We start from the raw sequence: 219,069 nt of genomic DNA on the forward strand, positions 1-219,069 counted from the left end.
GGATTTGAAATCAACAATGTTAATGAAATATGGAAGTTGTAAAAGAAAACCAGCCTTTTTAGAGCTCTCAGAAGTTAGAAAAACAAAGTTAAGACATGGTTTGGCAGATTAATAGCCTGCTATTTTACCTGTTAATTACTTTATGACTAACTACTTTCTTCATTATGTACCTGGCTCAGGAAATGTACGGCAAGGTTTACCAAACTCTTTCTTCCTCCTTATTCTCTAGGCTAAAGCAACTGTAATCACAAGCATTTTCCAGTCATTCCCTGCCCAGGGTTTCAGTCTCAGTCTGAAGAGCAATCAGTCTCTCAGGGCTTTGCACCTCAGAAAAGCTTACAAAGGATGTGTTATCTGTGCTTTTAAAGACTGGGAAACTTTGGTGTCTGTAGAGAGCAGCCAGGAACAGCAGACAATGAGACCATCTGAGCAGCAATTCTGCAACTCCTGCTTGAAGTTCCCCATCCATTACTACAATAAGTTAAGCTTTGCACATTCGTGGTATCTGTTCTTTCTTGAGGATGGTCCCTTCCCAGCCCTCCTACCCTCACACATCGAAGGGCTCAGGGGCCCAAAACCATCTCAGCTTTGCCAGGATGACAAAGTTCAACTGTGAAGCAGTTGGGAGTAGAGGAATAAGCTGCACCAAGTAGAGGGAACATTCACCTTAGACCTGATAGTCCTAGAGACAAAGATGACTTTGAAAAAATTAACATGCCAGCTCTACTAACTGCAATCACAGATTCCCCAAAGCCTTTCAGGAGCAGCTAACAGACTGCTACACTAAGGGTTAACAGACTACACTAAACACTGCCTTAATGCAAAAACATCACACTGAACTCATTACTCTGTCAAGCAGGACTGGAAATTTGATATTAATCAGCTCCCAGGATGGAAGAGCACAGTGTTTTTACAGCACTACTGAAGAGGAAGTTTATAGCAGCTAACCTGACCTCCACCTTCCAAGGTTTTTAACTCATTTCCCTTCACCCCAAGCTCCTCTACCCATTTTATAGGAAAATATCACCAGCATCTTTGTTCAAACCTGCATTTTAACTTTTCCAGCACTGAAAAAAATGCTGCCTAGAAGTGGCAGAGGTGAACTCCCCTTTTTCTGAGTGGTAATGTATTTCACCTTTGGACTGCAGAAGATTGAAGCTCACCAGGAGTAGCTGTGACATGTAGGATTCACCCTCAGTTTGCTCAGAGCTCAGCTTGGGCAGGTAGTCCTGGCTCCGGCAGACTAAATAATCCTGTTCACCTTTGCCAAGCCACCCTTTTCACTGTCCACTTTTGGGAAAAAAAAAAATACCCAGTTACTCACTGTTCATGCTCTAAAGCAATAATCTTATTTTACAAGTTATTTCAGGACTAACAGAAGGGACTGACAGTTGTTTACACAGAAACTGCTAAGGCAAACCTGAAAGCTTATGTCACTGCATTTTTTTTCTAGCCCAAACCTAATTCCAAACCTGCTTGCTGCCCAGAGCAGACACTGCTGCTGTGTGTAAATCCTGTGGGAGCTCAGTTTCAATGCCAACCCTGAAATATTTGAATTCTTAACACAAATATTAAATAGAAGCAACTGGAAAATTAATTCTCATATTGCAATTTTATTTTGATATTAAAACAGCAGATGTTACTCTGAAATACAATCCCACACTGCTCCAGAGCCCAATGATGACATCTTGCACCCCAGTAGTCAAAAAAACACAGTGTGTGTGTGTGTGTGTGTGAATTAAGTCTACCTCAGGCCCTGGCTCTGGAGTTTGTCAGGCAACTACAGGACTATTCTTGCAGGACAAACTATATTCAAGACAGATGCAAGACAAACCAATGCAAATGTCACTGTAATTGTTTACAGCCCAGTAACTATTCTGTTGTTACTTGTGCTCCTTACCTCCATGAGATGCAAGGAACTGAAGGCAGGTGTGCTTGGGTTAGCCAGGAGAGGTCTCCTGCTCAGCACTGGAATCTTTATTTACGTGATCCCCATACTTACTTATTTTTTGGTTGTTGCTTTTGAATGTATCTTTTTTTTTTTTCCTTCCACACCTTCAGGGTTCACTTTCTCTTCAACAAGACATGAAGAAAATGAGGCCATGTTATTTTCTCCATACACGTATTGCAGGAGACCTAGCCCTCAGGATGCAGCAGGAGCATCCCTTTCCCAGCTTACATGGGTGGTAGGCAGCTAATACATCCCATAAAACACCTACAGATTTATTCTTGATGAGTGCAGTGTTTAACTCAAAAAGAAAAAGAGAGGCTAGCAGATTGGCTCAATATCTGGCAGCATATTATGAGCTCTCAGCCTGGAGTTTGGACTGGTTTAGGACTGACCATACACAACACATTCAGGTATTTTCAGCTGGAAGCATTTTCTCTTCATCTTGTTTTCTTACCTGACCAAGAGGCTCAACACTCCACTTTATGGACACATGCTACAGGCACCTACTTTCAACCAGGGCTGAGTCTGCAGGAATTTCTCCCCTGAGACCAGCAGCCTGAGTGTGCCCTGCAGAGATGCCAAAGATTGACCTCACCCACCCAAATCCCTCAGTTGCCACAGAAGCAGTACAACAAAGAACCATCTGTGACAAGCCGAAGGGATTTACTGCTTATCTTTTGGAAAGAGTTTTGCACTCAGGAGAGTCCTGCAAGGGGCATGAAGAGAGGCCCATGTCCATATAAACTGCACCACAGGGAACAGGAGGAAAAGCCCCAAAGATACACTGAGATGTCCTCATAGGGCAGTTTTCAGCAATAACGTAGGCATAGCAAAACAGAGTTCTCTTCAGATACCAAACCTGTGGATAATTCATCCACAGCAGAATGATTTCAGAAAAGGTCATCAGAAAAAGGAACTAAAACAAACAAGCAAAGTCCAAACAAACAAAACCTAACCAACACAAACAACAAAAAACAACCAACACCCCGCCTACACACAACAGAAAGGTCTCACAAAACATCTCCCTCCTTTCTTCTTAAATCTCAATTACACAGGTTTCTGGACCCCAATATCCATCAGCACATCCAGGATCCACAACTCTGACTGTTCATAATGCAGTTTTATTTTTTCCTTTGTACAAAAACAAATATAAAATTTAAATCCAATAGAAAGTGTATACTAGCAATGACAAGTTTACATTACAATGAGACAGGACAATGCGATGTGTATTGAACACCACATTAGTTTTAAAACTCTCAGTGATACATGCACTATATAAAAACTGCTAGAACTTTTATTCTATTTCTACCAAGAATATCCAGGTACCAAGATACTCAAGAACCAAAAGTAATCTTGATAGGTGGTATCTACAAAATTAGACCTTTTCCACACACAAGAAGAAACCAACATTAATAGAAACACTTATCATTCTTTGTTAAAATCCTCTCACAAAATGCCATACATAAAATTCTTAGTAGATACAGAAAAAGCTCAGAAGCTGCTAGCATAGGTAACCATTCAGTAGTTTAGAGAATCTTTTAGACATTTTGAAGAGATACTGTAGTTTTCAATCTGTATTTTCCCCACAAAGCCAGAACTATGTTGACTCCTGTTTCAAAACCTAGTCAGTGGTTAAAACTAGTTCTTGAGTGAAGTCAAAGAGTAGTGTACAAAATATTTAACAGAACAGGGGTGTGCCTGTTTACTTCTTGAAGAAAGTCTTTTCCACATTCAAGGTTTGTTTATTTGTCCCATAAACAAGATTGTACCTGAGGGATGAAACAAAAACAAGGATTACCATCATCTGTAAATAGAGTTCAACTTTTCCATGAAAGCATTAAGTCCACAGAGCACAGCCAAGCCACCTTGTCAGTCTTGTCCAGCCTCCCACAGGTCTGTGAGCCCAGGGAAGTACATGTTTGGATAGGGGGCCAGCTCCTATTTCTGGAGACACACAGCCCTGTTGATGCTCTGTGAGACTGGGGATGGGGCCTGCTGCCAGCCTGCTCTTCTCCCAGTGCTGGCAGCAGCACCTCGCTCCCCACTAACTGACATTGATCACGCAGGTCACTGCAAGAAGGGCAATTCTGCTCTAGGAGAGTCAGCCCACACTGCAAAGAAGCCATGAGCATTATATTGGAACACTCACTTTTGTTCAGGGCAGGCTGAAGCAGCATCTAGATCCCAACCCCCTATTCTGCCCTGGCCCTCACTATCCGACTGTCCAGAAAGCTGAGTCCTGTTCACCAATTCACTACCAGTACAGAGCTGTTTTCTCTGTACTCGGGGAACTACTACTGTTAAAGACTCTTCTTTTATACTCACAAACCTGCCACACTTGTTTCTGTTCCCTTGACAGTCAAAATGTATTTTTTCCTTGTTCCAAGTTGCATTCCCAATAAAATAATATAAAATTAAAGGCAAAGAAAAAATTCCTACAAGTGCATTTTATAATAGTTATTCAGTAGCTCCAGACTTCTTTTGTCACTATTACATAGCTGATACTCAACTTCTAAGCCAAGAAGGACTTACAGATGCTGCTTACCTGTAGGATTGTGCCGGATGAAAAATACAAATGGTCTGTCTACTATGAACCAAGGAGGGGATGACCTGGCTATTAAAATTGCAGCTTGCAAAAAAAAAAAAAAAAAAAAAAAAAGAGTGAGACAAATCCAGCACCATAATACCATAATGCATTATATACACTAACAAAGTAAAGCTTCCTTGTAGATATATATATGTGTGTGTGTATATATATATAGGCTTGAATAGATGCAGACAAATGCCTAAAACCTACTAACAAGGACATTTAAAGCCACACAGGTCACATGATATTCTTACAGGAAGCATTTAAAAAGACAAGACCCACACAGAACTGAAAGTCTTGGGTTGTCACCCAAAGGCTGTAGTAGCTTACTCCTCTTTGTAACCTGGATAGCCAGAATGTGCTATTAGAGGCCTAATATAAAGTCTAAGTTATGAGAAGACACTTCTCTAGAAGTCAGCCTATTAATATTTTTTACAGTGATCAACACTGGTAAGTTGAGATTTGACTGAGAAATTACAAAAACCCACTGAGAAATTACATAAAGCCCATCAACTGATCTGAGGTCCGAGCACACTGCTGCAGTGATCTCCAAGTGGGCTATCTCTGCCTAGTGCCACAGCCTTCCAATTGAGTTTTCCCAAGTCTGACAGTTATCAGTATAATTGCTTACTTGTTGCTGCAGAAGCTTTGGTTCCATCTTCACTAACTTCAATTTTTGTCTTTTGCAGAACATTAGATACGTGAAGACCTTCTGTTCCTGAAAGACCCAAGGAGAATAGCACCTTCAGTAAAACTCACTAAGAAGAGTCCTGAAGTACTGTGTAGCTAAGCAGCTCTGTCAGCATGGGCTCAGAATACTAAAAGCTGCTACAATCCTGCTGGAATCCCAAAGCTGCAGTACAGAACAATACCTCTGAATACAGTCACTAAGTGAGTAATTACAAAAATAGGGAATAACCTATCTTACTCCTCCTTCCTCCCCATTTTTAAAGTTTTCTTATTGATGGTTTAAGTTACAAGTGCTCACATGCATTTTTAGTTTTAACTAAAAAAACCTGAAAAAATTTGCTATCTGAATTTAAGTTATTCTCCCATGTGTCTCAATGTCAGGGGAAAAAAAAGTGCTTAGCAACATACCTTGCTTTCAGAGAAACACAGGCGTTTGTTTTCAAATTAAGCCAGCACAAGGTAAGTTTTTTTGTTCGACATTTCTATAGAAGCTAATCAGGATTTTAATGAAAGCAGTGAAGAGAATAAGATGATATTTTAGAGCCATGAGTTCAAAAGTGTTTACACTCCATTTTAAGATACTAATATTTACAGCTCTGAGTTCAGTCTCTTAGAGTGTGAATGTTTTTCATACATTATTTCTTACAGCTCAAGGAAAAGTCACTAAACACATACTTCAGGGAAGGTTACACACTGTAGTTTTTTTAAATACATAGCAGTATTTGCTACAGACTAAGGTATGGCATTAAGTTCTGCCAAAGATTTCAGACAATGCTTAAGACCCTCAGGTTGCAATATCAAATCTTAAGCTGACCGGCATGATTTACTGCTGTAATGTAAGATGAGGGAGGAAAAAAGCCACTGCAATGTTGAACAGAAGCAAGCAGTCATGCCTGGCTGGCTACAACATAAAACCAGCTCCAATGTCATGGCAACACTTAGCCAAGAGAAAGCAGACAACTGTATTGGTAAAACAAGCACTTCATTCAGAGCTAGAAACTATGAAGGGCCACCATGAATTAAAACAAAAAAACCCTTACTTGTTATTTTTGCAAAGTTTGCCTTTGACTGGTCAAACATATCTGTAATACCAAGTGCTTGCAGAGGTTCCTTTAAGTCTGTTTCTGCTTCTGCTGTAAATCTGGTTGGAACAAAAAGAGAATGCATCAGTATCATGCAGGAAAGTCATCCAAGGTATTCCTTCTCCCGTATCAGATGAGATACATATAAATAACCCCCCAAACACTCCCTGGAGAAGGAATGGATTGTATAAGTACTTACTTAGGTAAAATAACCTGCACTCTTTTTGCTACCATGGTTGTCATCCAGCTTCCTATTGTTTTCGTGCTGATGTGAGGGATGATAGCAGAGAGCGGTGTTGTGTTTTCGGTGGGCAGTGCAATCAACATGCTGATCATTTCCCCGTGGTATGGCAGCTCAATGATGTTGTACCACAGCTCATTTGGGGTACTTGTAGTGCCTAAAATTATAGAAACAAACAAACCCAAACAAACTAGTGAGCCATAGCCATTATAGTCTTAAATCTCTACCTTAACACAACCACTGCTAGAATAGTCCATCAGGAAAGCTTTGCCCACATCTCAAAACCAACTGTTAAGTCCCAGACTTCCTGCTGGGCAACCCTTCAAAAGGCATGTGCTCTGTATGGATGCTAGTATGACATAAAACACAGACAGGGTGACACCATGGAGCATATATTCATTTAACATACATGCTGCTTCCCAGACAAATCTCACCAGCCCAGAGCAGCAAGCCAGCTATACTAGAAGTGACCAGGTCTGTGAATTAACTGGATTTCTGCTCCAGACCTCAGCTGTACCAGAACCAGCTGTGAACTGAGAATAAAAATAAAGCAAGGAATAGCAGCAGACTATCGTTCCAAACTGAAGAGATTTTGCAGACAAGCTTGTTCCTCCAAGAGTTATTATAAGACCTCCTGGTTCCTGTCTGAAGTAGTCTGTTGCCTTTGCTTAATTCTCTTGCTTAATAAGGATCTGATTAGGAAGCAATCTGAAGTCTTTCAAGATAGTGGAAAGTAGCCACTTTGAGGCAGTGCAAGAGGCCAATTAGATGAGATGGGAGATAGCAACACATCCAAGTTACAGCAAGACTGTCTTTGAGCAAACCTCTCCTCCTCCCAGCTCCCATTGCTTACTGTGGGATTTCTGGCATGTGGCTGGGAAGCAAATGCTATTTATAGTAGTTTCAAGTTAAAATTTGTCAGTTTGACTACAGACAGTATTTCAGGCAAGGTTCTAGGATAGCAACAATCTCTTATTGTCATTCCCCTTTCTTCATCTAAATCTGTACTTGACAGTCCAAGCTGAAAATCAACAGCTTCATTACAAATTTAATCTTGTTGCCAGCACCGTGAAAGCTGCTCTAAACTCATATTGCTACAAAACTGGCAGTTTTGCACCTCTGTTTTGCAAGAATCGTGTTCCAAGTTGGCAGTTTCACTATTCCTTTTATTATGGCAGTGGTTCTCAGGCTGGATCCTACAGAACTAACACTGCTTGCAGAATTCAGCTCCAGGACAGTCACACAAGGCAAACTGTCCAACAGGTAAGTGCTGCTTTCCTCACTTGCTACATGCTGCTATCATTACTGAGGCAAACTGAACAGGAGGGGAGATCAGCTTCAGTCAGCTGATGGGACTGAAGATACTTAAAGGTATTTAAACTTGTAAAGATCCCATTGCAAGCATGGTTAAAATAGAAGCCCTGTGTCAGGAAATCCAGAGATAAAAAAAACCTCATTTGAGTCCTCAGGAAATTAGTAACTCAGCAGTATTTCTTTTGCTCCTTTTTAACCTTAAGCATAGGCCAACATAAGGGATATTATAACCAGCACCAGAAGTCAAAAGCCTTCAAGATAATAGTCTTGCTAGACCTCACCTTAAGTTATGAACTCATTTGGAACTCCAAAATTAGTATATACTGCGGTATATACTCCCACTTTCAGCAGTTAAAGTATTACATTACATCTGCTCTAATATACGGGTTTGGGACAGAGTCACAGCTGGTTACTTTAACATAAAATCTACTAATATTAGTTGAGCATTACTGACAGTACAAGCAGGCATTTAAAAGCACAGCGTGTCTTACTTTTAGATTATAGCAAGCTGTATTGTCAGGCCTATTTCTCAGAGTGTATTTAGCACACATAGAAGTAAGTTCCAGGCAGCACTTCTTAGAAGGATGCAACACAAGTTTTTAATCAGAGCATCCATCTTACTTTGACCACTAAAATCCCCAAAAGGCTGCAAACTGGAGCTCTGAAGTACACTGTCAGTCACATCAAGCTGCTGGTGTCAGCTCTGAGAGTCTCTGATGGAAGTCTGGCAGAACCTGCTGAACTTCTTTGCACTTGTGACTCAATCTGAAGAGCAGTTTCACACCTCAGGAGATGCAGCCAACATTCTAACCCAGCTCCTGCGGTTCCCATAGGACTGGAGACTGTGCAAGTACCATCTCCCTATCTGCAGTAAAACAAACTGAAACTCCAATCCTTCTCTCATATACAGCTCACCACCAGGTAACCCTCTACCATTCTGCCTATTGGCAGCTTTCCTTTAGTCTCAGCCCTTATGAACATGTACGTTTCTTTCTTACAGCAAAGCTTAACTAACATGCAAATTTCTCAATTTGGGTATTCCAGACTCTCCCTTTTGAAGGCAAATGATAAGGCAATACTCAACAGAGTATCCAGCCTTAAGGCAACTCTTAAGCACCGTTAAGTACCGTGTCCATGCCTCAGCAGCAGCAGACACTTCTGTAACACAACCCATCTCTATCAGCACAAGAAGCAACACCATTAAACACCACATGCACAGCAAGCTCCTGGAAAGAGGAAATTCTACACCTTTGTTGGTGGTAGTGGAGTCACTGAGCTTACCACAGCGGAAGATGGACAACTGGGACAGCATAGGAACTTGGTAGGTCTTCCCATCAGCTCCATAAAATGGGCGCTTCTTGGTATTTTCAGGTCGAAATCGTGATTTCCATAAGCCCTTGAAATACACAGCATTCACTAAAACCAGCCTGGTCAAACTGCCTTCAATATCATCTGGAGCTACAACCTGATCAATCATACCTAGAAGAAATAAAGGAATTCTTGAGTATTTGCTGTCATAACACTGGCCAACTATTTTTAAAGAACCTGACACACATATTACTTTAGACCCCTTGACCTGTGAGTGTGCCAGCTCCTCATGGGACAATATATTTAAAATTCATAAAGTCAATGGTATTCTTTGTTAAAAAGTAAACTTTTTGGATTACTAGAAATAAACCTATCTTGCTGATAGCCTGATGTTTTAACAACTAACAAGGCTCTACCCTTTGCAGCATGTAAGGAAATTAAGACTACATGGAATACTTTCAGCTGAAACACCTCCCCATTCACACACTGCTTGCAACATTGCTATGCAAAACTGGTGATGTGGTCGAGAAAGAATTTGACAGCCTCATTTCACAAATACCACATCTAACATCATTAACATACTCCTCACATCCAGGAGGGACTTGTTTTAGCTCCAAAACCTACCAAACACATAGTTCCCCTAGACTGGGAACGTGCTGCAAAATGTGACCTCTGGCTTTACCATATGTAAGCTTTACAGTTGGTTCAAGAGGCTTCAAGAGCAACCTATCAAGGCAGGGTTGGTAAAGAATCCTCCACTAAATGCAAGTCCTAAGAACAGGGTCATATCTTAGGACAGTTTAGGGCAGTCAGAGTGAAAGCTGAACTGCCCTACAGCATCCCATAAGTCTGATTTACTGACTAAAACATCTGAGTTGCCTGATAGCATCTATGTTTGAGAAAGTATGGACCCAAGACAACTGTTTGGATTTCTCCCCAGTTACATGAATGCAAAGAAGAATAAAAGCTGCTCTGATTGCATGGGCAGATGGACACACACCCCTAACACATCCCTCTATGCCACCACACAGGCACATCTGCTGGGGCAACCAGACTGCTTCCTAAGTCACCAGCTTTAAAGCATCACACTAATGCCAGCTAAAAGACAGTTTTGAGCTGTAGAACAGAGCCTTCTCTACCTTCCTCCCTGTATCTTTCTCCAATATTTCCATCTAAATTGGATGTCTCAGACAACGCCCTGCCATGCACAAAGGCACTAACCAATACTCACCTCTTGTTTCATTTTTCACCCATTGGTTGATGGAATCACATGCTGCATTTGGGTCCTCAAAGTCCAAACTCTTGACACTGCACTGAAACACCTCTTTGTTCCTTGTAACAAAAGGCACTTCCATTTTAAAGCCACTCTTTGCGAACACTGCATTAGCAATTGTTACAATGTCTTTATTCTTTTTTGAGACTATCAGCCTGTTTATCTTCTTTAAGGCTTTACCAACTCCTAGTTGGAAAAAACAGCAAGTTTAATTTAGAATAACATAATAAACCAGCAGTTAATTTATATGCAACTATTAATGACATGAAAAGTCAGACATTAAGTGCTGGACTAGAAAAGGAAGACCAAAGCAAGCATTTTGAAAGGACTTCCTAAACACCCATTTCTGATGTCTCATCTGCATAACACTACTGATTCCCAGCAAAAATATGAACCTCCACTATGATGCCTGCTACACTTCAAGCTGTCTGCTCAGAATGTTACAGACAGTGCTTGGGATTACACTGAGGTTCAAATATTAGTGTAGAGCTATAGATCATGCTCTTCCCAAAGAAACTGGTCAAAAAAATATTTCATATCTCATAAGCCAGGTCAATTTTAAGTTCTGTGACAATGATAAGGAAAGTCAAAGGGTCAGCCTACTCACTCAAGAGTTCTGCAGGATTTGATTTGCATAACAAATGGTCTTGAGCCTCAGAATGTAAAGCAAAAATTGTTTTCTTTACTTCCTTTTCATTTACTGGAGAATAAAGGATGTTGTCAAGAGTTTTATAATAAACTTCCAAGTTGAGTTTTAGTTTCCTTAAAAACTAAGTCCTGGCCTAAATCAGCTACAAGCAGGAGTTAATTTTTTAACACATGAGCTTGCCCCTAAAAAAAGGAAAAGTAGTAGTGCTTAGTCAAGATCCTTAGGCCCTGAAAGCAGATTGTACAAAGTGCTTGCTAGCTCCTTCACTGTGTGTGAGGGAAAGCATATGGCAGCACAGAAGAACTGCTATGTTCACCACACCCAGTTCTGCTGTGTTCTGTGTATCAATGAGTGCCTGTCTGCACAGGGAAGCTACTGCCAGGCAGGCACCTTCACTGTAGCAAACAGCATCCTAGGGTGGCTGGTTTTAATGGGTTCCCTCTGTTTCCCAGTACAATTTAGGCAGAAACATTTCCTGACTACTTTCCTATGCAGACAAAGAAGAGATATGAAAGGAATCAATTAGTTCAGAGTTATACTCTTAGCTGCATGTAAGAAAAAGCCTCAGATGGCTTTGCTGTTTCATGTATCATAAATGCTTTAACAGCACCACTGATATGAACTTCTACATGTTCACTCTCCAATATTATGGGCAAATTCTTTTGGAGAACATACCATAACAGAGGTTCTCAAACTGTATTCTGTGGACCACTGGTGGTCCACGGAGCACTTGCTGGTGATCCGGGGAGAGCTGGCTGGTCTCATGATGCTGGCTCTCCTCTTTGCTTCCAGCTGCTAAATTGCATTAAAAGACAGCTAAAGACAAATTAAATACTTTTCAACTAATACTTTTCCAAAGAAGCAGTTGCTAAAGGACTTTAAGGTAGTCACAAAGAAGAGCAAGGGAAACCTGTGCAAGGACAGAGGTAGCATCCCATAACAAGCCTCTAACCAGGCAGTGGCTACCTTCTGAGGTGTTTGAGAACCTCTGTGTCTCACAGTTAAGATTAGGAAGTCTGAAGGCCAGATAAAACCAGTTGAAATATTTTTGCAAGTACTTAGATTTTAAGCATTCAAATGTTCCTAAAGCTGATTATTCCATGAAGTGATTTCAATCTGTATCATTTAGATGTCAAATAATTTTGTTGTACTTCAAATCCAGGACCAAAACAGCAAAGCAAATGAAGACAGGACAACATGTTATATGACAACATGTTATGTGACAATACTGCTCAATATTTAAATGTGCACTTACCTCCTGGAGGGTTTTCTATTCTTGGAAGTAAGGCAGAATGCTGGCACTAAGATGTTAAGTCTTGCTGGCAAACACTCACAAAAATAGCATGCAAATTAAAAGCAGTAAGAATCTTCAGCCTACTCCCTCTGGAGGGGCAGACATTGGCAGAGGAATATGAACACAGATGCATGCAATGTCAGGCACAGGCAAGCAGAAATGGCTGTTTCAAGAAGAGGGCACTACAAGAACTACACATACAGGGATTCTGACAGCAGTAACACATGAACAAAACTGCAGAGCAAAGTGAAGGTATCAATTGTATGGTTAGTTTGCACTGCTTTCAGTGAGGTGCCAAGAAATATCCTCTTGCCCTGTTATCTAAGGAATGGCACATTAAAGGTTGTTCAGTACAGCCTGAAATGGAGTACTGCCACCTTCCTGCACTGGACCACCATCCACCCTGTTCTGGAATTCCAATTTGGCAAGGACAAAGGCAGTTCTAGCCAGGGCTCCGAAGTCATTAACCAAGCTGCTTATAAGCCAGTTTGGGTATATGTACATACCCATGATCAAATTGCCAATTAACTTCAAGCATGTCCATTTTGTGCTTTTGTAAACAGTGTTAATTGGTGCATGATGCAATCTACCACATTTTGATAGCCATCTCATACATCATGAAGAGTCTGACAAAACACACCCAAAACCACCTTAGGATCACTGACCATTCACACTGTATCTCATCATAGTTGTCAGCTGCTTCTTTGTCTTGCCATCAGCTCCCAGCTGCAACACTCCCAGGACTGATGCAATCCCATGAGGAGAAACAACAACATTGTCCTGAGGCTTAGCTTTCACTATTTGATTGAAGACCTGGATTCCAACATCAGAGCTAAGCTCCTCCAGAGGATAAAAACTGAACTGGGAACACACAGACATTAAAGTCCCAAGAGCAAAGAGGAGTGAAAAGTGCCAGTTCATGATTCCTGGTTGGAGATATCTGTAAGAAAACAAGAGAGGAAAGTTAAGTCAACTTTCACAAGTCCAGCATTTTTAACGTAAATTCTTATTTACCTAAAGAGCAGGCAAGTCTTGCACACATGCCAGACACCATTCACTGAGCTCTGGCAATGGGACTCACACCTGTGTTTTACTTACCACTACCAGGATTTTAGGTCTAGGGGTTTCCAGATGCACTGATAATCATGACATAGCTAGATACCAGTGCCTACATAAAGGACAAAAGCCACCAAGTTAGGAGACTACCTCTCACAACACTAGTTCAGTTTTGTGTCCCAGTTAAATGAGCCTTGCCATTCTGTTTAGACTGCCCTTTATGGTGAAAGAGTGCTGAGAAGTGTGGTATGGTCCTCACCCACTGGGATGTGATGCACAGTACACCTCGTAGATCATTTTCTGCAGTGAACAGAAGCATATCTACATATGCAAACAGACCTTCTGTTGGGGGAATTTACACCTGCCTAGAACAATAAGAGTTAGCTGCATAATTGGCATTCTCAATAACAGAACATAGAGGAAAATTCTAGATTTTAAAATGCAAATGTTGAACTTGGATTTCAACCTGTACTTTCCCATTTAAGAAAATAGAGCACCTAATGAATACAGAATGAAATTAATATTCAAAATGGGTATATCTTCATCTACAGGTCTAACACCTGACAGAACTCAGTATTATTGCCTATGAGCTCCAAAGAACTGAAGCACAAGCAGCATCAACATTTTGTTCAGCACCTATCATCAATTCATTATAGACATCCAAGCCCAAATGTCAAACACTGAGCACTGCAACTACTGTGCTCTATTTCCTCCTCATGAAACTGCATTCAACCTTTTTTGTCAGGGCAAAGAAATACTTTGAGAAATATGCAATAATCTCCAATTTCCTTAAATTATGTTCCCTGTTTACAACATTTTAAAGACATTTCATTTACACAGTTCACATCCCTGACTTCCCTTTCCAGGCCAGCCAAGAGCCTGTTCCCTCACTGACTTCAGAAGAAAGGCTGCAGAAGGTGCACAACTGAATAAAGTATTATTTGCATACCAAATGCAGAACCAGGTCTCTGCTGCCCTGGAGCCCCCTGTGCAGCAAGCTGGCACACTTGCTCTTCTAGGTGCAGCACCCCAGGGTGCTGGGGCCCAGCAAGGCACAGCCTTGTCATTCCCAGCCTCCTCCCACACTCCCCAAGGAGCTGTGCCATTGCCAGCCTACCTACGCTGCGAGTTCAAACCATGCTGGAGCACTCGACTACCAGAAAACCAGCTGGTGTTTGTACAATTTGTTTAATCATCTTTTAATAGCATGTACTTTAACTGTGCTAAAACACTTGAAAGCGACAAATACTGCATTTCCACTTTCTTCTACACCATTTGAGGGGACAAAGTTGGCTTTGTCGCAGTTTGTCGTTGCAGAATAAACCAAATGCTGAAAATACAATAATGCAAGAGTTTAGACATCTTTCTCTCCTAAACCCAACTTCAGCATGTTCCAGAGGAACTTGCTAGACTGATTTAAGTTATCTAAGAAAAAGTGAAAAGTCTGTCCCCTATAAAGTAGGGTAACAACTCACCCAATAATTAAGTTTTCTCCATAAACCTACTAATCCCCCAAGCAGTTCTGAGGTCACTTAAGCACAATTCCTTACAAAGGAGCTTCATATCAGCCATCTACTGCAACTACTCAAGCCTAGTCCAAAACTTTAGATTGGACTGTGCTTTCTGCAGCTGAGACCAGCAGAACAAAGCCCAAGCACGTTGCACTGGGTTTGCAACCCCCTGAGGCAAGTTGCATGAGTCACTCCTAGGTTTGTCTTGCACCCCTCATCACCAGCTACAGCAAGAAAATGTCATGGGGGAGAGCCAACAGCTTGACAGGGAAAGTAAACTTGCACTTTTAAAAAAAAATTAAAATTGTTAAGGAACATTCTTCAGTGTTCTTTGATACTAACACAAACCACCTGAAACCACTAATTTTGTTCTTAAGGGCATGAATTCCTTCTCTCACAGGCAGCAGCTCCACACTGATGGCACTGCTGCCTTGCAGGAGGCAGTCCAGGAAAAGCAACTTTTAGGGCTAGCTTTTAGGGTTTCTTTGGTGGTTTGGTGGCCATCTCTTCTCCCAAATCTCGAAACCCAAGGGGTAGTTTAAACAAGTTCTTAATCCTGATATTAAGCAGACTTATAACTCCACCTAGTATCTTGGCAAAGAGAAACTTCAAGGCCCTAAAACTATTACAAAGTCTTACCAGATGCACTTTGAAGCAGTGCATGTTGGTGCAGTACAGCCTGTCCCATGTAGTGATGGACAGGGACACTACCAGGTAACAACCACAGAGCACAGTTTGAGCTGCAATTTGAAAACCAGGCTTTTGACCAAGTCAACTCCACCTAATCCTGAGAGCAAACCACAAGAAATTAGGCTATTTTGAGGGCAATCTACCCTTGACACCTAATATGGCAAGAAGAATACTACGAGGGCAGAGACAAGAGCAACACTTTGAAATCAAATAAAACAATGTTTCATTGTCATTCAGGTACTTCATCTGCAGAAGCCTAATTGAAGTCCGACATTTCTCTTCTTGACTTTCCCAGAATATACTGCAAGTCTCCAAGTTTTCTACTTCACTGATGACAGCCCCTGACAGACTCAAGGCGACAGCCTTGTATTTTCCCCATAACATGTGAAGTCTTGTTGAAACAACCCAACTCTGCTCCCAAGGCCACTGTTGCAGAATTTTGGTTTTTTTTCTGTTTCAACAGATTACGTCCTGCATCTAGTTTCCCCAGAATTCTCCATATTTGCCTAACCTCTCCCTTCTGACACACAATTAAGATGGGTTGGTCTCTGTTTTGGAGCAGTCTCTAGCAGATATCTATTCAATAAGTGAAATAAAGTAGTGCAGTGCTCTGAGCATGCAGTTGTGCAGTGCTTATGAGCACTTTTCATCACAAGTATGGAGCAGCTGCTTCTTGGCCTGGCCCTGCTATGGCCACTGTGTAATTTAACCAGGTAACTGGGGAGATAATTGGATATTTGAGAAGTGGCATCCCTGCTATTGAAGTTTCCATCGTGGATTTCAGTAAATTCAACTTCTATGCAGTCCAGTATCAAGAAGTATATTTGCATATTCTGAAAGAAACAGCTTAAGCACAGTGGTGGGAGAAGAAATCCAAAAGGATGTATGATGTGTAGGATGGAAAACAGCTGACCTGCTATACAGAACATCAACAAGCTTTCAACAAGCTTTCATAACACTGAAGCTAAAAACTTAGTGTTAGTTAAATCTGAATCTAATGCTTCAGAAAACCAAACAAAAATACAGGCTAGGCATTTCTTTGCCTATGACCTTTATTTTTTACAAAGTTAAACTGAGAAGGAAGAAAGTGTATAGGCAAATTCATTTACATAAACTGGGCTTTTGAAAGATGCTGGATCAAAAAAAAGTCCCTCTGTAGGGTAGGCTGCCCACTTAGACTGAGCATTACAGGAAGGACAACATCCACAATTTAGTCTTCCCAACACACAAAGGAAATACTGTCATTAACTCGAAGAAACATAGCCAGTGTTATCATACATTGCAATTTGCTATGCAAATCCAGTTCTTAACCCTAATGCTAGCCTAATTTCTGAGCAGAACAGATGAGTGTCACACATTACATGAGAGATGCCATCTGCACAGCAAGCACACCTCAACTGCCCCTGCCTCACAGAGCAGCACCACCCCAAGTCCTGCACACCTCACTGAGGTACCAGTTATAACTAACTGCAGAGCCTAGCCTAAACCACTACAGAATTTTTAGACAACTATTCCAGTCAGGCACAGAGCTCTGGGGAAGGCAGAGGAGGAGAACAGCAGCATGGCCTATGTATGAGGGTTCTGTGTTGTTTCATGACGGAAAGTCTTCAGGCCACCAATATTGGGATGAGCTCAGCTTCATGCTACTGTTGCAAACACCAACTCTCAGATGTACTGAGCAGGACACTCTACTCTCGCTAGGCTCAACTATTCAGATCACCACCACAATACCTAGTTTAAATTTTTTGGATTAAATTATTATGGAAGTAGTTATATCAACAAAGAGGACATAATGCTTTCAGCCTGCATTTACAGAATGCTTGTTCCAAAAGCAAAGTTATATTAATATAGACTGTTTAATCCAGGTTTAAAAAAGCATTTGGTGGAGCAGGGAAAAGTTACATCTTCAGCCCCAGGCACAAAATACTGCTAACAATGAAGATCCTCCTACAGCAAAAAACTAGCTTAGGAAAGACTTCATTTTCAGAGAGCCAAACCAAGCTGCTGCAGTCTTTCCAAGAGGAAGAAGAAAAATTAGTTTGGTTCAAGATCAGAGGTAAAAATATGATCTGAAAAAATACCCATATTTAATAAAAATCTAAGTTGGAGAAAAGGTCTTCCCCAGTGAGGCTGAAGAACACTTTGCAGTGGATTGAGGATGAAATAATCAACTGTACACAGATTTTTAGATATCTATAATGAGTGCCCTGTCAGACACCTCCAGATGTTTATTTTGAAGCCTGACTTCAACAGCCATAAGGTATAATCCAAAAGGCTCCTTTTTGCACTTGCAAGGTTGATTCTGTAGTTTCTTTAAAGATATATCGAGCACAAGGACGTTTGGACACCAGACTGCACTTCTGTGAACAGCTGTAACCAAACAGCAGCAAGCACAGCTCAAGGGACTAAAACTGCAGAGCAATCTCACAGCATTGCTGGCCTCACTGTTATTAAGCCCAAAAACCTCAGATCCCCTGAGCCCACATGGCAGGCACTGGGCAGCCTCTGTGCCCAGAGAAAGCCAGTCTGGAACACACGTTCAGGGACCTCTCTGAGGCTGAGATGTTGATGTTCCCATGCCACTGTCATCTGGGCTAATTTAAAGTCTTATTTCAACTGACATATGAGCTGAAAGAAAGCAGCTTCACTTCAGGCATTTAACCAGCTCTCTTCAGAAGGACTGAATAAATACTCAAGCAAACTTGTTAACAGTCATTAACGGAGCTGGCTGAACACACAGCAATTGTTTCTTCCAAGCAAGAAGACCACTCTGGTTACAGTGGGAAGGTCATGTGCTGGGTCTTGTTTTTCAGCTGATGCCAGCTCAGCAGCATGGTAAAACACTCCAGACTCTTGGTAGGTTTCCCCCACTTCACAGGTGTTCCTGACTCCCCTTCTGCCTAAGCCTCTTACACACCAAAGCTTCAGTATCCTCCACTCATCCTGAACCTCAGTTTAGACTGCTGAAGTTCTGGCTTCTTCCATGTAACAGATCAGAGAAATATTTCATCTTCCACATTTCCTGCTATGTCCTGAATGTTGGCTCTCCTGTTTCATCTAACAACTCCTTCTATTATTACTCAATATCTGGGAAGTTTAGTATATGCAGAGCATTTCCAAGAATGGATGATTGTTAAGTTTTAAACAGCTCAGTACTTAACATTGTTCTGAAGAGGAGTAAGTTACTGTCAACAAGATATAAACATAACTTGTACACAGAGATAAGCTGGAAGTGAATTTTTTTTTTTAATAATTTTCTATCTTAAGACATTGGGCTGACTTCAGGCACAACAGCCAGCATTGCATATGAATGCAAAAAGCATGGTATTGGCTCTGAAGACTTCCCCTCCCAACCTTAATCCTTTCTCTGCTATTCCCATCTCTCTCAGGTTTTTCTTGCATTCTGAAAAGCCTGTTCAGCTACGTCCAACCAGCCTCCCCTGCCAAGTGGGAATTTATTTCCCTGCAGAGCACTAACTTGTAGAACCAGCTGGTCCCACACAGGAACCATCTCATTGTCCAAGCACAGCTCCCACATGAGCAGGAAGTCAGAGTTTAGAGCTCCCTTATGAAGAGTCCTGACCAGCACTGCTTTCTGGTAGTTTCTGTCAAGCATGAAGTGCAGGGACACAAGCTGCATCTCAAACTGACTACAGCCTCATGACCAGGGTCTCCAGTTCACAAGCCAGACTAATTTTTCTCACCAGTGTTTATCTACCTTCTACAGAATTTGGTGGTGGTTCACAGCAGTTAAAGATCAATTTCACATCATGCAAAACTGAGCAGTTTTTTACTTCACCACTGAGTTGTGACTGTACAACAAATACAGAGGCACTATTCAGAGTTTGAAGAACATAGATAGGCATTTATGTATCATTTGCTTTTACTTACATCCCTCATTTACACACGATTTTAAAAGCCAAATTTAGCTGTGCTTCACAAAACAAATACAGTTGATAGGGCTTTTAGACTATTATGCACAATTCTATTCTATAGTGCATATTTCTATCACCATTCTCAAATTTTATATGTTCTCTTGTTACTGTAGGCTCAACTACAACTGCTAAAATTTCCAGGTGTTATTTATTCCTGTATATAAAGCAGTTCCCACAGAATTCTCCAAGATCTAGTACCAAGTTTTATGGTATCAGAACGATTAAAGAGAATTGTGTTTTTAATTTACTGGTGTCCCTTTATTAAAGAAGTGGTTTGGTTGATCTGAAGTTCTTTATGCACTGTGGTATTTTAACATAATGAAGAAGCAAGCATGGGGCAGTCAGCTCACCAAGCCTAACGCTGCAGAACCAGTTTCCCCAAAAGAGGGAGCACAGCAGTTCTCCACAGCAGGTGGGGAGGCTGGACCTGCCCCAGTAGAGGAAACAAGAGTTTGACAATCATAGCATTTGCCTGAACTCAAGCTCCCACTTTTAGATGTTAGTGCAAGAAAGGCCTCATGGAACCACAGTTCCCACATTTATTGTGCATTAACAATGCTCAGTATGCAACCACAGGCTCATTCAGAGCCAAAGGCAAGCCTATAGCATTGCAAGCTCCCATTAATAAGGTGCAGGGTATTAATTATTTGGCAATAGGCTGTGTAAGTACAGATGTATGAAGTAAATAGTCCACAAAGTGTTGGACTAACAATGGCTGGTGTCTTATCAGGTACCTCACCACCACCTTCAGCCTAAGTCTCACCTCTGCTTTAGGATTTTACCATCTTTTCTTCCTTAAAAAAATATTAAAGGGAAACCCAGTACCCTTATTCATTATCACTTGGTGCAGATATCTTTGTGTCATCTAGCAAGACTCAGACCACTACATTCCTGCAGCAGAAACAAATCTGGTTCTCCTTGTCTCAAGTAAATTTTAATCTGCTGGCCAGTGACACACACCCTGCCTCTTGCACCTACCAGGCTGGGAGAGTAGAAAATGCCTGGTGGAGATGGCTCTATGGCCATTGGGAATTGTGCTTGGAGAAGACTGAGTGCCAAGACCTTTCAAGATACATCCTTCTTCAGAAGGGTTAAGACACCAATATCGCTAACACTTGGACTTAAAGAACTGTAAACAAAAAAAAATAAAAAATTGTGTAAGAAATAAGGAAAACTAAAGGTACAGAATTAAGTCCTCAAGCCAATAGTTAATATTTCAGAGCTCTGAAAAGGCAGGTGAACTGCTGCAGAGTAGAAGAGAGATGACTGTTTGCCTTCAGATTCTACAATTTTTAGGTTTATGTTATTCTGCAAAAGAGGTACTTGTATTTCCTAACAGACAATGCCACAAAGCCCAATTCCCATCACGTCACACTCTATGGGTCAGTCAGGGTTTACAGCATTAACTGAAAATTAGGCTATGGAGCCATACTATTTTTCATTATTTTCATTGTTATTACTCCTAGGAAGCTAAGGGAGGTGGCAGGATCTATCAGCCACACAACATCTAACTAAAACCAACTGGGTTTAGAGATGCCCCACTGGCAACAGAAGATGGGGAGACAGTCTCCCAAGAGGACCTCACTTAAAATAATGCAAGTAATATTGAATTATTTGCATTATTTTAAGTTTTTACTTATCCCTCATCCTTCAAGAGGAAAGACTACAGCACTAACAGTGTTGGCAGTTACTCTAAGAAGTTCATACAGTCATTTCACTATAAAAATTAATTGAAACTCCAGTAGTATCTGTTCATAACAATGACATTTATAAAAGTTTGCACTTACACAAGCTCATTGATAGCCAAACCTGATACCTTAAGCATTTGTACATAGGGAATGTTACCAAGTGACAAGTTACTTGGAGAGATGAGGAATGCTGTTCTAACCATTTACTGCATTTGTGGTTGGAAATCTGCAGAGTAATGTGTGACTATCCTTTAATTTATTTATTAATCACACTGTACAACATTAGCAATCAACCACATCCTATTTGCAAGCTAATTTAGAAACCTTATCTGGAAAACTAGATAACAAATAGAATCCTTAAAGTGTAATGTAGCCACGCTATTAAAATTTAAGATGAAAAATGTATATTGATTTTTTGTATCCAGGACAGCATCACTGAAAGAGACCTAAGCTCACAGGAACATGAGATACTAGTTTTCAGGCCTCTTCTCAGCTATTCCAGCCCTAGCTTGAAGGTTACCCAAAAAGGATAAGGACACTCACATTTCTATTTACAGCACAGACATTTACTTATATTAATCTTTTCCCCCCAGAAAGCTCCAGAAGCAGAACTAGCCAACCACAAGGGCATCAGAAGTCCCAGGTGCTGTAAGGATGCAGGAATGAAGCCTTGTGCTGGGAACCTCATCCATATGCTCAGGTAGACACCTCCTCAGTCATCTGCAAGAAGACTTACATTAACCAGTTAATAAGAGAATTACCAGCTACTGAAAGACCTGTATTTAAGAAAACACTTTTTGTTAAACTGACCTCACTTCTGACTGATCCCACTGGCTTTACTACATGCTTCTGGGAAGGCAAGACTTAAATTTCCATAGTAAAAAAAGAGACAACTGAGTATGAACTATGCACAAGAATTCTCCAAGAGCAGGTCATGACCTGGTATATTAAACTGTCTGATTCAATTCAGCTTGAGAGTTTGTAGGCTGAGTTGTGAGCTGTGCTGGCTGAGCCTCCACGGAGTCCATCACTATTTCTGTAATGCAGATGACGAACCTCTGCAGAGGAAGTAGGCAATTAGCTGGGAAAGCAACCTCTTCAAGAGAGCTGCCAGAGCAGCTGGAGGCCTCAGCTTGTTGAACTGCTGAGAAAGCCACATGAACACTCTTTCTGGAAGAGGAGGGTGTATAGCAAGATGGAGACACATGGATAACAGATAACGCACCAACTTCTACATGGCATTTCTTAGATTGCTTAGGGATGTTAAGTTACAGGATAACAGAATGGAAGAGGAAAAATTAGTCATATTCAGTTCTCCTCGTGGTTTTGTACTTGTAACCTGTCAGAGCCAATGAGAAACTGTCCCTCTCCTAGTCAAACAAAAAATTTCAAACCTTGTTCAGCTTTAGGCAAGCAGAAGCTTACAGTTCACAGCAGATGACAGAACTATCTCAGAAGGAGAGATAAACACTAAATACCTCAACATGCCCTTCTGTGAGAACAGAAGCTTAAAGAGCAAGCTGTTAAATAACACAAAGCATTTAAGCAAAACCACAGGCTTGGTCAAAGCTACATAGCTGATGAACATAAATTCATATCTCCTGTACATCAGCCAAATTGAGGGAGCCAGAATGTACCAGCATTTCTCATTAGTGCTTCTGGAGACTCCAGGGGGATTTACTACTGCAGCTTACAGTCTCCTGGTAACTCATCTCTCTCACAAACCAACCTACCTGCATGCCAAGGCCACTACATATACACAGCCTTGAACAGGCTTCTCCAGCTCAGCACTCACAGGCCATCAGTCTTGATCCCTTCCACAGCTGCTTTCATGGTGCCACAATACTGAAGAGAGTTCAGGCTGCTGTTTCCAAAGCCCAGGATGACAACAGTAGACTGCCTGAAGTCCACACTTTGCACCACATGGCTGAGCATGGTCAGCAAAACTGACATTTTCTCCACAGGGAGATAATTCTGTAAGATGAATATGCTTTCATACTTAAACTGCTTTGTGGCATAATTATTGGACCTCAGCATAAGGCATCTTCTGATCTCAGCATGAAAATAAGGGAAAAAACATCTTTCTGGCCATTACAGGTGAACACCAGACCACAGAAAAGACAGCAGCTGCCAAAACACGTTTTTCCACACACACTGCTCACAGAGAGGTGCTAATGAATTTAGAAAGCACTGCAGTTAGCATTTAAGTGTATTTCAAGGCCATGATGAACAGCTCAAGAACGTACAGCTTATACTAGCATTGCCACTAAAATTGCCCCATACTGTTCCAGTCCATCATTACTAGCTCTCACTTCAGCAGAGACCTCAGCTCTGCTTACAGAAGTCAAGTATGAATTACAGTCTATCCCTAAAGAGACAGGAACAAGCAGAACACAGGAGAGCTTTTTTTCCCCATAGCATGCCAGCCTAAACGTTTGTGTAGCTCCAGCTGTAGAATGCAACCACCTCTTTTTGCTCTCCTCCCACCACTTTAACCATCACAGGGGAGACACCTGAACTATGTATGCAACCATACATGGTTGCACATATTCAGCTTTCTAGTTTTTACACAAAGATTATCTACCTTAATAATAATAATAACCTTATATTTTCATAGTTCCCTAACTTACGCTGAATCTTTACATTTACACTAAATCTTTAAATTCATACATAGGTGATTGACGACTCCATGCTATCACTACCTGATCTTCAAAACCAAAAAAGAGGCAGTCCCTTATATCACTACATTTATTCAGAAGTTGTTTATGGCTAGTAGAGGTGCACTGAATTACATGGCTCTTACAGGCCAGCACTTTGCTGTAAAACAAGATTAGTTAGCTATGTCCCAGGTGACTGGGAAGATGCCCAGAGGCACATAAAGGTGACTGTATCTAGCAACACTTTACAGATTAATGATGATTATCCATCTCTTCCCTGCCTTCTCATGTATAAAAACTTGGACCCTAGAGAATCACAGAATTCAGTTAAACCAAGTTGACTGGAAATGTTTTGATGATTAGAATTAATTTCCCCATAATTAGTATTACAAAAGCATGCTCTTTCATGCATGCTTGTGATTAAGCAATTCAAGCAGCCCAGACAACCCTAACCCCAGCTTCCAAGAAAACCTTCCATCAAGCCTCAGCTTTTTCAAGAATGAGCACAGTAGTTCCTGTCAAGAATCAAAAGCCACAACCAGCCAAATGAGCCAGGTAGATGCTGCACCCACCACCATAAATCTCTACCCAGAGCTCCCTCTGAACTGATCCCTTGCTGTGGATACATGCAATTTATATGCACCTCCATTGCAATTCCTAGCAGTAAGGTGGTAACTTTTCAGTATTTATACAGACACATTCACTTCAATTTACTCTAAAAATACTCGGTGCAACTTACTGGGCTCCCCGCTTGACATTTTTCTGCTTAACAGATGCTGGTAAGAAACTCGAGGTTGGGAACACTGCCTGTATTATTTTGACACCAGGCTAAAAGTCTCCACATGCCACTAAGACATGCTATTCTCCTGGTTGTCAATGACAACACCAAACAGAAGCTCCAACACTTCTGTATACACCTTGAGACAAAATCCACTGCGGGTTTCTGTTTTCTTTTTTGTTCTGACATGAGTTTCTATTGCCTCCCACATGAGATACAAAGAGCTATATATAGATATATATGTATGTGTGACTATAGTGATGGCCATATCACCAATCAAAGCAGAGTTCTTCCACCATCCTCATACCTGGGAAGCACATAAAGCAGCAATGCCCAGAGAATCTGCCTTCCAGCATCTCAAGAGCTTGACACAATCAGCTTATAGGTTGCCTGACATACAACTTGTCTGTAATTGTAAAAAGCTATCATTCATCACTCAAAGTTTGCTCCTGTGCCAAACAGCTGCTATTCTCGTGAGTTTAATCACACCCCACAAAATGCTAAATCTCTAACTTAGTACATCTTATGCGCAGTTGAATTAATCTACTTAATAATTCTGCCTTTTTATTTGCATTGGTCTTCCCCTCACACTCCAAAGACCCATCTGAGCACTCCGCAGGCATGCAGCTGCTTTTCACTTTCCTCAAGGATGTCTGCAGTTTCTCTGAAGCAACACAGCAGTACAGCTGCTTACACCTACATACATTTTGTGAATAGTCCCTACGAAATCAGGTTTCTAATGAATTTCTGTGGCAAGCTGGGGAAAAGGCATTACTAAATGCTCACATCAGAGAAAGTGAAGGAAAAAGAGGTCATTTTTCAGTGCAGTGAAAAAAAAAGTCATTCTACCCGGCTTCTCTTTCAGGAAGTTGCCCAAGAATGTGATCACAACCACAAAAGCCAAACCACGTTCAGAATCATATGCAGGCATGAGAAAGGGGGAGAGAAATAAATCAAAGGCCTCTAATCCATAAACAGGTATTTGCTAGTTTCATGGGAAATTTGACATTTTAACACCTATTTGTTACTACAATGGCTTCTCCAAAGGTATTTTTCTGTTAAGATCCTCCAACATTGCGCAGTACTGAGTCAAAATATCAAGCAGCATTTTCACCAAGAGACAAAGGACCCTGCATTTCCAAATCTTCCCAGAACGCGATAGGCGATGTAGCTCCCATAGCACTCCAAAGTGAGCCGAGGTCAGAGTTTTGGTTAACCAGCTCTCCGCTTCAGCACACAGCGCGATGCCACCAGCCCTATCTAAATCCAGTTACAGTATCAGAATATCAGCCCTTCCTCCCCAGAGGGCAACGGCCGTAAATGTTTCTCCCCCGTTACTCTGTCATTCGAAACGCCAAGAACATTTCAGTTACTAAGTGAATTATGATTTATTAGTTTTATTTAGCACAACAGCAGCAAGCTCTCTCTCGCAGCAGGCAAGAGACACGAATGCGAGCGAGCAACTTGCAGTTCCCAAGCGCTCGCAGCGCAGCCGGCGCTCGGGAAGTGCCGCCTCTCCCGCGCCCGGGAGCGAAGCGTCTCCGCACCGCGCTGCCGATGCTGCTACCCGCGGGCTGCCAGCCTCAAAACCCGCTTCTTTTGGGGAAAAACCCCTCCCTGCTTGCGAAAAGCCGACACGCAGAAGAAACTCGGCGCGCCAGAAGCCCCGCTCCCGGCACAGCGCCCACGCACCCGGGGCTGGGAAACTTGTGCGAGCAGGTAAGAGGGAGCGCGACCGAGGAGCCGCCGCAGCGACCCCGCGGCCTCCGGGCTGCCAGCAGCCCAACTTCGGGTCCCCCGCTCCTCTGCCCGCCCCACCCGCACGGCGCCCGTGGAGCCCGCACGGCGCCCGGGGAGCCCGAACGGCGCCCGGGGAGCCCGCACGGCGCCCGGGCAGCCCGCACGGCGCCCGGGCAGCCCGCACGGCGCCCGGGCAGCCCGCACGGCGCCCGGGCAGCCCGCACGGCGCCCGGGCAGCCCGCACGGCGCCCCGCTCACCTCCGCCGCGCTCCGCCGCTGCCCCGCGCCGCTCGGCCGGAGCGCGGCGGCGCCGCCCGGCATTTATAGAGCCCGCGGCCGCCCCGCCCGCCGCCCGCCCCTCGCCCCGCGCCGCGGGCCCGCCCCGGGCAGCGCTGCCGCGGCCGGCCGCGGGCGGGGGGCGAGCCCGGGCCGGCTCTGCCGGGGCTCGGTGTGCCCGCGGGCCGAGCCCCGACCCGCATCCCCGCGGCGCTGCCCCGGCAGCTCCCCGGCCCCGCTGGTCAGCGGGAGGCGCAGCCGCCGCGTCGGGGAGAAGGGGAAGCCGTGGTGGAGGTGCCCACGGGGCGAGGCTCGGGCCGCAGGACACCCCGGAGGTGGTGAGGGGACAGACCTGCGAGGCCAACTCCATGCGGCCCCTCCCGGCAGCGGCATGGTGAGAGGTTGGAGGATTTCGGCCAAGGGACACGTCCCCGTGTGCTCCCCGCTGCACCCACGTCCTCACTAAGGGATGAGGAAATGGCTCAACCTAAGACCTCCATCCCCTCTATGGCCCTGGGGTTTTAATCTAACCAAACAGCGCGAGGATCCGAGGGAGGGAAGTTGCTGCTGCTTCAGTGTAACAGCACAGGCACAGAGCAGCGTGGCAGGACAGAAGTGCAAACCTGGGAAAACTCACATTAACCGTAACACTGACTGACAGCCGTGGGCTTCTTGACTGACAAAGTACAAGAAGGAATTTCCACTCTGTACAAAAACAGTAGTGCTGACAACTTCAGAAAAGCCAGCAGAGTGTTGGTGCAGCAGTGGACAGCACTGCCTTGTTAAGTCATCGTTTCTGCTCCCTGTTTCCAAAAAAATTTTCATGCATGGCACAGTTCAACTTTGAAGAAACAGGATGAGTATGCAGTAAACCACATTTCTTCCCTCAGGAGTTTGGACTTCCCTGGATAAAAAATCAAAACAACCCAACTCCTGACATGAGCCAAGCAGCAGTGCTGGAAGCTCCTGCCAGTCTTTATGGTGGAGAGCCTTGTGTCCATCAGGGTGGCTCTCTCAGTGCAGGGGCCCCGTGCCTGGGCAAAACCACCGTGATGGAAACGTGGATGAGAGAGGTGGCACAGCAAGCCAGGGAGCTCAGCCTCAGCCAGGGCACAGGGAATTAGGCCAAGTTAAGGTGCTGGTGCTGGAAGGCTGAGCTGTCCAGGAATGGTTTCTTCATCGGCAGTGCCAGCTGAGGTGGACATTTGTTAGGCTATTTACTGACCAGCCTGATTTTAAAAGTTTAATTAAAATTTAGCTTATTTTCCCAAAATGTTTCATAACATCATTTCCTACAGGGATACACTTTTGAATTGAGAATAGAGATTATTTAAGAAACCAAAAAAACCACAAAAACACTCAACAGCCACCTTTTGTATGACTTTTCATATTAGCAGAGACAACCCTTGGGTATCCATCTTCTCTCAGGCACAAAGGCAGAAATCTGTGTAGACCATGTCAGATCTCCTGCCCAACTACTTGGCATCATGTAAACCACATGGGAAAATACCACTGAATGATTTTAGGAGCATTTTGGTACAATCTGGCATATGGAAAGGCAGCTGAAGAGCTAGACCCCGACTAGCTAGCTGAACTCAGAACTTGGAGCAGGAATCCTGGTTCTAGTCTGACAGCCTGAAGACCTAAGCCAACAGCCAAGCCCCCAAATGCCTCAGCTTGGATCTGAACCCAGCCTCTGCACGTGCAGACTTTGTAGTCTGTCTTCAGTAGAAATGGGACAGGGAAAAGGAAGTCGTTTTCCAAGCAAATAAAAATGAAACTGTCCAAGTTTTGATTCCACCCAGTTTGGACAGCACAGTTCCAGTTCAGTGAAGCTGGAGCTAAAGAGTAAAAGCCAGAAGTGCAGTTCCTCCCCATGGCTTTTGCCACATTGTCCACAGCTCATTCAGTTCCTGGCTGTGGGCAACCACCTCCCACCCAGGCAAGAAGACACTGTTCCTTCTCCTTAGCAAGTGGCTTAAGTGATCAAATTTGTGCCCACTAAGCAGTTAACAAATCAGGCTTTTTGGAAAGAGTGAGGCACCACACCTACTAAGTACTTTGCATCAACAAAGAAATAACTTGTGCAAATCAGGCAAAAATAGCTGAAGTCAAGAGGAGTTTGAGGAGAAGCTGCCTGAGATTTGCCCACCCAACGAAACAGCTGCCAAAAGGAGAGCACTACCATCCCCTCCTTTTCCCCCTACCCTGCCCAGGGTCTCAGAACCTCACCAGCTCTGCTGCCTGCCAGTCCTTCTGTGAGGCACCTCACCCTGGTAGGGGAAAAAAACAACAATAAGCCTTTTTTTCCTGAATTTATTCTCTGATTCCTTTAGGTGAGACACACTTGGTTGCTACTAGAATTAATTTCATAGATAAGTACCTATGCACAGAGATGAAAGATGTGTACATGAAAGCAAAATTCACTGACAAGTTGCATGTGCTGTGAGGCTATACTTAAAAGCAGAGAGGTTCTTCAGATGGTATCTCACCTTAGAAGGGCAGATTTCAAACCATACACCACATTGCTAATGAGGATACAGGAAATCTCATCCATTTTTTCCACTTGATGCAAAACATCTCTTCCCACAAAGGGAAATGTTGATGTTTCCCTGTATGATTTAGGCTGAAAGAGGAAACTGACAGGCAGAAAGTCACAGTGAAATAGAAAAACTGGCTCCAACACAAACAAGCCTAAGCTTGACAAAATAGGCTGTAGTTTTAACAAGCAGGTTAGGAGAAGACCAAGGCGGAGGCCCTTAAAGAAATTTACTGCTTTTTGAGGCCAAAAATTTGAAAGCAACATTTGTCAAGCAGCTCAGATAGGAAGTCCTATATAAAAGGGGGAAAAAAGAGGACCTTCCCAGTTCTCATCCATGTTTTATAAAGCTAAAGGAAAAAAATATGGTAAAAGTGATAAGCTTGAAGAGTTTATTGTTTCATGTGTGGTTTTGACAGGTTGCCAAGAGAATGGTGCTGCTCTATGGAGAGTAGAAGAAATGACATTTTCTTTACTTTAGATTGTTATAAAATTTTCAGTTCTTTACAAGCCCCCAGATGGTTTTTATAACCCCTTCAGGGGTTGCAACATATTGACTGAGAAATACCAATTTATATAGCAAACTCCACTCTCTTCTTGCTGGCAAAAAATACTGCTTTGTATCTGTGTATACACACAGTGGCTGAATATAAATAAAACCCCAAAAATAATGAGATCTGAGGCAAAATCTACCACCTGGCAGTACATTAAGTTGGATGAAATTTCCCTAAATTTACACTGGTGTAAATAAAAGGAATATTTGGCCCTAAATCTTTTAGGTGAATTTGGGATTGAGGATTAAAAAGTTTGTACTTTGTTTCACCCTGCAAACAAGCAGGCTGCCTTCACTGGTGTCAGAAATAAGGAAACATTTCCAGTCAACAATTCATTGGAATTGGAGGATTTTTTATTGGCTTTCATTGTGTTCATCTGCAGTGTTTTAACTGGGAGGTATTGGTGCCTTGGGACGCAGCAGGCTTACAACACAATCACCAAAGCAGGTGACCTGAGCACATCAGCAGGAGCAACTCTGAAATGCTGTGCCTGTAATGAGCAATGAAGTGAACTGTGTATTCAGTTCTTGGGTTTTATAGACCACTATAATCATCTGTATGTGGTACATTCACAAGGGTATAAGAGAATTCTTACTGAATGGTGACTTCACAAAGAATGTCTAAATCCAGAGTGGACCATGAAGAGCTCATATTCCCTGGGGTCTAAGACTGAGCTTTTGCTCTTGCCTACACTCTTGTACAATCAGGCTGGTGGTTTCACTCACTGGGTGACTCTGGTCACTGCTGAGACTGCCTAGGTAAAAAATACCACAGTACCTGGTGCTGTGCTCCAACTCACAGCTAGGGAGGAGGTAGCACCCTGCTCTTCCTGTACCTCAGGGTTAGGTGGTCACTTAGAACACAGGGAGTGTAATTTTAATTCCAATGAAGGTAGGAAAAGAGTTGCTGGTGTTCCCAGGAGAAGTCTCTGTCTATTCTATCTGAGGCTTTTCTGGAGAAAGAGAGATTTTGGTGCCTTCCTACTTTGCATTAAAGAATTAAAAATGCGTTTGAGCAGGCAGAAGGAAAGAAGAACATGGCATCGTAGCTTCATATTTAAATAATCCTTTGGGAGGGTGGAGACTGCAGTTCTGCTCCTGGCTTGCCAGGCAGAATACTTTTGTATTTTATGTTAGTCAGCCAGTGGATAAAATACATGAAGAACCCTTAGGCTGGTCAGAAAGTTTAACTGATATCCTCGTACTCAGCATCTCCTCTGCTCCTTTGCATTGCAATACCTCACTCTTCTTGGAGCTGAGCCTTAACCTGTGCCCTGTAGCTCTGCACGGGGAGAAGCAGAACTGCTGCACTAAACTTTCTGGCAGTTTTCATTATGCAGATTTTGAAACCTTTAGATCACAAACTTTCTCTGTCAAGGCACGCACACAGCTCCCAGCTCCTTCAGCCCCCGTCTCACGCTGATATTAAAGCAGCAGCGAGCTGCTTCCAGATTACCTTGGATTTGTGTGGATTTAGGGCTAAGTCCCAGCAACGAAGCTGCTGCTTAAACTTTTGCGCACTGCATTTAAGTTGTAGGACCCAAGTGAGCAGAGCTGGCCAGGTTTTAGTGTTGGTTCAAGTCTTCCTGCGCACTTGGACAGCTGTTAAAAGAGCAGGCAGCAGAACAGCTCCAGACCTGAAAGAAGGCAGCAAAGCAGACTTGGCAGAGGGAAAAAAGCACAGGCAAGTCAGCTGGCTCAGGGGAAGCAAGTGAGAGGAACGAGCCCAGCACACAAACAAAGCCAATGGCAGCCTCCAGCCTGGCCCGGGCCTGGTGGGGCAGAGCCCAGCCTTGGCCAAGGCATGGCTGCTTCCTAAGGCCCAGACAGATGGACGGCGATGGGGATGATGTGAATGAATGGCACCGGGTTTTGGCTGAAATTTGCCTGCTCCTTCAGGCTAGACATTGTGCCATTTGCCATTGTAAATACCCTATTCAAAACCACTGTCTCTATGGCATTCAGCTGAAGGACTAAAGATCTCATCTGCAACTCCTCAGTGCTAGGAAAAGCCAGCACTGCTTCGTCAAGCCTAAATTAACTTCCCCGTGTGGGCAGGATGTAGCGCTTAAACTCCTTTGACATGTATTTCCTAGAGACAAATGGCAATTCCCTCTGTGGCCCATCATTTACTATCTACATAAAACCAGAAGGAGATGATTAGAGTGGGGAACTGCCCTGCTTTTACTATATTTAGTGCCCTGTCAGCTCAGCCTATAACATTCTGCTCTTCAGTTGTAAATAATACTCTAAGGAAGGGAATAAAATTAATATCAAACATGGAGAAGCTGGTATAGAAAAGCAGACAAAAGACTGTAGGTCCAGAACACACGGGAATAAACCTTCTACTTGGGTTTAAAAGCTGAAGGAGGCATTAATGGAGCTCATCCCACCTCCTGCCCCACGGCTGAGAGTGACAGAGGATTGCAGTCTTTGGGGTCTTCCAGCAGAACGCTGCATAAATCAATGAGTCTGCCTGGCTCCTTCTGCCTGGCACCTGACAGTATGGTCTGACATGAAGGCTTCCAGCACTATACCTAAAGGAATTCTCACATTTATATTTCAAAGAGTTCTGGGAGGCTGCACATATTTCTTTTATGTGTATGTATTTAAATCTATTCAAATTTGTTCCTCTTAAGAGTGAATTCCTCGTCATAAATCATCATTGGGACTTATTAGCTTAAACTCTACACAGAACACACTTATAAAGAAAAATACAAACTATATATATGCCTTAAATAATCCTGTGGTAGCTGGACATCTTATAGCAATAAATAGATTTTCTAGCAACAGCCTCCCGAGATAAAGTGGAATATTCCCATTTTACAGAAACAGTAATGGAGGTGATCAGTCCATGGCTGTTGTGGACACCTGTAGAAATTATCCCAGATCTCTAGCACTTCAAAATCTTTGCTAACCCACAGGACCAGCTTCCTCTAAAACCAGATGGAAAGGTAATGCTAAAGGAAAAGAACGAAGAAAATGGTTTGGTTTGGTTTTTTGCCAATGAAGAGTAAAGGAAGAAAGCCATTAACAAAGCATCTTCCCATGTGATTCAAATTAGGGCAGCCCATAATGGCTGAAAACAATTGTGCTTTTATTCTTTTTCAGTGATATTTTCAGATTTGTGAAAGATTTTGTTGTTCTTTTGCCATTCAACATAAGTAAGTTGAGTTTGGTTCCACCACCAGAATGATTCACTGCACTGAAGAAATTCAGAACATCCCCAGTAGAGGAAGTACATTACTGAATTTTAAATCTTGACCACATCAATACAGGTTTTTCTGTGCTGGGAAATAATTTGTCTACGGTCTAGAGGAAATGCTTTCTAACAAATGAAAAATGAATCCTGTATTGTAAACCCTACTGAAGCTCACTGGGTTGTTGTTTGTTTTTTTTTTCATGAGTAAGAAATGAGTAAAAACAAATAAACATCCTTTTGGATATGCACCAAAAAGACACATAAAATTTTAGTCAGGCTTTTAGCTATAGCCTACTTGGAGATCCATGTCTCAGTGAGTTTTTGGTCATGCTCTTCAGGAAATACATAACACATAGTTTATTCAAGATAACTTAATGCAAACAGCTTGAGGCATTTTGGTTACAAGCTGTAGGTTTCTTTATTACTGACTCATTCTTCTGAATACCTGGCACTGGCTCTGCATTCTGCCTGAGACTGGTTTTTGTAGACTTTAGTTTCTTCAGTTCTTTCAAAATGAAAAAGAAGAAAAGAGGTAATAAGGAATATAAAGCAAAAAAGAAAAATATCACACACACAAGAATTTCAATCTTGAAGTTTCTCTTCACTGTTTCATGGCTTCTTTTGTCTGAAAACTCCCAAAATTCAATTCTTAAAATAAATATTTATGAAACAAGCATTTGTAAAATGTGCGTGCCTGCCAACTCCAATGAATACTTACTGATGAACCATTTTTCCAAGACTACCTGGGTGTGTTCATACTCTCAGTCCATGATACAGTTCAGTGCATTGCCTGCTCTGGGAGTTCACACTCTGAAGCAGCAGCACATGAAGGCACTTTGCATTTGATTGATCAGAGTTTGGATCTGTTCTGCTCCATATGCTGAATATGTTTGCATAATCTATCTGCAGGAGTAAACCAAAAAGCCTGGAAGAATGGATGTTTGATATGATAAATAATGGGAAGTTGTAGAGGTGAGGCATTTAGTACTTCTTCTTGCACTTTATTGATAGGGAAACAATAAAAATCTAATATTCTCTCCAGAGATTTACAGATTAAGAATTCAGGTTTTTGGCTTGGGGTGGTTTTGTTATGTTTTATCCACCCATTCAAGTGGCTTTTGGGGCTAACAAGTATATTGTATTGTCTGAGGATAAGTTCTGATATTCAGCCTAAGAATATGAAATCAGATTTGATGCCTATTCTCTCTCAGAAGCCTGTAGAGATGAATAAGGTTCAGGGTTTTGATTTCAGCCTGCTTGGATGAAACGTGCTGCTGCTGAGCCTGTTGGGGAAAGCAAGGCATGGGCCAGCTCAGCCAGCATGCAACACCCACAGGACAAAGGGGCCAGAAGAGAGATGCCATGGCTGTGATTCCCCAGGGGCTTGAACCACCCTCAGAGGCAATTAGCAGCTGCAGCCTATAATCACTGGCCACTGGGGCAGGAAGGAGCCAGCAGCAGCCAGGGCCAATGCAAACTCCCCTGCTCCTGCTTGAGCCAACCCTTTGTGCACCAGGGCTTGTCCCAAGCATGGCACTGCCACCTCTGTGGTGCCACAACCTTCCCTCATCACAGGGCTGCCAGACCTGACACCTCAGCCAGACCTCAGCATCTCACACTGGCCTGCCAAAACAAAGGCAGCTTCTGAGTCTGCGAGCTGAAGTGACACACAGGAAGTCTTGCTTTGGTAGTGTTGCTAAAATAATGTGTAAGATGGCAGATCAGGCAGTCTTTGGCTAAAAGTAAAGGTTTCTTGTCTTTCCACTAATAAGCATCAAGTCTTGCTTTGAAAACCCTGTTATTTCTTAGCAAGATATTTTTGGTCTCTTTATTTCCCTGCCTGCACTTAAACTCTAATCATGCTAATGATCTTCATCTTCTGTGCCTTCTGCCATGGTTTTTTTTTGTGACCTCTCTAAGGCTTGGCAATTAAAAACTCAATTCTGGGTAAGGTGAGTTTTTTTACATCTATATAGATATAGATAGAAAAGTTTCATATGTATAAAGCGCCTACCATCATATTGATAAGCATTTTTTTTCCATTTTCACTTATTTATTTCTCCACACACACCTCTGGTGTATTTGATGCCTCAATGTCTTGGGTTTGCCCACTCCCTTCTGCATTCCAGCATGAGCTTCTCCCAGGAATCCTCCCTGCTTGGGAGGAGAGATTCTTGCCTATGGTTCAGTCCAGACATCCCATTGAGTCAGTTTGTGCTACAACAATAAAGACAGGATTAACTGGTTCAAAGCTTAAAGAATTAATTTAAGAGTTGATGGGAAAGGTCCTTTCCTGTATCCCCTTCTCAGAGATGGAGTTCAAGCTAGCAATCTCTTAAGTTTCTGAAGTTTGTGATATTTCATTTTCTGAAGGCAGAAGTGAACGGAATGGTTCAAAATTCAAACTCATTCTTTCAGAAGAGGGTGGAGTTTGTTTTAATAATGCCATGCTAACTTGTGAATTAATATCTCCATTTTCTGAGGTACAAGAGCAGGCTGCTTTGGAGGAGTGGTATGTATTTAACAAAAAAACAAAAAACAAAGATGAGGTCAAATCTAATTATTTAGATTTAGTTTCTACTGTGATTTAGGCCTATAAGTCCAACTACCACTATCATTCTGTCTGTAAGGAAGGCTTATTACATTACAATACATGGTGAATAGATAAAAACATGACATAAATATTGTCTGGGGATTGGTTTGTTTGTAATTAAAAGGTAAAACCTCGCAGCACTATGGGAGATATACACTCTTCAAAATAGAGAAATAGTAAGGTTCAGAAAATTTGTTTACAACTACCAATAACAGAACGAGCACCTTTAATCACAAAAGACATTTCTTTAGTACAACAGCTAGACTGAAGCTTAAATACTTTACATCTGCTCAGGTCAATGCTCGCAGGGAATGATACCACAAGGGAAAAACAAAGGAAGCGGGGAACACACAGGATGCTGAAGTGTTTCCCAGGCCTCAGCAGTGCCATTCCCATAGTGTGTGGGTGTTGTGGACAAATGCAGCCCATGCTCTTGCCCTGTGGTTATCCTCCACAGCTTCCCACCCACTTCATTTATTTCTGTCCCTTTGGGTGGCAGTGCCAGCTCAAACTCTGTCCAGATGGCCAAGGCCAGCCCCTGCCACACACGAGATGGGCTCTGCCAGTCCCTTCCCCGCTGCACCACCACCACTCCTCTTGCTGAGGCTTCAGCAGATGCACCCATCCACGGATCCTAGCACCACGAGGAAGGTGAGGGAAGATGCTCAGCCTGTCCCGGGCTGGTCACCTTTCACCACGCCAGAAGCTGGGAGTCTGGGCAGTTGCTCCAGCCAGTGGTTCCCCCTGGAAGTAATTAGGCACTCTGAAGTCATTGTGTGAGGCTGAACAGCTCTGGTGGAGCACATTTCCCTCCCAAGGCAGAACCTCTGGCTGGGGCCCAAGCACCAGGAGTATCCCTTCCTGAACAGAGGATGTTACCACAGTGATCCATCTTGCTGTGGCTCCCCAGAGAATGACTGTCATTTCCACAGCTATCATAACAGTTCTGGGGTGTGTTCCAGTCTCCGAGCTGTGTATGTCTGCATCCTAAAACCACATGTAAGTTGGTGGGCTCATGAACCAGTCTCAGAAAACCTCAGCTCTGCCCCGAAGTGTCTCTCAGGGTCTTCCCTGGGTCAGCACCTTTTCACCCCAAAAACACACAGCCAGGAGACCAGAGATTAATGCTACCCCTTAACCAAGACAGGACACAGTGAACCAGAGGCTGTCCCACATCCCCTCCTTCTAAAAGAAGAACATGACTTTTTCTATTTTTGTTGTGCTGGATTGATAGTTCTGTCTTCCCCACTGTGTTTCGGTGTCATAAGAGGGGACATAAATCAAGGTTCAAATTCCCAAGCCTTCTCTGTGCCCATCCCTGCATGGACCCTGGCCACACAAGAATCCTTTTTTTTTCTTAACTGGACTGAGATGGTTTATATTTTGTTTGCAGCTTTTGTTTTGCTCTAGTCCTGGCTTGCCTCCATCCACTTTTGTCAGCTAGGATTTTGCTGCTTTGTTTTCCAGTTGCACCATTTGGGCCCAGTGGATAAGCTGTTCAGTCAGAAGGCTCCCTCATAGGCAGCAGCATCCTTGGCTCAGGCTTGCTCTGGCCCCATGAATCTTGACAACACTTCAGAAATTATTGATGTGGTAGCCCCAGTGCCCTCCCTTGGGATGACAGCACTCAGGAAAGCTGTCAGTGCTCGAGGAGAGAGCTTCACCCCAGAAATGATGGCTCATTTCAGCTTGTCTCCAGAGCCACTTAGTCAAAGATCATAAATACATGAATTGGGGTTTCTACCTTCATGAGTTCCTGGATAATTGACAGTGAGAGCTATATTTTTGCAGTAGAACGTGGATGTGCCTCCCCCAAGTAACAGTGTCATGAAGCAGCCAATATCTGCAGTTCATTTGGTGCACTCTGTGGTTCAGAGGTCATGGAGGGCCATGTAAAACATCTGCCCAGGTTCAAAGAACTGCAGATAAATCCCCTCACAGAGGATTCTTCTAACTGTGCCTGGAGGGGTAAGAGGCACATGGTGTGAGAAGCAACAGGAGTCAGACACCTTATGTTGCACTGGCCTTATGTTATCATTGTCATGTCCTGTGGTATCAGAGCAAGCTATTTTTAGCAATCACATAATCAGGAAGGTCCAGGAAGGTAATCAAGATGACAATGAGCTGAACAAAGCAAATTCAGCTTTTCTGAGGAATTTCCCACTTGTTTCATATACTAGACCAAAGGTAGTGTTCCTACCTGGTACCTTTATGCCTGCCCCTTGTGACTGGTATTTGTTCAGGCTGAATAATCATATCAAAGCAAGGTTTTAGTAACTCGTAGGAGAAAGGCTGGGTATTAAGCTCAAAGTAGCTTTGAGAGAACTCAGAGCACCAGCATGTCTCATCCATCCAATTCTTCCAAGAGCACTTCAGACTCCCTGTGCTTCTAGAGAAACCATTTCTCACTATCACGTCTGGACAGCCCTGACCTCAGAGGTGCTCTGGACTTTGCTTTCTTGGGGTGGCTATTTCTGTCACAGAGGAGTTCTTGGTAGCTTGCCATGGTTTCTCTCAATAAATCTTCACATATCCAATTTTTATAAGCTTTTTCTCCATCTTAAGTGTTGAGCAATCTAATATTACATCATTTGCACTGAGTGTTCACTGTCATCAAGAACAGAGAACTGCCTACTGGATATTATTTCCTTTCAGAGGCAAAACAAAGACATTTTTATTAAGCCTGAGTGTTTCAGTCAAATACAGCAAGTCTGACTCCAGCTTTCCACACGTGTGTAGAACCAGTGTCAGGCAGCCACCAAACACCACAGATTTCCCTCACCTTTCAGGAGTGGTCTGTTTACACTTGCAGAGCAGCACAGGACAACTGAATTCCAGTTCAGCAGCATATACAATCCAGTTTGCATAGAAATAAATAATTACCGAAGCATCAAAGACAGAGAGTCAGAGCCCAGTATCCGTACACTGTATTCAAGATGCACGGAAACTTGCTGGTTTCTTTTTGTGATCATTAGGATTGGCTTGTTCTAAGACACTGTTATTAAACAGATTCAAGGTACATTACCTCTCTGGTAATGACCTCCATACCTTCAAGACTCGATTCTCGAGTTTCCTGTTGGCACACCCCATGTCTCTTGCCACTGGCATGGCAACTGTGTGCACAGAAGTGGCATCAGTGTCCACACATGGCCAGCTGCCTACCAGATGGACTTGGGCTGCACTCCCAGGGGGGACACATGGGTCCCTCAGAGCAGCTGGCTCCTACTTTTATTAAGTTGCTGTCAAAACAGTGCAGTACTAGAATGGCAGAAGCTAAAAGCCAATTCCAAACAACAAAGACAAAACCGAGCTCTCAGATCACTCAAGCAGTGCCAGCAGCTCCTTGGATTCTGCATCTATCTTTCCTAAACACGCTGCATTCAGAAATTCACACCTCACACCTAAGGCTAAAACATTTCTTCTCTTGTACAACCCTCTTGCCAAGCATCCCTTTTATTTTTTTACCAATTCCTATTATTTGGATTGTTATTCCCTGGCTGCCTCCCAGCTGCCTCTGACACCAAGAGAGATAAAGTGTGGGAAACAAAAGCAGCAGATATTCTTCCTTCAGTCCCTACCACACTCACTGCCTTGCACTCACTGCTCCATCCCTGGAACTCAGTCCTCTCTCCATCCTTTCTGGATCTAGAGAGTGGGATAATTGCCACTGTTAGCAAGTGGGATGGTGCTAAATGCCATTTTCTTCTTAATTATTTATAACAATCTCCATTGGAATATTTTAAAAAATCAAAAATCAAAACTAAAAAAAAAAAAACCAATACCAACCAAAAAAATTCACAAATTAAACCAAATTAGTCAAATTCCATTGTTCTCAGCAAATCTCCTTGTCCTCAAGCTCTTCACATTTTGTGTTTTGTGTCCATTTAACATAGACTCGCTTAATGCTGGCAATTACCATGGATTTTGCCGTGTCTGACTGGAAATCTCTAAGCAGTCATTTGAATATCAGGCACTTTAAGATACATCATGACAGCACCATCTCTATTCACACTTCTCCAGTATGCCCTTGATAAATCATCTACTATATTTTCAACTCCTTTTCTGGATTGGCATTCAAACCTTCACTTGGTATTTCTGGAGTGTTAACAGCTGTCTCCCTATTCCTGGTGAAAGCTTAGTGAAGGGTCTTGAAAATAATCTCAAACACCCAGTGATGTGTTCCTAGGGCTGCTCAAGGTTTCCATAGATGCACTGTGGACCCCATGAAGGGCACTGCTATTGCAGCCACCCCTTGTGACACTGATATCTGGGTTTGCTAAACACTGCTTGAGATTAGAGATGCACTTATAAGAGACAATGCAGAGGTGGGATGGGAGATAAGTTGCAACATAAAAAGAGCAGATGGGGAACTGAGGCACACTTGGCTTTCAACCAAATATGCAGAGCATGCTCTGTATAAAATACAAGAGAATGAGGAGGTGGCACTGAAAACCCTTAAATCTGTCAAAGGAGAAAAGAACAACAATTCTGGATTATTAACAATAACCCTTTTCACAAATCAGAAAAAAACCCACACCTCCAGTGGCCAAAGATGTATATAGTTCTTTGAGTACTTGGGTTCAGTCCCTGACCTGTGAAAAAATTCTCAGGGCAATATTTAGGACATCAATTCATTTGCTTTCATCTACCTCTCTGTCTATAAAATAGGAATAGTGACATTTTTTTACTGTGGTGCCAGACAGCAAGAATTTGGAGAGTGGAGATGCTCAGATGTCACAGAGTCTACTACTGCTCCTAAAAAGTTGAATATTCCTCATCTTTATAAGTGGTTTTTGATATGCATGCAACAGAGGGTAGCTAGCAAAATGAAACAATTAGTTCTGTGACATTTTCAGCTGCCTAATGAGTTTCTCTTCTGCTTGTCACACAAATATTTCAGAATTGGAGCTTGTGTTACCAGTTCTCAATATTTTATGCTTTTTCAGCCTGAAATTCAACAGCTGTTTCAATATTGCAGTTGGAGCCAACATATTCCATATAGACTTTCGTCAGCATGTTGCCATTTTTTAAAAACTTTGTCATGCCTCTTTGCTTTTTGTGGTTTGATCATGGCTACCTCTTCATTAAAAATCTGGCAGTGGAGTTTTTCTTCTACAAATGTGTGAACTGAGTTTGTTTTAATGTCAGTCAGAATAATTTCTCAGGAAACTCAGGTTTCTGTCCCGGCACTTTCCCCCCACTCTACCAAGCTGTACATCATGTGCTTGTTAGTCAGTTTTCCACAAAAATACCACAAAAGTCATGCACAATAGTGCTCTTTCCAGCCTTTCTACTTCTCTTTCTAGTTTCAAGAAGGTACTGTATTTATCACACATGTTATTGGAGGTTTGTTTTTTTTTTTAATTGGAGCTGGTCGAGAAAAAAAATTGACTTATGACAGCTCTATATGCTATTTGTATTATTAGTATTAGTATTATTAGTATTTTTAGTTAGTATTATTCCCTCAAAAGTACTGTAGTGCATTGAGGATAAGCTTCCTCTTTACTCCTCCTGACATATTAAAAATACATCTGGTGGGATCTATACTATGAAACTGGCCTTTCTCTCCTCTCCTGAACTAATCTCCCACTTATGTTCCCTGTCCTGACTTCATCAGCCCTGATGACAAGGGACATAAGGGTCTTGCTTTGTGCTATTAGAAATCATCACAATGCCTGTATTGATTTTAAAATTAAACTGACACTATCTTTGTCACCTGTACATAGATAAATATTCTTTTGAGCTTTTAATTCCTGCTGTGTTGCACATCCCACAAGAAAGAGCCCCATTCTTTGCTGGTAGGACTCCCTGCAGCAGATCCATCACTGTCGAGGGCTGGAACACACCTGCAGATTATTATCTCTGAAAAGCTTTCAGCCATGTACTTTGGGCCACTTGAAACAGATTTTTTTTTTTTTAATACATTATTTAGGGCAAAGGAAAATATACCTTTGTATTTGATAGTACTTGAAAGTACTATGAGAAAAATGGAAAAAAGTACCTCTCGTGTGAGCCTTCCTTCACTGCTGGATGCCCTTTTCCCTTGGTTCCTCCTTTCTGCCCACGGGGACCCAGCTCTCCCACAAGCCCTGACCTGCTGAGCCTTCTCCTGCCACCCTGGGGCTCGGGGCCACAGCATCAGCCCAGCACCAAGGTGCTGCCAGCAAGGACAGCCATGGTGACCCACATCCTGCCAGGGCTCAGCCAGGCAGAGCAAAGGGTTAAAAATTGTGAGGGATTTCTCTGTGAGCCGTGGAAAGGACTCAGAAAACGGAAACCAGGCTGAATTTAAACTGAGGACCTCATTCTTTCGCCAAGCCAGACAGTTTCTTAATCAACTGGGGCCTTGTTTCACAGTCAGTCATCAGAGGCTTTAGAAAGTCCTTCTGACAAATCTGTAAGGGGAGATCCACAAAGGATGTCTTTTCCGAGGCACTCTCCACCTAGAATATGCAATGCTGGGGACAGGGCTGCCCTCAGTGGTGCTTCTGTACCGTGGAGCACAATGAACAATGATGCTATAGGATACTTCCACTGCTGAGCTCCTGCTTATTTAAATATGCATTTAATTAAGGAAAGTACCATAGGAAATTAAGCAACAAGCTTTCCCAATGGTATTTCTCCTCATTCCTAGGAGAAAATCTTTCTCAGGTTTCGGAAGTGCTGCAGTCTGCTCCAAGTCAGACCTTTCTTTCTCTCATTAGCTGTGCAGTCCTGTTGCTTACTAGATCTCTAGCTTCTAAGGAAATGATTCCTCTTTTTTTCCTTCACAATCTGGTAATGCTTTAAATGATTTCTGAGAACTACACTTTTATTACTCATTATTATCGAGTCAGGAGAAAAAAAGCATACCTCACATAATAGCAGAAATCTAATTATTCTGGGAAACTTTGAAATTCCCTTCTCCCGTGGTATTCTTTGATGTGCCTATTAAATAAATAATGATTTTAACATCTAAGGTTTATCTTACGGTGCAAGCACACCATTATCCTCAGTGTAAAAACACTTTTCATTGTTAACTACTGTAAACATGGGCTGAAGCTGTGATTCAGGAGTGCTTGAAGCTGACCTGCTCAGGTATAGGGCAGTGTAATTTTTTCACATTAACAACTTGTGAAGGAGAAATGGGCCATGGAGACAGAGGCACTGCAACAGGGGGAGGGAAATAAGAGATTAGATCAAAATAGAAATATCATGCAGGCAAAAAGAAACTAGCAGGTACTCTAAAGACAGAAGTATATTTGATTAAAAACAGAATATGAGTCTTTTCATAAGATTTTTCAATCGTAGCATCAGGCACTTTCTATGACAGCAGGAAATAGGATGACATTTCTGGAATGGTACAGAATTAAAAATAATAATAAAAAAGATCAGAGTTTACCAAAGAAGAAACTCACCAAAGATTCAGCAATAGTACATGCAGGACATTACTATGTAAAGCCACTTAAAGGAATGTATTTTTATGTCTTTCCTTGGTGTGATAATGGCTTTTACTGTTCAGTGTGCAGTCTGGAACCCAGAACTGCTCAGTACCTGTTCAGCTCTCTCCATGTCTGCCAGGACTTGTGCTCTGTGCCAGTGACTTGTTCCCCTCCCTGTCCCCCTGGGAGGTGGGAATTGCCTCATTGGCAGCCTGGGATGGAGCTGTGCCACTGTGGGCAGGGGCAGGGCCAGGCTGCACTTCCTAGCTGCATAGAGGAGCTCATGTAGACCCTACAGGTTTTCGTGGGGAGATGTGTTATCTGTGCACTGAGAGGGCCCCAAAACTCTCTTCATCATCTGACTTTCACCCACAACATCCTGGCTTGGGAAGCCCCTCTGATGGCACACACAGTCCCGTGTTTGCCTTGGCTGGGGTGCTGGTGCTGGGCTGGGAGGCAGAACACTTTGGAAATGCCCAGCTGCCAGAGGTGGGCACCCAGCTGGGCAGACTCAGCCGTGTGTGCCAGAGAACATCCCCTGCAGCAGCACGCCAGGAGCAGCGGGTGGGACTCGCTGCAGGGGAGAGCGCTGAGCAGCAGCACACCCACTCCGAGCACAGGGAGAACAGGGAGCAGCAGAAGCTGGAATCAGAAGTACCATGGGTTTTTTTGGCTTTTATCCTTACTTTTATGTCCTGAGTTCCCTGAGGTTTTGTGGGGTTTTTGGTTAGTCTGGGGTTTTTTGTTTTGGTTTGGTTTTTGCATCACAGATTAAACTCAGAAGTCTTCTCCTGTCTCGCACTTTCAGTTCCCAACCAATGTCTTCTCAAAATTTCCCTGATCTGCTGCTCATCCCAGAAGCTTTGTAACACCTTTTGTGTGCAAGCACACTCATTAGGCAAGACTGGAAGAAGCCATCACCACAGCCTTCTCACTGAAGAGAAACAATCTTGTGCTCTGGCAGCAAGACCCCGTGCAACAGATTGCTGGAAACTGGGAACTTACCCTGGCAGAATGCTGTTCTTCCACCTGTTTCCCAAAACAAAAGTCCATTTCCAGAAACCAGAGGTGATAAACCTGGGAAGTGTTTACACCTGGAATGGAAAAGCTGTGTTTAAAATGAAGGCATAAGAAGAACAGTGACGACAGAGTGTTTATTTTGGGTTGTGTTCCCTCGCAGCGCTGTGCGAGCACTGAGCCCCAGCCCTTCTCCAACCCTTCTCATTCCTGTTCTGAAACAGGAGCAAAGAATGGTAAAGAAAATGGAACTGAGCTATGCTCAGTAATAAAGTGAATGTGAGAGAGGGCATTTATCTGGAAACCAGAGCTCCTCCCTGGCCTCCAGACTGTTCACCTGTATAACTGTATCAGCAAACCCATCAAACCATCCTTGGCTGGCTGGTTCCTCCCAAAAGAAGGCTCCTTGGTTTGCAGTCATGCTTGCTGAAGCTTGGTGCAAGGCCCAAGGTTTTGTGTGCTTCCTACATGAAGTAGCTAAGAGGAGCTTTCAGTGGTTTTATGATTTTTGGTCTCTTGAGCTGCTGGATCCAGTTCAGCCCTGAGCATTATTCTCTTCTGTGCAGTCCAGTTTATTTTTAGGCAATCTAGTCTAAGTGAAGGCTTAGCAGCATTTCTCCTTCAGCCCTAGCAGATGGAGCCTCCTAGGTCAGATTCTTGTATGCATACTTATGGCCTGACACAAACCGAGCCTCCAGTGAACATCATCTGCTTTGTACTAGGTGAACAACATGGTCTGAGTCAACCTCCCAGCCTGGGGACCCCTGGGGCAGGAGCAGGGAGAGGGTGGGAGTGCACATGTGGGATGTGAGGAGGCCTCCTCTGCTGGAAGCAGCTTGCATTTAAATGGGATTAAGCATTTCATGAATCGACACCCTGAGTTACATGGGATTTAGCTTCCAGGCCACTCTTAGTCATCAGTTTGCAGCGTCCCTCCCACAGGCTGCTCCACAAAGCATGTGCCACAGCACACCTTCATTTCCAGCACTCTGCTCTTTGTCTGGCCTGCGAGCTGATGGAAGAGTTTCTGCATGTCAGCCCCACTAGTTCCCTACCAGTCAGGGCAGCCAAAGCTGTGAAGACCCTTCCAGTGCTGCTCTCAGGCTCAGGGATGCAGAAACCAAGGGAAGCCTTGGCCCTGGGGTCTGTCTGTGTCACAGCCCAGCAGCTGTGCCTGCTGTGACAGGAGTGACCAGCCCAGATGGCATTGCTGCTGCCCATCAGTCAGCATCAGCCCAGCTCCAGACAAACATGCAGCAGATCCATCTCCAGAGCAAGCTGATTATATCCTGGGCAGCAAGAAAAGCCACAGGCAGGTAAATTAACAGAGAACAAAAATTAGCTGCAGTCTGTGGCTTGCCAAAGTGCAGCTGGTTTCATGTCCTCAATTGAGTTCAAGCATGAAAGCAGTTCCCAATACAACACAAGACTTAGAAAAAGCCCTAAACCTGGCACGGTGGGATGGCATCTCCTGCTGTCTCAGAGCATGATCTAATAAAATTGCACAAGAGGGAGAGGGTGGCACTGCTCAACTTTCACCTTTTCTGAACTGTTGCAATTTTTCCAGGAAGGGTGTTGGTTCTTTCAAGAAATCCACTCACGTTCTGTAGATTGACATAGTGAAAGTGCTTGCAGGTACTTTTGAGAAGCAGCTATGGGCCACACGTGGTTCTCAGCCCCAGGTCTGCTGAAGAGCCTTGCTTCTCCTCTTCTTTACATCCATGGCCAGGCACGGTAGCACTGTCTCAGTTCAGCAGAACTTGTGAGCATGCCCAGAGCTTTACCCAGCTGCTTTGGCTGCAATTCTGTCACGGGGCAAGTGAACCTGAACTCAACATCACTCTGGTCCTCTCCTTGCCCTGGCACTGACTGCATGCTCCTGTCTCCCTTACATCAGTGGTGATATTTTACTGACCTCTGGAGCTGAGTGGAGCTCCAGCTGCCAATTGGACAGAAAACTAACCCCACAAGGAAAAAGGAATATGTTTTTGCTGGTTTAAATCATATCCATAAACCGAGAAGTAATCAGAACCCTCTATAAGACAGTTCTGATTGGTAAGTTACTGTAAACTTCGGCTCCTCTTATCATTCTGCAAGATGTCAGATATGTTTCACAACCACAGTTAAATTTTTGGAACCATAAGTGTATCTAAAGACCTTATTCTTCAGGAAGTCTTTCTTTCTTAACTCAGGGGGAAAAAAAAACCCAACTCAATCTGCTTCTTTCTTAACTCAGAGGGAAAACCCCAAATCTGCTTCTAGGAATTACTTCTTTGAAGCATTTACAGGAAACAAACACTTGCAAGATTATTACCTCCCTCCCCAAACAATGAAAAACAAACAAAAAGAAAAAGGAAAAAAAAAAGGAGAGAGAGGGAAGAAAGAAAATTTCAGTTGAAGAAGCAAAAATCTTGGATAATTTCTCATAGTTTTTTACTGGAATCCAATAAACACATTACCAAATTACACTGTATATTTTACAAGGCCAACTTATCTCTATGTGTATTAGAGGCACAGCATGAAGAAAAACAATAAAAAATATTAACCTCCTTTGTATAACTCAGTAGAGTTATAAAGGATCTAATTGAATAAACTACATTTGACAAGAACAAATGGTGACATTTCAATTTAATGTTGTCTTTTTTGGCTTCCTGACAAAGAAAAGCTTAAGGAACCATGAGTTTTGTTTCCTAAGGGCAAGTTCTTCTTCTTGTATCAACCCAGCAATCAATAATAAAGTATAAGCATAAGTACTTTTAATTTATGAACTGTATACTTTGAGTGAGTTTAATGGTTTAATCTTACGCACGTTGCTGTGTGTTTATTTTTGTTGTACTGCATAGAACTGCTTAATGGAAAATACTGCATTAAAGCAGTAAAGCAGCCATACATGTAGAAAAACAGAAAAGGAATAATTAAAACACAGTGAAATTAACACTGTGTTGTTTTCTTGTAAGCAGAAGAGCACCATTACATTGAGGGGGAGCAAAACCCCAAATAGGGAGCTAGGACTGGTATCATCTCTCATCAAAAGAGCACCATATCACCAGGCTTCCTCTTCCCTGAAAATCATTTGCCACTTTTCTTTTTCCCTCAAAGAGTAGATTTCAGCACTCCTGAATTTTGCTATTTGGCTTAGGTGCTGTTTTGTAGCCAGTTCCCAATTCTGTCAGTGTGGCTTGTCCAGGATGTCCCCTCTGAATCAGCACCCCAGTGGATCTGCCAGCTTGCACGAAGCTGGAGTCAGCCAGGAGGGTTACGTGTGTTGGTTTAGACTGACCTAGAAAGGGCTTACCAACAATAACACTTGTCTATAAAAATATCACTCCCATTTGTCTCTGGGAATAAGGAGTGGGCTTTATGAGACTCGCTGGGGAGTGAATCACTGCTGTCCATTACTCACAGCTGAAATTGGATGTGACCTGCACCTGGTGTTAAAGAGAGGGTGGCTTTTCCCACCCAGCTCTCATTCAGCCCTGATAAGGATTTTCACAGTGTGTGTTTCTCCTGTCAAAAGCATGCTCTTTCACTTTGGACTATTGATGTTAGGCACAGATGGGCTTCTGGTTGCCATGCAGGTGATAATGTTCCAGTGAGTTTCAGTTAATCTTAAATGGAAAGTGGCTCAATCTGCATGTCTCTCTAGAAACAACAAAGCGACTGTCTTGAGAATCAATAGTGACAATACTCTCAATGTGAAGCAAAAAAAAACAAAACCACAGCAACAAGGAGCACATGTCATGGGGTGACTCCAATAGCTGTTAAGAAACTGCAGTATCATGCAACAGGAAAAGGAGAACATTTAAAAGGGAGATAATTCTTCAGAACTGTATTCTAATTAAGACCATGCATTAATTATCAGATTGAAGATCATCTATACATAGCCACAAGTTTTACCTGTCAAATCCATATTCTGGTGTAGGTGAGCGCCACGGGCAGAAACAACACACAGGAAGAAGAGGCAGACCCAGGCCAGCTGCAGTGTAGATCATGGATGTCCTGGGAGCATTCAGGGGCTGGAAAGAGCCTTCTCACCCCCCTTTGGCAAGGGAACACAGGGCTGAGGCAAGCCCACATTTGCATTATGGGATGTGGGATTTTTGTTCTTCTTGGCCTATGAAAATGTGATGAGACAAAGCAGCAGGCAAGGAGGATTAGTTTTGTAATTCTATCTCAACCCACATCACCCACAATAAAGAAAAGAGATACTTGCTCACCAAGCTGCTTCAAGCAAGGATAAAGTGCTCATGATCATGTGTGGGGTCAAATAGCTCACATGGACCTTACCTTTCTCAGAGAAGTTTAATTTCTCAACATGCAGTCAGTAATTCATGGAAAGCTGTATTATTTGGCATTTCTACACCAGCCAAACTGAGGTCTCAGACAGCCTGCTCTGTTTTATTAGTGTCAGCTTTCTTACTTCTAATTTATGGAGGAAAGCTTTTCTGGAAAGTTTGGAATTATGGTCCCTTCCAACCCAGAGTGGCCTGGGTTGGAAGGGACCCTAAAGACCATCTAAGTTCCAATCCCCCTGCCTTGGGCAGGGACACTTTTTACTAGACCAGGTTGCTCAAAGCATAGGAAGAGTATATTTCTTAGCTGGCTTTACATCACCAGTAGCCTGACTTTTGCTAAGTATTTAGCTAAAACATATTTAATCAACTCATCAAAACAGAGAATTGTTCGAATCAAGACAGTTGGTGTATCTCATCACACAAGCAGGATTCTCTTTTATTTAAACATGGGTGTGTATATGTGTACATGCAAGAAATTATGTTTTTTTAATTCTGTGTTCTAAAGAAGTTTAAAGCAAGCAAAACCCACAGGAGACAGAACTAGGAAAGACATCCTGTGACTGGTTTGGATCTGAACCAAGAGAAATGCATTTTGGCCTTAGTTCCTCAATGTGCTTATCCCAGGAAAGTCCTTGTTTCATCCTAAGCTCCTCAGTGGAGCACAGCACTGAGATTGTGGACACAGGTGAAAGATAAAGCATACAAAACCACGGAACAAGTGGCAGTGCTGGGGCAAACACTGGTTCAGGGCTGGTGCTGAGCCACAGTGATTCCACCAGCCTCCATGCAGCTCCTCTGAGGCTGGAGGCAGGCAGCCTACTCATTTCCTGATGAGCAGGGCAGCATCTTCATTATCCACATGCAAACACGAGAGAGGGATGTCACAAACTAACCTGGAATGCAGAAACAATTTGTGCATCACTTAGCAGAGTGAAGGAAAACAGTACATGAGTGATTGCAGTCCTCAAGGAAGGGAAAACAGAGAACAACGTTGTCAAAGCTAAAGTAAAACACAAATGAGAGTGTTTGTATGTTCCCTGCAGTCTCAGCTCTTCAGCCGGCTTACGCAGGCTCACCCCTCACTACGGCAGTGAGACAAGAAAAATCATGTGCCCAGCTCAATATGCCATGATTTATTGCCCTAGAATTCAACTTTCCTTTTAGTATTTTTTTTTATAGTTTGCCATTTCAGTTGGACCCAGATCACTTTTTCAAAAAGATCATCACAGTTTTACCTTTTCTAGTAACAGTGAAGTTATTATGGATGCAAATGATCACATCAGAGTCGTTGCCACGGGAATAAACTGCAATGTTATAAGCACAAAAATAAAGAGCCTGCTGCTAAAGAAGATGTGGCAGCCACAGCTTCAGGGAAGTGCTTTTTTGGTAGCAAAAGATCAACCAATTGCTCCAAACCTCTTGAGCTGCAGGAGATAATACAGCAGCCCCATTTTGTATTTTTATAGGACTGTGCATAATGCCTCAAGTCATTTTAGAAACAGAGTGCCACCCACCTCATGGCTTGAGGTTAAAGGGTAGCTTTGTCATACCAGGAACTCATGTGGGACCTTCTGAGGGGTCCTTGCACTACCAGGAACTAGCCTGTTGAAACACAATCCCAGCAGCACAAGTGCCAAAAAACAAGTCTCTTTCGCAGTGATAATGGGCATTGGTGAGCATGACTAAGACACCTTATAGCAGACTCACCCTTTCAGGATTTCCCCTTAGGCAGGAAGATTTCTCCACTGGCATATCCTTTGAGCCTGTAGCCATGTGACATCACAGCAATGTATAAGGGGCCAGACTCTGATGGGATTTAGGGACCCATTTTAAAGGATGAAAAGAAAAAACTCATTAAAAACAGTCGGGAGCACACACCAGCTACTCGGGTGGGACGCAGAGGAGTGGGTGGGTGAGGAGAACAACTCTCACTGCACAGAATTCCTGACACCCAGGAGAGGTTTGCATCTTGTGGAGTCTGACTCCAGGGCATGGGGAGTAAGGAGCTGTTCACAGCTGCTCTCCTCTGCTACCTGTTCACAGCGAGCAGTGGGTGCCTGGCTTTTCCAAAGGGCATGTCTGTGCCAGGGAGGGGACAGGGGACAGCAGAGTTAGAGAGGACACAAAGGTTTCTATAGAGATCCTCAGTGTTTTATTTTCTAATCTGCTTTTCTAGCCTCACCGGAGGAATCAGAGGATCAGTCTTGCAGTGGCTCCCATCCACATCCCTGCCTTGCCTGATGCTAACCCATCCTCTCCAGTTGGGATTTTGTTTTGCTTGGGCACGGCTGCAAGTCACCAACGCAACCTGCACGGGTGCTGGGCTGCTGGCCAGACCCCCAGGCACCCTTCTCCGGGGAAAGCAGCCTCCCTGGGAGGCACAGGGCCAGGAGCAGCAGCACAGAGGCAGACCTGGCTCCTGGAACATCCCGAGGCTGCCCTGGAAGCGGCGGGCACTGCCAGAGCCCACCCGCTGTCCGCGCTGCACACACAAACTCTGCTTCCCCAGTCTCTGGCAGACTCATGTCACAAACAGGCAATTAGCTTTGTGAAGCTAAATAAACAAACAGAGAGGAGATTAAAACTGATTAACTGAAGGGCAGGAAACATGAGAAGCTAGTTTGCTAGAAAGAAAAGCCCTTGTGCTGAGATCTCCAGTAATTAGCAGCAACAAGACCTACAGAAATTTATGAGGGAAAGAAAAATCCATGAACCCTTCCTGTTTAAATGTTCTCCTTTCACGTGTTTTGCTTGGAAGGCTAACTTAAAACACAAACACAGACTGGGTCTCAAATATGGAATAGATTCATGTTCTGCAGCAGTCATATACATGAACTGCAAAGCAAATGAATGCGTATCAATGCAAGTCCTTTTTTTTTTTTTTCCCTTCCAAATTATGTATTTTGTTAACAATTATCAGATTGACAGCTCTATCCCTCCCTCCAAGCACCTGGAAGGCAATTTGCTTACTGCTGGCAAATGCTGGAAGTGCTCCTTGGAGCACTGTTGAAGACTGAAGCCACTGGAGATCCAAAGGCCTTAGCTGGGACTGACCGGTGAGATTCAGTAAAAATTCAGCAATTCCAGCTCAGCAATGGCCTATGTGACCTGTTTAGCAGCCTGCAGTGGAGCTGCTGTTGATTATGCAGAAGCCTACCTGCTTTCATCATTATGCTGGCTCAGAAGTGTCCTCCACCTGGCTCCTGGAGCAGCACACAGTCTCCCCAAGTCATGTAATGAAATTCCACAGGCAGAGCCGGAACCTTGACCTAGATTTCAATGGCACTCCAAGCTGTATTTATGCATCTTCAGCATGGTTGTGTTTACTCCCTTAAATTGCAGATAAACTGAAAATTAAAGAGAGCCCTGCAGGTTCATGTCTGCTTTGCTGTCCTGGCTTCGCCTTTCTTTGTTGGATAACTCAGAAGACAATTTGAATCAAAACTGAGACTTGCTCAAATTGATTGCAAACCTTAGCATACACTCGGAAAAGCAGCATGATCAGGCCAGCAGTAATTTCATTGGGAAGGGAGATGGCAGGTCTGATCCTGACTGAATACATGGAGCTCATTAGCATCGAGTTATTATTCTGCATTATGGTGTGTCCCCAGTGCAATTACAGCTCCAGGATGCAGCTCTCTGCACATGGCTAAGGATGGTGATTACACTCGAATACAAAAGTGAAAAAGTACTATTCTCTTTCCCTGACAGTAAATTGCAAAAAACTCAAGGTAAATCTGTGTGAAGGAACATAAAGAAGCAGAGCTATGTGGCCTAATAGCTCTGGAGCACCTATCAGCAATATTTCTGGTGTGTCCTGTCCCCTTTCCAATAAAGCACTTGGGTATTTGGACCTGACTTCCAGAAATCATCAGCATCAGTTAGACACTTCCCAATCAGTTATCAGTGGCAGCAGGATAAGGCCACTGCAGAGCATTCTGAAAAACCTTCAAATACAGGGCAGCCCTTCTTCTCCTTCCAACAACAGACAACCACAGATGTGGGGGAGAACCCAAAGCCTGGCCACTTTCCATTACAGGATGTGATGGCTGTTGCTGTGCAGGAGCTGGGAAGGTTGTTACCACTCAGTAATATTTTGTGGGAAATAAACAGAGCAGGGGGCTCCTATATTTCCTTTGTTAATTTGCCACTTTTGCAAGTGTGGAGCCCTTTTTCCAGACTACAGTCACAGGCACAGGAAGAGCTGCTTGACTCCTTGAGCAGTGATTTCGTAGTTGCTTAAAAACCTGCCTGTGGATAAGCTGGGGGTCCCTGGCTGGGACCACTCCAGGGCAGAATGAGAGTGGGTATCAATGCTCTTTGGAGCCTGCTGAAGCCTTGTTCACATTAAAAATCAAATGAGTGGGTGTACATTAAATATACACAATTAAAGTGGTGTATATTTATATTTCTGTCTAAAAAGAGCTCTCCCACAATCCCACTGCACTTATTTCAGCAGAGCGCTGAACTGCCATTAATTTACAGCCACCAGAAGAGAGAAGAAATTAGAACATTTGACTTCTTTAAATAAATATTTTCTATTTTAGTGCCCAACACTGTGCACTTCCTTTACAACCCAGGCAAAAGGTACCAGCAAAGAATGACAGTACTTGCAATGGTAAAAAAAAAATTTGAGATACCCTGTCAATTTCTGGGTATTTGTGGAATTGTGAAAGGCCACCGTGTCCCCCCAAAAGAGCTGTCACCAGCAGGAGCCTCCCAGCATCCAACCTCATGGTGACACGAGTGGGAGGCTCAGGTCCCACAGGTGCAGAGCTGGGCAGGAGCTCTGCCCTCCCCAGCCCATCAGTTTGCACTCAGAATAATCTTGCTGAGGAAAAAACAACACGGCTGAGAGCTGGAAAAGAGTGGCAAAATCAAGGCTCTTTCTGCACTTGGAGTCAGGCAGGGCTAGAAGAGCTTTTAAGATGGAAAAGGGAATCCAAGTCACTTTTGAATGCATGGGAAGCTGGAGGTAAAGTCTGAACTTCCTTTTCACCTCTGGCTCTGTGTTTGTCAGGTACCACAGCCCTTCCCCCAGCTGCTCTTTGTGCACACCAATGGAGACCATGAGTTCAGTTCAGCTCTGTGCTGCTCCCAGGGCCTTAAGGAGCCATGCCTGTGCCCAGGACTAATCCTGGAATAAAGCCCTGCTCTATTTATGAAAAGTGAGAGAATGAGAGTTCAGCTGAGCAGGAGGTGGTGCTCCCACCCTGCTCTGGGCTGCACCCTCACCAGCAGCCCCGTGCTGGGCCTCTGGCAACCCCTTGGCCGCTCAGTGGGTCAGACTCTGCTCTCATCTGGCCAAAAGCCATCCCACAAAATGCTTTGGAGTGACACTGGCAGGGAGGGAGAGTGAGGGGAGCCAGCCCACCCCCCCTCTTCCCAACGTGCAGCTCTGCCAGTCTGTGCAAACCCCAAAGCTCTTCCTGCTGGGAAATGCTGTGAGCCTTGGATGGAGCAGCCTCCTCCTGGGCATGGAACTCCACAGCCAAGATCATGTCCACCAGTCAGGCTGACAGCTGGCCAAGAGGAGCAAAGCTTTGTCCAGGAATGGACATTAGCTTGCCTTTCAGCTGTTCCCAGAGGAAATGTTTGGACAGTGGTCCCCATAATGAGGGGGGTATTACCTTTCTGCTGTTCTGCAGAGGCTTGTGAAAGCCAGGCACTGGCACGGCACTGTCTGCAGCAGCTGGGGCCATTTCTACTCTGGCCCTTTTCCCCACAGATACATTCATGAAGCTACCTCTGCTCCAAGCCCATTGCTGGCCCTGCCTGTACAGCCCAAACACTGTCCTGCTGTTTTCAGTCAGGGCTGTCAATAACCCTTTTGCAAGATGAAGTCCCTGTCTCTGAAGCACTTGCAGCAGTAGCCTCTTCTGTTCATTGTTAACCTCCAAAACATGACTGCAGAATGATACAGTTGGCTAAATGAGAAAATATATTTTTTCCAGCCACCCTGATGGCACTCCAATGCTCCGTTGTGCTGGCCATGACTGTGTGCACCACAGTGCCCGGAGTCTCCCCATTTGGCCTTACCTGCATAGTGTGACTTGCTGGTGAGGCTGTTTGGTGTGTCACCCACTCTGTCCCACCTCCTCAGCCCCAGTTTGTTCCTCTGCTCCTCCATATGGCTCAGATGAGGGATCTGATGCTGATTAAAAAGAACTTTCAAATATATCCAGTTGAATTTGAATCTTCAAAGATCTCTGAGAAATTTTAATCTGTATTTTGGAAAAAAAAAATTAAGTAGTACATTTTTGAAACATCTCCTGTTTGCGTGAGGAAACAGAGGGTTGGAGAGATGAGTGAGGTGTGGGAACCCATTTAGGAAACAGAGGGTTGGAGAGATGAGTGAGGTGTGGGAACCCATTTTCCCTCCTTTGGCACATGGCTGGGGCAGTCACTGGGGGCTCATGGGCAGCTGTCCATGGGCAAGTCCAAGTGTGTGGGGAGACCCAGGATAAAATTGAGTTACAGCCTGTGGGACACGCCTGCGGAGCACCATGGCAGCATAGAGCAGCACGTGATGGCACAGAGAGGCACAGGATGGCACAGAGAGGCACAGGGTGGCACAGAGAGGGACATGGTGGCACAGAGAGGGACATGGTGGAACAGAGGGGGACATGGTGGAACAGAGGGGGACATGGTGGAACAGAGAGGCACAGGGTGGCACAGGGCAGCACATGGTGGCACAGAGAGGCTTGTAGTGGCCCAGAGCAGCTTGTCTCTGCCTGACCTCAGGGACAGGAGGTGTCATGCAGCAGAGCCTGGCAGAAATGAGCCTGCACAAGGTGACAGAGGGTGAGCAGTGTGTGGTCACCCCACAGAAGGACATTTCCAGCATGTGTTGCTGACCTGGCAATGCGTGACAATCACGTGGTGAGAAGTGCCACGTGAGGAAATGCTGTGCCTTGGAGAAATGTATAAAACCAGCTCAATTCTCTGAACAAAGGGTTCAGGCTCCCTGCCAGTGTCAATCTGTGCCTCAGTGGTGACACAAGAGAAGCACCAGGTGGTCAGCAGGGCTCTGGGCAGCTCTGGCAGGGGTTTCCTCGTGGGGCAAGAGGATGGAGCAAAAGGCTGAAATGCTGGTGGATGCCTGAGCAGTGGGTGAGCCCTCCTGGCCATGCAGCTGCAACAGGGAGCAGTCCCTGCCTGCTGGGACTTGCTGTGCCTAATGCCTACCTGCCTTTTGTGATGTGCGCCTGGGAGATTAGTGACCAATACAAATACAGATTGATACAGTCAAAAAGATTGGGAAGCTTAAATCTGTAGCTTTTAGAACAGATGGTTGCTGTAAGACCCCTGTGCCTCAAAAAAGCAGGATGCAGAGCAGAAAAGGGCATTGCTGCCCATGTGTTCCCATTAAACACACACAGTGACTATTCTGGAATGGCACTGGAGGACCATGAGACCACTGATGGACCATAACGAGCTGAAATTGCTGACCAGGGTGTAGCTGTATTTAATTACACCTCCAGTACCTGCACCTTGTCAGGGAGGTGTGCTCAGGGAGCTCTGACAGCCTTCCCACACTCCACAGCCTCTCCAAGGGTGAGACCACCATGCCAGGAGCCTTCCCTCAGCCAGGAACCACTGCTGGCATCTCTGGCTGGTCCCCCATCATGGCAGGGCTGCCCTCCCTGACCACTGCTGCCAAGTCCACTGGTGGGGGCTCAGCCTTCCAATTAGAGCTGCCTGAGAGAAGCAATATGGATGAAGTACCAACCAGCAGCACTTGCAGATGCCCTAAAGGTGATAGGGGTTCTTTTATGTTCTCCTATATTAGATTCATGGGAATTCATTTGGCAATGCCAATACAGCAGGCTCAGGAGCACTACATCATCCTTTATGGGCACATTAACACGGGTTTCAGTCTCTGTCACATTTAGTACTGGCAATAATTTCACACGCAGCTGTAGATCAGCTCCCTTTTGATCACAGTCTGCCACCCTTTCCCACCATTCAAATTTATAGCAACATTAATAGTTCAAAAGTAATAGTGTTTACTGTGTACTGTGTTTCAATTAATTAGGGGGGAGCAACAGTTCCTAAACAAAGACTCCAGAAAGTACCAAAGATGAACTGAATGTCAGCTTTTCCCCCCGATTAACACATCCTTGTCTACTGGCAGAAAGTTTCCATTGCAGCTGTGAGAAAATAATTCCATGGATTATGTCACATCAATTCAAAGTGAAATTCAAAGCCAAAGAGAAAGCAGAAAAGTATTCCCTGTGTTCTTACAGAAAATATCACTGCTTCAATTAGGTGCTACAGATGCTTGAAGTAAACATCTTTTCCACTGGTTTTCTTAGAACCATACCCACTTAAATCTCCAATATTCTTCTGCATGTTCATGTCTCATCCCAGTTTAATACCACGCCTCTGGGTGTTAGTGGTTAAGGGGATACTGCCAAGCAATGGAAGCCAAGGAAAGCTGGGATAAGAAGGGAAAATATGGTCTTTATATAGTAAATAAACTTTTCAGTCATAATGTAATGGCTGCTGTCAGCTTAATTCAAACAGGGAAAAAATAACCCAGTGCTAGTTGTACTTTTCAGTTCTTGGACCATGTGAATGCCCAGTTCTCCAGTTTTGAATTTGCTCCCAATCCAATGGAAATAATGCCCACAACTAAGCATTCAAAATTCTAATAAATCTTATCTTTGTGCAGAATCCATGGGATTCAGAACAAAACCAAAACTAGATAAGGCTTCTCAATATTTCAATAAATACCATCCCTCCAGTAAAATCTTGAATTCTAGGAAATCTATACATCCTTCAGATGCACCAAGCATGGAGCAATAAGGTTGGAATTGAAACACTGAGTAATTAGTACATGTGAACTGCACATGAATACATGTCACACATACATGGATTTCTTCAAAACAATAACCACAGTCTGCAGCCTTGTTGCATCCAAAATATGAATGCTCTGGAAGATACAAACCTGCTCTCCCATCAAAGTCCTTCCCAGAAAATGTTAACCCCAAGTTATTACCGTGTGTATCCTTCCCTTGCAAAAATGAGGACAGAGGAGAAAAGGGGAAGAAATCACTGTGTTTATAGGTGTTAAACTGCAGCTTACTGCCAAAGCTAAAACATCCTGGCAGATGGTACCCAGCATCTGGGAGAATGCAAATGCCCAGATATAAAATTTGTTTTCTTTATTCCTCTTTATTGGGACTCCATTTGGTTACAGTGTATTGTGGTAAGATCTATTTCCTATGCTTGTCTCTTAAATTTAAATCTCAAAGCAGCGTTTATAAACATTACAACCTATCAGTTATTGCTGTAGTGCAGAATCACTAATCTGAATTCAGATCAGCCACAGTGTGCATAAATATGTCACATAAAAATACATCTAACAACACTTTCCCAAACAAACATCTAAGATTTTTTTTTTTAAAAGAGATGGCTGAGGAAGAAGAAAAAATAGATTACATTAGCATACCTCATGAAAACAAATGGTTTGACCTTGTAGGAATAAAGGTAGGAACAGCTCCATTAATCAAGTAAAACCCCCTAAAATTATAAAGGTTGGCTGTTTGGGGGGCAAGAAGCATCTCTCTTCATTCCTCCTTAACAGGAGCAGCAGGCGCAGCAGGTGGCACAAGGCAGGGAGAGCTCTGCTCAGCCCTGCATGGACCCTGTGCCACACGGGCAGCACGGGCAGGATGCCACAGCAGTGGCCCTGAGCCTGTCCAAGCTGGTCAGCAGTGAGCTGTGAGGGCCCCAGTGGGGAGCAGACCCGGGATGGCACCGGGATCCAGCCTGGGGAGCCCTGCTGCTCCCACTGGGGTGCACAGCACAGCAGGCTGCCCACTCCTGCCTTGCCCTTTCCTGTAATTAGCTCTGTGTAAGTGGGAAAAGCTGGGTTTACCTGCTCTGCCTACTGCTGCAGCTCCCCCAGCCCCCTAGGGATGCCATGCAGATTTTGCTTTTCATCAGTGGTGTTGGAAAACCGCTGGACCTCTTTGTTTAGGATAGGAGGTCAAGGCTGCTCCCAGCTGAAATACTGCAGGAGAAAACAACACTAAAAAGAAGGAAGCTTCTTCCCAGTCCCAGCACCATGCTAAGAACCTTCTGTGCCAACTTTCCCGGGGCTGAGGAGAGTGAGCATCTCTATTTTGCTGGCTAAATTAGCAGCTAAGGGTATCAAAGGCTATCTGCAAAAGCTGTACCCCTGAAAAACCTAGAAAATATTCCCACCAGAGGCCTGGGAGTAAGAGATCTGGAGACACATCTTTAAAGGTTGGATCTCTCCTTAGCATTGCTCTCTTCTGCCATAAACACAAGTGAGAGTAGACAGGCAACAGGAGGATGCTGGGAAACACAGCCTGCTGCAAAACCTGCAGACAATCCAGCTGTTACCAGAAATGTAGATGGAATGGGAATATTTTTTTTCAAACCAAGTAAAATCGAATCCTAACAGTTTGTTTCCACAGCCCAGTCCCCTCTGTGGTGCATTAGCTCCAACCCCTTCCCTCCCTCACTGCCCCATCCATCTCCCGAGGTCTCTGTGGAGGAGCAGCACCACTCCTGTGCACAGGCTGCTCCCCATGCAGAGGCTTCAGGTTTCTCTCGTGTACCTGAAGGTCCTTCCTCCCCTGTCCTGCCTGGCTGCTGGGCTGGCTCAGCTGCCTCCCCCTGCCTCAGCCCCCTGCTCTGGTCAGCCTCCAGCTACAGCTTTTGGATTTGGATGCAAGTGCCAGTCCCACACAGACTAATGAGAACCAGGGCTCCTATACATTCCAAAGCATTTGGAAATCAAGGTGCTGCACTATTTGTCTAATTCTGAACACCTCAGTTATTGACTAAGGTATTTCCTTATTGCTGCCCTCGTGTTATTGGTAGTAGCTGTAAATTTCCTTCCTGCCCCCTTAGAATGGGGTGGTTCACTGCTCCCCACAGTGGCATCTGTCTTGCCTGTTGTCAGCTCCAACACTTTGCTGGGGATGCCCAGCACCAGGCACAAAAGACCCCTGGTTGGTCTGGTGGAAGACTCTGCAGCCCTGCAGGTGGTCCCTTGGGGCTGTCTCAGGGGTATTGCTGTTCCCGAGGGTGTCACAAGCTGCAACAAGCCAAAAGAGGTTTTTTATACTCCATACCCACAATGGGACGTTGCTCTGCAGTGAGGTCAGGTCCAAAAATTTTCCCTTATCTCTGACCAATAGCTGCATGCATGGAAAAGAGAGAAGAGAGAAACTCCCTTTTGCAAATGTTAGTGTGGTCTGCAAGAAATTCATAGGCTGACAAGATAAAATGAGAGTGTGCTTTTAATAGCAAAAATATGTTTTCTTTGGCCTTAATGCAACCCAGGGTTTTCTAGTGCTCAAACTTAAGCTAAAGAGATATTAATTATTTAAAAGGCATAAAAAGAGACCTGAAGAAATTATTTGTTCTTCCTCCTATTTAGTGTAAGGGTACTGCCAGGGCCCTGGTTCTGGGATCACACAGGGATTTTTCATCTGTTCTGAAAACATTATTCTTAATTTTCCCTTCATTTCCTTCCTGCTAATGACCTCCTTGGTGCACAAAGCCTTGGAGTTTATCCATGTTCTCTTACCAGGAGCACAGCTCTGGGTGAGCCCAGTCTGAAGTCCATTGCTCAGGCCCTGAAGACAAAAACTCACCATCAGAGCTGCAGCTGGAGCCCACCAAAAACCACTGCCAGAAGTTTCAGTTCTTTATCTGGTGTCAGGAGTGAGGTGTGGGCTAGAATTGCTCCCTTCCCAATACCAGGTAAATGCAGCTTGCCAGGAAGGTGCCACAAGGACCCATGTCCACTGGGATGACCTCCATCCCTGCTGTGCTGCCCGTGCCCCCAGACCCTGGTGCCCATGGCTGGTCATCCTGGTCACACCTCTGGTCCTGCTGATTAGAAATACAGGCAATTAATCTCCTGCTAAACTAACAGCAAATTCTTCCTGTCATGGCACAGGAACTGCTCCGAGGGATTGTCCTGGGAAATTAACAGCTGTAACAATTTCCAGAAGCCAGTGAGTGTACAGGCAGCTCCCAGGGCAGATGACTCAGTGGATTCATCTTGTGTTTGGTTCTCAGCTTCACAGCTCCTGACACCAGAGCCCCCAGAAGAACCATTTGCCTCAGCTTTTGCCCCACAGTTTCCTGGCTTTACACCTGGCATGAGACACACACCACTAGGAAGACACAGGGGAGTCAGTGCACAGGCCAGGGAGCAGCACCCCCTGAACAAACACCAGTAGTAAACTGGTGTTGGCTTCTGCCAGGATTTTACCATCACCACCATCTGTCTTCTAGTGGATATTTGCTGACTATGAAATTTAATGCTGTCTGCATTTTTTTTTCACAAGAGTTTGCACAAGCTGGGACTACTTTAACTCAATTCAAGAAACCCTAATCAAAACCGGAACCCAAATGGTCAGAAATCATTCAGATGATTCTTTTCTTATTCTCATTTTTCAGGATGTGTTGAATAAGATTTTCTTCACACATAACTAGTGTGGAAACGATGTAGATTTGGGGAGGAGCCCTTAGATAAAGCTGAGACATACTTCAAAAGACAGACTTTGCAAGAGAAAGGAGCTTAAGTCAGGCAGAATGATACAGGCAAAAGGGACATGTTCCTCAACTATCCCATGATTTTATAAGATGCTGCAAGTGAAGTTAGTTTTAAAAGCTGTCTGCAGCTGTTCTTCCTAAGGAATTTTCAAGAGAAATTAGTAGGGCTTCAACTTGATATTAACCCTTCATAAGGGTACTTACTTAATTTGTGCAAAACTTCATTTTTATTCATACTTTCAAGTGGAATATGAGTGGGTGATGAATGCTGGGGTCTTCTTTTCACCCAGTGGATCAAGTTTGTTATCTTTTATGACCCAGGTGTAGGATTACTACTAAGGCAAAATAATCTATACGTACCCTGTAACCCAGTTCCTCCGAGCTGCAGCAAACACCTTTGAGGTTGTTGTGGAATCCATCAGTGCTGCAAAGCCCCCAGTGGAACCTCACAACACTCACAGCCAACACAGCAGCAGCCCAGAAGAGCTACAGGGAAACAATGAAGAGTCATTTCCTGCTCTTAGCACTGGGCAGAAAAGCTCAGTCTTTACCTAGAGCCCAGCAGCAGCCCTGTCACACAGAGAACAAGGTGGGATGCCATTGCTTGATCCCACACCTTTCCAAGCAAGTCAGTGATGTTCTAGTTCCTACACTCTTCCAACCTGAGGTTTAGCACTTGCTGCTCACTTGCCCCATCCCCTACTGCCCAGCCAAGCAGCCCCACAGTGCAGAACAGGACTGCAGCCAGCTGAGAGTCCCAGGCCACATTCATGGGGGCAGAGGTGGTGGTTAAATACAGCTTACTGCTGTAATGCTCTGTAAGGGGGGAACACTCTGCAGAGGAGAAAGCAGAGCTGTGCTGCTGTCCTTAGCCAACACACTGAACTGTTCTTCTTCTGTCTTCCAAACCCATGTGTTTTCCCTTCATTTAAAATCACAATGCTTCCTTTGAGGCAGAGCTGATGACAGAAGGAGAACAATCTGCCCTGGCCATTTCTGTTGCAACCCTTGGAAAATATTTTGGCTGTCTCTAGGGCCACTGTGTATCTGTGTAATTAAGCCTGACTTACAAAACCTTAAGGTGGGCCATGGGTGATGGCTCAAGAATCCCTGGATTTTCCCATTTGTGAAAACTCCATTTGGCTTTGTCCCAAATCAGAATATAAAAGGTCATGGTTTTGCAACCTCCCTTGAAGCACGGGGCCTCAGAACATTCTTGGCTTAAACTTTCCTTGTGGGGAATCAGGCACATGTACCTGCTGAGATGAGCAGCTGTAGAATGGTTCAGAGCAGAGCACCTGCCCAGTGGCAGGGAATCACTCACAGGACACTGCTCAGCTACTGGGCTTGAGCCACAGCACTGGCCCAGAGCCACTGCTGGAAAAGCAAAGTATCAGCATTCCATCAACCTTTCCCACAGGAAACGTCTCCTCCTGATTTCCTTGATGGAGAATTGAATTCCCCAGTTCCTCTAAAGCAACTGCTGTACTTTTCTTACTTAAAACAAAACAAAACAAAACAAAACAAAACCCACTATGTTTTACCAAAGCATCTGTCTGTCTCAGGAAAGAGCGAGGGATAGTGAGGGCAACCTCCCAGCCAGCTCAATGTTCTGTACAGCCTCTGCCACCAAGAGACACAGGCTTTCCAGTCAGGATGAGTCTTTCCAGCCTGGTACACCACACCATGCTGCCTTACTGTCAGCAGAACCTTAACTGGGAAAAAGCACAGGAAACCTGTTACACAAGCACAGGTATATTTTGCTATACCAAGGAAGGTCCATGGCCACATTCAGAACATGAAAGGTACACAATTTTCTCAGAATTTGTATGAAAACTTGTAAACAGAAAAAAACCCAACCAACCAAAAAACAAAACAAAAAAAACCCCAGACACACCTAAAGAGAAAACCAAAAAAACCCAAAACCCTGAGTTTTGGTTCTTACTCACTTTGGTCACAAGAAACAAGATGTTTTCAGGCTGATAGAGAACTCAATAGCAAGCTCAGTTCAGTGTCAGCTGTAAGTCTGAAGTACAGACATAAGAATGTAAGTGCTATGGACAAGATCACCTCATATTTCTAGATTAGGTGATGACTTGAACTCAAATACCTGCCACAGTTAAAAGCAAATCTTTTGGAAAAATGGAAGGCTAAAGCAAGGGGATATGGTGCTTATTCAGTTAGTACAGACTGTGCTTTTAATAAATTAACTGACTTGTAAGAAAGATCAATTAAAAGGCTCTGTACACAACAACAGTTTAGGAAAAAAATTGAACAGAAATAAACTTTGGGGAAGAACTCTTACTTGTGAGTTGGACAAACCTTGACTATTTAACAGGTATGATGATGACTTCCAGAGATCAGTGATGGATGCTGAATCATTGGCATTTTGGCCAAAAAAGTGTTCTTACCAACAACTCTTCTGGGAAGCCAGGGCCTTTACACATCTATAAACCTGTGTGTTCTGCTACAGATACTGTCCTGCCAAGTGCATAGACAGGTAATTGCCAAACCTGCAATCACTCAGAACAAAATATGCACTTTGAAAAATGGTGATTTTAGGAGAAGTAACAAGGGATAACATAGTAAATATCTCCTTTGGCGTGTATGGCACCAATGCCATAGAGCCTAGAAGCTTATCTTCACACTGAGAGCAGGAGTTTGCATTTATAAAGGCATAATAGCAGAAAGCAAGAGCCTCACAGACATGTACTCCTGGGAGTGATGTGTGATGAAACCTGTGCTAGCCCAAGCACAGCACATGGAGCCTGCTCAGCCAGACTCTCTGGGACATTTCCTTGACCTGTGCCTAAAAGCTGAACATGCAGAACATCAGTTTTGCAATATGTTAGTTGTACTTATTAAATAACTTTCCGTAACACATACAGATATTATCTTCTGTCATGGCCTAAAAAACACTTTAAACAACAGTTTTCTCAAAAATCAAACAAAAATTTATATCAAGCTGAGAGATGATGACAGACTTCTGTAGAATTAAGCAATTTCTCTCAGCATTTTTGTGGGCTTAACTAAACTGAGAGATTACAAGCAGAAAGGAAAGAACCACCCCCAGATTTTCCACTAAAAAAATAGTGAGGAAACATTCTGAAAAAACTATAGAAGATAAACAACTATTAGACATGACGTACCATAGCCTTGATCTCCCATCAAGAACTGTTATCTCCATTCAAATCAACTGCTGATATGGTTTTCTTCTCACCCAGCAGCTCCAGATGTTTTTTCTGAACATTCCTGCTTACCAAAGGAGAGCATTCACAGGAGCAAAGGAGAACACAGTAAAAAAAAAAAAAATCCCAGTAAAACCTTTGGCTCTCTGAGCATCAAGAGAACAACCACAACTGCAGCATCCCTTCCAACAGCTCCTCAGTGCCAAGGCTGGCCCAGGCCAATCTCCTGGGAGGGCACAGCAGCTCCACACCACTACTGCCTGTCCCTACAACCAGACTTAGGACAAGCTAGGTAGGTACTGGCCCATCACTCACCCTCTGAGGGGAACAGAAGCAGGACAAGTATCACAGATAAGCAGGCTGCTTCTCCAGAGAAATTCAGGGAAGCTGCAGTGAGTCACTCCTAGTTACAGAGGGAAAAAAAAAAAACCACACAGAGGTATTAAGAAGTCAGATGGATTGATTGCACCATCTTCATAATGGGAATCTCGGATTAAAGCCCCCTCACCTGCTGCTTCAGGAGCAGTGTACAGCCCTGCAGACAGCACAGTTGGTTATTCTGAATGCACAGCATGTATGATTGATAGGAGCATAAACCTGAATCATGCTGGGTGCTGCTGTTAAAACAGTAGGGATAAAGTGTAGTCATCTGACACAGAAAACCACACTGTAAAATTAGAGATGAAGTCTGCCAGAATGGATTTAGTTATATTTATGAAGTGCCCACCAGTGATGTGGGTAGTGTAAAAAAAATTAAGCAATATACTTGATTGCTAGAGGAAGGACCAAAGATCAGCTGAAGTTCACAGAGGAGCTTGTGCCTTTTCACACAGACTACAGCCAAGGTGCTCATGGCATGCACACCCTGTACATAGGCTGGAACTTCTAATGGGCTTTTCTAACATATTATTATATCTTTTGGGGCATAAAAATGGTGTACTAGAATTCACATTGCTGACTGGACTTGAGAATCCTCACCAGATTTGTAGTTCTGACACAACCCCCACACTCAAGGTACCCTCACTACCTCTGCCCAGGGATGCACAGGGGAGAAATGCTGCCTCAAGCTTGCACAGCCCATTTCCCCAGCCATCCCCCAGCTTGTTGCCAAACATGGTAATAGAGATATTAGGATGCTTTTTAGCTTTTCTGTCACCTTTACTTGGTGACACAAGCTTGTGGATGTCTTTCATATTGCAGGCAGGGAATACTGTCACCTGAGATAAATCTCACTGCAAATGCTGCTTACACACAACACGTGATTCTGCAGGTTAATGCAGCAATTCTCCCTGAAAGTATGTCCATGGGACAGTGTCTTCACAGACTAATCCTGGCTAGGACATAAAAGCTGGTAACTCTCTAATGTAGCAAACTGTAAATCTATACATTCCAGGATATTTAACCTGAAATAGAGCAAAAAGAGGAAGTAAATGGCAGTATCTTATGCAGACAAGAAAAGTCATCTACACAGATTTTCTAAATGAGGCTGAGAAGTCTGACTTCTCTCTTAAGCCAGCAATAAAAAAGGAAACACTGAAGCTTTCAGTTATTAGCTGCTTGTTCCATGATCATGAAAGAGTTAAGTACCCAAAGCCTGCAGTTTTTCCAGGGTGTTTTGCATTTTTCAGGACTTAGACTGAGAGCCATTGAGCAGGTTACCACAGGCAAACCTCTCTCTAAGCAGAAGCCAGAGCCTGGGAGGCTTGGGCACTGCTGAGCCTGCTCCAGTGAGCTGGGACACAGCCAAGCCACACAGAAGAGGACAAGTCAGGTAACTTCTTACAGCAGCTGTTTTCTGCTTACTCTTATTCTGACTCCAGAGAAGCACATGAACCAAAAGGCACCAGTGAAGCACGTCTGAATGTGAGGGAGGTCAGGCAGGGAGAGGGAAGGGGGCAGAGGGAGCAGCCCCACAGAAGGGCTGAGTCACCTGGGGCTGGGATTAGGGTCAGCAGTAAAGAAGTGTAGGATGGGTTTGAGAAAGGCTTGGAACACAAATGCCCAGCCCTACTGCAGCCCAAGGACAACGTGCAGGGTGGGAGGGAGACAGCAGGGAGCTCCAGGGGAGAACAGTGCCCAAAGCAACATGGGCTCCCACTCCACCAGTGGCAGGTCTGGCCCTGCAGCAGCAGCATTTTAAGTTTCCTCTCATACCCAGAACATTTGATTCGTTATTTTCAATTAAAAACAAGAGAGCCACACTGGCTCTGTCAAGGACACTGCCCCTCTGCTTTTCTGCACAACACACTGAGCTGATTTAGAGGGTGAGAGAAACTGGGTTTGGAAACTCCAGTCTTCTGGGGGTTTGGCAGAATGACAATTTCCTGATGAGAGGGATGCATCTAATGCCCTTTCCTTGCTGTTCTCCTCAGCTCAGGCATCTGTAAGCATTTCTCTTCTGATGGTCTGGAAGTGACATATGGAAGAAATTAGATTTTAAGTAGACCGGACTCTGCTCAAGCACAAGATTGTTGGTAACCTGGATCAGAAGGGCCAGTTCTCTCTCTGACCCCTGTGAAGGAATATTCAACAGATAAACTTTAATAGGTAACAAAAACACATGGGATTAGCCAGCTTGGACAGTCATTTACCATCATTAATAATCTCTTCATCATCTGCTACTACAGTTATGCTGAATAACTGATGAGGATAAACTACTGTTGGAATACCTGTGCAAAAAAGGAATACATACCCAAATACTGGATGTATTTTGCTACTGATGATGTATTTATCAACCTGATTTTGCATGGTTCTGATTTCTGATTATGTACAATCCAAATGCCTAGACATATAATAGCAATTAGCAACTTGCACACAGCAAAAAAGAAAGGTGCTCCCAAGGGCTTCATGCCTGTCTCTGCTCTCTCTTTGAAGTGGTGAATGAGTTGCAAGTGGTGCTTGTTAAGAAAAATAGGCAGAGACTAGTACCTCTCCAAACTGTGAGTAGCATTGCACCACCCTGCCTTCTCCCTGTTTAGAGGAAAGATTCATTCTTTTCCCAGGGGAGCTATCTAGGCCAGCCCATGCTGCCCAGAGCAGGGCTGGGCAGTGAGGCAGGGGACAGGCTCTGAAATACTAAAATCAAAATTTAACCAGAAGACAAGTAGTCCTGTACTGGACAATTAGTGGTCCACAGGCCTGACCATGCTGATTGCAGCAGAATCTCTTCTCTTTCCAGGCAGCTGTTCTGCTGTATTCAAAGAAAGATGCTTTTCCATTCCCCATTATCTTGCTCTTTCCCATTCCCCATTATCTTGCTCTTTCCCAAGACAATCCTCTTCTGTCACACAGGAAGGACCCACCATGCCAAAACAGGGAGCACAAAAAGCATCAGTCTGAAGTCCCATCACAGCAGTGATTCTGAGAGATGCCCTGGCTGCACAGACTCAGCCATCTGCTGTGATATCTGCATGCAGTGAAGGCTCTCTCTGCTCTGCCAGCGAGCTCCAGATCCGTGAAGGATTCCTGTGGCAAAGCCTTGGCAAGTCAGAGACTATTCCCATTCATTTTCCTCTCTCCATAAATTGGCCAAAGCCACCTCCTGCAGCTCAGGCCTCAGCAGAGCTCCTGGGCAGGGGGATTATTTCTTCCCAGGATCCTACACACCCATAACCCTCAGCGCTCTTTCCATTTACAAGGTTTAAAACTCCAAAAGCAAGCAAGGATGAAAACCCAGCAGCAGCACATGATTTGGAATGGCTCATGCACATCTTTGTGTGCCTCTCTGCCACTGGAAATTTGTGGAGTTTGCTCAGAATTAGAATGCCAGTCAGGCCTTGGCCTCTACTTGAGTTGTTGAGGATGCAGAGGTATTCTGCCTCATGACAGAGTCTTACCTCTTTCTTCTTTCCCTCAGTAATTTATACAATTATGCCCCAAAAATACATGTTTTAGCATGAGAACAAGAGCAGATATCAAAATACTATTTAATAAAAGATTTAAATGAAACTGCTGACTTTCTACAACTCTAATTCCCTCCCTGCATTTAAAATTTAACCTGAAGCAGAATAATTATAGCTTTCTTTTTAATGATTTTGTGGAGAATTAAAGATATAGGTCAGTATCATGCAGTTGTGCAGGATACCCTTTCAATCAGACAGAAGAATTTAGTTGTGGCCTCACTCCATACCACCCCTGTGCTAGAAATTGGTGCAGCAAGGAGGAGGATGGCAAACTCACCACAGAGCAGCTGCGGGAAGGGAGAGGGAGATGCAGACACCCAAGAAACTTCTCACCATTTCAAAGCATGGTGCTGCTGTACCAGAGGATGTAATAAAGCAAGGTGGGTGTTTCACATTCCCTCCAGGGGTACCAGGGTGAATTTTCCCACTGTGACAGCATGAAGAAGCTCCAGCAGCAGCAGTGTTAAACACAAGTTTTCCAGGCTTATACACCATTACCTCTGGTGAAAGTAACACAACATGGACCTGGCAGCAATTAAAACCTTCCTTCCCAACTGCCCTTGGCCATCCTCAGGACCTCCCAGTGACTGTGCTTAGTGGCATATGCACAGCACAGACAACCCTGACATGCTGTGCTTTAAACTTGTTTATCTCACTGCAGGACCCTCCCTGCCTGGGCACCTTAGAGTGCACATTGTCAGGAAAAGAAGCACCTGGGAAGGAGTTCAGAGACAGGCACCTTTTAAAGGCATTTTCTTGACTATGCTTTAAAGAAACTCAAGCATTTCTTGGTCACCAGAGGAACCCAAGAGCAGGATGTGCATGGGTGCCAGGGCACAACAAGCATTTATTTTTAAATACATTGTAGGTTTTGTCTGTGTTTGGAGGAGGAGGCATGCCTAGCAGACAGCAGAACAAGAACCACACTGGGGAAAGAGAATAATGTTCAAATTAGGTGGGAGGAGAGGGAGAGGAGGAAAAATAATTGATTTTCTGAAGTCTGAAGGTGCTTGGCCCAGAAACTACAAGCCCGAGAACACAAAAACACTAATTATATTTTTAAATGCATATTTCGAAGTATTTGTCATTTCAAGTCACCCAACATATTTATATTAAACTGCTTTTCTTTTCTTGGAGACTTGGTCTTTAAAATGTTAATTGGTGACTAAATAATACCCTTAAGGAAACAGATTTGCTGGCATTTCTGGCTGGGTATGTTCAGATTATAGCTTTGAAAGGCTGGGGTCTTGGGGTGTTTTGTCTTTTTTCCTCTAAAAAGAAAGTAAAAAATAGCTTACAGTTTATTGCTGAAACTGTATTTCTTCCCACCCCCATTATAAAGAAAAAGAACAAGATTTGAAAGTTTGAGAGTTTGGCTTTTCAGTGACCAAGGCTGGAAGTATTTCAAAGGTTTCCAGCTTCAAAACTGTGGTGGTGCCCAAATACCATATTGACATAAGCTGCAGGTTCTGGCTTTCAAAAGAGTGGCTGCACTACTTGTCCCTTTGCTACAGGCAGCTACATTAATCCTTCTTACAAGGAGTTCACCAAGAAATGTGGTTTTATGGAATAATCTCACCTTAAATAGAGAAAGGACGGGAGATCTGACACAGGAAGATTTGTTGTGAGCTGCTCTTGGAACTGTCCAGATGAGGTGGAGGAGCAACTCTGGGGCAGGCAAAGATCCTGAGGCAAAAGCTGTTTCACCAACCAGAGCCTGGAAAACTTTTCTATCTAAAACTTTATTTTCTAATTTGTTATGACCTCTGCTAAATGGCAGTTAGATTTATGCACACCACAGCTCCTAATGCATTTTTGCAAGTGTAATTTACTCATTTTTCAGTTGACCTACTTCAAGTCAGGCCTGGTATTAAAGAAATAATTCAGAAGGCACTACAAGCTCTGTGCTATATGCTAAATGTTGCAATAATGAGTGATGCAGGGACCCCAGGCAGGTGCAAAGGAGAGCCCTTTATTGTTAAAACCCTTTTGGAGCACTTAGCTGGGTATCAGTTCACACAGTTTTCAGGCACAACAAGCCTAAGTCAAGCAAGCACCACACACCATGATTTGGACATGCAGCACATCTCTCAATCCCTATTCCAGCTCTCCCATAGTTCTCTTCTACTCAGCCTAAGCAACAGGCCAGGTCCATGTTACACATTCCCTTCCCTTTCTAAAGCCCCCTGAGAAGCAGGAAAGGGAAGCTTGACAGCATTCTAGTTTAATTCTTGATGGAGTTGCAGCCAAGCTGGCATGCAGGCAGCGGGCTCTGGTTGGTGGCCCTGTGCCTGGCCAGCTGCTCCCTCCCTGCTCTCAGGCCTCCCAGGTAGCTTCAGCCACAGCTGCCTTCTGCCTCCAAACCTCCCCTTTCCAGGTGCCTGTAAAACCTGTAATCAATCACCTTGAGATATTTTTTTTCCCCAAGCTAGATGTTTCCCTGGGGCTGAGTTTTTCAAGAAGGTTTTAATGGAAATGTTTGTGTCAGGAATAGGAAGGAAAAGGAAAAAAATCCTCATTTTGACTCAGTGAAAACCTGGCAGAAAGTTATCCAGATGTGGAGCAATGATTTGACATGATGGAAGGGTGGTGTCAGCAGCCTTCAGAGTGCCTGTATCCGCTGCAATTGGAGCATGTCCTGTGCCACTGCAGAGAGATACCCCATGGGACATGGGGAGAGACAGGGGTGAGGAGGAGAAATTAGGGATACAGAGATGAGAAGGAAAGCAGCACATCACAGGGATAACAGCTGGGATGAGGAGTTTGAGAGGAGCCACCACTACTGCAAATCTCCCCAAGGCCAGAGGCAGTTTTGGAATTGGCTGTCTCACAGCTGCCCACGGCACCTGGGGGAGGAGCACACACCTGACCCTGCAGAGGAAACACTGGGAGCCTTCTGCTGCTGGTGATTCCAGTCCTTGGAAGGATGGTGGGAAGAAACAAGATACACAGAGCATATGAACTGCATTTCTGACTGTGGGGCTGAGACTGTGCCTGAGCAACACCCTGGGAAGGGAAGGGGAGGGAAGTGAGGAGGCTCTGTGGAGCCTGGAGCTGGAGGAGAGCCTGCTGGAGCCTGCCGTGGAAACTCGGCTCAGGCTCTCCCGAGGCACAGGCTCTCTCTGGCTGCTGTCCGGCTGGCAGCAGAGCCTGGGATGGGAAGAGAAGCACAGAGCACGTGCTGCTCCCTCCCTGCTGGACTTTCCATCTGCACTGCCCGAGCTCTGCCCGTGCTTGGCATCGCCAGCGGCACAGACAAACTGGGAGCTTTGGAGCAGGGAGGGCAGCTTTGCCCAGCTGGAAGGATGTTCAAAATCCTCAGGCAAGCAGCCCAGCAGCGAGCAGGGGGAGAGGCCAGCCCTCTGTCATGGCTGTGTTCTCCTGCAAGCATGGCAAGGCCCTGCTGTCTGTGTCAGGCTTCACCATGAAGGTGATGGCAGGTCACGTTGGTGTCCTCCTGCACTTTGTCCATGGCCCTCAACCTCTATGGCATTTACAGGAGAACCAAACTGCCGGTGGGAGCTGAGGTCACAGCCTGCACGAGGTCCTAGGGCTGCCTCTGGTGCCAGGGTGTGCCCACAGCACTTCAGGGCTTTTATGCTGGGTGTGGAAATAATTTAATTAACAGACAGCTCCACACAGATTTACTGCGAGCACAGCCCAGTGCTGCCTACAAAAGCACCTCCCTGAACAGGACTGAATTCGGGGGATACCCCAGTGTAAATCTGGGAATCACTGGCCCTGAAGCATCAGGACAATCATTTGTAAAGAGGAGGGCTACAGGGAACTCCTGCCCACCAGAGTGCTGGTGGAGCGGTTTAAAATTCTTTCAACTCCTATAAAAAGTATTTAAAAATCACAATATTCAGACTCACCTTTACAGAAAAAAAAAAAAAAAAAGTCTAAAATGATTTTTGCAGCCCAGCATAAGGAATGGCAAAGCATGCACTGCAACTTTACAGGCACATATCAGCACTGTATTTCCAATAACTATTGTCCCAAAACCCTTTCAAAATTATAGGAGGTTTACAATAACACTGTGATCCTTCTAACTGCAGGAGGGTTCCTCCCAGCTTCCCTTCAGAGAGCTGAGAAAGAAATTATCCTCACAGAAAGATCATTACTGTGAGCTCACATAATCCCACTTTTAATCAAATGATAATTTAAGTGTAAGTTCCACTTCATGCATTTAGAAAAACACTGGTGTAATAAACACTCCCATTAAAGCCTCATCTTCAAAAAAGATCATTCCCACAGTTGCCATTTAACAAGGCAGGAAAAAGAAGCCAGTACAGTTCAGAATTTACACAGCTATTTAATCTCTTCCTCCAAAAAAAAAAGAGTTTTATGTAATACTAGAATCTCATATAGTAGTTACAGAGCCCAAAAGGGAAACTATAGCAGATAAAGCACACACAGATATTTAAGCCTGACTTTTTTCCTTCTGCAAGATAAACCTGTACCATGACTATTCTGTTCATAGTCTTCCTTGAACAATGTACTAACAAACAATTGCTTTGAAACCATAACTCCTGTGAAGTTTTAGGGATCTGCTTTACTCCATACTGACAAAAAATATAAAAATTGGAATATTGAAAGGAACATCAAGAGAGTTGAAATTCATTAGTAAGAAACTCACATCAAATGCAAGGAGAAAACTGAAATAAATGCCCTTGGAAGCCAGGCCACTGAACCCATAGCTCACGCAGGACACGCTCTTTGCTGCAGAGGCCACTTCATCAGCTGGTGTATCATAGCAGATATAATGAGCTGGCTCATTATTCTTGCTAAATTATGCATGCTGGATTGGGGAGGGAGGGGGTCAGGGAGGGTCAGGAGTGAAATCAGAAATAATTCTAGTTCATCATGTGCCAGATCACTGGAAAAGCTTTGGTAGCTGCTGCTGGCAGCAAGGCAGAGCACAGGCTGTGCAGGCAGGCATTCCCCATCACAGATATTTCCCTTTCACCTGTGACTGCCCTGCTGGTTAACAGTAGGGATGCATCAGAATGATGCATCAGTGTCTTCTACAATGAACTGGAGAAAGTCCTCTGTGTCAATCCCACCTTATCACAGTGATCCAGAACTGCCTGGCTTAATCAGGAATGAGAAAACGCTCTGGGGCCCAGCAGAGCAGGAGTTCTCCCCCAAAGCAGCAGGACTGCTGCCTGCACCCAGCTGGGCACCAGTGGGAGGAGGACTGAATTCACCTGTCATTTAGCATCTTCACATCAAAGTGTGTGAAGAAAAGGCACACAGGAAGGCTGGGATGGCTCCTCCTCTGCACAGCCATAGTGGAGTGTCAGGAAAGCTTCAAAGATGTGTGCTGGAGGGAAAAACACAACAACCCCATATATTTTATACATATATATGATGTTGCTCTGACTTATAAAAATGCATAAGTATTCAAACCCTTGACACAGCCTGACTGACAGGCTCTCACTTCCCAGCCATCCCTAGCTTTGTGCTGAGAGATGCAGGGATTGTCATACTGAACTGGATATTCCAGTTCCTCTGAATAACAGCCCAATATAGATTTCAAGGCATTTGCTTATTTTAATTCATATGCAAGTCCATCCCACAATGGAAATTCTTCCTTTTGGAGATGCTTATCTGGTGACTGGGTGTTTAGTCTTAAAAGGCCTGAGTCCCAGAGGAGCTGTTCCCAAATGTCTGGGATGCCATGGCTCCCAGCAGACCACCCAGCAGAGGCAGGCACCCCAGGTGCTGTCAGCAGGCTGGGTGGCAGGCCACAGGAGCTGCTGGAAAGCCATTTGGTGACTTACCACCCCTCTTCCCAGCCCCACACGGTGCTGGCACGCTGTTTGCTAGCAGACCTGGCAGCAGAACTGCAGAAGGTGCTGGCAGAGATGGAGCCACCAACACTGGCAAAGCAGCCCTGCACCCCGGGCTGCTGCCATGGCAGGGGTGGCCATGGACCAGCCCCAGCAGGAGCTCACTCCGGGCCTGGGAATTCTGCCAGCAGCCCCGAGCTCTGCTCACCCTTGGGCATCTGTGACAGCAGCTAAGTGCTCCTTATCAGCGCTGGGAAGATAGCAGGATGACAGCAGAATAACAAAAGCCCTGAGACGTGATTTATGGAGAAAAAAATAAACTTAGTATTAGTTTCCAGTGGCATTTCAGTTTGAGAGGCCAGCCAAAACTTCATTTTAAAAAAAAAAAAAATCTACTTCACTGAAATACTCTTTCCTACAGGGATTTATCTGTGTTGTGCTTAGGCAGTGCTGTAACAATAAACAGGCATCCTTGCCTTAAGGGACTGCAGATACTGCTAAAGCAGGCAACATTTTAAACCTGCAATAACCTTTCATTAATTGCAGAAGTCAAGCCAGACAGCCCAAACAGGCATAAAGCTGGGAGAGCACTTCAAGGAAGAGTGACACAGCATGGGCTTTTACCCAGGCACTGCTGCCAACTGGCTTAGAGAGAAACTTTACATCACCCTAAAGCCCAGAAACTGCCTTCAAAAAACTAACTGGTTCCTCAAATGCCCATACAGTTAATGGTTTGTGAACTGAAGCCTATGTGTGATTTCCCAGCCTCCCCAACAAAAGGTGGGGACCAAGAGGTGGAGATGCAGCCCCCGACACAGGGACAAATATTTCTGCACTGAGCCCCAGGGAATGCTTGGGGGGAACTGTTTAAGAGGAAGAGGTTCCTCTAGCCCACAGCACCTGCTAAGAAGTGGTAACATTATGCCAGGGGGCAAGAAGGTAAATGACTCTTTCTAATCAGTCCTCCCCCTCCCCTGAGAACTGAGGTTAGCAGAGAACTGGGGCATGGTGGGGAAGCTGCTCAGCTTTGCTCCTTAGTTGCTCGTTGCTTTTCACTGATAAAGATCAATGGTAGCTCACTCTGCATCAGCCCTGTTATGGGGTTACTAATAGCTCCAGTATAGCCACTGGAATATTTTAAGTGGGTTGGAAAGGGATCAAAAGTCTCTAAGTAGGGTGATCCAAACAGTGGCATTGAATGCAGGTGCTTTTTGACAGAGCCCAGGAGCAAGGCCCTGTGGCTGGGAGGAGACCTGGGCTCCCTTCAGGGGCCATGCAGCAGCACTGGGTGAGACCAGGCACAAAATCCAGCCCGCTCCAAGCTTCCTTCCCAAAGCCTTTGTGGGGCTGTGAACCAAGGCCCTTTCACCTGGCTCACATACTAGAGGGGCTCAGGCAGTTAACTGTAAACCTAGTCAATTTTTAGAGTTATTGTTTATGAGCTAAAAGGATTTAATCTGAAGTCCTACATTTTTGGGGTTTTTAAAAAAAATTAAATTGAGAGCAGCCTCCCCCCAGCCTGATCCACAACACTTTCCTCGGTGATGCTCAGTTGAAAGGATCTGGAACTCATCACCATACCATCTGCCTCTCTCTGCGAGGTGATCAATCATCCTGAAAGTTTAAACACCCACAGTGCCTCATCTATTACAGTGTTCAAATCCACCTATTTTAAACAGTGAAAGGGAGGACATGCTGTCCCCTCATGTCACAGCAGTCAAGCCCCAGCTTCCACATCTGCCAAGCTATAAAACCCCAATGTTTCCTGGTTTTTACAGTCAGTAGTAAGACAGGGAATCTCCTTAGGATGGATGGGCAGACAGAGATGGAGAGCTGTGTGTTGACACTACCCTTTAACAGGGCTGCAGGAGCATCCCAATACAGGCCTGAGGAGGGATGAGCACTCCCCAAACCCACCTTCCCTCTGCCCACAGGCAGAAATTTTGCCTCATCCTACTGTGATCAGCTCTGGAGGTGCACAAAGGGCTCCTTCTCCATAGGACACAGGTAAATTCAGAAGCCAGTGAAACCAAACAGGTACTGATTGGCTCCATTCCCCTCTTCTAGGAGCAGGTACAAGCCTGGGCCAGATCTGCCAGCTTTATCCATCCCAAAGGAACAGTGATCAATCTACAGAAAAAGTATGTGGAAACTCATTTTCCTTGTCTGTCTGCAGGCTTTGGAATTGCACAAGGTGGGTGTTTTGGTCCAGATGAAATCACTGCCTGAGAACAGGAGTGGCCCCCAATGCTGCTGAAGTTGGCTTTGCCCTGCGTGGCTCAGGGCACAGGCTGGGTGTTGCCAAGGGAGGTGGCAGAGACCACAATTCTGGTCCCCCTTGGGTCCCCCTGTCCTGTACAGCACCTTGTGTCTGAGAGGCATCACTGCAGGTGGGGCAGTACAGAGACCAAGGAACCCAGAAGAGCTTGCCACGAGAGCAGCAGCCAGCCTTGTAATCCTGCTGGCATCTCTGCCAACAGCAGCACATTGCTTCTGTGCTTTGGACTGGGGACACAGCGTGCAGGACACCAGTGCAGGCACTGCTGTGTGAAACACCGGGGGAACTGGTACAAAGCATTTACTGTCATGTCTGCTCCTACAGATGAGTAGGCAGACTATTAACAGAGATCAGTTCAATGCAGAGCTTCTTGTAATGACCCAGATGACACATGCTGTTATCCCTGGCTTAGAACAAGTCCTGATCAAATCGTCTCTGTCCAGATTGGCAACAAATTGTTTGTTTTCTTAAACAAGAACACCAGGTAGTCCACAAGTTCATGATTCATTCTTCACCACGAAGATCTCCACCCACCCCAGGTTCATCTAACAGACAGCTACTGATTGACCAGCAGAAACCTTTTCCTTAGCTTACCTGGAGACACCAGCCAGCTTCATTGTGCTGATCTTCATCTACAAAGAGAAACAGCTGGAGCAGCTGAGGGTTCTGTTCTTTGTTTCAGGGTTCCAGCTCTCCTGTGCTGGAAATGAGCTGTAGCTATGCAGGCTGCAATTCTAGAAAACAGGTGGAGCACCTCTAAAAAGCACCCCCAGATTGTCTCTATTGGCAATTAATAGGAGAGGGAGGGATTTATGGCACTGTTATAGAGTGCATATGCAGAGTTTCCAGGCACACTTGCAGACAAGCCTTCCCTAACTCCCACAAGCCTTGTGATAGGGACAAAAGAAGAAAATGGAGTGGTCAGGGGAGGAAGTAGAATAAAGTTGAAATATGTGAGGATTTTCTAGATGAGCATGTGATTTGGGCATTGAAGTCTTGTACTAAAACATCCTGGCTTTTCAGTGAAGACATCCAAGAGGCACCTGCACATTGAACAATTGCAAAAGGGACACCAAGCCATACTGTCACTTCAGAGAGGCCACAGTAGGAACCATGGGATCCATGAAAACAGAATAAATCTGACAGGTTACCTACATTTATGGATTGAAAGAGAAATTTGCCTGACAAACTCTGCACCCAAGCCAGGTTGTGTTGTTCTGCTGTGTTCTGACTACAGGGCAACTGAGGCATGAAATGCAGTGTCCATCCCAGACCTTTTGAGCCTCCATACAGCTGAGGTTCTCTCAGTCCTGGCCATTGGACAGACCAGACCAGAACAGAGATGAATCCAAGCCTGGGTGTGAATCCCCCTTCAGAGCCACTTTACCTGGCAGAGCATTGCTGAGTAGAAAAGGATTTCCAGAAACACTCACCTGAGTAGTAACTCTGTCACTGGGAGCCAAAGGTGGCAATTGTGCCTGTGCCACTGACCAGTCTGCCCTGTTATTCTCAGTTACAAATAACAAGGACAGTCCACAAGACCTGCTGCCTCTCAGGACTTCACCCACAGACCCATGGAACTTGTTTGAAGACAGGTTTCATGAAGAAAAAGTCTTTTCTGAGCTAACAAAGCCACATGAGGATAAACCAAGACTGATAATTGGAAACTGTGGCAAATGATCGCAAAATTAAACATGCAGTTTAAGTGTGTGCTTTGGGAAAGAACACAAAGGGCCAAAATTTAATTTTCCTTAAGTCAGCACACAAAATAATTGGCTAATGACTGAGACACAGTGGAGCCCACTGAGATTTCTCTGAAAAAGAGAGGGAGAAAAATGTATTCAAGATGTAAGACAAGTAGTTTGAGCTAAGGTGTTTTAAGTGTCTCCTTCCCCATCCCCAGATTTCACTCCAGTGTCACTCACGGTGCTGGGTTTTTACCAATGTCTACCTCTGACACATTTTCAAAGCCCAGAAGTGAACAGCATTCAAAACACAGTGCAAGCTGCTTGAAACAGCTTTCCAATATTTATACAAACAACCTCAGGGCTTTGAAAACATTTCAAAGCTCCCATGTCCCACAGAGACCCTCCATCAGAGGCGTGAGCTCTGGCTTTGGCCCGCAGCACAGGAAAAGGCTGAGCTGGTGAAGCAGAGGTTAGTCACATCTGCCTGAACATCTGGTGACCATCAGCAGGGCGCAGCGCTCTGAGGTGGGCGGTGGTGATCCTGGCCCTGAACTGCTGCCATCTCTTACTAATGGACAACGTACAAGCTTGTCATCTGCAGGGCTGTTTGTTGGATTCTCTGACTGTTTCCATGGGTTTCCTTTCCCAATACCCATGTTGCAGGAGAAGAGGTAATCACATCCAGCAGACACCTCCCCAGACACCCAGTGCATACACGGCTCTGTCAGCAGCAGTGGCACTGCCATCCACCCTGCAGGGACAGCTCCACCTCGGGCTGGGAACCCTCTGCTGCTGATCCTGGGCCAGTCCAGGCTATTTGCAGCACTCTCATATCAGCTCCGTGGTATTAAAAAGTTCCAATCACAGTGAAATGCTTATGGAGTTTGCAATTATAAAGAAAAGGTAGGCTGGCATTTGCATGTTTGACTCTGGCAGCAGGGAGTCCCTCTCACCCCTTGAAACCCAGCCATTTTTGTCAGAAGTGCTTTCTTTGAGGCAGTCACGCTGGAAAATCGTTGGCCAGAAATGTGTGAATTAGTCAGGAGCTCTGTGAGTAACAGGAAGGGAGGTCTCACAATCAGATGAGGCTGCCTCGTCACTCAGGCTGCAGGGCTCCATGGAAAATGGAAATGGCATTATTCATCCTGCCACTCACTGGAGGTGCCCACTTCCCCTGCAAAGCTGTGGGGCGGGGGGGTGTGACCTCTGGGACATGTCTGGGCACTGCCCAGGCTGGGGACACCATGAATATTGCCATGGGCCAAATGGGGAACAGGAGCTGTCCTCATGCTGTGTCACCATACATTCACAATGCACGTAGGAAAAGGAGATTTCTCATCCTGAGAGAGAGAGAGAAAGAGAGAGGGAGAGGAGATTATTTAATGCAGCTGCATGGGGTGACAGCCCCAAAACCCAGCTGTTCTCAATAAGAAAGCAACCCTGCCAGGGGGCACTGCAAACGTCGTGGCCTGTCATGGGCTCCAGCCAGCTCAGCCTGTGTCAGCACTGCTGCAGAGCAGAGAGCAGCACACGGCACTGGATCCTCAGCTGCGGAGAGCCTGCAGATCCCAGCAGAGCCCTCCATCAGACCTCTCTGGGGAACTGCATGGTGCAGGCCCCACCACACAGACCAGAAGAGCCAACCATACCCAAACCTCAGAGGCGAGGCACCTGAGGTAGACCTGTGTCTCTGAAGAGCCTTGCTGGGCACATCAGGCTCCTTCACACCCTTTGTACTGAGCCTGAAGGGATTCAGAGAAGAAATACTTGAACACATACTTTCCTGAATCAAGGTCCCAGCTCCAGATTGTTTCTCTGTGTTCAAACAACCAGGTTAATAAATCAAAATAAGTTCTCGGAAGAGTCATGTTCAAAAAGGATTAAAAACATCAGTGTTTTTGCCAGAAATAGTAGGCTCAGATACAGGGTTTGACCCCTCTTCTGCTGAACACATAGAAAACATCTGCTTTGTCAAGCAAAACTATGGAGTAAACTGGATCAAGATGATCCTGACCACGTTTGTAGGTTCTGAAATCCTTTATTCAGCTGGATAACAAGCTAAATCATATCTAAGTGTTATAAAGTTGGGATATGCATCTATTTATCAGGGAGCTTTTATGCTTCTAGGTAACAAAGCAATCTACAAAATGTTTAAAAGAGCACAAGACATAGAAGCATTTCCACAGCACAGTATGAGGCTCTCCATTGTTTGTTAGATTTAATGCACAAATACAATAAAAAAAAAAGGAAGTCATGCTGACAAACTAGCAAGTTTATGCCTGTTCAGCACTAGACACTAAAATTCAAGTATTCACCCATCCCAGAGCAATATCACCAGCAAGTCACTGCCCCATTAAATGCAGAACTTCACAAACATAGCAGAAGACCCAATTCTTCCCAAAAGAAGTCACACTGACAAAAGCACATTGGGGCTTGGCCAAATTAGGCAAAAAGGTCATCAATCCCAAATCCCACTGAAACCAGGTACCTCTACCCAAGGTTCTCTTCACCACTGCCTTTGCCCTAAGTCATCAAATATTGCATAAAATCTGACTTGGAGGTACTGACCTCAGTGGGCTAAGAGAAGCAGTATTTGTTTACCTTCTGCATTACCCAGAGGAGGATTTAGAACGATGTCTCACGTCACGTTTCCCTGGCTCGCTGTGAGCTGCCTGCACGGATGGCATGGCCCATTCCGGGGCAGACCCTGCTGCTCTCCCGGGAGCTCCCCGCCCCGCTGGGAGGAGCCCCGGCTGAGCGGGCAGCAGAGCCTTCTGCAAGATGCTGGGCTCCGTTCAGCTGAGATTGTGCCTCTAAGATCTTATCACCCTGGGAAACACTCTCGGAAGAGATTTAAACAAACACGGTCACACAGAGCAGGGCAGAACGTTAGAGCTAAAAGTGCAGGCGTTAGAATAACCCCGCAATGCCTGGTTTCTCCCCGGGCACAGAGCCTGCAGGGTGAACCCTGCTCCTGAGTCCTGCAGAGCACGGGTGGCCTGACAGCCAGCCAGACCAGCTAAGGGCGTGGGGAAAAGAAAGGGTGGCTTCAGGCTATCACTGACAGCTCCTAATTTGAGTGATTATTTACACAACCAGCGATCTCCTGGACTCACCTTCCTTTTGGTACTGTGATGACACAGGCTAAGCCACTTTGAAATGATATGAGGTACTCCCATGTTTTAACTGGAACACTAGCATAACTGTTTAGCTCTTGGCTTCCATTACTCAGTCAGGAGCACTTCTTACAGCACTGGGCCACCTTCCAGGCATAACATCTACCAAAGGTACTGAGTATGTCCTAGTTTTTCTCAGAAAACAGCCCAGAGCAAAGTGACTGCAATACAGCAAGTGCAGAAGAGAAGAACCAGCAGTGAGGAGGTCAAATACGAATTAAAACCAAACTGGGAAAAGAGCAAACCAAAACTGCCTAATCTCTGACCCCAGGAGAAGATTATTGCGAGCAACAAAGAAATTCGGTTCCAGTCATGCTTTGCAGAACCAGCAGTACACAATTCTGCAGGGCAGCACGTGAGCAGGGCCAGCCTCAATGTTTCCAACACCCTGTGCTGCCGGTCCAGCAGCTGTTTTCTGTCACTGACAGGAGCCTGGGAATGAGCACTCCCCACCTGCACACTCAGAAGGGAACCCGTGGGTGGGTGTGGGGCTTCCTCAGCACCAGAGCACCTGAAGGATGAGGCAAACCTACTGCAGGTGTGTGACTTCTGAAAGGCAGCACCAAGCACACCTTGGCTGACTGATGGGAGATGAGCACAGCAAAGCACCCTCAGGATCTGGAATCCAAGGCACTGCACAGTGCACAAGAGGAACAGCCACTTCTTGACTAGGGGAAGGGTGGAAACTGAATGCTGTTAAGAACTTAATTTCCAAGTACAATCAATGCTTCTGCAAAGTAGGACCATCCTCTCCCCAAGATCTTCCAGCAGCCTGTAGTAGTAAGCACCTCCAAAAACAGAGGGACAAAAAAACCCAGTAGTAGTTCAATTAATGCAAACATATAAGGAAAATGGAAATAAAAAGTGTAATTAATTATTTCTGTTCCCACTATGCACATCCCTCCAAGATACCCCGTTGTCTGTGAGTGCCTAGATTCACCAAAAAGGACCTTGATTTTAATCTAGCTGACCTCTCAACTCCTACTTCAGATGGAAGAAAGATGCACTGAATATCTCATCATTGTTCCAAGCAAGAACTATGCCTTCACTGCCATCCAAAAGCCCCTTCTCCACCTGCAAATGCTAAGGCTTCCTTCCCTTCCACCCACCACTGACAAGCCTCCACAGAGCCATTCTCAGCCCCCAACATCTCCAAATAAAGGCATTGTCATTGTCTCAACACATCCCTGACAAAGAGGAATTCTAAAAACTGAATCAGGGAGTGATGGTGCTGCATAAGAAGACAGAATCCAGCCTGAGTATCTGAGACCACTGCAGTTTGTACATATGCCATAACTCTGAACTCTGCATTCATCGTCTTCCTACTTGTTCTTATCTTTCTTTCTAAACAATAATGGTTTGTTGTTTTGTTTTTTGTTTTTCGTTTTTTTTTTTTTTTCAAATATTAGAAAGGGTTCCAACCTCTGGATGCCTGTTCAGGTGTAGAGTTTTGGCGTGCTGCTGAATTTATGTTAAGCCAGCTCATTACCACTGAACAATGGTCTGTGAATTGGCTATTGCTCAAAGAAATCACTTATCAAGGCCATGCCCAACAAAAATAAACTGTTAGTGCAAAGTTTTGAAGTGTATGAAAGAAGGATAAAGGAAGAAGGATAAAGGAAGAAGGATGTTGTTGCTTTTAATCTGTAAGATTAGGAGATGAGAGATCTGGTTTTTATTAAAGGGAGTCTCCCTCTGATGTTAGGCAAGCTATACAAAATCCCTGTATTTTAATTTCCTTCTGAATAAAATGAGAATAATACTATTTTCCTACCCAGTGGAGAGGTTTGGACAATTCCAGCGCTAATGCTCTCGATGCCAACCACCAAAATGCGAAGCGTGAGGTGAAAGAAAGAAACAACTCAGCCAACCACATCTGATTGACTGAATTTTTAAACTCGAATGAATTGACTTTCATCCAACTTCCAAAATCCAAACCAACTACACACGATTAGGCTAAGAATAAGCACGAGAAATGACACTCCACAGGGTAATTTTCTGGAGAGGGGCTGGGACGAGAGCAGCTCCTCAGCCGTGACGGGGCAGCCGTGCCTGTGACAATCCCGTTAACGTGAGACAATCCCATTAACTGGAGCCGGGCTCGCTGCTCGCCCGCCAGCCCCACTGCCATCAGCACGGCCCGATGGCTGCTGAGGCACAAACCGGGGCTGTGCAGCCCAGAGCAGCCCCACGGCCCCCGGCTGCCGCCCTGCTCTGGGGCAGGCTGGTGAGTGCAGCCCAGAGCAGCCCCACAGTCCCCGGCTTCCACCCTGCTCTGGGGCAGGCCGGTCTGTGCAGCCCAGGGCAGCCCCACAGTCCCCGGCTGCCGCCCTGCTCTGGGGCAGGCTGGTGAGTGCAGAGCAGCCCCACAGTCCCTGGCTGCCGCCCTGCTCTGGGGCAGGCTGGTGAGTGCAGCCCAGGGCAGCCCCACAGTCTCTGGCTGCCGCCCTGCTCTGGGGCAGGCTGGTGAGTGCAGCCCAGGGCAGCCCCACAGTCTCTGGCTGCCGCCCTGCTCTGGGGCAGGCTGGTGAGTGCAGCCCAGGGCAGCCCCACAGTCTCTGGCTGCCGCCCTGCTCTGGGGCAGGCTGGTGTGTGCAGCCCAGGGCAGCCCCACAGTCTCTGGCTGCCGCCCTGCTCTGGGGCAGGCTGGTGAGTGCAGCCCAGGGCAGCCCCACGGCCCCTGGCTGCTGCCCTGCTCTGGGGCAGGCTGGTGAGTGCAGCCCAGGGCAGCCCCACAGTCTCTGGCTGCCGCCCTGCTCTGGGGCAGGCTGGTGAGTGCAGCCCAGAGCAGCCCCATGGCCCCGGCTGCCGCCCTGCTCTGGGGCAGGCTGGTGAGTGCAGAGCAGCCCCACAGTCCCTGGCTGCCGCCCTGCTCTGGGGCAGGCTGGTGAGTGCAGCCCAGAGCAGCCCCACAGTCCCTGGCTGCCGCCCTGCTCTGGGGCAGGCTGGTGAGTTCAGCCCAGGGCAGCCCCACAGTCTCTGGCTGCCGCCCTGCTCTGGGGCAGGCTGGTGAGTTCAGCTCAGGGCAGCCCCACAGTCTCTGGCTGCCGCCCTGCTCTGGGGCAGGCTGGTGAGTTCAGCCCAGAGCAGCCCCACAGTCTCCGGCTGCTGCCCTGCTCTGGGGCAGGCTGGTGTGTGCAGCCGAGAGCAGCCCCACAGTCCCCGGCTTCCACCCTGCTCTGGGGCAGGCTGGTGAGTTCAGCCCAGGGCAGCCCCACGGCCCCTGGCTGCCGCCCTGCTCTGGGGCAGGCTGGTGAGTGCAGCCCAGAGCAGCCCCACAGCCCCTGGCTGCCACCCTGCTCTGGGGCAGGCTGGTGAGTGCAGAGCAGCCCCACAGTCCCTGGCTGCCGCCCTGCTCTGGGGCAGGCTGGTGAGTTCAGCCCAGAGCAGCCCCACAGTCTCTGGCTGCCACCCTGCTCTGGGGCAGGCTGGTGAGTGCAGAGCAGCCCCACAGTCCCTGGCTGCCGCCCTGCTCTGGGGCAGGCTGGTGAGTTCAGCCCAGAGCAGCCCCACAGTCTCTGGCTGCCGCCCTGCTCTGGGGCAGGCTGGTGAGTTCAGCCCAGAGCAGCCCCACAGTCCCTGGCTGCCGCCCTGCTCTGGGGCAGGCTGGTCTGTGCAGCCCAGAGCAGCCCCACAGTCTCTGGCTGCCGCCCTGCTCTGGGGCAGGCTGGTGAGTGCAGAGCAGCCCCACAGTCTCTGGCTGCTGCCCTGCTCTGGGGCAGGCCGGTGAGTTCAGCCCTCCCAGCACAGGGAGCGGCTGGGCCTTCGCCCCCGTGCTGGGCGGGCTGGGCGCTCTGAGGGGAAACCGAGCCGGGCCCTGAGCTGAGACAAAGCCCGGGCACACCTGGCTGCGAGGGGCTGGGCACTCCTCGGACACCTCACTGGAAAGGCCAGGTGCATCCCCACATTGCTGGGGAAATGACTGCGCCGCCGTGTTTTGCAGAAGGACAGCGCACAGAGCGCAGCCGCATCCTGCTCCGCTGTGACACGGCACAGCTGGAACTGCCAGCCACCGCTGCGAGAATGGCTTTCAATCACGAAAGGGGGAAAAAAAAAGGAAAGGAAAAAAATCACTTCAAGCTTGGCAAAGCTTTGTAGCAAATTTTCAGTGTTTCTCCCACACAACCTCTGCATCAGCAAGGTTATTGTTATTATTGTTATCACAGTTTAAGATTACAGGCAAATAGCTTTTAGAACATACAACGGGTGACTGCTTTCAAAATCCATCCAAAATGTTGATGGGGCTCCTGCATGCCCAAAACATCTCCTTTCCCATTATCAACAGCAACCCTGTGCAATCCTCCATAAAGTAAAACCACATGCTGGAGCATTAATGTAATGGATGGCCAGGCTGAGGCTGCCAACATGCATTGCTGGGTGTAGGTCAAGCAAGACAGAGCACAAAACAGACACAGATAGAACAACTGCTTTCAAATAATCACCCTCCAAGCACTAACCATGTGTTGAATCAAACCCATGATAGATTCTCCTGCAGACAAATCCTGCCCAGAGGAACAACTGAGAACCACAGACAAGGCTTTAGGTGGCCACCAGGCGTGGGCAGCCAGCACTGCTATCCTCATCCACCTCTCAGAGGCCCAGGATGTCCATGGTGGGTGGAGGAAGGAGATATCCACTCAACCTTTGCAATACTTGCAAAGTATTTTCATTGTCAGCACAGCTTCCCTCACAAACAGCTCAAACCAGGCTTTGGTGACAAGCCTGGTCTGAGGCTTGTCATTGCTCCTGCCATGAAAGCACAGCAGAGGACATAAAATACAGGAGTCCATCAGATCTTACAGCCACACTGGAATCCAGGAAAGCACAAATTAAACCTGGACAAAAATCCCACCCTGCTCTGATTTTGACAAATGGTGTGCAATCCAGCTGCAGCAAGTCCCAGGGCACCTTGCAGGCAGCGCTGCGGCAGCCTGGGGTGCAGCAGCCCCCACCCTCCCTGGGGAGCAAAGCCCATGGGAGCACCACCTTGCTGGCTCACCGTGGATAGTTTGAGTCACCAGGAATGGAAGTGGCCTCAACACTTCAAAAGGCTCCAGAACATGCTCTCATTAATCAAACAGCTGAAAATAAAACCCAGCAGCCAGATCAGTGGGGCAAGGACTGTGAATCTGCAAGACATTAGAAGAAAGTGTTTTATGGGTTTTCCTTCCTTCCTCTCCTCCCTGTTGTTTTTTGGCTAAAGGCTCAATGTTTTCTCTGGAACACAGCTTTCTACCTCCCCCATGAGTGGAAGTGACCCAGCTGGTGCCAGTGGGCTGGCTGGTACTGTGGGGGCTGCCAGCCTGGCCTCAGCCCCTGACCTGGCAGCTCCCACTCTGAAACCTGAATTCCAGGAGCTCTCTGCTCCCAGCACCATGAGTGCTGCCTCTGGGGTCACACTGGCTGCTGCTGGGTTATGTGCTTCACTCCTCCAGACAGAATCAGAGGAGACATGCTGTGCCAGCAGCACTACAAGGACAACAAGGAGCAGCAGGAACTGTTTCTCAAGGCCAGCCTGCCCTACTGCATGGAGAGGGACCAGCCCCAGCCCCTGGCATGTCCTCCCACCAGCACCCCTGCTCCTGGCAACCCCTCCACCTGAGCATGCCTGCCGAGGTACTTCACCTCTGAGACCCGCACACCTCCTGCTCCCTCCTATGCCATGGCAGCAATTCCCTTTTTCCAGACTAAACCTAGAAACCAATCACAACACAGGGCACAGATGGAGCAGGAGGGTCCTTCAGGATGCCCATGTCACAGTCCCTGCCTTACCAATGCCAGCAAATCACAAATAAAATGCTACTTCTTAGAACAAGAGATGCCTGGAAACAGGGACTGAGGGATGCCCTGTATGGGGAGGCACAGGGACAGCCCAGGGTCGGGCTTGCTCACAGCTCAGCTTCATGGCAAGCAGAGCAAGGCACAGAAAGCCCTGGGTGCTGATGAAGGCAGGCAAAGCCAGCACACTGACACAGGAAGAATTAAATGCTGTGGAGTCTTCTGGCCTGTCATCACTTAGAACTTGTAAACACAACAGTGGTTATTACCAGAGCTGAACAATGAGACTGAAAAACAGAAGTCTCCACTGAGGCAATTGCTGAGTCCAAGCAGCTATGAGAGGTAAAAGATTTTCTCTTCCCTACCAGAAAGTGTTTGGCCTCCCATGGTACTTGTCTGGTCTCAGCTGCTTTAACACTTTGTGCCATGTGCTGCAGGATGAGGTGGCTGAGCAGCTTGAGTGGGTCAGTCAGAGATCTGCACCTCAGGGTAGCCAGACTTCCAAGTTTGTGAGAAATCTAAACCTTCTGAAACCTGGTTTCACTCCAACTTCTGAAAAAAACTAACACTTGTGAAATTTCTCATGACACAGAATGACTTTCCCATCTAAAAAGAATATCTGGTAAACATCAGCATGAGGCATTTCTGCAATCAGCTGTTCTCTCCACAAAGCCCAGTAGCTCCAAATTAAAACAAGATGGGAAAACCACAGTCAAATTCTCAGGGAAACTCTGCTCTCATCCTACCCTTTCCTCTGGTGTCCCAGCTCACACAGACTGCCTGGAAACCCTCGCAGATTGTCTTAGGCTGGGGTTGTAGATTTTGGAGAGCTGGACTGCAGAGCTGGGAGCCCAGTGCCCTCCTCAGTGTGAAACCACTGAACCTGCAAGTGAAACCAGCTGGTGGCCAAACCACCCCACCAAGGCCAGTGGGGACCCAGTAGGACCCTCAGTGGAGCCCAGGCAGTGTCACTGCACATCTGCTCCATCAAGACACTTCTGGTGGTGGCAGAAACAACCTGATCAGTCACCTTCCAACTACTCACTTCTGGAGAGTGCAGCAACAGCTTGAAGAGCTGGCTGGAGGCCACAGAGGCCACACAACAACCACTATGCCCAGTGGACATGGAAGCCCCCAGGGCAGTGGAATATCAGTGCCAAGAAGTGCTGCATTTCATCTAAGCACTAGGTTTCATAACACCCATTTATTGATCCCAGTTATGTGCACCCACCCCAGTGACCATTACCGGTTTCAGACCACTGCATCCCAAGGAAGCTGCTGGTGGTGCTGTTCCCAGCACATGTGGTCATCCTGAGAGGATGCTTCTATCTAACATGGCCAACAAATAAGGGAGGGACAGGAACACAACCAAGATCTGCTTGCTTAGTTCTGCTGCCAGACTGGAAATAAAACTTCCAGCCACTGGAATGGCCAAAAGACATTCCCTTTTTATTCACTTTTTTTTGTGTTATCCTGGGAGTTTCCTTTAGTATAATCTCTTTTTTTTTAAATTATTGTTTTAATTGAGAATCCTTGGGGCATTTTAAGCCAATTCTGGTAAAGCAAAAGCAAAGCCACAAACCACACTTCCACTTCAACCATCCACTGGTGAAGCTTCAGGTTCAAAGAGCAACAAGGGGACAGGATGGCTCAGGGGTGTGCCCAACACCTGTGAGTGAATTGCTCACACAGTCACTCCTTGTCAGGAGGAGAGGGAAGCTGAGCAAGGATCAGGGACGAGCACTGATGGCCTGGGCTCCCAATCCAGGCACTCCTGTCAAGGCCATGAGCATGGCAGATCCAGCTGGAATCTGATTCCAGCCCTCCTGTGTCTGTAGCCTCTGGCCAAGCAGCACCACAGCCAGCAGGGACAATCACAGCTCCCTGCACGGTGACACAAGGGCACAAGGGACACTGTTAGAAGGGCTGGGAGGCTGGGAATGCCTCATCATTCCTCCATCTCTCACACCACTCCCAAGAGAGCAGCAGTGAACCAAACCTAAGGCAGGAGTACAAGGAGGGACTTTCTCCTCTTTCTCCCCACCAAGGTGCTGAAACCCAGTGAGGCCAGCAGGGAGGAGGTTACTTCAGAGCAAGCATCTTTCACCTCCACTCAGTTGTCAGGGTATTTCACATCCTCTCTTCCAGTTTTGGGAAGCCAGGATCAATCTCCACCAGCTGTGGCAGCTCAGAGCCCCAGCAGCTCCTGCCTGCTCCGTGCCTCTGGGCCTGCACCCTGTGAGGCTTCTTCTGATGCAGAGATGCTGCTGGAGATGATCCCAATTAAAGAAGTGAGGCTGTCACAACTTCAGTTGCACGAGGGAGATGAGAAAATGAACAGTGTCACTGAGTGTCTGCAGGAACAAATTTACAAACCTAATCACCTCCCAGCACAGCCAGGCTGCCAGTGCCTGAAGAAGGGTGATAGGGGAGAAGAAAGCTTATGGGACTCTTAAAGAATATAAATACACCCTAATAGGAATTGGATCTGTCCCTGCCTGCAATCAGCAGCAGAACTGAGATCCTGAACTGGAATATTAATACAAGTGCTCTATGGGAGATGAAGACCTCTCAAAACCTCTCTCAAATAATGAGAATTAAACATCAGAAACACAGCACAGCAAGCTGCAATGCAGTTGTGCTGTCAGGAGGAGTCTGCTGAAAGGGGAGGTTGAGAAATTCCATGGAAGATAAAACTGCCTCCTGGCAGTGCCTGGGACAACAGATCCATTCTGTTTCCTGGCACACTGACTTTTCATTCCAGATACCCTCCCAAACTCGGGTGTGATCCCTGTTTCTCTTTAAAAAATAGGATAATTGAATTTTTAGTACAGGTTGATCAGGTGCATCCTCTGCACCTAAAGAAGATGAATACATGGGAACAGGAAAGAAGCTCTTACTGTAACATCTGCTGTATTTTGTCTTCTGTATTATTGCTGTTAGGGTTTGGGGGGGGGGGGGGAATATCTCTGACACTTCAGTGAGGTACTAAGTATTTGGGGTGTTCAATTTAGGATACTGCATTGCAAATGAGCAACTTTCCCTGAAAATAAAGTTGATGGGGAGCAGCTAACAGTGAGAAGTGCTCAGTTCCAGGACACAGCTTGCTGCTGAAGCCCAGGCTGCAGGCACACCTGCCCGTGGCAGAAGAGAGGTCCAACAAAACAATCACCCAGAGGAACATTCTTGCAGGCAGCTCTTGCAAAAGGCATTTTTGTTCTCTGACGTTTGGTTTCCCTCCATGGTGCATGGCCACAGGGGTTACAGAGCAGCAGAGCACCTCCAGCACAGCGAGCCCCTGCAGGGTGGGAGACAGCATACAGCCAGCAGGCACGTGGCCAGATGGAAACACATCATCCCCCAGGCTCCTTCCCGAGGCCCAAGGGGTGCTCAGGCCATTCCTGTGCATCCTACCCCATCCTCAGGAAGCTTCTGCAGCCAAGGTCTCCTCCCATGTTCCCTGCTGTCCACGAGCAAGCAGCACCCTGGGACAGGGATGTGCCTTCACACTTACTTCACACTCCTGAAGACTGAAGGAAAAAAGAGTTTTCACTTCCCTGAGGACAAAAGAAAGGTGCTGGCAAGCCTTGCAGGAAAACACTGTCTTGAGAAGGGGACAAAGCAGAGCTCCAATAGGAATGTGCACAGGCTGGGCAGCTCCATCCCAGCTGAGCCCTTTGCCCTAACACCTATGCGCTCCACTCCTGCATGTCCCACCCCAGCTGGTCTGTCAGACTGGCATGACTAATATTTGGAGGTTTACTCAGCAAAATCCAGCAGCAAGATCTTACATCACCACAGAGGCCCAAACAGCTGCTGCAAAGCCGAGCTTGTGTGCAGGAGGTGCCAGGAAGGACAGGCAGGGAGTTCCAGGCTGCAGTGGCCTTCCTCCCCTGAGCAGGGTCAGCAGCACCACGGGCAAAAGGGGCTGCAGAGAATTCTCCTGATTGCCAGCCTACATGGAATGACGGGAGGGAAAAGAAGGATGTGTGCCACACATACAGGGTACCACAGGGAGACCCCAGGCCCTCTGTGTCCCCCTCACAGCCCGGACCTCTCCTTTGGGTTCACTTTGGCTTCCGCAGAAGTTTTCTGTTCCTGATTAGAGAAAAGCAAAGCCTCAGGACCTTTGGACTTCAAAATTCACTTTGCAAGTGAGGCACACAGAGAGACAGACACGACCTGCAACGCTCTGTATCTGCTCCTGCTCTGCCCTGCCAAAGCAAAGGTCCCACTCCTCACCTCATCCCTGCCCTGCTCCATCACATCTGTCCTAGAGTAATCATTCAGTGCTCAACTACTGATGAAAAGGGAGAATTCATAGTATTTTTTAGCAAAACATTTTTATAGCAAGCTTGTCAGTACTGTATCTATTCTTACACACAGCAGATGCACAGTAACCACTGCACATGACATTGCACAGCATCAGTGACTGTGGCTGCCACAAAACAATAAAACACATTAAGAACTCTATTTTCCCCTGTCACTTACATAACAGATCTCCTTAATTAACTACTTCATTGTCAGAGAAAATTAATGAATGAGAAAGAAATGGGCTTTCTTTGTTATTAATACCTCTACTGCTTCCTCATCTATCAGGTTAATTTTATGTTCATGAAAGTGAGGATTAAAAGCCGCAATAGCTGGAAGGATGGGGACAGGGACTGAAGCTCCATAAGTAGCTCAGACATGCTGGACCACAGCTGAGCTTGGAGATCTGCAGAAAGGCAAAGCCTGGCGAGAGGAGAGCAGATGGATCCCCTGGCTGGGGCTGGTTCTGGCCGGTTCTGGCCAGCTCCCGGCTTTCTGTGGAGCAGTGCAGCCATAGGAGCAGCATCACCCACCCCGAGGGACCCTGGGGACCGCTCGGGCTGCGCAGGGCAGGAGGAGAGGGGCAGAGTGACCCTGGGACTACGCTGGAAGAGCGACCAAGACCCCGAGCTCGGATCGCAGCTGCGCCTGCACGCAGCCCCCGAGACCCCTGCGCTGCTGCTCCCGAGGGGGACAGGGACACACGGATGGGAGAGGGACAGGGACACACGGACGGGATGTTATAGGTTTGGCGAATAATTTGTTCAGCCCAAGGTTTCGGCCAATTAAAATTTTATGGATTACAGCACACTTGCTGTGTTTATTTTAAGTGTCACATGAATAGGCAGCGGCAGGTTTTACTGGCACTTCTCTTCAAGTATGTGGTTTTTGCATGTACTGCGCTGAGTTGAGAAAAAGGTCTTGCTAGAAGTATTTCTCCTGAGAAATATGTAATAGAATATTCTTATGTTTCAAATATTGCATAAAATTGACAACATTGATAGATTTAATTACCAACAACAGGGAAAGCAAGAAGGAACACAAAGGAAAATCAGCAGGCCCACTGTGACCATGCCAGGAGCTTGTTCCAGTAAGTGCTAGCAAGGGATGGTGAGTCCCCACGGCTGGGGGCATCCAGCTGCTTGGGCAGCTCAGCCAAGCTGCACCTTCAAAACCCATCTGAAGATGTCACTGTCTATTTTTTAGCTTCTTAGAACAGCTGTAGGCGTCACATGGCTTATTCCTATTCATTGCACAACATACCCCTCACCTATTCTGCGTTAAAAAAACCAAACCAACACAACAGTTTTCTGTAAATAGCGTTATTTTTCCTGTAGCCTCCTTAGCATCTCTCCATGGAAATTCAGTGTCTGCCTCAGTGACCCCTAGCGGGATGTCACAGCGGCAGAGGCACACGCTGAGCAGCAGCAGTCCCGGCACATCCAAAAGCGCTCCGCTGTCCTTCGGCAAGGACGAGTCCACCAGGCACGTTCGGTTTCATCATATGAAGAACTCGCGCTGCTCGTGCCCCGCTGTCCCCGGCGGTGCTGGCGGGGCGCTGCCCGGAGCCCCGTGCGCCGCTCCGCCGCTGCCGGCTCGCAGCCCCGGGGCGGCCCGCGGCAGGAGGCGGCTCCGCGGGGCCCCGGGGAACCGGCCCGGCGGGCAGCGGCCGCTCCCGGCGCTCCCCACGGCGAGCCCGGTGTCCACGTCGGTGTCGGCGGCCCGGGGCCCGCGGCTCTCCGGCAGAGGAGCCCGCAGCCCCCCGCCCGCCCGCCTGCGGAGCGACGGCGCCTCCCAGCACGGCCGGGCTGCCGCGGCACCGGGCGGGGCGCGCAGGAGCCTCTGGAGGTCACTGCTGCCCTGCTCAGAGACAGGCGCTTCACCTGGGTCACGCTGCGGTTTACCCTTCGGAGCTCCGACAGCCTGGCTTCCCCGCCCAGGATTGCCCTGCTTTACAGGGCGGGGGGCTGGCATACAGTCCTGCGGGATTCTTCCACTGCCTGCCTTGTTACGCTGCTGGCAAAGCCCGATGTTTGTTTCAAGGGTCCTGGAGCTGCTTTGAACCTGTTGGAAATGGGAGAGAACCCGGTTATCACACACTCCTAGCTTGACTAATGACGGTACTCGGTACTCGCGCCCAGCCCCGCGGTGCTGGGGTCGCCTGCAGCCTGAGTCAGCACACCTGGGCAAATCCCTGCCAAAGCAGGTTGTGGATACAAAAAAAATCCATATACATTCCAGAGGAACCTAGATAGACACTTGGAAAGGAGAGCCACTGCCAGTTACCACAAGGGGCTTCGGGGGGAAATGCCAACTCCATGTGGAGTCTGTGAGCAGAGCCTGGGATTTAGTTTGCAATATGGCAGAAGGTCAGGGCAGGGAGGTAAATTGCAGGTACTCAAAACAAAGATTTACAGTATGGGCTGAAGAGTTGCAGAATAAAGCTCTGACTGTCAGCCTGCTGTCTGCAGCTTGGACACGAGATACATCCTCAAGTTCAAGTGGATTACACCTTCCTTTGTGAGAAGCACAGTGCAGCATGGTCACATCCCCAAAAAAGCTTCTAAGTTTCCTACCAGTGAATACATGTACATCTGTCAGCTCAAAGACCTTGTCTCTATAGCAGGAAGAGCCACAGACTAATTTAGGAAGGGACCTTTGGAGGTCAACTGGCCCAGTCCCCTGCTGCAGGTAGGGCCAGCTTCAAAGCTACATTAAGATACCTAGGGCCTTGACCACTGCAAGAGGGTGAAAACCAGTTTATAAATTGATATTGAATGAGGCAGCAAGGGCTGCCCAAGGATTAGTGTTCAGAGCAGCATACAAATAGGCTGAACCAAGTAATTAAGTCTACCTCTAACAGAGGATTTCTGGGAGGAAAAAGCTAGAGCAAAAAATTTAAAATCTAAATTACAAGAAATAATAACCAGAGGTGGGAGGGGTTATTAGGATGGAAAGAAAGCACACTGCGCCAAGCTTCCATTCTACTCACATGTGCAATTGTCACTACATATGATCTCACCACAGACTTTGTCTTTTTTTTTTTTTTTTTTTTTTTTTTTTTTTGTATTCATATAACCTCTGGACTGCACACTTCAACAGACAAGGCAGAGATTTCCTAGGACACAGCTCTTTATCACTTTTGCCCAACTACAAACTCACTTGTGATCTCACAACCTCAATTGCAGGCAGTGCTGCATCAACATTACACTTACAAAACTTCTGGTTTTGGATGCCAAAAATATGCTTTGAAAAACATTTATGCAGCAATGTCATATCAGAAAAAGATTAGGCTGCTGCAATCATTTTTTTTGAGGCAGAGGAGGGAAGATGTTAAGCTAGTGTGCCCTAGAAATCATGAAATCATTAATAGTCTGCATTTCAGGCAAACAGTAATGACGTTAATTTAACTGTATAAAAACATTCCAAGGATCAGTGCTTATATTTATCAACAGCATCACAGCACTGGCAGACACCGATTACTGCATTCACAAATTCAAAAGAAACATGAACAAACAAAATCATAATTTCCATTTTGAACCAGACCTACTTTCCTTGGAAAAAAAGTAGATAAACCCTCCTCTTGAGAGCACCACAGACATACCTTGAGCAGAATTGTATTCCCTTCATAGTCCTGAGTTTGCCACCTGGTGCTGCTGATGGGAACGCAGGGGTTGGGCAGGAGGGGCACCAGCTGCCCGATTTCCTGCACCTTGAACTGCAGGGCTGACGAGTCGGGGGGCTCGGCCGTCACCCCCATGGGCAGCTGCTTCAGGCACAGCTGCACGGCCACGTGTGGGGTGGCGTGCAGCACGAAGACACACAGAGTGCTTTTCTGCAGGGTGGCTTCCTTCTGGAGGATCATCTCGTAGAGCCTCACCGCATCCTCGTAGTTCTCAAAGCTGCAGTAGAGGGTGACCCGCAGGATTTCGGGGCCGCAGCGCACCCGGCGGATGCCCCACACGGGCAGCTGCTCATCCAGGCCGTAGAAGTCCTGGTGGGATGGGGCATAGGGGGAGCTTTGCCCGTTAGCAAACTGGGCACGCTGGTACCGCCAGGGAGGGCGCTGGAATTGCTCGTGGACCTGGAAAATCCGTTCTTCTCCCAAGTCCTCGTGCAGAAAAAGCAGGACGGATATTCCGGGAAAGCTGCAGCTCCTCTTGCGGTATCTCTCGTAGTACTTCAGGGGAGGAATTCGCTCAGACACCAAGAAAAGGCGAATGTCCAGGCACAGCCAGTCCAAAAGCCGGTCCAGAGTCTGCTGCAGAGGAAATGACTGTCCCAAATGGGTGAGCAGATGCACAGTCATCAGAGACTCTGCTCCATCATCCATTGCAAAGACTCCAGGCAAAAGATTAAAACAGACGAATTGGCGCCTTCCTTTTACTCTTTGCCTCGGGAAAGGGTGTATTCTCAGCCTCGAACAGAACGAGCTCGGGTTCCTACAGGCTTTGCAGTAACCAGCTGAAGCACAGCGAAGGTGCAGAGGGGGCAGGTGCAGAGAGCGGTCCCAGCTCACATCCCAGCGGAGCTCGGCTCCAGGCTCACTCCCGGCTCCGGGGCTCTGGTCACTGCCTACCTGCGACCCAAGTGTGCAGGAGCAGCACTGCACCCGCTGCTCCTGCCGGCCACAGCACAAGCACCGCGGAGATGCACAGCACTGGAACACAAGCAGCGATTTTCCAGGGTGAGGCGATGCTCACCGGTCTCCTGGCAGTGGAAGTGGCCGCTCCGGACTCCAGCCGAGTCCCACCAGTGCAATCACTGCCTTTTTGCAAAGCCCATATGGCACTCGTGGCCGAAACCCTAAGCAAATTTCCTTGTAGTCAGCAGGCTGGCTTTGGCTCATTGTAAAAAGCCTGTGATCTCTGTGAGTCCCACCCTGCTGGGGCACACAGATAAGCTATTCTTTGAAAACAAGGAAGGAAAACAAAATTACAAAATAAAAAAGACCAACCATGTGAATGTAACAGATAACAATAAGGGCAGATATAAATCAGGAAAGAGGAGCTTTGGGAAAAACCTTAACTCGTAATTACACTCTTCACAACACATGTAACTTGCTGCCTAACTGCCAGGAAACCAGGTCCTGGGTTATTGTACATCACCCATAGAAGCTGGATACTAGGCTTCCCATTTTCAGTGTCCCCTTTGCTGCTTTTTTCTCCTTTATATTTTTTTTTTTCTGAGATACTCATGTAACAGCAGCCTTAATCAAAGTCCAAGGATTTTTTTTCTTGCTCCTTGGGTTTACATGTTGATACTTAGCTTACTGCATAAGGTACAATAGGAATGCTGAAAATACACTCCTTTCCAGGTCTCTTCTAGTGTGGACAATAAATCACACTGTCCCTTCATCTCCCTATTTGCCAGCCCAGCAGCAGCACAATACAGGTCAAGCCAAATCCACTTCCTATACAGAGCTGCCCCCACTGTAGCCAGTTTGTAAATCAAAACTGGGGCCTCTGGTGATGTGTCCAGCTCCATCTAATTAAGGGCAGCACATTTCTCTCTGCTGACATGCCAACTTCCTTCTCAAACAGCTAAGCATACAAAGCAGTGGTTCACTGTTAAGAAATCCCAGCATTAGTAAGTCTGTTATTCAAAATTCTGAACTATTTTTTTAATATGACCCTAACTTTATATTCAACTAAGTAAAATCTCCGAGGTCTAAACGTATAAGCAGCAGTGCCTTGGTTTCCTTTAGGGAGATCTCTCTCACTGGTAGAAACTCACATTCATGCTTTAAAGTATACACTGACACCTATGTACAATAAAAATGAAAAAAAAAAGTCTAGAAAATGAGAAAAAAAATTATTTTGCACCTACCTGCAACACTTTGAGCAAGTAACAACTGCTGTTGGGAAGCATGCAAAAACAAAATCCAGCCTTCAGACAATTGCAGGAAGAGAGTGAAGAGTGCAAGTGCTCAAAGCATTAAAATGCTCTAGATGAGCTCTGAACAACACAATTTCACTAAAATATGGAAAAGGAAATGATTCATCAACTCCTTGCTACAGGGCAGGGGCAGGCAGTCATCTGCCTTCCTGCCTGTGAAGAACAGGGAGTTTGCCGGGACAGGAAAACCCTGGAACTCAGCAAATTCATCAGGGTTTGGTTTGTGGCTGGAAGCAGCTCCCATGAGCAGGGTCCCCTGTTCCCACCCCAGCTGAAGATCCTGGGGCTGCTGCTGCAGCACAGCCCAGTGCCTGCCCCACTGCCCCTCCTCGCTGGTGGCAGGACCCCCAGTGCTGCCCCTGCACGCTGCTCCCTCTCAGGGCAGTGAGCAGCAGCACGGGGAGGCTTTCCTCTTGCAGTGCCATCACTGCTGGCTGGGGCAGCTCTCAGCCCCAGCCCTGCTCCAATCTGCTGGAGAAAATCCAGGGGGCATCTGCAGCTCTGTGGTGAAGGTGACAGAGGACTGGGGATGTGAAACCTTGCAGAGCAAGTGGAGAGTAAGGGCTGCTTAGGGAGTGATGCAGAAACCTTAACCCTCTCCAGCCCCCACTGTGGCTGGGGGAGCCAAATTGTTTTCCAGATGGGCAAGTGCCTTCCACAGAGGCTGCTGAAGGTATGCACCACCTCTCTTGTTTTTACAACAGCCAAAAAATCTGAGCCTTACTCACAAAAAGGGTTAAATTCTGAACCCTCCACCATGTGTTTCTTCTGTGTTTGCAGGGGTGAGACAGGGAAACAATCTCAGCTCTGAAACCCTACCTGATGAAGCTGCCTGGAGAACAATTTTGGGGCTGGTTCTCAGCTCTCCAGCAGCTCTGGGTCAGGAGAACCCACCAATCCTCCTGCAAGGAGCACAAGAACAGCTGAAGCTCAGCCTTTGCCTGACCCTCTCCCTCAGAGGGGGGCAGCCCCACTACCCAGCCAAACCCTCCTGTTCCTCTTTTCACTTGCTCTGACAGCTCAATGTCCTTGGGGAAGGCCTCAAACCAGGCTCCTCAGCCTTGGACAAGGGTATCCTCATGCCCTCCTTTCATCTCCTGTCTACTGCCCCCCAAACCTTGGGATAAAGGCTGGGTGCAATGGCCCTCACTGCTGCAGCCTGGTGAGCTTCATCCACTGCAGGTCTCAGGGGAAAAGGGATGGCTGCACCAGAACAAAGTGCTGGCTTTTGCTGGATCTTCTAAGGAAAGCAAAGTGCTGATTTCACTCTGATCCCTGAATGGAATGAGTCCTTGTCTTCCTCTCTGCTTCCCCTTCCCCCAGCTTCCCAGTCTGCCTGCCAAATGGAAAAGCACATTTTTCATAGTGACCTACTGAACGTGCCAAGAAAGATTTCTTCAAGAGATTAGGAAAATAGCAGTTCAATCCTACGTGAAAAGTCACTTTGCTGAGGGGAGGAGGGGTGAACAATTCTGATATGGGACTCAAAAAAACTGGGGCCCCATTCCCACATGGCAGTGACTGGTAACAGAGCAGAACATGCAGGAAGCTGCTGGGGCACTCCAGCTGTGTGTAAGAGCAAGACAAATATGAACTGGCACTAATGCATACACCGGTAAGCCCTGCACAAAAGTCCAAACATAAACAACTAATAAACACTTTATGGTATGAAACCTCAGAGAATACTGTCTGCTGGAAGTGTAAAATTCTACATGGAAAGACACAGCAGGATAATTAAAAATTCCTTTTCATAATCAGTTCCTAAGCTGTGCCTAGTGCTCTGCACTGTTCAGAGCCCTTTGCTCCAGCTGATACCACCAAAACTGATGATGCATCACAGGATTTAATAAGTTAGAGCAACATCTGTAAGGAAGGTACTTTACAAGGATTATTAGAACGTAATTAATTTGAGAGAGACTGAGAATGTATTACCTAAGCACCTTGGGAGAAGGCCTCATTAATACATGATTCAGGCTTCCTAATTTCTTTTAAAAACATTTTTTTTTATTTTACCCCAATCTCAAGATCTGCCTATAACAAGGGAAAAACTAATAAATTAACCTGCTATAGATGACAATTATATACATCACACACAGTACTGAGATAAAAATCAAGATTAAGGCCTTACTTGAATACAAAAATCTTTTCAGAGGTCGTCTCTGGCTTCAAAACCTGTGATTCCAATTCATCACCACTTTGGAGGAACTAAAGGCCCAATGACCAAAATACCAAAACTCCATCTAACTTACTACATTGATTTAAGCAAACTTCTCTCCCAAGCTATTCTTATTTCTTCTTTTTAGCCAACTATCAGAAAGTAGTAATCCAGGCAGGGTCTGTCAGCAGGCAGGAGATGCGGAGAGCTCCGCCGCACACGGTGAGTGGGGACGGCAGCACAGGGACACGAGGAGGGAAGGAGAGGAGAGCAGGGCAGGGCGCAGGCAGCCGGCCCGGGCCGGGCGCTGCGGGACGAGGGAGAGCTCCGGGGCTCCAGGAGGGAAAGAGTGAAGGGAGAGAGGCGGCTCCGAGCCTCGGCTCCCGGGAACGGGAACAGGGATCCCGCAGCCGGGGCTGAACCACAGCTCCCTGCGCACCCGGTGACTACAGTAACGAGAGGAAAACAAAGTTCTCCTCAGCTGACCCAGGCTTTGGGGCAAGGGCAAGGCTGAAAGCAGCACTGGGACACAGAGATGAGCTTCCTAGTAGTAATAAATACGTTGTAGAAAGGCACTGCATGGCCTTGGTTGGTTTTCATACTCATCTCTCACCAAAGGCAGGTTATGTGTCCTCAGCCAGTCCATTTTTCCTCAGTTTTCAGTTTGTCTAAAATACTTAAAAAAAAAACCAAAAAAAACAACCAAACCAAAGGCACTCCATGCAGGCAAACCAAGACCCACTAAATGTAATGAGCCACTTGGCTATTATAGCAGAAAAAAGTATTTTGTAACAAAGCATTGGTAACAAAGATCTCAGAATAGGTCAGGTGGGAAGGGACCACTGTGGGGCATCTGGTCCAACCTCCCTGCTCAGGCAGGATCAGCCCAGAGCACATGGCATAGGATTGTGTCCAGAGGGTTCTGGAATATCTCTGGTGAGGGGACACTCCACACCCTCTCTGGGCAACCTGATCTAGTGCTGGGTCACTGCACAGTGGAGAAGTTCTTCCTTACATTCAGGTGCAACTTCCTGGCCATCAGTTTCTGCCATTGCCTCTTGTCCTATTGCTTCACACTCCAGAGCAGAACCTGGTCCGTTCTCTTGACACCCTCCCTTCAGTCCTTATAGACACTGATTTGATCCCCTCTCAACCTTCCTGAGACTGAACAAGCCCAACTCCTCTGGTGTCTTGACTTTGAAGAGCCAACATCCAGCACTGACCCAAGATGGCATTTCCAGGATCCCTCTGCCACGTCCCCAGTGTCAATACACTTCCAGAGATCAGAGTGGGACGAGGGGGAAGTCAGCCTGCTACATGAGAATTTAAGTGCCCAGCTTCAAGGATGTATTTCTGAGAGATTTAACCCAGCAATTTTTATATACATTACGCCTCATTTAAAAATCTTCCAGCAAAAGAAAACAGGCAGATCTAAACAAACCCAAGACTTGCATGGTCCAGTGAAGTGTTTGTTTAATCAGCTTACATTTAGCATTGTTGAAGGCGACTCAAAGCAGAATTCTTGGAAGGCCAGCGGCAGAGCCGGGTGGGACTGCACCCTGCCGAGTGCTAATGAGACGAGTCCCCAGGAGGTGGTGACCTCGACACGAGGCCAAGCTCCAGCCTAAGGAACAGGTCAGACCCACGCACCGTGAAGGCTTCTAATTACTCGCTTTCCTGAAGACAACCTTCCTGAGATACAGAATAATACACCCAAACATCTAATTAAAAGAGGCTTGGCCTGGATCCTGCATTATTCTAGAATTGTACATTTGCATAATTAAGTTGATACCAAATGCTGTGACAGACAAGCTGCAGGAGATTATTAGCCTCATCTTTAACAGAATTTCAAAAGAAGCAAGATCCCAACAGCCAGCAGATATTAGCACAAGTGGCTCTCGAGGTCTAGGAAACTCAGGCATAACTGGGATTTGTGGCATGTTCTGGTAACTTTGCAAAGGAAAATCTGCACATGAACTTGAAAGCCATTGTAAGGCAGCACCAGGCTCTAATGTAGCATCACTCTGAGAGCTTCAGGAGTTCTTACTGTGAATTTTTCTTCCCAAAAACAGGACTGCTAAAATGAATGCTATGTATAAATGGGGCTGGAAGTTGCACCTTCTGGTGGATGCCCCTTTTCTCCATCCAGTTTGGACTGGGGGAGGTGGAATAGGCCTTTGCCTCCTGAGCAGGAATTTCTTCTTTCTTTAGCACAGACAACTGCTGAGAGCAGGCACACTGTCAGGCTGGCTGGAGACCCAAGCATTTGCAAGATTTTCTTTGCAGGTAAAACTGGTGGTGTGTGTGTGTGTGTGTGTGTGTAAATAAAAGTCAGATTGTGTCCAAGAAGACCAGAAGCACCAGCCTAAACATCTGTGGCTTTAGAGTGGAATAGGGCAGAGTGCACTTACCAGTCTGTGCACTTCTGTAAAAAAGCTGGGCTGTCCTTGAAAAACTTGGCTTAATTTAAAAGATTTTAAAAATAGAGACATTCACATTATCATATTTACATCTAAGTTCCTTAAAGCAAGGACTAATGCTGCAGCTTTCCATATATTGGATAAATACAGCGTGGTCAAAATTGAGGCTTCAAGTACTAGCCTAATAAAAATAAATAACTAAGATTAAAAACAAGAGGATAAAAATACCACCAGACTAAACATGATCCTAACAGCCCACCTGAACAGAAAGCATGATTGTCCCTGGGCAATAAGACCACATCCATGGATTTTTCAGAGCACACTTGTTACTGCAGCTAAAGTGCAGATGATGATAAACAAGCTAAAGATATAAAGTACAGAAGCAGAGTGATTTAAGAACCTGGAGCCTATCTCTTATTCTTTGAGATAATATTTTCACTCTTTTCTATTATTCACCAGTTCCTAAAAGCTCATTTTTCTGTTGTTCTTCCTTTTACGATGCCATTATTACCTGAGCAGATTGAAAATATACATTATTCCATGTTGATAACATTCTATATCACAACCATCAGACAAGAGCAGAGTGGTGCAGTTTCACACAATACTCCCTCCCCTGTGTTCCAGTTCAAGGAAGACCAACAGCTTAATTTGAATCACAATTCCTAGAACCAGAACTTATATTTGCCTCTTTGTGAAATTTGCATCCCTGAAGGAACAACAATTCCCAGCTTCATCCAAGAGTGCAATGAGTAGCAATTTCTTCAAGGGAACAAGCAGCTGAGCTCTCTCTTTGTGGAGCACCCAGGACTCGATCATGCAGCCTGGGGTTTGGGAGGAATTCCTGCAGATGTCACGGTCGAGTTTCCCAGCTCAGGCTGGGTCACCAGCCAAACACCAGCACTGGTGTTGGTCACCCTGCTGCCAATAGCTCTGCTCATACAGCAGAGCAGACAAGCACATGAGGTGAACACACCAGAGCAGGGCTCTTACAGGAGCTCAGTGCTAAAGAATCCAGCAGGTGACCATGCTTGCTGCATCGAGGCTGCCCCTGCTTTCACACTCCCCTCTGGGTACCACACCAGCTGCTCACTGCTGCCAGCAGGCTGCAGTAACAGTCATTCTGCCCAGTGCAGCACTTCATAGTAAGAACCTCTATACAGCTGAAAAATCAGAGTTCATTGTCAAATTCCATCACTCAAAGAACATGACTCGTGCACAGGAAATACCCTGTTTCCAAGATTTCAGTACTACTCAGTTTGGGAGGGCTAAATCCCCCCCTGATTTCCACAATACCTGTTTCCTTTTAAAGGTAATAATCGTGAGTCCAAGTCCTGTCATATTTTGTAGCTGCAGACCGACTGCTGGAACAACAGAGCTCAAGGCACCAGGAGTTCAGCCTTAGACAGGGTTGTTTAGTATTTTTCTGTTAATTTCTTGAAATCCACTCCAAGTTCAGGATGTGCAAGACTCTCAGTATATGCTAAGTCTTTTAAGTCACTCCAGCTGTGCCACACTTATCTAAAGAAGTGGTTACAACAAGGGAGAAATAAATAATAAACATATTTATCACTGCCAGCTAATCCACATCCTTCTGTGGCCTGTGGAAATCTCAAAAGCTTTTCAGCTTCTAAGAAACACATTCAAGTAATGAAGTGTGGCTATTCCAAAACACATTCTTAAAAGTTTAGAGACAGAAACTGCAGGCGCATGTTGTTAAAGACGCTGCTGAGTGCTTAACAGAGCTTCAGCCACGGAAAGGAGAGGGTGGGAAGGGCACCGGGAAGCCCTGCGAGAGCAGCGGGCAGGCGGGTCCCTGCCCGGACAACCTTCGGCTGCTCGGAGCAGCCCCGTACTGCACACTCCGCATCCCAGCCACACACACGGCGTGCTGCAAGCCCCCAGGCTGCCCCAAGCCACCAGGGCAGGTCAACGCCTTGCACATGGTGAGCACAAGTTACTGAACCTGCGTTTTGCACCCCTCCGTCCCGTAACATCCAGCACAACCTCGGAACCCGTGTTACTGCAGCCCTCCGTCGCTCCCCCCAGAGATGCACCTTGCAGCAAACACACCCCGCTCTGCTGCCCTGAGCATTCACCACCTGCGCTTCAGCTCCTGCCAGCCCAAACATCACTGCTCTGACAGGACTTGAAGGAGATGGCACACAAATGAAGTGAACCTCTCACAGAGGAGAGGAGAGCAGCTCTAAGATCCAACAGTTCCTCTGCATCTGTTGTCCCTGGTATAAAAGTTAAGTTTTAAACTGCAGGAGAAAGAATTATTAACAAAACATCACTGCTGTATACTCATATGTTACTTCTGTTCCTACCCATAAGCTCTGTGCTCGTCTCAAAGGTACTGCATGCATTAGCTCCCATCGACTTACTCCCTGTGAAAGTTTGGAGAAGAAAGGAAGGAAGGGAAGAGCAGAAGTAAAGTTGTTTGTAGAGCTGGCATATACTAATGCCAGCACAACAGGCACTGTCCTGGGGCAAGAGGTCCAGCCACGTCCATGCAGTTAGACCAACCACGAACCACAGCGGAAAAATTCAGAATACTAAATGCAGTTTGGGGGCACAATCTACGAACACTTCCCTGCACAGCAAAGGACAGAAAAGTGGGTGAACTATTGCCTTGTACCTTTATCCAGCTTTTAGTTGGATATGTAAGTTCTGCATCTTAGAATCTTGAAATGACGCATTCCAGAGGACAGAGAAACATTTAAACTCACACTTCAGACTGAAGACTATGGTTATTACATTTACTGTCCGAGCTATCAAAATGAGTGTATCAGCAGAAATTCAGCTTTGTCCCAGACACACACAAGATGACCCCTGTGGCCAGCTGTGCACACTACTGAGTCTAATCTAGGCTGTCAAATCCTCACTCTAAAGGACTCCATGGAGCTCAGGATCAGAGCCCAGCTCGGCTCTAAGCACCACGAGGAACAAAGCAGAGCCAAAGGGTCTGATTGAGCTATAGAAGTTCTGGCCAGTTTTGGACATGCAGAGGCCACAAGTAGTTCCAGTTTTTGGTACTTCTGAAAAGATGGGAACCCCATCTCTGTGCAAGCTTATTGCCAAAATGATGCATTAGAAAAGGCTCTATTACCATATATGTGTATATATATATATATATGTATATACATGTGTGTGTATATATATGTATATGCAAGTGCCACCGATCAGGTACTACACAATTTGACTGCAATACATGTGAATAAAAATACTTCAGCCATCCAGCATATTTAGTCCAAAGCTTCTGTTTCCACATGGGTGAGGGAAAATAAATCTGACACCAGTGGCTGATTCTCAATGAGCAGTGATGAGTAGAACAAATTGTGTTGCAATGGAAACTTAAGGGTCAACAGATCAAAGTTTATCTTTCGAAAAGAGGAAAGACATTGCATTCAGGAGTAGTTTAACATCACAGACTTGGTCTGCTTGACATTCATTTATTCTGTAGTCAAAATTGTATGGATTAATTCTAGGGGACACAAAGAGTAAATCAAAGCTGTAAAGGTAGTGAACATGGAAAAGAGCAAGATCTGCACCAGGGATCCATAGGATTATCACATTTTTTATGGTGGTAAATGAGGAATATTCTAAATCCTTTTAAATAAACTAATGTACAAGGAAAGTACATGCCTATACATCTTCCAACAGCTATAAAAGTCAAACCCTACTTTTAATTTTAAAATTCTAAAGCATTAAACTCCATATTTATTAAGTCTTGTTAATGCATTTAGCTGCATGTTAATGCAAAGAAACCTAACTTACTAATACTTGCACTCATACATGTAACTACAATTCTACTAATGAAATTTTAACAAAATTACAAAGAAGCTTTAAGTAGAAATAAAGAACTGAAATTAGAGAAGGCTTAGCAGAATTCTACTACAGATTGTAAATGAAATCCCACTAACATACAAACGTGTAAACATCAAACTCACCTTAAGCACCTAGTGATATCTTGTTCTCTCTTACCGGAACTTTCACATTCTCCATTTTTCAATCCTCTACCTCATGTTCAATGGTAAAGGGCATATTTTTGAAATCTGACTTAAGCAGAAGTCTCTTCCTGAATAGTCTTTAAAATTCTATTAAAATAGAAAGTATACTCTTAATATTTTTTACTGAAGACAGCCATCACCACCTGCTGTTCTACTGGCAAACACTGTTGCCCACACAGCTTTTAAAAACACTCTTCGACACCTAATTATACAGTCATTCACACAACATTCAGCCTCAGTGCTTCCAAAAGCCACCAGAAATGGGAAACTTCAGCTGATGTACAACAGTACAGTGGCATCGCACAGGACAAAGACCTCCTCTCCCAAATCACAACACTCATATCTCTGTAAACTTCACAGGGAAAAGGACTTGAACCCATTTCTCCGTGCAAAGCCCATGGGAAAACATTAACATGCAATATCACGACATTTATGCTAATAGAGTCAGTTATACATAAAAGAAAACCTTCACATTGGTACATGAAACAGTGATTTACATTTTGAAGAAGATGTTTCTGATGACTTTAAACAAAAGCAAACGCCCAGATCAGCTCCTTGTGTTTAGTACTGTTGTACTGGCTAAACCCTGGCCACATCTCTACTGAAGATTTGCCTACACTGCAGACACAGAGGTGTTTTAGTAACAGCCAGCAAACACTTTTTCAATAGGATCAAGGGCCTAGCTCTTTTCTTTTGGGGCTAAATTCCTGATGGACAAGGGCAAAGGAAGTTCTTCAGCCACCCCCACCTCCTGCTGATTCAAAAACTATTCTCTGTGTGTGTAGGTGTGTTGGGGGTGTGCAGTAAACTTAAAGCTTCATAAGAAAAGCTTCCAAATAGTCAAGCTAAAATATCATCCTAATTCCAAGTCCCTCTCTTTAGAAGAAATAGCCTACTCTTGAACAACAGCCAGCATTGTACCTCAACAGGCTGGAGAGGGGTAAAATTGTGGACACAATGTGAAAAACACTCTCCAGTGACACTGGAACATTGCACCAGCACCACACACTTGTTTAGCACAGCCCATCAAGAACTGCTCTGGCAGACGCTCTACAGCCAAGCTTCTCTTTTTCCTTCATTTCCAGCTCTTCATATTGGAAAGCCCATCCCAACTATATTCTTCAAGATCTATGGATAAAAGTAATGTGAACCAAGACAAAAAATACTGTTTTGAATTAAAGCAGAAAAATAGTTGTGGCTGGGAAAGCACAGAATATGTGCATTGGAATGTCAGAAATACGGTTTAATAAAAACTGCAGTACAGTGCACACTCAAATTTCTAACTGAGAAGAATGATGCCACCAAACTGCTATTTTTAATCTATTTTTGCAGCACAATGTCAAGAAGAAAAAAGTTCCAGGGTAAGAACTAAAAATTTCATTACAGTAACAATTTTTTATTGCATGTTTAAAATGCATTTTTAAAAACAAATAGTGCACGCTGGCTTCACTTTAATCTCCTGAAATATGCATTTATGATGGGAAGCCCTGGGGCTACAGCTCCATCTATTATGTTTATTAACAAAATATAATCCCAGAACATCTCCAGGGGACAGTATTTAGTTCCAAAAGATTGTCAACCCTGTACTCTAACACACTTGAATTAGTTGTTTGTGTACACTAAATCCATTTATTTTAAATTTATTTTGTCTACATTTAGTGAAATAAAAACATCGCCCTGTACAATCCACCATCAGCAGTGAGTACAACAGCAAAAATTATTATACAGTTTATACACACTAAAATCTTATCCTTTTTCCTATAAAGAAACCAGAAAAAAACCTAATCAATATAGAGTTTAATTTAGAAGAACTCAAATTACAGAGCCCCCAGAAGTTCCTGATTCATGTTGTTGGAGCAGTGAGTGCACATGGAAGAGTGAAGCATGCTCAAGCTGTCCTTTCGGGTCTTCAAAAAATGAGCAAGTATTTAAATTAAAGATGTCTAAAAAAAACATTTGAAGCAGAACAAGGTAAGTGGGAATTTTGCCTTACCACTTGTGGTTTCTTTTAAACCCAACTTATACAATGCGAAGTGCTAAGCAACACTACAGAAACACATTTACATCAACACTGAAGATCTGGGGAAATGAAATTCCAACAAATTTATTTTTTTAAATGAGCTGTATTTTCTAAAGTCATTTTTATTTCTCTGTTTTCATACAGTATTGAAAACAAACGCAGCACATTCACATTTTCCCGAAGAATTGTAAGGATGATCTCTACAGGGATAACGTTGAAAAGCCTGAAGCTCAATTAATTCATGTCAAAAACTCTCAAAAGGAGTAAAAGGCTTGATCTGGTCTAGAACATGTACTGTAATTTAATAGAGAAGATGGTTGTCTTAATATTAATGATTTAAAAGAACTTCCCAGTTCATGCGAAGAGTATAGTCCAAGAATAAATCAAATTTTCTGAACGCATTTTATGCTACGTAAGTGTATACTTTGCGATCCTCAGGTGTTCGTGCCAAATATTCTCTCTCAATAAGTCCTTCAATACGTTTTTTAATAACAACTGGACTTGGTAAGAATCGGGCCTTCAGCTGCTGAGTTACCTAAAACAAAATAAAACCCAACAATATAAAATCACAGTAAGATCATGGAAGTACCCTAACAAAACACAAAAACCAGAAAAATGTATTAAGACACAGATGGTGACAACTACAAAGCACAAAAAGCAGCCTGCAGACTTCTGACAGTCACTCCACTTGCTGGCTCATGTTGGGGTATGTTTCAAAGCTCTACAGAGGCATGGTCACAACCTGAGAATGCTCCCAATTTCACAGCTCTAAGGGAGTTCAGGAGTACAAAATGTGTGACGTTCTGGAGCTGTGTGAGCTTAGAAGTGAAAAGCAGCAGGACTGCTTCTGCTTCTCTGCTAAGAGCTCAAATCTCTCAAACCTGGACCAAACAGCCAGTAACATGATCAAAGCCAAAATAATGCTAAAAAAGCACACTGGTTTGCTTTTCAAACAGCACTAAAAGTAGGAAGGAAAATTAGATACATTCATGAGCACATCCTAAAGTGAAGGGTAAGGATTTAGGTGTATGTCCATATAGACATGGAGAAAAGACAGGATGGGTTAAATACAGCATCTCTCAAAAGCCTTTCAGGACCATGTTAGTAGGAGCTGTGTAACTTTAATGAGATAATAGCAAAAGCAAGACTCTGTACCAGCATACCTCTGCTACTAGCACATTGTGTTGCATCTTCTTTCTAGATTTCATTATCCGAACTATAGCAGCTTCTATCTCATGTTTTCTGTCATCATCTACTTTCTGCCTTGTTTCTTTCCTTTCTGGATCAGATTCTCCTTGTTTGGCAGCAACTTAAAGAAAAGAGAGAATGTAAATTATGTTAGCAAAATTAAAATATATTTCATTGTGTGTCAGCTTCACTATTTATTTCATCTAGACATCAAATTATATTTTCCTGAATTTTGACATTCTCAAAGTTGATATTTTTTTTAAACGAAAAGCAGCCACAAGAACATACTAACACTTTCTGACATATTTTGATAGCAACTGACAAGATAACAAACTGTTATTTAATTACTACTATGCTAAAATTTGAACAGTACTCAAATCTGCTTACAGGCACAAGCACCAGCACTTCTATAAGTTAATGAAGTGGTTATTACACACTCAGCTTCCCTTATTTGCTAAACCCAAATCACTGCCCAAAACCATCATAAGCTACCTGGTACTTGAAAATGGCTGTTGTATCATGGGCTAAAAACATCACTCATTTCACTGCAGTACAGCAACTTATGAGGCAATTTTCCTATTTCTGAATCAATCAGTAGCATATTTTTCATTTTATTATTTAATTTGAATTTTATTTTTCTTTCAGTATTTCCTGTAAGAGATAATTACAGATTTTGTAAAGTAAAAGGCTTAACTGACTTCTACACTGTTCTTGGCGTTTAAATTTTCATTTTGATGCAACTAATCACCAAGAAAAAAAAAAATTCTCCTTTTACCTCTATGGACATCAATCCTGCAAAAGATAATTTGAAGTTTTAAGACAAATTTGACATTGCAAGAGAGTAGAATATAAAGCTGACTTACCCGTCTGAATCTTGACTCTGTGTAGTTTAGATGTGAACTGATCATTCACTGTAAATATATGACCATTTTCTATTTCTTTTGACTTGGGCTCTTTTGTGAGAACACGTTGTGTTGGTTTGCCACATGCAAGTGACTGTAGGGCTCTTACCAGTTCTCTTTCGGGGATATCAGTTTCTTGCTGAATTTCCTAAAGAAGGATACTTAGTTAGCTTATGGTTGGCAGAAGTATTGTGTGTTGCACACAACATCAGGGATTGTTTAAAAGGAGTACTGTGACAGTTGTGGCACTTGAAAGGTCAGAACTCATTCAGCAGCAAGGTCTCAGTGGGTACTGTGCAAAATGATCCACCTGAGTCAGCACTCAGCAAATTCTGTCAAATGAACAGTCACCATGAGCTGGAAGGAGAAGAATGAATAACCAGCTGTTCCATTTCCCTGCAATTTCTGAGAGGGCTGAAAGAGTTTGTTAATTGTTACCAGGCTTTGTTGAACAGGGTGAAACCAAATCTTCTGACTAACTCAGTGATGGAAAACATCCATGATATTCATGACTATTCCTGACCAAGAGCTGCACAAATACTTTTGCATTCAGCCACACTGTTAAAAAGATGATCTTTGCAAATGGAGCAAACAATGTCTGGTTTCACTGTACCATACAAATACTCTAGATCATCATACCTCCCTTCTGAATAGCTCCAACAATTTATTTACAGCGCAGGTGCCTTTGGCTTGGACTTCTCCAGGTGAAATACAAAAAAAGCCCCTTATAGTGCAGCAAACATGAACTTTGAAGAAGACTGTTTGTAAACCATGCACATAACCTGGTGTACCTCTGTCAGTACTCTCAAGAGTCAGCTGAGAGATGGATGTTAGGCAAGACAACAGTGGTCATGGCCTAGTAAATAAATTACACTGGATGCAGAATGATGCCTTAATATGCTCTAGGAGAAGGCCAGCTATGCTGCTCTCTCAGACCTAATGTGTTTTACTGAGCTCCTATTCATTTCTTCTCATCTCTTTTCTTCCTATTTCTGGCCTGAGGAAACTGCAGACACTTCTGATTTCACATTCCCATTCAGACTCTTGGGGGACTCGTAGCAGCCAAAGAGAAAAAATAAAGCTCACAGACATGCAGCTGTCCACAAGAGCTACCCCCCCTTCTCAGCTTCCCCAACTCTGGCTCCAAGGGTAGTATTAAGCCCTTACACTGTCCCTATAAATTCCCGATTCTCCTGGCACAAAAGTCCATGTGTGATAAGCTTAGGTTAAAAACAGCAGTAACAACTCCAACTGATCAAAATGCTAAGATCAGTAAAGAGCTATAAACAACTTGTTAAAAGTTCTTTAAAGAGTGACAGAAAAATCAAACTAAATTCTATCAAATAATGTTATTTCTTGAGTACACTCAAGTTATTTCTTAAATCAACCCAGAAAAAAAGGCCACATTTCTCTTATCACTGACAACATAGAATAAAAATTATTTGGATGTAGTGGCTTTGACTCAGACTTTTATCAGGAACTAGACTGCACCTCATGCACAGCATCTCTCTACCAGCTCTCTGTGATGCCAAGGCTCAGACAACATAGGCATTATTTTTTAACTTGACCCAACACTACACACAGAGTGGTGACTTTACGTGAAGCCACGCAAAACTGTTTTTGTCATAAGGTCAAGTGAACTGGAATGAGGTAAAAAGAATAAAATCACCCAATCCAAAATTTTAAAAATTCAGGATTTTTGGTACCTTCTGGTTATAGATGATTTGGAACTACTAAAATGTTCCCTAGAGCATTCTTAGCATAATGCATTCAGAAATACTTATACCATTTGAAATAAGTTGTAAATATTTTATTTCCTACTAACAAAATGGTTTTTTTTCCAAGCTACTCACAGAAAGTTACTATTTCTTCCTTTGCTGGTTTATTTAAAACACAGTTGTCACCTTCATACATTTGTTTCAGATTCAGTAAAAAGTACTATTTAAAAAAAAATCCTAAGAAGCTATAATCCTTTACATGGTCACAACAAAAAAATCTTACTGAAATGGACTGATTAGCATAAAACTTAACAAACCAAGGGAAGGTACAAGATTTTAGAGCTTAGATAAATGAAAAGCCTTAAAAGCTACAAACCAAACCCAGCTTATTAATGATGCAATGCCACTGACATGCAGGCTCCCAGACTTTGATTTTTATGAAGAATTAAAATTAATAATTTCAAAACTGCATCAGTTCTACAAGGCCATACATATATATACACTCTGCTTTTAACAAAAGTGAAACAAAGAGCCAAAAGGGAATTTGAGGTTTCATGCTACCCATCCTTATATAAACCACTATTTGCTGCTGTAATTCACTCTGCAGCTGAGCCATGAACACACTCAAACCATTTCACTTTTAGAATTTAGAAGCCAGCATTAAAGCAAGGACCACAAAGAATTGCACTGCAATATGCTGCCTCAGAAGGAGCCAAAAATTTCAAGCTGAATTAAAAAAATGCAGCTATGAATGTAAATGGGAATAACAGATGTTCCTGTGCTGTCTTTCCCTCAGCCTGCAGCATAATGTTTTTCTGAACATTATTTTATGTAGATATTTGATGTAGCAGTCAGAAATGTATACTTCTTCCTCATCTCCAAAAATGCCTTATTTTACAAAACACATTAGATTTGTACACAGGTGTAGTACTGATTACACAATCACAGTGATAGCTCTGTCTAGGGGCTACAAAAGAGATCATTCCTGGTATAGAACTCTGTCAAGTCTATACAAGAAAACAGATTATTAGAATGAAAATATGCAGGAAAAACCAAAGGAAAAGAATTGCCATTTTGTTGAAATAATGAAAAGTATTTTTAGTTTTATTTGGACTGCAGACATACTGCAACTTGTGTACCTTACAAAGAAGACAGCAAAAGAGGGAACAGGTAATCTAATTTACAGTTCTAATCTCTCATTTTTTTTAATTATTCCACAACTTAACTTCTACTATGGTCACATTTGTATTTCTTGTTTGTTAAACATAAAGAACCACGCTTATTTCTGATGCCATTACAAAAAGTGAGCATTTCACATTTTAAAATACTGACTTGTAATATAAATCAACTGAAAGATATGTTGGGTATAAGACCTGATTAGAAAATGAATTTGTAGAAAAAAATAAGCATTCTTTGAAGGCCTGCATGAAGATTCTTCCTCTTCCACTTCAGTAGCATTAACCTACACCTATATGGCCAATAGCTATTTTGCATATACAAATAAAATGTTGCTGAATTGGAAATACAATAAATGTATACATTTTTTGGTGAAGAAATTTTTCTAAACAACAATCTTTTCATCTTCCATAGTATTTTATGGCTAATTTTTACATTATCAGTATCCCATTTTTTCCCTCAATCACATTGTCTAATGACTATTAGGATTATTATGAGGATCTTATCAAGTTTGCAATTAGTAATCACACTGAATGCAAAATAAAACAGCAAAGTCTGTTGAGCTGTGAAGGTGATTTCAGATAAATCTGTTGAGCTGTGAATCTGCAGAAACACTTGTGTATCAGAGAGTTTTAGGATACACAAGCACACACAAGTCAGCTCACGTGCTCTGCTGCACTGAAAGCACTCATCTGACACAACAGAGAAGGAATGGTTGCCCAGCACTCAGCAGTTAATCAGGGTATCCAATAATCAATGAACAAGGATAAAATTCATTCTCCTCTGAAGTGTTCATAAGCTTTCCTGGCTGGGATTAAAGACAACTCCCACACACTTCACCAAAGAAACCAAACAACACAAATATGCCTCCTTAATGTTTTAGTTCAAGTGGGACACAAAGCAAGAGCTTAAGAATTCCCAAAAGAGAAATAAACAGAACATACAATCTAAAAGCAGATGGACATATTTCTCTATCATCTAGTCTTGGTAAAATAAAGTATAATTTAGAGCATGTATTAAAAACTATTTTTCACTGCTCTCCCAAGTGTTATTTATTCATATATGGGTAAGGTTCTACTACTCATTAAGCCTACAATTTGGTGAAAAAAGGCAGCTACTAGCCCAATTTCAAAATTAGCTTCAAGGGAAAAAAAAGAGCTGTTAAGTACCCCTCCTTGTTTTCACTCCCTCAAATATTCTACTAAGTACTCAAAGCTGTAATGCTCCTGCACTGGATTTCATAACACACAGGACTTTGTGTTCTAAAATAACATTTTAAATTATCAGTATTAAGAGTCTCTTATGAAATCCTGCCTTCCTTAATCACTACTGAGACCATTTCAAAGACACTTACTTTATTAACATGCTAGAAGTATGCCAAATAAGCTGAAAACACAATCCAAACAAAAAGGCAGATGATTACTATGCATAGCACAGTCAAAAGCAGATGAGAAAACCTGGAAATCAACTGTTTCAAACTGCACCCATACTGCTTTTCAAGGCTGCCAATGCTCTAACAGAAGATAATGTCCAAAACAAAACTATCAATTTATCTTAACAATATAGTGCTCACACAACAATGCACATGATCCTCCTCCTCTCCTAAAGCCTTCTTCATCATCATCATCTCTTAGTTGACATTTCAACCTTTCCCAGCAACACCCTTCTAGTCTCCTTGTTAAGAATCTATCCAGACCCTTTTTCACTGTCCTTTCTGGCTGACCAGCCCAGAGAAAGGCTGAAAGTTCTTTGATTCATGCTCCAGCTTGGTCTAGCCTGCCAATTTTACTTAGGTATTCCAGAAGCCAGGATCCTTCTCCACCCTTTGGCCTCTAAATCCAGTTTCTCCAAAACAAAATGAGGATATGGAGCCACCTGCTGCATTGCAACTTCAGCTTTTCTACAGTCCAATGGCCTAGAAGAACCCCACTCACAATTCTAAAACATTTCTGAAAACTTCAGCTCCCAAATAATTTCCTCCCCTAGAACTGCTTCCCAGGTGCATTGCTAACAATCTGCTTCTTGTGTTAATTGGCCTGATCAATACTCAGAATGAGAAACACCTGATCTTCAAATGCCTAACTCAAGAGGACAAGAAAGTGCCCAAACCAGTTATTTAGAATCAGGTAAGAAACCCACACCACTTACCTCAAATGTGTATTTTTCTCTGTTGTTAAATAGCATTAATATTGTCATCTGGAAAGTGGAGACTTGCAATATGTGCTTCCGTGTATTTGAGCCAGTTACTTGGGCACCTCCTACACCAACTTCTGAGCCATCTTCCTATTTTAAAATTCCAAAGCTACTGTTAGATTATTCTTCACTTAAAAATATTTTATCCTGATAAGATCAAAGCTTCATGATGAAAAATTTCTCTAGGAGATCAGCCTACAGAAGTGACAGAAAAGCAACTATCTAGGGGCATGACCAGAGTGTTTCCCCAGCAGCTGCCTCACAATACCAGGGAGATTGAGCTTGGAGGCCCATACAGAGCCCAGACCAGGCCATCTACAGCCACCAACCACTGCTAAGGATGGAGACTTCACAACCTCTGAGCCTCCTGTTCCATTACTTCTCCACCCTCCAAGTTTTCCTGGGCTTATCTTTAAAGTTATCAACATATTTATCCTACGGTAACAAAATTTCAACATCCTCACAAGCGCATGTTATTAACACTTTGTTGTAATAATTTTGCTTTAATTTTGCATTGCCTCCTACATCCCCAAGCATCATGCCAGTTCTAGTTTAGCATTTAGTACTGGTCTAATCACTATAAAACTCCTTTCTTGTACACATACAAATTAAGCATTGTACTTCTATAAACTCTGCTAGAGTCTTGTTTCTGAAAAAATGTTGTCTACATTGCACTCTGCATATAAAAGCAGGCTAAACTTGGCTTAGCAAAAATAAGTAACAAGTTTCTTTTCACTGATAGTCAAAAAAATCCAAACAATTGAGGTCCCTTCAAGATTACATTTATTACTCAAACAATTGAGTAATCCACTGAAACAACTGATGTCCCTTCAAGATCACATTTATTACTTTTCTACAAGTAAAAGATAATGCTGAGTGATGCATTCAAATTAAATTCAGAGGGGAAAAAATAGTCAAAGCAAAACTACTGCACAGAAAGAATCAGACTATAAGGCTAATGGAAGGCATCTTTTTCTTATTCTTACATTCTCAGTAGGTTTGCTTTTATTTCACAAAATTCCAAAGTTACAAAAAAATGCATTTGCTTATTTTAACAAGAGATACAATATTTATATAATCTTGATTCTCTACCTTTTTAACAGGCCCATAGAAAGTGGCATTGAGATCTGCAGAACCCATGTGATGCTGGAGTGTCAGCTGTCGCCCACTGTGTTTGGCTAAATAAAATCTGTAATAGAATTGAAATGAAAACAATATATAGCTTGCATTTTGTAATGAAGAGGAAATACATTTTAAAAGTTACATAGCCTTTTGGAGCTATTGAGGACATTCTTAAAACATTTATAACTTTTTGCTTTTTCAAAACATTAACTTCTGTCAGAATTTTATTTAATATCTCCCAAAACCTCGAGCATCATAATGCAAGTATTGCATTCTCCAATTTTCACATGAGCTGAAAAAGAACAATTTGCCAGCACATCTTTAACAGTAAAGCTGTTAAAAAAACATCTGTGCAGGTAAAAAAAGAAATCTGTACAGGTAAGTTTAGAAAGTTCCTTCTTAAACCTCTGCCTAAAAATCTGTAGTAATACATACCTTCTAAATATTTCAAAAGCATGTCTGGGAGCTGGAGGGATGTTGCACTTTGGTGTGGCTGACTGGGTAGGCCAGTAACCTGTTGTGAGGACACGCACTGTGAGATCAACACCTCCTAGTGAGACCTAAGGGTAATTGGGAAGAAAACATACACTATTTTAAAAACAAGATCATGTTTCACAACTTTGTCTGTATCAGTGTAAAATACTTAGAATTTTGTCTAGCTACAAAAGAAATAGACATATCTGTAAGCGTTCTTTTTACATAACCAGACAAGTACATTGATTAGTCACTATCAGAGTAGATGGTACAGCAAAAATCTTTTACATTATTTCCCTCTGGCATTTAAGAGCATACAAAATTGAACAAAAAGAATTCTTAATCAAGAACTGTCTGTGATCATAAACTGAACTTGTGATACGTACAACAAATCTTTGTAAATAGGGTTTTTGATAACGTGCAATAAAGATGGATTGCATGAAACGTGTCAGCTTCAAAATAACTTTCTAAATGCACTCTCTGGAAGCAGAGAGGAAATACTGCCTATCTGATGCTGAACCATAGGGAACAGTTATCTGTGAACTGCAATGCCAACAGTTACAGTTACTCACTTTTGCACAGCCCACCTATCTATCCTCTTTCCCTAAGGACAGCCATGTCTGAATATTCAGCACTGGTGGGGAAACATTCCCCAGCTCAAGTGCTGATCTATAAAGATGTGTTGGCAGATGACAAAGGTCTGGCTACCAGTGATGCATAATCCTCATTAAGTATCCCAACTAAGCTGAGCATTATTAAGCTTAAAATTGACTACTTTCAGCTTTAGGAGGTAGAACCAATACCTTCAAAGGACACACATTATGGACAAAAAAACCCCAAAGCATACAATATTCAGCTTGTATAAGTCCACTACACAGAAACAGAGCACATGATGTTTTAGAAAGTCAAAAACTGCCACCTGAACTCAAACTTGCACTATTCAGTAGCACAGTGGCATTCCCATGCACTACAGAAGAGTTTCTATATTGTGTATACTGAATGCCTCTGTGCACCAACCAGCTTGTGCCCAGGAAACTTCTGACAAACCTAAACAAGCTTCAACAGTTTTCTTCCTCCAGCCAGAGTGTGGGAAATGGCCATCAGTGCAGACAAAAGAATGCAGAAAATATATTTATCTGGAACTGAAACATTTCCCAAAATTTTTTGGTCTTTGCCAGACCAGAACACAGCACTAATTCAGAATGCCTCCCATCACAGATTATAAGCACTAAGCAGTTGGTAACACAAAAAAGTTTTGGAAGTACTTTATTTTACAAGATGTCTTTTCAGCATAAAAATGGTATGACTTAGTGGAAAGTGCCCTGAAGTGACCCAGTCTTTACACAACTCCAAGAAATGTTCCAGGATCACAGTTACAGAAATGTCTTGTACTGAGCTTTCTACTTTCTGAGAGCAAACCAATCATCTACACAGACCTTGGCACTGCCTGTATCTCAGGATAGAGGATCCAGAAAGAAACTTTGCAGGTGAGATTATTTAGAGAAGAGCAGATGCCTGACTCCTCTAGGAGGCACTGTACACATTCAAGGTACTGAAACTGTTTAAAAAGGAGCAGAACAGACTATTTCATATAAAACACAGTATCACCAGCAATTTAACAGTAAGAAAATCCCCCAAATCTTCCTGTATTTCCTAAATAGTACTTCTGAAAATTTCATTAAAAGGCCATGATTAAGATGACCACAAAGAAACCATCACATGAACTGCTGGTGTCTTGCCAAGAGAAAGATGGAGTTTCAAATAAAGCCTACCAGAACATCTGTTAACATTTTAAATTCATCTTCTTAGCTGTATATAGCTAAAAAGAAGATAGAGATATAATTTATTAACTCACTTATTTCAAGACTGTCACATAAAGTACATGAATCTTTAAGCACAACCCCCTCTTATCCCTATGTGTCCAAGCCTGCCATGCTACCAAATAAAATAGGAGCAACATTTTTTCCAACAATTTTTTATTGAAATTTGTATTTCAAGCATTCCAGAAGCAAAATATGACTGGACCCTAAAGCAGGGAAACCAAACAAACCAGTAGTAAAGCTGCCTGTCCAAAAACACCTTTATCCACTTCCTCTCCATCCTTTTCTGAATCCCCTTAGAGAACATGCTGTTCTCCTACTCATGATGAGTCACAGAATGCTGATGAGGAGGATTTCAGCCAAACTGCTTCAAGACAACAAAGATTTCATATCACCTTGCACAGCCAGGGACACTGGACAGAGCATATCCATGAAAATATTCCTGGTATTCAGACTTCTGAGACTGACTCAACCAGGTTTAATCATTCACCCTGCTTATCTGCACACAGGGAACTAATTGGCTGTTTATTATACACTATTAAGTTCTACTGAGTATCAGTACAGAAAAACTAATTTTAGAGCAAGTAAACTGATATCTCAGAAACAATTATGTCTCCCTAAAATATTCCAGGGGCCTACTGCTACAAGACAGTATAATTTTTCTAGTTAAATCAATATTTTACAATTTGCAAGAAAATGTCGAAAACTAAATTTTGAAATGTGCAATAAAATAGCAGTTTTAGCAAAGGCATTGTTTGAGGAAATCTCAACATGAGATAGTCTGCTTTGCAAATACCCGCAGCGTGCAGTATTTTTCTTGCTCTTAGCAAAAAAATACACATCACAACTGGAGATTAAGGGAAATAAATACACACGGGAAGTGGCGGCCCGGGACTGCGGCACGGCCGGGCCGGGCACGGCGCGCCCCCTGGCGGTGCCGCCCGGCAGAGCCGCTGAGCCGCGCACCCACGGCCCAGCCTGCCCTGGGTTTTAAAAGTGTTTTCTTTCATGGTTCTTTTGAAAGTTTTAACGTTCTCATAAAACTTCTTTAGACTTCTGATCGTGTTTACATATTTTAGAGTCAGAGTTCCCACACAATTTCATGTATAAATAGAATATTTTACATACTTCTCTGTGGGTGGAAGAAATGATTGATTGATCTTTGCACCAGTGTGGTTGGAGAGGTGGTAAATTCTGATCATTGCATCCTCCAATCTACATTCACCTTTAAAATTCTATAAATACCACATGCTTGACTAAAACTGGGTCTTTTTCTCTTTTGAAATGACCAAGCTTCTGTGTACTCATTTTGTGTCCAGTAGCAACACTTTGGGCACACAGATCTTATGGAATGGAACTGGCACTATTCGAGCTGTGGGTGGAAGTCCCAATCAACTCTGGCATTTCAGGAAATGCTAATACAGTTTATGACATAAGACACACAGTAAAAAAAGGAACAATCTGCACAAGCTGACCAAGTCCTTCTCAGCACACAGATTTACCAACAAATGAAGAAGCACAAGCGTGGACACATGCAGGGTTTGTACTGTAGCAAAAGATCAAGCACACAAACTCCAGCACTTACCCCTGTCGCCTGAAGATGTTGCCTAAATTCATCCATCGTTGTGTTTGAGATGCTCATGTCCCTGAACATTCCTTCCAGTTTCGACGTGAATTGACATCCACATTCAGTCTAAAAACACACAAAATAATTTGTTGTACCAGCACTATGAAAACAAAGCTTCTGATAGGCAAACTGCAAAACTAAAGTTAGTTTATAAATCCCCAAAATTACACTTCTGTACTTTTGGTTTCTGGAATTTCCATTTGCATTACATTCAGATCTCAGAAAAGATTCCTACCTTATATAAAGATCTAACCCTACACACATCTTAACTTGCTTTCCTTCTCTTTTCTCCATTATTGTACTTTTGTCTGAGATTTAAATATCACATTAAAAAAAAAAAGAGAAAGCTTATCAAATCAAGACATATAATTTGACCTGCTTTTAGCACAATTCTGTAAAGGGGAATGAACACTATTTATATCACAAGGAAACTTGTGTTGTCCTAGGAGTGTTTGAGCTTGAAGTCTGACTGCAGATCACCCAGCAAGATTCCCAGCCCTTGTGACAATCAGGAACATCTGCACACAGATGTGCACAGGCAGGACTGTGTGCCCATTTCTAACACATACTGTGAATGCATGGGAAAGGAAGCCTCTAGCTTCAGCATCCTGACCACTCTGTAGTTCTGAAAGAAGAGGGCACTGCATATGCACTGATTTATCTTGCAAATGTTTGTGTGCCTTTTGCCTTCTGAATCACCAGGCTAAAAGTGGTGCAGGGGTAATTAAAAAGGAATTAATACTGAGAAATTCGGAGAAATCTGGTACAAACAGGCTACACTCTCTGAAAGAATATGAAAGTGAAAAATAAGCATCAGTGCAGTTTGATTTTAGGATCCCTCTGCTTCTGAAGTGCTCTTATCATTTATCATGGAACTTGAGAAGCTGCAATAGAATTCCATTTAAGGTCTATTCAACTTTAGGCTTTAACTTCTTCTCCGTCTCTTGGTCTATTTAATCAGTATTTAACCAGCTAAGGAAAATGTGCTTCTAGACACAGATATGAAATTTTTTTTTCCCATCCACTTAATCAAAAAGGAATTGAGCATTATCACAAGTCTGCTCATACAGACAACTAAAAAACAACATCACAAGCAATAACAAAATTATACCATGAATAACAGAAAATCCAGGACAAAACAGTCTTCAAATTCAGTCACTGAAATTGTCCTATTATTTAAAAACTTAGAAAAAAAAATTGTTTTCTAGATTACACTCTCATCATAGGGGCTTTTCACTATTTCCTTCCTTTTATTTCCATGAAAATAGTCAAAAAACCTTTTGTATTTTCTGTTGGGGCTTTCAAAATCAGCTCTGTATTCAGCAGCGATCAAGATTAAATTTATCTGTACATCTCATGTAAAACCAGAAGAAACCATATTTATGAAAAACAAAGAAGAAAGAAAAACCCCCAAAAAGTATGCAAGTACTGTCTTACCTTTAATTTGGAGATCATATTTTTCTCAGAGTCATCTGAAACACTCTTATTTGTGAGAAGTCTTCTTGCCAAGTGCTGCTTGTAATAGCGTTCAAAAACATCCTTCTCTTGCATAAACCTGAATAAAACCATTGCCTTATCCAATATAGTTTCTACTTCTTGCTCTGTTAGCTGTAAAAGAAATAATTTGCTGGTTTTAATCTTCCAGCCTAAGTGTCTTACACAACCTAAGTACTTAAAGTAATTCACAGCAGCAGATGGTCTAACAGTAGCCAACAAAACTGGTCCTACATATGACTGACAGCCAAAAGAACAGTGCAGTAACTCAATAAAGTGGAGTAAGAAATAGATTTAAAATGAAGGGAAAGGCAAGAGCAAGGGAAAAGGGAAACAATGAATGGGTAGAATGCCTTGATAAATATAGCAAAAGTTCCTGGGTAAGTTTAAAAAAGCATTAGGGAAATCAGTATTAGGAGTAAAAAAGTTAATTTGGAATGAAAGCTTTTAACTATTAAGACATGTTTTGCAAAGCCTGTCTAGAGCCACACAAATAAAATTATTCTTTGTTTTATAAAAAAATCAGAATTTACTGTTTGATTCCTAAAGCATAAGTTGTATGCTCTAATACGAAGTTTTATTTAGAGTAACTGAAGCCTCAGCTGAATCATCCTGTCCAGTTCTGGATTCTGCACCTCAGGAAATTTCATGAAAGAAGCTAAGACTGAAGGCAACAGATGTACTCAGAACTAGAAGACAGATATGGTAATAGTTCTCTGGTAAGCAAAACCAGTAAAAAGCAGCAAAGACAAATCCTTTTCTCTAACCAAATTAATCTTCAGAAGAAATTATTAGATAATGAGAATAGCTGCCAGACTATAAATACACTTAAGGAAATGATGAAATGTAAGGTTTCAAAAGAAGGGAGCTGCTGAATCTACCACAACCTAATTGTATTTTGAGACAGTATCTGCTCTAAGTAGTTCAGGTATGCTGCTTCAGAGGTAGGTGACAAGCCACACAGATCTCTTATGTCTGATTTTCCTCTAAGTTTAGATCTAAATTGTTATGAGCTCAGATGTGTTACGTACACCTTTTTTTGAACATAAAATTGCCATTTCACTTAATACAAAAATAATTCTTAGAAAAGTAGCTTGGTTGAATTCCATCCAAGTTTACAGAGCAAAAAACATGATATTTTGAGCTGATTTATACTTACTCCCTTGACTCCCTTTTTCAGCTTATCGTCAATAAATAATGAGAGGTACTCTGGAGACCTGGAGTTGAGGTTGAGGAAGTACTCAAAGTCACCCGCAATCGTCTGCTTGAAGAGCCGGTCGTTATTGAAGGATTCTTGAAGGAAGCGATCAAACCTACTCTTCAAGTCCAGTAAACCCTGTAAGAAGTGAGAAGAAAGCAAAATCATTTTCATTGGTGTGAAGTTGTAAGCTGGGAAACAATAAAAATAGATGAAGCCATAGAGAAGACCAGATCTACAGCCAGAGGTTCTGCAATGCTCTCTGTTCAGAATTGTTAGAAAGTATCCAAAATGCCATTTGCCTTTGTAAATTTCTATTGCTGCCGTGAATCTGTTAGAGAAGCAATTTCACATAAACTGGCTAAAATATTGTGTCAAACACTGGTGCAGTTTGTTATACTACGCTTCTCAGATTAAGAAAGCTTTTTAAACACCCTTGTTAAACAGGTTGACTTCCTGTATTTTTGAATCAACAACTTAAAGGAGGTATTTATTGCACTCATCAAGCCTTTTTTATTTCAACAACATGGACAAAGTCAGTATCATAAACACACCATACGGGAAAGCTGAGGCTGAGCACCCATTAAGTGCATCCCTAGAGCTACTGAACAAGTCTGAGGAGAAAACACACTGCAATAACAGGCCTAAACTTGTCAGCATTTGTGTCTCCCTCTAATTTAATCCAAGGACATGTTCTGCATTATTCAGTTGTGTGTTTCTTGCTGATCATTAGGAGACACTGGGAGCATATGAAAGTTAGATACATGCATCAGGAACCTGAACTGAACCACCTCCTCTGAACTAAAACATTGAATTCTCAACATCATTTTTAGATTTCCACCCAACCTTAACTCAGGTTAAAGCAACTGAGTATAGAAGGGGGAAGCATCTTCAAATCACCTGAGCACCTTACTAAGTATATATGCTACACACAGGTTTTAACTGAGACAGCATTTGGCAGGCAGGAAGAGAGAATTTCACTTGAGAGTTAGATTTGTCATGGACAACCACTGCCTGCAAAAACTCTTCAAGTTAAGTGATATTTCTATCTTCGTGTTCTTGAGAAATTATTCATATGTGGTTACTTAAAGAAGCCATTCAAGAATTACTCAAAGAAGTAGTAATATTTCTTAGGAACTCACCATCTCACTTAAAGGAATGATCTTTAGACAGGCTATTTAATGCGTATTAGAAATTTTAAATTCAAAGTAAATCCCACTATCTCTCTGTTTACCAAGGTTAGCTCATGTCTCCTCTCCAGGAGTACACCATCTGAACAACCTGGTGTTAAACAGGAGAAACTGTTAGTACCTTGAATTACAAAAGCATTTCAACATCCCTTCAAACTATTATACAAAGTTTTAAATCTAATCCCCTGGCAATGCTGTTGCAAGCATCTCACCAATTATGCTCAGGGTGATGCCATGTTGTGGAAGCAGTGCTGAGCTGTGATGGAGTTTTTTCTTGATGGTTTAATGCAGCTTCCATGTCTGTCTCCTTAGTGCTATTGTCCTTGACAGATTCACATGAACATGGCTGAGATGAAAAGAATAAGGTGGTTTCTCAATTCATAGATATTCCTCTCTGCTTCCAGAAGTGGAAGTGGTGGATAAACCTTTCAGGGAAGTTTTCAGTAACTCAATGTCAATTCCTGCCCCAGGACATCTTCATGAGATACCAGAGTCTATACTGAGGGACTGAGCTCTGCCAAAGCACATGGACAAGTCTTCGTCAGCCTCATTTTGCTTTCCACCTTTGTGACAGGAAACCTTGATACTATCTTTATAATTAAGTTTTTAGATCTGTCTTTCTCAGTTAAATTTTTTATGATACCTCTTTAGGCCCATCAAGAGCTAAAATTACTTCAAAGTAATCCAGACCCTTATATGCCACATAATTTGCACATGTCCCCCGTCCACCATTTTTTTTTTTTTTTTTAATAAATCACACCACCCCAAATATAAGAGTCCTTAATCACTAAAGCTTATAATTTTTCAAAGGCATTCTCTCTTCTTTTTACCAGGCCTTGAAGAGGTGATTATTGTGTAAGCCTGGTAAGAAGTTTGCTTCAGCATTGCCAGAAAATTAAGAATCCAATCAAAAATGTTTTTATACTCAAATGGCTTCTTCAAAGAGTAACCAGTTCTAGCACAGTTATTGTCTTCAAACAAAACAGCAGAGATTGACAGACATATATTAACTGTTTCTCCCGAAGAACAGACACAAGGACTTCAACCACACATTTTTAAAAAATGTAGTGTTTAATGAATACACACTTTCACAATAAATATAAAACATCTTCCAGCTATAGAAATACAACTTTAAGGTTCAATGAACTCTAAAGGCTTTATATGCAAATTTCAAACCATCTTCTAAGGACAATGGAAGAGAAAAGATGACAAATAGTTCTGAAGCATATTTTGTGAGCTCGATAAATTAATGGTACACATTACTTAGTGGGAGAGAACAAGAAAGAACACTCAAATCTTTTAACATGCAAAACTGTTCTGTTTCTTATGGAGACAGAATGGAATGAGTAATTTGTTATGACTGATAAACACATTCACCTCTCAGTCACAGCTAAGCTTGCCATGAAACATTACCATGTGATTTTTGCCTCAATACACACTGATAGCTAATGTTACATAAAATTAAACAAAGTGGACACTATAAAGCTATTTGTCAGCAGACATACAGTTCACTTTGGAGACACAGCATTTAGGGAAACCCAAGAAGTTCCCAGCAGTTAGGTAATTAGGCTGAGTAAGTTGTTTATTAAAAGAACTGCTAAAAGCACAAAAATTTAGTATGTACTTTCCAACCAATTTCAGTAAGAGTTCTAAACATGTCTGAAGATTCAGAGAATGTACATTAAATAACATTTTTAAGTTTAGCTTATTAATAACAACCCCTTTGAATCAATACTAAGGTATACCTTATAAGTTGTGTATGTGGTAAACTGTTAATGTGGGTAATGTGGGAAAGAAAAGGAAGTTAAAGTATTAAAGTATTTAACTACCTGAATGTAGTCAACTGGATTCTTTCCTTCTCCCTCTTCAGAAACCAGTGCTTTGCCTTGCTCTCTCAGGTATGAGCTCATGCACTCACACATTGTCTTCAGACCATTTGGCACACGGCTGAACAACTTATACATGCAAGCAAGGTCTGCAAGGAAGCATGAGAGAGATTATGCAGGACACCTCTGTGTGTTACACTTCTGTAACTCATTTATCTCAGAGCTAAAGCTGACAGTTGAAGTTCAGCCTCTTGAGCCACAGAAAGCATTCTGTAACAGCTCAGGCACCAGATTCTTCTGATCTCCTCCTTTCCTTTAGCCCTGACAAGGTGCTGACTGCAGCAGCATCAAAATGAAAAGCAAAGACTGTATTCAATTATTCTAGGTTGTCTGTAGCAAGGAACCTGTCATTGACCTGCAGGCCAGCAAAAGATGATGCTCATTCTGAAAGATAGTGAGCCTATTAGACTCCAGTAAGATTATGCTTTACAGGGGTATTTAAGAAAGTAGCTTCCAAGATCATCATTCCCAAAATCAAGTGCTGCATCCAACCTTTTTTTTTTTAAAGCAAGTTAAACCAAATAGGACAACACTAATGAAATCCTTGTTTCTGCATTAAAAGCAAAAACTGGTAAAAAAATTAGAGTTTAATTTACAGAGTTTGTTTTAAAGCCAGTCATACACTTTTACACTACTATGTTTCATCTGCCTAAAATAATGAGAAGTAGCTTAGGCTAAACCCAGCTTTCCAAAAGAACAATCCATCCTTGTACCTTTATGAAAAATCTCATCTTCAGAAAGCAGCATTTCCACTCTACTAGTTAATTGAATCAAACCAAGGCCTATAAAAGTTAAACAAATTCCTGTATTTTATCAATATCCTTCAATATCCTTGCACCCTCAGCCTGAAGGTTATCTAAACTGGATATTAAGGAAGAAAGTGTTATGTATAGTATTATCACATTCTTTTTCAACAGAGTAATTCTTTCTTACAGCTAGGAAATGTGCTCACTTTGTGCTCTGAGTATCACCTAGTAATTGTGAAGCTGCTTTAATGAACAAAGGCCATTAATCTAAGCAGCAAGACTGCTCCCCATTCTCATGGCTTTAGAGTGAGCACTGATTTCTAAATATAGATACTACAATCCCTCTCTTCATTATGCTGCTTTAGAAACTTAGGTTCTATTTCCATAATAACTTTCATTCAGTCACTCTGTCCCACATTAACCTCTATTAGGAAAAGCAAATCAAGCCAAGCCCTTCTGTTTCAACCACTTCAATAAGCTGCTTCTTATCCTTTAGAAACAGCCAACTCCTTTCTGCAACAGAGCTCCCTCCCCAAGAATTGGTCCTGCAATGCTTCTGTTTAAGTCTTTTACACAAGTACTTTTTAAATAACTCCCCGTGGGCCAAAAAAAGTGTGAAGCATTTCCACAAATTAGAGGAATGGAAATAACAAAATAAAAAGGCTCATGGTCAATTCGTGGCAAAAATCACTACAATAGATTTATACTTTTTTTTTATCAGATACTCTTTGTTTACCAAAAAACTACCTGTATCTGGTACTAAACAGAAATAAGTTAAGTGTATGGGCTCTGTGTTAAGAGCCATCTAATAGTCACTGAATATTCTCAGATATTTGTGAAACAGTTACTAAATGTTTCCACAATTATACAGAAACACAGATGTTAAGCTTGACTTACCCCATGTTCAAAAACAATAAGCAGTATCAGAAGCATTTGTGTCTCTCAAATGATGCAGTCTTACCTTCTGTCTTCCCATTCTTCAGCATATGAACTAGCCCAGAGTTCTCCATTTCCACGATAGTTTTCATATGCTTGGAAATAAGCTCCCTCTCAACAACTTTCACAATGGGTTCTTCTGTTGATTTATCCAGACAATGCATCACCCGCTCTATTTCTTCATTAATTCTAGCTTCTACTTTCTTTATATATACAGAAGCACTGTTTTCAGCTAAAAATTTCTGACTTTCCATCTGTGATTAACACAAATTAATACTTTAGACTTTTTTGTAAAGGGTAAAAAGAAAAGATGTCGGATCAGCATTTATAAGCAAGTTCAAATCAAACAGCATGTCCAACACAACCAAGATTCACATACACACTTAACACAAAATAAAGGTTCTATTATACTAAATGTGTTACATAAGGGGGTACATGCAATATAAAAAACGTATTTTTCATAGTAAAACAACCCAAGCCAACTTAGTTTCCAGCTATAGTTTTAGCCACAGGTTCAAAGAAAACAAAAATTCCTTCCAAATGCCAACTTATGGTACTTCTCCTTATTCTTATTAGTGACAATGCTGAGCACATTATTTCATGTCAAATTGTTTTTATATATTCTGGTCAGCAGTTTTTGGAGAAAAGAGGTCTTATTTTTCAGGCAAAGCTAAGTAATAGAACATAAATGAAAGTAATTATTTATCTTAATTGTATAGAAGCACCAGTGAAAAATAGAACAGTGACATTTAAATGGCTGTGCAACATATGCTTCTGCTTTTCAAGGAAGTTAGGAGATCAGAGCATATGACAATTGATCCTGCATAAGAAACAGGAAACTCACAAAACACCTTATCTAGATATTTTTTAACATGATTTTAAAATTTCTACCAATTTCCAGCAATAGATGATCATGATTACACTCAACAATCACTTAACTGGCTTTCCTCATCCAAGTATCTCACAAAAAAAACCCACAGAAAATATTTGGAATGTATTATTTCGTGGTTGATCAACAACTGGGCCACTGGGATATGCTTAGTTCCTTGATTTTGTTTATTTTATTACAAAAAAAACCCTCACAAATGTGGAAACTATGAAGGTATCAAAGTTTCCTCAAAGGCAGTTTGACAGGTTTCCAAGCCTGAAACAGTTTGAACCTTTCATGCTACTGGCATTTCAAAGACTGTGGGGACAAAGCAGATGTAGACTAAGTTACATGAAATAACTTAAAGGAGGCACAGGATTAGAATGATGATTATTGTACATGTCATTGGCATCCATAACTCAAAACTACATTCAAATTATGCTAATTCTGTACAATCTTTGTTATTTTCCCCTGCAAAGTTAGTGACTATTTTTCTTATTTCATTTAATGGAGATGGACATACTCATCAAAATGCAAGTATGTAAAGTACCACCAAAGCTGACAGTTCAGAGATCTGAGAGTTATAACAGCATTCCAAATATGGTATTAGAATATTGCTGTACCTGAAAAAATTCTGCAGACATCTCTAAAAATGGAGCCTCGAAGTCTTCTTCATAGACTGACCTTCCTTCAAGACCTAGAATCATTAACATCTGGCAAGCATTTCTTATTGCGCCTCTGCCAAAAAGTAAGTTGTTAACAACTTGAGAAATCTACGAGGTTGTAAGACAGAGTACACAGCAGAATAACAACTCATAAGACAGTATTAACTTTCATAAAATGTAGCAATAGAAAGTTCATTCTAATCTGTTTGGTACGTGACATTTTCAAGAACACTACAGGAGTAAGGTTGTTTGTTTTTTTCAAAACTAAAGGGCTGACGATATTTATTAAGTACTTTAAATGCAATGACAGGGACAAATAGCTCAAGCTCTACTAGGTCATAAAATTATGAAGAATACATATATATAAGAAATTAACCCAAAATAGTACTTCAAGGGAAACTGCATACATAGGTCAGACCTGAGCGACTGCAACTTCAAAACAACTGCACATGTGGAAGTTGCTATGCAACGTTTGAGGTTTCTGGATGGCAAAAACCCACAAACAACACCCCAGCTGAACACAAAATAAATGCCACCAAAATTCAAAAATATCAGCAAATTAATGAGACAAAAGAATTACATCTAGAAAAAGATTCCACCTTCTGGCAGTAGGGGACAATATACACAGCTGTAGTTGGGGAGTCTTTTTCTTTTCCTAAATTGCACATTGGGCACTTAGTCACACAAATGCAGGCAGAGTAGCAAGGAAAATATTGAAAATTATATTAACAAGCTTGCCTGTTTACCATTATGCTAAAATATAATACAAAAAGAAATATTACTCCAGAATATGGAGAAATTTTAGTCACAAATGTGATCTTAAATAACAAATTATTTGTGTATGTTCTTGAGTCACTCTTTAAAAACGGACAGCTATTATTTACAACAAAAGACTCCACTTACAAACATCTTACCTGTCTACAACTTCTCCTTTCCTCTCTCTTGCAATCATATCCAGCAGAGTTTGCCTCAGGTGATCCCTGATGCAGCCATAACGTACGACTTGATCTCGAAAAATTATCAGGCCCAAGTTGTAGACATTCTCCACGTTGTTCTGTTGCACATACACTCGGTCCTACAACAAGGGCATGAATGGCAATAAAACTGTGAATTCAGTGCATCAATGCTATTCAAAAATACAAGAGATCAATTGCTTCTCTACAGTGGAAGTATGACCAAAAGTATCTCTTAGTAGAAAGAAATTATGTATACTCTTCAATATTCAAAATCAGTTCCATATTCCAAAACTTCATTTACACTGGAAGTTCTATCTGGCTTAGGAGTATAAGCACAGCATTTATGACTAAAGCATGTCAGAACAGATCTACAGCCTTCCCACTTTTTAGTCTGGGTGCAGAGGTGTCTCCATCTAATCACTAAATGCATAGCACAATTTGCAGGAGGTTCTACTTACCTACTCAAACCCTTTCATCTCTTTCTGATCTTTAAAAAATTATTTAACTTCCCCCTCCCCTCCATGCATCTTCCTACCACTCCTTCTAGGCAAAAGATATTCAATATTCAGTGAAATTTCCTGAAATAGCATCATTATATAAAGAGCAGCAAATATAGAACCAAAGCAAGAAGAGTTACAATCAAAATCTTTATGGATTAGTACTACAAAATTGTACATAAGACTTCTGTAGACATCCCTCCCTCCACCCTCCCTGAATTCACTTTCATTCCACTTGAGCAATATTTCAAAACTTTATTATGTTTCATTATAATCTCACCCATGCACCACCTCCTCCCCAAAAAAAGAGGAAGAGAAGAAAATACTTTTTCCATGTATGTTTAAATTCTATCTCTATATATAATCTCTGTCTGTGAGAAGGATCAAGCTCCTCATTAACCCATTTTTTATACACCTACATTCAAAAACAAATGCTGATCCTCAGATCAGATTTGACAGAGAGTGCTAAGCAGACCCCAAGTCTCTTACTGCTACCCAAAGAGATGCCCCAAAAATTGTCTCTCCTTTCCTATTCCTTTCTCCCAACTTAACTCTGAAAAAAAACCAATTTATTAATAAAGTCACTAGTGGACAGAAAATACATGTATTTGATTAATAGCCACTAATGGGTCAGACCATTTAAACCATATAAAGAATAGAAAAAATGTGAGTTTTTACAACCCCGTTCTGAGATGAACAATCATTATTTTTGTTAATTTCTGTCAGGGCATAATCCATCACTCTAATATCATAGTTTGGGCAACTACTAAAAATACTGCTTTGCTACCATTTAAGCATCACAACAATGACATTAGCAAAAGCTAGGAGTTTTGTACCCATTCACAAGTCTGACTGGGATGAGGTTTTGTAAGAATGTATATAGCTATAACAGAACAGTAATACTAAAAAAGAATCAAATTCTATAAAGAATCATGGTTAATTTATTAAACGGAGTATAAAGATTAGCTTCTCCACTGGTTCCATCACTATCTTAAGTGCTTTATCACACACAGAATTAAAGAGTAAAGCTACGCAAACACCTGGAAAATGAAGCCATTAAAAGAAAAAATGTTATGCTTCAGACTATGGAAAAATATTCCAAAATTGCAGGTTTACACAAATTCTGCAATTTCAAAAAACAAGAAGAAACAGACAGCCCAGCATTTAGCACCTGTATTCACATAGCAAATTTTTTCCTATACTAATTATATGCCAGATTGCCACGTGGTGACCAGAGGAAAGCAAAACACTGGGTTCAGCAATTAATGAGTGATTTCCCACTCTGCCTTCAGACAGGCAGCCCTGAATTTAAATGAAAAAACAAGATGGGAACATGTCAGATATGCCTCTTCTGTGGCTCCTGAAGCAAACTCAGCTGTCTCAAAGCACATTTACTAATTGCTCTCATGAAGTCAGTCAGTTCAGTGATGTGTGCTGGGCTAAATCTTTGGAATAGGTTATTTTTGCTTTTCTGTTTTTAGAAACAGGGTTGTTTATTTCACTTCCTTATTTACACACATCAAGAACAGAAGTAAATGTGATTCTCAAGTAAGACAAGCTTAAAATACATTGTCAAAGAGATGAAAGAACAAATTAAAATGTAGTGTCTAATACTATAACTTGAAGAGCAAAGAACATAATTATTATTTCCAGAAGATATTCAGGCCTCTGAAGCACAGGCAGCAGGGTATCTAAAAGGATTAAAGCCATGGCCATGACTCATCTGCATAGCTTCTGTTGTGGCAGTGCTGAAACACTGCCATTGTGAAAGAGTAACTCTTCTCAGTTTATCAGCAGCCTCTGTAGTAAACCAGACCTCTAAACAATACCCAAAGCAGAGCAGCAACATTAACATTTCTGATCCTGCTGATTTGCTCACCCTTGGTAACAGATCATTTGCTGGAAGCTCTACCAGTCCAAAAAAAGGAAATCACAGAGAGTCCCATTTGGGAACACACTACTGAACAGAAATCACTTCCCATGGGGAGAAGCAGTGGGTGCTTAAAGGTAGGAGTGACTTTCAGGAGCCAAGGATGGAGTTTCAGACAGCAATTACTGATGAATTACAATCCTGCTTACACTCCAGAATAATTCTGAAATCACCTACTGTAAGGTACCAGTACCCACATTTTACCCATCTCTGCACGGATGCACTACCTGGATGATGCAGCAGCCTTCATGCACCCTTGTGTATACAGTAAGTGTCTTTGATCCTAGTTCTGGAAATAAAAACAACATTCCTCCCTATTACTTGTGTGTAAGCCATGGACAATGAGAGCCATTTGTCAAAACTCACATATCCAACCTGTCAGTGCTGGCCTAAAAAAAAGACACAAGCTTTGTGCACAGCACAGATGAGAAGGGAATGCTCTGTCCTCTGAGAAATCCACAGCTGTATTTGCAATAGCAATTGTTCACTTCTGACAGCGTGTAACTGGCACTACCCATAGGCCTGTAATGCAGCCAGGGGTGTGACTGCTGCACTTGCATACCTGAAATTGCTTTAAATTTAGCAAGCACAGATAGAGACAACACAGAATCCAGTTTAACCCAGTTTCCATTTGACATTCTAAGAATACACACATTCACACTGCTTGAAGAAAAGCCCAAACAACTCCACCTCCATTGCTCCCATTCCACAGAGCAGCTAAATAAACCCCACTGCAGGTATGTTTACCTGCACTGCCACTGTGAGGCTGAATTTCAGTTATGCCCAAATGGACGTCACTACTTCAATCTTAGTACCTGACCTGACTCAAAGATGCTGCTTGGCACATGACTGCTTCAGTGCCTCACTGCTTGTCACAGACAGTGCAAGAATTTACAGTGTATTACATCTACTCTGGCACCAATTACTGCACCCTCAACATGTAAAAAGGAAGAGAGCTCATGCTATATCAAACAAAATCCAGTGGAACTACATAAACTTGAAATTCAGTCAGGGAACCTGGAATGTCTCAAAATAAGACAAACCTTGCACAGTAAGTGCAAAAGGTTGCAAAAACCACATACTACACCTGCAACAAAAATGAAAGCATCAGACTTTTACCAGAGAGCAATCACAAGAGACAAGGTAATACACATTTTTAAAAACAAAACTATAAGGCTAACTTGAGAGTGTCTTGTGGAGGATGTTCTGCAGGAACAATGAAATCCTGCCATAACCTCAAACAGCAAGTGTTCTAGTCATTAAGCATCATAATGCACAAGCCACTGTACAAAACACATGCCTTCCTAAAAAAGATTTATTTGTATTGATTTTTATTTTAAAAATGGAAAAAATTAAACAGAGGAAAGAAATTAAGGTGGGTTGGAAAGGTGTTTGTTTTGACTTAAATCATATGGCAGCCAATGGTTGAAACAAGCTGGAAAACAAATATGGCATTAAAACAGGTACAATTTAGTTTAAGATGTAAAATCACTAGGCTGAAACAGGAATTCAAGAAAGTAAGACCAGAATTCAAGAGGGAATTAAATATTTTACTTTCACTGATGTCACAGTGTGGCCTGTTGGGCAATAGGTACATTTCCTGAAACTGATGTGTAATCGAGATGGCCTACAAAACAAGAGAAGGATTGGGTCATGCTTTACTTACAAACATAAGATAATTGCAGATACTTCTCCTGCTAGAACACAAGCATATTAATTTACAATGCCTGGTGACTCAGGTTGTACAATGTTTGGTGCTTTATTTAGATAAAATAATATAATGTCAGTTATATTAGATTTGCTAGAATAAAAGTGTATAAATTAATTTCTGACATAAGCATATCATTATAAACCTACATGTCAGTCACACTCAACATTGGAAAATAAGGATAAATCATCATTTTATAAAATTCTTGAAAATTATTTATTTGAAAATCAGTCAGGTCTGATCTTTCACAGGTGCTTTATAATTTTGTGGTACTGGCAGCTTTCCCAAACTTTTTGAATGAGCACATTTTCAAGACTGGGAAGTTTTTTACTCTTAGTCTTTTGTGAATGAAGAAAATTATGTCTGACTCAAGAGGACATCCCAGTGACAAAGGTGAAACTCCAAATCTTTCAAAGCAGTCCTGTTGTAAATAATTGATTATTCTTTAATTTGTAAACAAAACATGTATTATTGACAATATGTGTTATGTCCATCCAAGTCAAAAAAGGGAGACTGCCCATTGTATTAGACCTTCACACTAGATAGTTCTATGTAATAAAAATTAAAACTATAAAACCCCATATTACATTACAGAGGTTAAAAAAACAAACATCAGTGCCCTTAAGTTTATATAAACATTTTGAAAGAAAATTTTGTTTTATTTTTACTACTATACTATAAATGTATTTTCTTGTGGAATAGTTTTTTTTGTTTCTGTAGTATATGGGAAAAAAAAAATCTGTGGGAGTCAAATAATTAGTCACAGGGCTCAACTGAACACCCACTTGAAATAATTAGGAACTGTCAAACAGCACAGAGAAGGCTACCTAGTCCAGAGGATTCAAACTGATTCATTATCCTGTTCTCAATGTAAAAGACAGCAATGAGGTTCAATTTACACTCGAAGGAATGCTGTGGATTTCCTCCTCCTGGAACCTTGGTGGAAAAGAGAAGGCTGGCTGGATGTTTGAACAGCACTCTCAGGCTTCAAAACAAAGTCAAGACATGGCTCTTCTGACTGAAAAAAATACTCAGGAAACAGCTCTCCTGCTCCCCCAGGAGTGGTAACTGAAGCAGGCAACCCTTCCTCAAAGAGAAAAGGTTTTGGCCTTTAACATACTCGTCAATGTACTAAAACAAGGAACGCTTATAAGGCAGTTTACTCTGCCACTGTTTGAAAGATCAGAAATTTATTGATTTTAAGAGTAGCAGATAATATTGCATTATCCATTACTTTAGAACATCCAGCACCTCCTGTGCTGCAATAATATATAATATTGGGCCAAAACACAACAGCTACTCCCCTAGAAAGCTCTGGATTCCATCTTCTAACTTTTCTGAAAGTTCACCACAGCCTTTGGTAGATTAATGTAATCATTAAATATTCTTGAATATGCCTAGATGCAGCTAACAGCAATTGATTTGTATTTTGTCCTCTTCACAAACAGATTAGGGAGTCCAGGATCTCTCACAGCAAGGACAGTACATCTTCAAAACAATCTGTGCATCTTCCTTTTGGCACACAAAGCATTCAGTGTCACTGATGGCATATTATCCAGCACTCTGTTTTTTGATATGTGGTCTTTTCCCTGCTGAAATAAAACAACTCCTCCAACATGAAGGTCAGTAAATCTATTAAAAATAATTGTTTGTGATTGTGTAGTTACTTCAAATTCGTTAACTTGTAGTAGCTTATTATGCAAAGAGGACTTCACAGTTAATACAAACACGGTCAATGTCACAGCATGAGATGTTCACAAGACAAAATCTTAACTCCTGTTGTTTACCAAGTAAGAGTACAATTCCAGTTCATCTGCTTTTTGGACCAAAGAAGTCTATTATTGTCTGTCCTTCACTGTCAAGTACTTTGGAGGGAAAAAAAAATACACAAAAAACACAGCATTTCAACATTTCTTTTGGAAGTCAAAACCTTTGACGAGAAGTTAAGCATCTCTTACATCCTAAAACATCACCAGTACCATGGGAATTTTAATGCTGACCAACTACCTAAAGCATACCACAATCCAGACACAAAAATGTTAGGCCCTCTCTCTTAAAAAAAAGGCTTTTCTGTTTGCTAAAGGTGGGAAATGGCAAGCATGCAACCAAAAATCACATTTTACGTACATTGCTTAATCTTCTGCACAAGTTATTCTTGAACAGCAAAGGATCAAACTACAATTTAACATTCAAGGACACACACTGTACCTAAATAAAGTTATCCTCTTTGAATCCTAAAGCTTAAAGAACAACCACACTGGAAGTTTCAGGAGGCTTTACACTACAGTGCTTTCCACAGTAAGAAAACACCACTACCTGAGCTAACATCTAAAATCTGCCAGAATGGGTCTGACTAGCTTATTTTTTAAGAACTGTAAAGTTCAACTATATTTCAGATCCATTTTTCAAGTGATAATGAGATAACCTAAAACATGAATCCAATTACAATTTGTCAAACACCTGTAGCAGTCTTGCATGCACACAGAAAATTGAAAACAAGGAGCAGAGAGTAGTCTTTGGAAGAAGACTGGTAGGCATGGTAAGAGGACAATTTATTATACTGTGAAATGTGTGAAATAGCAGAATACCCACCATGTACATCAGAATGTCTCTAATCATCACCATTGCTGTTTGATGATCATTCCAGGCTTGGTTTAGTGTTTGTAGAAAGTTGTTATTCAAGGAGTTTAATACATCTTCTCGCACCTGAAGCAGAAAAAACAAAAGATATATTGACATAAGCTCAAGTCAGTTTCTCCTGCAGCATTTAAATCTTAAACATAGCTTCAGCACAAGAATTCTTGCTCCTCTATGGACCTGAATTGTGCAAACAGGTTCTTGCTTTTCCTGGGTGCTGACTATCCCTACCTAGTATTTCCCTTCTGCAGAAAAATAAGCAAGAAAAAATATGCTAGAAACAAGAGAAACAAAATAAACATGGGTTTTAAATTTCAAAGGAATTCCTAAAGTCTCAAATGTTAAAAATAGTCTTTGATGACTCCTCAAAGCTTTCACTTCCTGTGTTACAGTATTTCAGTTACTGGTAATTTTACTATCACAAGTAATTTCAGAACATTGGGTTGTAGCAGTAAATGTTGCAAACAGGAACAAGTACAGGTGAAAATTGGCCATGATGACATTTAGAGACAAACTGAGATGGCATAAAGATATTGCAAACAACAGTTCTGAAAAGAGCCAATTGCTTGGTAAAGCTCAGACTATTACATTAATACCAACAACAAGACTTCATAGAAAAAGGAAAGTCATCTTTGTTTTTTATGAATGTATTTGCAATTTGCAAGTTAATCTGTCTCATCAACTTCAGATTTTAAACCTCTTTGCCACTACTCTCCCTACTAATAAAAAAGCCCATCCACTTTTATATTTTGATTTTTTTCCAGCAGGCATATACTGCAGTGCTTGAACTTGATGTCAAAGAGAAACCTGCGGGAATGTAAAAAAAATTGTTCCCAAGTTAATAAAATGTGGGAATTGACTTTTTACATAACATGCAAAATATATTCTTCCCTCTGTTGTAACCAAACAGAATGATCACATTCACTGATTTGGACTGATACTTGGCGAATAGTGTAAATTTCAGTACAGAGATTCATACAGGAAAACAAAACACACATGCCAGGCAGCCACAAGCTGCACCAACATCTCATGCAATCACCTGACAGGCTTCATTCTGACACTCCAATTTGTGAAGCTATTAGGCCAAACCAGGGTAACAGAATCCCGTCTGCCACACTACTGTGCACACTCACAAACTCAGACAAGCAAAGCAGAGACACAGTGTGGAACATCATCCAACACAATGGTCTCGAGGAAAGGGATGAAGGAGGAAAGGAGAGGAATGAAGGTGCAAGAGAAGGAAGAGGAGAGGGAGGAAGGAGGAGAAAGAGAAGGGAGAGGGAGGAAGAGGGGAATGATGAAGAGGAAACTTATCCCAATAATATTCACCTTGTTACTGCATCTAGGCAATATAGATATACATAAGTTGTTCAAAGCTTTCTTAAATCTTCAAACATGTAAAGCCTCCCCTGCTTGCTTTTGGAAAACATAATACGCAGTTATAGGCACTGCTTAACTGCATCATTCTTTCTGATCATGATCAGCATTTACCCTTTGGTCTCCCAAATACTCTGTTGTCACCCAGTCCAGGTAGTTTTTAGCCAAATCATAAATACACACTAAAAACTTCAGCAGACATACTTGTGAAGAATATGCACAATCTCCCAGAACAAGAGAAAAAAATCATGACTGTGGTTGCTTTCACTTCTTTGGTCAGTATGGAAAAGCTTTATAAACATTATTTGGTAGTTCATCCACACTGATAAAATTTACCAAAACATGATTAGATTATAAGCACAAATCACCAAGGGCATTACTGATCAATTTTATTATACCCTTTACTTTGACAACACAGAAGCAGTGTGCCTTTAGAATTGCTCACATCCCACATCCATCACACTAATCCTGCTGGGCTAGCCAGTGCCAAGTCACACAGAAGGGGGTGGAACCTGGCCACCAGGTAACAGTCACAGCTTCCTTCCAAGCAGACACTGGCACATTCTGCAATAGTGGCACCTCTGCTCCATATGATGTGCCACGTGGATTTCTGGAAGTGGGCTTGAAATTCAGAAATGGGTGCTGTACAGAGCAACCCTGTGAAGCTCCTCAATTACATTCTTCTAGGTTTATTTGAAACTGCAGAAGAGACTTGGAAAACCATTCTTTCTGCTGCTACAAAAGCAGACCAAACTACTGCCAGGCAAATTATCACTTACAGCAACTTTATAGTTAACAAGTGTTCAACACATTTCTTGTATGGGCCATTAATTCAGCAATACTACAGGGAAACTGCTGTAATGCACAAAACATCTTAGCCATGCAAAGGTGCAGAGTCACTCCACTTCGGTAGAATAAACCATCTGAAGTAAAAAAAGTGCATACTCACACTCTTTGAACAAAGTGGAGACACAGCTGATACGCTGCCAAAGCCTTAGAAAATTTTAAATCTCAAAGATTTTTATCAGCAGAATGTTAAATTAAATTAGCTGAGCTTGTAGTGATTTTTGTAACAGTGTTTGCAATTATGAAGTAAATTGCAGGGAAAGCCAGCTTAAATAGGACTGTCCATATACAGATGTACTTGAAAATAAATTAGCAACTTTCTAATATATATGAGGTCTTCTTATAGTTACAAGGATGAAATTTTGTGTATAACTTCAGGCTCAACTTTATTTTCTACTGGATACAGGTCTTCAGGAAATACAGAAACCTTCCCCCAATAAGCATAGTTTGTTGGCATAAGCTTTCAATACTTTTAAATAATTCCTGATTAAGTGTTCATAAAGAAGACTTCTAGCCTATGATTTCTATCTTACAGTGCCTGGCCTGATGCAGCAGCACAAATAGTTCAGTTATGTAATTTCCACTACTGTAAGGACAGCCAGAACATCCTGAGGGGAGCAGCAGTACAGAACAGCACTTTCTGAACCAAGGCTTCAAGCTCTCAGAACTTTTATTACAGAGTTGCTTTTAGAAAAATCCGAGTAGTCTAAAAGATAGTATTCTAAAATCTTAGGAGTCCCAAGTAGGTTAATGGATTGACTACTAGAAATGTCTGTTCATCCCTGCAGCTGCTATCCTACTGCTAAAAGGAAAAAAAAACACTTAAGAACACTGGGGATTCTGAACAGTTATGTACTTTCGAGCAATTCCCTCACATCCTTTCTCCCTCCATATAATAGCAGACTTGCTCAAGATCATCTGAAAACATCATTAAGAAAATAAAAAGGCAGATAACACTTCATACATTGCCAGTCAGGCTCATTCTAATGCTCAGTAGGTAATCTGCCTCCTACACAACTTCTCGTGTCATTCCTCCCTGTTTCATTGATGTTATGGAAATAATTTCAAACTCCTTGATGGAGATGACTGTCATCTCTCCCTTTTCTCTGCAACACTATGATAGCAAATTTGAAAGATTGCAAAGGACCCCAGACATAATTTTCTAAGTCCCAATGTAGACACACTTCTTTCAGCCTATACCTGCACCAGGATCACACTCCTGCACTGAGCAGCTCTGTGCCTCCTGACCAAGGTGCTCTCACTGCCTGTACTGTTACTCTGAAATAGCAGATACTGGACAGAGCCCTGAGGGGCACCACTTGTCACTGATGGCCATTGAGACTCTGGGCCATTGACCACACCCAACCAATTTCTTACCCATTTAACTCCACCAATTGAATCCATCTCTTTCCAATTTAGACACAAGAAGGTCATGGGGGACCATGTCAAAACCTTTACAGATGTCCAGAGAAATGACATCTGTAGCTTTTCCCTTGTTCACTGATGTAGTCACTCCTTCATAGAAGGCCACTGGGTTGGCCAGGCAAGACCCACCCTTGGTGAAATTGTGCTGGTTGTCCCAAATCACCTCCCTGTCATCTATGCACCTTAGCATAGCTCCTAGGAGAATCTGTTCCATGATTCTCCCGGACACAGAGGTGAGGCTGACAGGTTGTAATTCCCAGGGTCTTCCTTTCTACACTTCTGAAAGATGGGTACAATGTTTCCCCTTTCCCAGTCACCTGGAACTTCCCCTGACTGCCATGACTTCTCAAATATCATGGAGAATGGCTTGTCATTACATCAGCCAATTTCTCCCAGGACTCTGGGATGCACCTTATTGGGCCCCACTCACTTATGCACAAAACAAACATTAAAATATTATCCTATAAACTTTATAACTTTAACTTTTTTTTTTTAAGTGTAAAGCAAATGATGCTTATCATCAAATGGTTTAGAGAGCTGTTAACTTAGCTTTGTCTGTTTTAAAAACACTTAACATTTGTGTGAAGTAATAACAGACTAGGCTTGAGAAGTGTGAAGGAAGAGTGTCCACATCAAGCTACAAGATTGTCAACAGGCAAGAAAGGGAGAAATTAGTGAAGTATCAGATGCACAGGAATTAAATACTTGAATTAAGATGAAAGGTTTCAGTACTTTCAAAATTCAACAGTACTTTTAAATAGCTCTACATGTACCATACTTAAATAATGATGTCAATACACACATAAAGACAAGTTTTAGCATGCTCTCACACTGTAGTAAAAACAAGGTAGCTCAAGAGTGCTGACTCGTCTCAGTGATGCAGAGTACCTGGCTTACTACAGCCTTTATCCCATAGCCAGAACACGGTGATTTAGAACCGCAAATCATTGGGGTCTGTAAGTCTAAAACCAAGCATTCTTGATAACAACTTGCTTGCATGCACCTTGTATTGATCATATTTGCACCTATTATTTTATTTATAATTAAGTTGTCAAGACAGTGCACTGCACTGTTTTCTTGTTGAGAAGTTAAAATACTTTTCACATTAGTGTTTGATTGCTAATTAAAATGCTGAATAAGCACAACTTTCACCTGGCAATTAAATTAGCATAAATCATAAATACAGCTCTTATACATGCCTCACCAAAAATGAAGGCTTGTGCTTTCCAAGCTTTAAAACTACTTATAAAAACAACTGAACATATACAAAAAAACAACATATACAACTGCCTCTACCTAGTCTCTTTATCTATTCTTAATTAACAAGCATGACTGGAATACCACAAGAATGCAACTTTTTATAAAAAAATAACCTGGAGATGTGGGCAGCAAATGACAGTTATGGTTCAGCAATTATTGCCATTTCAAATTTGGGGTAGGCTCCTCAGCAGTGCTCCCTGAACTGAGTGTAGTTCTTCAGTAAAATCTATTCATCTGCAAACATTTACATTTTTATTAAAGTTGAAGAATTTAATGAACAGTATTTCAGTTGGCAAAATCCCCCTCTTCTAAATTCTAGCACCCACCACTGAACCTCTTGGAAAGAGACAGCGAACATAAAAGATTTTGCTAAAATTTCTATGACAAAATGTGAGCTTAAACAAAACTTTTTTATTCATCTTAAAACAAGTACCAATGGCACAAACAGAAGATGTCATTATAGAACTGATCCTATTCTTGATAAATATCCTGTCTTTTCCATACTTCCATCTATATATGCCTCAACCTAATGTGTCTAAGAAACATTCAAAAGGGACAAGCAGTAGCTTTTAGTCTCTATAAGTTTTTCTTATTTTTCAGACATTTTTGGCGTAAGTCACTTTTAGTCTTTTCCTTGGATTATTTTTCAGGCAGGCATCATCAGAATAGTTTAGCCTTTTTACAGCAATTAACAAAACTCAGTTAAACCTTTTTATTTGAAAAACCTTTGGTCATCTTCTTTTCACCCACACACATGGATATAATTTGATTAATCACATTATTGATCAGAATACTTGGTCATCAGAGAAGATTTTTTTAAAAAGACCAGATATGGGAATATTAAGTGTCAGAAAGGCACTTCTCTGTCTGGTATCGTGCAGACCTCAGCCTCTGCACTGAAAGTACAAACTCAGAATCTTCTGCTCCTTTGTCAGCCTGACACACTCAGCACTTCAGAATAATTAATTCTGCACATGCATGATTTTTAATATGCAAAATAGCTAGAACTAAGATAAGTGACAGAATACCTAGGAACAAAGATAAAAAGACGCCCATCAAATTAAACCAGGATAAACTAAAGCCTAGAAATAATAAAAGTTTAGTGTCACGATTATTAAGTGCACAGACATATACAAGAACAAGACAAAAAAAGCCTCAGCCATTTGCCACATTTTATATGAATAGTACAGATTATGAATGTACAGATAACGAAACAAGAAGTTTTTGAGAGTCACAGATGTGCTACAATTATAGAAAAGAACTGCAAATTATTTAACCACTTCATAAGAGATGTCTCCTCTGGTGCACACAGTAAAAAAGCCCCACATTCAAAGCAGTTTTAGACTATACTTATCTGGACCACACCTTTGAAAACTAGGATTTTACAAAAGAAATAACACATTTCTCTGCCACAGTGGTAGCTCCAGTTGGAACACACAAAAAAAGTCTCCAAGCATCCTGCATTATTTAGCCATAAATCTCCCATTCAATCTCTGTAATTCAGCCAGAAGTAATCATCCAAGACACATTATGGTCTCTGACTTTTCTTTTCAGATCTTGTAAAAACAGGACAAAAATCTTGATACTCCATCTGAACCCATGGCCAGAATATGGGATGAAAGTGGACATGTACCTCTCTGCTATGGATGTTACCATGAGGAATAAGGCAGGCACCTCCCATAGACTTAGAATCCTACTACCATGAAAAATTATCCCAAGTCCTAAAAAGTGACTTCTAACTTTTTCCATTTATATATTTATTAATCAATTCTAAACTTCTCTCTAAGGCTAAAGAAGTGGTTCCAAGGTTTAACACGAGACCTGAAGATGACAGATCTTCAGAAAGTTTCTGCACGTCATTTTGACTGACCTACATGGTTTTGCAAAGGCTGACATGGCAGAATGTGAGCTACTCGGGATTTTTGCTATTGCTGAGTTGCTGTTTTAGAACAGTGCCTACCGCCTCTTTAAAGAGCATAATCCCAGCACAACTGTCTCATTAACATGGGAATTAGCTCATTAGCCTATAGAAAACAAGTTCTTACACTGGTATTTATTTGTTCCACAGATGAAAAAAACTGACTGGCAAACAAGACAAAATTTGGCCTAAGAAAGTCACAAAATGCCACCAAAAATGACACAGACCTTTAAAAAAATTAACAGCTCTTAAGAGTTACTCTTCAAAAAAACCATCTTTTCTGTTACACTTTTTCAAGTGCTTCCTATGGTCTGCCTTCCATCAGTAATTTACAACAAACAGTACCCGGAACATGAAATCATACGATCTTGACGTTAGCTCTATTGGTAGCTACCATTTTTGAGAGAAGCTACACAACTGCAACACAAGGTAGCATAACAAGGTTAGACTTTTCTGTCATTTAAATAACTGTTAAGAATTCTTTCATACAAGACACTCCTATTTTAATTCACAAATGGACAAACCTTGTTTATTAGATGCTCAGTGACAACTTCTCTTAGTCCAGTGTAGAGTTTTTCACCATGTTTATGCAAGACCATTGTATAAGCATTTCTATACAGCTCCTCAAAACTGAGACCACTATTGTTCTTACGCTGAATCTCTTGGATTGCATTTTTCAGAAGATCCCAAATGCTGTTCACATATTTCTCATCCATAGTCATCTGTAAAAATAAAACATTATGTTATTATGTTAAATAAAAAAATATAGATAATATGAGGTAATTGCTCTGCCCCATCTTGTTGATTCCGTTATCACAAGATTTCTCAAAATTTATTAAAAGAAAACCAGTATTTATGAGACTAGTACAGATTTCAAGAATATTTATGAAAATTGTAATTTGCAAAAGTTTAATGCTTTCTTTGTTTCAGAACTGCAAATGCCCAGAATCCAACCCCAGAGCCTTTGGAGGTGGAAAGGCAGGTAATTGTGGACAAAAGTCTCTTCCTCACTCTTCCTCCACAGGTTAACAGTGATAGATGGGTAACTCTCATTCCATATTAACACGTTATTTGGCACCTCATAAAATGCTGCAATACTAATCTGCTTCACCAGACCCCAAATCAACCTGTACAACAAAAGATAATAATGTCTGACACAGATTTAGCAAACTTGGTCATCTGCTTGAGCTAGCTGAGGTACTAATGGCCGAAGAATTACATACCTACAACACTGTACCTATGATTTAAATAACTATAGGCACTACTGAAAACCCCCACAAATGCCCAACACTAACACTTGCATTGAACATATCCTCTTTGCACAAATATGAATAAATACCTTTCTAAATTACATGTACCAAGCACTAAGGATCTGCTTGATCTGTTATTCAGATGCTGTAAACTTCAGTAAATACATAGAAAGAAAGAAAAAATGAAGATTCAGAGAAGGAGAAAAACTCTTATAAGAAATAGTCTCACTACAACAGCAAACTTCTATCTCGTACTTAGTGTGAATCATTTCACACTTGCGCTTTACCAGTGTAAAGGTGCTTCAATATATGATGCTTTATAGATAAAGCAGTATCTGGGATTGCAAGTAAGCATAGCAAAAAATATCAGATGCCAGTATTGCTTAAAGTCTGTGATTCAGCCAAGTTTTATCACCCAAATGAAAAAAAAAAAAAAAAAACCAAAAAAACCCCAAACATTTTTAAACTGAACTAATTTTAAAAGCAATGTTTAATGTTAAGTTTGGTTTAGTTTATACAAAGTCAGGAACAGATTTAGCATTTTATAGCTAAAGAAAAGGGCTGAAGAGAGAAGGAGAAAAAGCTGCTTGCTCTTCCTAGAATTACTACAGGAAGTGAAAATATCCCAGAGTCTATCAATACTGTCAAAGCAGTCTTGAAAATAGGAACGGAATGTATTAAAAGAGGAAAGAATAATGGTATGACATTATAGAGGGAAATCATGACCAGTCCTAATCCACCTCTCCTTCTCCTTCCAACAAAACCCACTAAGTAACAGGAAAGATATGAAGACTAGATTTGACTGCATTTGTAATCAAATGCAATTATTCAGCAGAATCTTTTTACTCCAAGTACATTTTTACAGGTATTTTCAAAATATCATATCAAGTTTTCTAGGCATGATAAATAACAATTACAGCTCACAATGAAGAGAAGCCATTCACTGCCTTGGAAGGGAACGGGCTACTGAATAAAATGAAAAGAAGACATGTAATTTTCTATCCTGTGCATCTTTTGGAGTTTTGTTTAAATACAAGGATTTTTATTATAAAAATAATCTTGTTGTTACTTTTTCCCCTCCTCTGATACCAGATCCGCTTGACTACTAAACTCTATGTACCCCAAACTTAAGATGTGCCATTATATATCTAAGTGTGAAAACAAATTAAAATCACAAACACATAGGGAGCTAAAATTTTTTCAATCTCCTAAATGTAAAGCCCCAAAGTAACAGAGGAATGGTGGATGGAATGTCACAGGTCCCTCCACACTTCCTTATTCTGCTTTGCACAGCACTGAAAGGTCAGTAATTTTGTTTTTAATTTGCATTTGCTACATGGTGCTCCTTCAGGGAAGTTATTTTCTATGGCCTTCCTGAACCAGCAATTTCACAAGTACTGATAATGAAGGCAACCATTTAGATTTGCAGACAGCAATCCAAGTAAAAGCTTTTCAGCTTTCCTTTCAGAAACCCAAGGTTTTGTTTTCAAACAAAGCAGAGGCTCCCCCTGCTAATTAAAAAACTCTCAGCCAACACAAGCTTTTTATCTCAACTGCAATTTAATTGCACTCTGCATTCTGAGCAAAGGTATGATCTGTATAAACCAGGCAAGTCACTGGGCACCAGCCTGCAGAGGTATTACAGTGCTCCCATTTCTGGGTTGGTCACAGAACATCTCTCTACGTTACAGACAGAGATAAAGCAGCACATCTGGTAATTCAGATCCCTCCAGCACAAAGCTAAAAGAAAACTCTGAATTCTTGTACTTTTAATCCAAATGCTATAAAAAAGAAGGAATGATTGCAATATTATTTGCTCCAAAGTCCCTGAACACAAACAAGAACACATAGCTTTTTGCCACTTAACAATTGACACACCATAAGCTACTCTGACAGAACAAGAAAGGTTGATAGAAGGTAATTTTAATGAGTACACATCTCCATGATATAAATATTTGAAAAAGTACTATGAAATTATCTTATTACCCTTTAGGATTAAGCATTAAAAAGTCTGTTTTTCAGTGCAGCTTCTGTTTCTGACTGAGATGAACATCAGTGAGGTTTTATGGGAACAGGTTTGCTTAAGTTCTAGAATATCACATTAGAAGAGCACTGTCTTCCAAAAAGATCTAGCATAGCTAACTTGTTTGCAGCAGTGTTTTCTAACAAAGCAAAGACTCCTAATACTTCAAATAATTCCACTCTATTTGGCAGTAAGTCACTGCAGTAAAGTTTGAGCAAAAATGTCTTATTTCGTCCCTGCTGCTGAAAAGTTGATTAGCATTTGAGCAGAAGAGATCTCCCTGTATTCTCCAGGGTACATAAGAATTACAATATATTCTTGGATTATTTAACTCACAGGTTCATGTCTTTTCATCCCATTCCTTAAGTCAGGCTTGCAGGCAGATGTAAAATCCAAACAAAAAAACAGTAAGCCAGTTGTTGATGCTACTAGATCACTGGCATTTTTCAGAATTCTTTACAAAAGCATCTCTGACAACACAACTGCAATCCTAATCCTCCAGTCTGACCCACCAATGAAGATTTATGCAACTCTCTAGATCCCTAGCAACCAAGTCTGTAAGTGATCCTCTTCCACAAATACAGGATCAGAGCCAAGATGTTTTTCCCAGATTTCTTCTAATGGTTATATTTTAGAACAAAAATCCACAGTTAGAATACAGTTGCCTTGCTTGTGTCTTTGTATTCTTGCAGATTTAAGCAGAACGCTGATTGCTGCTTCTGCTGGTCTTTGAAAAAAAAAAAACCACACAGGTTTGGAAAGGCTTTCAGAAGTGAAATCCCAGTAATTTCAGTAGTGTCTACACCCAGATTCACCAAGATAGCAAGCAGCCAGTGTCCAAGCAGAGGAAACGTGTTAATGTACTCACACTTATCTGAACATTACCTTTCTTGGGGAATGGGAAAGCGACCAAGTCTGTCATTGGCAGGAGAGAGAGCTGTTTATAAGAAGCCGCTGGTTGGAAAACTTCCACGCACTGCTGCCCAAATGCTAATGATTCAAAGATGCAACTCGAGCACAAACATCTGAACTCAGAGTGTAGCACAAGTACATCTTGAGGAAATTAGACTAAAATGTCAGTGTACATGAAAGTAAAGTCATTTCACAAAAAAAGAGACTACAAAGGACTCAAAAGGTCCTTTATTCCACAGTGCAGGACCACATACACTCAAGCCCCTTCCCTTAACAATGTCTGTCTACCCTATTAAAATCATCAAGTCAAATAAACAATCAGTGTCAGCAATCTATTACTGTTATCATCTGTAAAGCAGGTAAATCTGGCAACAGTCCTGAAGAGACTTCTTAGTTTCTCCCTCCTCAAAACTTACAGGCACAACCTCTTCCAAGTAACCTACCACAGAATTCAATCAGAACAAGCAAATAACTCAATTCTCATTATTTTCTCATCAACATGTAACTTCATACAAAATGTTATCAGCCCCCTTCTAGACATGTAGTTGAAAGAGAAGTGCAACATCCTTCTCTAGGGGGAAGGAACAACCCCAAGGAATAATGCGGACTGGGTAGCATGGGTAGAAAGCACACTGGGCAGAAAAGTACCCAAGGCTCTTGGTGGACATCAAGTTGATGACAAACCAATGGGCCCTTGAGGCAAGGAAGATTAATGGTATCCTAGGCTGCATATGGAAGAGTTGTCAGCAGGCCAAGGGCTCTACTCAGCACTGGAAAGCCACACGTAGAGCACAGTGCCCAGTTCTTGGTTCCCCAGTATAAGAGAGACACAAACACACTGGAGACAGTCCAGTGAAGAGCCACTAACAACCCCCTGGAGCATCTCTCATAGGAAGGACAGAGTCAGCCTCTAGAGCCAGCCTAGAGAAACCCTGCAGAGATCAAATCAGTACATGTAAAATCCAAAGGGAGGGTGTACTGAAGAGGGAACCAGCCTCTGCAGTGGTGCAAGTGACAAGAGCAGATACAGAAGGCACAAACACAGGAGATTCCTTGTGATAATCATGAAAATTTTTTTCTTGTGTGGGTGACCAAGTGCTGGCACGGGTTGCCCAGAGAGGCTGTGGAGTTCTCCATCCTTAGAGACATTCAGAAGCCATCTGGATACAGTCCTGAGCAACCAGATCTAGATGACCCCGAGCAGTGGGGCAGGACAAGATGACTTCCCAAAGTGCCTTCCAACTTTAACCACTGATCTGGTGATACAGCTGTAGGCTGAGGAAGCTGGAAAACCAGGACTCCCTGGGGACACGTGACCTTTTCAAACTGCCTGTACCAGTCTTCCAATGGAAATGCATTGTATGGTAACAAAGGTGAGCAACACAATACTTGTGGTCTTCAGTGGAACCAGGTGTTTGCTCCCTAGCTTCTACCAATGACAGTCAAAAAAACACTAAAACTCCCAGATTCAGGAAATTCCAACACACCTGTTGCTGGAAATCCATATTACTTAGCAGAGAAATAAATGTTTTGGGGTATAATTTCCATTTTCTTTAACTTCAACAACAGTTCCTCTGAATGCAACTTTTTTCCATATTCGTCATTTTTTTCCTTGTCATCATTTTGGCCTTTACACTACACAGCTACACTAACTTAACACAGCTCACTCCTCTTACATAACCATGCTTGAAATTCTGTGAATTTCAAGGAAAAATTACAGAAGTAAACTGCTAGGAGCCTTCTTAAATCTCGATAGTTTATACCAGCTTTAAGTAGTTATTTAGTCTCCTTAACAAGAGGGGGTTAAGAAAGAAGTGAGGAAGAGGTAAACAGATGTCCTACAGAGTGTCAGCAGGAGGATCCCCAGAAGCCCACCAGCAGCAACAGGAGATACACAAACCAGTACTCCCAAGATTAGTGACCAGACACAGCTTCTCATCCTTCACGCAGAAGAAATTTCTAGACAAGTTCTAGGAAGTCCACACAAAGATCTCAGACCAAAATTGTTAAATCTCAGAAGTTTTGATAGACTGTCAACACATTTGTAGGACATTTTTACTCTCAAAAATGTCACAAACACTACTAAGTTTTTCTACAGCATAGCTGAAGAGTGTTTACCTCAATTCTACATATTAGCAGGTGAAAGAAGTCAGTCTGTAAGTGATTACTGCAGAACAAGGCTTCTCTAAGCTTTCAAAAAAAGCAACCACCTACCTCGTTCCTTCCCATGACATTCTTCACGTGTCTAATACCACAGAGCACTGGAACAAGAACCAACTGGAACTACAGAATACAGGTGTTTATGCTATCTACCTTGAAGAAAGTGAGAGAAGTGAGTGGATACCAAGACTTAGTTAGTTAGCAGTGCTGGGAGTAACATTTGCACCTAATAATTTCCACCTATTCTCACTCCCCGATTTCCTATCCCTCCACAGAAAAAATGAGAAGGGTCCAACTCCTGTTATCTAAAACTGCCACCACAGGGCGCAGTCCTTGAGGCGAAGAAGACTGTCACCAACACTGTTCCCTTCCACTGCAAGACAGGGCATTCATCAAGATGGAATTAAATAGTCTGTGACACAGTAACTCAGTATCCTGAGCCTGTACCCTTCATTCTGGATGAGGTTTAGCTGAGGTTATCCAGAAAAGGGCAAGTGCAGAACATTTCCTGCCTTAGAACCTAATAACTATTTGAATTTTTATAAACCCTTTGAATACTGTTAATTTAAAAGGCAAGAATTTACAATGACAGAGATACATTGTCTAGCATTTGCTCCAAGAATATCTCTGAAAAATGGCATATTAAGATATGGAACTACATTTTTCTTCAACTACAGAGCAGATAAAATGTACTCCTATTAATGTCAATGGAGAACTCAATGTCAACACTTTTCTGAGTTCTTAAGTTTTCCTCACTATGTAACAATGAGTATATCTGGAACAGGATGCATGGGCTACACAAACTCTCCCACAAATAAAAACAACTTATCTCTGAACAACCAAAACCACCACAAACGAAGTTCCTCAACTGTGTTATCTGAACAGGTTGACTGTGACACACCAAAAGTATAACTGAAGGCCAAGAGAAGGAGCATGAAGAAAATAAGGGGCACCCTGTCTCACTGCTCTTCTCCTGCATCTGGGCTGTTAATCTTAGGATATCTGTCAAGAGTCACAGGGAAGTCATAGACATATTCTATCAAAACTATCCTAATAAGTAGGACACGTTTTGCTCCTAGGTGACCTTTAACAACAAGTGAAGATGACAATACAATATTATACACATCTCCTAAGGAGTGTCAGGAAATGCCTATTACAGTAGTATACTCCCTCAGAGGGTGTGTGTGGTGAGGGGGAATCAATGCCTGTAACTTGCTTATGACATCTGCCAGCTGTCATTTACAAGATTAAATACTGACACAATTTTTAATACCTGTGTTTTGTTCTTCACTCTTCCTGTGGTATTCAAGTATTGCTATTGTTTGGGTGGGCAAACCCTACACTAAACTTCTTCAGATTCCTCCTGCAAGGAATATCCACAGCCTGCACCGTGTTCCATTCCAGGCTCAGCAGATGACCTGACGAACAAGTGCTGAGAGAAATACTCTAAAGGCCAAGGGAACAATCAACTCTACTGTTAGCCTCAGAAAGGCTTGAGCCTCTGCAGGCAAGGCTCCGCGACAATACTCAATCAGGAATAGAAATCCAGGAATTGTAAAATCCACCTCTCCTTCCCAGGCTTAACTCAGCAGAAGCAAGCAGAACCTGCAATGAAATCAAAGAGGAATCCTCCTTCTCAACTGAAACATCCAAGAACTGCAGTATTTTAGATGAAACCCCTTCCTTCTCCACTTGGCTTGAATGGGTTCTGCAGCACTGAAAAGCTGTTCTGCCAGTATGGAGCAGTTGAGTTAAGCAGCCTAAAAAGTGATGGCTCCTTAAAAGCAGGAGTCACTCCTGCACCATGATTGGCAGATTTGCTTTACCTCCAAGGCATTGTCTCAGAGCATGCTAGTCTCACAAAACTCATGCTGCTCTGGGGTAGGAGCTTGAAGAGGAAGGCAGGTTGGCTGGTTGGTTATGAACTTTACAGCAAAATGCAGTATGCTTCAGGAACTTCCTTTTCTAGTAAATCTAAGGAAAAATGATTTGTTTCTTCTCTCAAAATGTAACACTTGCCTGTGTTATAGCTAGGCCTGACAGGAGTTTCACTACACAACAGCAAAATTTAACAGCCGATATGAAAAGTTTAAAACAAATCTTTACTAGAACATGTAATACTGCATCAACAGTTTTGACAAGTTTAGACAACTGAACAAAACTGAGGATCAGCTACTCATTTATCTGTCATATTTTAGGAACTAATTCAGAAGGATGAGAATTATCTTGAACTACCAACATACCTCTCTTACTCCAGATTTCAACTTCCATTGTTTTTCCCAAATGCCCTTCCTCATCTTTAGTCTTGCAAATCTATGGAACATAAAATGCTGAAGGAGAGAAAACTGAGCAAAAACTGCAAACTCCTCCCAAACACCTGCTTCATCTGAACTAAGACTATGAACTATGTAATTCTGAGCAGCCATCACTTACCAGATAATCATACAGTTTTTGCTTCATTTCTTTCAAAAATGCAAAAAACAGAGACATTCTGAAGAGGCAAACAAATAAACTGAAACAAAGTTACACAGTGGTGATTCTGTGAACAAAGACAATTTTCTTCTTACAGACCTTTGCACACTTTCCCAGCACTATCCCATACTAGTAGGCAACTACATACCGTTATACTCCCCAAAAATAAACTTATGGGTTCACTTTCCAATTTATGATGTACAACTTATAAAAGGCACCTTCAGTCACTCTATTAATACAGATAAAAAAGAACTCTCGCTAATACAGACAAAAGCAGAATACTGCTTGTCTGAGTGGGCCAATGAAAAATGAAGGCTGGGCTCACCAGCCTCATTTTTCATTCACTTATTGGTATATATATGGATTCACCCAGAGCAGTCTTCAAGGCTCTCTCTAAGATCTCTATTGGTAGGTTAAGTAACAACAGGGGATAAAGTCGGTAACATCTGCATCTGTGATCATATAAACAAAACTCTGTCTCTTCCTCACTCATCTGCCTTGCTACTTATTTCCCAAAAGACCCAAATTGCCTGAAATAAGCATATGCTTTATTCAGCAAGGATTAATGGATGTTGTCCTCCAAAAGGGCTGGATACTGAGGAAAAGCAAAGAAAACACACCAAAATAAACTTCTTTTCAACATAAATTAAGGTGCTACTATTTACACTGAACAGCTTATTCTACCAGTTGCATGCTTTGCCCAAAGAAGACAACAGAATATTTAATTAAAATACAGAAATACAAGTTTTTAAAGAACATCTTTTTCCTCAGCATGTGCAGACAAATCTAAATGCCCTTCAAATATCAAAAGGCATTCTCTGTGAATGAGTACATCTCCCCTACCATGATGCAAACTTCTGCCCACCTGATATTACATTATGAAACTTGTTTTTTAGGAAGTTGTATTTAAAAGAAAACAATTAGTTGGTTTTGTACAAGCTTCTAGAAGAATTGCTAAGAGGCAAAATCTAGGAAGTTCTAGCTCAAAGGATAGTTGTCACTGATACAGAATGGGAGTGCTTGAACAGCCAAAAGAGTGATACTATTAACCAAAGCTCCTTTCAAAAACATTCAGTGACATTTCTACAGTGCTTATTACTACAGAACCTGAAAACAGAGGAGGACTATAAAACACCTGCAATGAAAATATTGTTTTCCCAAGAGCACTTCAAACAAACACGGGTAAAGGAGAGCTGTCTAAACTGCTGTACCTACACTCTCCATATATACTATATACTGCTATATATTATCTATACTCTCACTTCTCTGAAAATTCAGAGCTGAAGTCCAGATCTAAGTCACAGTTCAGAAAGTCTAATCTTTCACTTTTAGCTTTGGAAATTAACAGAATCACTTTCAGACCTGAAGTAAATTTTGGACTTATTCTAGCAGATGTACTGTCACTTATGGTGCAAATAACACTCAGGAAAAAAGAGTGTATTGTGTCAAGCTTGCTTAACTCAATAAAAACCCATTCTAAATGAAACAGAGGAAGGAATATAAGGATTTGATGCTAAAGATCTACTTCCTCTGTCCTACCCAAAAGAATAAAAATTATTATCAGTATTTTGAAAACTAATGAGAAGTTTAGAGTCCTCCTGACTCACTTCTGAAGTAGCAATCCCAAAACAACACTCCTCAAACTAAAGCTAAGGAAAAAAAGTTAAAAAGCCTTGAGTAACAGGAGGAAATATGTTCCTGAAAGAAATACAATAGCTTTGTTTCTATGCTAAACAAAGTTGGTGTTTAAAGAAAATATTTGAACCTCATTAGAACAGCAGAATATGGAAGAAAGAAAATCTGGATTTCTGGGAATTAATAATCCCTTTCACCTGTCAGCAGGATCCTGGAAGTCTATAAGGTGTAGGGAAGGACAGGTACAGCTCAGCTGTGTGTCTGTGGCTGTTAAACAGGCTCTTGGCAAGTAAAATGACAAGACAGTGCAAACAGTGGCACAAAATTTTACTAATTACTGGGCATGGCTTTTCCCATTTACCAATGGGGCCAAATCCTAAAAATTTCAGTAAAGCCATTTAGCATTCCACTGCAATAAAAGCTTGTAAGAGGACAAACTTTTCAAAACCTGAGGACTGTGTGTTTGTGAGCAAACTACACAAATTATACTCGCCTGGACATTTCCTCAAAGCTGCTTACTTGGGATAAGGGGCCATGTGCAGGCTCTTACACTGCAGGACAAGGAAGGTGGCTCCTTCCTGCAGCTACTTCCAATTTACTAAAGACAGAAAGCAGAAAGGGAAGGTGTTTGCTTACATATAACCTAGCAAGATTTACTAGCAAAGACTGAAGATAGCTGGAAATATTAAATTTCAGTGGGATTTAGGCTCCTGACTCTCTTCATTTCCTTTTACAACAGTGGGAGCTCAGCAGTGCAGGTGATGAGCAGCAGGCTGTCCTCAGTGCCGTACCTGACAACAGGTCACTGTCAGCAGAAGCAGCACCAATATACCCCAGACTGCTCAGATCATTCCTAACTCTAAATTAATAGAAATACTGTTTGTAACCTATTCAGAACAGACTACAATTTTGATTCAGTATGTGATCATATGTCCATTTATTTTTTAGACCATTACCCAACAAACATTACAAGGTAGAAATAAAAAAATCTTAATTTAGTAAGGGATTAAATTAGGGGGTTTTTGGTAAATATTTTGTACTGGTGACTTCTACAATATTAACATTATAATAACCTTAAAAAAAAATAACAGAGATGCTGCATGCCTCAATCCCAGTTAAGAAGTGTCAAAGGAAAGAGCAATGCTGTTCTGCACATCCACACTTTCTGTGGAAGGCACTGAGTCTCCTCAGGGGTATCATCTCTCCAAGTGAGAAAATCTATTAGTTCATTAACTTTCCAGCTTTGATGACCTGAATTCAGAAAGATTCCCTGAACCACAAATAGCCCATTCCTTACCTATTCAACACTGAAGGCAAATCCCACAGGAATTGTTTCTGGCGTTTTTCAATTAACCTACAAGAAGCTCAGTATTTTACAATTGTCCAAAAATCAACACTATGTAAAGAGGAAATCTGTGAAATACACACCAGCTTACACAGATTGCAGACACATTTCCTGTAGTCATTTCAAAACAACAAACACAATGAATGATGAGGGGGATGAAGGAAGAAAGGGAGATGATGGGACTGAAGGGCCTTGAGAGGTTTTGGGGGCTTGATGAAAACTCCTCCTCCATAATAATAGCAGCAGAACAATTTGAGAACTTGCACAGGAATAGAATGATAAAATTTTATAGTAAATAAAAGCCAACACAGGATGAGTCTTTTTGCCCCCCACAGCTTACTTCAGGTAGAAGGAAGCCACAATAAATCTCTTACAAATTTACAGATAATCAATACCACTGTGTCCTGATAATAACCTCTCTCTGGGGCATTTTTGTACCACACAGTGCAAACACCATGATCAGACGCACAGACCAGCAGTGCCTGCAAGACTTAAGAGTAACACTGAAATGAGCGCAATAGAAAAAATTCACAGCCATGCAGAAAATTAAATCCATGTGTGTAATATAAAAAAACAGGTCCACTCAGATGCCATCAACACTTTATAAACAAAACTAGTGTGGAAGTAAAATATTTATTTCAACAAAGATTCTTCACTTAGAAAATGTAAGAAAAAGACATGCACAGCCTATGCTCAGACCACATGAAGTCTAAGAAATTAATGTTATGAATTTATTATATAAGCTTGTCCAATTTTATACCATTCACATGTATAATTTATTTTCTTAATTTATGTTTATTCTCATTAGCATTAAACAAAAATGAGTTTTTCCACAAATGAACCTTATTCATAACCATAAACCAATAAAGCAAGTTATCTGCTCACATTTTGCATAGTATTATACTTTATTTAAACTACAAGCAAGACAGTTTCAGCCCTCAAACGCTGATTTTATACACAGCTAATTAAAGAACTGAGGCCGCTCCACTGCAAACACCATCTACACATAAGTGTTTATTACGGTTTTGCTCTCCTTGGAGTACTCATGTATTAAGTGCACCTTTTACCTTTCCTAAAATGTTGAAGTCAATATGGAAGTTTTTTGTTAAGCTATCTAACAATATTTACTTATGCTGAGATGCCAGTACTTGCACTTTCAAAAAAGAAACATCAGTCATTTAAAAATTCTACTAGCTTTAACTGACCTTCAGAAAAAGAAAATAGTAATGTGACTGAAAGTATGCCTGGCTGCGCTGGAGTTTTCTACAATGCTACTTTCCTGCTCTGTGTTTCCACAAAACCTGACTCAGAATGAAAAGCATGACCTTACTTCTCAAGAGCTGCTTTTCCACTTGTACAGCTACTAGAAATCAGAGATAAGATCCAGTGAGCATATGTACAAGGTCAAGAACCCATTACAGACTGTAACACAATCACTCTGTTTTATGAATGGACTCACTCAAACTATCTTAAGAAAAATCTGTCCCAGTCTATCACAAAATGTTTTCACCACATGCAGGGACACTGACACTGCACATCAGTTGTGGTGATGAAAATTTAAAGGCACCTGCACTCGGACTACCTGCCCTAGAGATCAAAGCCTAAGACCTCCAAAAACTTGCTTGAAATTCTGAAAAATGGGGTCACTAATGCTGTATGTACCTGTTCAGAACAGATTAAAAGGAAAATTTTGAGAAATGTTAATGTCTTTCACAGAAAAAAGAGCTAATTTTATGTTACATACTGCTATTACAATTATTTATGTAGAATATCAAAAACTCATCAGTTTTATAGGTACTCTCAGAGTTCTCTTACCTACCCTACCAGGGAAAAATAGTAATGCATGTTCAATAATGGATTACTATACAACTTGAGTGAAGGGATGGATAACCCTAATGAAGGCACTTGAAAAAGCTCAGATTGAATTAGCCAGTAAAAAATCCTAACAGATCACTTCACCTTTAACCTTGCAGTCCTCTGTAAAATCAAGCAAATTTCAAATACAGCAAGATTCATAAATGACACTGCTCCTTCCTGAGCCACTCAGAGGCAATGGCTCAAAACTCTATACAAAAGATGTTTGCTCAGAACTTAAAACCCAGTTAACAAGGAAAACCAAGAAAACTTGTAACTGAAACCTGAACATCTACAGAACTGAGGAATGCTAACGAGATTAAGCAAAAACTAAATGACAGTATGCACGCTGTTTTACAAATAAAACAACAAATACCTAGAACTGACTACTCAGACTGCCCTGGAATTAGTGCTCTCACCTTTTAAAAATTCTAAATGTATTATTAGGACAGTCAGTTTGCTCACAGCATTTCATTAAAGAAAAAAAAAATTGTGAAAACTGGAAGGATTTCATAAGCTTAAACATCCAATAAATACCAAGTATTTTCATATATTTATTAATTTGCACATAACCTCCTTCATTTGAATAAGAAAGAGTGCTTTAGTGTTTTGGTCTGTTTTATTCCTAGTTTTTAAGCCTACCAAAATTTGAGTTGTGAATGGAAACTCATGACTGTGAACGCTACATGGGTTTAGTGAAGATGCTCTCATAAATACATCTGAGAACATAAAGTAGTCAAGATTCACAAGCCAAGCATGTAAAACATGCAGTTAACCAGGTGATCTTACAGCACTTGGTATGCTCACATTCTTTTATTCAGAGCTGAAAAAGCCTGCAGTAAACCACCCCCCATTCCACTCTTTCCCCACGTTCCATGCCTCTCCCTGCTCTCCCCAACACCTCACACAGGCTCTGAGGGTTACAAGCCAAAGCAGATCCTCACGTACTGCTTACATAACCTGAATGCTTCAAAATGTAACCACACTTCAGTGTTTTTTCTAGGGGTTATCTGCTCTAAGATGCTCAAGATGGACCAAATTTACACCAACTGCTGGAACTGATAGATCTACACATTGTAGGCTGAAGTATAAATTTAACAAACCTCATCTCAACCTGCATCATCAATTCCCCAAGACTCAAAACAAACCATAGAAGCAGTTGGTGCTCCCTGGGGAAAAAAAAAAGCCTTCTGCCTACACAAAGCCTAGAACAAGTGGCTGTTAGATCGAGGAGAAAGGAGTGCTGGCAATGAAAATATGAGTCTTAATACTTTCTCACTGAGCAGGTGGAGTTATTTACTTCTAAGTTTATGTAACTTTATTTGAGGAAGAAGTAACATCAATCAATAAACCATTGAAGGAAACTAAAGGTTGTCTGTCTTTCTCCACAAGATTGAACAAAATGAGAATTTTCTTGGGCATAAGTGTTTCAAATAAAACTAGTCAGAACCTTACACATTTTTTTAAAGACTTGTTTTATTGCAAGCACACGTGTAGAATCTCTAAATGCTGTGCAGAATTCATAATGTAACTGTGTAACACCGATCCACCAAAATAGTTCTGAGAACTGGCAAAACACTACTTTGTAGCACTGCTCTAGAGAAGAAAAACATCTCTGCAGGAAAGGAAAATTATCGGAGCATTCAAAAAACCCCCTCCAACTGTAATGATCAAACCCAATAACCTACACTGGGTCATGCTGGCCTGCAAAAAGATCTGTCCAACCAATTTGATGGTGACACCTGCATTGAGGGGAGAATGAGCTCTTGCAAACAAGTTCATTCAACACAGCTTAATGTTGCTTGCTTAAATTTTGAAAATTAATTCCCCAAATGCTTTCTGAATTCACACATTCTAATTATTTCTGTAAGAAACGTCAGATTCTTTTTACTATGTACAACTTTTCCGTCAAAATACATTCAAGGCTACAGTTTTCCACTAGCTAATCAGTCACAGCAAAACAGCTCAAATACACTTGCGGGAAACATAATTGACACATTCTAGATCTCCTTTACAGAAATCATGTATTTCCAAAAGTTTTAAGTGCAAACCTACCATTTTTGGCATCTCAACTAAATAATCTTAAAATCAGATTTGCTGCAAACTTGCTTGAGAGCTTTGAAAGTATTTCTGTAGCCAGCAGTAATGGGCTCACTGAGAGTTAAGGAGTGAGAGCCAATCTGAGACCATGAGAGCACCTGTAAATCTGGACGAAAACAACCCCAACCCTTCTTCAAAACAGGTACAATTCATATTCTGTGGCTCTATCAAACCTGCATTTTCATATATTACACATGTATTCGGTAGACGACTGCACTCTTCCAAATAATTAAAAAGCCCCAACTAACTAACTGCAGTCAACATATATCATGGACAATTACATGACATTTCTGAAATGTTGTTATTTTTAGTATCCATATCTGCTGCAGTGTGTATGAATTTGAAACAACAAAGTCTGAAGACTGCTTGAGAAAAAGGAACCTTCTGTCTCTCAAAAGTCCTTTTCCACTGTTCCATCTCTGGCTTTAACATCACCCTGAACGCTCTCTGGATAGACCTTAGATAACTATGGAACAGTTAGATTTTATGGAGGTGTTAAAAGTACCAGAAGTGGATACTGAAAGTAGCACCCTGGAAGTCTTCTGAGCTTAACCTCAACCTGAGTTTGCTTTCCTCAGTATACAACAAACTCTCTCAGAAATACTCTTCCTAGGTTTGAAATATACTCAAATCTGAAGTCTCAAAGAATGCATCCTCATCTGGACTACCTCTGATGAAAAGCTTATCACCATCTTTACGTCAGGAAGAACAAGAGAATGCAAAGTTCTTTATAGTAAGATAATTTATAAATTAGGAAAAGAGCAACTGGTTAAACATACATCTCAATTCATTTTGATTACTGTAAAACCCACTTGTGTACAAGTAAAACAGTGTAACCCGCGCCATTGCCCCTGAGGTAAGAAAAAGCACATCACAGCGCACACCAGGATCTAGCAAATCTTAATGGATACTTGGGATGACAGATAATCTGGCACCAATTACAAGAATAATAAAAAAGAAATCTAGAATAAAACTAATTCCTAAGTATCAAGATGTCCAGGTAGAAGACTGGTGCTTTTCCAGGTTTTGGTCCACTTCTAACGAATTTTTTGTATGGTAGAAAAGGTAAGCTTAGGCAATGTTTGGCAAATTATTATTTCTCAATTCCTTTAGCTATTATAAAACATAATAACAGAAGCATGAAATACATTATAAAAATGTAAAATATTTTAAAAAACAGAACTTGCTTGAAGGAAGTTATGTTAATATTGCTATGCTCCAGGAACACCACCATTCCAATTTGGCTATTTCTAGCCTAATGTAATAGTAAATAGCTACCCCCATGCAAGAAGGAAACTAATCTAAAACAGAAAGACCTCCTGAGGAAAGATGATCAATAAGAAGACAAATTGAAGCAGCCTACAAAACCACCTCTGGAAGCACTCTTAATTGAGAGCCAAAGAGCAGAACCACCACATTTGGACAAAGGAGTGAGGATCCATAGCTGCTGCATGAGTAGCACATTTTCTAAACATAGACTCTACTCCCCATGAAAATGCCCCTCATTGACACAAACAATCCCACTGCAGTCACCAACACTAAGTCATTTCCTGGACCAAGCTTCACAACCACTTAGGCATACACAAAATGCGTGTTAAGATTTTTACATCAACTACACCTGCTGACTTCTGCAATTAACAAAGGGAAACCCCCCAAAATCTCTCAACAAAGTACATGCTTCTTTTCTATAAGCACTTTATCAATAGGATTGTCAACAAAATGTCTTAAGTAAAAAAAAAAATATCGGAGGGGACACCTGCAAAGCTGCTATCAACACATGTCCCCATATAGTTGCAGGCCTTGATGACTTGTGACTTATTGAGTTATTTTAGGAAGAAGACACTTTGTTTTTCACATATTAACCTAGATATTCTTTAAGCAACTGAAAAGAAAGACAACGCTAGTAAAAATAGTTTAAAAAAACTTGATAATGTTTAACTTTATGTAAGAACAGGGCTCCATTAGAGCATTTCTCACCCCTGCAAAACAAATTTCACATACAGAAGAGGTGAAATACGCAAACTTCAGTTTATCGCATTGTCATATTCACAGCTGGAATAAATGAATCTGTTTATCAAATGAAAAGGCTGCTATCTTAGTTGCTGCCGTTTGTTACAAAACACATACATTGCTTTTGTCACGGCTTATTTTTGTACAGGTTTTCCTACTACTTGTTAATAAAACTGTGGCCACATGGCAGGAAGTCTTCTCCTTTATTCCTCTAATCCAAAACTGACATTCTTGGAAAAGGCTTTTTAAAGAAATAAATGAAATATGGAGATGAAAAACCTATCATCAGCTAAAATTCCTAATCTCATAGCCCACTTTTTTCTTTTTACTTTTACCACTAAATGCAACTATCAGTGATTAAAAGTAGAGGAAAGAGTAAAACAGCCTAACTCAGACTGCTATAAAGTTGGCTGCTGAGCCTATAAAGAATCTTCTAATTTCATCAGCAAGAGTTTGGATGAAGCAAATATATTGATACATGCCTTGCCAGTGAAATGAGATAAACAGGTATGTCCAGTTTCTCTAAAAAGGCAGAGCACATTAGTTCTACACCACTGCCTACTGGGATCAGACATGGCATTGAAAAGTTCACACCAAACCTGAAAAGCCAACGCTAATGCTTAAAAGGCAGAGACTCAGCTAAGTATCTTCTTTTTAACATACACCGCGCTGAACACACACACGCTTCCTGGTCATCCTCCAGCAGACTGAACCTTTCCTATTCCTCTCGTTCCACAACGCCATTACTCGTGCTGTAGTTGTTATTCTGTTGTAAGCTTTAATTGAACCGACTGTCAAAACACAGCAGCGTTACAGCACTTCAAATTAATAATCTGGCTCCTTCCCCTCTGTAACTCAAAGAGAAGGCACACTCACGACTCTACCGAACCTGCAGCAAGTTACCTATGCCTACATGCTTATAGTAACACCTTCTGAACAGCTGGCATTGTGCCACCTACATTTTATTATCATACGACTTAGAGCCTCTTCTACGGAGCGAAGAGATAAATACAGCAAGAGGAAACTCTGCAGAGATGTAAATAAATATTCCCCCCCACACCTTCCGGAGCCAACTAATTTTGTTGACGAAGGCGCATAACCTTCGGCTCCCTCTTTGACGCTTTTTCCTTGAAAACAAAGAAATCGGTCCCCACTGCCGTACGTGGATTTTCATAATTGATCTGTTTGATGAGGGAAGCGATAATCGCAGGGGGGACCAGTTCCTCCGCCTCCCACTCTCCGTGCGGCACCGCTTCCCTGAGAAGCGCCTTCCGCACGCTCCCCCCGGCCCGCACGGCCCCGGGGTGCCGGCTGACAGCTCCCCCCGGCCCGCACGGCCCCGGGGTGCCGGCTGACAGCTCCCCCCGGCCCGCACGGCCCCGGGGTGCCGGCTGACAGCTCCCCCCGGCCCGCACGGCCCCGGGGTGCCGGCTGACAGCTCCCCCCGGCCCGCACGGCCCCGGGGTGCCGGCTGACAGCTCCCCCCGGCCCGCACGGCCCCGGGGTGCCGGCTGACAGCTCCCCCGCCCCGCTCGCACCCGCGGCCCCGGCGCACGGCGCGGCCCGCACGGCGCCGGGGCCTGCGGAGGCCGCTCGGGCCGGCCCAGGCCCGGTACTCACGGGGAAGGCGCGGATCCGCATCTTGGTGTCCTTCCGGCTGCCCGTCCCCTTGCTCAGGTTCGACATCTTCGGGTCCGGCGGCGCCTCCGGCGCGGGGCGGCAGAGCCGGGGGACGCGCGGCGGGGCGGTGGGCCCGGGAACGGGCCCGGGGGAGGCCGCTGGCGACCTTCGCTGCGAGTGCGGCCCCCGGGGGCGCGGAGGCCGGGCCGACCGGGCCGGGCCGGGCGGCAGAGGCGGCGGCGCGGGCCCCTCGCTCCGCTGGCGGCGCTTCCTTCAGCCTCCGCCGCGATGGCGGACAAACATCGCTCACTGCGCAGGGCCGTGCGCCCCCCCTTCCCTTCCTTCCCTTCTCTTCCTTCCCTCGCTCTCCTTCCCTTCCTTCCCTCCCCTCCCACCGCCCGGCTCGCTCGGATCCGGCCGCGGTGGGGCGGGGGCGGCGGGAGGGCCGGGGGCGGGGGCGGAGAGGGGCCTCCCAGCTCTCGCGAGGTTTCCGCCGCTCTCGCGAGACGTCCCGTCTCCGGCGGGCCGACACGGCCGCGGCGGGCGGGGAGTGGAGGGCGGGGAAGGCGCGCGGGCGGGGAGGGCGCCGCTGATTGGCGGAAAGCAGCGCCGCGCGGGGGGGCGGGGCCAAGGCGGGCGGGCGGCGCGTCCCGTGAGGGGCGGCGGGGCCGCGGGTGCCCGGGCGGGTTCGGAGCGCCGCCGGGGCCGCGGGGTCAGCGCATCGCGGCATCGCGGCATCGCGGCGTCCTCGGGGCTGGCAGAGAGCTTTAAGATCATGCAGTCCAACCGTCCTCTCAGCGCGGCCCCGACACCCGTAAGCCACTGAACCACATCACCCAGCGCCAGACCCAGACGCCTCTTAAACACCTCCAGGAATGGCGACTCCACCACCTGGTCAACACCCCACTTGTCGGGCTTGTGGCAGTTGTTTCATTAGGTTTAAAGTGCAGGTTTTGGTGCCACTACAGGGTTGTGCCAGTGGGCCTCGCAGCTGCTGCAGCCCCGCGGGCACACGGGGCACGGCCCCGGCCGGGCAGCAGCTGCCCCTGCCTGGTGCCTGCTGGCAGCCTGGCACTGCGCCCCTTTTCCTGGTCCTTGCCCTTGGAAACATCCCAGTGCTGCCCCTGTGAATCGTGCCAGCGGCAGGCGGGTCCCGCCGCAGAGTGCCGTGATGCACGGCAGAGGTATTAAGTGATGCTCTGTGTCTGTGCAGTGCCAGGGATAGTCAAAGATGCTCTGTGTCTGTGCAGTGCCAGGCATACTCAGCGATGCTCTGTGTCTGTGCAGTGCCAGGGATAGTCAAAGATGCTCTGTGTCTGTGCAGTGCCAGGCATACTCAGCGATGCTCTGTGTCTGTGCAGTGCCAGGGATACTCAGCGGTACTCTGTGTCTGTGCAGTGCCAGGGATAGTCAAAGATGCTCTGTGCAGTTCCAGGGATACTCAGTGATGCTCCGTGGCTGTGCAGTGCCAAGGGTATTCAGCAATGCTCTGTGGCTGCATTGCAGTGCATGCTTGGGAAATGAGGATGCCACTTGAGGCAATGCTTACACATGCCCGGAGTTAAATATAGGTCGTTCAGCAAAGGGCAGTTGCTGCCGAATGGTTAGAAAATGTCTAATTCTGTGAGTTATCAGAGGGGCACTTCTGGAAGTTAGGCTGGTCAGCCAGAAAAAAATCTATGTCTGAGATGCCAGGGGGCTGACTGAAAGGTTAGTGTGTTTTGAAGTTGAAATGTGCATCAAAACATGTCTTGCTCAAGGTCCCTCTAAGGAAGGAGGTGGCATAGCCAGGAAGATAATTTCTTTCAGGTGACTCTTGAACTGAACTCTGACTACCGTGGCATTGTGTGATACACATTTTGCATCCTGCTCCACATGCCTCCCTCATTAGTGTTTTCCTACAGATGCCTGTATACTGCACATATTTGCAGGGCACAAATATGCAACGTTCCTTCTCTGAGTTAACCTTCTATACCAAGGATTTCACCAGTTTTGTCCTTGGAGATGGTTCCTATTGGGACTATGCATGTTCATATATGGCATAATTTTTTAATCTCCTGATCAGAATTAAGTATATACGCCTAGAGTAGGTGTTATATAAGAGCAACACAATAAACAATGATTGCAACATGACTATGCAATAGGAACCAGTCCTTTTCAAAATTACAGTATAGTCAAAATGCAGATCAAACAAAGATGAGATGAGAAGGGAAAGATTACCGGTTGTTAATATGAAGAATATGGTTTACACATTGTTTCAATATAATTTCAATGTCATTTCTCCTCCTAAGTATTTTCTTTGCCAAATGAGGACAACCTCTTATGTTAATACAGGGTTTTTTCCAGTCCATAACAGTTAGGATAAAATCACTCAAAGATGTTCAACTCTTGTAAAAACAGTTTGCAGAACTAAAGTAAAAGTAAATTTATACTAAAACACAGAGTTTTCATTTTGAAAATATTGCAAAAGCACTCTTCAACAAATTTAGTGCACTTTTCAATATCCAAAACTTTCCCCAGAATCCATTTATGAGGAACTGTCATTTCTTCTTTCAAGAAAGAAGAAAAAAAAACTTTTACCATTCCCCATTACTGCAGATGGCTCTGGATTAACTTCTATAATGATTGCTTCAGTGCTTCCTGCCACTGGCCTTATGCTTATGGCAGCCCTGGATAACCAGCCTCTTTGCCTTCTAAGTTGCCCTTAATGTACATTTTTTTATCTAAAAGTGGAAGAGTACTGACTCACCCTCAGACACTATTCAGACTGGCACATAACGCCCAACAAAAAATAAAATTATGCTCCTACCAAGTAATTTCAATTCTCACATTAAATAGCTTTCTTTTACACATGAGTTTAGCTACCACACACTAGCACAAGTGTAATGCTAGCTCTAATTTTATTACTAAATGCTGAATTTGGAGCCTGAGCCTTCTTTTGGCTCATAAATCTGGTGCAGATTTATGACCCAATCTGTCACATCTGCTAACACAGATTCCTCTGGAGCTCCTCCTTTCATGTCTGAGGTCTGTTCTGTGGCTGTCCGAGGTGCAGACAATTACAATTTTTTAGTGCAAATTTTCTATTTCCATACATAATGTACAAAATGAGGTTTCACTAAAAGTTACCCTTTGAGCTTACAGAGAACTAATTGAGATGTGTGTTAAGTGCTTATAATGTTAATTCCAGGTGGGTCAAACCAGAAGGAAGACAGGCAGGTGGAGGAGGACGGATCGGCACAGGAAGCGTGATGCACCCTGTGGCTTACCCAGGTCACCCCAGCTGTGTCCCAAACATCTCACGTCCCTCTGTGGTCCAGCCATGAGGGAATGCTTCTTATGCACAGGAGGGTAAGCCTTGTTGGAAATTTCACATCTGAGCATTGAGCAGCCTTAAACCCAGCTTACAGCAACCACAACAACATGCAGAGCTATAAACACCCCCAGTATCATTTACCCTAGTGCAGAGAAGAGCTCTGCATTATCCTAATAAGTTTTTTTTCCCTGAAATCCTATCAGTCCTTTGATTTTAGATACTGATGGTCTCACTAAAATGACAGGGGACATTGCTTAGGTGTCTGCCAGTCCACACAGAATATCTCCACCTGAGTAACACATCACCACCTTGCTGTCAGCACCAGAGGGATGGCTCTTTGCATTGACCTGTGTGTCTTGAGGGTCACAGAAAATCTTTATTTAAATACTGGGTTTATAATCTGATTTATATCTTAACATATAATCGTAATCATGTGAAAGTCATCAGAAATTTTAGAAGAATGTAAAGAGCACATTATATTGGAATTGATCTAAATTTACATTTTTATAATTAGGCTTTTAGGCAGAACATAGCTTGTGTTAACTTCTAGAGAAATATTCAATATATACCTGTTCAAATATGATTTTTTTATTTCAAATCGTGACTTTCTGCTTGGTAAGGCTTAATTGTGCTTCACCAAAGCCAGGCACTGTGATTTTTTTTTGTTTTTAAGTAACCATCCTTTCCAAGGAATCATACAGGCTTATTCTCAGGTTTTCCTTATCCAGGGGTGAGGTACTGAAGTACAAAAGCATAAAGAAAAAAAGTATTTCTAACACAGAAGAATGCAGAATGACCACATCCTGGTCTGCAGAGCACCTAAATGCCTGACTGCAAACTCAGGGACAAACATTTCAGGGCTTGAACTCACTGTAAGATAGAAAAAAAATCCTTATGTGGTGGGAAAAAGTGAGATCCCTCCCTGTAAAGCCCAGATTCAGGAGGAGGGCTTTTCCCACCCCAAATCCTAATTTTTTTTTTCATTTTTTTCTGTAAGTGCCTGCGTCACTTTGCATGTGATGGTTGCAAAAAAAAAAAAGCTTGGGACAACCTGATAAATGTATACCTGTAATGCCGTAATTCCTTCCCTGCAAATCACAACCAACTGACTGATTTGTGTACAGGGTTCCTAGATTTCACTAGGTACAGGGACGATAGCTTCCTGTAGAAACAGGATCAATATCCAATCAATATGATTTACCAGGACACTATTACATTTCTCTTTGAAGAAACAGAACAATTTCAAGGCAAAAACATTTCACATTATTATTTCTCTATCCATTTAGAGACTTTTTTTTCCTTTTGTGTATGTCCTGGATGAAGAAAAAACTTGTTTTTATCTTGCTCAATCACTATTTCAGAGGAGTTTAGGCAGAGGTATAATTCACTGTAATAAAGCTACTTGCATTTCAGGTAGATCTGTAAGTTTGGAGTTGGGTTTTTTTTTCCTTCTCTGGAAAAACATACAAAATGTTTTGTTTGCTTTAACAATGAGCACTGTTGGGTTTTATTTTTTGTTTTGTTTGGGGTCTTTTTTGACATGATAGGGGTGGTTGAGAGGCCTGGGGGTGCAGTGAAAGGCTGTGGAGTGGCAAGACAAGGAGGAAAACAAGCAGCATAAAGTTACTTGCTTGGTCACTCGTGAAAACTCGTTGCTTGGAACATTTGGCTAGGATGTGTTTAAATTAAATTTCTGTTGCATTTAAATGTCACCACAAACAGTAAATGCTAAAATATGACGGTCTAAATAGCTCAACAGTTTCAAAATGAAACCAGACTAAATTACTTTCAAATATTTTTGCAAGCAGGAAGAGATGTTGAGGTACTATCTCAACCCTATTTTCTCTGTTCCTGCCCTGACTTCCAGACAAAGCCCTTGCTGCTGGGCACAGCTGAATTCAGGCTGTCTCTCAGAGCCCTGTGCATGGCTTTGCACAGCAGCAGCAGCAGCAGGCTCCAGCAGCACTGGTTGCACAAGCCCTGCCTGCAGTGCCGGCCGACTCGCAGTGGGCTGTTTACAGCAGAGTGCTGAGGATGGGCAGGAGGAGATGATGAGGTTGCTGTAATGAGCACATCATGTAGTAGCACATTTCAAAAACAGGTCTAACCAGACAATGCACATAATAACCAAAATTAATGTTGTCCAAACACCACTGGCTTCCCTTTCAGTACCTGACCCACTTCAAGATCTTTGGAATAATACTGAAGTCCTTAACAGGATAAGTCAAGTGTCAGTGCCCGTGCAAACTCCCATCTCTGATGCAGGTCATTGACAGTGATCTTGCACAATGTGACTTCAAAAGACACGAGCAAACCATGGCCTCTAATTCCCCAGCACTGCAGCTTCCCTGATGGCAGCAATCTCTGTGACAACTGCTGCTTCCACGCCCTGCCTGGGTCTCTGTGTCTGCCTGGGTCAATGGCTGTGACCTCACTGCAACAGGAGAGGGTTTCCCATCGGGAACAGGCAGGCTTCTGGCTTACTGCCCCAGCTGTGAGCTGTGAAACCACTGCTTCACTGTCAAGTGCAGAGTGTAAACAGGCTTTCAGCAGTGTGACAGGAGATGTAGTTGGAGCACATTGTTTGTGCAAGGCTCACATTAGAAAAAAAAATCATGCTACAGAGTTCCAACCAAGGGTGAAGCTGCAGTGGTGCAGTCAGATAAATGGTTCAGGTTCAGATATCTTCCCTATCACATCACAACAATCTGCTCTTAAGAGGTGAACGGATGTGAATATATTGTGTTAGAAGACAGCCTCAAAGAGCCAGATGCTTCAAAACACTCAAGGCAACCTTTCAGGAAAAAAACAACCTGTTTTCTGTGATAAACCATGAAAGAAAATACTGTGCACCAACCCAAGTAAAATTTAGAAAGCTGCACCAGTACCATCATACTACACAAACACGTACCAAAAGGTTAGGGGTAACTTGTTCTTGATGTATAAAGCACCCACCTGGGAAAGTGGTTCCTGAGAGTACTGTCATTTAAATCTAGCAGGAAAAGAGAGCCTGACAAATTGGTTGGAAACTGAAGCAAGATCAAAAACAATGCAATACCAAAGATAATTATTCCTTGCAACTATTTACTTACATATGTGTCAGATTCCTCATTATTCAACCTGTCAAATGAAGCTTAGTAACCTGCTAAAAACCAAGTCAGAGTCCAAATGGGGTGAGTTCTGTCATGTTCTTCCAGAACCTCTGGATTTTTTCACTTTAGTAGTAATAGTAGCAGCAGCTCTTCACATCATCTGCAGATGCAGGTGTGTAATGTAGACTTATGGGAGCATTTACCCACTGCTTTGTGTGGCACAGACAGGGCTGATGGAGAATGTCTGAGATAGCTGACAAACCTTTCTTCTGATGAGATCTAGTGTCTTAGTACCAATTCCGTTTCTGTGGGACTGGAGGAAGTTACTTTGAAGCTTGAGGGAAAAACACATTTCACATTTTTCATGGTTACACTCACCAGAGATTACTTTATTTGTGGCTGTTACTGACTTTCACGCCTCAGCTATTCTGACGTTTCCTGTTTGCTAAGTGACAGAGAATTGCTTGCCTTGCATACTTAAAATGCTGGTACATTTATGGCCTTTTCACATTCTCTAAACCTAGGTAAAACTCTAGGTTTCCTACATGTACATTTCTTCTAAAATGTACACATTGTTCCAAAAGTTACTTCTGTGTGGGAGAAGGCTCTACCCAGGTGCAGTTTGCATCCTTTGCAGATCCTTTACACTGCCACAACAAGCCTTGTGCTGTAAAGTGACTAATGTTCAGTCTTACATATGGTATTTAGTGGCCAAGCATCTGTGCCAGTTTAAGATGTGACCAACATTCAGGTGTTTTTCATCATTCTGCAGCAGCTCTACAGTCAACCCTGAGTATAAAAAGCTATATTAAAAAATCAGTGTTTAAATTCCAGCAGAAAAGCCAGGTGGGTGAACTCACATCACTCCTACCAGCACTTACTAACCTGCTGTCTTTGCACTAAAACCCATGATGAGAGTCCAGATGATTTATTCTGACATCTAAGCTGTACCAGGAAGAAAGTAATTTTCAGTTTATGGATGTCTTCAAGTGCCACAAAGCCATTTCTACAATGACCATGTGACTGAAGCCTCAGAAAACAATCCTTATTTTACAGATAGCTGGTAAACATCCTCTTCCAGACCTGGTTCTGCAGGCTAAAGATGCCAAGCATCTGGAATGGGCATTCCCAGAAACCAGGGCTCTCCTTGGAATGAACTGGAATTGTTCTACAGTTTTCCTGTCTGCCTGAGACAAAGCATGCTGGTTAGTCAAGCCCGCCTTTGGCAGCTGCTTGATCTAACCCAGCAGAACTTGTCTGAAACACAGTGAGCATTAATTGCCCTGGTTACACCTTTTTGGCAGAGCTGTGCTGTTGGTAACTCCTGGTTGTGATGAAAATGAAAAACTGGAGGCAGAGAGAGCAACATTTCAGCAGACAAAGGGGTTTGCAAAATGGTAAAGGCACATGACCATCAAGTAGTCAAGCAAATTGCATACTACAACTGCCCACTTTTTTCCTAGTTCTGATTAAAAAATACAAAACATCCATGAAAAGCACAACTGTCTTTCAGCACTTAAACAGCTTTCAAATCACAAGGTTGAGTTCAATGCAAGAAATCATTATCTTTTAACAGCTTTTATTCCATGACAGTAAATTCAGAAAAGATGCCTTTTCAAACCACAAGATTATTGCTACTCTCTTTATTACACTGTCATCTGAGAGCCAACAAATAATACTTTTATCTGGCACTAGACAAGCACAAAAAATAGACAATATTCTGCAAAAACATTTGCAAATTATGCAGATAAGGCAGGTTATGGGAGAGGTGTGGTGGAAAGGAAGATGTGTTTTCAGGAATGGGATTATGGTCCTTGGTCTTATAGTCTGAAAGAAGGCCTAAAGCAAGTGAGCTCTAGAAAAAAGAAAAAGATCAAATAGTAGATATATAGAACCTGGTGTGAACATGCCTGAGATCACCTTGGTATGCATCTGTCTCTTGTGCAGAGTCCAGTGGGTTTGGCAAAGCAGGCCCATGTGTGCTGAGCCTGGCTTTTGGAACAGTCATGACATGGATGCAAGGCAAAAAAACAACTTTGCATTCCAATGAGTTGTTTCTTTGGTCTCAGAGAAATACCTAAAGAAATAATGTCCTCATGAGAAAGCATGGTGTGTTGGTAGCACAGAACCATTCTCATGAAATTGCTACAATTCTCAAGACATTAAAAGACAAAGTGCAGAAAAAACAAGAGCTACATACACCTGAATGAAAATCTATATGCAAGACCATCTTCCTAGGATGGATTTATCAGATGCATAGCAAATTTTTCCTAATATAAATACAATGTATCAAGAAAGGTTCATTGTTACTGATGTACTTTACACAAGCCTCCTGTGCTGAAAAAAAGAAAATAAAACCTTTTAAAGGTGATACTCAGGTTGGCAATCACATTTCTTAGTGTCTCTCTCTGACCCAAATTCTTTCTAGGGATTGAAATCAGATTGTTCCAGATCTCAAGACATATTTGGCTCCAGCTTCATGCCTAGGGAATGTTTTATTCATGTCATTACTAAAATCACTACTTCAATTTAAAATGCTGTCAGACATTCTGCAGATTCTGCCCATAGAGGATAAGCCAAGCAATATTCCTCAAATGAGCTGCATTGCACATTGCACTCTTGAAAATCAATTTTTATTGCATATACCATTGATATTTCTTAATTTGAGCAAACAGCAAGTTGGATACCACTGTAAAAAAATATGACTGTGAAACTTCTGGTTTAGTATGGAGAGAGAATACTAGTAGTAATATTAAGACAGACAATAAGAATTATCTCTGTGAGATAATTTTCTTCTTTCTTTAATGGGATCCTTCCAATATCTAACTGTGAGTGGAGGAATAAAAAAAAATGACAAATTGCTTAACCATAATCTCCCTCACCAACTTTTCCGGTTCTTCTAATTGAGAAATTATAACTGCTGGGGATAGGCACATGTTATTATCAGAAACCTTTTGCAACTGGCAACATGGATCCAGTTATATGCTTCATTACTTTCTATTGGTTTCATGAGTGTAGTATAAAAAAAAAAAAGGACATGAAAACACAAAAACCCCTCAATATTCTGGCATTTTTAAAATGCTACTGTTTCATTTTTTTATCAACATTACAAAAAATTCCATTGTGTTTTACTTTAAAGGCCATTGTAAGGGATGTTTCTGACATTTGCAGTATGCAGGACAACTGTATGTATGCAGATTTATTGGAAACCCCATCAACCTACCTGTCTTTAAAAAGGCTCTTAATTAACTTGCAAGGGTTTGGGTTCACATTAACTAAAGACCCTCAGAAATTCTCTTCTTCAAAGATTTCCAATTTTTTATATTTTAAGCAAAGCGGGCATCTTAGCAGAACATGAATTTAACAAATGTGTGTGTCTATTAATGAAGTGAACATGGAATGAATGTTAACTGCAAACCTTGTCTCTGGTACCAGATTGTTCAGGAAAATAGAAGTAAGTCAATTCTAGGGTAGTCCTGAGGTGTTTTAGAAATAACAGGAGCCACACTTGTGCTATTTTAGCCATTTTGTTGTTGAAATGCTATCACTGTTTAGCAACTCCTAGACATCAGGCAACAACTCAGCAAACCTAGGTTTCCATATTTCTTAAAACCAGGAACATCAAAGAGTTTTCTTCTTCCAAAATGGATAGGAAAGGTGTAAATCCTGTCCTCTTGTGCACCCAGCATCTCTAGCCCCCTTCAGGGCCTGGCAGAGGGCAAAGCTGTCAGCTATTAGCAGCTGTAAAGAGCATGAGGCATAACGCCAGCTTTTAAATTAAACAAACAGAAATACTTTTCTTGTTGACTCTAAAATGCATTTATATTTCTTTCACACTTAGTACTCAGTATATGGTCTTATTTAAGTGAGGGCTGGAAAAGTACCAAAGACTTTTATATGCTTACCTTGCCAAAAGGAAGACTGCAGGATTTTTGAATGCAGGATCTAGGAAGATTTCCTCCGCTCCATCTCTGGGCCAGCTGGACTATTAGGAGTTGGAAAGATTTTTGACCAGATTGGAAAGTCCTAAAGGTCATTTCACAAGCCCCATCAATCAGCCTAGTGCTGGGCCAGTTGCCATAGCAGAAACATGTTTAAAGAATTTTTGATTGTTAAAAGGGTGATTCATTTACTTGTAGATTTTTACCCAGGAAGCATGTGTTTATTCTTTTATTTATTTTATTAAAATATTTTTTAATTTAATGCTGCTTTCACATTTCAGAACTACCCTGACTTAAAGGATTTATCCCAATGAATGGACATCCATTATTCAAATACAAATGTTACCCTTAATAAAATATTCCAAACACTTCTTCACCATGGGTAAGAGAAAACATATATAAATACATTTCCAAAGTGGGGGAAATGATTAAAAGTGACTAATTTACTGGAGTTTTGTCTAAGGTATAGCTGGTACATCAGGAGTGGTGTTATTTAGCACACACACACGGGTTCCAGTAAATGCAGTGCTGGGCTGTGTAAAGAGTGGCATGCAGTGCTTACCAACAAGAAAACATGGTCAGTTGCCTATGAGAAGAAATGCTAAGCTATTCTAGAGTTGCTTTTTTCCCTACAACTTCCCAGATGCTGGAAAGCATCCAGAAAGAAGAGAGTAGCTTCGAAGTCTGAGTCTGTGTCAGAGTCTCTGACCTTCTGCCAGACTTCAAAATTACTCATATGATCTGAAAAGGGCTAAATAGCTGAAAAAACCATGTGGTGAAACAGGTGCAATTCTTTTCACAGGGAACATAAACTTTCTAGTTTCCAGAGCACAAACCATTAGCACTCTCTGTTTCTCTCTTCATGTCCTTTTCCATTTGTCTCTTTCCTAGATATTACTCACCAAAAAATCCCAACTAAGCCAGCCTTCCCTACACAGAAATCTACATCACAACAGTCAGTCCTTTACGTAACTCTGCCAAGCCTTTTCCACACATGTCAACACTAGCTTATGACATTATGTTTAGGGGTTTTCTTTCTGATTAAAACACTTCACCAGTTCCTGGGACTCCTCCTCCAGAGCCAGCTCCCAGAGCCACCACCATTGTGAAACTGCTGCAGCACTGAATGCAACCAGAGCAAGGCAGGAGGCTTGCATTCATTGCTACAGAGGTGTTACTGGGCCAGATGTCTTGCTTTACAAACATTAATATATATGTATATACACATACATGTATGCATACACATATATGTATATTTTTTCTCAGAAGGGAAGGACCTACCTACTCATTCATAGCATTATACATATTACTGACACGTATCTTGAGGAGGCCTTCTAAACCTGTAAGTCAAACAATTAATTAAAAATTAATATGCCTTTCAGGCCTCCTTGCACGTGAGACCCATTGAAACCCAGTTGCTGTGTGCGGTGAGGCAGTGCCAGGCTGGCTGTCAGATGCACAGTGCTTGGTCAGACTCACTGCTGACAGAAATTTCATCCAAGGTTCAGTTTCTGCAGCCACAAGGAAAAAAAGTATCTACTTTTTGTTGGCAGGAATTTTGTGATGAAAGCAAGATTTTTACTCACAGTGTTTTCTTCTCAGTATTGCACAGTGGGTGGAATGCAGAGGACTTTGCTCTGTGTTTTAATGAAGACCTGTAGCGATGGCAGAATTTTTCATTCAATGATTTTCCAGGCCTACAAGAATGACTTGGCTTGAAGAATTGGGTGTCCAAACACACAGATTACCCAATACAATCTATTATTTTCCTGGTGTTCATTAGTCCAAGTCCCATGAATCAAGAGCTCTGTTGGGTAATCCTGCATGCATTTTGATGACGTGCATGGATTCACAAGATTCTTCAAGCTTACTTTATGTACCAAGTGCTCTAATACTCGATGGCTGTTGAATAGCTCTGCCTTGTCTTCCCTTCTTTTAAAAACTGTGCAAGGAAATATTTGCAATACAAAGAAGACACAGGAATCACAGAAACAATCCTGAACATAGGATGGATTTTCAGACATCATGTCATAGGCATTACTTGTCAGAAGAGCCCAAAGCCTGGACAGTTTTCATGACAGCAGTGACCTTGCTGGTTGTGGCCAGTCTCTGTTTTGGCATCAGAATATTCCATTGCTATTCCCATCTCTTTTCCCCAACGCATGGAAACCAAGGCATATAGTTGAAGATGTTAGCCTATGTTAGCAAAACAGCCTCCAAAGCTACTCTAATATTTCTTACCCAATTAACAATTCTCTCACTTTCAGGCATGGAAGCAGGAAATGGTATCTTCTCCTTAATTCCATTAAAGAGATCAGTCTTCCATGTGAGAAAAGAGGTGTTGCTTAGAACCCCAGCAAGTTTCATAAATAAAACAGCATTAGAAATTTTGGTAGCTGGATGTTGCCATAGGGCAAAACGAGAAATTAAACTGTTGGCTTATGGGCAGCAAATGGAAGTCTGGGAAGCAGTGGAAGCCCACATAACTTGAAAAGATTTGTCACTACAGATTGGGGTTGGCTTTACCTGTGATATTCATTCCTGCATCTCTGCATCCAGCTTCAGTTAAGATTCTAGTAACTAGCCTGTACATGTTACTGGACAGCAGGACTTTTGTTGTTTTTAATGTATTACACCATCAGGCAAGCTGTTGGGACAGAACAGCTGTACAAGTTGGAGCTAGCCTCCTCCCAGTTAACTGCTTGGTGGTTCTCTTCTCAGTTAGAAGCTCACATCTCACCACCTATGCATTTGTACTTGCTTATTTCAGCTAATAAAACGGGTCCAGAGTACAGGTGGGATGGACAGCAGCTCTGGAATTACATGCTGGATCATGACCCTTGTGTCCCATTGCACATTGCACTGTTCCTCTGTTTCCCCCTGGGAAAATGTGGACATCACCATTCACCTGCATTACAAGCACCACTTGTGCAAGGCTTTGAAGAGAGACAGAGCATAATCTGGTATCTGGTACTTTATACAGTACTCATGCCCATCAGGCATGGATAAAATTAACATTTTAGAGCTAATTCACAAATCAGTTTAAATCTATTTCTCACAAACACTGTCACTGTCAGAGAAGTGAGATCCTTCAGGTCCTTCAGGCCCTTCAGGCTGTTCACCTGCCTGGCAGTCTTTCCTTGCAGCTCACACATACTGTGATGGCCACACTGTGCAGCACAGATTTTCCCAGTCAAGGTTCAATTGGAGGTGGTTTGTTTGCATTTTTGTGCTTCAGAAACACCCTGCTTTGCTTTCCCCACAAGGCTCTCTGTGAGAGTAAGGAAAAGAGGGGAGAAAAGAAAGGGAAACTAGCAAAGCAGCATGAAAGCGCTCCTTGAGGGGCTACAGGTGGTGCTGTGCATGCAGCAGGGAAGACAAATTGCACCAGCAGCAATGTGATCCTGCATGCTTTGAAATGGTTCCATGCACACAAACACTCTGCAGCTTGCTCGCTGGCCACACAGACAAATGCAGAGGCTTTGCTTAACCATGCAATCCCATGCAGCCAAATCCCAAGCATTGCACCTCCGAGCTGTAGCTCGTGCTGCAGTGGAGCTCCTGTTTTCCATGTGTGGGTACACATCATCCCACTGCACTGATTCCACAGCCAGCTCCCACACTAACTTGTGTCCCTCTTACCTCCCTGAAAGACCAGGATTTGGACTCCCCTTCTTTCAGCAGGGAAATCCAGCATCAGTCCTGGTCATGACAAAAAATGGAGCAAAGCTGGCATCACACAGCTATAAGCAGTTAGTTGTACTTGCAAATCATGTTTGTAAAGGCCAATGATGTCCAGAGTTCTGGACAGGTCTCTGCTACCCCCATTGTGAGGTCAGTGCCAGTTTCCCATCTCCACTGGAGCATGGCACACACATACATTAATTGTCTGCTTCTGATCCTGCTGGTGGCCAGAGATGAGCAGGAGCAATTCATCTTGCTTCTTGGACAGATCTTACACAAGTTCTTTGCAGCTACAACTAAACTGCTTTATCCATCTGGGGCAGAACTAGTTCAAGCAGACTAGACAGGGGTGCAGATGTAGGTTCTTATTCTAAAAAAAAACCTAGCCTTTCAACACAGCTACTCCCTAGCTTTAGAAACACACTATATAAAACCAGTTTTCATGAAACCAAGATGGTTCAAGTCAAGAAAGGAAAATACTGGTTTTGGCAAAACAAATTATCAGAGGAAAAATCAATATCAAGGGAAATGCTGGAGATCTCAAATAGTTGTAGCTCTACAGTTACATTAAAACCCTCAATATCTCAATTTTAGTATTTATATATCATATATATTTAGTACATATCAGTGCAATGCCAAGCACAAAACCACAACCAGAATAAAGACCACTATTGTCTCTAGATTAATTCACAAGAGCTATTAAATAGCTACAGCAGAGGTCACAAAGGTGCAGTGCATTTTTGGTTGTTAACCTAAGCTAGAAAGATTTAGTATTGCTAGTTTATAGAAAGGTATTTTCTGTTCCTGAGGATAAGTGCAACCAGCCACGGCAGAAATCAGAGCAATAATTGAAAATGTGTGGTGAATCCTTTTAAACATTTAATGCTGTCTGGCTTGGCTCTATTGTTTAATTGGAGAGGGAGGGAAGGACCCAATATAAATTCAGTCTATACAAATACTCAGGGGAGTCAGAAGACAGAATAATCATCAGCAAACACCAAAGGGATCATTTGTCGGGTTTTCTTGGTAGTATAGATTTTAGCTCTTGTCCTCTCTGCACAACAGCTCAACACATTGAGCTTTCCAAGTTTTCATTGTTGGTTAGATGAAAGTGGGTGGTTTAAGGCTGAAAGGGAAATTACAGAGATTTTGGGGTAATCCTCTGAAGGGATTCACCAGAGTGACAGCCACTCCCCCATCACATGATCCAGCTGCCCTCCAAGTACAAATGTCTGGCCAGTCAGGTGCCGGTTAGATCATCACCAACACCTCCAGTTTCGAAAGCAGAGATCAAAAAGGAGATTGCAGTTGTAGGCAGAGACAGAGGAAACTCAGGGCTACTGTGCTGAAACTCCAGTACTTCTTACTAGTTGCTCTCAGCTAGTCTGTGAGTGTCTCATCCCCTTAGCTCACCCTACCAGAGACAGATGTGTCACTTTAATTGTCCAGCTAAGCCCTTTCCCCTTGTAGAGCCCATTACAAAAAATAAAGCTGCTCTGACATCCAGCAAGCATCTGACATCTTCGTCACTCCTGAGGAAGAGGAACCATCATCCCTTTGTGCCTTTAAAAACCAAGTTGACCCACACTGGTCATAGAGGCAAGCACTTAATGCTTTCAGTCTTCCTTTTCTTTTCACTTCAATAGAATTGACTTTTCTTCCTTAGAACTTAAATTTTTTAAAGTCATTAACCATTCTGGATTTAACATTTATAAACTCCTGGCTAAGAGCCCTGCTATTTGACAAATCAACAAGGTTTCCTCAGAGCTTCAGCCTTTGGACTTCTCTTGTATTACTATCACAGATTTCCCCTTGGAATTTTCCAGCAGAGTTTACTACTCCCTATTTAGCATTCCCTACTAAATTAAAAATTTTGCTTCTCTTGCTTAAACAAGGGAATTGGTTTTTTGTATTCTTCCTCCTTTTCATAAAGTGCTTTGCTGTCAAAGCTCAGGTCCAATGCTTGGGGATCACGGGAGCTGTCATCCTCTGGAAGCTCAGACCTAAATCTGTAGAACAGCTTGTACCTAGTGACAGAAAGGGAAATTAAGCTTCACCTTTGTATAGAATGGATCCAAGTATTTTTCAAAGATACCCCATAGGATATAGTTCACAGATTCAGTTCAAACAAGGAAAGCTAGAGTAAACATGTATTTGCTAATAATGGTATGAGAAATTTAAGCATGATGTATAATTAATATTATTGCAAAGTGCTACTTGGAGGAGTACAAGCAACAAGGAAGCTGACTGTTACCTCTGAAGCATCAAAAGAGCATCAGTGGTAGGTGGTTCAGTGGGAAAGGGTAGCCAAGGAGAAAGCTCACTGGATTATCAATGAGCATACCATAAGTGAACATACCCAATAAGATTTGCAATTTAACAGTTAGAGGTCTAAATACCCAGAGGCACAGGAAACCTGAGCCTACCTCTTAAGCACAAACCCCAGATATTTATTATGCAACAATGGAGGATATCTGGATTCTAATTTCCAAAAGTAAAGGAGCAATCTCTCACAATATGAAAGACAAATGAAGCTACAGCCAGCATTTACCATTTGTTGGTTTGACTTTATCAGGGATGTGCTGCTAAACTTCTTTGGGTTCTTGAACCGGGCCTTTGGAGATTTTGAGTTACATGGCAGATTACTGGTGACATGAATATTCCAGGAAAGGCCCTCTCTTCAAATCACAGAGGAGGGACACTAGTGAGATGGAAGGGAAATACACCATAGATCCCTCAGATACTCCTTTTTTAGCAGCACCTCCTGCACAGGCTGGTACTACACTATTTCTTCATTTGGCACGGGCACCTTGTCATTTGGAGTTACACTTCCAAAGGAACAAGATGCCAGAAAGTGACCAAACAGCTTCCATAGGCTCAAATGTTGGAGGCTGGAGTACAATACAGATACAATAGCAAAGCACCAAAGATTGATGAGCCTTGGCTTTTACCCATTCTTGCATTATTCTTGACTGCATTCTTCCAGTCTCCAGGATAACTCTGCCATCTGTGAGCTGTAGCTGAAATGAGCCTGGCCTAGGCAGTTGAGACAAGTGTTTCTTTGTAGCTCATTGCTACAGTGATGTTACAGCTGGAACCAATTTCATTAACTAGCAATTAGAGGGGAAAAATACAAGCAATGAGCATTTTCTTTGTGGAAAACAAAGATATCAGATCCTAGCTCTTGAATGTGAGTAGCCAAACAAGAAGAGAGAAAGAAAATACCCAGAGGAACGTGCACAAAGACTTTAACCAGAAAGTTTCATGCAAATGTACCTCCAGGGCCTGTTTTATCTTGGTATGAGACATATCCAGGGATGCAGGGATGCAGGCCTGACTCCCACAGATCAGAGGAGTGCTGAGGAAGGGAAGCATCATGCACAGGGAGAGCAGAGCTCCATGGCAGCAGACATGCAAAGCCAGGGGAGAGAGAGCTATGCCAGCTTTTGGAGGAATCATGAATTTCCTCAGTTCCCTCCTCATCTGTGTGCTCAAGGGCACCTGTGGATAGGTTTTGGACCTGAGCTGATGACTTTTTCCAACTTGATTCCCCTCTAAACTATTAGTGATGTCCTCCTATCTCCAGCTCAGCTTAATGGATAACCAGAGGATCTGGGGTTTTGAAAGCTTTCTTGAGGACAAGGCCTGTGCTTGTGCAGTTTCACTGCTGTTGAGTTAGTCTACATTAATGTTATTTAAGTTTTGCCCTGGGTCTTTAATAAGAATTCAAATATAACTTCTGGGGGTTTAAAATATGTGTTTTGAAAACTGGAGCCATCCAAACTATGCAGGACAGCACATCTCCTGTGTTTATTTTTATTCCTGATCTAGACTCTGCATCAGCTGTCTTCATGGTTTGGTGGTGTGAAGTACTGGAAGCCTACCAATGCATATATATATATATAAAACTTCCTTTTTGGTTTGCATGAGTGGAAGGACAGATTCGTTTTCACTTTGAGTCACTAAGAAGTCACTGTGCAGGCTAATTTAAGACAAATGTGAACACATGATATCTGAACAACGGATGTCAGGCTGTGTTTGAAGGAAGTATGCTGAAAAGCCCTGCATCCTTAGGGGTCTTTGGTAGGGGACAGTGCTGGCAACCACTTGGAGGAAGGATTCTGTTACTGCTGTGGTATTTGGGGCTCCAGGGTGCAACGTTTAGAATGTGCTCTGCTCAGACAGCCATGGGAGGAGCCCCTCCACCATGGCAACTCACATATGACTTTGCATTGTTGGTAATGATCACACAACAGAGAGAAAAAGAAGAAAAAGGAGGATGGCCTTGCATACACAGACCATGACAGTGTATGACTGCATTCTCCAAGGCTGTAACCAGGAGTTATAAATTGCTATATTGCATATTTTCACCTCTCATCTAATTGAAGAAACAGTGCAAAAAACCAGAGTTTTGCAGATGGCCCATTTATTTTGCTGAACTACTTAGGGCTCAAGGATGCTGTTTAGAACTAACTGGGTACAAGCACAACAAAGGCCAGGGGAAATTGGCTCTTCATAAAATCAATTGTCAGGTATGGTTGAATATCTTTTTTGCAAGGCCACAGCACCTCCCTTCTGAATTAATGAACCTTTTGCCACGAAGGCAGAAAATATATAACACTTACTCACAAACTGGCAGAAATGTTGCAGAAGTTTACAGAATTTTGCAGCAGCACAGTCCTCAGGCTGCTGTTTGGATATCAGCACTAGATGCTGAGTGGGCTGCAGGAGGAAGGAATGTCTCTGTGCAGGTGCAGCCCATGGAGGACTTTTCAGACACATTTCACCTGAAGGTATCCTGTGCCCTCTGCAAGAGACTCAGCCTCTCAGGAGAATTCCAGTGTGCGGTTCTGTCTGAGCCTATGCCCAAAACCCTGTGTGTTTTGGGAAGCAAGAAGCCCTCTGAAAGCAAAGCCATCCTGCTCCAGCCTCCCCTCTACCTCCCCAAATATACCTGCTCTGCTGCAGGAAGGGGCAGGTTGGGCCAGTGCCAGATCTCTGCAATGGGGTCCAGTATAGACCTGACTGTGCTGTGCCAAGAGAGACCAGAATCAATCACCATCACCAGAGCACAGCAAATGACTGGAAAGGGGAGTGTATTATTGTTTCCTTCATTTTACACAGAGTGGGTTGAGATACAGAAACATGTTGGATGTTGTCTTAAAGACTGGCAGTTATACACATAAATAGCTGCTGATTTCAAAATTCTATGAAGTATTGATTACATTGTGCCAACAGAATAAAGAATCCCTAGTGACACCAGAAGTGTATTATAATTTTTTTACCTCTTGATTTCTGCTATTTTACTTGGTAGGTTTCTGTTATCTAACTTGAGATGACAGAATTGACTTGAGATGACTGAGGACACATTATGGGCCAGGGGCTGAAAAGGATGAGCAGCCTAATGACTCACAAAAACCAATCCTGACTCAAATATTGTTTATCCAGATTTCTCTCATAATCACAAATGGACCAGGAAAAAAACCAATAGAATCAATTCACTAACCAAAGAAGAGCTAAAGCAACAATAAATTCAATTCTAGTATGATTTACTGTGTACAATATAGATGTAGTATATAGCTACTAATTTGAGTTTTGGATAACTTACCTGAATTGCATCTCCAAATATTTTTGAAAGTTGCTAATATTTGCTACTAAAATCACTGTATTGCTTATTTAGAGAAATGAGAACGAGAATGAGGAAAAGAAAGTATACTAAAGTACTAGAAGAGAGGATACTAAAATCTTTTCCGTAACTGCAAATCCCACCAGTGACTCAAGTTTTATAAACCTTAAAATGAGTTGCATTTCTGTATAATAGAAATTAATTTATACATGGAAGGCAGTAAGCACACGTATACAATTCTTAGATGATATGGTGTTTATTCTCATCAGGTACTGCTGGCTGGCTGAGCTGTGGGGCTGAGTCTGTGGGTCCAGGACCATCTCTTGCCCTGCAGCAGGCATGGGTGCTCCTTGGAATCACAGCAGGGAGAGAAAACCAGGAGATTTGCCATCTGTTTTGCTGCCAATGCTAACTCCAACAGGTGCATGTTTGAACAAATATTTGATATTGTCCAGGAAATACAGAGGGCTTTGTGTACCTGTTTCCGTGCTAAACTAGTCCTCTATACACAACAGTGGGAATACAGCAGAGCACAGACTTTTGTTAGTTCTCTTCCCCTGGGCCTGGCTCTGACCAGGCTTTGACTCATGAGGCAGCTTTTGAGAAGAGACCTGGTGTATTATCAGTGAGGTCACAGGGGAGTCACTGGTGATGTGGGACAGAAAGGCTGTGGGGAGTTTAAAAGAGGCTGTGGGAAGGCAGAGACAGCACAGTGCTGGTGGGAGGGCTGTGATTGCCAAAAAATCAGCAGTTCTGTAGCCTGCTGTAGGGCTTTGGACCAGATTTTGATGTGCCTGCTGAACACACACAGCAGTGGAGGGCTGAGGATCAGAGACAGAGCCGTGAGCACAGTGCCTTAGAACCACCACACCAAGAGCAAAACCCTCCCTGCCAGACAGGCACAGAGCCCTGGCTCAATACACAATCCCCGGCACCAAACAACAGCAATGAGGTGGTGGCACGGGGTTTTCAGCACCCACAGGGCTGCCTCTGCCTGTTTGGCTGATGGAGGACAGAAGCTCATCTTTATCAAGGGGAGAGGGGTTTTCCCCAAATAGATCTTCACTGAGTTCCCTCAGGACCCTCAAACCACTCAAATCTCTCACTCTACAAATAATTATCCAAAAAATAAACCTAGAAAATGAGACAGCTCTGTCAAGCACCAAACCCCATGAATTCATTGCATCTAACACCAATCACTGCGTTCCTGTTAACATCCCTGCTGCTGTCCTTCCCTCTGAGACAGGCTGGGTGGCTGCAGACAGCCTGGATGATGGCAGCCACATGCAGGCAGCTTCACCTCCTGCTTCTTGTCAGGCCTCTGGCAGCAACTCCCAGCTCAGTAGCAGTCGAATGTAAAGTGCTGCTTCTCCCTACAAACCCCCTGTCCTTGGTTAAGGGCGGCTATCGGCTCCACCGTTTCTGCTCCTGCTTTGCTAAGGGCAGTTCTAAGAAACCCTTGGCAAGAAACCTCCTCTGCTCTTGTCCTTCCCTTTCCTCCTTCTAAAGAACCTCCCGGCTCTTTGCTCTCCGGAGGTTGGGACCCGATGTCTCGGCCGTGCCAGTCACTGTCCAGCCGGGGCTCCAGCAGCGGGAAGCGGGACGGGGGACCTGCCGTGAGCTGCCGTCGTGCCGGCGATGCCGTGGCCCCGGGATGCTCCTCGGCATCACTCGGAATTCCAGACACAGCCGCAGCCGCGGGGAGCGCGCCCGTTCTGCGGAAAACAGCCGAGCCCGGGGGGGGCGCGGAGGCGACCCGGGGCACACCGCTCGGGGCCGCTCCGAGCGCCGGCGGCGCGTCCTGCCCGCGGCCACCGAGTGCCACCGAGTGCCACCGGGCGCCACCGCCGCGGGCGAGCGCGGCGGGGCCGGGCCTGGCCGGGCCGCCGCCCCCCGCGCCGGCAGCGGGCGGCGCGGCGGGACCGGCGGCAGCGGCAGGATGGTGAGCGGGGCGGCGGGGCGGGCCGGGACAGACAGACACACAGACAGCTCCTGCCGGGGACCGACAGACAGACAGGCAGCTCCTGCTGGGGGCAGATATGCAGACAGCTAGCCCCTGTCATGCACAAACAGCTGCGCCGGGGACAGACGGGCAGCTCCTGCCGGGGACGGACGGACAGACAGACAGACGGGCAGCTCCTGCCGGGGACAGACAGACAGACAGATAGACGGGCAGCCCCTGCAGGGGACAGACGGACAGACAGACAGACGGGCAGCTCCTGCCGGGGACAGACAGACAGACAGATAGACGGGCAGCCCCTGCTAGGGATGGACAGACAGACAGACGGGCAGCTCCTGCCGGGGACAGACAGACAGACAGACAGACAGACGGGCAGCCCCTGCCAGGGATGGACAGACAGACAGACGAGCAGCCCCTGCAGGGGACAGACGGACAGACAGACAGACGGGCAGCCCCTGCCGGGGACAGACAGACAGACGGGCAGCCCCTGCCAGGGATGGACAGACAGACAGACGAGCAGCCCCTGCAGGGGACAGACGGACAGACAGACAGACGGGCAGCCCCTGCCGGGGACGGACAGCCAGCCGGACGGGCAGCCCCTGCCGCTGGCCCAGCGCAGAGCAGGGGCTGAGCCCGGCTGCCCCGCGCCGGGCCGGGCGCTGCCCCGCAGGCTGTGTGACCGCCCCGCGGCGGAGCTGCTGCCCTGCCCGCGCTGCTCGGCCGCTCTCTCGGCGCTCCCCGGTGCTGCCGGTGCGGAGCAGCAGCGCGGCACGGCCGCGTCCCCGCGGCTGCGGCAGCCGGCCGGGGATGCTGTGCCCGCGCCGCAGCGCTCAGGGCACCCCGGCCTGCCCTGCCTCGGTCCTTCCCTCCGAAACACCGCTGCCTGCTTGCTCGCCCGTGCTGAATGCTCCTGAAACGCCGAGGAAAACGCTGCGCTGTTTGCTATATATAATGGCTGTCCAACACTATTACTTTCTCTTTAGGCCGCCAAGCATTATTACTTTTTCTCTTGCAATATAAAATTAGCAGAGGAATCTGAAATATGAAAAGGTGGTGTTTGAAAGATCAGTATATCTTCTCCATGTTCATATATTTGCTTTTGCAGTATGGATTTATAAACATGTGCCTGAAGTCTTTGGTGGTTGAAAAGTATGGTGAAGAAACATGGGAAAAATTAAGGTAATGTGTTCCCCATAAATGTAGTGCATTGAAAGAAAGTGCTCAGCAATTCAGCAGCAGGGGATATAATTTCTTATTGGTAAATGGTAGCTGATGTGTATCTCAAGTACTTATTAGGAGCAACTAAAAGGGCAAAAGCAAGAGTTTCTTGCCTTGTAACACTTCATCCTCTGATACTAATTTGTCCCAATTAATTTGTCACAACAGATAATTAAAGATGACATTTAGTCTTATAGACAAATTTGCAATAGACTTGCTGGCTGACTGTGACAGTATCGAGAAGTAATTACACTGAAAAGATGTCATCTTTAATATAAAGTCAGTTTAATTCCAGTATTCAGAAAAGCAGCTATCATAGGCTCATAGATCTCATTGGAATCCATAGGTTCCAATCCCCCTGCTGTGGGCAGGGAACCTTCCACTAGACCAGATTGCTCAAAGTCCCATTCAATCTGGCCTTGTTATCATCTCTGGTTTTGTCTTGTTTTTATGAGCTGTATGGAATTTCCAAGATACTTAAATGATATTTAGGTGCCAAATAATCCATCCACCATATATTATCATCCATTGAAGCCAATATAGAAAAAATCAGCAGGTTTGGGAAGCCCCAAGAACTTGATATTGTGGCCACAATGAACAACAAACCAGTAGACAAACTAAGACTCCACTTGCTCTAGCACCCCACAGTATGATGCCCTAATCCTTGAAAGAGTTTACTGTAATGCCATAATGTGAAATAGCAGAAATGGTGAGGTGGACACCACCATTCAGCCATGTTAAAGCAATTTAATGAATTTAAAGCAATTTAATATTATACTTACATCATTAGGTGAAGTAGTGTGTTCCAATATAACACTTGAGGGAGGTTGAGGAGTGCATTCACAGCAAACAGTACTTAAGAAATGTCAGATGGGTCACCCAAGCATGTTGTATTTACAGCACTGCTGAGACAAGAAAATTGTCTTCTCTGTTGTAGGCTGCAGGCTGGAGTCCAGGATTCTTTCTTGACTTTTGAGGTTTACAAAGATGAGATCACAATGCAGCTTGTCGACAAAGCCTGCAAAGTATTAGGTATGTGTTAGCATGCCTCAAAAATGGATCATCCTGGGTCAAGCCTGAGACTGCAGCCCAGGTTTTGTCTCCTGTGCCCTTGAGAATATCTTCCCTATGTTGCAAATTTTCTACCTTCAATCTTAATCCACCTGACAGCATTGCAAGAACTTCCAAACCTTTCTTATTCCTTAAGATATCTTTATTTTTGCCAGGTGTTCCTGCTGACATTGTTCTGAGGGAGTTTGGAAAGTATTTCTTTGAATTCTGTAAGCGCTCAGGCTATGACCACATGCTGAGGACACTGGGTGGAAATCTCTATGAGTTTATAGAGAACCTGGATGCATTGCACAGCTACCTGTCCCTTTCTTACCAGGCAAGTCCAAGTAGTAACTGCTGAGCAGGTATGGATGGACTCTGCCAGAGTTCATAACACAAAGAACAGCATCTCATAGGTGTGAAAAAATAATGAAAAAAAGTCACCAAAGCATGTTCTCTTCTGCTATGTTCTGAAAGAGATTATTCCAAATGTTAGGACAATTTCTAAAAGTTATTGATTTTGACTAGTCCTCAGCATTAGGAATTATTTACTACATTAGCTCTAATGCATAGCAGATTTTTATTCACAGGTGAGAATATTTAATGTTCTGTTTTTCAGCTTATTTATATTACAGTTTATGTTATTAAGGCATGAGATACTTTTGTACAAGTGTAATTTATCAGTTTACTTTTTGAAAAAGTAGACTTTTCCAGAAAAAAGATATCGAGGTTTTGGTTTTGGATTTGTTTGTTTTTTTCTTCAGGAGATGAATGCACCATCTTTTAGAGTAGAAAAGAATGAAGATGGGTCAATGCATTTACATTACTATTCAGACAGAAGAGGTCTGTGCCATATTGTGCCAGGTAATGAGGCTTCATGCAGAGTACAGTTCTGTGCAGTATATATACAGAGTAATCATATATTTGCAGGTGCACTCAGAGTTCAGTATCTTTTTTCAGATGAGGCCTGGCCATGGAATTGAAGCTTGGTAGAGTTCAGTGTGCAGACTCTGAACTCAATATTTCCCTACTGCCTGATCCCTCTTAGCTCCCAGTAAATTTCATCAAAATTTGATGAAATTTTGGATATGAAAACCCAGGCCACGAATGTCCATTCTTGCTGTAGAATTCCCTCCCTTGGAGAAGAATTCAAGTTCATGGTGTGTATTGTGTCTAACTGTTTATTAATTCTCAGTGACTTGTGCTTTCAAATGACCGTGCAGTAGAAATTCTAGTTCAGTTGAAGACATTCATCCCCCCTGTAGTACATCCAGTCTGTGAAACTACTACTGAATCTCTTATCAGCATTTAGCAGCATCTCCAGAGCTGTGTTTGTGCAAGCATTAGAGAGCTACAGGTCTGTAAGAGATTACCATATTGTTTTCTTTCATAAATGATGCTGAACTTAGAAGTTCATCAAAACTTCCCCCTTTGTCAAAACTTATTTGATATTGAAAGCACAGAATTATTTGAAAATGCAGACAGAGCTTTTGATGCCATTTTGATATCCAGTATTTTGCCTAATATCTGACCAGAAATGAGTGAACTGACTGCATGAAAGCGATTTCCTTCCTTTCAAAATACAATATTCTTCAATAACTGAAATAGACTATAGAGCAGAATCTCTTCAGATGCCCTGCACTCTTTGGGTTGATGGGAATTCATATTATGGCTCTATGGCTACCTGAACACATTCTTCAGCTATCCCGCTGAGCTGCTCCTGGTTGAAAATCAGCATTTGTCCTCAGCCAAGGCAAAAGCAGCAGTAACTTTGAAGCTGACCTCCTCTGAGCATATTCTCATCATGGCAGCTGTAGCAAGGATGACATGTGCTGCTTTCTTCTTCCAGAGTTCTTTGGGAAAGTGATTTCTGCAACAGTGAAATTCCGCTGTGGGCTCTCTAAAAAGGGAATTGAAAAGGTTTTGTTCTTGGTACCTTGTCTTTTGTTTCCCCTTCAGGAATCATCGGTGCAGCAGCCCTGGATTTTTTTAACATTGAGATTTCAATGAAAATAGTCAATCAAACAGAAGAAGAAGAAAGAACTGGGAAAAAAGAACATATTGTTTTTCTCGTCACTCAAAACCCCCTATTTCCATGCAAGGAAAGAAATGAATTTTCTTCCTCATCTCAATGTCTTGTTGACACTGAAAAACAAATTGAGAACCAACTGAATAAAGAGGTATTTTAATATTCATTACCACCACATTACTAAAATATATTTAAAATAAAAGCACCCTTGAATTTCCTTTTGGATTTATTTCAACAGGACCTTGAAAAAGTCAAGAATGCAAATGGAGACAGAGGAAACTCTGTTTGTCCTGTTAAGAAAAGTCACTGGAAAACATTAAGAGGAATAATCACATTAGGAAAAGGTGAGAGATCATTCAGAGGGAGCTTGTCATAATTTCTGAGTCTCTTCAGCTGGAAAGTCAGTAAGCCTCCCTATCCCCACCCACCCATCCATTTTGCAGTTATCATTTATATTTCCTCCGCAACTTTTCAAAATGTTTCTGGTTAAGTTTTGTTCAGTTTGACATTGATGATCAGAAAAATTGAAGATAATAAGCATGCTTAGTAATGACAGATGCTTAAGTGGAATATGACCTGTCACTTTTGTCTCTTAAACAGGGCTTTCATCTGAAAAGTGTTCTTCTATAAAATGCCACTGTGTGGTGAATTTGATTCTTCATTCTCATGTCACTTGGTTTAAGGTGCTGAATTTAAAAGTGTGTGTTTCAACTTGGTAGATACTACTCCTTTCCAAAATTATCAACTGCAGTAAATTTTGAAAGCCAAATTACATCCTCCACTACCAAAAGTCTACTGCTAATCTTGTAATCTCTGTTCTTACCTTTATGTATTAGTTGTTTATATATGTTTATAAAATGGAAGGGATTTTTCAGTTACGATCTTTTGATTCCCCAAAAGGAATGAGAATCTAGGTCAGTATTGCCAAGATGACTGCATTCTGGGATGAGAGAAAAATTGAACCTGGTATCACCTCATACAGCATTGCATGCATTACAAGGGCAGATATACTAAGTAAGAAATTAATATATATTCAAAATAAAATTTTAGACTAGCACTATTACTAAAAAAAAAAAAAAATCTTTAGTGATAGGTGTGAGTTATCAAGAGGCAGACTTTGATAAATTAAAAACCCACACTAAGTTCCCCTGAAGCAGTAAGAGGTCTAAAACCTAGGTTCTAAGTTTGCAATATTTTGCACCAATCTCCTGAGTGATTTGGACATTTGTTCTCAGCAGAATTTACTGGACTAACTATCATAACCACCTTCAGGGGGAAAGACATCACTGGAAGTTATAATCTTTTTGATTCTGGTGGGTTACAGGAATCCAAGTTTATGCCATGAAGATCAGATTTTGGGTGCTTCATTCAAAAGTTGAGCTTTTTTGATATTTTATCCATTCTATTCCTTTTACAAAAATATCTGCTAGTAAGCACAAACTACTCTAGATTTGTGACCATTTTGCAAAAAAATCTCAGGGTAAGTAAAATAGAAACCAAACAGTAATCCTGTCTCGGAGACTAAAACCCAGATCACACAGGTTTTTGGTTTTTTTTCTTAGTGTTCTTTAGTAGCTGGCAAAGTGTATTTAATCCATTTCTGTGCACATTTTTGTGGGATGTGCCTGTGTTATATTGCTATGACATCTGCAGATTCACAGAGAAGTAACATCTACAGTTGTTCATCTAATCTTATTTTTTCAACATATTTTCAGACATCTAGTGCTCAGTGTTTTTTGTGTGCTTAAGTTTTAAACACTCAGCCAATTCAGATTAGTTGCTGATTGGCTGTGGATTACACTGCAGAGCATTTAGCACAGATGTGTGCACATTTCTGGGCACACACACAGTTTGCTTTGTCTTCACTCACTATGATACAGGGTCCTGTCTCACTGAGTGATAAAAAGTCATGCTGATTGGTTTTATGAAGTGCAGCCTGATTTAAAACTACACATTTATCTCGCCACAGGTAAGCTCCTGAGAGGATTTGATCCTGTTTATCCCAAGAGCCTCTGGATTGACACAAAAACATTTTGCAATGGACTTCCTTTTCATATGGTTTTTGACAAAGAGGTAGGACAAGTGTGTGGTCAGGGCCCTTAGTTTGCATAAACCTCAGAGGAATTTCCCTTTGTTTTGGCTGTCCTACAGTTGTCTGCTGCAGGTGCTCTGTGTGTGAGTACAGAGTGTGCAGAGTACACTCACTTACAGCATTTGCAGAAATACTCTGTACAGAGACATGCTCTCTATCACTGCAGATAGGAATCTCCTTTGAATTCATTGAGTTTCCCATGTCTGAAACATCTGCAGATATGCCAGCAAGGTTTATTGCAGCAGTCTTATCTGTTACCAAATAGCGAGCAGAATTTTTCAAGGTTTCTGATCACCTTCCTGTCCCTGGATATACCAGAGACATGTCCCACCCTTTAAACTGCCTTTGCATTTACAGTTTCCTGCTCTCCCAGTTTCTAATCCATCCCAAGGCTTTGAGGGCTTTGCTGGCAGCTGAGGCTCCATGTGCTTCCTGAGCCTCCTCCTACATGCTTCTGCTGGGAAAGCATCAGGCAGCATGCAGCCCCACTGGGACCCAAAAATCTCTTTACCTCCTGGGGCAGGATTGAGTCTCCTCTCCTGTGCACACACCTCTGCAGCCCCTGGGCAGGGCTGCCCTCTGGCTGGCTCCCAGCTTGCCTGGGTTCCCACCAAGCTGCAGATCCTCATGCTCTGAACCCTGTGGAGAGAATATTGACTTAAGACAGGAGCAAAGAAAGGAGAAGCTGAGGATGGGACAGCAGAAGAACACTGAATACATTCCCCTCAGGGAACATGTTTTGGTATTGTGCTGATCGAGATTCCAGAGCATATAATCTGCTTCATGCCACTGCCCACATCAGCCAAAGTAAACCTTTCAAGAAGACCAGTATGCTTAATTTAATAAAATTACTAGTGTGCAAAGAAGAAAACTCCAACACCCATTACTGGTAGCCAGGTCAGATCTTCAATAACCAATGACAAGCAGAGAAAAATGTTTCTGTAGAATTTAAGAGCTCATGTAGGGTCAGCAGAGTAAAGGAAAATGACTAAACCATTACACTTCATTAAGAGAAAGTAACCCATGGCATCTATTAGAAAATTAATATTTGCCAAGGCATTTTATGCCACAGTTATTTTCATTTTGGAACACAAGACACTCTGGTATCTCAAATTTTCCCCTGTAAGGCTGTTTGTTTGTGAGGCCTACACAAATGCAAGTAGGGATAATAGCAGGTAGTTTTGGGGGTTTTTCACAATTGACAGGAAGGAACATTTTACTAACAACATTCCTTTCTTGGGGCTCTGTCTTGCTATGAAGAGCATGCATTTTGGGCTATGTAGAAATACTCTGACAAGGTAGAAACTTTGCTCAGAAATAAGCCACGTGCTCTAGAAGGGCTAAGTGTGTGGAAATGTATGAACAGTTGCTTGGTCTGAACTCAAAGGGACTCGAATTATAACATTGGTCCATATTTTCTTTTTAAGCTCAAAGTGAAGCAAGCTGGGGTGAGCATTCAAAAGATTGTACCTGGCCTTCAGACCATGGGCATCTGCTTGGATCAGTATTTCAGGATCGTTCACCCAGAAGTACCCTTCACCATCGCCAGCATTCAGAAATTCATCAACAGCCAATTTGTTTTCCAGACTAGGAGAGAGATGATGCCTGAGTCATGGAGAGAACGGCCAATGCTGGAGCTAAGAGGTACTTTAGTGTTTTCAATAGCATAAGTGCTCATTTTAAATCAGGAATTACTCTGAGGTGCACTCCTGACCTCACTCAAGTCCTGTAAACAGCCTTTGGGCAGTGAGGAGATTAGATGATTCTGTTTAGAGAAGCAGTAGATGCTTGTCCACAAATTCTGCTATCACCTCTCCAGATTTTGAAGGCTTTTGGCCAGAAGCAACAACTCTGTTCGTATTTGAAAGGCTTAGAAATATGGTGATTTTCTGATGCTGCAAAACCCACATGTGAATACATATTTTGTTTTTAATTTATGCCTTTGAGGGGAGTTATTTGCTACTGGCTGGGTTTCCAATGTGATTAAAAATAGATTCGTTCTCTGTGCTTTTATTTTTTCTAGCACATTTTCAGGTTCTAATTTCTGTCTTCACGCACCCCCCCCAAAGCCACGTAAGAGAGTTTATCAGCTAAAATTATCTCAGCAAAAAAGATACTGTATTTGCTTTATTTTTACTGAGAGGACTGAATGTGGGATGATCCTCTGCTTGATGTAATTAACTGTAATGGCATTTAGTTTAATTGTTATGTGACTTCAGTTTTTCCTTTCTGAACTATGTAATGTGACCTAATTTTTTTGTGTCTCCTTTCACCTTTATGTAAGGATTGTCAAATCTTGTTTTCCAGAGATTCAGAAAAAAAGCATTTAGGGACAATCTTGAAAAAAGTATGCTACCAAAGCAAGGAACTTTGAGCAGTCATGGGTACAATTGTACTTTCTTTTATGCTCTAGGGGTTAGTTCACATGTATTTCTGATGTTTCAATCCTCTGAGTTTTAAAGCTGCTCATCCAGTAGTCCTGGTGAAGAAGTGAGGGAGAAGGAAAAAAAATAGGAATTCCTAGATTGTTGTTTAGAAAACAATCATACGTAGTAGTAATAGTAGTAATAATAATAATAATAATAATAATAATAATAATAATAATAATAATAACAACACATCAACCAAACCAAAAAAACTATATTCCCCACCAAAAATCCCTTTTACCTTTATTTTTGTTACTGCTTATTTAGATTATGATAGTAACTGAAAGCTCCAATTTCCAGGGAGGAAAGTGCCATTGACTTTACTGGGACACAAACTATGCACTGTGAAATGAAACTTCAACTGTTTTGCTTAATCACTGAGTCTCAGTTCCCCTGTGCATGATTCTGACTGGCTGGCTTTGGGAACAGCCCAAGAACTAGGAGGAGAGGAAGGGAAAATGCAGAGAGGAGCAGAAAGGAGAGATGTGAGCAATAGAGTTCCTCATGAGGAGGAGGGACTTGAATCCTAGTTGGGCTCTGCCCAGCACCTGCAATGACATGTTCCAAAATTTTGTTATTGGCTCCTCTGAACAAGTTCACCTCGAATTCCTGGGAAATAAATGCCTGTGATCATCCAGGCCCTACAGAAACCCATCGACCTTAGAACTCATCCCCTAAAATTAACACCAGTAATGCTGAGCAGACTGCTGAAAAGCCTTGCTGACACTTGTCCCACCCAGGCCAGATGATGTGGATGGAGTCCCTGCAGTGCATGCTCTACCTCTGCTCGCCCCTGCTCCGCACGCTGCACGAGCTGGAGGAGCGGCAGATGCACATCGCGGACATCGCCCCTCACGACGTCACCAGGGATTTGATCCTCCTCAATCAGCAGCGACTGGCAGAGATGGAGCTCTCCAGCCAGCTGGAGAGGAAGAAGGAAGAGCTGCGGATCCTGTCGAAGCACCTGGAGGAGGAGAAGAAGAAGACTGAAGCTCTGCTCTACGCCATGCTTCCCCAGCACGTGGCCAACCAGCTGAAAGAGGGGAAGCGAGTTGAGGCAGGTGAATGAACAGGATGCATTTGGGATGTGGGATTTGTGCAACAGGGGGTGGTGATAGAGAGATTGGGGTGCTGACACAGCCCCTTTGCACTGCCCTGGAGTCCATCCTCTACTTGGTGACATCCATCATAGGAGGATGATCACAGACCCTTAATTTTGCTGGTAATAATAATTAGGCTATTCTTTCAAAGAAGCTTTGGAAGCTCTTTGCCAAAATTGTTCCTTAGATGGTGAAAAGTGGTAGTAGCTGCCCATTCCGTGAACAAAATTCAGTGTTTCAGCAGTAATCTGAGATTTTGGTTTTAACATGGGTATACAGGAAAATGAGGCCTCAGAAGTGAAGGGAATAAACCAAGTGGTCTTTGCTAGAAAATTCTCCTAGTATCTCTATGCTATTTATAAATGTAGGATCATGATGATTCCCACTGTTATTAAGAGTAGCAATAATATGCTTAAATTCCTATTAATAAGTACATATATGAAATTAGGGATAACGAGTTAAGTATTTCCTGTATATGGTGCATTCAGATGTTTGGGTTGTTTGAGATGTGCAATTATTCCTGTATTGATACACTCTTATACTGGCACCTCTCCTTCATCTCAGCACCTGTGTGTCATTATTACAATCACACACAGAGAGGCCATAGAATGATCTTTCCAAACAAGTCCCAAACAGATACTGTGATTGTCCAGCCATTAGAAATACCACTGCTCTTTCTGCCCACAGGGGAGTTCAAGGAGTGCACTATATTGTTCAGTGATGTGGTGACCTTTACCAATATTTGTGCCCAGTGTGAGCCAATTCAGATAGTTCTCATGTTAAATTCAATGTACCTGAGATTTGACAGACTGACCACAGTGCATGATGTGTACAAGGTAGGTACTGATCAAAAAAAGGCTGCAGAAATTTTTGCTGGGTTTTTTGTTGTTGTTGTTGTTTGTTGTTTGTTCGGGTTTTTGTTTGTTTTGGTTTTAAGTGTACTTAAATCCTCTTCACCACAGCATCATTGTTGGTTAAACCATAAAATATTACCCATTTGTAGTGGCCACACAACCTGAAAAACAGGGAGAAGTGGACATTATTGGACAGGAACACAACTTCTATCATAGCCTAAAGTCTCTTTCCACAATGCTAATGCCAGAATGGCTCTTCTTTCATATATCTATCTCTCCCTTCTTTCTCAAATGCCTACCCAATATAAATAATTTGCCTAGTTCTTTTATTTGAACCTCTTCTAAATAGGTCACTTTGTCATTGTCTCTTTTGGTGGGAAATAGCATTATAGACAATACCCAGACAATAGCTAGACTTCTGTTTCAAGGAGACCTTCAGCAATGGTATCATCTCCTGCTAACCCCCACAGAGCATCAATTAGACCTAGACTGTACATGTGGTCTCCAAACTATGCTGGAAAGATCAGAGCCCTGGCTGGCCTATAACAATAGTGTTACTAACATTTCAGAGGTACCAGAGTTGATGTGCTGAAGAACAGTTCCTAAGTTTCTGTCTGTCCTCAGCCCATTAAATATTTAGGAAGGCAGAAATAGTAAAGGGTGAAATCCAAATCTCATTTATTCTTTGCTCAGGCAAGGCTTGCAGTTCATCCCACAATAAATTGTACTGGGAAATCAGAAGTGTTTCTTCCTTGGCAAGGAATCTGTGTTCAATAATTGAAGAATCCAGGATATGGCCCACAGATTTCAGGATGAATTAGCATCATATTCCATCTAAATCATCCATCATAAGTAAATGATCTGTCACTATAATAATCTCCTTTTGAAGCCTGCATATAACTCCTATTAATTTTGAAGGAAGTTACTGGGGTACCGAGAGCAAGGATGAGATTACTATTGCAGGGAATTGGGAAAGCAATGAAATAGTGACATTGATCAAAGAAACTTGGCCCAAGCTTATAAACATCTGAAGTTATGAATACATCTTGTTAAATTAAATCTTCTACTATGCCTGAAAAATAATTAGGGTATCTATTTGCATTAGTAGCTTTTTACAGTTGTTTTTAATTTGTTACAGAAAATTTCTGGCATCACTGTGGGTTTGGCTGTCTGATAGAAAGCATGGACAGGAACACATTCTTTGAGATTGAAGTGCAGGACTGTTTTAAGTCATTGTGTTAATGAATAAACCCAATATTAAATTATGTTTCTACTCTCCTGTTGGTGTTAATTTTTAAGAAAGCCAATTAGTCTTATCTAAAAGGTTTCTTTTTTTACTGATAATAAATGGGCCAGTGAAACCTCATAAGTGCAGTTTTAAAAATTTTATTGTCAAGTAACATGATTTTGCAGTGAATTTTGAACATTTAAGGAGTCTCTGTTTCAAGCAGGTCTGTTCTATTCCCAGGAAAATTTCTGGCATGAAAACAAAATGCAAAGTATTTCTCAGGTACTTTAGCATGCATTTCAAGGAGACTGGATGCCTGAAGGAGGATGAACCCTTCAGCATTTGTTTCACAGGCTGCAGCTGTTGTGGGAAAACAGCTGGTTGTAGGGAAGGATGCTCCCAAAATGTTTAGCTCACCCTCTGTTCTGTGAGATCCTTGAGACTGGAGGTTCCTTAATTTTGTGTGAACCCCTTAATCATAATAAACAGTGGATGGGCTCCCTTGCTTTATTGTGACTTTAAAAAAAATAAATCTCTCTCAAACAAGAAATATGCTTTTAGCACCAGTTGTGAATTAGAGCTAATTAACAGCACTCATCTATCAGGTAACTTCCTGACTCAGGAGGCTGTGCTTATACCCGGATCTGCCCTGGGTAAGAGGAAGGCAAACAGTCTGACACTTGCACAGCCCTTTCTCCTTAGGGTCTCTCACAATCATATCTAAAGTGGGTCAAGTGAGCAGGGACAGAACGCGATGAAATTTTTAGTGTGAAGTTAAGGAAAGGATCTCCATCTCAAGGAAACTCATGTGTGTTAAAGCTTTTCAGTGACTGGAAGCATCTTTTAAGAGAAAGGAGCAGTTGATGCAGATGAGAAGAGCCCTGAAGAGCAAAACACTAACCTGAGTGAGATGCATCTGGCATGCTCATGTGCTTGTCCCTCTCAATTAAAGGTGGAGACGATTGGAGATGCCTACATGGTGGTAGGGGGGGTCCCTGTGCCTGTACCCACTCATGCAGAGAGAGTTGCTAATTTTGCCTTGGGCATGATAATGGCAGCCAAAGGAGTACAGAACCCAGTTTCTGGAAATCCTATCCAAGTAAGTTAACACAAAAGTGCATGTGTGTCTGTCTGCTTCTTGTGCCGAGATTCTGATTAATGTATTGCAGCAGCACGTCAAAAAGCTGCTCTGGCTCCTCTTTGGCTTTGTTAAATGTTAAATAACAAGTGACATTTCTGGGGGGTGTTTTATCTTTGTAAAGATTCGAGTTGGGATCCATACAGGTCCTGTCCTGGCGGGGGTTGTTGGAGAAAAGATGCCTCGTTACTGCCTGTTTGGAGACACGGTGAATATCGCCTCCCGCATGGAGAGCCACGGCGTCCCCAGCAAAATCCACCTCAGCTCCAGTGCCTACCAGTGAGTCACTCTGAGGGGAACCTCACCTGCTAAAATCCAGCCTTGGCAGCTGCACCTTTCAGTGTAGATGGTGCTTAGTCACTCATTTAAGCAGCTTGTAAGGGGAAGTCACTGCTTGTAAAGAATCTTATTTTTTCCTAATTATTCCAAACGTACTTATATATAGAAGCAGAGGTTTGAGAGTCTCCATCCTAGAGAGCAAAAATATTTAAAAAATGGTGATAACTTATTTGGAAATACTGATAAATTAATGTAGTGCTAGAAAGACAGAACATTTAGAACATTTAATAACAAAAGGCTTAAAATCTCTCTGAGTACCATAATTTTTAGCGAAACAGTTTCATTTACACTTACTAAGGATTAACTGCATAAACAGCTATCCTCTTCATGCTGTAATTTACTTTCCAGAAACTCACGTTAGTAAAAAATTAATACTTCATTTCCAAGAACTTTATGTATGCATAAAATGTGTATGCAAGAATGGAAGCAAAGACAAACTACAAAGGAAGGAGTACAACAACATTGTCTGGGCACATAGGAATGATGGGAAAATGAGAACTCAGCTGGCATTGAAATGGGAAACAAAGTTCAAAGGCAGTCAGAGGAGCTCTGGAATGTTAGAATATAAATAGAAACATGGACCTGCTGTGGCAGGTGATTTAGTGACAGTGCCCTGAAGAAAGGCTGAGTTACTCAAGGCCTGTCTTGCTTTGGGCTTCACTGGCGAGATCTTCAAGGTCCCTGCACTGAGAGTCAGGGTTCAAGGAGTAGGTGAACTACGAGTACTGGAAGAGGATCAGAGCAGGGGTCTTTTGAGACATCTCCATCTACAGAAATGCATAGGAGCAGAAGGGTAATGAGGTAATGGGAGCTGGGTGATGGCACTGCAGAGCTGCTGGCTGTCAGCTCTGGCAGGCCATGACTGTCAGCACTGCAGCAGCTGAAGAAAGCTACAGCTATATGGAAAAATGGCAAGGGTGACATGGTGAAACTGCAGGCTGATCAGCCTCATGTCAATCCCAGAGAAAATCAAATGGCCATTTCTGGACACATGAAAAAGGCAATTGGGAATAGCAAGTCTGGATGTAAAATAAATTAGTCAGTCATGCTTGACGGACCTGATTGCCTTCTCTGATGAAATGACTGGGGATAATTCTGTCTAGCTGATATTGGCTGCCTCAGTTCTTAATTTCTATTTACTGGTAAATAAGAACTCTCCACCCTACTGAAGTATTTGACTATGTGATTCAGTAATTTTTGATCAGGCTGTACGTGTAATGCTGTGAAAGCACAGTAGGCTTGAATAAACAGTTGAAACAAATCCTCAGTTTTTCACAAATTGAGACTCTTTTTCCCAGACTGTTGTGATTTGATCACTCAGCTCTTTTAAAACATCAGTGTCATTTTTACTTGTGTTGAATTTTCATGTGCCATTTTGCTTCTGATACTTTAGGTGCCTAAAATACAAGAATTTTGAGATTACTGAAAGAGGAGAAATAGAAGTAAAAGGCAAAGGGAAAATGCACACGTACTTCCTCATTAGAAATAAATCTGCAACTGAGAATGAGATTATGGGAAGGCCAATGAAAGATTTAGATTCTGGCCATGAATCAGTTCACTCCTTTCCAGAATGCAAGACTGAAACTGTACCAAGTTCTCATCAGCCAGGTACAGTCAACTCTACACGTATTTTCCTCCTTGAACAAATGAACATTATTACAATCCAATTAAACGTCCTTTTGTGTTTTTCTTTCAGCTACTCAGACTCAGCAAAAGAAGGACCAGATCCCAACTATTGCAATGAAGTATGTTGATGGCCCCACAGATGCACAAAACAGCCTCAAAAGAAGAAACCAGATGAAAGCTGGAGATTTAACAGGTAGCTATTTAGTTACATCTCACAAAGACCACAGAACTAGGAAGTAACTGATGCTTAATCTTGCAACTTCTTTTTATTAATCTTCTAAATAACCATAGTTTTGTCAAGCCAGAAATTCATGCCAATGTTACCCTTCTGCATAATCTATAGGGCCAGACAAATTTCACCTTTGGAGCAATCCCAGGTGTTGGTTTGCACTAGTGAGAAAGAAGCTGATAGAGCTGTCAAACCCCAGAGCCCTTCTGGGAGGACAAATAGAATGGATAAACAGACAGCTTTTCACAGGGACAGAGCCATGAACTGTTCATGTACACATCTTTTCCTAGGAAAGATGTAGTTATGGGGGAGCCTTACCAACTCAAGAGAGGCCTCCTGCCTGCTGCAGGAGTCAGAAGGATTTATTGCAATGCTCATGTTCTGTGACCAAAGTTAATTTCCTTTGAAGTAGCTGATACTCAGATAACAGATTTGATGCCATAACAACCTAATCTAATGTAGCAAGTCTTGTAGTTCTATTTATGTGTTTTGTGGATTTTAAACAGACTAAATATGTTGTCACTGATTACTAGAAAATATTTTACTGCCTTTCCTCCCACCTGCTTAGATGTGGTGGTTAATCTAGTATGTGGTGTGCTGTCAAACAGAAACCTCTCTGGTCTTAAAAACTCACAGTGCAGGAGTGTTTCCTTTCAGGCCAAACTTGTGATTCCAAAAGTGATGGGAGTCTCCATGGCAACCAGCATGCAGATGATGGTCCTCGTCCTCCAAACCAGGGAAGAGTCAAACCTGCTGCTGAAGAGCCACAGAACAGAAATGTTCGCTCTAATTTTTGCACTTTACTCTAAGTTTCTTACTTTTACATTAAACGGATAAATTTTATTATGATTTTGTGCATTTTGCTGTTATGGGACTGATTTTGTATATGAGTATCACATGATTTTGTAAAAAAAAAAAAAGAAAAAAAGACATTTCATCACAGGTTTCAGTAAAAATAAAACAGTGGAGGAAATGTTTTTAATCCATCTACATGGGCCATATAATACTCCCAGTAGAGAAAGAAACCCTAGAAGGATGCTTTAAAGATGCATTATTGCATGCTATAGATGAGGATTTTCAGCCTTTGCCACATCCTTGTATAAAAATCATGTGTTGGTATCTGATGCAGCAATCGAGAAAGAGGTGACTCATCCAGCTAGAAATATTCCTACTCAAATGAGCATTTGCCATAAAAGAAACATTCCCTGAAGTGACCATCTGTCTTGACTCCAGCACAGCCAACAACTTCCCCATGTAAGGTTAGCAGCATTCCACCTATGTTTTAACTGCAATAACAGCCTAATTTCTTAACTAATCTTTGGTTGGGTATTATGAAGTACAAGTGCAGAATAGATCTAAAATAACCTGTATTTTTGCATTCTGAAGAGAGAAAAATGTGTACTTGATAGCAGCCAACAGTAAAAAAGCACCTGTGGTCTCTGAACCAGCCATACGTACTGTGCATAGAAGAACATGGAAATGGTAGAGTTACAAAGCATCATATTTGTCACAACACTGAAGGACTGTTCAAGGCCTACAGCCTATTTGAAACCTTCAGATGAGTTTCAAGTTTCTCATTTTTTTCACCCCAGCTACACAAAAAAACCAAAACATTCGGGTCTGCAGAAGGAGACTGTCAGTGCTGGAATTAATGCTGCTTGCATAATTGAAAACAACAGCATTACTTGGGATCAGAGGCTGCTTAAACTGAAATACTTCCATGCTGGTATATTCTTAGATTATTCCTGATCAGAAATGGGAGAGAAAATTCGAAGCTCATTTGCCAGAGATTTCAGAGAGAGGAGCAAAAATACAATGGATAGTAAGGTTATAGACAACTTGGTGCATCATAAATTGTGCTCTCACTCCTATAAATGGAGCTTGGAATAGGTGGATGACTTTGACAGAAGATGTGCCCTGCACACTGATTTATTACCTTTGGCTGTGGATTCATTGACTAAGGATGCAGGCATGAGACCAATGTGAACTCTGGGCAAGAACTCACTGGAGAAGGTGATATTGTTACTCCTCTGTGACAGTCTGGAGCATCATATTTCCACCTCTGTGTCTGCAGCAAGAGTGAGGCTCTTTAAACACCAGACAGAGAGCTAAGACTGATGAAAGGCATCTCCTCTTTATAGTATAGCCAGATGAAATTTCACCTGGTTAGATTTTTTTTTTCAAATCTCTGAGACAGGAGCTCAGCAGCTCAGTCTACAGGAACAATTAGTGCAATTAGAGCAGCAGAGGAGGATGCACAGAGTGAAGCATCAGTGCTGTTCTCCACTAAAGAGGTGTTCCAGGGGTTTGCCAGGTGTAGTCCCATGCAATGAGCACCTGTTAGCTTTTGGAGCACCTCATGAGCACATGCTCTGGCTTAGCTTATCCAGAAGAGATCCATTTAACACTTGCTTTGCTTAAACCTGCCCTTCTGAGCAATCTATGGGTGTTTAATATTGGAATGTTTTAATTGCCAGTAAGTGCTCCATGGTAAGTTACTTCATGCTGTGCTGTGGTAAAAATGGTGTGCTCAGTGGTTTCTCTGTGGCATCTGCTACAATCTGGTTCTCCTGGAGGTGCAGAGCTCGGTCAAATCTGCTCAACTGCTTCTAAAAATTAATGTGCCTGTGCATCCTCATGTGTTCTTAAATCTGTAGGGACTTCTAAAGACTGCAAAAATATAATTCAGAAATAAATCTTTTCATTAACATACCAACTGTCATTTGTCAGTGATTACTTTGATTCCTGTCCCTCTTTTCCCTTCCACGTTTTCTATTCTCCTTTTCCTCTGGGCCTACAGAAGTGCTCAGTCTTTGTGTCAGTCACATATCTACAGTAAATGGACACAAAAAGGGTGGAGAAGAGAATTCCCACCACTGCCTCATGGAAGCTGAGACTTAAAAAAATTAAAAGTTGAGACTTTTGAAAGCTTTCTGAAACATATGGATTCCCAAATCCCATTAAATCTGGTGTTAAAACCTTAACTGTAAAAGTTTGGGTACCTTAAAGGTCCCAGGGCCAGATTTTTCAAAGACTTTTGTTACTTTTCTGATGGAAAATAACTGGATTTAGGTGCTTAATTGAACACATATGCAGTGTTTAATTCCCACAAATGAAGCTTTCCTTAAAACATTAATAAAACCTTCTCTGTAAAGCCTTCTAAAATGGGCTCTTTAGTAAACTTTCCATACTGGAACCTCATTTGCATTAATTCATTACTTCTGACATAACAATGCAATTCTATATAGATCCAGGCTGAACATAAAAATACACAAATAAAATAGCAGTGAAATTGAAATTATTACTTCAATGGTGAGAATACATTAAAACTGCACTTGAATATAAAAAACTATGGTGAAATTCAAAATGAAAAAAACCCACACCATCTCATAGAAGTACACAACATCATGGAAAATTCAGAGGGGTTTTTCTTCTACTACGTCTCTGCTTCCACCTTAGAAAACTCAAGACTTTAAGAGTAGACAACGAGATTAAAATCTTCCTTGAAGTTATCTGTACAAACATCTACTATTCATGTATTCTTTATACAATATTTAATCATCAGTGCTTCCTGTACAGAAAGAAATAGCAGTGTGCAGTATTTTGATTCCATAAATAGCTGTAATCAAAATAAACACATGGAATGTTATCTTCACTTATATGATTAGACTAACAAGCACTGCTCATTTTTTACAAGCTGTCTGTAGTTCTATCTCACAGTTATATTGTACTTGCTTGCTGAATTTCTGCTAATGATTTTTGGTCTGAGCTGTGCTGAGAAGCCATTCCTAAAAAATTCTGATATTCACAGTTCTTCCTATTTTGACTTGGTGTCCAGCCTTTAGTCTCCAGCAGGATGTGCACACCATGTGAGAAGCAGATTTGAAGCCACATTTTCATACCAATAAGTACTTACTCTCCCCTGTGCTCTGTTAGAAGGGAACCCCAAAAGGGTTTCTGCCAAGCTTTGCAGAAATTCAGGCAACATTGACTGACTCTGTAATATCTCCTTAACTTTGCTGTATTAGTGAAGCTTGAAAGTTTTACCTACAGAGAAAACCCCACAGGCTCTTAGATAGCTCTTATTTTGTCATTTGCATCAGACACCTTTCTGTCACGGGAATCAGCAAACACAAGTGATGCCACAGTTTCTGCTTTTTGTGACAAACACACCAAACCCAGCTTCAGCACCCTGTGCACAGTCCTGAGGTGAGGGGTCCTTGGGCACATTGCACAGAAGGACTTGGTGGAGGCACCTTTGCTTTGTGTGGTTTCATCACAGTGCCTGGGCTTCCAGCTGGCTCTGTTGTGGCTTCCATTTCCATGCTGAACATCAGGCCAGTGACCCAAAACATGGCTGGGTGATGCTCTGTGGGCATCCTGCCAAAACGTTTTGCAGCAGAGGAACCTGACACACAGCTATCATTTAAGGCCAATTTATCTCGGGAGTCAATGGGCCTTTAAAAATTCACCAGCTCACATATCCTTTTCAGTGATGGTCATCAGATGTTTTGTGCTCTGATTTTGTGGGCTTTTGAGAGAACCTTGCTTTTCAGCAAATGATGACATATCTGTTGGTAAGAGGAAACTCACAGCCTTCACTTTACCCCTGGAAAAAAAATGAGAAATCATTATGAGGATTACAAATGTATAAAACATTCAGAGAAAGTAAAAAAAAAAAAAAAAAAACCAAACAAAAAAAACCAAAACAACAAAACAAAACAAAACAAAAACCCAAAAAACCACCAAAATACCAACCTGAGCCAGCAAGGAAAAAGTAAATTTTTGTATGATAGTGGAGGCAGGATTTCACACCATTCACATGGCCCTCCCAAAGGACCAAGCATGGTGCTTTTTCCATTGAGCCTCACCTCTCCCTATCAGTGCCTAACCTGTGTGTACAACGCTGTGTGTGCACAGAACCCTGGGGGTGCATGTGCACCCACAGAGACCTTTCAGTAATTTTAACATCATAGTCCTGAAATGAGTTCTCAGCCTCTCTTATCGTGTATTTTTTTTTTTTTCATTTACCAAACACAGTGGGAATCCCTTGGTAGAAATAATACTTTAGCATATATTAATTACAATATTTTAGACATGCAAATTAGAGATGATTTGTTAGTTGTGCTGGTTTTTTATTACTTGGGTGCAGTGGCATTCTATATAAATTCAAGGTGATACTTCTACAGAGTTAATTTTAAAGCAAAAAATATTCATATCACATACAGGATTATAGCTTTGGAGCAAAATGTGAGGAAGCTACAATAAACTAAGAATAGGGAAACATGACATGAAGCAGCATGCTGGAAAGCAAAAATGTCATCCTTGTAAAAAATGAAGCTTAATAAGCTTGCTGAACTAATTGCTAGAAATTGTCTTACTGGTGAAAAGCTAAGATTGATGTCTGTGTCAGACATTGAGTATATAATGGAAGAATCCACCATTAAGACCATAAAAGATACTAAATGTTTTTTTTGGTGTAAGAAACACAAAGCTTTGTGTTCAGGGTATCAACCAGCCTACCGAGGGGGTGAGGTGCAAAGCTCCTTCCACAGCCACTTCTGCTGGAGCAGTGAGGGACGTGAGTCACGGTTCAGCTTGCCACGATAAAATCATCATTGCTGCGTTCGGCCACGGGGCACCCGGCAGGTCCCCGGGCACTCCACGCAACAGATCTGTGCAGCTACTCTGATTGCTTTCAAAGCTCTTTCCCCTCGTGAGCAAGCAGCAGTATCTGCCATTGCCATCCCTGCCTGCTGGAGGTTCGCTGCCTCGCACGCCCTCCACGTGAGCTGGCTCCAGGCAAAGCCCGAGGTGTCCATGGGCTCCAGGAAACCCCAGTGTCCCTGGGGCCTGTGGGGTGTGAGCAGAGATCAGAGCCACGGGGTCATGGTGCTTGGCAAAACGATACGAGTTCCCTGCCACGGACTAAATTTAGGTGTCTAACTGCTGTAAAAGTCTGACCCTGAAACGCCCTTACACAGAAACCCAGGTGCCTCCATGCCTGACCTTGTTGCCCTCTGCAGCCTCTCAGAGAGGAGCTGGGCCCCAAAGCAGCTTTGCACAGGGAGTGCAAGGGGCTGGCACTGCTCTGCTCTGAGGATTTAGGGGGACAGAAGAAAAGCTGCTGTGATGTGCCATGCACAGTTACCTCCACACAGGTGACACAACCCCCAGCGAGTATCAGCCCCGGGGTGGCCACTGGAGTCCTGTCCCAGGACGTGCATGGGCAGGCAGAGCCTTGGACTTCTCCCTGCCCAAACACACGCTTTGAGGGCATTTGGGTGATTGTCCTTCGGAGCACAGCATGACTGGGGTGAACCCAGGAATCAGCATGAATTCCCAAGGTGGATATATCAGCAGCAGGATGTGGCTGGGCTATCATATATCACAGTCTCATTCCTGTTGGTTCCACCTGTGGTTGTTGTCCTGTGCTGGAAAGCTTCTCATCAATGAGCAGAGACACTCAGGGCTGGTCCAGCAGCCATTTCACTTAATTTAGAAGCTGTCCTCAGACTACTTTTTCAATGCTGAAAGCATTAGCTTGTAATGCTTCAGTTACAGGGGAAATATGATACAATACATCTAAATCCATGAGCCACAGTAATCACACTTCTAAAGGCATAGTGCAGAGTTCCTTGGTATTTCAATGCTTTTTGTTCAAAGTTTAAAAATCACTTTCAAGCTTAGCTTGTCAGAACATCACATCAATCTGCAAAACTCTGCCTGGCTTTAACAGAGCAAAAATTTCAGGCCCCTTCACTCTGCCTCTCCTTTCTATAACAAATTTAACCAGCTACCACTGCCAAACCTCATGCAGTGCAGGGAGGAGCACAACTTCCTCAAAAGGGGTCTCCAGTCTGCTCAAGGCCCATATACATTCAAACAACTGTTTTGCTGATAACATATTAAAAGCCAGAGCAAAGTTCATATATCTTATTAGGTGAAACCTGTGACCAGCCCAGGCAGGAGGTGCTGTGAAGGCAAACCAAACCTACTGGCACTTATAGACGTGCTCCTGAAACAGCTTCACGTTGCTGGAGTGGCTGTAGGAGAGACAACTGGCTGGTGATTTTTCAAGCCCTTTCTCCTCTTCCCTGCTGAGCTGTGCTGCAGCAGGAGGGGCTGGTGGCTGGGTTCTGCCTGGCACCTCCAGGAGCCCAGAGCTTGGAGGCTTCCTGCCAGCCCAGTGGGACCTTGTGCTGGAAGGAGCAGGAGCTGGGGAGACGGTGGGGTAGCGTCTCACAGTCATGGCAGTGTCTGAGGAGCAGAGAAAAAAACAGAGATAAAAACAATACTAACACTAATAATACTACTATTAATTATAATAATGACAGTTCAGATATCCTCAGTGTATTTTTGGAGAGTAAATTTTTACATGGGCAGATAGTGCTAGAATAAGGGGGAACAGTTTTCAGCTAAAAGAGGGGACATGAGATTTTAGGAGGTGAGGTAGTGGCACAGGTTGCCCAGAGAAGCTGTGGATGCCTCATCCCTGGAAGTGTTCAAGGCCAGGATGGACGAGCCTTTGAGCAATCTGGTCTAGTGGAAGGTATCCTTGCTAATAGCAGGGGTGTTTGTAGTAGATGATATTTAAGGTCCCTTCCAACCCCAAATCTACCATTCTATTTTTAATCACTTTTTTGAGACTCAAAAACATGAGGTGTGCTGAAGCTGAGAGGCAGAGGAGGCCAGGCAGCCCCTTTAGGTCCTACCCTTTGCCCTAGAAAGCAGCGGGAGAGGAAGTGCCACAGGGTTAGAAAGCACTTTCCACAGCTTCCCCCTTGCTGAAAGACCATGGAGCTGTTCCCAAAGTGATGACATCCCCAGCCACCAGCAGCTCCTGCCTGAGGCCTTCAGGCTGGTAACCTGGCCACTGGGTCAGTGAGATTGGCAACAACCACTATTCCATCACAGCACCCCTCTGGCTGCATGAAAATCACTCCTGCTGGTCAGCCTCTCATCTTGTTCCTCCACACAGATTTGTCTCCATGAAAACTTGTGGGGCCATTTCTCCAATACTTCTCACCAAGCCACATTTTGCTCTGATTCCTACTTCATAAATCCCTCCAGAAGTCCCAAACAGACTTCTCCAACTGAGGAATATTTCCATTTTTCTCCTCTGATAAAATTGCAAAGAGAACGTATTCCTTTATATTGACCCCTCTCTGCCTCAACAAGAACAAACTGCATTGTCTGCAAAAATAAACTGCACATCTGTCGTGATGTATGCAGCCAACCCGTTATTTTTTATAGCATTTTTCTCATCTTTGACTAAGGCAGGATGGGTTGTGGCATGATTATGAGCCTTGGCCCTTTTCTGCCTGGAACAGAGATGGGACAGGCATGTAGAGGAGAATCCATGCCTGCAAAAAACCAAAGCAGAAAGTCAAATTCTGCTGAAGCAAACTGAACTCTTTGAGTTGAACCCTTTGTTTTAGCAGCATTAAAATACTCCACAGAGCTCAGCCGTGGGGGATGCACCCTGAAAAGCCCACAGAGCAAGACATGCAGTGCTGTGGGTTTGGCGTGAGCACAGAAATGAGGCCAGGGCACTTCCATGGAGTTAACCAGAAGGCAGCTGGCACTCCTTCCCCTTCCCTGCGGGCTGGCACACGCTGCACGGGCTGTGCCAGGGCAGCCCCCCTCGCAGCCGGTACCTGTGTGCTCCGCGGCGCGTCCCGGCAGGGATGCTGGGGATGCTGGAGCTGCCGGGGATGCTGGAGCTGCCGGGGATGCTGGAGCTGCCGGGGATGCTGGAGCTGCCGGGGATGCTGGGGCTGCCGGGGATGCTGGAGCTGCCGGGGATGCTGGAGCTGCCGGGGATGCCGGGGATGCCGCCGGTGCCCCGGCCCCGCGGGCGCGCTGCCCTCCGCCCGCGGCGCCGCTCCCCGCTGCCCGCCCGCAGCCCCGCAGCTCTCCCTGCAGCGCCCTGTTTTCCCTCTCCAGCTTGTTGATTTGGGAGCGCATCTTGCGGATGAGCTGCAGGAGGTGCGCGTTCCCCTCCATGCTGCGCTGCCCTCGGAGCCGCTGCTGCTCCCGCGGGCTCGCCCTGCCCTTAAATCCCCCGGGCACCGGGAGCCCCTCCCGGCCCCGATCCCGGAGCGAGGTGCCGAGAGAGGGCCATGATTTATTCATCCGGGCTCGCGTTTCAGAGCGGAGCGGCCTCTCCCCGCCGCACAAATCACTGTCAGCGGCACCGCTGCCCCGGGGAACCCGCGCCTGCCTCTTGCGCTTCTCCGCACGCTGAGGAGAGCGGAGCCCATTTCCTTTGGTTTGCCCAAAATGGCCAGCGATCACCTGCTGGCACGGAGAGAGTCACCCTTTGCTGGGCAGCAATTCATCTCTTCCCTAACACGGCGTGATTTACACTTTTTTGCTTAGTGTATCTGCAATTCCAATTCCAGAGTTGGCAATTTCTCTCGGGAAAATTCAACTTCTAAGTGAAAGCTGATACAGTGCAAGAAGCCTGCTATTAACAACACATGCCAGCAGCTGCGATGGACAAGCAGGAACACCAAAGCACTCCTGGAAGGCTGCAGCAGAGCCTGGGCCTTCTCTGGGCACCTCCTCTGCTCCACTCTCTGGAGTGGAGCTCTGGCACCAGCACCCAGGAGTGTAAGGAGAGACAGACCAGGCATGATTCTTGCATTAGCAAGAGAAACACAATCCCCTGTATTTCTCTCATCACCTAGTCCCTAAAGCTATCTTTCTTCTGTCAGTAAGATGCAAAAACCCGTGGAGCAGTCTTCCCACTCCCCAAAATCCTACTTCAAAATACAGAACCGAGAATGCCAGCAAATCACCAGGGACATAATTTAGCACACCTTTTGCTTTGAAGCCCTTCACTTCCCAATACCTCAACAGTGACTCAGGAATAATAGAGGAAAAAAACCCCATTTCATCTGTATGCATTTCCCTACTCTGCTGCTAGAGGCTGGGGGAAGAAAGAAAAACTGTTGAGAGATGCTACAAACATGAGATGACTCAGTCTTTGTTTTTCCCGAGGTGTCAGAAGGGCTGTGGGTGTATGGGGAGGTGCTGCTGCCCAGCATCAGCCCTGCTGTCACCTCCTGGGAGCTCCCCAGAGGGCTCTGCATGGCTCAGGCTGTGGGCAGAGAGGTGAAATGTGGGTTCTCAGGCTGCAGATGAAGCTCACAGCACCCATGCATTTTTCATGGGCTTGGACCCAGGCTGAAATAACAGAATAGGTGCTCCTGTACTGGGGATAACATGTAGGGAGCATTATGGGTCTATTTCTCCAGCAAGCAGATCAGACACTGGAGCAGTGACAGCACCCACGTGTAATTATAATATTGCTGCTGACCCTGCAGCTGGCAGGTTTGGCTGGGCAGGGGACACTTACCAGCTCAGCAATTAACTTACCCCAGCTGTAGCTGCAGACATCTGCTCCTCTCATCCCATGCCTGCTGCTCCTCTGGAACCAGACTGGAGCAGGCACAGGCCTTTTAATGCATCAGAAGCATCTGAGGAAATGCCTTTTATCTTGTAACCTTGTACAGCTGCCCCTGCTGAAAGGGCCAGATGACTTGGAAGCTCCAGACAATCATAACCTGGCAAAGCTGCCTTTGCCACTGGGCTGACCAGTGTATTCCCTGAAAACAGAAGGAGCTCCATGCACCCAACCCTGTTTTTTGTAAATTCAGTGAGGTGCAAGACGTGTGCTAACCCTGCCAGCTCCTGGATGCTGCTGCTCTCTGTGCCACAGAGGGAAGCATGCTGGGTGCCTCTCAGCCATGGCATGCTTGCAGGCTGCAGATTTTGGTGAGCATCTCTTCAGTGTGCCTGCCCCAGCCTACTGCAGACACCTATAACTGTGTGGGCTTTGCTGTAAAACACCTCAGCTTTAACAGAAGGGGCAATTTCTCACACCTGAGATGCTTTAGCACTTGTCCTTGGAAGGATATGGACCCACGTAAAATTGTTTTCAGCCTCAGACATACCCAAAGCTCTCTGCTTGAAGCTCCATAGCAATATCTCTGTGTGGCTGCTGGTGGATGTGTTCCATCTCAGTGGACTGTACAAACTGCATAGTAAATAGTACTGCAGCAGAAAACCTGCGAACAAAACCCAGACACCTTGTGGAGCATCTTCATCCAAAGTGGGAGCCCAGCTCTTTGTTCTGGCCCTGCCCAGCACGGTGACAGGCAGCAGCTTCCCTGGGGAAGGGCTGCACTGAGGGCTGGGAAGGGACAGTGTGAAAACTGCCACCAGCAGGAAACAGCACCTGCACAGCCACCACCACTGCTGAACAGTTTTTGTAGCTGTCTCACTTGCCAAACCCTTCTTGCTCCCCTGAGGTTAGTGAGATGAAAAAATTGAAAAGGACTCATTGCTACTCTAGTACAATGATTTTTTTTTAGCTTACCACAACATTTTGTTCTGGAAAATCCATCAGCAGCAGGTGTGTGGATGTTTTCTGAGACCTGCTGCAGCTGGAGGTGTGTCCTGCCTCCCAGTGGCACGGGAGTCCCGTGCAAAAAGACAGAGCCTCCCTTTCCTGGGGCTAAACCCGACCAACAGAGCACAAGTACTGGCACTGCATCTCCAGCCTCGCTGGGAGAGGATGGGGGAGAAGCACAGCAGCCCACCTGCCCCAGCAGGAAATCTTGGGGAATAGAACAGCTCACAGGTCCATCATCCCAGCAGCCCAGCCAGGGCGGTTCTGTGTGTGAAAGGGCTGGGACGGTGCCTGGGCAGGCGGAGCCTGTGGGAGCGCAGAGCGGCACTGACGGAGCTGCCCGAGGCGGGCACGGCGCTCCTGCCCCGGCAGTGCATCCCTGCCCCAGCAGCGCATCCCTGCCCCAGCGGCGCATCCCTGCCCCAGCAGTGCATCCCTGCCTGCCCCAGCAGTGCATCCCTGCCCCAGCAGTGCATCCCTGTCCCAGCGGCGCATCCCTGCCCCAGCAGCGCATCCCTGTCCCAGCGGCGCATCCCTGCCCCAGCAGTGCATCCCTGCCCCAGCAGCGCATCCCTGCCCCAGCAGTGCATCCTGCCTGCCCCAGCAGCGCATTCCTGCCTGCCCCAGCGGCGCATCCCTGCCCCAGCAGTGCATCCTTGACCCAGCAGCGCATCCCTGCCTGCCCCAGCAGCGCATCCCTGCCCCAGCAGTGCATCCTGCCTGCCCCAGCAGGGCATCCCTGCCCCAGCAGTGCATCCCTGCCCCAGCAGTGCATCCTTGACCCAGCAGCGCATCCCTGCCTGCCCCAGCAGCGCATCCCTGCCCCAGCAGTGCATCCTGCCTGCCCCAGCAGTGCATCCCTGCCCCAGCAGTGCATCCTGCCTGCCCCAGCAGCGCATCCCTGCCCCAGCAGTGTATCCCTGCCCCAGCAGCGCATCCCTGCCCCAGCAGCTCATCCCTGCCCCAGCAGCGCATCCCTGCCCCAGCAGTGCATCCCTGCCCCAGCGGCGCATCCCTGCCTGCCCCAGCAGTGCATCCTGCCTGCCCCAGCAGCTCATCCCTGCCCCAGCAGTGCATCCTGCCTGCCCCAGCAGCGCATCCCTGCCCCAGCAGCGCATCCCTGCCCCAGCAGCGCATCCCTGCCCCAGCAGTGTATCCCTGCCCCAGCAGGGCATCCCTGCCCCAGCAGCGCATCCCTGTCCCAGCAGCGCATCCCTGCCCCAGCAGCGCATCCCTGCCCCAGCAGCGCATCCCTGCCCCAGCAGGGCATCCCTGCCCCAGCAGGGCATCCCTGCCCCAGCAGGGCATCCCTGCCCCAGCAGTGCATCCCTGCCTGCCCCAGCAGGGCATCCCTGCCTGCCCCACCAGCGCATCCCTGCCCCAGCAGTGCATCCCTGCCCCACCAGCGCATCCCTGGCCGGGCCGAGCCAGCCCCGCTGTCCCGCCCGGAGCGCGCCCCGTGTGTCACACACCGTGAGCGGGTCCCGCACGCATCACCTCTTGCAGAGCGCTTTTCTGAGCGCTCTCGGACAGCGGCCTCCCCGCAGTGACAACGAGCCGGTGGCTCGGCAGACGAGCCCAGCACGGAAATACGAGTGTGCAGGAATGCTCTGTCCTTGGTAGGGAAGTGGGAAGAGAAAGCGCTCCAGATGAGTGGGAGGGGGACATGGGGACAGGGGTTGCCCTCGGGCACGGGCATGGGCAGCAGCTCTCGGAGGGGAAGAAGCAGAGGGGAGGGCAGAGCCGCTGGACTCGCCCCCATCCTCAGGTGTAGCCGGGAGTGAGCGGACAAAGCTGGCTGCTCTGCTCGAACGAGACCTTCCCTGCTCACGACTAATGAAAATCTCCCTCTCAGCCGCGGCTGAGCGGGACTCGCTCGCAGCGGGGGCAGCGAGGCATTTGTGGCGAGCGAGCTCCGCATCCTCCTAGAAACAAAGCAAGGTGGCAAAAATCAATTACATGTGTAAAGCATTCTCAGCTTTCAACATCTCAGTAGGTAATGATGGCACAAAGTTATCTGATTGGTCTGTTAAAAAGTAATTGTTTAACTTATTAATGTCTGTTAAGCATCCTTTTCCTTTTGCAAGGACCATTTGCCTGACTGTGCCTTAACTCCCACATGTATGTAGAAAATCCCACATGTCCCATATTAAAAGAAGCTTTGATTTTGAGCATAGAAGGTTTCTGAAAGGGGCTGGAATTCCAGCAGGGGATGCTCAATACTTTTGAAAAATCAGGCTTAACTTGAAAATGCAAGGTACATGAGTCACATCTGAAAACCTTGGCTGTGGTTTTGGACTGGGCTGGCACAAAGTTTGGCTACAGAAACATTTCAAACTCCTCTAAGAAGGCACTTCAGGTGCCGTGTTGAATTTCCAAGGCTCTGTCCCTTTAAATGAATCCTCAAGTTAGTGTGGAATAATCAGAATTAGTCTCCTTTATGCCAGCACCCTGCAAGCACAACATATGCTACAGAGTACAAACTCATGCCTCATGCAAGAGAATCTTTATGCTTAGCTGGAGATTTTCATAATGAGGAGCTCGCAACTGGGCCCAAAGTTACCTGCACAGAACTTGCAATAGCTTTCGAATTAAAACAAGCCTCACTCATGGGAGAGAGCATCACCATTACAGAGCAGCCCCAAGCACAGAATATGACCTAAAATTATAATTATTAATAATTTCTTACTCTGCTTTCTTTTTTCAAGCAAAACACCCCATATAGAACGTGAGTATATTTGAAGCCCTGTAGCTATAAGGTATCTCACCACAGGCAATCAAAACTACAGGCAGCATCACATGGCATTTGCAGGTCACAAAAACGTATCACAGCGTAACACTCTCACAGCTGTCCCTAACAAAAAGTGAGTGACTACAGCTAACTAAAGCAGCACATGGGGAACACAGTTTAAAAAGCACAAGAAAAATGCAACTTCTATAAGATGAGGTGTAGTTCATAGGAAAAAAGGAAACATGCTGCTGTTCACGGTGAGTTTATACTGAGGACTTCAGGATGCTCTAATGAGTTATGAAAAACCTCACCCTGGACAGAGATTTCAGTAATTACAGTTGCATTCCATTTTTCCATTACTGAGAATTTTCTAAAAATACCTGTACATTGTCAATTCAATGAAAGATTACAAACCACACATGTATCTTGTGTAGGCTATGACTCCCAGATTAAAGGGGACTCATTACCCTGACTCCCACCTGACTGTGCCTCAGAGGTGCTCTTGAAGGCATGGGACATGTCCAGGGCTGATCCCAAACCTCTGTTGGGTACAGCTTCCCTGAGGGGCTGCAGCACCCCCTCCCACAGTGCCATGAGCCAGAACTGTTTGTGTGTCAGTGTTTTTGCACCTTGAGGCTATACTGAGAAATACACACACCACTTACTAGGAGCCTCTCCCAGACGAGCTCTTTGCTATCCTGCCTTAAAACCACTCAATACTCTCTTGGCCTCTAATCTACATACTGTGGCAGCTTTCCCCTAACACTGCTGGTTTCACTGTACTTTTACTTTTTCCCATCTCAAATGCTCCAACACATGCCTGGAAGGTAGGAAAGTTACTTGGTATTTTCCATAGCTAATATTTCACCAAGGAACTGTGCTGGGTTTTTGTTGAAAAGAATAATAATATTCTCATTTCCTCCCCCAGCTGCCCAGCGAGCTGATGGCTGCCCAGAGGTGCTCTCTGTGGACTGCAAACAAAAACAGGCTGGAAGGGCCCGTGCAGGGAGAGCTGTGGGCACCAGGCTGGGGTCTGCATGCTCTGCCACTGGCCATGAGCCCACCCTGGGCTGCCAGGGGCTGGCTCAGCCCCAGTGGGAGCTGGTGTGGAGGGCACAGCCAGAGGGACCAGCCTCATTTGGAACAAGCTCTGCACACCCCTGATTTAAGCCATTTTGAAACAAAAGCATCAATTTGGCATTTCCTCTGCTTTTCCCAAGTAAAATTGGTTGTTCTGTTCAGGTTTAACTATAAAACAACTTCAGCTGTGTTTCCCAGTAGGAAGGATTCTGTGTTTGAAGTACAGGAGAGGCCAGCCCCGAGGGAGCAGCGGAGCAGAGCTGTGTGAGTGGCCACTGCACAGGGCTGTAACGAGGCAGGGATTACAGCCTGGGACCCAGTGTCCCAGCCTTGGCAGCTTGGACTCTGCACTGCTCCAGCACCTCTGATCCTGGGGCAGTCCTGGCTCAGTGTCCCCAGCTGTGGGTTCACAGCAGCCATGTCCTGCTGTAGTGCAGAGTGGCTGTTCCATCCCCAGCTCACCTGAGCAGGCCATGGCTGTTCCATCCTGTCACCCTGATTCTTAAGATTTTCTAAAGCCTTCTGAGTTTACATTCTGTTGGAGAACTTTCCTACATGATTTTTATAAACAACATATTGTTTTGCATTCTTTTATAGGGGTGGAGAAACTTGATGTACTAGTAGTTTGTCCAATGTCTTTGGAGAGGTGGCCCATCCACTCTCCAATCCACTGTCACCTTTGAGAAAGTATAAAAGGTAGATTCAGAGAAATAAACCTTATTCTTTACCTTACAAATAGCAAGTTGCTCGCGTTGTGCTTTCACGTGTCCTATAGCAACATCATCCCAGGCTCACCTGAGAGGCAGTGGCTGTTCCATCCCCAGCTCACCTGAGAGGCAGTGGCTGTTCCATCCCAGGCTCACCTGAGAGGCAGTGGCTGTTCCATCCCAGGCTCACCTGAGAGGCAGTGGCTGTTCCATCCCCGGCTCACCTGAGAGGCAGTGGCTGTTCCATCCCCGGCTCACCTGAGAGGCAGTGGCTGTTCCATCCCAGGCTCACCTGAGCAGGCAGTGGCTGTTCCATCCCCGGCTCACCTGAGAGGCAGTGGCTGTTCCATCCCAGGCTCACCCTGGAGCTGAAGCCAAGCAGGGGCTCTCCTGCAGGCCGCTGGCCCATGGCACCCTGGCATTCCCAAAAGACCCCATGGAGGTTTTCTCTCCACTGTTGCACAGTGTGTGCTCACCTGAATGGGACCCTGCCCTTCCTTGTTAGCATGTGTGTACCTGGGGCAACTGCAAAAGCACAAGAACTTCAAACAAAAGAACAAAAAACCCCTTCCCACTCCATGCTGTGGCTTCCAGACAGCAAAGTGATGGCAGAAGGAGCAGGAAATGGTGTGGGGCTGGATGCCAAGTGGCTCCTGTCCAAGCAGCTCATGTGAAAGCAGAGGGGGTGCAGCAGTGGTGAAGCTGAAGGTCCTACCTCGTGGTTATAGTTCTACATGGACTTGGCTGTTCTTTGCCTTTCAGATTAGTTTTTATTTATCTGAAAGCAATTCTCTTAAATGAGAATTGCATTCTAGCTTGTTTGGGTTTTGAAATTTTCTTTCTTTTTCTACAGATTTGAATGCTTTCCTCCAAATCCCATCTCTTTGTTCTCATTTGACATTTGGTTTAAACATCCTTTGATTTTAACTGCGTAGGTTCAGAGCTCACTTCATGGTTTTAATATGTAGTGACTGTGAACATTGATTATTTTTGTGATAATCTAAATATTAAGAGAAAAATCTTCTGTGTGCATACCAAACTTGTTAAAAATTGGTAAACACATTCAAGTCCATAGCAGATATCCTTGATAGATCATCTGTCTTGAAGATGCACTGCCCTATGTTGCTTACAGTTGAAATATTGAGTAGACAGTTACCAGTTTAAAAAATGTTTACATTGATGTAAAATGTACCTGCAGTCTGGAGCTTCTTAGCACATGTGGGACAGCAGTTTTCATGCTGAGATGAAAAAAGCCACATTTAAAGCTATGTATGGATGCAATTTCACTTCTTCCCAGATCCAGCACAGGGGCAGTGTGTTGGAGTATGAATGGTATAGATCATCCCCTTCCATTTCTCATTTGGATATTATCCAAAAATAAAATAAAAATATTATTACTCTTCAGATCAATATTACATTGCCAAGATAACATCCCTCCAGTGAATGTTAAGATATAATTTCCCTGTGAGGAATGATTCCTATTAAACATTTAATACACCTTCCTCTAATTGAAATTTAAGCCTTTGGTTGTGGTTGGGTGTCACTAAAGATGTGATTAAACATAAAATATGTATAACACTTAACTCTTTCTGGGATGTTGAGATAGCTTCCACTAAGTAACAAACATGAATAATTTCTTTTGCACTCTAAAGTTTTTAAAGAAGCTCAGTTTGAGTCTGGTTTGCACAGATCTCCTCCCTTGGATGAAAGAGAATCTGTCACCAGCTTCGCCTACAGCACCGGGGGATGAGCCTCCTCCAGCTGGAGGAAAAGGTGTAAGAACAGATTGTGAAATAATTTACTGGAGAAACCCTCACCTCCAGGCACAGCCAATCATGATCTTATGGCTGCCCTAGACAAAAGGAGTCTCAAAGGGGAGCTTTTGGTAGGAAAAAAATGGTGCAGATCTCTTGTAATGCTATGAGTTTAAAAAGCAGCAATTGTGAGAAGAACCTTTTCCTGCAGCATCACGGACAGGGTGGGTGTGGGATTCAGTGCTACACATCTGATTCTGCAGTTTGAGTTGCTGAATTTTATCATGGGAAAGGGCCAAACTCCATCCTTGTAATCATCCTGCATCCTCACATGCCTCCTGCATTTCTTTCATTCTCTCCCTTCAAACGCTGGGACTATCCATGGTTTAATGCTTTGTTTTCTCTCCCTGCTGCAGCCCTGGTTCAAAGCTAATGTTTGTGCTAATTGCTTTCACCCGACTATGTTTAAAGTGTGTGAACACAGCAGGAGGGGAAGAGCCATCTGGAGCAAGGACCCAGCTACACTCAAGCCTGAGCATCTCCAACAGCAGCAAAAGGCAAACCCAGAATATGGGCTGCTTCTCAAGTCCCAGAGGGGGCTGCAGAACTGGCTGCTTAAAATAAACCAAATCCCTCAGCCCTTGGACTTACTCATGAAATTCATTTTGTGTGCAAGCTATCGAGGAAACAATCCAGGGGTTTCTTCACCTCTGCTTTACAGACCACATTCCCTCAAACCACGCTTCTGCAATCCAGTTATGCCCAGAGATGGACACCAACAGATGTAGCCACTCATTTATTGTGAACATTAACTGGAAACCGTCTGTCTCCAAATCACCTTGAGGGCTTCTGAAGCACCCACCCACAAATCATCATAAACACAAAAGGAGTCCAGTGAGACCAACAAACCAAGGGACAAGAGGACTCTGTACTCACCTCTCTGTACGGCGCAGTCCTGCTGCCACCACTGATGACACATATATCCACACATACACGATATATGGGTTCCTCCCATATATATATAAACAGCAGGTTTATATACCTATATATAGCATAGAGCAAGATAAAATTTGGGCCAGGCATGACTCCTTCCAGCAGACCACTGTTTTCACAGAGTGCAGTGTCTGATGAGCAGAGCTGGGCCTATCGGGGTGAGGATGAGGAGGGCTCAGCTCCTGCCCAGCTGTGTGGTTGATGCTGCTGTGCAGTGTCCAGCTGAGAATTTGGGCTCTTTCCATGCCCCAGGTGAGGGTCACGCTGCTGCTGCACTGATGCTGGAGGAGGGCCATCCCAAACCATGGCGTGCCTGTCCCAACCACTGCCCTCCTTCCCCCACCAGCCAAGGAAATTGGGGGGTTTCCAAACCTTAGCCAAGAATTCTGGAAAACTCCTGATCTGCTGAGTGAGATGGCAGCAGGTAGAGACTGGGTCATGGCACCTCTGCCTTGCACACAGAGATGGGGTGAATTCAGAGCCCACCCTGGACTCTGACCTGCAGGGCCAGACTACAGCTCCAGCTGAGGGGCACCAGTTGTGAAGTTGGGGTGTTATGAGAAGAGACAGGAGAGCAGAGTGAAGCAAAACACTGGAAAATTCCTCCTGGATGCCCCAGGTAGAAAGACATAGCACTGGCCTCTGCCCTGAACAAACCTGTGGAGGCCTCAGGGCAGTCACCATTGCTTCTCCAGGGAAAATGAGCTCAACAGAAAAAAATCGGCAGAATGGTGGGACTGTGTGCACAGGAAAGAAGGATTCTAACAAACAGGTACTATGAGCAGGGA

At 43.4% G+C, this 219,069-nt stretch overlaps 5 protein-coding genes and 1 long non-coding RNA gene across 12 annotated transcripts; 1 reads left to right on the forward strand and 5 right to left on the reverse strand.

The window, feature by feature from the left end:
- Window positions 1–3,052: 3,052 nt before the first annotated feature.
- SERPINE2 (serpin family E member 2) lies at window positions 3,053–26,740 on the reverse strand. Of its 4 annotated transcripts, none has more exons than XM_085587663.1 (10): window positions 26,703–26,740; window positions 13,055–13,329; window positions 11,771–11,887; window positions 10,405–10,632; window positions 9,147–9,344; window positions 6,510–6,708; window positions 6,269–6,369; window positions 5,170–5,256; window positions 4,497–4,580; window positions 3,053–3,720 (listed from the first exon to the last, which is right to left on the reverse strand). In XM_085587663.1, the coding sequence occupies exons 2-10, from the start codon at window positions 13,308–13,310 to the stop codon at window positions 3,683–3,685; spliced, it is 1,308 nt and encodes a 435-aa protein (XP_085443789.1). In that variant the 5' UTR covers window positions 13,311–13,329; window positions 26,703–26,740; the 3' UTR covers window positions 3,053–3,682. The 4 variants fall into 4 exon arrangements, with proteins under 4 accessions (XP_085443789.1, XP_085443788.1, XP_085443790.1 ...); XM_085587662.1 differs by having other exon boundaries at window positions 11,771–11,890; XM_085587664.1 differs by lacking the exon at window positions 11,771–11,887.
- Window positions 26,741–27,039: 299 nt separating this feature from the next.
- LOC110483649 (uncharacterized) lies at window positions 27,040–83,120 on the reverse strand. Of its 2 annotated transcripts, XR_014957313.1 has the most exons (6): window positions 58,227–83,120; window positions 54,380–54,564; window positions 47,943–51,670; window positions 44,034–44,122; window positions 31,269–31,449; window positions 27,042–30,303 (listed from the first exon to the last, which is right to left on the reverse strand). It is a non-coding gene; the product is annotated as an uncharacterized LOC110483649 (long non-coding RNA). The 2 variants fall into 2 exon arrangements; XR_014957312.1 differs by having other exon boundaries at window positions 27,040–31,449; window positions 58,227–83,119.
- A 9,191-nt stretch (window positions 83,121–92,311) lies between these two features.
- Window positions 92,312–95,689, reverse strand: FAM124B (family with sequence similarity 124 member B). Its single transcript, XM_021553703.3, has 2 exons — window positions 94,610–95,689; window positions 92,312–93,069 (listed from the first exon to the last, which is right to left on the reverse strand). Exons 1-2 carry the CDS (start codon window positions 95,336–95,338, stop codon window positions 92,506–92,508), a joined length of 1,293 nt encoding a protein of 430 aa, XP_021409378.3. The 5' UTR covers window positions 95,339–95,689; the 3' UTR covers window positions 92,312–92,505.
- Window positions 95,690–107,566: 11,877 nt separating this feature from the next.
- CUL3 (cullin 3) lies at window positions 107,567–162,886 on the reverse strand. Its single transcript, XM_021553698.4, has 16 exons — window positions 162,647–162,886; window positions 143,790–143,987; window positions 136,395–136,508; window positions 129,626–129,786; window positions 128,670–128,784; window positions 127,204–127,432; window positions 125,440–125,585; window positions 122,382–122,558; window positions 121,166–121,336; window positions 119,687–119,794; window positions 116,243–116,367; window positions 115,778–115,874; window positions 114,641–114,775; window positions 109,560–109,746; window positions 108,672–108,817; window positions 107,567–108,043 (listed from the first exon to the last, which is right to left on the reverse strand). Exons 1-16 carry the CDS (start codon window positions 162,710–162,712, stop codon window positions 107,912–107,914), a joined length of 2,307 nt encoding a protein of 768 aa, XP_021409373.1. The 5' UTR covers window positions 162,713–162,886; the 3' UTR covers window positions 107,567–107,911.
- Window positions 162,887–184,197: 21,311 nt separating this feature from the next.
- LOC110483639 (guanylate cyclase soluble subunit beta-2) lies at window positions 184,198–202,310 on the forward strand. 2 transcript variants are annotated; one of them, XM_021553654.3, is made up of 16 exons: window positions 184,198–184,247; window positions 185,371–185,444; window positions 186,421–186,515; window positions 186,710–186,870; window positions 187,298–187,397; window positions 188,493–188,713; window positions 188,801–188,906; window positions 190,532–190,635; window positions 192,082–192,298; window positions 193,821–194,141; window positions 194,868–195,016; window positions 197,215–197,361; window positions 197,525–197,679; window positions 199,133–199,347; window positions 199,436–199,558; window positions 200,252–202,310. In XM_021553654.3, exons 1-16 carry the CDS (start codon window positions 184,245–184,247, stop codon window positions 200,401–200,403), a joined length of 2,343 nt encoding a protein of 780 aa, XP_021409329.1. In that variant the 5' UTR covers window positions 184,198–184,244; the 3' UTR covers window positions 200,404–202,310. The 2 variants fall into 2 exon arrangements, with proteins under 2 accessions (XP_021409329.1, XP_021409328.1); XM_021553653.3 differs by lacking the exon at window positions 184,198–184,247 and having other exon boundaries at window positions 184,256–185,444.
- Window positions 202,311–203,093: 783 nt separating this feature from the next.
- CCDC195 (coiled-coil domain containing 195) lies at window positions 203,094–211,558 on the reverse strand. Of its 2 annotated transcripts, XM_085587673.1 has the most exons (4): window positions 210,984–211,558; window positions 210,559–210,672; window positions 206,593–206,854; window positions 203,094–204,203 (listed from the first exon to the last, which is right to left on the reverse strand). In XM_085587673.1, exons 1-4 carry the CDS (start codon window positions 211,528–211,530, stop codon window positions 204,071–204,073), a joined length of 1,056 nt encoding a protein of 351 aa, XP_085443799.1. In that variant the 5' UTR covers window positions 211,531–211,558; the 3' UTR covers window positions 203,094–204,070. The 2 variants fall into 2 exon arrangements, with proteins under 2 accessions (XP_085443799.1, XP_085443800.1); XM_085587674.1 differs by having other exon boundaries at window positions 208,255–211,116.
- Window positions 211,559–219,069: the final 7,511 nt, after the last annotated feature.

Source organism: Lonchura striata, chromosome 9 (genome assembly GCF_050655825.1).
Source record: "Lonchura striata isolate lonStrDom1 chromosome 9, ASM5065582v1, whole genome shotgun sequence".
Taxonomy (NCBI): domain Eukaryota; kingdom Metazoa; phylum Chordata; class Aves; order Passeriformes; family Estrildidae; genus Lonchura; species Lonchura striata.

Bases quoted from the DNA above. Each gene is read 5' to 3' on its own strand.
- SERPINE2 (XM_085587662.1), bottom strand. From the start codon at position 13,310: ATGAACTGGCACTTTTCACTCCTCTTTGCTCTTGGGACTTTAATGTCT. The intron at 9,345-10,404 runs GTGAGTATTGGT...TATTTCTTCTAG, and splicing joins GGTGAAAAATGAAACAAGAG to GTATGATTGATCAGGTTGTA. The intron at 4,581-5,169 runs GTAAGCAATTAT...TTTTTTTGCAAG, and splicing joins CAAAGCTTCTGCAGCAACAA to CTGCAATTTTAATAGCCAGG.
- FAM124B (XM_021553703.3), bottom strand. From the start codon at position 95,338: ATGGATGATGGAGCAGAGTCTCTGATGACTGTGCATCTGCTCACCCAT. The intron at 93,070-94,609 runs GTATGTCTGTGG...CATTTCCAACAG, and splicing joins GGAATACAATTCTGCTCAAG to GTTCAAAGCAGCTCCAGGAC.
- CUL3 (XM_021553698.4), bottom strand. From the start codon at position 162,712: ATGTCGAACCTGAGCAAGGGGACGGGCAGCCGGAAGGACACCAAGATG. The intron at 125,586-127,203 runs GTAAGACTGCAT...GCTTCCTTGCAG, and splicing joins GAAGAATGGGAAGACAGAAG to ACCTTGCTTGCATGTATAAG. The intron at 114,776-115,777 runs GTAGAGAATCAA...ATTTTAAAATAG, and splicing joins TCTATGGGCCTGTTAAAAAG to GAAGATGGCTCAGAAGTTGG.
- LOC110483639 (XM_021553653.3), top strand. From the start codon at position 185,308: ATGAAAAGGTGGTGTTTGAAAGATCAGTATATCTTCTCCATGTTCATA. The intron at 188,714-188,800 runs GTATTTTAATAT...TTATTTCAACAG, and splicing joins AGAACCAACTGAATAAAGAG to GACCTTGAAAAAGTCAAGAA. The intron at 188,907-190,531 runs GTGAGAGATCAT...ATCTCGCCACAG, and splicing joins AATAATCACATTAGGAAAAG to GTAAGCTCCTGAGAGGATTT.
- CCDC195 (XM_085587673.1), bottom strand. From the start codon at position 211,530: ATGCGCTGCTGGGGCAGGGATGCGCCGCTGGGACAGGGATGCACTGCT. The intron at 210,673-210,983 runs GTAAGCTAAAAA...TTTTGTTCGCAG, and splicing joins TTCCAGAACAAAATGTTGTG to GTTTTCTGCTGCAGTACTAT. The intron at 204,204-206,592 runs GTAGGTTTGGTT...TTTTTTTTCCAG, and splicing joins GAGCACGTCTATAAGTGCCA to GGGTAAAGTGAAGGCTGTGA.